Consider the following 210,744-nt stretch of genomic DNA (forward strand, 5'->3'; position numbering starts at 1 on the left):
CAGGTAACAAAAGCCAGTTGGTTATTCAAACAAAGCCCTTATTTAAACATAGACTAACCATAAACAAAGAAACAGTCCTTGCGATTGCTGGGTGTGACAGAACCAAGCAAAAGGTTAGGAAAACCATGGCCAATGTTGTCAGCTCCTCCTGACCAGGGAGGGCTCCTGGCCCACGTGCTGGCCCCGAGAGGCCCGTCCTGACCTGCCCTCGGTGGCCACGCTCTTCCTGGGCAGCCCCAGCCCAGCCCAGGCATTGCACGCGGGCAGGGGATGCTCCTGCTGCCCCAGAGAGGACAGATGGTACCTGTGGTGCCGGTTTTGTGGTCAGATGCTTCACATCAAGGAAACCAGAGGGCAGCCCCTGTGGCAATAAGGGTTATAGTAAAGACGAGGACTAATGTGCAGAGGAAGGATGTGGGACATGAGGGGGGCACTAGGACATCTGTGAAAGGCAGACAGACTCCATACATCTGTTTTAAGTATTCTGAAAATAGGTAAACTTCAGAGGAAGACTTTTCCACATATCTTCAACTATTTCTTGCTGCTTCTGCTATTTGAATTTCCAAAAGATTTTGACAAGGTCCCTCACCCAGTTCTCTTCAAGAATTGAGACTGCCATGCAAAAGGATGGTTGTCGTCTTGGGAGTTAGAGGAAGCATTTGGAGGAGACATCTGACATTGTCCAGGGATCTCAGAGGGTTCCACATTAGCACTGGGCTGTTCAGAATCTTTCCCCATGATCGAGGAAGTGGACAGGGACTCAGACCAGGTGTGAGGGTTACACAGACCAGTAAAATCTGAATAGTAACCACAAAGAAATACTGGAGCATCTTAGAATGCTAAGTGGTTGGGAGATGGAACAGCAGATTAAATTCAGTATGATAAAATGAAAGGCACACAGTAACATCTGTACTGCCCTGGCAGTCCTCAGACTCTTTCAAAGATGGTTTGAGTTTCACCAGCTGAAAAGATTGCTGTGTTTAAAATGGGGATATCCTGAAAGCCTGCAGGAATGCTTCACAGCTTCTTACCCCTGAAGTGAGCTGTATATTGATGCTCTTTCCTCTTCAAAACATCTTGCCATGGCTACATCAAATACCATCTTCCAGGACAGACTCCAACCACCCTCAGTTATTAACACTGGATATTCTTTTTGCATGTACACTTCTGACCTCAGCAGCCTTCCGTGTGAGGGTTATTGCAGCCTGTTTGTTTACATGGGACTGAGGGTTAAGCATCAAATAACCAACTGTTCACTTCACTGCAGGTCTCCCTTCTCTTCATTTGTGTCAGAGAACGATATCTTCTTTAAAAATATGTACATGTCTGCATGCATACATAGATACACATATATATATATATATATATTTAGATCTATATACCGGACCTGTTGCTCACTGACACAGAAGAACTTACTGGAGAGGTCAAGACTGGCAGTAGCACAGGCTGCAGTCATCATGCCCTGGTGGGGTTCATGGCCTTGAGGTGTATATGCCAGACAAAACCTATAGCCGAGACCATAAACCTTAGGAAAGTGAACTCTCAGCTGTTTGAAGGATGGGTGCACGGCATCCCCTGGGAAACTGCCCTGAGGAGTAAAGGAGCACAAAAAGAGCTCAGGGTTTTCTGGTTTGGGTTTTGGGGTTTTTTTTCAAAGTTTGAGTAAATATCTGACAAGAAGTCACAAGTAAAATGCAATGGCTTGATAGGACAGTCTGGTACATGTCACCTGCAGCCCGTTGTCTGAAATACTTACATTTGGCCACTGTCAAAACAGGCTCACTGAAGATGCCTCAGCCCTGAGGGCATCCTTGGTGAGAATTTCTTGGGCTTCACTTCTAAATTATATTCATGATACAATTCTTGCTAAGAATTGGAATATGTATATGGGAAACTATTGTCATTGATATGCTAATATTAATACCGGTGCTGATAAATTCGTGGCTAAAACAATTTTTCTTCTGTCTTCCCTTCAGTGCAAGGTTTTATGTTTGTCTCCAACCCACTGTCCTGGTCCAGACAGGCTAATAGTCTTAAAACTTTCAGATCTACAATAACCAATTCATATGTCTCATAATATGTATTAATAAAACAACAGTCTGATTTCTTGTGTGTCTTCAGCTTCCTCTCAAGTCTGTAACACATTTGGACACTGAGAAAAACTCCAAGAACCAACACTTCTGTTTGGATATGTGTATATGAGCACATTCTTTCCTTCTGCAGCTTCTCCCGGTGTTCATGTCTCACTGGAGCTCCCCTGGAACCAAGGAGGGGTGAGCATTGCATCAGCAATAACCGGTGCTCACAGAGCTCCCTTGGGGTGAGCAGGGAGCGCAGCCACCCCAGTTCTGGACCCTGTGGGTCTGGTGAAGAACAAACACTTCATCCTGGTTGTAAAGACCCATCACCTGCACCCGTGTCTGTGCTGACACAAGGCTGTAACTCGCAGTGATTTCAGCTCTGTTGTTTGGAGGGAGCACAGTGAAGCCTGTGCCATGGGGCTGCGTTACAGCCCTGCCAACAGCAGGACTGTGAGCGAGCAGCAGAATCTCCAGAGCTCCCCCACGGGAGTGGGGACATGATCCTGACCCCAGAACAGGATGGGGCAGATGTGGCATTGACTCCAGGGAGGGGGACACAACAAGGAGAATAGATATTTAGCAGCTGAATGGTTAACAAGCATCCAGGACAGTAGCCTGACAATTACAACTGTCCAGGTGAGGGACTCCTCACCCCAGCACAGCTCAGTCTCCAGTGGCAGCGGTTCAGAGAAACTTTTGTGGGAGAGAGGCAAGCCCAGACAGCTCTGGTGAGGTCTGTGAACCTTTCTCAGGTTCATCCCCCGCCCTGGGTCCGAAGCAGACCAGTGGAGGCACCAGGTCTTGACTTCCTTTTCACCCCATGTGCCGTCACTGCGATGTGCCCATGTCCAGGCATGCGAGTTCCCTCCACCCAGCCACAGCTCTGCGCCCTGCCAGGAGGAGGCCCAGCCCTTGCTCCTCCTGCCGTGCCACGATGATCCCGGCCTTGCCACAGCGGCCAACCGCAGTTTTGGGGCAGGGGGCAGGGGGCTGTGCTCTGAGCCTGGAAACGTGCGGCTTGAGCGGGTGGTTCTGCGCGAGCCCGGCCGCGGATCCTGCACGTCCTGCCCAGCCGCGGGGCGATGGGGAGGCGAGGCGCTGGCACGGCCATTCCCCAGACCTTGCTCCGGCCACGCAGGGGGCTCAGCACTGCCTGGGGGGCCTTGCGGTGTAGGGCGCTGTACAAGGCCGGCAGGGATGGCAGCAGGAACAGCGCTGGGGTGAGTGGGGTCACGCGTGGCTGCCGGCCAGGGACCTCAGCTCAGAGTGAGTGGCCAAGTCTGAGAGGGGACAGGACACAGCAGGAGGAGAAAGAGAACGAACTATCCATGAAATCGGACCTTCCCTGCCCACCAGACTGGCGTGAGCACTGCCTTCCACACAGGCCCGAGGGAAGGCGGCAGCGGTTCACAGAGGGCATCCGACGGCGTCTTCCGTGGACGTGGACGGAGGGGGCGGGTGTGAGGGATCCCCACACCTGTCGCAGCCCCCAGGGGTGTGGGGGGGTCTGGCACAACACGCTGGCTCTGCGCTGCCGCGGGCACAGCACAAGTGCATGGAGCGGCGAGGGCAGGGCGGTGGCCAGCCCAGGGAAAGGCTGGCAGTGCAGCCCAGTCAGCCTGAGAGTGGTGGGGCCGGCACAGGACGGGTGAGGACAGCACAGCACTGGCCCTGCCTCAGGAATGCTGCTGTGCAGAGTGGGGGCAAAGCAGGGAGGACCCATCCAGCCTACAGGCACCAGCTCCAGGCGCTGCGTCGGAGCCCGGGCACCGGCTGTGCGGACGGGCCACGTCACCGGCAGAGGTGGCTGGCACAGGGGTCCAAGGCCAATACGTCTGCCCCTTCCAGCCAGGGTGACCGGGTCCCCACCACCTAACAAGACTGACCGGTCTCTGATGTCCCTGGCCACCCCTGGCCACCAGCCACTCCTGTGCAAGGGCAGCCCCTGTGCTGGAGGGAAGTTCCACGCCACTGCACCACTGTAACACCCCCCACCCAGGGCTGCCCGTCGCACGTGCTGCCCAGTCAGCCCCTTCTCTTGCTGGGCCACGTCCCTGAAAGCTGCCTGCCCCTCAGCCGGTGACATGCAGGCTTTGCACAGGTTTCCCCCCCTCCCCACACCCTGGCTCTTCCACTGGCCTCATGGAGCGTGGCACAGCCAGCGCGGGCTGACCCACCGCCGGTGCTGCGTGAGGCCGGTGGCGGAGCCAGGCTGGCCAGCAGACAAGTTCTCTCCCCTCATCTAGGAACACCAGCTCTGCTCCCAGGTAATGGGAACACCTGCACAGTCAGCACAAGCAAACAACGAGCAGATCCCAGTATCAGAGATTTGCAGGTGGCAAATCATTGTGGCCCTGTGAGAAGCAACACCAGGGAGGAGGTGTCAGAGGAAAAGCAGCCAGACAGCCCTCGGGGGAGGGGGGGGGGCTGGAAACCAGATCAGCATCCCCCAGTCTCACACTGAGAGGAGGCACGACTCCCTCCAGGCCAGGCCAACACGGCTCAAGTCCTGGCCCCAGACACAGAGCAGACCATCCCAGTCTCTTGGATACTCTCGGATGTCTATACTTGGCAGCTGTCAGGCATCTAAAGAGAAGCTGTCAGCACATCGCCCTCAGTTTCTTAGTTTCTAGGCTAAACAGCCCAGGCTAATTTAGGCTTTCACCGTAAGCTGCTTTGACCAAAACTCCCACTTCAGGACTCCCAGGTGAGTTTTCTCCCTCCTTAAGCCCAAGCCCCTGGCTGGGCACTAAGCCCCAGAGGAGGTACCAGAACTACCAGGCAGCTCAGGCATCTGGACCAGATCGGGCTTCCCGAAGGCTGTGGGACCATTTACACATGGCACACATACTCTTTTTGCATGGCAGCTGGTCACAGCGTACAACTCAGGATGCAGCATTGGCCCAGTGCTCCTCATTCTTCTCCTCACTGGGTTAGCTTTCCTGCCCCAGGCTCAGTGCTTTGTACACTTCTCTGCTCAGCTCCACCCTCCTTTGTAGAATGAGCAGTAACAAATAAACTTCTTCCCCAGGGGTGCTGCTGGGGGCTTTGATAAAGGCTGATTTTAGCTCCCAAGCAAAGAAGCTCAGTAACTTCCATCATTCATGTGCTCAGTGACCATGATAATGCTGAATAATTTTGCTATCAATACACCTGTCACATCCCTTTTTAGCTTTATAGGCTCTTGGGTCTGATGACTTCATGTAGTGTAAATGATGTGGGAAAGGGCTGAGCGGTAACATTATTATCAATCTGTCAATACACAAGACAACCTCATCTCAAACACCACGTGCTACCTAGTTGTCCCATCTTACAAGGGTAGAAAAGAAATTATCAGCTGGGAAAGATGATGAGGATCTGCAGTGTCACAAATGGTGCAGTGCATGTGCATAGCAAACAATTATTAACTGTTTCTTACAATAGAAACTAGGAAGCGCCAGAATAAATAATTGGGCAGCTGGTCTAAACCCAACAGAATAAATTACTTTTCACATTGCACATAATTACATAGCAGAACTCTTGACTTCACAATACCCTGTGATAATCAAAGGTATAAATGTCTGTTCTAGGGCAGCACTTAACTCCCCCAAACCAATTATGCAGCAGATGGTAAAAAAATGGCATCACCAAATAAACAAAAAAGGAGAATCAGGATTTATTAATGATTAGCAGAGGGGCTTTCCACATTTCATAAAGCTCATAAAGTCTCAGCGGGTTGATGTCCACAGCCCAGCGATGGGTCTGAGCCCATTCCTTGGCTGAAGACAATGGGGGAATTTCCTAGAACAGTGTTAGAGGAGGCATCTGTGAAGTGCGGTACCTTTGTCATCCACTGTGGTTACCACAAGGGATCGTCGAGTTAATTCCATCTCCGTGGGAGGGAATTAAGATACAGCAGCTGGCACACGGACATGGCTGAACTGATGAGAATGAACCCTCAGAAGACACCTTGGGCATTCTCTCCCGGTGAACAGGAGCAGGACAGCAGCCCGTGCAGAGCAGCAGCCCTGGCCCGTTGGTGAGAGCACGCAGTGAGCAGCCACGGGACCAGCTGGGAGACAACTCTGGGCCCGCGGGGGCAGATCTGGCATTTGCACCCTCCCGGCCCTCCTCTAGGCCAGCCCACAGCAGGCTGAGGGGCGATGCTCACTGGGACAAGCCACTGAGTCAAGCTGAGCGTGGGCTTGTCGGTCACCACGGGGAGTGGGGACAGGCAGCGCCTCACCCCGGCAGCACCACCCTGCCCCTCTCTGGAGGCAGGCGCGGGCAGGACAGGGCCCGCACAGACCTTCCCTGTCAGAGAGAGGATGGAGGACATGGACGCTTGCACAGACATTCATCAGCTGGGAAATAATTGCACGAGTGTGTGTAGTGGAAAGGGAACAGTCACAGAGGTCCAGGACCCCCGGGTCAGGACCCAGCAGCTATTGGGGGTCACATTAATTCATTTCATGAATCTGTGAATGTCCGCCTCATGCAAGTTTAAAGCTGACTAAGGCTTAGATTAGGGACACAAAATCCATCCATCTGTTGTGGGTTTCATTTCATCAATAGCATTTATATGCTACAAAGCATGGGCAGTTTCTGCACGAGCATTGTCATAAATCCAACTTTCCCAACTCCCAAGGGCCACGGCCACAGCTCAGAGGTAAATTCCTGATGCACGGGGAACCCTCCTGGTGTGCTCAGTACTGGGCAGCGACAGGTGACAGCAGGGTGACACAGCGCAGGTGCATGAGGCTCCTGCACCCCAGCCAGGGCATCCCCTTCGTGCCGGAGCCTCTCCCAGCGCCTCGCACTTACCTCAGTGACTGCCGGAGCGAGGGACTGACCGGGGGGTGTGTGAAAGGGTTCCAACACCAGGGAGACTCTGGGGAATTCTCTCCTCGCTGAAAGAGTCTCCAACAGCCTCTGTGCAGGTGCCAGGGCAGGGGCCCAGGACAGGGAAGGAGCCAGCAGGGCCGCCTGTGCCACTGCCCCAAGCAGAACAGGTGGGACTGGTGTGTGCGGGTGAACAGGGCACAGCCACAGGGACTGGTGTGTGCTGGTGAATGGGGCACAGCCACAGGGACTGGTGTGTGCTGGTGAACGGGGCACAGCCACAGGGACTGGTGTGTGCGGGTGAACGGGGCACAGCCACAGGGACTGGGGTGTGCGGGTGAACGGGGCACAGCCACAGGGACTGGGGTGAATGGGGGTGCAGCACAGACACAGTGCCGGTGCAGGCAGGCGGGGAGGCCGGTGGGCAGAGCACCCTGCGGGGATGGCCGGAGCAGGTTGGCTGCCCCGGGGGCCCTCGCACTGCAGGCAGGGAGAGGCAGGGAAGGAGCGGAGGCAGGCTGGGGCTGTGGGCCTGCAGCCAGGCTGCTGCCGTGAGGACGGGACCTCGAGCCTGCTGCTGGATTTCCCCGCTGAACCCCGAGTACAAAGCACTGCAAGGCATGTAACGCAGTTTAGATGCATTACTTCCTGATTTGTGATTGCAAATTGAATTTTGCCTGGCCAAAACCCCAAACGCTCAAATGATAATAAAATATGTGCAGAGATTTTGCACTCTCAGTATTTATTACTTCTTGACTGAACACAGAGATCACTAATGCTCTCTGCTCCCGCAGCACCCCGGCTCCTCCCGGCACGCGGTGACAGGGCTGTCTCCGACCCACGCACCAGGGCATGGTGTGGTGCTGCAGAGAGGGGGCTGCTGCGCTGCCGCCACCGCCCCGAGTGCCACGGCGTGTCCTTTCCATGTCCAGGACAACTGATCTGTCATGTGTGAAGTATGTACGAAGCCCGGCACGCATGAAGCCTGGGAATGCCACTTGGCCAACAGTGGTGGCCAAGGGTGGTCAGATGCAAACTTTCACGGACCACAGCGTGATTCTCCTCCTGTGTGAGCAATAGGGCTGCAGCCTGGAGCGTAGGGCGGGACACAGAAACCTAATCCCTGGAAAGTGGCTTTGGGCAGATGCAGAATGAACTGTCCCGAAGTGCTAATGGACGCCTGTTTCTGCTGTGGAAGAACAGCATTACCCACTGACACCTCAATGCCTGCAGCAATAACGTCTTTTAAAAGTTGCCATGTCATCTTCATCTGCTCACACCTGTGCAGGCTGGAGTTAATGTTGGGCAAGCCAGGGAGCAAATGAGTAACTCCTGCCGCTGTGCCATCGGGACTGGGGAGAGCTCAACCATGCCACCGAGCCAGGGCTTGCTCTGGTTGATATTTAGCCCTGGCTGTGCAGGACAACACAGGCTGCAGTGAGGGGCATCAGCGGGACAGTGAGAAGCCTCAGGAGTGCCCAGCTCTGCCCGAAGTCACAGCGAGGCTGAGCCACCTCAGAAGCCCCTTGGAGCCAAGGGAGGTGGCAGAGTCCCACTGGGCTTGACTCCTCCTTCCAGTCTCCTTTACGCTCAGAAAACAGTAACTTGCTGCCTGTAAGGTGACAGAGGATTATTTGGGTTCATTTCCTTATTCCCCCACCACTTCACCAGCCCAGTGCTGCCTCTCCTGGGGAGGGGACACAACCCGTGGCCATGCCTTCATGCTCAAGCGGAGCAGCACTGCAGAGGGCCCCCCCCGCCGTGCCGTCCTGTACCGGGGGACTGCTTCCCCACTCCACCCCAGCAGCAGTGCTCTGACGGGCAGGGAAGGTCCCACAGGTCAAACCCACGATGCCCAACATCCCGTGGCTCCACACACCTCCCATGTGGTGGGACCGAAGGCAGGGAGGGGCAGCTGAACGCAGGTGTTCAGAGTCAAACACTGCCTGTGGCCTCACTGCAGCGTGCCTGGCCCCGCGCAGAGCACCGAGGGAGCCACAGCCCCGCTGTGACAGGCGTGGGGTTACCTCAGGATAGAGCACCCCACGGATTTATACAGATCGCTCCCAGCAATGCCTCACCGTGTCATGGCCTCCGTTCAGATTGTCCAGCAGGCGAGCCCATGGCTGGACGTAGCTCTGCGGCACGATGGGGCCGAAGGGAGGCTGCACCGTGTGCCCATCCCATCACCAAACAGCCAGGTGCTGTCTGGGAGCGTCTCCAAGTGCCATGGTCCCTCACGTGGGCCTGGCAAGAACCTGCCCCGGGCCCAGCCCCAGGGTGCGGGCAGAGCTCTGCTGGGGCCAGCTCTGGCCAAAGGTCCAGGCCAGCCCCTGGGGTGGCCTTGGTCAGGTGAATTTTACGAGGGTAAACTTGTTAATTGACAACAACACACACGAGCGAGGACCACCAGAGCTGCATGGAGAGGATCAGACCATCAGGCACCGGCCCTGCATCCGCAGGTCCCTGGGCCAGGGCTTTGGCCAGCGGTGCCCAGCGGCCCGGTGCTGCGGTGCCGGCGTTGGGGTGCAGTGAGTGAACCCCGGAAGGATGGGACAGGTCCTGCCGCATGGCGCCTCCTGCGGCACCGCCCAGGGTGCAGAGGAACCCCCGCGGGACCCCAAGGTGCCCGAGGGCCCCCCCAGTCTGCCCCAGCATGTGCAGCAGCGCGGGCAGGGCTGCACGGGACGTCCCTGCGGCCCCATGGGGCGACCTGCCCCGGGCACGGGTGGGCACCCGGTGCTGGGGGCTGCGGCCAGCCCTGCGCTGAACCCCCTGCCCAGGGCTGACCCCGACCCTCCGCCGAGGCCGGGCCCGGCGGGACACCGGGGGAGCATCGCGCTGCCGTGGGACCCGCAGCCTCGGCCGGGACCCGCGGGGCAGCAGACACGGGGCAGCGGCGGGTGCATGGGATGTGCCACGCCGGGACAGGGCGAGGGGGGGTCCCTGTGCAACAACGGGGGTGAACACAGCACATGAGGGAGGCTGCGGGGGGGCACTGGTGGTTACTGGGGACGAGCACAAGGGGCACTGGTGGTTACTGGGGCACGGCACAGGAGGGCACTGGTGGTTACTGGGGCACGGCACGGGAGGGCACTGGTGGTTACTGGGGTGGGGCTCGGGGGGGGGCAGCACCGGCAGTCCCTGGGGGCGGCACTAGCGGCTCGGGGGGCGGCGCTGGGGGGGCGGCTCCGGCGGTTTCGGGGTCCGGCTCGGGGCGGTACCGGAGCCGCTGCGGCGCCGTTCGGGGGCGGCACCGGGCGGAGCGGGGCGGGGGAGGGGCGGGCGGCCGTTCCGCCCCCCCGCGCTGCGGCCGGGGCTCGGCCCCGCTCCGTCCCGCGGCGCAGGGAGCCGGGCCGGGGCCGGGGCCGGGGCCGCAGTCCCCCCCGCCGCCATGGCCCGATTCTCCGCGTTCCTCAACCCCGTCCTGGTGCTCTTCAGCTGCGACCTCTGCATCGTGCGAGCCAGTAAGTGCGGCCGGGCCGGGCCGGACACCGGGCCGGGACACCGGGCCGGGATGGGACGGACACCGGGCCGGGCCGGACACCGGGCAGGGACACCGGGCCGGGACACGGCCGCTCGCCCCGCCCGCTGCCGCGCCCCCCCCGCCGCCGCGCCCCCCCCGCCAATCTCCGGGGGCAGCGGGGTCGGCGCTGCCCGGGCCGGGGCCGGGGCCGGACCCTCCCGCCGCCCCCGGCACAGCCTTGGCCGCGATCCCGCGGGGCCTGGACCGGCCCCCCCCCGGGCCGCCGCGGCCGCCAAAGCCGCCGGGGGGCCGCGTCACCCCCCCCGTGGCACCGGGCGCGATCGCGGGGCCGCGCTGCCCTCGGCGGGGGGGCACCAGCCTATGCCGAGGGCACCCGGGCTCTCCCGGTGCCCCCCCGCCGAGGGCGGCCCCGTTTCCCACCCGTGGCCCCCGCTGGGGAGTCCCAGGGGAGCGGGTGCCCCGGGCGGGGACGCTCCGGTGCTGCGGGCTGGGCGCCGGCCGCGCCGTCCCCGCTGCCCCCCCGGCCTCCCCCCGCCACCCCGGGCCGCTGCCGGCCGAGGCACCGGGGGCTGCCGTCGCCCGGGCACCCGCGTCCTTCCTTCCCGTGACTCTTGTGCACGGCCGGGGCCAGCGGCACCTTCTGCTGCCTGCCCGCCCCTTGCCGGGCTACCGGAACGGGAGCGGCGGTGTCAGGCATGCTCCGAGGTGCTCTGCCATGTTCTCGGTCTCCTTCGCAAAATACGTGCTCCGGGGCCTGACGGATCCAGGGAGAAACGCAGTCGGGGCTTTTAAAAAGGGGCCACTTATTTTTAGATGTGCAGCCTGATGCTCGCCCCCCCGCTGCAGGGAGGAGTTGGGCAAACATCTGGGTGCCCTTGAGCAGCAGCCCCAAGGGCACGGGCCGAGGGGCAGGTGAGGTGCCCTCCGCGGGGCCGCACAGGGGGGCACGGCCCGGTCCCACCGCGTCCCCGCCGCACCGCCCCGGCACCGGGGTCCAGCTGCCCCAGGCTGCGAGGGACGCGCTGCCCCGCGGACGGGACCAAGGGCTGCGCCAGGCCTGAAGCGACTGCTCTGCCTGTGGTGGTGCCCATCGCTTAATCAAAAGTGAAGCTGGATAACTTATAAATGATGCAGAATCATTAGCGATTAATGCATTGGGCAGGGCTTAACTGTGGCATGCTTTTCCCGGAGAGCCCAGCAGGGTGTTGGAACATCTTGGCTTGATAGGAATGTTTTTAATAGTTGGCTTCAGAGAGTACGTTTTTGGAGCCCTTGCACTCACAGATCTTTATGGCAACAGCGCTGGCATGAAACTGCTCTGACCTGGGCTGCAGGGCAGGCTGGACAATGTTGGGCTTAACGCGGGGATCATGTGCAAAGCTTTCTATGGTGCGAGCTGCCCTTTGGAGGTCTGGTCATAACGGCTTCCAGTGAGGTCTCATCTTGCATATCCTTGGGATTAAACATCGCTCCGTGTTTCTAGGGTAAACTTCTCTAGTTTCAACTTCGGAAACTTCTTGTCCCGTCTCTTCCTGCTGGGTGTGCAAATCCCGTGTGCTCAGAAATGTCTTTTCTGCAGTTTGCTGAACTGCAAACTGACCAAGGGACACCCGTTTCTCCATGCAGCCAGGACACCTTCAGGTCTCGCTGTCACGCAGGCTCAGGTCTGCTTGCCTGGAGCCTGCATAAAGGTGTTTACAGTGTGTGAGGGCTGAAACGCAAACGAGCCACATGCCGTGGCCCCCCTGTGCCCCCGTGTCCCCTTGCCCTCACCCCTCTCCACTGGAGACATTCGGGGCCCGGCTCTGGGTGTAGCAGCAGAGCGCTGGCTCTGAGCGTCCTCTCTTTGCAGTTTGATGCCAGGCTGGGGTGGCCCCTGGGATCCCCGTCGGCTACCTGGGAGCGCAGGTCCCTGCGTGGGGCCTGTGCGGGCACTGGCTGAGTGCAGGTCACTGCTGTCAGCCCCGCGTGGACCCAGCAGCATGACTGGTGGAGCAGGGCAGTGCCCTTGTTCTCAGATCAGAGTGACTCAGCCCCAGGGCCATGTCTCAGCATCCCCAGACTGAAAACCTGGGCTGGGCCAGGCTGGGCTCCCTGCAGAAGCCTAGAAAATTCTTGTGCAGAGCAGGGAGCCTGCTACAAGCTCTATCCAGACTTGTGCATCGCAGAGGTGTCAGACCCTGCCTTTAATTTCCTCACGTACCCTTAAAGATTGGGCAGTCCAACTGCCCCCTTTGGGCATGTTCTGACCTCTTCTCATTCCGTTAGATGGAAGAAGCTGCCTAATTTATTCCCGTGGATGTATCCTGTGAAGTGCCAGGTCCTGTTCCTGCCCTGAGGCCAGCTGACAGGGTCAGGGCACACCCATAGCACTAAGCTCACCAGTCCCAAAGAGGGGAGCACACCAGTGCTGCCTGCTGGGAATGGCTCACGCTGGTGCTAGCTCCTGAGCCGTGCCCAGGGTGGTTTGGGCACGTGCGGGCTGGTTCAGACCAAAGCGGTTCGTTTGTGCAGCCACACGCTGGCCCGTCTGTGGGGAGCTCAGCTCCCATGCACACAGACAGACGTGCCCTGGCAGTGCCCGGGTCTGGGGACTGCAGCTTTGTTCAGCCCGTTTTGCTGTTGGCTCGTGGGAGACCAGGACCTGCAGGTGAGGACGTGGCTCAGAGGTAAGAGTGCTGAACCAGGTTCCCACTGGCAAAACTCTAAGGAGACACACTCTTCATGGGGTAAAGGGTGCTCGAGTGCATCTTTGAATCCTTTCCAGTTTTCCAGCCTCATGTTCTGAACGAGAAGACGCAGCATCCTGTGATGTCCTTGTTCGTGCCGTCTCCAGTGACTCGATCTCCTGGTGACGTGGCAGGTTCTGCTGGGGACGCACTCAGCCCTGGTCTGTTCTCTGGGCTCTGTGGGTGACCCTCCCATCTGTCGTCATGGCCCACAGCAGACCACAGCCCTCCATTCCTCCCGGTGGGAATCACAGCCCTTTCCTGGTCTGATCTGGAGCCGGGGATACTCAGATGGGAACAAATACCTTTAAATAGCTGACCTGCAGGACCTGCCTTTCCTTGCCGCTCCAGCTGTGGCTGTTGGCAGTGTTATGGTTCTCTCTTTTTTTGATCTCGGGTGCCCTCTGGGGCTCATTTTCTATCCGTATAAATCAAAGCATTGAACTTGTGCTACACAAGCAGCTTGTGGGGCATGGTCTTGTTTACAGGGAGGGAGGACACATGAGCAGCAGGCTTTGTTCATGTGCCCCCGTGTCTGATTTCCAGACAAAATTTGGCTTTACATGCAGGTCTGTGCACCTGTGCAGGATCCTGCCACGCTCTTGGTGCTGTGAAATCTCAAAGCAGTGATGGTGCAGACCATGGGTCAGTCAGGGCAGCTTTCTGGAGGGTAGTGTTGCTGCCAGCTTTGCAGCCGATGGCACTGCGCTGCTGGGAGAGTCAGCTCTGCCTTCTGCTTTGGGTTTGCCTCCCCACTCTAGAGCAAGGAGTAATGCCAGGCAGATGAGATGGCCAGATTGAATTGCATAGTGTGTTTATTCCAAGCTGCCCCATTTTTCTGTCACAGTTGATATATAAATACTGTGTCTGGGCTGCTTCCTACGCAGTTCTGGGTGGTGTGCCAGGCATTTGTGATATGCACATCCACGGGGCAGCCCCAGAGCTTAGAGGAGCCTGATTTTACTGTCACAGTCTTGGTTGAAGAATTGCATTAATGTAGGATTTGTTTGGACTTTCTGGACCCTACAGAAACATGGGACTTCCCTGCCAAGAATCTACTCCGTGCCCAGGCTGAGCAGGAGCTCGTCATGACAGGCAGCCCTGCTGCTAGTGCTGGAGCTGAAGGAAGGAACCTTCCCAACATCTGAGCAGCTGTGAAGGCACCTCAGGTCTGCGAGCAGCTGCCCTCATGAAGAGCTGGTGTGAATGCTCTTCCCCTCTCTGCTGGCAGGGTCTCTGCAGTGCCCTGAGCCAGGCTGCAGGCACTTCTCTTTTCAAGTGATTTTGAGCTGCAGGGACTCATTAAATTGCCATGATGGTCTCTTAAACTCTTTTTTGCTCAGGACAGGCCTCCATGCACTTCCCATTTCGATGGCTGCAAGGTGGAAGGAGCCCACTGGGGGCCCTTTGTGTCTTTAGGTGGATCTGGCAGCCTGGGCACGTGGTCAGCATCGCTAATCCCCTGTACGGGGAACAGGTACCGCGAGCAAGGGGCTACGTCTGCCACTGCAAGGGGCCCTTCAGAGCAGAGCCAGTCAGGTGCCTCGCGAGCTCGTCCTCCCTCCCTGCTGTAGGACACTGCAGAGGGTGAGGTGTGCAGGGAGCACATTTCTCACCAACAGTCAAGCAGGGAGGAGTCCTGGCCAGCGAGCCAAGGCTGCCAAAGGCAGCGGTTGCCACGGAGCGATATCTGTGCAGGCAGGGAGCACCTTTGCCTGCACCGCACCCCACCACCACGGGCAGCACTGGCCCAGGAGGCACTGTGCCGTGTGTGTGTTGCTGCTGGCAGGGGCTCAGCCGTGTGCACGGGCTGTGCCGCTCCTCTCCTGGGGCAGGTTCACCGGAGAAGCGGCTCCCCGTGGCCCTGGGCAGTGGGCTGCCGTGGGCAGGTGTTGGAGAGGCCGCCCGTGGTGGTGTGCAGGGGCATTGCCTCTTCTGAGACATCTTCTTTTGCCTCTTTCCTGTGCCCTGCCTTGGTCCATCCCTGGCTCACCCAGACAGGCCACCGTCCCCCGTCAACGTGACTGTGACGCAGCTGAAGGCAAACTCTGCCACAGTCTCCTGGGACGTCCCAGAAGGAGACGTGGTCATCGGCTATGCCATCCTGCAGCAGGTATCTGGGCTCTGTTCCCTGGGGACCCCTCTCACCACCACTGGCATGCTCCCGTGTCAGCCCTTCCTCCGCAGCCTGGAGCTGCTCTGCCCCCCCTGAGGACACTATGCGCTGAGCAGCCCTCGCCAGGGCGCCCTGCCCGAGCCACCCATCCTGGTGGGAGGCAGCAGGCCATGGGCCACGCCAGGGGTGGCCGTCCCTCCAGCAGCTTCCCTGCGATTTCTCTGCATAAGGATGGTGCTTCGGCCTTGACATACCCCTTCTTTGCTTGCGTTCTCCACCTCCGCAGCCCCAGGGGATGGTGGCTGCCCCAGGGAGGCGCTCAGGCCACGCAGGGATGCTGCACTGCAAAGTGCTGGCCAGCCTGGCCCGCCCCGGCGGTGGGTGGCTGCTGGGGAAGGGAGGAGTTAGTTTAGGTTAACAGTTGGTCTGGATGGTTCTGTGAGTTAAGGGCGCTGTGCCCAGCATGGGCTGGTGGGCAAGGGCCAGTGCCCAGCGGCTGGAAGCAGCCCCCGGGGGTGACGGCTCCTCTCCCTCTCCCTCTCCCTCTCCCTCTCCCTCTCCCTCTCCCTCTCCCTCTCCCTCTCCCTCTCCCTCTCCCTCTCCCTCTCCCTCTCCCTCTCCCTCTCCCTCTCCCTCTCCCTCTCCCTCTCCCTCTCCCTCTCCCTCTCCCTCTCCCTCTCCCTCTCCCTCTCCCTCTCCCTCTCCCTCTCCCTCTCCCTCTCCTCCCCGGCAGCGGCAGGACGGGCAGATGCAGCGGTTCATCCGCGAGGTGAACACCACAAACCGGGCCTGCGTGCTCTGGGACCTGGCGGAGGACGCCGACTACATCATCCAGGTGCAGAGCATCGGCCTGTACGGAGAAAGCCAGGCCAGTAAGCGTGTCCACTTCCGCACCCTGAAGGAGACGGACCGTCTCCCTTCCAACAGCTCCAACCAAGGTGAGGCAGGTCCTTCCAGACGCTGGCAGGGGGCCAGCACCCACCGAGGAAGGTGCTGCCCCGAGCAGCAGGCTGCCTGGGACAGTGTCACAACGGGCCACGGGGTTGCACAGGCTGCTGTTGTGTCCACTATGGCCACAATCATGTCCCCAGGCCCTGGTTTAGTGCCCTCCTGTCCCAGGTCTTGGTGCCCCTTTCAGGTAAGTGGGATGTGGCCGGGACAGCTGCTGTGGCCAGCTCAGCTGCTGCCCATAGGAGAAATACTGAACAGGCTCTCAGATCTCCCAGCCCACCAGCTACCAAAGGACAAATGACAGAGCCCCACAGTCTCCTTTCCTACTCATACCCATGTTGTGCCTTCTTGCTGTGGGGTTGCCTACATGCTGGTCCATGAGAGATGATCCAAGAGAAACGATGCCCAGAGGGGATCCCGGCACTAGCCATAGGAGGGGGACTTGAGAAGAGTACAGCAGGGCAAGCAGGTGGCTTACTTTCCTCAGAACTTTTGTGTCCAACTCAAGGTCTGGTCCCTATGTAGAGAGTAACCACAGTGATTGATCCCATGCATTGTGCAGTCCCTGCTTGAACCCAAACAAGCCATTAGAATCCCTTTGGTACCGAGGATGATTTACCTGCCGCAGGATGCCGCAGGCTGCTTGTCCTCTCCCCAGCCAAGATGTCATCCCACACCCGTCCTTGTTTGGGGGAGGTGGGCCTCTCTGCCCTGGAACTCCTTCTCAGATCCTCAGGCACTGCTGGTCCTGAAGCAGGACCTGGTGGGAGGGTATCTGCTGCCAGCCCTGCCTGGGTTCTCTTCTCTGCAGGTGACATCACCATGGAGGGACTGGACAAAGACAGGCAGTTGCAGACAGGCGAGATTATCATCATCGTGGCTGTGCTGCTCATGTGGGCAGGTGAGTGCCACAAGCGACGTTCCAGCAGGCTGGGGCAGAGCTGCAGCCCAGGGTCCCTGAAGAGGAGGGGGCTCAAGAGAGTGCAGAGGCGTGTTGGTGTGGGTCTGGCATCCTTTCCAGCAAGTCAGTTGAGTCTGCAGGAGCTTGAGCCAGTTGAGCACCTCAACGCCCGCCGTTGGCCCCAGAGCCCTGAGCTGTAGGCACCTCACACCTCGCATGGGCCCCGATGGCTTTAGCCACACACGTGCCTCATCGGCCCGAGGAGACAGGCCTGGCCATGTGTGCCTGTGGCAGCTGGGGCTGACACAACAGAGGGTGTGGGTGACGAGCACCCCGGGGCTCTCCAGCTGGGACGCTGTGGGGAGGGCAGGCGGGGTCAGCCAGCATGAGGGAGTCCTTCACCCCCTGTCTTTTGGCAGCGGTCATCGCCCTTTTCTGCAGACAGTATGACATCATCAAGGACAACGACTCCAACAACAACAAGGAAAAGACGAAGCCGTCCTCGGAGCACAGCACGCCAGAGCGACCGAGCGGAGGGCTGCTGCGGAGCAAGGTGAGTGGGGAGGGATGACCTGGGACGTCTGCTGGCTTGCTGCCAGGACAGATGCTGGCTCTCTCCAGAAACAAACACCCCAGCTCATGCTCTCACCCTCAAAACTGAGAGTGTGTAGGGTGTGGTGAGCCCCGGTCTCTCCGGGGCGGCGTGTGTGCCCCAAGGCAGGAGGCACATTGGAAGAGAGGGCAGGATCTGTCAGCCGGGATGGCTCCCACGCTGCAGGGTGGTACCTGCCCCTCGCTGTACCCGTCCTGTCACCCTGCCCCTGCCCCTCCATGCTGCACCCCTGCATCCCAGAGGCAGGTCTAGCTCCTGCCCATTCAGGCAGGAGGCAGGCAAGCTGGGCAGATGTTCTTATGGTTCCTGCAGCAGTCTTCTGCTGCTCGTTCTCTGCCTTCACCAGGGCCTGCTCCAGGCCATCGCCACACGTGTCATCTGTGGGAAGGACCCCAGAGCCCCCTCCCCACCCTGATGGAGGTGTGTGCCAGGCTGTGGATGGGGAGGGGGCAGTACTTCCATCTGGCTGTTCCCTCAGCACCTGACACATGACAAAGACAGTAACTGATAACCCTGATGCACATGCTCTGACAGGACCTTGCAGCAGGTTTTCCCTTGTGTCTCATCTGCCTCCTCTAGCGACGGTGGGAACTCTACTCACTGTGTTGCCTGACTGCCCCTCTGCTTCCACGTCTTGGTTTCCAGTGGATGTCAGGAGCAGAAACCTCCTGTTTGGACTTCAGGTCCCCAGTTCTCCTCTTGCAGATTTTTCAGCTTCTTGTTACTTGTTGCCAAAAAGATCCCTCCTCTTGGATCCCTACTACAGCCTGACCCTGCTCATGCAGGTGCAAAGGCCTGTCCTGCTGCTTGCAGAGTTCACCCAGCACACCTCAGTTTGTCCTCCTGCAGCCACCCTACTCTTGTCACCTGCAAGGGTGCCAGCACTGTGGTTGATTCTTGCAGTCCTTGCTTACAAAGCTGGGAGCGGGGTCTGGGAAAGAAAAAGCTCCAGTTCCCCTCCTGGCCTCAGGGCCAAGCTGTGAACAGCAGCCGGGGGTGCAGCCCCTGCCATCCCAGCCCTGGGATGCCGCGGGGTCTGGGGATGTGCGTGTCTGCACCCTGCTCCGCACGCGGGGCTGCGCTACAGCACCCACGTGTGGCAGCCGGGACCCCTTCCCTTCCCAGCACCCTCTCTGAGCTCCAGCTCAGCTGTATCCTCTGTGAGCACGCTCTTTGTAGCGTGAAGCGCCTGTTTGTGCAACAGCTCTCGAGGAAATCCCCCTCGCCAACAGCTCCAGGGGCATGGCAGCAAGACGGGCCCGGCCCTCGGCCGCACCCGTCCCTGCTCTGGTCACCCCCTGCTCGTGGGTTCTCTCCCCGTGGCCATATCCACCCACCCCCGAGTTGCCTCTTCTGCTCCGTCCCTGCACCTGCCTCCTGTCCCAGGGCACCAGGTGTAGCGTGGCTACCACTGCCGACCGGATAGAAGCCACTGGAGGTCTGGAGGCTGAGGAGCCGGTTGGCCCAGGAGTGCTGGGGCACAGTGGTGGGCACAAAGGCTTCCTGGGGAGGCAGGGACCTGCCTGGAGGGAGGCGCCAGGTGCTGCCGAGTAGCTGCCTGACCCTGCTGGGGAGCACAGCAGGGCGGAGGCTGGGGCTGGATCAGCTCCCTGGGTCTCCCGAGGCAGACGCTGAGGACGAGGGCTCCGCTGCAGTGAGGGTCTGCTGGTCCCGGTGCCCGGGGGGCTCTGCGGGGGGCTGCAGCCCAGGGGCGAGGCAAAGCACAGCCTGAAAGCAGACTTTTCTCTCATAGAAGAAGTCTCCCTCAGTCAATATAATCGAGGTGTAAGTGCAGCACCAGCTCTGCGTCTGAGGCCCCGAGCGTCCTGCAGAGCCAAAGCAGGCCTTGGAAGAGGAGGCAGCACCAGGCACCCAGCCTGGACCTCTGCATGCGAAGATCCGCGATCAGAACTTCACGCTTTCCCAAGGGCGCCTGTCCGGGGCCGTGCACGGGGCCGGCTCCCAGCCGCGCATGCAGCGCCCGTCCCACCCGCCGGGCCCCGCTCCCCTGCCACCGCGCAGCACGGAGCCCAGAACAGGTGGGGGGCCACGCCGCCGGCCTGGGGGAGCAGAGGGGCTGGTGGGAGGCACCTTCCCTGCGCCCAGGCTTGGCCGAAGGCCTGAGTGCAACCGTCGGCACCAGCCGCCTCCTGGTGCTGCCCATGGAGGGTGGGGGCTGCTCCCTGCTCAGCCCGGAGGGGATGGGGCAGTGCAGGCGCTTGCCCCAGCGCCGTGGCCGGTGGCAGGAGGGTTTGTCTGTGGGGCTGGGCCCGGTGAACAGCCCTGCTGGAGAAGGGGGCTCCACTGCACCCCATCATTGCCGTGCAGGGGCTCCGAGGCCTCTCCTTGCTGCAGGGGATGGAGACACCAGTACGCAGGAGGAGCCGGTGGGCAGGGCAGGGCAGGGGCCATTCTGTGGGGTGCTGTGAGCCAGCACCAGAGCACGGCTGTGGCGCTGCCCCTTCCCTCGCAGGGCTCCATCCCAACCTGTCCAGGCTGTTTGTGGGGAGCCGCCGAGCTCCCCGTGCCGAGGGCGATGGAGGGAGGAGGCCCCATGCTCCGGGGGCAGCATCACGTCCACTCCCGGCTCCTCTTGCGGGGGTACGGTCCTTGCTGGCGCTCCTGCTCTTGGAGCTGCACCGGGGTGACACAGAGCTGCCGGAGAGGGCTGGCCACAGCGGGTGGGACACGAGCCATGGGCCGTGCTGGGTCTGGCTGCCCCCGTGTGCTCCCCAGAGCCTGCGGGCAGAGGGAGGCCGGGCTCGGTGCCCTCCCGCTGGTGGTACAAGGGACGGCGGCAGGAGGAGGTGCTGTGCCGCAGCGATGGCAGCTGGTCGGTCCCTGGCTGCTGCTCCGCTCTGCGGCCCGTCACTGAGCCAGGGTGCTGGCTCTGCAGCCCTGGACTCGAGCATCACAGGATCCAGCGTCTTCCAGGAATAGACCTCCCAGTAAAGCACTTTCAGGACTCTTCCTTCTAGGTGCTGCTCGGCTCCTGCTGCAGGCCTGGGCGGGGAAGGGGCAGGATAAGCGGCTCCCTGTGGCAAGGTCTTTTCAATAAAAGCATCCTGGCTCAAAGGCAGCCGCAGCTCTGTGTGCATACGTGTGGGTCCCGGCACTTCGGGCACGGCCCCGCCAAGGCGGCCTGTTCCTGCACGCTGTGTGGGAGCTCAGGTCCACGGGTCACCCCGCACCCCCCTGGCCCTCGACGGCCAGCGCCGGGGGCTGCAGTCACAGACCGGCCCATGGAGAGCGGCACCGCGGCTGCACGCTCTGCACACACCAACCGGGCAGCGGTGAGCCAGGACACCCCGGAGGAACGGATCCCAGCAGGCTGCTGGGTGCAGCAGGCTGTGCTGCTTCCCGGCGGCAAGGAGAGAGGTACCCCAGGAGAAAAAGCACCAGGGTGGAGGAGCGAGTGTTGTTGCGCTGTAGCTTGGGCCACAGGGAGCACTGCCATAGCTCCAGAGAGACAAACTGCCTTATTTTGGCAACTAACGTCTGTTTTTTGGGGAGGTACATTAGAAAAATCAGGGCTGTCAGAGAGATAGAAGAGTTTTTAAAAAGCTCTGGTGCCCTGGAAACTGTTCAGAGGTGCTATCCTGGGTGGTACACGCCTGCTGTCACGAGTTCGTTAACCAGACCAGAGGCACAGACAAGGAAAGAAAGGAGCGTGACTGCAGCAGTCAAGGAGCTGGAGGAGGCACCAAAAAAAAAAAAAAAAAAAAAAAAGTATGTCAAAATGCAGTGGTTGTGGCCAAATAAAAAAGGAGCATAGCATAGAAGTCTGCCACATTAAATGTAAAATCAGGTTGGGGTGTGGAGGCAAAAAAGACACACACGCACCTCCTCCAAACCCCCTCCCAAAGGCCCCACTCAGCCCACAGCAGCACAGGAGGGCAGGGAGCAATGATGCTGGACAAAGGCATTTTCTGAGGCATGTACAAGCACCCCAGGCCTGGGCTCACCAGCACAGGACAGGACAGACACACGGCAGTGCCGGGGCAGAGCAGGACATGCCCACACAGACAGACACACAGACCCCCCCCACCCGCCCCACAGCACCGGCGGCACAAGGGAAGGGCCGTGTGGCTCAGGCAGAGCGGGTCTGGCACAGCTGGTTCGGAGCCGTTGGCCAGCGTTAGCACACGTGTGGGTGCTGGTGAATCCACAGCTCGCTTGTACAGTCGCCAGAACAGAACGGCCTTGGCACAGGCTCTTGCACACGCGCGGCAGAGGCGGCAGCGGGGCAGCAACGGCTGGTTAAAGCCAGGAATAGCGGCAGAGCTGGCACCCGCCAAGCCCTGCAGGGAGGGCTGCAGCGCTCAGCAGAGAGCACGCCGAGCAGCCCGGGGAGAGGCTGTTCGAGGGTTTGGAGAGTCCTGTGCAAGGCAGCAGCACAGAGCCCACCGCCCTCCCCGGGGCAGGAGGTGGTGAACACTTACTCAGAGGCAAGAGCAAAGGGTGGGTGAAGCGACTGGCACATGCTGGCATCATCATCAGTGTCATCCATGCCCCCGAGTGAGCTGCAGGGACCCCAACCTCCACCGCCCAGCACCGACTCTGTGCCCCGGGATGTGCTCAGCTGGGCTGGCCCCGGTGCCAGCCTCGGCGCGGGGACGCGCTGCCCCGGGACGGGAGCCCACAGCAAGGTCCTCGGCCAGAAGGAAGCTGCACGCCTGTATCTGCTGGAGAAGCCAGAGAAGCTGCTGGCTGCAGCCTCCCCGGCTCCACCTGGGGAAGGAACCATGCGCATGGCTCGCCCCGGCCTCCACGTGCGGCGGGCGAAGGCGCCCCGAGCCCAGCAGGCACAGGGGAAGGGGCCAAAGGCAGCTGGCACACAGGGGCTTGTGTCCTCCCTGGCCACAGCACGGTCCCAGCCCTGCTGGTGCTGGTGACAATCACGGGTGCTCCAGACACACCAGTCCAGCAGAGCCTGGGCCAGCTCCGCTCCAGCCCTCAGCACCGGGAGGAAGACGTGGGAGCCCCAGAGCAGCCGCAGGCTCCCTGAGCGCCCTCGCCGGGGAGCGTCACTGCGGGCAGCGGCGACTTGTGCATGGCGCCTGGTCAGCACTCAAACCCGAACGACAACAGTAAAATAATCTCCATTTATTTCCCTATAAAGGCCGAGCTTTCCTTTAAAAACCAGCTCATTTCACTCATGAGAGGGCATGGGGCTGAACAGCAGGGGCAAGGCTTCCTCACTCCCTCCCCCAAGCCCAGAGCTGTTGCTCCCCGAGAGCCGTGTGTGCCGAGGAGCCCTCCACCGACTCTGGGGGGCTGCTCGGCCTCAGCTGCTCCCCAGCTGCCACCCCCAGGAGCAAGGCAGGAGCCACGGGCGAGGTGGGTCAGAGGTGCTGCCCGGGGCGCGCTGGCTGTGCCCGCGGGGCGCGGGGGGGCTCCGGGTGCCGGGAGCGGGGCGGCGGTTCATGCAGGCAGAGCGGGGCGGGGAGCGGGTGTCCGGCCGGCGCAGGCCCGGCAGCGGTGCCAGCGGCCCCGGTGGGCTGTGCTGGGGGCCGGGGCAGGCACAGGGTGAATCCTGAGTGGCTGGTCCGTTGCTGCAGAGGTTTGGCTCAGCCCAGGGGAGTCTTGGGGCCAGCGGCAGGGAGGTCCCCAACCCCTCCCGGCCCCTTCCAGCTGTCCGGGGGTTGCCCCAGGCGGTAGCACAGCAGCTGGGCTGTAGGAGAGCTCGTTCTGGGCGCAAGAGGCGCCGACTCTGAAAAGCAAGAAGGGGGAAGACCCTGTTGGGAACCCAGCACAGCCTGGGCAGGGAAGGAGACCTTCTCCCGTGAGACGCCAGCCCCCTTTCCCAGCAGCGGACGTGCACGGGGAGGTGCAGAGCAGCCCTGTGGGAAAGAACTTACCTGCTGGGCTGCGGGCTCCCCGCCCCAGCTCCTCTGTGCTGCTGTGGAAGAGAACAGAGCAACCCATCACACCCCAGACAAGCCCTGCTGAGAGACAGGGCAGCTCACGACCCCGACGACGCAGGCACGGCGCCGCAGAGGGCCCCTGCCCACCTCCTACCAAACCCTGTCCCCGGGGGCAGAGCCACATCTCCATCCCCTCGGGAGCCCCCCTGTACAATGGGCTGCCGCTTCACGGGGCCACGCACCTCGCCCTAGTGCTGGTTCTGGGCTGACCCCAGCTCACACCAGCTCGGCCCTGACAGGCCCCAGCCAGGTCCCAGCAGTAGGCATGTGGAGAAAAGCCACCACAGAACCGGCCTCTTGCGCCACCACCACTGGCACTTCTGCAGACCCACGGGTTAATCCTGCACCACTGGACTGGGACCACCACCTCCTCCCAGGCCCGGGACAGACAAGCTCAGCACCAGGCCCTAGGCCATGCATGACCAGGCCACCACCCCGGCCCAAGCCCCAGGGAAATCAGCAGCAGGAGAGGGACAATGCTGAGACCTGCCTGAGAAGCAGGCCTGGGTAGGCCAGGCCCAGCAAAGAGTGGCCAAAACAGAACAAGTAACATCTGAGGGTCAGCATCTGCCCCCACAGCTCTACTGCAAAAGCAGAACTGGAGATTTGACCCCCCAGCTCGGCTCTCTGTTCCCTCAGCCTCTCAGCTGACAGAGGAAGCAGCAGGAAGCTCCCCCGTGCACACAGATCTCCTCCACGGTCCCACTGTGCCCGTGGCCCCAGCAGCTCCCTTCACACGGGGTGCAGAGAAGGAAACAAGACAGGGTTCATCCGAGAGACCCCTGAACACAAGCAGCAGCTCACCACCTACCCAGTTACGGTTTCACCAACATTATCATCTTCCTCCTCCTCTTCCTCCTCCTGGCAAACAAACAAACAGAACAAAAATACCCCACCATGACACCTCGCTGCCTGGGCAGGTCTGTGCCCAGCTGCCCAGAGCCTGTTCCGGAGCAGTGGGGCCGTTCCAGAGTCCCCCAGGCAGGAGGGGCAAGATGGCACCCAGAGGGCTACCGAAACCCTCAGGGCTCAGGCCTGGAGCCACGCAGGGGGAGAGGCAGGTCACGGAGCTCTCACCCCCCCAGCCAGCGGAGCACCAGACCCTGATGGGGAGTGAGCAGGGAGCTGCTGCGCAGAGCAGGCCCCAGCAGGGCGGCACGTCCGGCGGCTGCGGGACCGAGGAGCAGGCTGGGAGCCCGAGCCCTGCCAGGCTGGGCCAGCGCCGGAGGCCAAGCACTGGCCATCCAGAGGCTCCCGCACAGGGATGGGGCGAGACCAGCGACACCGGCAGCGCTCAGTGGGTGGGACACGCAGCGGGCGCCGCGCAGGCTGAGCCGTAGCCCAGGTGAGCAAGATGGTGGGCAAAGGGTCCCCCTTTCAGAGACAGTGTGTCCCCCCTAAGCCACGGCACCAAGGGCGCAGGACTGGGACGGGGCTGAGCCTGGCGGGGGGGGCTCCTGCAGCAAAGGCCACCCAAGGAACCAGGTGAGCCAGGGCACAGGTCCCTCACGTCAGGCCGCCGTGGGCGAGGGAGGCTGCGCAGGTATCGCCAGGGTCCGGGGGGCTGGGAGAAGGGAGCTGCTCCCTCTTCCTGCCCTGATGCGAGACAACTCTGGGCACGGGCCAGGGTTGCACATACTGTACCCCAAAGTGGTGCCTGAAGGGAGGGCTCCCCGGGGGGGCTGGCTCACTTGGTCTGCCGGGCTCACTGCTCTCCAGGACACAGGAATGGTGAAGGGGCTGTTCCTGCCTAGAGCCTGGGACAGGGCGAAAGCAGCAGCGTTAGTGCCTGCAGCCTGGGGAAGGGCCCACGGGCGGTGTGCGGGCAGGACTGTGGGCAAGGGGCAGGCACCCCTGTGCTCGGAGGGTGCAGGGTCACCGCTCAGGGCAAGTATCACCAGGCCCTGAGCCACAGCTCAGCGATGCCAGAGAGCTCAGCGTGGAGAGCAGGCAGAGATGGGGCAGGGGCAGAGAACACAACAGCAGGGACAACACTCCCTGCTTGGGGAGTTTGACCCACCAGGCAGCAAGCCACCTCTGCTCCACACGGCCCAAGACGGGGGGATCTGCAGACCCCAGTGCCAGGGCCAGGCAGAGGGACACACTCCAGAAATTCCTCCCACCTGCATGAGCAGCTTCCCAAAGATCCAGTGCCATCTGGAAGGCCTGGGCCACGGTCAGAGTCACAGCCTGGGCCTGTGTACAAGAAAGAGAGGGAACGTTGGCCTCTATCTGGGCCTGCCGGCCAGGACAAGCCCACTGCCACGGAACCCGAGAGCCCCCAGGCCTCCCTCGCTGCCTCCCTCTGCAGAGCACACACTCGGCCGGAGCTCAGTCTGTGTCCCCCCGCGTGGGGCAGCTGTGCTCAGGAAAGACCCCAAAGGAGCCAGGACAGACAAATGTCCTTTCGCTCAGCCCCTGCCCCTGCAGCGTGTCAGCACACGTGCTCCCCGGCTCCGTTTCCAGCTGAGGTGTGCAGGGGTAAGGGCTGCCTCCCTCTGAACGGGAGAAGGCAGCCCCTTGCTCCCACCCTCGACTCATGAAGCTGAGTGCAGAGGGAAGTGCTTACAATCTTCTTCTTGGGTGAGAGGAAGGCATGGCACTCCAGCGCCCCGCTCTCCTGGCTCTGGGCAATGTAAGCAAAGACTTTGTTCTGCAGCTTGTCTGTGGTGCAGTAGGAGATCCTGCGGGCAGTGAGGAGCTGCTCAGGGCAATGAGGAACCCCGGCACAGGTCCCCTGCTGTGCCCCCAGCACACCCACGAGCAGCGCTGACAGCCTGGGCTTCCATCTGCCCCAGCCGACCTGGCAGCACACCCCCCGGCGAGGGCCAGAGGCTGCCCGGCGCCTGCAGCTGCCAAGAGATCTCTGCACCCTCAGGCACCCCCTCCCCGCTGCCCCGCAGGCTCCCCGGATGCCCACTTCAACCCAGCGGATGCCCAGTTCAACCCAGCACAGAAGGGTGGGCGATTGCCTCCAGGGACAGGCCCGAAGGCCAGGCTGTGGGATGGTTTGCCCTGGCACATCTGCTCTGGTGCTGGGAGCCAGATTTTGCACCGATGTCCTGTCTCTGCCTCCCACCTGTCCACCAGCTTGCAGCCACGCTCCCCTCACACCCAGCACCCACAGACACCCGACCCAGCCAAAGTGCAGCTGGCAGAAGTAAAAAACCCACATGGGCTCTCCCCCTGCCCAGTGCCCTGTCAGCCTCCAGCTGGGCCCCCCCGCAGACCCTGCCCACCTGTAGATGGAAATGTTCTCAACCATCTCCTGCGTGTCTGCATCCTGCAGCGAGATGCCCCTCGGAGACACGGTCAGAATCACCTTCTGGAACTTGCGAGCTCCCACCCGTGCCTGGCAGTGGGGAGACACCAGACAACTCTGCAAATGTGGCAAGGGCCGTCACCCCCCCTCGCTAGCAGGAGCCCCCCAGACCATATGGAGTGCTACCCGCTTGGGCCCTGGCTGCGAGGGCTCCCGCTGCAGGCACAGGACAGCAGAGCCCGGAGATCCAGCATGGCCTGAGAGAACAGCCCCGAAATCCATTCCCACCCTGATGCGTGCTGCGGCAGGCCCAGCTCTGCTCCCAGCCGTGCTCCTGGGGCGGGAGCAGTCAGCGTGGCATCCCGCAGACAGAGCACACGGGCAGAGACCTGCCAGCCTCCGCATGCCACCCTCCCTGCGGCAACTGTGCAGTCCCTGGGGGGCTACAGGGCTGGGACGCTTCCCCCTGCCCGCCCAGCTCTCACCGTGGCCACGATCCTCCGGATGGCAGCAGCTGCCATGTCTTCTCCTTTGGGTTTTTCTACCAGCGTCATGCCCAGGTACTTGAGCGTGAAGCACATCCCCTCCAGCAGCGGCTCCTGCATGTCGGCCCAGCTCTCGGGAAGCTCTGTGCAGACAAAACACCATAGAAGTCACATCCCAGCAGCCCCACAGCCAGCCCCAGCAGAGCCACCCCACCGTGCTGCGGCCACTCTGCTGCCCGTGCTCGGCAGGGACTCCCCTGCGCCGTGACACCCCTGGCGGAGGAAGGGACGGGGGGCAGCTCACCCTTTGAGCTGCAGCCCTCCAGCCCAAGCTCCCTCAGCATGGGTAGGGAGCTCCTGCAGACCTGCTCAGAGCCCCACATGCTGCAGCATTCCCTGCTACCCGCAAAACCCTCGCGGGCCTGCGTCTCCTCTGTTCCACCACAAGCAGGATGTTCTCTGCACTGCATCCATCTCGCCCACCTCAGCCGCCAGCACGCTGCAGCAACACCAGCTTTCGCTGCCGCACTCGCTCAGATCAGAATCCCCGAGCTGCTCCAGCCTAAGCAAAGCCAAACCTCCGGGCAGCTGCCATGCGCCGCAGCGGGCTGCTGGGGAAGGGACACCCCGGCCAGCACTCGTGGTCCAAGCACTGCAAAGATTCTGTGTTGAGGAGAGCTCAGACTGGTGTTTCGAGGACGCAAACTGGCTTCCAGGAAAACACATTGGAAGGATGAGAGCTCCCATGTGCATTACTTTGCAGGTCACAGAATTAAAGGGGCGCTGGCTTCTGTTTCCTGTGTCCTCTCTTTTCAAACCCCATCCAGAAAAAATAAAAAACAAAATCAACGGGCAGAGCATCTGTTCACTCAAGAAAGATTCCCTAGGGAGAGTCCTCGGCATCTCCAGCTTCCTTCAGAAACCAGCCTGTGTCACCAGCATGTTCTGCCACACAGCGGGTGGGCTGGTGCGGGAAGGAGCTCTGGCCTGACAGCCCCGACACCACCTGGCAGAGAACACACGGAGCAGGAGCATCCACCCGGCCTCTGCTCCACAAGACAAAGCCAGCAGCTCCAGCGGAAAGCTCACTCACCGAAAGCAAAAGCCACCAGACTAGTGTGTCACAAAGGAACAACCACCTGGTGCCAAGTACAAGGGGTAACGTTCAAGGAGAGCTGGAGCAGATGTTAGCACACATGTCCTCTCCTCAAACCCCAAAGAGCACGAGACTGGGGAGAGGGGAGATGTGCAGAAGGGCTAAGAGATGGGGGGTCACAGCCCCTCTGTCCTTGGGGGCTCAGCCTGCAGAGGAGGGCGCAGGCACACCGGAGCGACATGCTCTGTGCAAACACTCCCCCGGGGACTGCCCAGGTACCTCCTGCTCACGCTGAGCTAGGGCTTGTCAGGATTATTTTTCACCTCTTCCCTGGGATTAGCTCCCTGAACGTTACTGGCACACTGGCAGACGGCTCTGGCTCGTAACTGGGACAACCCAGACCCCAGGGAGATCAGCAGCCCCTCCCTGCACAGCGCTCCCCTGCACAACTCCCACCAGGGAACCTGCCGGGTCCCGCACCGTTCCCGCAGCCTCTGCCCAGGGCAGGAGAGCACCGTCCCGCTCCCGGCTCCGAGGAGGGCCCATGTGTGCCGGGGGTGCCAGGGCGGGCTCTGCTACCCAGCACAGCCCCTGGCACAGCCCCCCCCGCCCCACAGGGCTCCCGGGGTCTGTGGGGTCTCTGGGAGGTGGCGGTGCGGCAGGCGCAGGGCAGCGGGTGACACCAGACCTACCGCACTCCCCACGCGTGTGTCAGTGCCCGTGGGGCGGCGGGCGCAGGGGGCTGGGGAGGCCGAGCCGGCACGGGCCGGGGCCAGAGCCCGGGGACGAGGCACAGCGTGTTCTGGCACCGCCCGTCACGGTGCGCCGGGGCAGGTGGCCTCAATCCGAAAGTGGGGCAGGAGGATGGGAGCCAGGGAGTGGGGCAGGGCCGCCAGTAGCCCACAGCGCTGCTGCCCACCCCAGCCTGCAGGCCCACAGCCGGCCCCACAGCCCCCCAGCTCCTCTGCTGCCCCACAGCCAGCCCACAGCCACCCCACAGCTCCTCTGCTGCCCCACTGCCGGCCCCACAGCCCCCCAGCTGCCCCACAGCCCCCCCAGCTGCCCCACAGCCGGCCCCCCAGCTCCTCTGCTGCCCCACAGCCTGCCCCACGGCCGGCCCCACAGCCCCCTAGCTGCCCCACAGCCTCTCTGCTGTCCCACAGCCCGCCCCGCTGCCCAGCCGGGCCTGCAGCCCCACAGCGGGTCCCTGGTGCTGCCCCAGCCGGCCCCCGCAGACCCCCCCACTGCTGCCCCACAGCCCGCCTCGGCCCACGGCCGGGCCGCAGCCCGTTCCCCGCACCCCGCACCGCCCCCCACAGCGGGCAGCGACCGCGTCCCGGGCCCGCCCGGACCAGATGCCCGCGGGTGATCCCGGCCCGGCCCCCCGCACTCACTGCGGCGCCGGCGCAGCCCCAGCCCGTGCCGGGCGAGGCGCGGACTCCGCAGCACGGCGCGTCCCGCCGCCCGCAGCGCCTCCATGGCCGGGCCCCGGCGGTGCCCGCTCGGCGCGATGACGTCAGCGGCGGCGCCGGGGTTGCCGGGGCAACGGGGGGCGGGGCGGGGTGAGGCGGGCCCGTCCGGTCCCGGTCCCGGTCCCGGTCCCGGTCCCGGTCCCGGCTCGTTACCGGCGCGATGCAGCTGCGACACGTGCGGACCCTGCTGGCCCCGCAGGTCGGGGGGGGAGCGGGGGAGCGGGCGTGCCGGGGGGAGCGGGGGGACCGGGCCGGGGCTCTGAGCCGCGTGTGCCCGCAGGACGGGGCCGCGCGGGTGACCTGCATGGCCTGGTCGGCCAGCAGCGCCCGGTTCGCCGTGTGCACCGCGGAGCGGGTGGTACTGCTCTACGACGAGCAGGGCGAGAGGCGCGACAAGTTCTCCACCAAGCCCGCCGACCCCAAGGTGAGCGCCCGGGGCCCGGCGGCCGCTGCTGGGCCGGGGCGGGGGCTGCTCCTGCGCCGGGGCTCGGCCGCCTGCTCGGGGCAGCCAGCCCTCCGCCGGGGCTGACGCTGCCACCCCCCCGCAGTACGGCAGGAAGAGCTACGTGGTCAAAGGCATGGCCTTCTCCCCGGACTCCACCAAAATCGCCATCGGCCAGACCGACAACATCGTCTACGTCTACAGGATCGGGGAGGAGTGGTGAGTCGGCGCCCGCGTCGTGCCCCCGGGGAGGGCCGCAGGCTCCCTCCCGCCGCGCCCCTGGACGCTCCTCGGGCAGCGTCCCGGCCCCGCACACGCTGCATCACCCGCCCGAGGGGCCGGTCGGGGATTGGAGGGGAGCAGCAGACGGGATCTCCTCGAACGCAGCGCCTCGTCCCACGAGGGTGAATCGTTTGGATTCCCCGAGGTGGCAGAGCCACAGTGCAGGTCAGGTCACCACAGTGACTCAGAGGCACAGTTTGGCTGGTAACTATTGACTGGCAGCTTTAGTGAGCAAACAGGGACAATTTGCTAATAAAGGCACTTTGGCGATGAGACTATTTTCCTAACAACCCGTCAGCCATCAACTGATCACAATTCATACAAAACTTACATAGATCGATAGATGTAAGGAAGAGAGAGTGCAGAAAGAGGAAAGAGGAAAGAGAAATGAGGAAAGAGGGGATAGGACAAGGGGAATCACCGCCCTTAGATCCCACGGTGTCGCAGTGAGCTTGATCTGTAGGTGGTGGGCCAACAAAGACACACGTGGGGTGTTGTCTTCATATAATCTTATGCCTGTGCAATAGGTTGTTCCAGAAGGTTCTCGTCAGCTTGTACCAGAGGCGAGTTCTGTCTGGGCAACCACAGGAGGGAGAGGGAGAAACATCCCGCCACCCCCCTCTGCAGAGCTCGCTCCGCTTCTCCCCCACAGGGCTTCCCACTCGGCTGTTCGGGACACCCTCTTTAGGAACAGTTTATTTGTTCTATGAGCAGTTTGTGACACGCAGCCCTCGTGGAGCCCGGTGGGGTTCCTCTGTGCCAGCGGGGCTGCAGTGGAGCTGGAGCTGGAGCTGAAAGGCCCGTGCTGTTGTCTCCTCTTCCGCTGGTGTGGGACTGTGGCAAACACCCACCTCGCTTCAGCCTTGTTTGCTGGTGTGTGTTGTGCTAAAGGTGCTCAGAAAGGCAGGTCACCAGAATTTTGGAAGCTCAGAATTTTTATTTTTTTTTAAAATTTTCTGCCTAAGATTGCCTTGTGATAGATGACTGGTGTACAAAACTGGAGTGTGTCTGGCAATACTAGACCAGACTGAATACAACCAGTAGGGTAACCAGGATGGGCAGTGTTACTGGCTTCACTGTTAGTCATTTTTGTCTACCTTTTTCTGCAGGGGTGACAAGAAGGTGATATGCAACAAGTTCATCCAAATGGTGAGACCCAGAGTCCTGTTTAACCCCATTTTCTCCAGCCTGTGTAGGATAAAGACAATCAGAGGTCTCTGCTCATACTCACAGACGTGCTTGATCTCCAAAAGATGCAGGTAGATCCTAAAATAATCTCTGAATTTTGAGGCATGTCTGACTCGCCAGACTTCAGAGGCCTCCTAATGCCTGGGTACACCACGGTAATTAACTGTTGAATGATCATGGCAGTCAGCTAAAAAACTTTGGGGTCTACTTTAGGCATCACTGGACAGAATGTTTTAAGGTAGTTGAAAGGGGAATGCAGGAGAGACCCTGAGCCCACCTATTTTTCACAGGTTGGCAACTCTAAGGCCCAAGATTCCTTATTAACCAAAACGTGAGGTGTGCAGAGTTCAGTCAGACTGCACAGTCTCCCCAGGTTTGTGATTTCAGCCAGGTTACTGCCCCAGCCTTCGTGTTCTGCTGCTCTGGCTCTGCCTGCACGTGCCAGAGCGCCGTCTGCTCAGCAGGTCTCTGGCACGGATTGTCCTGAGCTCGACCTAGGTGTCTGGAAAAGACAAAGGTGTTAACCAATTCCTTGCACAAGAAGCCATCTGTACGAGCAAATGCAGTGCACTGACTGCTGCCTCCATCACACTGTGAGCCCCGGGTTCCCTCTGTCACCTCTGAGGTAGCCCCCGAGGTACCCGCCCAGAGGAACCACCCTCCTGGGCCAGGTCCCCAGGAGACAGGAGCGGGGCTGCTGCTGGTGTTGCTGGAGTTTCTGTGCCAGGCTTTCTCAAGCTGCTCCCAGGTGAAGGTCAGCCTCAGCCCCTGGGTTGGAAGCCTGTGTCTCAGGGCTGGGCCGTGGCCCGCCGCTGTGGCCACTCTTAGGGGGGCCCTCGAGCCCCTCCAAGCACCCACTCCTGGCCGCAGCAGGGGAATTGGAATTCCATTGCTCTGGTGAGAGGTGGGGAAAGCTGCTGGTCAGCTGTTACTGTCTGTGGCTGAGCTGCTGCGTGGAGTGGTCGTGGCACTGGTTAGAGTGAGGAAGCGAGGGCAGGAGGGGCCGGGTGCCCACTGTCCCTTCCCGGACCCTGGCGTTATCCTGGGGCCTCGTGGCGGGGCCGTTGCTGGCTGCCGGGCCGCTGCTGCTATGATTTTAATGTAGTGGTTCATTTCTCTTTCCTCTCCTTCTCTCATTTCCCCATGCCTTTTCTGCCATTTCTATCATAATAAACCCTTTATTTTTCCTGATTCTATATGTGTGGTTTTTTACCACCGTGTCCGGTTTTCTCCTGTAACTTAAATACTGTTATTTACTAATTTTTGGTGTGTTCAGTCAATGTGAAAGATCATTTATCGAGCCCTTTCCCTCTGCTGCCATTTGCAAACGATGTTGGTCACTCTTATACATCTCGTGAATACAGTGACACCGTTCATCTCCGCCAGGCCAGGAGAGGTCCATGCGGGCTGGACTTCCTTGCTCTAAATCCCAAGCTTTGCAAGGCTTGTTTCTAAGCTACCGCTGGGCTGCTTGTCCCCGCATTAGGCTGAAAATAAGGGTCTGGGAAACAGTTGTAATAAAAAATGGGTCTTGGTCATTGGTTGGACATATCAGTTGTGATCAGGTCCCCAGGGACACTTTGGTGTCTGTAGCTGATGTGAAGGGTAAGAGTGGGGAAGAGAAGGTGAGTGGTATGAACGAGGGTGTTTTTGTGTCTAAAGCAGTCCCGGGTGCTTAGAATGGAGTTGGTGAGACTAGTGCTGGTGGCACCGTGCCGAGCACCGGCCACCCTACGGACTGAAATCCTTCAGTTTAAATGTGAGGCGGTTTCATTAACTCTTGGCCTTCTCTTACAGTTGGGTTTTGTGGTCAGCTTTATTCTTGCTGACCCCCATCTCAGATTTTGAGAATACCTTTGGCTTGGAATTCATCAACCTGTTTCTACCTGACGTGCTTGGTAGCAGCTGGTAACCATCTTGCTTGTAGAAATAAAGGCTATTTCTGGTTCATCAAATGAAGACCCAATGTACAAATATTCTCATATCTGTCATAGAAGCTGGCAGAGTCAAGTTATTTTTACGTTTTATACTTCTTGTCGCAAAAAATCTTTTAGAGTAGCCATGATCTTGTACATTCACCAGAAGCATGTGGAAAGCCACATGTCTGATCAGTGAGTGGCCCCCCAGCAGCGCATCCGCACTGAACACACCTGGTGTAACTGACGCTCTGCTTTGGCCCTTCTGAGCCTGTTACTTTACCCCAGCTCACTATTACCTAGTTTAAGCTGCAGCGTGGAGGGCCTCAGTCCTACTTTAAGGTCTGCCCACGTGCCCCCATCTCTCCTCTGCCTTGGGCTGAGCAGTCTCAGGAGCAGGGTGGAGTGGAGCTCTTACCTTTCTTTTTGCCTCCTCCTTGGCAGAGCGCCGTGACCTGCTTATCGTGGCCAGCGGAGAATATCATTGTCTTTGGCCTTGCCGAAGGAAAGGTAGAGAGACTTGTTATTTGCCTGATTTTCTTTCCCTGCAGGGGCTACCAGAGCCTGCAAGCACCTGGGCTGTGGGTAGGAGCCGCTGTGCGGCTCTGGGCACAGAACAGCGGCAAAGGGGCTGGTTACGCCACTGACTTGACTGTTCTGGTTCTGGTTCCCAGTTAGTCCTCGGGGGTTCTGCCAGATCCCTTGGTCCTTTCCCAGAGCTTTTCTAGAAATGCAGAAGCATGACTCCCACTTTTCCCCTTCTCCAACCTCCCAGAAAGCAGCGAGCTTCCTGCGATTCCCGGCACCGCTCAGGGACCGGGAAACCTCTGGAGATGTGGCGCTGGGGGAACCCACATTCTGCAGACAGGAGCAACATTGATCAGGTTCTCTTTCTCAGGTTCGTTTAGCAAATACAAAGAACAATAAGTCTTCCACCATTTATGGGATGGATTCCTACGTGGTCTCGCTGACTTCCAAGTGAGTATGGGGTTGTGCTGGCCTGTGCCGCTCCGGCCCCATCTGCCGTGCGCTTGGCCGGTGTGTCTGGTGGCGGTGTGGGAGGTTGCCAGGGTGTCTGTCTGCTGCCAGTTCCTTCTCGAGATAATAAAATACTGTGCTTTCCAGAAGGAATTCCATCCTAAAACCTGGTGCCTGGCTGTTCTGCCCTGGCCCATGCAGTTTGGTTGTGCAAGTCCCCATGAGATTGTTTACATACACTGATGTATTTGCATCCATGACTTGATAAAGATTAAATTTGTCGACTTCATCTAGCTAATTACTAACATCAGTTAAGAGCTAAAAGAAGCACAAATATTCTGCCAGATAAATCTGTGGCAAGGCTATAATTAGAAAAATAGCCATAAAGTTCAATTTTAAATTATTTTAATTAAGACTTCATTTTAACTACTTTAGTATCATTTAGCTGAAAAATTTAAGATATGTCATGGTTCTACTAATGGGATTCCTACTAATTGGTGCCATTCTGGTTTTTGAGTGGTAAACAAATTAACCCTAGAGCTGGTCTAGGACTCTGACTTCTTGTTGCTGCGAAATCCCTCCCAAGTCTCTCTGCCTTTGCCTCTATTCCCAAAGGTTTTTATTTCCTCTCTGCCCCTTCCTCTCTCCTCACACGCCCCCTCCTTACCCCACCTCTCTTCCCCGTTTGCCCTCCTGTCCCTCTCCCCAATCCGCCCCCTCCCCACTTCATTTCTGACTGCAGGCCGTGCTGTCACTGCTGTGCTGTCAGTCAGCTCTGGGGCTGCACTCAGCAGGAGACACCCGCGCGTTTCCTGGGTTGTTAACGGTGGTCACAGAATTTCTGTTTGAATCGTCATTGATTCTGGGTACATTAGGCCTGTTTCTTCTTCCTTGCTCTCCTCAAAATGCACAAGACATTAATGCTACAAATAATGGACTTAGGCCTAGAGTGTTTGTCCAGATGTGTTTTTCTCTAGATTGTGTTGCTTTTAGGGATTCCTGGCATCACAGTGTCTAGCCTCACTTCTGGAAGAGTTCCAGTGCTAGAGTTGTTGGATGTACCTTGCTATAAGTCATTATTCCACTTAAGGTTACTCAGCCTCTCTGTGTTTTAGTAATGCAGCAAGTTGGTTATTGTGATATCACGATTAAGATACTTAAGTGGCTGCTCTCCTTTCCACTCCCCCTATTTTTGACTGCTTTGTTTTTACAGACACTGATACAAGTACTAGGTATTCTTGTGGCCATCACCCAGCTTGTCTTTGGTGAAGGTTCCTTTGATGAGGAACATCAGCGATGATCAGGGTTATGAAAATAAAGGTGCAAGTGCTGCTGCAGTATTGCATCATCCTGTCTGTGTTTCTTTGCAGTGTGTCGGGGAAGGGAGTCCTGTCTGGCCATGCAGATGGAACCATAGTGCGCTTCTTCTTTGATGATGAGGGCTCAGGTGAATCACAGGTATCAAACGTCCTTCTTCAATGAGCAAAATTCCTGTTTGCACAGCCGTGTGCCCAGCTCAGGAGCTCTGGACCATGAGGGAGTGCGAGTCCGGAGAGGAGTTGCAGCCTGTGCTGGCTAGCTTAGGTTTTATGGGGACTGATGGAGGCAGAAGAGTGACTACATGCATTGAAACACACTGAGTGCAGTGGTAAGAGGGGAGGTTATGGTTTTGTGTATGAGACATAAGGCTTTTCGGGTGACGGGAAAGACCTGATGTTGGAGTGTTGAGGAGAATAATGTTTGGGTGGGTGGGGTTCCAGGGAACAGCCCTTGCCATCCTCAGAGCGGTGTATAACTGCACCCAAGGACAGGACGCTCTGAGCACCTGGCACCTCTCCTGAGCCTCCTGCTCCTCCCCACGGGGAGGGGTCTCTGTGCTTCAGGCTGTGCTGAAGGCAAAGTTCTCACTCAGAGCTTTTCTCTCCACCTGAAGCAGTTTGAGCATGTCTGCTCTCTACCATGATGTGCTGAAGGCCCGTGTAGACTCTGCTAAGAGTGCATCCCAGTCCAGTTAATGGTACTGGTCTTCTTACTGGCGTCAGGACTTTTCCAGTTAAATGAATGGAATAGTTGATATACCTCCCAGTCCTGGTTTCTGTTTGCAGACTGGGGCCGGCAGATGAAGCAGCCCCCTGCACCTGGGCTTCACAGATGGGCCTGGCACCGCTCTGGCTGAAGGCAGAGGCCGGCCAGGGGCTGGAGCCCTTCGTGCCCTCAGGATGTTCTTTCCTGCCTGTTGCAGGGTAAGCTGGTGGTGCATCCCTGTCCTCCTTATGCCCTCGCCTGGACCTCCAACAGCATCGTGGCTGCCGGCTGCGATAAGAAGATTGTAGCTTATGGGAAGGAGGGCAACGTGATTCAGACCTTTGACTACAGCCGGGACTGCTCGGAGAAGGAGTTCACCACGGCAGCCGCCAGCCCGGACGGGCACTCCGTGGTCCTCGGCAGCTACGACAGGTGGGGCCTCCCCTGGGGGCGCGGTGCTGGGCCAGGCGCCCCTCCTCTGACTGCCCCCTCCCCTGCCCCGCAGGCTGCGGGTGTTGAACTGGAGCCCCCGCCGCAGCGCCTGGGAGGAGGGCAAGCCCAAGGAGATCGCCCACCTCTACACCATCACGGCGTTGGCATGGAAGAGGGACGGCTCGCGCATCTGCGCGGTTTGTGTGGCCGGTGGCGGGGACGGAGAGGGGCTGGCACGGGGCTGGGCACAGGGAAGGGCACCCGGGCCCGTGCGGTGCCGGGGCTCTGCGGCGGGGCGCCCGTGGCAGGGCCCTCCTGCCTCCACAGCTCGTAGCTTCTCTAGAGCAGGCGGGAGCGTTCCTGCCTCTGAGCACCTGTGAGAAGCTGCGTGAATCATCTGTTATGTGCTCTGGTTATGGGCTCTATCTTCAGTTCCGTGTTCTACCTTCAGCTGTTGGGCCTTGATCTGCCTTTACTAAGTTAAATAATGCTTTAAAACTCTTTAAATTAATGTTTCTGCAAATCTTTCTGTATTAAGTTGAAAAACTCTTTAAAGCACTTAAATTATTTAGGAAGGTTGCTATTTACAACTTTTCTTTAATAGTTTTTGCATCTTTTTATGTTCAACAGTCAAGAATTCTGGAAATATTTTCGGAGAATTAATTGAATGTGTGAACAAATACTTGCAGAGAAGGGGAAGGGGCTAAGGGGTAGGAGGCTGGTGAAAGGAGTGGGGGTGTTAACGAGACAAAGGTGGAAGGATTCTGCTGGAAGGGAGAAGAGATTGCGAGGCTGGAGAGGGAGAAGTGGGAAACTGAGAAGGAAAACGGGGAAGATGAGGCTAAAGGTGATTTTTAACCCCTCCTCTTCTTCTGCCATGTACATGCCAGTATTTGTCTAAGCTGTTTCTCTGAGAATTTCTCAGTCTTTCTGTTCTCCCAAGAAAGTCAAGATAGGGCTGGTCCTCAGGCATGTGGGGCTTGAGCCCCGTTCCCAGAGCAGCCGGGACCTGTGGATTTCCGTCCCACCTCTGATCCTCTTCGTGCGGGGTCTGGAATATCTCTCCTTAACAGATCCACTGATGTGAGCCATGGTTTGTTTCCTCAGGGCACTCTCTGTGGAGGAGTTGAACAATTTGACTGCTGCCTTCGCAGAATCATTTACAAAAATAAATTTGAAATGACGTATGTGGGACCAAGCCAGGTAAGAGAATATCAATGAGGGAATGTCTCTTGATGAAAACGGGATGCTTGCTAAAGCTAGATGTGTTTGGAGTCCTGCACCTATGGTTTGTTTGTAGCTGCTTGTTGGGAAAGCACAGGGGATATTCCAGGGACAGGGTCAAGGTTGGCTGGAAATTGGCTGGGAGCAAAGACAAGGGGGGTTTATTTCCTAGTTTCTGAATTTGTGTGGGGTAGTTCCATGCCAAATGCAGGCTCCTTACATGGTTTAATGTCAGGCAGCTTGACCTTATTCAAAGTCGGGTGGTAAGAGTAGGCAGGAGTCTGGGCACCCTGCTGTGGTCAGTGGAGAGAGAGCAAGACTCACAGAGGCTGGCTCGTCCTCAGGGACCTCCAACTAAGCTGGAAACTTATAAATGGGAGAAGTGAGAATCCCACACTTCTATTAGTTGTAATCCCACACAAAAGGAATGGTAAGGTTTCTTTAAAAAGCAGAGTGAAATATTGTGGCGAGGGGACATATCCAAGTATCATCTGTTGCATAGTCTTCCATGGGGCAAGAAGTCTGTTCTTCCTCTGTGCATGGCCTCACGTTGCTTCTTCCCACTTTCCCTAGGTCATTGTGAAGAACCTCTCAACAGGAACTCGAGTTGTGCTGAAATCACAGTACGGTTATGAGATTGATGAGGTGAAGATCTTGGGGAAGGACAGGTATCTGGTGGCCCATACCTCAGACACGTTATTGCTGGGTGACATCAGCTCCAACAAGCTCAGTGAGGTACTGGAAAATCTGTGGCATTTCTTGAGTGTCAAATGCTAAACTTTGTAACTCAAAGGATGTGTTTTCTGCACAGGAACAATACCTCTGTTTGCAAGAGTCATAGAATAATTCAGGTTAGAAGGGACCTTGGGAGTTCTCTTCTCAAACTTCTTACCCAAAGAAGGTCAATATTAAATTCAGATGTTTTGCTCAGATCTCACAGTTTCTCTGGTCCCCTGTTCCAGTGCTTTACTGTCCTCATGGAGGAAAGCTTTTTTCCTAAGTTTCATTGGAATCACTGTTTTCATTTATGACCATTTCTCACTCTTTCACTGTGCATCTGCCAAAAGAAGCCTGGCACCACTTTATTAGGGGTCTCTTAAGCCTTCCCTTCCCCGGGCTGAAGAAGCCCAGTTCCTTCGGCTTTTCTTCACAGTGCCGGTGCTCCAGTCCCAGCCATCTTGGTGGCACTCTGCTGGCCTTGCTCCAGTTTTAAACAAACAAAAAACCCAAAGGAACAAAACCCATTCGTGGCTGCAATACCACAGCTTATGCCAGCATCATTTCTAGCACCAAACAGTTCAGACGAAGCTGTCCATGCCCCGACCCTCGCAGTGCACCAAGTGCTGAACCTGGAGAATGTGGACAGTGTGTTAGTGTCTGACAAAGCATTAAATAGGCTTCAGGACATACTTGCTTTGTTCACACGGGTATCACGTACTTTTAATGGTGTGCTGATCACTCTAGCTGGGAGCAGGAGCTCCTGAGTACAGATTTGAGTTGAGGGATATCGACACTGAAAATCTGGCCAGACTAAATGTCTCAGGTTTCTCTACATCACACTGCACAGAGGAGTTTCCATTGCACAGCTGTACTCACTTCTTACCAAAGAGCAGCGTTGTCAGCAGTCCATTTACCATCTCGCTGTCTCACTGGAGTTTTGCCGAAGCAGTGACCTGGAGCTCTTGCTCGAGGAGGGAAGAGGACAGCTGTGGCCTTGGCTGTAACTTTTCTACCTCGCTGACCACTTTCCTGTTGTCATCACAGTAACTATTGTGTTATCCAGTGCTCTTCTCAAATTCCAAATTAGTTGGTCCCCCACCGGCACAGTGCTGATCAGTTGCTAACATGACCCCAAAAAGAAGGGTTTCAGCTACATGTGGTGTGGACATTCTGCCCCCAGAAATGGTAGCACTGATTCTGTGGAGAAAATTTACAGAGGCAAAGGGTCTGTTGGGAATGTTTTTTATAACAGTTTGAGAAAGGTGGAGAGGTGCCTGTGAAAGGTCAGGGGGGTACACTGGTCACATAAAGGCCTCTTTCCAGAAGGCAGTAAGACACTACACAGAGAGAACAGGAGTTGGAAGCAAAGGTTAAAAAAACCTTTTAATCTAGAGAACCCTGCCTGCAGCCCCCGCAGCGCCCAGCCCGGCAGCTGCCCACGCCCTGCCCTTGCTTTGCAGGTAGCCTGGCAGGGGTCTGGAGGCCATGAGAAGTTCTTCTTCGACAATGAGAATGTAAGTTGGATGGGATGGGATGCTGCCCATGAATGGTGAGTGAAGCTCTGTGTGCACCGGCAGAAGTGCCAGTGGCACTTCTCGACTTGCCCAGTTTCTCAGCAGTTCCCTGGACTTGCCCTCTCCATGCAGATCCTGACCTGTTCCTGCCCGTACTTGCCTTTTGCACACACCAGGTGTAGAACAGCTCAGTGTGTGGACTGTCCAGTTATACAAGTCATAACCCATGAGAGAGAGGAGCAATGAAAGAGCAAGAGCCAGAGGATGTTCGAGGCAGAGCATACTGCTGTCAGGGTGACAGCTTGGCTCCTGCAGGACTGATAGGCCCAGAACTAAAATCCCCACCCCTGAGGAAAATCTGGCAGTCACAAGAGGAAGCCAAGGACAATTCCATGTTCATCCCAGGGGCTTTGAATTCAGGCTTGTGTACGGCAGTTCTTTCCGCACGCCTCCCTGGCGGGTACGTGTTGCCTGGCTTTTCTGTGGGAGTGTGTCCCCTCTCCCCTCAGGTCTGCATGATCTTCAACGCTGGGGAGCTGACGCTGGTGGAATACGGAAGCAATGACATCCTGGGGTCTGTCCGCACGGAGTTCATGAGCCCTCACCTTGTGAGGTGAGCGTTAGCCCTGCCTGCCTGGCCAGCACAGGCGCTCGGCGAGTCACCTCAGAGCCACCCACAGGGGCGCCCCACGGCCCCCATGCTCTGGGACACGAGTAATCTGCTTCTGACAGTGGGTTTTACTGCTGTTACACTGAGTGGCTGTGAAGTTTTAGAAGCACAGGGGCCCATTTTCCCCTGGTACATGTTTACCGAAGCCTGACTCGGCTGTTGTTGAAGAGGGACCTCCTGTGCACGTGCTTACATGCCGCCACATCCACCTGGCCCTGGTGCAGTGTTACCAGGGACCTGGGTGCCAGCAGGACCTCATCTGTCCCTCTCAAACACCACACTCCGTTTTCTCATTCAAGAGAAGGGAGGGCCATGGCCTGCTCAGGGGTGGGAGCAGCGTAACTCATTTGCTGCTGGGGACCCTGGTTCCAGAGGGGTGGCTGCCAGAGGGAAGTCACGAGTCAAAGGTTTGTTCTCACTTGAGGCAGCTGTACAGGCCAGAGAACTGCAAGAGGCTCCATGTGCTTGGGGAAATGGCAGATAAGTCTGGGAGAGACTACGTGATCCAGTCCTGTGAATGTAGAGAGCAGTAACTGTAATGATCTTCATTCCCTTCAAATCACAGTGTCCGTATCAATGAGAGACAGCAGAGGGGCGTGGAGGAGAACAAGAGACTGGCTTACCTGGTAGACATCAAGACTATAGCAACAGGTGAATGTCAACCTCCCTCCCTGTATTTTTCCATCCTTCCTGATTCCTCTGCATTTTCTGTGCCAGGCAGTCCCAGAAGGTCCCTCTGCATCCACTGTATTGAGCAGCAGGTCCCTTAAGGCCCCTTGGCACTGGCTCAGCCAGCAGCTGAGCTCAGAGCACCAGAGACCTGTCCTGCCCCTGTGGGTCAGTGCCTGGTGTGGAGGCAGCTCTGGGATGGCCGTACCTCTGTCCTGGGGCTGCCATTTCCAGCACCAGATCCCCATGGGACAGCACTGAATGTTCAGTACTTTGGGGCACATGAGGTACTTATCCTGTTTCCTTTCTTTCCTTCCCAAGTGGACCTTGTTGGTGGCTACAACGCTGGGACTGTCAGCCATGACAGCAGGATTGATTGGCTGGAGCTGAATGAAACAGGCCACAAGCTGCTCTTCAGGGACAAGAAGATGAGGGTGAGGCGGGCGCACCTGGGCGAGCGTGGCAAGCTGGCATGCCTGGGGAGAGGTAAAGACAGATAGGCCTGAGTGGAGGGAGGGAGGTGAGAAACACATCCAAAGTACGGATGGCTTTTTAACCACTCCTTTGAGAACGATAGATCAGGGTCAGATTGTATGAGCTGGCAGCATTGCATGTTTGGTCTCGAGTTGTCGTTAATTTTGAAGTTCTTAGACATCTTGTTCCATCTCATCACACCTGAAAATGAAGATCACAGACTCTTCTTCTGCGAGATGGGCACAAGTGGGTTCATCTCAGGATGAGGATCCTGACATTGCACTTTAACGTGTGAATTGAAGAAAGGTGTTCTCTGCAGCAGCTTGGCATATGTCTATAAGACGAACTCTCTGATCCTCTGAAACAGCAGTTGCCACCAAAGAGCTTGTTCCGCAGAGTCCTTGGCTTGTGCCAATTCCCAGACCATGACATTAACAAACCCAGAACAAAACTATGGCCAAAATCATGGTAATGGCTTCACTCTACAGATTGTGATGTGCAGGGAACTCCCCTCATGTCCCAGCCGTGTTCATTATGACTGTACAGATACTGTGAGGTAGCTCACGGCAGCGGGCGAGGGGATATGTTTATCAATGGTGTTACAGTTCTGCTCAGCTCACTACCGAGCCTTCCTCCCTGCTATGGGTGTCAGCTCCCGGAGGCTCCTGGGCTGCCTGACTTCACTTGCTCCTCTTGCCACAGGAGTGTCCTGAGAAGATGACACAACCTGCCTGACAGTGGTGCAGCTCACATCCAGAATTTCCGTGCAGGTGTCCCAAGTGCTGTGGCTGCAGCTCATCACAGGGTGATTGGAATTGCTCCGGAGTTCAGGTCCCACTGGGGGCTGCTTCTGCAGCAGAATATTTCCACGTTGGCTGTGCCTCTCTCCTGGGTGAAGGATGGGTGAAGAATTATGTTCATACATGTGTATGTCTTGAAATCCCTGAGAACTCCATCAGCCTTGTCTCAGAAGAATCTGAATTCTCCCCTCCCGTTTCAGAGAGGAACCCCAGGCTTCTTCACTGAGCTGCTCCTCCTTTGTCACTTTTGGCAGCTCGACCCCTAAGATTGCGTCATAGATTGTAGGGGATGCAAAGATATCTTCTTGCCTGGCAATCACAGATCTCCAATTAATTACCTCTGTGCTTGTTACCGCTCGCACTCAGGCTGATTCACTGCTGCCAAGTTATCAGGTAGCAGCTGGGGTGCTCAGCCTTGTAGCCAAAGCTTGCAGCGTTACATTGGCTCCTCGGAACTCCTCACCGCCCGCGTCTCTCACAGGGGGGTGCTGGGGGTGGTCTTCCTAGCACAAAGCCTAATTCTGGTTCTGGGCCACCACGGAGCAGGGACTCCTACGAGTACTTTGTGGTTCCAGAAAGTAGAAGGAGCAGCCCAGTGTGGATCTGCAAAATATGTAGTGCCTGCATCTGGGTTAGAGTGCCTCTCTAATCAAGATCTCTTAACTCTCGGAAGAGGGTTGTTCCATGTCTGCAGCTCTTCAGGATGCTACTTGCACATACTCATAAAAGTATCAGTCAAGAAGGACCTTCACTACAAGAGAGACTGAAGTGGAAGGGCTTCTGCTTGGGCTCTGCTGCACTGACACTTCAGAAAGGTGCCAACAGCGACTGCAGCCTTCACGGATGGAACAGGCATCCCACAAAGCTGTGTACGCCCCGTCGTGTGAGAAGAGAGCTTTCCCACCAGTCTTGTTCAGTTTATATCTGGGTCCTCTTAATATACTGTCTCAGCAAGAGACAGTGACATCACCAAGGTTGTTGTTGCCTCTTCTGGCTCTCTCAGGCCTCTCAAGAGGCTACACAGACAGCTCCTTCATTAAATGCTGCCACCAGCCCAGAGCAGGCAGTACCATGGTTCTCCTGAGCTATGTCTGTATGTATTTCTCCAACCAGTTTGGTACAGACTGAAACAGGGACTTGTTAATTTCTGACTGGTGTGTCATGAGACTACCACAATTCTCTCTTCTTTTTCTCCTTGCCATCTTTGCTAGGCGAGGACAGTTAGGACAAGGAGCAACCTAGGACTTTTCCTTTACAAGGCATCATACATCCTTGTGCCATGTGTCAGGTTACACCTTCCAAATGGTCAGGTGGGTTTCAGGGAAGTGTATTCTACAAACAAACACCCTCTCACCTTACTAGCAACAGTTCTTGCAATAGACTCTCCCTGGGATGGACAGTTCAGCCCAGAACTGCAGAGGAAGGCCCTTCTTGGTCCCCCGGTTGGTTTGCAGGAAAGACTTAAGAGACTGTTCTCCTGTTCCAGCTCTGCCCTCGAGGGAGCTGGAGGCAGCACAAGGCATATTCTGTTTGTATACACACGTGCCTAGCAATAAGGAAGGCAGGATCTGATCATGCTGCTTAAAATACTTCAAGGGTGAGGGTTAAAAAAGGTCTTAAGTCTTGGATAGCAATGTGTGTGAGTAACAGTGTGGGAGTTTGGGCTGCGTATCTTGGAAACAGTCTGATTCCTGGTTGGCCATACCCGTTTACAAGCTGCTTGCTCAGATGCTTCTGCCATGCTCCTGTGACTAGCAGTCCAGCCATGAACCCAGCTGAGCCTTTTTCTCCTCTTCCCCACTCCAGTTGCAGCTCTATGACATTGGAAGTGGCACCAAGACAACCATTTTGAACTACTGCTCCTACGTGCAGTGGGTCCCAGGCAGTGACGTGGTGGTGGCTCAGAACAGAAACAGCCTCTGCGTTTGGTATAACATCGATGCTCCAGAGCGAGTCACCATGTTTCCTCTGAAGGTAAAACTCTGGAGACTTTGACTACCTTCAGCAGTTTCTGTCACCTCCTGCTCACGAGTGGGAACAGTCTGGGGCGCTTTGCGGAAGGGAGGCAGAGGGGAACTGGGCTGCTTCTGGGCAAAATCTGAGCTCATCTGCCAGCTTTGTGGCAGGCTTTTCTGGCAGAAGGTGGGGACAGTTAATATAGCAAGGAGCTGCTCGGTGGCTTTTTCCTTCTGTCTGGTGAGATAAGGATGTGTCTGCTCAGTGCGAGCTCATTCACAGGGCTGTCCCAGTGCTGTCACCCCCCCCGCCCCGTGAACTGTAGGAGGGTGCGGGGTGTTGACAGCTGGACTCTTCCCAGGGGGATATCATAGACCTGGAACGGAATGATGGGAAGACTGAAGTGGTGGTATCCGAAGGGGTGAACACCGTGTCCTACACCCTGGATGAAGGCCTCATAGAGTTTGGAACTGCCATTGACGATGGGGATTATCACAGGTAGGTGCTGGATACGCCGCGTGGGGGGGGCAGGTCGCCCCGGCAGGTGTCTGAGAGTCAGTGATCCATGAGCTACAGCAGCACAGCTTGCACAGGGAGCTGAGGTTTAGGCTCTGAGCGTGACACTGGGGGCCAGGTCTGGCTGTAATGGGCAGCAGAGTCCTTCAGGAGTGAGTATTCAGCTTTCTCACCCTCACAGCTCTGTGATTTCGAACTCGGGGGCACAAGAGACTGGTCACTCCGGTCCCACTGACACTGGCAGAAATTGGCTGAGGGCAGTTTTCACTTGTCTGCAGTGAAAAGTGTCTTCTGTGGCAACCAGCTGTGAACCTGGGTACTCGGGTGCTTTTGCTGCTGCCCCTCCAGGGATGGTGGCAGTGTCGTGGAAACACGCAGGAGCTGTGCGGTGTCAAAACTGACTGCCTGAAGCAGTCCTGGTAGCCACCTGGGCACTGCTGACGTTGTTACAGGCCTTTACAACGGACCAGGGTTGAACATTTCATGTCTTCATAGCACTGTTCCCACTTGAGAGACTGCACCAGTGACTTGCTTCAGACACAACACTTCGGGTTTGCCCCGCACTGCTCCAGCCTTTTGCTGATCATACACCTCCCAGAACGTTACCCGAGAGGGATCACCCAGATCTGTGAATTTTCCCCTGGTGTGTCAGGCCTGTGTTGCACAACCCTCTTCAGAACTGGTCACACCCAGCTTGCTTTGTTTTCAGTGCAACTCTTGTTAGGAAGCTCCTGTGTCAGCCTAGGATTTTCCTCACAGAGCTCTTCTGATACTGACAGTGCAAATCTCTCTGTCTCGAGGGCTACGGCGTTCTTGGAGACACTGGAGATGTCCACAGAGACTGAAGCCATGTGGAGGACTCTGAGCAGACTGGCTTTGGAAGCAAGGCAGCTGCACATTGCAGAGAGGTACAGGAAGAAGCTGTAACATCTGTCTGGCTTGAACACTCTCTTTACTGAATCCCTCACAGAAACCCGGGTCTAACTAAAGATGTGACTTTGTGTGTGGCCTGGATGATGCACTGCATTGGAGGGTTGAGTGTTCTCCAGTCCAGGCAGTGACCTGGCCCTTTTGCTCTAGACAGTAACGCTGGGACTGGGGGCAGGGAGCCCTCACTGTGCTGCAGCTGCCTGTGACAGGCAGGGTGCAGGCAGGCTGTGGGAGCTGCCCGTGACAGGCTCAGTGTGTCTCAAGCTCAAGCGCTGGCCCCGCCAGTGGCCTCTCCCGCGGAGCAGGGCTAGAGGACACATCTGAGTGAGGGTCTTGGCAAACCCTTGTCCTGAAGCAGGGCTGCCCTGCCTCCTGCTTGCAGAGCTGGATCTGCTGCCCGCGTTCTGATTTTCTTCTCTTGGACCAACAGTGGGCAACAAAACCTGGTTGTTGACTAACTGCTGTGCTCTTCCCAGGTGCTTTGCAGCTCTGGGCAACACAGCAAAGGCTCGATTTCTGCATGAAACCAATGCTATTGCTGACCAGGCAGCTCGAGAGCACGTAAGTTAAACTTTTTCTGCTGTGCAGGGCAGCTCTTTGCTGTAAATAGTTGCATGCACGTTACCTTCTGTGTCCGTGCCCAACAGTATCCTGCTCCAGAGCGGTACCTGCTAGAGACAGTGTAGAAACTGCTGACACAACCCTTCATCCACACCTGCCAGGCTGGCCCTTCCATACTGCTCCTGCCTTGTCACTTGTGTGATTCTCACCTGCCTTCTTTCGTTTCTGTCATGACACAGACCCCACCTGCAGTCCCCCCCTTGCATCAGTCCGTTCTCTCACTCAGCAGTCTGACTTTGCTAACTGGTGTCCGCAGGGTGGGGATGGTACAGACCATTATCTGGTGCGTGCCCGCCTGGCCATGCTAGACAAGAACTACAAGCTGGCAGAGATGATCTTCCTGGAACAGGTAAGTAGAGGAACAAGGAGCAGAAAAGGTCTCACTTATTTCCGAGCAGGGAGGTTTGTGCTCTGGTGTGAAAGAGAAAAAGAGGAGGTTGCTTTCATCTGGGAGAAGAGGTTTTGCCCTGAAATAGGAGATATTTCCTGTTCCAAGGTGTAGGATTGCCCTGGGGTGCATGAAGAGGGTGAGGGAGGATGTATATCCACGTAAAGGGGACAGTACACTTTTTCAGGTGTTTTCTGCACATCTAACCCTGCCCACTATGGGAGTTCAGTGACAGTGTGTCTGCTTAATGGAGCCCTCAGGCTGACACTTTGCTCTCTGACGCAGAACGCCACGGAGGAGGCCATGGACATGTACCAGGAGCTGCACATGTGGGACGAATGCATCGTGGTTGCCGAGGCCAAGGTACGGAAGCAGCTGCGCTGGGCTGTGGGCTGGGCTTGCTTGGCAAGGCTTCTGTGGGGGTGTCTGTGCCAGGTCTGGGTCCTCCTGCCCTGCCAGGGCCTCGCTTCTGCTTGGAGGGCTCCAGGCAGAAGGTTGCGCTGATGCAGGTACAGACCTGGGTGAATAGTGGGGAGAAAAGCTACTGAAATGGCTTTAGGAGTATCTGGGGCTTCTAAAAAAGAATGGATGATGCAGTGGCTGCACCCAGGGCTGGCAGCGTGGTGTCTGCTAAGCAGGCAGCAAGTGGTCTGGTGCCATAAACTAGCAGGAGGAGCAGCACAACATCTTGCCTTGCCCAGGTCAGCCAGTGCTGTATTTCTCAACAGGGACACCCCATGCTGGATAAGCTGCGGCGGGGTTACTACCAGTGGCTGCTGGATACCCAGCAGGAAGAGAAGGCTGGGGAGGTCCAAGAGGCACAGGGCGACTACTTGGCAGCCATCAGCTTATATCTGCGGGCAGGGCTGCCAGCCAAAGCGGCACGGCTGGCCATGAGCAGGGAGGAGCTCCTGACCAACGGGGATGTCATCAGCAAGGTCTCCACGGCGCTGATCAGAGGGGAGCTCTATGAGCAGGTGCGTGGCCCATGCCCCCGGGCTCCCTCCTGAGTGGCATCAAAGCTCCTACCCTGTTCCCTGCGTCTGTGGAAGGCAGGGGGACTGAGCTGGAAGGTAGCAGATGTGATTCTATGTTGATAAATCTGCAGTTAGAGTTTGGGAGGAAATCCTAACTACATCCATTATACATGGGCAAGGTCTAAAATCACTGTTATTAGTCAGGAAAAAGATCACAACTCATTGACGACATCTCTGAAACGTCAGCTGGGTGTTTGGTAATAGCCAAGGAGGCCCTTGGGAAGGTAGGAACCAACAGGAAAGGAGCTGTGAATCAAACTGAAAACTTGGTGTCACTGTACAACTGTACAGTGCTTCCCCACAGTAGAATAAAAACCGATGGTACAGCTTTTGTATAAGGTAGCCTAAATGGGAAAGCTAAGGAAGAAAACCAAAGTGGGTTTTGAACACAAAACCATGAGTATCGTAAGGAAGTGATTATTCTCTGTGCCTAGTAACACAAAAAGTTAGTAACTACTTGTTATTAGGTGACAGTTTTAAAACAGAAGTGTGGACTGACAGGCTCTGTACGTGGGACTGGCAGCATGGTGTGGGGAGACAGTGGCTCTGGAAACTGGCAGCTTGTATTTGTCCTTAGGCTGGAGACCTGTTTGAGAAGGTTGGGAGCCCCCGGAAGGCCCTGGAGTGCTACTGCAAGGGCAGCGCCTTCCTGAAAGGTACGTGCTGAACGTGTTCCCCCCCTCCATCCCCAGCAGGAGCCTGGGCGCTCTGGCCTGGTGGCAACACGAGCTCTTGCCCTGGATTCTGGAGATGCCTGGATGCTCTGCAGCTCCCATGGATCATCCCACTCTGGATGTATCTTAGAGTTGTGCCTGCACACAGTCCCAGAACTGCATCCCGTTCCCAAATTCCCAAGGCTTGATGGCGTTGGCTGAGCCAGCATGGGCTTGGTCCAGCTCTCCGCAGGGCTCAGCCTGACGGGCAGCCCACTGGAGCTGGCATGGGCCAGCCCCTCACCATTCCCCTCCCTCTGTGCCCCATCCAAGGCCGCTGTTGGCCTCACGGTTCCATTTCCTCACCGGTTCTGATGTCCCTTACAGCCGTGGAGCTGGCTCGCCTGGCGTTTCCCGCAGAGGTGGTGCAGCTGGAGGAGGCCTGGGGAGACCACCTGGTGCAGCAGAAACAGCTGGATGCTGCTATTAACCATTATATCGAAGCCAGGTGAGGGCAGGTGTTGGCTGTATAACCAGCAGCAGTGTGACCTGGCAAGCTCTGAAGTTGATATCAGCAGGGTCTTACCTGAATAAGCCCCCTCGGCCCCGCTTTGCCAGTGCCCCTGGTGCTTATGGGCAGTCTCTGCTGGCCCCGGCCACAGATCCCTTCCTGCATCTCTCCCAAGGCCGTTCGTCCCTAATTACTCTTCCCTGCTCTCCCAGTTCTTCATGCTTTCCCCTTAGCTTTGCCAGTTATTCAGATCCTTTTTGCTCTAACCTGGGAGGGAGCATCGTGCAGCAGAGCGCTCTGGTCTCCCTGCCTTAGCTCAGCTGGAGGAGACGGCTGCTGCCCGGCTGACAGGAGTTACCTTTCTGATGCCAGGTGCTCGATTAAGGCCATTGAGGCAGCTTTGGGGGCCCGGCAGTGGAAGAAGGCCATCTACATTTTGGACTTGCAGGACAAACAGACGGCAGCCAAATATTATGTGAAGATTGCCCAGCACTATGCAGCTTTACAGGAGTATCAGGTGAGGCCTCAGAGCACAGTCGCAGGTGCTCTGGTGTCTCTTGGGACTGGGGAGTTTGGTGGTTTCCCTGCAGGTTGCGGAGGAGCTGTACACCAAGGGAGACCAGACCAAGGAGGCCATTGACATGTACACGCAGGCCGGGCTCTGGGAGCAGGCTCACAAGGTAGAGTCGGAAGCTGAAGCTCTGGGCACCTCACCCCACTTGGTGGAATGTCTGTCGGGACGTGGTGGTGCTGCCCAACCAGCACTTGTCCCAGAGGATGCATGAGGGGCGTCCGGGTCCAGCAGGAATTCAGTCCCTGTATTCTCCTCCTGTCTGTGCCCTGCTGTACTTCAGCAGCCCCGGGTGGGTGCACCCGTGACACAAACAGCCCTCTCCAAGGGGGCTCTCCCCTGCAGAGCACATAGCACATACCCCAGGTCGTAACAGGAAGGAGATTGGTTTTCCCCTTCCCGCCACTACCACGTATCAAGCTGTGCAGTGTGCTGTAGTTTCTCCATGCGTGTTCCTTTTGGCAGCTGGCAGTCAAGTGTATGAGTCAGGAAGATGTGTCTGTGCTCTACGTAACCCAGGCGCAGGAGATGGAGAAGCAGGGCAAGTACAAAGAAGCAGAGAGGTGAGCGTCTTCCTTGGTGCTAGTCCAAGTCTGAGCCCTGAAAAAATGGCTGTAGTGGGGAGGAGCCATTTCCTGGGTGGGAGTAGAGTTTGGGACTAGGATTTGGAAAGGTTGGGGGTGCTCCCTCCACACATGGAGACTTAGAGCTGGTATTTCATAGGAGGAGAAGTCACTGGCTGTTAGTGTTGTGTCCACCGGGACAGAAAGGGGGTGCAGGTGGGGGGCAGCTGTCTGATGTAGCAGAGGAAGTGCAGCAAGGCTTTTGCCCACTGCGGAGTGCTGTATCTGATCTGCCATGGGCAGCTGAGGATAAGGTATGGAAAGTGGAGTGTTCCCCATCCAGGTTACTAATGTTGTCAGTTCTAGATGAGTAACACCACAAGTAGGTGCAGGGACAAGCACAGCTGTGTGTCTCATGCCGTGGTGCCTGAGCTCAAGGACATCCAGGGCATGAGAGGGGCATTGCAGCTGCCGAGGTCACCCTGGCTTTAGCCCTTCTGCTAGCTGATAGGAGTGAGTTGAGCTGACACCGTCCTGTTGCCATCCTAGCAGGACTGACAGCCTCAGGTTGGAGGCCATGATGAGAGCAGGTCGCAGCAGCCCAGAGGCTCCCTCCCCGTCACAGCTTGGGGTGGAGGGAATCGCTTTGCCCTGCTGCAGCTGGTGGTGGGCTACCAGAAGGGCTCTGCCCGAGCTGTGTGCAGCCTGGCGGCCACAGCCCTCACACTGCACAGTTGCCCCTCGGCAGTGTGGATGGGACCCGGCTGTGAGACACAGAGGGACTGCAGGGCCTGGTCTGCCCTCAGCCGGGCCGTTGGAACGTGCTCGTGTTCCTTCCCAGGCTGTATGTCACTGTGAACGAACCTGATCTGGCCATCACCATGTACAAGAAGTGTAAGATGTACGATGAGATGGTTTGCCTGGTCGCCAAGTACCACAAGGAACTGCTCAGCGATACCCACCTGCACCTGGGCAAGGTGAGCTCACCTCGTGGCAGGGGACCAGCCACACCAAGCAGGGACAGGAGTGTCACTCACCCATCGCCCCGATTTGCAGGAGCTGGAGGCAGAGGGACGCTTACAGGAGGCTGAGTACCACTACCTGGAAGCAAAGGACTGGAAGGCCACAGTAAACATGTACAGAGCCAATGACATGTGGGAAGAAGCTTACCGGGTAATAATCACCTCACCGCTACCCCGCTGCGCAGGGCTGGGGCTTTGGCTGCGGGTCCTGGTGGGAGCTGCTCTGTCCCAGCAGGGCTGGACGCTGGGCTCTGCCCAGCACTGCCGTGCCCCAGGCACTGCTCTGCCTCTAACCATGGCACCCGGAGGCACCGCTCTGCCCGTAGCCTCCCAGCAGCCCCGTGCCAGCCCTGCTCCCCGCGGGGTGGATGCAGGTTGCCAGGGCTCGCTGCTGCCCACTAACAGTGCGGGCCAGGCTGAGGAGGCAGCAGCCTCTTTTCTGCTCTGCTGTGTGAGCCTTCGCCTCGCTCTCCCCAGCCCAGCGGTGGCTGCACAGGGGTTCCTCAGGAGACCATGGCTGGTGTTGGTGCTCCCTCATGGCAACCAGCATCACGTGCGAGAGGAGCCCTGGCTCAGCCTGCTGGCGGCGGATGCATTGGGCTCTTGTGCTTCCTTTGCTTTGGACAGGTGGCCAAGGCACATGGAGGAGCCAACGCCTATAAGCACGTGGCCTACATGTGGGCAAAGAGCCTGGGTGGAGAGGCAGCTGTGAAACTCCTCAGTAAATTCGGGCTTCTGGAGACGGCCATTGACCACGCGGCAGACAACGGGTAAGCACGTCCGCCAGCCCGGCGCTCCTCTCCCATCTGCCTCGCCGGAGAAAGGGTGTCCCAGGACAACTCTGCACTGCTGGCCGCAGGTCCGGGTCACGACACGTCTCCCACCCACCCTACATCCTCACGGGCACATTGCGCTTCCTGTCCGCTGTTAGCTCTCAAATGTCAGGTCAGAGCAGGGCAGGCAAAAGCAGTTTGCCCATTAGCCTCAGCAGTTTACCTGGTGAGGGCCTCTGAATGCAGGAGGAGGCATTCCTCGGGTCATCAGGAGTATCTGCCTGCCAGGAGAGTCTTGGCCCCACTCCACACCCAGGCAGCCCTCCACCTGCACCACCATTCATGGCTGCTGCCCCAGCTCCCGCATCGTCACTGGCCTTGGGGGAGTCTCATCGCCTGCCCTGAGGGTTGGACCAAGGGCCTCTGGCACTAACAGCGAGTGTGAAGGAGCTGAATTTCCATAGTGGGGGCTCTAAAAGCTCCTGTTCTCTGATCAGGAACAAGAGGAATGGGCAGTGCCCATTCACTCGGCACCCTCTGCCCTCCCCTCTCCTCTCCCAGTGTGCTCTCCCTGACAGCTTGCTCCTGATGAAGGCCTGCCCTCACAGCACATAGCCCTGCTCTCACCCCGTTTTCTCTTTCGTTGCAGGGTCTTTGAATTTGCTTTTGAACTGGCCCGTGTCTCCATGAAGCAGAAGATGCCAGAGATCCACTTGAAGTATGCCATGTTCCTAGAGGATGAGGTAATTCTACCCCATGGGTAGGTGGGAGTTCCCTGGTCACCGAACAGTTGCCCCAGGGGCTGCTGTAGCCGGTGTTTTTATGGCTGCAGTTACTGAAGGCTCCACAGTGACAGCCCCAAGCTTCCACACACGTCTTTGTTTCATAAATCCTCTCTGCCTCGTGGTAGATGGTGCCTCTATGGAGGTCACACAGTGGTTTCGGGGCAGGAAAGCAAGCAAATTCCTTCCTCTCTCCTAGGGCAAATTTGAAGAGGCTGAAGCAGAATTTATTAAAGCTGGGAAACCCAAGGAGGCTGTGCTGATGTACGTGTCCTTCCCCATCCTGGCCTGCTGCATCTCCTCTCCCCGTATGGTGCCAGCCTGGGCGCTTCTCCAGCACTGGCCTCTCCCTGCCGTACCCCTTGTTCCACCTCCCATTGACCCCCCCAGGTTTGTGCATAACCAGAACTGGGATGCTGCCCAGCGTGTGGCTGAGGCTCATGACCCGGGCAGCGTGGCGGACGTGCTGGTGGGACAGGCACGCTTTGCCTTTGAGCAGAGAGAGTTCCAGAAAGCAGAGGCCTTCCTCCTGCGGGCACAGAGACCTGAGCTGGCCATAAACTACTACAAGGTGAGTGTAGTTTGTAGCAACATCGTTGCCTTCCTCACAGGACAAGAACCTGGTTTGGGTGGAGGAGGAGTGAAATCCCCCTCCCAGCTCTCCCTGTCAGCTTTGTAGCTGTCGTGGTTTGACCCCAGCTGGCAACTCGGCCCCACACAGCCACTTGCTTGCCTCCCCTGGTGGGATAGGAGAGAGAATTGGAAGACTAAAAGTGAGAAAACTCATGGGTTGAGATAAAGATGGTGTAGTAAGTAAAGCAAAAGCCATGTGCGCAAGCAAAGCAAAACAAGGAATGCTTTCACCTCTTCCCGTGGGCAGGGGGTGCTCAGCCGTCTGCAGTGAAGCAGGGCTGGCCCACGTGGAACAGTGACTTGGGAAGACAAACGCCACCACTCCGAACGTCCCCCCACTTGCCTCCTTCCTCCCCCAGCTCCACGTGCTGAGCACGGTGCCCTGTGCTGTGGGACATTCCTTGGGTTGGCTGTCCCAGCTGCGTCCCCTCCCAACCCCTGTGCACCCCCAGCCACTCAGGGTGAGGAGCAGGAAAGGCCTTGGCTCTGTGCAAGCCCTGCTCAGCAGTAACTAAAACATCCCTGGCTTATCAACACAGCACAGATCTGAAAAACAGCCCCATACTAGCTGCTGTGAAGAAAATCAGCTTTATCCCAGCCAAAACCAGCATAGTAGCCAAAGAGAAACCATTTACTTGGGTGTTCCCTAGTAGAACTTAATTCTGGCCTGCCCATGGAAGGCTGAACCAGCAGAGATTTCACAGCTTGGCCCTCTCACAGCTCTAGGAGGGAGTATCCTGCCAGAGTACAGGTGGTCCCCAGGGGCAGCACGAGGGGGTGCGCTGGGAGGCTGCAGGAGCCACAGAGGCAGGTAGGAGGGATGAGCACTTTGGCCTGAGGTAGCTGGGGTGAATGGAGACAAAGAGGTGCCATTTCGGCGGGGGAAGGAATTGGGTGGTTCTGCTGTGGTTGTCACTTCCAGGGGTCCTCTGGCAAGGTGACACGAGAGGCTGCTGTGTTCTGACGCTGGGAGAGTGGGGTGTCCTGGGCAGCTGGTGAAAGTTGGTTCTGCCCAATGTGCTTGTGCAGGAGGCTGGGATGTGGACCGAGGCCCTGCGGATCAGCAAGGAGTACGTGCCTGGTCGGCTGGAAGAGCTGCAGGAGGAGTGTGGCCGGGAGGCTGCCCAGAAGGGCTCCGGGTAAGGACGGGCAGGTGGCTCTGTCCCTCGGCCACCGTGGGCCTGACGGGATCCGCGACATCCCGTTGTTTCTTTCTCCAGCACCCTGGCCTTCTTGCTGCACAGGTTTCCTAACGTCCTTCCTCCCTGCCCTGGGAGACTCTAGGCTTATTCTTGCCATCTGAGGTCTCCCAGGTGTCTCCTTGCCCCTCACAGCTCTCCCAGGTCCCCAGCGCATCTCCCCAGGGTCCCTAATCGGCTCGCAGCAGCAGCCGTGTGCGCCCCTCGCTCAGGCCCCCCAGGCCCCCGCCTGGGCTCTGCTGTGCCCGTGCCCCCAGCGCTGTCCACGGGATCCCCGGCAGTGCCCCGGCCCTGCTCACCCGCCTCCCCCCTGCAGAGGGACAGAGGGGCTGCTGGAGCAGGCGCAGGACTGGGAGCAGGCTGGGGAGCACGCCAGGGCCGTGGACTGCTACCTCAAGGTGCGGGATCCCAGCGACAGCGCCCTGAGGGAGAAGTGCTTGCTGAAGGTACGTGTGGGGCTGCGATTCCCTTCGCCTCTCCGCTCAATTCCCTTCGCCTCTCCGCTCTCCCACAGCCCATGGCACGTCCCGGGGGTACCCGGGTCACTGCGGGGCCCCGCAGGGTCTTTGCGGCTGCTCTGCCAAGGCAGGAGGGGCCGTGTGCTTACCCTCACTGCACTGACCTTGCTCCAGCACCACTTCAGCAGCGTGCTGCTGTCTGTGCCCCTATCTCCCTGCGCAGAAGAGCTGGAATTTATGACTTAGCCCTTGCCTAGATGAGGGCCCTTTCTTTTCCTCATGGTCTATGTCCACCAGCCTTTGTTCATACTTCCCACTCATGCCTGTGCTCTTGTACCAGCTTCAACAACAAATCTGTCCTTGTCTGATCTTCTCCCGTGTGTGGAAGTGGCTGGGCTTTGCCTCTTTGCTGGAGTGGGCTGTCATTTCTTCTCACCTTCCCTCATAGTTCAGATGCTCATGACTCTCTGTCTTCCAGCTGGGAGTGAGCTCTTCCCAGCTTCATCCCTCTTTGAACAGCTTTTATCGCTCATGCTGCTGACAATTTCTCTTCACAGGCTGCTGAGCTGGCCATTAAATTCTTGGGTCAGTCACAGAGCATGGAGGTGACTCGGACAGTGGCTCCTCAGCTGGTGGCCATGAAGAAATACAGTGCGGTGAGGGCTGGCTCCTGCCCCCAGGCTTCTGAAAGAGGGGGAGAGCTGAGGCCACGTCACATCCTGGGGTGATGGGTGGGTGGCCCTGGGAAGCGCAGGGTCCTCCAGGAGGAGGAAGCAGGGGAAGGGATGGAGTCCTGGGGTAGTGTGAGAGAGCCAGGCCTTGGGAGGGTGCAGGAGGCGGAGAAGGGAGGCTGTCTTTTGGGAAGAGACTTTCTGTGGCTGCTGTGTGCTGGTCACTTCCAACAGCACCAGCTGCAGCCGGGGCCACTGGGGTTTTGTGTGCCATGGGGTGTCTGTGCTCTGCAGGCAGCCGAGCTCTACCTCAGCCTGGACCTGGTCCGGGAGGCTATCGACGCCTTCATTGAAGGGGAGGAGTGGAGCAAAGCCAAGCACGTGGCCAAGGAGCTGGACCCCAGGTGTGCCCTGGCCTTCTCAAGTCATGCTCTTCCTGCTCCCTCTCCCACCCCCAAATAATCCCTTCCCTGTCCTGTCCAGCAGCCCCACGTTCCCAGGATTCTCCCCACAGGGCCTTTCCCCAGCCATTTACTGTCCTGACACTGTTCTGCTGCCACATGTCCCATGGAAACCCTTATCCCCTTCTGTCCCATTGCTGTCCCCATCTCCCCCCCCCCCCCCCGGCATAATCCTCTACATGCATTTTCTTCTGGAAATCCGGTGATCCCTTCCTCTCCTCACACACTATGTTGGAAAGAGCTGCCCAGACCCTTTCTTGCCCCTGCAGCCTCTGCTCCTGGCAGCAGGCTGGAAAGACGTGGCACAGCTCTAAGTCCCCTTTCTCCCAGAGCAGACAAAGTTGAATCCGGCCTCTGCGCTGATGGAAGGCACTATTGATCTTGCTGTCTGTTAAGGTTCTTTCTGCCCAGTAGGTCGGAGGAGTATGTGGACCAGCGTTACAAGGAGTATTTAAAGAGCCAAGGAAAGGTGGATTCGGTACGTGTTTGGGCTGTCTCACAGGCTAGGGAGCGACACCAGGATCGGTGCAGATCCTTGGGGCTTTTCCCTCATAAGCCCAGGGGTGAGGAATCTGCCTGTGAGTGGTAGTTTCCGTGGGCCAGAGGATGACGCTGGCCCTGTGCCGGGGAAGGGCAGGGACAGTGCGTGTGTGAAGCGCCGGGGGGTGACGCCCGCCCTGCTCTGCCGGGACCCTTCCTGGCACAGTGAGTCTGGGGTTGTTTCCCTCCCCAGCTGGTGGGAGTCGATGTCGTGGCTGCTTTGGACATGTACGCGGAGCAGGAGCGCTGGGAGAAGTGCCTGGAGGTGGCAGCTAAGCAGGTGGGTCCCTCCGGGGGGACGTGGGCCGGCTCGGGGACCTGGGGCGGGGGAGCCCGGGCCTGGCAGAGCTGGGGGGGGCCCGGACGGGCACTGTGGGAACGGCCACCTCGCTCTCTTCGTCCCCCCCCACCAGGCCAGGGAAGCGTCACAACCCAGGAGTGTGTTGGGTTTAGATTTTTGTGATTAGTGGAGCATTGGAAAAAGCTAAATGGGTTGTTTGGGCTGGAAGTAATTGGTACCATGGAAACCAAGAGACTTGTAAAAGAAGGCCTTCTCTCTGCACGTTCTGTGGAGGCCTGGTGTCACCAGGAATGAGGCAGCCTTGTCCAGAAAGCAAATTTGACATTTTGTCATTTTTACAGACCTAAAATTAGCAGAATTAACTGGCCAGAGTAATAAAAATGGAGAAAAGCAAAACAAAACTGTTTTACAGTCCTATTCCAATGCAGGAACAGGAGGAGGAAGCTCTGGATTACCAGGGCCTGCTCTGAGGGTTTGCTGTGTTCAGTGGTTATCGGTTGGTTATTGGTTATTGATTCAACGGTTGGTAGAGGAGCTAAACCAAGGGCAGGTGTGGATTCTTTGAGGCAAGGCATTGCTTCAGGTCCAGTACCAGGGCAGCCCCCAGCACTGGAGTCTGCAGTTAGTGCAGACATCAGGGCTCATCGCTCAGGCAGGCACTGGTCACCTCTTGTATTGCGGTTTCATAACTTTGTTTCTAATCCAGTAACCAGTAACCTGACTGTGGGCTCTGCTGCAGGAAACTTGATTTCTTTTTGACTCGGGCCTCTCTGGTGATACAAATGGTCTTTGCTGTAGCAGTTGGTTCTTGGAGACTTGTGCGCTCATGTTCTGATTGTCAGGATATACCAGTGTTGATCTTCTTCCATAAAGAATAACTTCTAAATGCTCAATTTAAAGGCTTAATCAGTTTTATTGTCAGCCAGGCACAACACTACCCGTTGAGTCCAAGAAGGTGTTAGTCTGTTTATGCCTCTAAGAAAGCGTTGGCACAACCTTGCTCCATGACCAGTGCAGGATTTGATGACTTTTGACTCAGATGTTCTACAGTGATTATAGAGGAAAAAATTTACATTTATCAAACCAGGTCACAGACTGGACTTAATCCTTGTCCCAAACTGTCCTGTACCTGCTGTTTCACCAGCATCCACATGTGGGTGTTCAAGTTCTAGACATATCATTGGAGCACTGGTCTCTCTTGTGCTTAATAAACTTGTTTCCATCGCTCGTTTTTGACAGGATTGCACATTTTATACCATCTTCTGCAACTCATCGCTATATTTAAGCCCGTGTGAAACTGGTCTTTCCTCATCTGAATTTCTGTCAGGCTGATGGCAGTCAGTCCTCAGCAAAGTGTTTCTGTGATCCGCACACGGATGAGCGGCGCTCGGAGGAGACCTCCAGTGCCAGAGGTCTGACAGCATTTGAATGATGGACTAGAGCAGCCTTGCAGATTATGAATGTCCTCAGTCCACAGAGTGTTTAGATTCATTCTGTCATGAGGCTGAGGGCTGGTGCACGGTCGGTACCCGTGGTGCCATGCTGTGGAGGTACCGCATCCTTTAGGTATTGGGCAGTGTTCTTCTGGCAAGAGGTGAACAGCTGGAAGACAGGTTTATTTCCATGTCTGGAGGGATCAGCATAGCATCAGCTACCCAGGAACAGAGGTGTCAAGTGGGGCCCAAATCAAAAACCAGACCTGCTGTGTGCAGTCTGTCTCTGATTACCTGGTCTTGCCCTTTGAGGCTGAGGTTGGGGTGTGTGTACGTGCCCCTGAAACCACCCCTACCAAGTGACAAGTGTTCAGTTCGTGACTCTAACGCTGCTGCTTTCTGTGTGCCTTCTCCAGAACTATAAGGTCTTGCACAAGTACGTAGCTCTGTATGCAACCCACCTCATCCGGGAGGGCAGCTGGGACAAAGCCCTGAGCCTGTACGTCCACCATGGAGCACCCGCCAACCCACAGGTGAGGAGGATGGTGTGTCACTGCGCCCTGACCCACTCCTTGAGTTGGGCTGCCAGTCCAGAACGGGGGTGCCCGGTGCTCAGCATGTCTGAGCCACTTCTGCGCTGCTGGGCGTTCTTCCAGAGGGTCCCCAGCTGGAGGACCAAAGGCAATCTGCTGGCATATCCTCCACGGGGAAGGAGCAGGGGGCAGCTGAGTATTTGTGTTCTTGTGGAACACCTCAGCCACCAAGACCAGAGGAAGAGGAACCGAGTTTGCCTCTCTGAGTGCCCTGGCTGCAGGAAGCTTCTTCCCTTTCCCCGTTTCCCTGCTGTGTCCTGCAGCACCCACTGCAGCCAGCAGTGCTGCTGCATGCTGAGCCCCTGCTCTCGAGCCTGTGCTCAGCAGCTTCAGACTTCTGACTCCCCATCTGGCCTCCTCAGGATTTCTCCCCTTTCTGTTGCAGAATTTCAACATTTACAAGCGTCTCTTCGTGGAGATGGTGAACGCGTCCGGCATGAATTGTGCCGAGGCCTACTCCAGCTGGGCTGACCTGCGGGATGTGCTCTTCCACCTGGTGAGTGAGGGCCTGGCCACCTCCAGCACCCGGGTGGCTCCGGGCAGGGAGGGAGGAGAAGCAGCCTCTAGCCAGGTGAGACGGGCACTATTTGTCGAACATGAGCTGAGGGGAAATGGGGAAACGTTCACAATGTGGAGTAGAACAACAGGATATTGTGAAGGGACATGGCTGGGCAAGAGACGTCAGGGCAGAAGATGACCCTGCACTCAAGGCCAAATCCTAGAAGTGGGTCTGGACTCTGGCACGTGCAGAGCTCCCTGTGTCACTGCTACCTGAGAGTTTATCACAACATGCCTGCTTTTCCTCCTGCACCCCTGCATGAGGCAATGACCTGGGGAAAGCACAGAACTACCGAGCTGGGAAAATAAGAGCCCTGCCCATCTCCCCAGAGACACTCAGAGCCTTCTGCTCCTTCTTCTCTCTCCCGGAATACCTCAGCCAGAGCCCGTGACAGCTTATTCTCTGTTTCTGTCCCACAAATACCCACCTCTAGAATACATGAGAACCTCAAACCCCCCTTTGTGCACCCAAACTCAGCCCTGCCTCCAGCGCTGTCTGTTCTTGCAGTACCGTTGGTCTCCCCTTCTCCCACAGCCTCCTCCCTTCAGCACTCTGAGACCCAGAGCACCCAAGGTCCAGCCCTTTCCCAGTCCCCAGAGCTGCCTGGGTATTTCAGATCCTTCTCTCCCCCAACTTCTCCCTGGACTTGAGTGGATGAAGAGTGTCCTTGTGCTCTCATGTTCACAATTACTCTCCTTTTCTCTTCTTCAGTGTGAAAACCTAGTAAAGTCAAGTGAGGCAAATACTCCAGCACATGAAGAGTTTGAAACGATGCTGCTCATCTCTCACTACTACGCCACCCGCTCCGCAGCTCAGGGCGTGAAGCAACTGGTAAGGTTTCTGAAGTTTCTTTGCCAGGTCTCAGCCCTGAGTGCAGAACCCTGTGGGGACGGGCGGGTTCAGGGCTGTCCACAGCTCGCTGTGCCACGTCATGGGTCACTTACACATCACGGAGGTGCGAGGAGGGACTGCAGTGGTCTGGGGGCTCACCACTGGCAAGTGGAGCTGGACACTCTTCTCTGACTCCTGCCCCAGCCACTAAGGCTGAGATGTAAACCAGTGGGAAGCTGATCCATGTGCTCGGCATGACTCCTAGGAGCAGAGGCACTGGTGGAAATTTAGGGATCACACAAAAACCTGGTCGTCCCAGCAGAGACATTGCTTCCTCCTTAGCCGTCCTGGGCCACGAGAGCCGCTGGGTCTAGAGAGCCCCTTGGCTTTGCACAGGGCTTGTGGAGCTCCTGGTCCAGCCTGCGGGGCCTCGCAGGGGCTCCAGGAGCTTGTGAGCAGGGGCTTGGCATCACACAGGGCTTGGGAAGATGCTGACCCGTGTGCTGGGCCCCCCCAGGGGCTTTGGGAGCTCACGGGCCTGGGCACTGGAACTCACAAGGCGCTGAGAGTATTTTTGAGTCTTACATGTGTTGGGATTTGTTCTGGTCCACGATATATAGCGGAGTCCCTGCTGAAGTCTTGATCCATATGGGATTGTGGAATTCTGGTAGAGCCCTGTGGGAATGGAGCTGTGATCGATCCTGCTGTGAACAAGAAAAGTTGGCACAGCTAGGGCCCCAGTAAAAGTCATAGGGGAGACTGGGGCTTCCCCATGGCTGTGTGTGTGGATGTTGGGGGTCCAGAGACATGTCAGGCAGAAAGAACCAAGTCTGGTGTCTTGGAAACCTGCCCAGGCCCACAGCTGGGGATGTTGAGGTGCTGGCTGGGCTATCTGGGACCGTCCCGGAGGGATGGCCTTCCCAGTGCTGGTGTGAGGAGAAACTGTCTGGCAAGCAGAAAAGTAAAATCTCCCTTGAATTCCTCTCTCACTCAAAAATTCTTATGTAATTCAATACAAGAAAAAACTTACTGTGAGTGTGTTGAACACCAGAACATGTTGCTTGGAGAGGTTGGAGAGTCTCCATCCCTTGAGTTACTCAAGATGTAAGCAGAGTCGTTCCTGAACGACCTCCTGGAGCTGACTCTGCTCTGAGTGGGACCGGGGCTGGACCAGAGATCCCTTCCAGCCTCAGCTGTGCTGGACTCCAGTGCTGGGAGCTCGGGGGTGGCTTCTAGCAAAACCAGCAAGGTTTGTAAAGCAGAAGACCTTCACCTTCAGGTGACAGTCCTGCGGTGTTGTGTCCTCACACTGAGGACTGAAGTTTTTAACCTGTTAATGTCTGGCACGTGTGGGTGCAGAGTCCTGCCCTGAGCCTGAGGCAGTGTGGCCTCACGAGATCCCTCCCAATAGGATTTTTCCATGCCAATTGTTGTGGCTTTACTGTCCCCTGTGTCTGCAGGACACTGTGGCTGCCAAGCTCTCCGTTTCCCTGCTGCGCCACACGGAGCTCCTCCCTGCAGACAAGGCTTTCTACGAGGCCGGGATGGCTGCCAAGGTACGAGCCATCTGCTGCCGGTGCAGGGAAGGAGGGGGAGGACCCCGGCTCAGGCATTCTCAGCTTTACCCTCCCCTGTGCTCCCTGAGCTGCACCAGTAGCCAGACTGTGAGGTGTGAGGTTAAGGGTTGGGCTAGATGATCGTCAAGGTCCTTTCCAACCTGGATGATTCTGTGATTCTGCGAGGTCTTCCCTCACACAGCGTGCCAGCCCCGTGTTTTGCCGTGGCTGGCAGGAGGCAGGGGGAGGGCAGAGCAGAGCTGGGTGCTTGTGGCTGTGGCGAGAAGCTGCCTGGTCTCACTGGTGGCTCCTCTCTGTCCCAGGCAGCCAGCTGGGAGAACATGGCCTTCATCTTCCTCAACCGCTTCCTGGACCTCTCGGACGTGCGTATGCTCCACTGCAGGGAGGGCTGTCGTGCCTCAAAGGGGCTGTGGGGACAAAACAGACCCTCAGCCTGGCCAGGGCGCTCCTGAGGCTCAAACGTGGCAGCACATTTGAGCTGGTGCCGAGGGGAAGTGCTGAGCTGCTGGGTGTGTGCACAGCGCCCAGTGCCCCCAACACCGGCTGTGGGAGGAGGTGCCAGCAGGGCACCCCCAGCAGCCCTGGCCACGTCGCTGCGTGTGCCCGTGCTGCCACGTGTGTGCCTGTGCTGCTGCATGTGCCCGTGCCACCACATGTGCCCATGCCACCATGTGTGCCCGCTGCAGTGATGAGTGACCTGGCCTGAGGGTTTAGGCCTGTGACCTTCATGGCTGCAGGTGCTGTTACAGCCCTCGGGATGATCCCACCTGAGTTGTTCCAAGCCAAGGACAGTTCCCTGGGGGTGGGGGGCGTGGCCCAAGGCTTTACTCACGGTGATACAAGACTCAGGAGTCCCCCCGCGCCCTCAGCTCCCTCCTTGACCAGCAGGTTGGTCACCAGAGAACACCAAGGCCTAGGAGGCTGACAGCCCTCACTGTAGCAGCCTTATGAGTGCTGTCAGCAGCTGCTGGGGAGAAAAAAAATCTCCGTGTTTTATCTTTCCCTGCTTTGAGGCCACCTGACAAGCGTGAGCAGTACACTGGCTCGGGGGCACACGTCCTCTGGGGATGCGAGGGGCGGCTGTAAGTGCCCCCCCAGGAGGGCCCGTGTGTCCCAGCATGGTGGTGGGGAGTGCTGGGGGGTGGGGCTGGCCTTGCCTCCTGCTCCATCACTTCTCCTTTCTCAGGCCATCGAAGAAGGGAACCTGAATTCTCTGGACCACTCGGATTTCCAGAGCACTGACATTCCCTTTGCGGTGCCGCTTCCCGCCCAGCAGCACGTGCCCGTGAGTGTCACCCGCCTGCGGCTCCCTCCAGCGCTGAGGCCGCTGCAGGCCCCCCCCAAACATGGGCTGGGCCCGGGGGGACAGCGGGGGTGGCATGGACGCACGCGGCCATCGGGAGCTGCCCTGGCTCTGCCCCGCAGGAGCAGACGCGGGAGGAGATCAGGGACTGGGTGCTGACCATGTCCATGGACCAGCGGCTGGAGCAGGTGCTGCCGCGGGACGAGCGCGACACCTACGAGGCCTCGCTGGTGGCGGCGGGCACGGGGGTGCGCTCCCTGCCCTGCGTCCTCACAGGTGGGCACGGCCCCGCGCAGGCCGGGGGGCTCAGGCCGCTGTCACGGGGGAGGGAGGCTCTGCCTGTGGGAGCAGTTCTGCAGGAGGGGGAAAGGCCCGTTTTTAGCGTGAGGGTCACAGCACGGGGAGGGCTGCGCCGACGTCCCCATGCTCAGGGACGGTCACAAACCACCTGGATGCGGCCGTGGAGAGCGGCTGTGGCCCTGCTCGGGGGGGGGGGGGGGGGGGGGGGGGGGGGGTGTTGGACCATACAGACTCGGAGGACCCCTCTGGCCTCCACCACTCTTGTTTCTGTGGTCCTGTGACTGCTCAGTCTCGCAGAGCCCTGCTGAGGAGGCTGCCCAGGCTGGCAGCACTGACACGGGGGCACAGGCAGTGCCTGTCCCTGCTTCACCCCCCCAGCCGAAAGCTGTCCGCCCTGGGAAGTGCTGCCCCCCCCCAGGGGTGGGGACAGGGGCTCTGGCTCCAAGGGTGGGGAGCGGGTGCTCAAGGGAGGGGTCTGCGCTGTCTCCACTTGTTTCTGAGGGTGTCACCGTGCGACCAGGGTACCCCGTGCTAAGGAACAAGATCGAGTTCAAGCGGCCAGGCCGAGAAGCCAACAAGGACACGTGGAACAAGTTCCTGATGGCTGTGAAGGTGAGCCAGGCACAGCGCGGGGCAGGGAGACAGGCTGGGGGGGGGGGTGTTCAACACCTCACGCTGACCATAAAACATCGTCCTGCTGGGGGGAGACACCGGACTAGGCCAGTTTTAGTGTGGGATTATGGAGCTGGGGCAGAGCCGGCCCCACCCGTGCAGTGCTGCCAGCCCCAGGGGTGTCCCCCAGCCCCTGCCAAGGTCTCTCTCCCCCGCAGACATCCCACAGCCCTGCCTGCCAGGACGTGCTCAAGTTCCTCAGCCAGTGGTGTGGGGGACTCCCGAGCACCAGCTTCTCTTTCCAGTGAGCTGGACCGTGGCAGCTGTCAGTCCCATTCTCCAGCACCCTCCGCTTCCACCCCAATAAACCCATCTCTCAACCCCGGTCTGCTCCGGTTTGTCAAGGGAGGCCAAGTCCAGAACACGTGTAGCTCCCGGGGCACCGGCCCATAATCCCGTACACACATCTCCTGGCCTCACCCCAGCGATGCTGAACCTGTGTCCCCGTGCTGGGACCGTCTGTCCCTGTGCCTGGTGGGGGTGAGCAGGGCGAGGGGCTGCGCTGGCACCACCCTGGGGAGCCACTCACGCAGCCACTGAGAAAATTAAAAGTTTATTTAGTCGGGAAAACAATGGAGGCTCAGAACAAAGGGGCTCTTCACCTTCCCCTCCTGAGCCTGCGGCTCTGCAGAGGGGCCACCAGGCCCCGGCTGGTGCCAGGCCCCGGCACCTCTGCCTGCCCCTGCCGCTGCGTGTCGGCGCCTGACGGGGCCTTTTCTGGGCCAGGAACGGCCTCACAGCTGGGGTGGGAAGGGGAGCGCGTCCGGGGCCTGTGGCACCCGCTGGGCGAAGGCAGGCTGGTGCCCCCGGGCAGCTCGAACCCGCGGGGTCTGTCCCGGGTGGGGTCTGGGGCTGTGGGAAGGAAGGCACAACCCTCCCCCCTGCCCCGCAGCCTCCCCTGCCCATGCCAACACCGGGGCAGGAGTGCGGTGCTGGGGCAGCACCTGGGAGGGGAAGAGCAGGAGTGAACGCAGCCGGTGCCATGCGCCACCACCGCCGCCCACTGTCTGTGGCGAGTGCTTGGAGAGAGACGTCTCAGGGGACCGGGGTGGGCAGGGCCCCTCCTGACAGCGGCGCCTGCCTCCTCCTGGCCCCCAGGCGCGGCCCCCACGCTGCTCTCACCTCCCCAGCTAGGCACACGCCTCGGCCGGCCCCGCCAGCAGCTGCTGTATCTCTCGTGGTGGCCTTTCACTCTCCATGCTCGGCCTGGCCAGCTGGAGACAAAAAAGCAGAGGGTTGCAGAGATGTAGAAGGGGCTGGGCCAGGCTGGGTGACAGCACTGGCTTGGCTGTCAGAGGGATGAAGAGGAAGGTCCCTCTGTGACTACCCAGGATGAAGCGGTGCCAGTGTGTCACCAAGGCTGGCTAAAAGAGGCTCAAACTTGACGTCCCCCCTCCCACTGTTGCTTGTCCAGGAACAAGGGCCGAGCAGAACCCAGCACCTTCAGGATGCAGCAAAAAGGCAGCGGGCGGGGGGGGGGGGGGGGGGACAGGACACGACACACACGACACACACGACACACAGACACACAGAGGCAGAGGGATGGCACGTACCTGCTCTTTGCTGCACCTGCGTGCACAGGGCCCGACGCCCCGGAGGATGAGGGCGGCCAAACAGCACCTGCCCGCCAGCACGGCCTCGGCGGCCGCCAGCACCATGGCAGGAAACCAGAGCGCCAGGGCCGTGTCCTGCGGGGCAGAGGATCGGGGCTGCCTCAGGGAGCATGGGCCGGAGGGCCCAGCCTGCCGACCCCTGGCTGAGCGGGCAGCGGGGGGGCAAAAACACGGGGGGGGGGGGGCAGGGAGAGGGTGGGCAACAGCATGAGGGAGCAGAAAAGGAGGGAGAGCAAGCAGATAGAAAACAAGGAGGAGCAGGAGGGGCTGCGGCAGCCCTGCAGGCTCACGTAGATGCGCGTGGTGTTGAAGGGACAGTCGTTGGTGACGATGGCCACGCGGGCGTCGGCGGGCAGCGCCGAGCTGTTGCAGCCGGTGACCAGGCGCGTGCCCCGGCTGTGCGCCGTGAGTCCGATGGCCAGCGCCAGCCCCGCGCCGCAGGCGGCCGACAGCAGGCAGCTCAGCAGGGACACGCTCAGCAGGGTCCAGTGCTGTGGGCACCAAGAACAGGCCAGAGCCGGGGCGATGCCGGGGCGGCACACACACCGCGATCCCCCCGCGGGGTAATGGGGGCGCTGGGAACCCCACGGGCACGGGCGACTTCTCGCCCCCTCGAGCGCGTCTCAGCCCCCGCGCTGGGACGAGGCTTTTGCACCTTTTGCATCCTTCAGCCCCCGGTCCCGTGAGCCCGGAGCCCCCGGACGGCCCCTCCCGCAGGCTCCTGCTCCCCCGGGAGCCCCGGCACGGCCCCGGCTCCGCCGACAGGCAACCCCCCCCCGCCATCAGCAGCCTCCTGCGCGGGCCCGGCCCCGGCTGCAGCTTCACCCGCAGCTGAAGCGTTTCTGCCCCCCGGGGGGGGGCCCAGTGCCCCCGTCCCCCCTCCCCAGTGCCGCGGGCGGGGCCGAGCCCGGCGACACCCGCGCCGAGGCGGAAGGAGCCACCGGGGACAAGGTCCGGGGAGCGGCTGCGGGGGAAGAGGGGGGGGGCTGGGTCGCACCGAGGCCCCCCGGCCGCCCCCCCCCCAGCCCCCCCGCACTCACCAGGGCCGCCCGTGACAGGTTGTGGGACACCAGGATGGCGACGATGCCCGCGGCGATGCTCTGCGGGGACAGACCCGCGCTCAGCGCGCGGCCCGGCCGCGGCCACTGCCGGTTCCCGGCCCCCCCGCGCCCCCCCCCCCGGCCCCCCCCGGTTCCCGGCGCCCCCCGCTCTCACCAGCAGCCCCGAGCCCACCGACACCGCGTTGGCCACCGCGTACTCGGGGGTGGCGGCGCGGCCGGCACCGGCGCGGCCGGCACCGGCCACGTGTCGCAGGACGGACCCGTGGACGATGGCGCCCAGGACCAGGCTGCCGTGGCCCAGCACGATCAGCCCCAGCCCCGCGCGCATCAGCCCCCGCGGCTCCCCCGGGCCCCGCCGGGCCCCGCCGCCCCCCGCCATGGCCCGCGGAGCCGCCCGCGGAGCCGCCGGCACCGCCCCGGGGCAGCGCCGGCCCGACCCGCCCCCACCCCGGAAAGAGGCAGCACTCGCGTATTTACAAAACAGTTTATTAAAAATAGGAAATGATAGAAATGAGACGCAGGAGCAGCGCTAGGCCCAGCCCCGCGGAGCACCCCGGGACGGGGGGACACACGCACACCCCCGCCACACGCGGTGGGCGCGGGGGATCCCGGGGGTCGCGGCTGTGCAAAACCAGTAAACAAAGTGCAGCCGCAGGGGGGCGAGGGGGGGCAAAGCGCCGGGCACCCCCCTCCCGGAGCCCGGGGAGGGACGGGGGAGGCAGGGGCAGTGTCGGGGGTGCAGAGAGGGGGCAGGGCTTAGGGGCTGGCCCCTGCTTACCTTTAAATTAAAAAAAAAAAAAAAAAAGAGAAAAAAAGAAAAACAAACATTTCTGTGCTGTGCAAAAGATACTTTGTACAATTCAAACAGAACAAACTCCATGCACATGAACGGGGCTACAGAGCCCCCCCAAGCCAGGACCCGGCTCCGCAGCCCCACCGGGCAAAATCCCAACAGAAACAGGGCTGGAAATAATACTGATGCGCAAAGTCCCCTGGACTAGGCGGGCAGGGAGGATTGTCGCTGAGCCCGGCCTCGGCACATGCAGGAGGAGCTTCCAAGCGCTGCAGCTGGGGTCTCGCTGGTGCCCACAGCAGGGGCTGAGGCGGGGGGGTCGCGGGCAGCGGCCGCCCGGGAGCCGACGGGGGCTACGATGACACAGTCACCGCCGTCAGCGCTCCGTTCCGGGTGTAGTAGAACTTGCTGAACGCCTCTTCAAGTAAACAGGTAAGTCTGCTCTGGTCAGCCTGGGGAGAACCAGCTCCCGTGAGGGGTAGGCCCGGCCCAGCAAAGCCCGTCAGGGCACGTGGGCAGGGACACGTCTCATTGCTCCTTCCTCCCCGGCTAGGAAAGGAATGATCTGGCCTAAAGCACGGAGGGTGGGGAGGGAACGGCAGAGCTCATCCTTACCTCGCTGATGAACCCCAGCTGCACCAGCTCGGCCGCCAGCTCCTGGATGTTGTCATCTGCAACACAGGGAGGGGCAGGGGCAGGCCCCGGCCCTGAGCGCGAGGCCGGGCCGTGCGCCCGCGAGCCTGGGAGGGAAGGTACTTACTGGGCTGCAGGTCACAGCTCAAGTGTCGATTCAACTTGTCTTCCAGTTTCAGCAGCAGCGTTAACTGCGGGGCAGAGGGGCTCTGGTGAGGGCCCGCAGCAGCCTCGCCGGCTGCCCCAGGCCACAGCCAGAACCTCAGAATCCTCCAGGTTGGAAAAGCCCCTCGGGATCATCGAGTCTGACTCTGCAAAGTTCTCCCCTACCCCACATCCCCCAACAGCTCATCCAAACGGCCCTTTAACACACCCAGGGATGGGGACTCCCCAGAAATCCCTGTGGGGACAGGGGCCACCCCCCCCCCCCCCCCCGAGCCCCCAGGAGTCCAACAGAGCCCCCAGTTCCCTTCCAAACCAGCGCCAGTGGCACCAGCCTGTGGAGGAAGCCTGAGCCTGGGGGTGCCCAGTCAGGACGGGGACAGGGCTCTGGGCCCAGGGACGGGCACTGCAGGCCCAGGGACGGGCACTGTGGCAGTGGAGGGTGACAGCAGGCACCAGCCCCACGGCACAACCACCCCAGCATCAGGCAGGATGTGACGTACGTGGTGCTTCACTCCCTCCTCGACAGACTCGATGTTGCACTGCATCAGCACCACCTGGAAGGGGAGCAGAGGCCGGTGAGCGGCGGCAGCAGCCTGCAGAGGGGAGGGAGGGGGCTCCCGTCTCTCACCTTGCGCGTCTCCACCTCGGCGGGCTCCGGAGTCGGGGTCTTGACAGACGGTGGAGCAATAGGAGATTTCACCACGACCTGCTGGGGCTGCTGGGGCCGTGGCATCCCGAAAGCTGTGAGTGGGTAGATACCGTTCCTACAGGAAAGGAGCAGGGCCTGAGGTTAGGCGCCTCTGGAATTTTTCCAGTCCCAAACACAGTAAAGTTGTCCTTTAAAAAAAAACCCTCTTACCTTACATCCTCCAGGAACTTGTCCAGCTCCAATGCTGGAGACTGTGAGAAGCTGGGAAAGAAAAAAAAAAAAAGCACTGAGGTGAGAAGTCGTCTCAGAACCACCCAGTCAGTCTCCAGGTACTGTTTCAAAGCCCCATGGCCTGGGCTGTGGCCATGCCGGGGGCAGAGGCAGCCAGGCAGGCTCCAGCCTCCCTCTACGGGAAACAACCACTCATGGCCGCTAACGGTGAGGCAACAGCTTAATGACGGCAGAGCAGGTATCGCCCTCCCTGTGGTTGTCCCGTGCAAACAATCACCTGGGAGCCAGCCCAGCGACACCGTGTTCCAGACATCAGCCCACATCCCAGCCCCAGGAGCGAGGGCACTCCGTGCTGCGAGGTGAGAGCTCTGCAGCGGCTGCCGGCCCAGCAGCTGGACACTACACCTCTGGATCCCGTGCCCTGCCCAGCGCCGCTCGCTGGAGTTCAGGATACTTCTGTTCTCTCCCGTTTCTGTCCTGGATCGCTTGCTCAGCTTGGCGGCTTCCCACCGAGCATCCCGGAGGAACCCTTCCTTCCTCCCAGCCCGGCATCATCCCGCTGAACGCTTCCCTCGCTGGTGGCTGATGGACCGCAAGCGCTGACAGCCCCTCCCCTCCAGGCCATAACTTGTGCACCCACTGCTCCAAGCCCCCAGCACACACAGTCCCGCCGCGAGGTGACGATGACTCGGGGCCCTCGGCGAGGGCAGCTCCGATGGCTCCAGGCCTGTCCAAGGACCGCTGCCCTGCGCACGGCGACAGGCGGCGTCTCCCTCGGCGCCGTGCCCCCCCTCCCCGCGCTGGCTCCTGCCTGCAGCTGCACAGCAGAGCCCTGGCAGGAGCTGGCAGTGGCGTTTTCCTGTGGTGTCACTTCACAGCCTTCTCGGACAGAGCAGCAGTTCTTCTTCCCCTAGAGCAAACTGCTACTGTCTTTGCACAGCACAGGCAGCACCGCTGAGCCTCACTGCGTCCTGCCTTCGGCTAACGAGGAGACACAGGTTCTCCCACTGTGCCGGTTCCCCAGGAAAGCCCCTTCCTCATCACCTGACTCAATTCAGCTTTTTAGTGTCCACTCGACCACAGCTTCTTTCAGACTGGCTGACACAAAAGCTCTGAGCAGCCAGTCCTCCTCGGGCCACTCCCACGGCTGCTTTGAAGAACTCGAGAGATTCACCAGGGGCTGCGAAGCTGCTCCAGTCCTGCCACCCCCCCTGGGTGCTTCAGGTCCCACCAGACCTGGCGTAGGCAGCGCATCGCCTCGGCCCCCCACACCACCCCTCAGCCCTTCGACACACACAACACTTACCTCCCCCCCTGCCAGAGCAGTAGTTTTCAGCAAAGTTTACACCTTTTTCTAGCAGCTCAGTTTGCAGGGCACTGAGGAACCATCTCGAAGTGGTGCTCTCTGACATTAAGTCATTACTACACTTTCTTGTACCGTGCTACCAAAAGGCAAGTCCCAGGCTGGCACGTGCCAGACGGCCACTGCCCTGCAGCCCAGTGAAGAGCCTCGCCGTGGCTTCGCCTACTCACTCCCCACCCTCCGTTTTGAACCCCCCATTCACAACGTTCCACAGGAAATTCAACACTATTATTTACTAGTGCTGTGAAGATTGGAATGTCAGTTTTCAGAAAGGCCTGTATGGCTCAGAGAGCTCCTCAAGCAAACAGTGCTTCTTCCTCTGTCACCCTGATCCCTTTTGTTAGCAGCCTGAGCTCCCCAGAACGCTGGGGAACACCCCCTTCTTCTCTGGAGATACAGGATTCACGTCTTAGTCCTTTCAGCGAACCCCTCAACCAACCGAGTGTTCATTATCCAAAATTCAACATCACTTTTTGGCACTCTGGTTGCTCCTCACATACTATGGTCACTTATTTAGGGAGCCACCACTATTAAGTGGCTGCTGTTCCCGAGAGGTGCCCAGAAGAGCCTTTCCCTCTGCCCACTGCAACACAAGCTGCTCTAAGCGCTGAGGAGCCATTTCTCCAACGTGCTGGACTCCATCTGACAGGCCTGTGCCTCGAGTCCCTTCCCCAAACCGTCCAGCCAGGTTTGGCTGAGGACTCTTCCAACTACAGCATCTTCATTTCCCACCCCTCCCTCTGGGGACCAAGTCACATCTCAGCTGCATGGGACCTGTCTGCAGAACAGGGGTGCAAGGTCTTCCTCCAGCCCGGAGTCACCCTCCACAGAACTTCCCATGCCCAGACCGAGGGCTCCTTCACCCGCAGCACCACCAGCTCCCATCTGTTTCCCAGTTTGTGGTGAAATACCGACACCAGCTTTGGGGAGAGCCCCAGGAGATCCCACAGTGCTCACCCCCGCGCCCCGTGCTCTGTCCCCTCCGCGCACACCACGGCCACTCACATCATTTTGACTCCTTCCCTGTCCGCGTGATTGATCTCTGCCAACACTGCGTTCATGTCAAGGTTTTTGGTCATTTCTTCTAAAGCATTTTCAGGAATCATATCTATTAAAAATAAAAAAATAGAACAACTGCAATTCCTTTCCAGCCTAAGAAAAGTGAATGAAGCCCCCAAGGCTTTAGGCTGTGTGGGGCGGGCGGGCACAGAGCCCTCCAGGCTCCGTGGCCAGCGTGGCTCCATCTGACGAGGCCCCGGAGCCACCGGCTGCCCCCTGGCGCCCCCCACTCACGCTGGTGTCCAACGATGCAGTGAGCAGCCAGCAGCTTGAGCGATGGCACCTCGAACAACGCCTGGTGAAAGAGCAGCTCCCGGGCGGTGGGGCGCCGGCCGGGGTCCTGCTCCAGACACTTCTGGATGAACTCCTGCGGGACAGAGAGGGCGTGAGGCCCGGGGGAGCCCACGCGGCTGCGGGGCACCACTCGCCCCCCGCTCACCCTCTGCAAGGGGTCCTCCAGCAGCTGGATGGCACTGTTGATGGCCTCCTGCGGCACGTAGGACGACTCCCCGTTACCCTGGATCTCCAGCACCGCCATCTGCAAACACAGCAGCGCATCAGGCTGGCCAGAGCCCAGGGAGGGACCAGAGCCGGGGTGGGAGGGCAACAGCCCAGTCCCTTGGTGCTATTCAAGGTCAGATTTGTGGAGGTTACGACAGCTTGTCTCCAGCACCCCAAGGGATGGCCAGGGGCACCTGGAAGCTCTGCCAGCGCCACCTCAGGCCGTCGGGGTCTCTGTTTTCAATCTCACCATCCACTGGTCTGCGCTTCTGCTTGGTAATTCCCACCCTCTAACGAAGCAGTAACTGCATGGCTGCCAGAACCCGGCAGGGTCCTCCTGGCTGCGAACCCCTCTGTGCTACGGGCAGAAAAGCAGCACAGGACACCCCCCAGAACTGCCCCCAGACAACACGGACACGAATTCCCAGCCAGGAAAGGCTGGAAAAAGATTCCAGAGAGAGCCATAAGGTTCAACTCAAGTTTTTGCTTCATAAAAGTTGCGTGTTTCCACAGTTCTCTTCCAGCTTCCCTTACAGGATGTACAACATAGGCTGAAAATTCTTTGGGTTGGTTCTTTCTTGGCTCTTTCTGACAATTCTTCCCCACAAACACTCCTACCAACAGCTCCCATTTCCTAGACTTGGGCTTGCTGATTGCAAGGACAGAGGAACCACCAAGCTGTTATGATCAGGGGTGTCAGACTTGTGCTGGACTGTGACCAGCACCTCTATCAGGTGGGGACAGGCGGGCCCAGAAATTATGGGCTGCATCGGTCCTCCCCTGCAGATGGCACAGGAAGAAGTGCCCCCAGAAGGGGAGTTCTTTTCTCCAGGCACATTAAGCACAGTTTGTAGCAGCAACTACAGCAGCCAGTGGGTCAGACTTCAGAAGTGGCCAAGACCCGCAGATAACGAACTGCACATTAAGAATTTCAGACAGAACTGCATGTTACTGAGCCATCTACTTCTTAGTAAGGCATCTGGGGGAGCCTCGACAGGGACCCCTCCAAGGGAAAGCGCATTTGTCTCCAAACAAAAGACACTGGTTCGCAAGCTCACCCCCCACAACCACAGCACCCCCACGGAGCCACCTCCTTCCCTCACGTTCCTGCTCTCTCTGCCCACAGCCAAAGCGCTCCACGCTCACCTCCAGTGCACACATCCCGAAGGAGTAGATGTCCACAGCAGTGGTGACATTGGCAACTTCTGTAACACAAATAACACTCGTTACCAGCCCATCCCTGCGTCCAGCAGGACCACCTCCGTACCAGGCTGTGATAATCCTCCAGCCTTCTCTCCCTCCTCTGCTATCAAGAGACAGAGGAGTTGAAGTGCTGAAGCAGGCAAATAATTCAGAACTGTTAACGTGACATCTGTCGTGAGCCTGAACAGCTTGGAACCACTGGCAAGGCCACCAAAAGCAGGCCTGCAGCTGTAGCCACACCATACCTCCATATTCCGGGGCGAAGAAGTGCAGGTTCTTCTGCTCCTCACGACAGGTCTTCACGTGGTTGTTAATCGTGTCTGGTGCCACTAGAAGAAAGTCATGGATGTTTAGGATACAGGAAACTGTAGCCCATCCCCAACCGGATCCCAAGGAACCCCTGCAGCTCCAGGGTGCTCTGGTGCCAAAGGGGCAGCACAGGGGAGCTACGCCGGCCCTCGTCAGTCCCTCATCTCGGGTCACCTGCCCTGACACAGTTCTCCATCGTTTCCTTGGCAGCAGATGGACTCAGGCAGCTTAACGTCCCTCTCCAAAAGCAGCCCTGGAGACCAGAGCTTGTGTGGGAGGACAAGCTGGGGAGGACTCCCTGTCAATGTGCGGGTCCTGACAACACCTCACTTAGATCTACAGTGTTTGTCATGAGCAACCCAGCTATGACAGAAGGCCTGGGAACAGCCAGAGATGCCCAGATCTCTGCAATCAGTCACCGCCTCAGGGCTCTTGGAGAGGGACACACCTACAAGGCAACTCTTCCACACATCAGCAGGGCACTGCTCACACAAAGCTGCTGAATGAGGAGAGACACCCTGACAGCAGAGGCACCTCCACAGACACCCCCACGACCCACTCAGGGCTCTGGGGAAGGGGTAACTCCAGCCACAAGAACCACGAGCAGAACACACGTACAGACGCCCCCCTAAAAGGCAAACCTTCAGCACAGCCACCTCTGGAGAGGCTGCAAACGACTCTCCAGAACTAAGCAGCTGGTTCCACCAGGGAGAACCACCGATGCAGGCAGGGAGCAGAGTCACTGCCCCATCTGAAGCTCTACTTCCACCCTGAACCTGCGCAGGGCCAGTCTCAGGCCCATCTCCCACTGCATCACCCTCCTGGACAGTCGCAATTGGTCTGGCCTGTCCTGCTCCAACAAGGGCTTACGTGGGACGTGCCACACCGCGTGGGTTCTTCCAGGTGTTCCTGGGTAGGACAGGACACACCAAACAGGATTCCCAGTTGAATGAGACTGAACTGGTTCCCAGCCCTAGAGGAGAGATTTCTTTGGGCTCTAATCAGAGAGGAAGGGTCTTCCTCAGTCGCTCAGCTCACCCTTGCTGTGTGGCACATTCCAAACCGGATTATCTTACCCAAGTATAGGAAAGGGAGCGTGCTGCAACGGCCAGCAGGCACCTTCCCGACCCACCATCCATGAGCAGGTCATGGGGGGTTGTTCTCGTGCTAGCTCTTATCTCACGAGTCCAGTAAGATTACTTCAGTTTTAGTGCCCACCAGTTCACAGACACCACCAGGTCCCCTCAGCTTCACAGCACTAAAGCAAATAAAACTAAATCCTTTGTCCTCGTCCTGAGACGGGCTCTGCGCTGCCCCAGTGACGGCACCAGCTCTGGCCAGAGCCACACGCAGCCACACCAGCTCCCTCTGCCCAACAGACCCAAACGCTGCCCCAGGCCAGGGACCGCATCCCTCCGGGAGAACCTCGTGGACACCAGATCCTCCCCAGTTCCCAAAGGCTGGCTGCTGTGCAGTCTATGTTTTGCACTGCTGGGCGAGTGACAACTGGAACTGTAACAGCCCAGCCCCCTAATGCCTCCCTGTGCTTCCAGGGGACACCCCGGCCCACCTCAGCATCACACGTTCCCCACGTTTCTATTAACAGCCTCATCACTAACGAGATCAGCACACGAGGGGCTCCAGACGCGCCGGCGGGGCAGCCCCGCTGTCACCGTGCCTCCAGCACCCAGGGTCTGTCCAGCACAGCAGGTTCTCACTCTGGGACTTCTAAAGAGGTTCCCAGACGTCCGCAGCGGAGAAGTGCCGTGACCAAGCTTTTGTCTCGAGGCAGTATCTGCCCCAAGGAGCCCACTGTGTGTGTCCGGGCTACAGGAGCCACCGAGAGAGCAGGGGCTATGCCAGGTCTCCAGCAGCGGGTTTCTCCATCATCACTCCTCTTTCCTCAGCCAAGGAATCGAGATCAGGTTTAACAGTCCAGGACCCTCCCCACTCTGTAATTTATTCTTTTCTACTCAAAAGAACAATTCACCACTGCAAAACCAAACAATTTAATACTGTCAAATGCCTTCTTTAAAAACAAAAAAGCAAAACCAAAAAAAACCCAAACACACACCCCCACCCCCCCACATGACTTCCAGAACTTCTGCTGCAGACTTGCAGGAATTAAAAATAATTTTGCCCAGAACTGCAGTATAGCACTGGTGGGCGTGAGGGGTGGAGATAAGGACAGCTACAGCCCTGTGACGGGCTGATCGCCTCCAGAAACGCACCTCAGTACTGTGAAGTTTGTGATCAAGAACAGATTTTTCCTCAGAGTGTCCAACACCATTAAGATTCTGTCATTCCCCTGAGCCCAGGCTGTAAGGCAATCACAGGATCTCGCTGATCCCAAATGTGTTTGCTCCCTGCCTACAAGAACTATTACTTTGTCCCAGTTTTTGCAGAACAGGATATTTAAGACTTCAGAAACCATTCTGCTCTGAAGTCCAATTTTATTATTTTTTTTAATGGAATGCTGGATGTGTTTGTGCAGCATGCAGTGTGCATGAAGCACCAAGCAGGTGGTTTGTGAACCCTGCTAAACCCAACAGCTATTTGGCAACTTCAGCTTGCCACGCTGGTGAAACTTTTAAACTAAAGTTGCTGGGAATAGAGAACCTCAATCCACCCCACTCCTACCAGCTGGATGTCAGCATCAGCAGGAGATGCCCAGAGCCGGGCGAGGGGCCCCAGGGCAGCAGGAGCGCACCCGAGGAGCAGCACACAAAGGAAGTCCAGCCAGTAAGTTGGGTTCCTCAGGGCCCAACGTAAACACCTCTGTGCAAACGAAGCACAGGGAATAAACCTGCAGGGCTAGGACCTTCTGGGCATCACAGAGACAGGGTGGGACTGCTCCTGTGACTGGAATGTTGGGATGGAAGGACACAGGCTCTTCGGGAGGGATAGGCAGGGCAGATGAGGAGGGGAGTCACCCTCTGTGCCAGTGCCCAGCTGGAGAGCAGAGCTCCACCTGGGGATGGACAAGGAGCTGGGCGAGAGCTTGTGGGTCAGGATTAAAGGGAGGGCAGGGACAGGAGATGTTATAGTGGGGGTCTGCTACAGGCCACCCCACCAGGAAGACCGAGTGGATGAGGCCCTCTACGGACAGAGAGGAGTAGCCTCATGTTCACAAGCCCTGGGACTCAGGGGGGACTTCAGCCCCCCAATATCTGTTGGAGGGACAACCCAGCAGGGCACGGGCAGTCCAGGATGACAGAACTTCCCTCTCCAAGTGACAGAGGAGCCAACCAGGAGAGGGGCTGTGCTGGACCTTGTTCTCACCAACAAGGAGGGGCTGGTGGGGAGTGTGAAGGTCAAGGTCAGCCTTGGCTGCAGTGACCATGAAATGGGGGAGTTCAAGATCCTGAGGGCAGCAAGGAGGGTTCAGAGCAAGCTCACTACCCTGGGCTTCAGGAGAGCAGAGTTTGGCCTCTTCAGGGATCTGCTTGGCAGAGGACCATGGGATAAAGCCCTGGAGAGAAGAGGGGCCCAAAAAAGCTGGTTGATATTCAAGGATCATCTCCTCCAAGCGCAGGAGCGATGCAGCCCAACAAAGAGACGTCAGGTAAGAACACCAAGAGGACTGCATGGGTGAACAAGGAGCTCCTGGACAAGTTCGAACATAAGAAGAAAGTCTACAGAGGATGGAAGAAAGGACAGAGAGCCTGGGAGGAGTACACAGAAACTCTCTGAGCAGCCAGGGATCAGGTTAGAGAGGCCAAAGCCCTTACAGAATTACATCTGGCCAGGGACATCAAAGGCAACAAGAAAAGCTTCCATAGGTACATTGGTGACAAAGAGAAGACTGGAGAAAATCTGAGTCCTCTCCAGGAGGAAACAGGGGATGTGGGTACCCAGGATACAGGGAAGGCTGAGGTACCCAGTGAGTTTTTTGCCTGTCTTCACTGGCCAAATGCTCCAGCCACAGCGCCCAAGGGGCAGAGGACAAGGGTGGGGACTGGAAGAAGGAAGAACTGTCCACTGAAGGAGCAGAGCAGGTTCAAGACCAACTAAGGAACCTGAAGGTGCACAGGTCCACGGGACCTGACGAGATGCATCTGTGGGTCCTGAGGGAACTGGGGGATGAAGTGGCTCAGCCACTATCCATCATATCTGAGAAGTCGTGGCAGTCCAGCAGGGTTCCCACTGACTGGAAAACATAACCCTCATTTTTAAAAAGGGAAAAGAGGAAGACTCAGGGAATTACATGCCAGTCAGTCTCACCCTTGTACCCAGCAAGACCATGGAGTGGATCCTCCTGGAAACTGTGCTAAGGCATGTGGGAAATAAAGAGGTGATTGGTGACAGCCAACACAGCTTCACTGAGGGCAGATCCTGCCTGACAAATCTGTTGGCCCTCTATGACGGGATTACAGCACCAGTGGATAAGGGAAGAGCAACTGATGTCATCTACCTGGGCTTGTGCAAAGCATCTGACACCATCCTGCATGTGGACATCCTCGTCTCCAAATTGGAGAGACACTGATTGGACAGATGGAGCACCGGGTGGATCAGGAATTGCCTGGACGGTCACACTCAGAGTTGTGGTCAACAGCTCGATGGCCGGGTGGAGAGTGGTGACAAGTGGTGTCCTTGGGGTTGGTGAAGGTGCTGGGGGGGCTGGAACACCCCCCCGTGAGGACAGGCTGGAAGAGTTGGGGGGTTCAGCTGGAGGAGAGAAGGCTTCGGGGAGACCTTAGAGCGGCCGCCAGGGCTGAAAGGGGCTGCAGGAAAGGGGGGGGGACTCATCATCGGGGGTGGGATAGGATGAGGGGGAACAGTTTTATACTGACAGAGGGAGATTTAGATGAGATCTGAGGCAGAAATTGTTCCCTGTGAGGGGGTGAGGCCCTGGCACAGGCTGCCCAGAGGAGCTGTGGCTGCCCCCTCCCTGGAAGGGCTCAAGGCTGGGTTGGACAGGGCTTTGGGCAACCTGGGCTGGTGGAAGGTGGCCCTGCCCGGGGCAGGGGGTGGCACTGGATGGGCTTTGATGTACCTTCCCACCCAAACTGCTCTGTGATTCCACTGCATGCACAACAGCCTCTGACCACGGGGAACTAACTAGACAACCTGGGGATATAAAATAAGACTTATTTTATCAGTCCGCCATTCGTTTTGCTTTTCTCACCAGTACAATGGATTGTAAGAGTGAACAGGCACCCCAAAGCCATCTACAGCTACACAGTTCTGTACAGTCACAGTATCGGCCAAGTATAAAGTATCTTCCAAACGACGTTTTGGTTACTTTCATGTTCATTAAATACTGTTGCTACCACGTGTTGGATGGCAAGGGCCAGCTGCCCCCCAGCCACCCTGTCCTCTGCTGCTGGGCCCGGGCTAGGAATGGGGAAGAGGCTCTCACCAGTCACAGACAGGCACTGCCAACAGAAACCGTAGCGGGGACACAACACAGACACCCCGTCCCACGAACTCAGCCCAACCTCTGCACTGGCTGTCAGCGCCTCATTAAGGACTCATTAATCACCTTCTCTGCATCCAGGTCCTCTGGAACCTTCCCAGCGGCACCAGCGTTTCTGGGAAGAGCTGGGCTTGTGCTGTCTGTGGGAACTTGCAACCCCGACTCACAGACAGGCTGTTCTGAGCCTACTGTTGCAGGTCCCCCAGGGTCCTGTCTCCTCCAATACTCTGGTCCTCATGCCCCCGCGCTCGCAGAGCCCCGCGGAAATTCCTCCGCACGTTTTCTTGTCGCTGCTGCAGAGCCTGGCTCCACAGCTGGGCTCGAGCAGCCCCACTTGGAGAGCCCCTTTCCCGTTCTGGCAGTTTGTATCACGGCTCACGGGTGACTCGGCCGGAGGTGACACACGTGGCCTTAGTGCGAGGCCCCGAGCGGGTGCCCCGTTACTGCAAAGCTGAAGTGACGCGGCAGCGGCGTGAGCCCACTGGAGCCCTCGTGTGCGCCGCGGAGCGAGGCAGGGCCAGCCCCGCCAGCCAGCCTGCTCCGCCCTGCCCCGACAGCAGCCCCGCCACCGAAACACTTGTGCAAGCACCTGAAACAAGGCAGACAGCAACGCTGCTACACCTCGTGATGGCACTTCAGGAACTGGGACAAGAAAGTTTGGGTTTGGTCTGGTCATTAGTGTATGTCCATCACCCTGGTGTGTGAGCCACTGCGCACGGACAGGGGCTTGGGAGGAGCTTCGCCCCAGCACACACTTTAAAACACTTAATTGTACAAGATAATACACACTCAAAGGTCCCTCTGACACAAGTGCTTCTGATTCGCACACAGCTGCTACCTGCCATCCACTGCTGTAGTGATGGCTCTCAATTCTGTGAATGATCAGATGCATGAAGGCTCAGGACAGTTGTGCCGAGCGAGGCAAACCACCAAGGTCGAAAAGGAAACCAGATCACCACCATGAACAACGGCCGTGCCTTTCTCAGCCAGAAAGAAGTCAACAAGACATGGCACCACCTCACAGCCTGGTTGGGAATTAGCAAAGCAAAGATGAATTTTAGAAACGGGTTCAGCCAAATATGGTGTCCATGAGGGCAGATGATGGGAAGAGATGTGAAGTACAGTAGAAGGTAGGACAAGCAACTTGCCTTCGGCAAGCTGAACGCAATCTGACAACAAAACCTTAAAGAGAAATAATCAGCGTTACTGCAGGAACATGCGGAGCTTGCCAGACTCCTCCAGCCCTCAAGGACGTGTGAGAGCAAAGAGCCTGGCAGGGTGAAGAACTCCTCGCCGGGAGCGCAGCCCAGAACGTGCTCAGTGCTCTTCCCTCCCAGCTGTCCCAGCGGCAGGTTTCAGCAGAGGTGCCCAATCACACGTAACTTGCCCTGTCACACACCACGTGCTGCAGAGGACATCTACCTCTCGTCCTGCGTCCAGCACGCACCTCCCCTTGCTCTGCATTCCACACCTCCTCCTTGCCAGCAGGAGGGACCGTCTGCCCCAGAGTCCTCCCCGTCCCCTGAAGTAGCTACTGAACCACTGGGTCTCTTTCAAACACCAAAGCCTTCTCTGACACAAGAGTATGTTACTCTGCTCTCCTCCAGAAGTGCTCGAGCACGCTGCACTCCAGCTTTCAGGGGGCTGAGAACACGGAGGAAAACAACACAACAGCAGGAAGGATCAACAACCAACCTTTAAAACTAGTCCCAGCAGCAGGCGACAATTAACCACCCTGCACATGTGGCACTGCACCAGCACCACAGAGACCCAAAATAATCAACTGAATGCAAGACCATCTGTTTGCAACTACAACGGGATGGCCACAGGGCCAGGAGAGGTGCGAGGCCACATTATCCTCTGCACTCATGTGCTCAAGGCATTCTCACTACTGCAAAACGGTACAAGACGGCACAAAACGAAGCCATTTCACTGCACTTGCACGCAAAGATGACATATGCATTTTTATTAGGGAGGGCAAAGTCTAAAAAATAAGCAACTAGGAAGCTCTTGGAAACAAAAAGAAGCATGCAGGCATTAAACGCTGAGTCAAACAGGAAAAGCAGTGGCAGATTTAAGGTGATCACAGAATAGAAGCATCCGACAGCCCTGCAGATCTGTATCAGGGACCATAAACAGTGTTTGCAGAGTTATTTGCAACACTAAGCCACCAGCAGCAAGAGGATTTTATTATTTTTAACAGCCGGATATCTAATGAGACGAAGGGGCAAAGAGGTTCCATATGCGAAAAGCTCACCACACACAGCTCCCACTGCTAGGTAACAGCTCCCCAGTGCTTACACCCGCGTTCAGTCTCACCACATCCACCAACACGGCTGCTGAGCACTGGGAACTCATCTCTGCAGAAAACGCTGCCCGAGTTTTACTGCAGAGAATCCAGCCGAAGCAGAGGCAGTGGTACTTGCAACAGAGCTGATACCGCATAAAAATCCATGTGCCTTGAGGGACCTATCCTCCTCCACAGAAATTAACACAGAATCATAAAATCATGAGGTGGTTCAGGCTGGAAGGGACCTCTGGGGGTCACTTGTCCCCACCCTGCTCCAGCTGGGACACCCAGAGCCGGGTGCCCAGGACCCAGCCGGGCAGCTGCTAACGGCCCCAAGGATGGAGACTCACCCCCCACCCCCGGCAGCCGGTGTCACCCCCGCGCTGAGGAGCGTGTCCCGGGGGCCAGCTGGCGCCCGTGGCCTCTGGTCCTGTCCCCGGGCACCGCTGGCAGAGCCGGGCTCCCTCTCCGCTCCCTCCCTGCGGGTGTTTGCAGACACGGAGTCACCCCCTGAGCCTCCCCTGCTCCGGGCTGAGCAGCCCCAAGTCCCTCAGCCTCTCCCCACAGCAGAGATGCCCCCGTCCTTCAGCGCCTCGGGGCCCCTCGCTGGGCTCTCTCCAGTCTGTCCCTGTGCCCCGGCACTGAGGAGCGCTGGGCCCGGCCCTGCCGCGGTGGGAGCAGAGGCCGAGCCCCATCCCCTCCTTCAGCCAACGTTCGAGGGTCGGTAGCTGGCTCATGTAAATACGAAGGCACACAAAGGAATGATGGGAGGGAAAACGGACCATGCTGTGTCAGATTTCTTGTGAAGCGGTGAATGATATTTCTATGTTTAAGTAAAAAAGCATCCAGGCTTTTAAACTGACATGTTTGACCACGTCCATTACACAGAAGCACAAAGCGGGAGCAGGGAGCACCGCAGACCCCAGAACAGACAGAGAGGGGGCTGCAAGATGAACACCGCCCATCCCGGCTGCGTGCAGGCTCTTAAGCAGGGATTTATGAGCTTTTAGCACTTTATCTGAGAGAGTTCACGATACAAACAGCTTCATTCCAAACAAGGTGTGTAGGGGGATTTGGAATCTGCACACAAAACCAAGTTTCAAGTTCTAGACCAGAGGAATGAAGGTGCTGGGAGCCAGGCAAACCCCTGCTAGGGCTGGATCCTCTGACTGCAGTACAGCATTTACAGTAAAGAGAGATGAAGGGGCAGCAGCACTGCTGGTCTTGCTCAGTTCTTTCATGACTGAAACGGCAGGGCACTGATTAACTGCAGTAGCCTCACACCACAGCGCAAGAATTACAGGCAATCAGAAAAACAAGACACGACACTCACTGAAATGCTGTGGCCTCACTGCTCTGGGGAAATCTGTTACTCCCAGATGTTCACTGAAAAACAAAGTCCTCAGAAACACGACTATGGAAATTACTTCATGTTCTGAGCAGCTCTGCTTAACACAAGTTTGGCTATTACTGCTTAACAGTATAAATGCATATTGGACTAAAATGCAGTGAGGGTCCGTGAGTATTTCAAGTTTAACTTCCCTGAGTTTCAGACCTCACATCTCTTGTGGCCGCTGTTTCACAACATGCCGAAGCAAAGCTGCACAAACGACTGTGACAGGTGAAGGGAAAAGCTCAGCCCTGAAAGCAGAAGCCAGAGTGAAAACACTGCTCAGCCCGCGTGTCTCAAGGCCTAAATCACCAAATAGTGCAGGCTGGAAGGGACCTGGTGCAACACAGCTCAACCCCGCTGCTCCAGCAGGGTCAGCTCGAACAGGCCGCCCAGGCCCACGGGTGCCTTTGAGGAGCTCCAGGGAGAACGACTCCACAACCTCTCTGGGCAACCTGTTCCAGTGTTTGGCCACCCTCACGGTAAAAAAGGGTATTCTTGTGCCAGCTGGAACTGACTGCATTCCAGCGTGCCCGTCACCTCTCCTGTTGGTGGCACTCGGAGAAGAGCCTGGCTGCCCCCTCTTCGCTCTCTCCCACCACGTATTCGTAGGCTTTGGCCCTGAGCATGTACGCAGGGACATAGACACTCGCTGAGTTCGTATTCGAGCGACCTTTCCAGAACTGCCATAAAGGAGCCTTCTAAAACACTCACATTCCACGTGCCTTCAACCAAAGGACCCCAAACGGAGCGGAGAAACGCGACTGCCATGCTGATACCAAACAGGTAAACAAACACCTGGATGGCTGTAGGATGTGTCCCGACACATCCTGGAAATCCACGTAAAGGCAGAGGGAAAACACAGTCCAGCAGAGCTGAAGCAGCACACGCCTTCAATGCAACACAGAAAGTAAATCCAACCACAGAAAAGGCAAATTATCATAACTTGGAGCACTAAACTGGGAAATTTAAATCTTTTTAGAAGATCTGATTTAACTGAAAACGACAGCCAGTCTAGAAGATAGTTGTTTCTGTTGTATTTCATGAATGAGATGACTCACAGCAGCACAAAGAAGGAGCAAGGAAGGCAAAGCACACGAAGCAAGAGCCAGCTTTTAACCTTCTGCAAAATAAAAATAAGAGTTTGTTACCATCACGGCGTAGCAGGAGGTAAATCTGTTAAGTATCCATCCCACTCGGTGACCTCGCAACAAGGCCAAAGGCACCAACTCGTACCACTAAATCTGACTTAAAAAACCACCCCGACACCCTCCCCCTAAACACACACACACACTAAATCATCTCTCACACACACACACACACACACATCCAGTCAGGTGTCAGCTGCAATTTCACAAACCAACCACAGCAATTAGGAGCCCACTGATTGTCACTTACCTGTGACAGCTCCTCCTGCCTCCAGGTTTGTGCTTACACACAAAATCAAGGCAGGTCTCTGGCGACCACTTTTGCCACTCTAGTGAACAGCAGCTAGACCACAAGATGCCTGTCAATTTATTACAATTAGAAATTAACCTCATGCTATTCCACCCAGCTTGCTCAACAGTTTCTCAAGAACAACCCAAATGTGAAGAATCTTCACTTTATGACAGGCTTTTACACCCCTGGGAGTCTCAGAGACAACACAGACCAGGGTGAGACAATGCCTTTAAAAAAAGGAGTAACCTGCACAGCACTTTGGACTTTCTGAAGCATTCTGGGCAAAATAAGTTCCACTCAGAACTATTCATCTGCCAGACCTCACTCCTAAACAGCACCCGTAGTCAGAAACAAACCTCCTCCTCTGCTTGTGAAAGTCTGCCTTAGTTTTGCCAAGTTTCTAAGCAACTGAAAATGTTTGGCTTGGTAGAGGACACGCTCCAATCTTCATACAAAATTGCATGGCTAGAAGCTAAACTATAGAAATTCATGTTAAATCTTCCTAAATGAATGCCAACATGGGTAAGAAGTTTCCCATTTTCACAATACATTTTTCTATGTCTGCTAATTTCAACTATCCATTATTTTTTCTCTAAACCACACTTGCCTTAGAAGAAAAAAAAAAAAAGCCAGACCCAAGACATCCCGGTAACCCCTATTTTATCTCCACGTCACCTACTAAGTGTCTCAGGTGTCTGTTAAGGATGTGAAAAAACAGCGTAACAAGTCTTTAAATGTCAGGTAACAAAATCCAAGGGAGTGAATTAATGACTAAAACAAGACTAGTTATGAAAGCATGTCACTCACAACCTTTTTAGCTCAATGCTCAAGCGAAACAGGAGCTTTATACCCTATATTTAGTGCTTTCAAGCCCAAATCACTGTTCTAGATCTCTAAGGATTAAACAGTTCCCAGCTCTCACATGAACAGTACTTAGTGATACAACAGTACAGTTAAAACAAGTTCTCAAGAAACCAGCCAAGCAAGCTCAGTATTTCAAGACCATCGGATGCTGTTCCAGCACGAGTGAGATGCCACAGTGACTTCTTCAGCCTGGAGACCACTGGCTGAGGCTCCTCTTGCCTTGCTAGAACCCTCCTTCTAGCCCTCTGTTCTGCTCACAGTGACTTGGTTTCTGACAAACACTTGCCAGTTTTAAGCCTGGCTGCCACCCGGCTGGCACCCAGCCCCGCAGCACTCCCGCAGTGCCCCGCCGACATCAGCCTCCCCTCGCCTGCCTAAGAGCCCAGGTTCAGCCTTTTGAGAGAGCCTCTGGCCTGCTGGCGACGCAGAGCAGCCACATCCTCCTCCTGCACACGCTGAAACGGCAGCACAGAGCCCCTCCGGACAGGCCCTTCCCCTCCCACCGCGTCCAGCTGGCAGCTGGAAGGTTCCCAACGCAGTAGAAACAAACTCTAACCATCGAGAACAACCCTGATGGCAAAAAATAAATCATTATTTTAAACATAATTGCAGCGTTCTATTTAATAAAGTTACAAATTGCAGCACTCAAAGCCTTCTCTAGCCCCCGCCAGCCCAGCTCCCTCCTCAGACACAAGCCTTCCCAAAACCAGCGCTTCTCTGGGGAAACACAAAGAGTAAACCTTACGTCACAATCGGGGACCCATTTGGGTGGGATGGCTCTCTGGCCATCGTGAGCCAGACACATTCATCTTAAAAACAAAACATCTAAGGAGTTAAAACTACAAGCAAGCAATTGGATAGCCAAGCACAAAGCAAAGGCTAGTCCAGGTTTGGTGCCCAGCCAAGTCTAGCAGAGCAGCAGCAGGAAAGAGCCTAATGGATGTGGAAAGTTCAGCTGGGAAGAGCTCAGGACAAGGCACCCGCTTGGCTTGACATGCAGGAGCCGGCATGCACGAGGGGCCAGGGCTAGCACAGAGCAGGAGAGGAGCAGAACTACCAACCAGGAGACTTGACAAAGGGCAGCGCTCCCTCTCTGTAAGGCTTTGGCCGAGAGCACGAGGACAGTTTGCATCCCAGCACAGAACACAGGTCGCAAAGGGGGATGCGCCTAAGCCGAACAGTTTTATGTACCAGCCTTATAGCAAGGGAACACCTCAGAAATGAGTTAGTGTGTATGGCTGTGTGTGCTACGAGTATAGATACACACACACGTATATATATAAATATATATACACACACAAATAATGTACATTACATAGATAGTGGTAGTCACATCACAGGAGCGGAGAAGTTTGCTCACCATTAGCAAATATCCTATGAAAGACTGTTGGCAACAGAGCAGCCCGTAAGCGGGAAGTAAAACAAGATAGAAGTCAATGAGTTGATGAAACAGCAAGCACCCAACATCGATAGAGACAGCTAGGGCAGGATCCTGGCAAAACGTGGACAAGACCGAGAGCCTGGCCCTGCCTCCAGCTGCCTTTTAAAATAAATTTACATAAGGAACATGAGTGTTTCTAACTGAGAACCAGACTGGGCAAGGGAGACAAGACACCTGACCACCAGAGGACGGCTGACCCCGAGGCTGAGCAGCTGGAAACCCCCTGCGAGTGCTCTGCAGACCCCTCGCACCCCGCCAGCTGGCCATGAGCTTTCCCTGCACCCCAGCAGCTTCTCCTGGGCATGGGTCTCGGCAGCAGAGCCCAGACTTACATACCTGGCCCCAGTTTCATAGCAGGGTTAATACCAAGCGAGACTCAGTCTCCTGGCACCTTGGCCTGAAACTGGAAAGAGGCTTTGGACAGACTGCAATTAAATATGTAATGAAGCCTAGAGGTCAGGTATGCTGAAGACAGAGGAGCGTACGCATTGGGCAAGCGCCTGTGGCGCATTGGGAAACACCCAGCAGAGCACTAAGCCTCCCCTCTGCTCTGCACCAACACACTGCCACATCCTGGGGCACAGGACGCATCACAGGACACCCCAGCCTGGGACCTCTGCTCTGCTGGGGCACCCCAAGACCTGCCCAAAGGGATTTTTTAATTCAAACCCATCACCTCCTTCCACCTGTGGCTGGTTGTTACGCTCCCCGTGAGGATGACCAGGACAGGCAGCAGCACGGCACACCCTGCCTGAGCACCCTGCCCTCCCCAGCCCCCCGCCCAGGGCCGCAGCGCAGCGCCCTGCCGCCGCAGCACCCTGCAGCCCCCCGGCCCCAGGGCCGCCTCTCGGACAGATGCAACGTGGCGTTGCCTGTGGATCCTGGGGAAGAGGACGCAGGAAACCACCTGGACCTCTCACAAGGAACGTTTCCATCTGACCAGAAAGCAGCTGCAACATTCCAGTCTCTGGGAACACCCATGGCCAGTTTAAGAGCTATGGGTGTCTTTCCTGTTCTCACCACAAGTTCTCCAAAGCTCCCCGCCCGTTTGACACTTTTCCTCCTTAAATCTATCAACCCTGTACTTTATGGCACTGAAAAAAAAAAAAGTTAGCACATTATGGATGGCTTTTGCTTTTAAGCAGAATGAGAAATCCTCCCTCTTTCCCACCTCCTTTTTCTTCCACAGATGGCCCCCAGCATATAAAGATTTCATCCCTCCAAAACCCAATACGATAGTAACAGCAACACCCTTCTATTGAACTGATCTCTTTTCCTCCTGCAGTGCACAGGCAGCTCTAAGGAAAAAAAAGGATTGATCCAGAATTACACGCAGAACAAGAAAAGCAGCAGTCTGCCCTGCCAGTGCACGTGCCTCTGCAGCCTGCAGCAGCAGCACAGAGTGCCAGGGGAAAGGGCTGCTCCCCCCTGCCCGGCTGGGACAGGCACCAGCTGCCTCCGATGCCACACAAGTCACAGGCACTGCTCTTCTAGCGCTTCCGCACCCGGCAGACAGAAGGATGTTCTGCAGAACACACTAGCAGCTTCCTTTCCCCAGATTTTCGCCACACATTCAGCAAGCATTCTCTTTTGGTTAAACAGAGGGAAGAGGAGCTTTCAGGAGCGTAGTCCAGAGCGGTGCTGGGGGCAGACAGTATCAAAGAGCAGGTCGTATGCACTGACTCACTGCTCCCCTTAAATCCACAAGAATTATTACCCTGCTGCTTTCAAGTAAAAACAGGAAAGTTTTCGGATACCAGCCAGTTGTAAGAAATAACTGCATGAGCAATAAACATGGGCCTAACGTTGTCAGAGACCCCGACGTGGCTGCGGGCTGCGGCTGCTGCAGCAGCAGTGCCAGAGGGTCTCCAGCCCGAACGCAGCCGCCCGCTCTGATGACATCCTTCTGACTCCCCCAGGGATGGGACTGCAGGAGTAAGAACACATTCTGCAACACTGGCAACTTTAACTCCAGCCTGCCCTGCAGCCACAGCTTTCACTTCTGGAGGATTCCTCTTCTGACCACTTGGCTCACTTCTTTTTTTATTTAAGGAAGGACCAGAATCTCCCAAATAAATCACTTCTGAGCACAAGGAAAGCCAGGCAGCCTACAGCTGCGGAGCAGAAGAAAGTTTGCTCGTTAACAAGTGCAATTAAGCACTGCTCCTGCATGGCCACGCTCCCAGCACGCGTCCTCCTCTTGCTGAGGGCCGAGCTGTTACAGCACAGCCACCTGCTCCTCTCGGAGTGCACCAGTCCAGCTGCCTCCCTCCCTCCCACCGCACCAACAGACCCAAAGCTCTCTGGAACTGGAGGGAGCTGGCCAAGCTCTAACCCTGCTGAGGTCACTGTTGGTGACCCACAAGCAAAGAGCCACCTTTCTTCAGACAGCCCCTGAAGGGCACCGCTGGGAGCCTGAATGCCCTCGAGTGTCGCGTTTGCTGATCTGCAGAACCTCCCTCTGGTAAAACACCAGGGCTCCAGACACCAACTTCAAGTGAGTTTTTTGTTTGTTTGTTTGTTTTTACAAAGTGCTGGCTACCAAGCAGAAGGATTGCAGCTGTATAACACTTTTAAACTAAACCAGAAAGAGAAGGATCTCTTGTTGGCTCGAGTCTACAACAGACTTCCCATGAGCAGCCTGAATCAAACGCCTGGGAGCTGTTTGTGTTTGCCAGCAGAGGGGTATCAGATGTACACAACTCTTGGAAATTTCGCCCACCTGGACAAAGTCAGGGACAGAGCATAAAGCAAACCCCACGATGTCATCAGCCTGTAGGAAGAGCAAATCACCAGGTTTACACGCAGAGAGAGAACTGAGTGCTCCTTCTGCCATGACGCAGCCTCCCTGGGTAACAAGGTGTGTCAGAGGTTTGTTACCTCTGAGGAACAAAGACTCCAATTCTGGAACAAAGAGGCAACACAGGAGTTCTGCGATGGAAAGAAAAGCCACAGGTCTGTGGTTATGGAAAGGGGCTATTTACAGGTGACAGGTGAAGCAGAGCATTCCTTCCTGTGCACTGTCAACTTCAAACCAAGAACTCACACAGACAAAAGCCTCCAGGAAAAGCAAGTGCATGCTCCTCAGGCCTGAGAATACTTGCAGAAGTTGGACAGCAGAGAGCAGAGATGTCACTGGACAGGTTATGCCAAGGTACAAGATAAGGCATCCTGACAGCAGACAGATTCGGAGACACAAAGGTATAGCAAAGGTGAAAAAAAGAGTTTGCAAGGATGCACTGCACTGCCAGAAAAATCACTTCTTTCTTATGAAATAGAACATTTCAGCATAGGGTGGCTGCCTGAACAGGGCACACCTTTGCCAAACAGGCCCAAGGCAAAGTGAAGTCCAGGCCAAAGTGAGTGATGCTGGATGAGGACACCAAGACAGCAGGTTCCTGCAGCCAGAGTCTGAGATTGATTATAAATGTTGTTGCCACAAGCAGCACTCACAAGGCCTCAGTGGACACAGCTCTCAGCTTCACAGCACGGGGAGGAGAACTCTGTGTGCATTAACACGAAAAAGACTGCAGAGCAGATGAATCCAAGGATAACATGCGTACAAAACCTGAAAGTTTCAGCACTGTTTCTTGGGTCAGTCCCTTTAGATCAAAAACTGAGGAAGGGGTCAACAAGGGGAACCATACCCAGACCCAGTCCCTCTGCGCCTGACAGTGGTGCAGCCAGGAGTGAATTCTACTACAAAGCTCTGGTACAGCTGATGTGGAGGTGGAGGAAGGGGTGTACAGACATGCCTATTGTGCCAGATAAACCCGAAACGATGGGATGTCTTTTTTCGTTTGAGCTGTTTGTCTCCTAGGCAAGGGTCACCTCCAACAAACCTTACCTGACCCAATTTTGATCAGTCCGTTGTGCTGAATGAAGATGGTGTCGCAGGTCAGGTTACCATGGATGATTGGGGGATCACAGGAGTGGAGGTAGCTAGAGAGTCAGAGCAGAGCACTGGTCAGGAGACTGCTGAGGTGCAGGCCAGGAATCCCTCACCCCTGCCCTGCCTGCAGCAACACCAGAAGAGATCATGAGGGCAAAGGGCACAGGTCAGGGATTTACAGTAGCAGAGGGGTACAATTAAGTGACTGTACATCAGGTGGGGAGACAATCATGAAAATTAACCAGTTGTCTCTAATAAACAATCTCCAGATGGGAGTGGGGAGAAAGCTTTCTCTAGTCAGTTCCCAAGACACCCAGGGGTAAAGAAACTATTTCAACCATCCCAATCCTGCTAGGTGGGTGCTAAAAGGGCTCCACTTTTATACCAAGAATATCAGAACCTTACCCTGGCCCTACTCGCAGGGCACCCCAGAGGCCCTCAGTGCTGCCCAGACGTGACTGGTCACGTTTTCCAGCAGGCACAAGTAAAGCTTTTCAGCGCTGGGCTCCCAGGTACATTTGAGGCTGCCTGGTTTTGTGCCTCCATCTGCTCAGTTTTCTGCTCGCAGCCAGCACACGTAAGGGCTGTCAGCTCCCCAAAGCCTCTCAGAACCCCAACCATTCACCAAGAGCTGCCTTTAGCCACATGGCAACAGAATCTTCTCTAAGGAGTGGGAGTCGTGCTCTGACACCTGGGTTATTGTTTTCCCAAGGCTGCTATCAGCTACACACCAACTCTGGCTCAGGTCGAGAAGAGTCGTTAAAAATCAAATAAACCCCCCACATTCTGTTCAGCTGGGTTGCACTCAGATGGTGGCAGATGATCTGCATCATCAAGAAATTTATAGACACACACACCCTTCTAACAATATCACACCACAGTAACTATGAACCCACTGCCTGGCTACAGGGCTGCAGCCTGCCACGACTACGAACATTTTCTGACTCCTCTCACGAGGGATTTGATTTCTTTGAGACTGTTAGATCCAGCTTACAAAGCTGAATACTCTGGAGAGCTCCAGGATGCTCAGCTCCCTCACTCACTATCCTATCAATCCCAACTTTTGGGATCTAAAACCCACATTGCACCCATTTCTCTATTTTAGAGGCGTCAGTATTGTCTAACTGGAGGCTCTGGGATTGTTATAGAAGTGCAGCTGACACTCTGCAGACTGTGACTGAGATAAGAATCAAGTTGGGTGACAAAGTGCTCTCCAGGCTCCACTCCAAGAAGCTTGCCCACATTTGGCAGCACATGTGTTTACAGCTTTCAGTGTTCTAGCGAAAGGAGGCTACGCTTAGACAGAGTAGTGCGTACCTGAGAGCAGAGAGGATCTGGGTACACCACCGCTTCCAGGCCTGCAGACACAGGAGCAAAAAGGACAAAAGTCACTCAGGGAAGAGGAACAAATCCCTAGTTGTGTGATTCACAGCCCGTTCATACGGAGGGATACACATTCCACTCTACAGCATCTGAGCTTTTACCCAGCACGGGCACGGAGGAAGTCAGAGCTCAGAGGATCAGTGCTCAGCTTAGTTTCTGTGTGTTTGGATGGGTCAAGAAACACAGCTCCCCTCCTAACTCCTCTCACACAGACACCCTCCCTCTCTCCTGTATGCACCACACGGACAGGGACGTGGCTGTCACACACAGGCGTGAAGCTGCCGAACTGCTGGCAACAAGGCAAACAGCAGAGAACGGCTGCCCAGGAGAACCCGCAGCCAAAGTAGCTTACGGTAACAAAAAGGAATCGCAGCCACATGTCATCACCAGGTCGCCTCCTCATCACAATCCTCTGCTGAAAGAGCTTTCCAGACGCTCCTGGCAACAAGTGAATATACAGGCACACACAGAAAAAAAGTGTTACCTTTTCATTCATCGTTTTGTGGTTTTTCTTTGTCTTCTTCAGGAACTGTTTCAAGCTCCCTGAAGACATATATTCAGTGATGAAGATCACCTGTGGGGGCAGAACAAGACATCAGCCCCTGCTCCACTACCACACGCAGGACAGAGGGAGAGAAAACCCAAGAGAGGGCTCACTTTACTTACCCTGGCCTTATTCTCCTTCACATCAGCCCAGTATTTGTGAAACTTCACAATGTTCAGATGTTCCAGCTGAATTAAGTTGTCAAACACCGCTTTAACTTTTTCCTTAACATCAGAAAGACAAAAACACGTTACATCAGAGAGCACATCAGCCCATATCTCACCTTCTTCTTGGGTCCTGGTTCCCCTCAACAACATGGTACACAGCAGGCTTCTGTGCTAAGGACAAAGAGCATCTGGTTTCACCCCACACTGCACCTTAGCTGAGCATGATTTGATCACAGAGTTCATCCACACAAGAGCCCACGGAAGTAGCACAACAGTTCTCACTCGCCCTTCTGCCCAGGCCAGGCTACACCTGAGCAGCACAGCTCTCCACGTCCACCCAATAATCCACACCAAAGGTCACCAATATCTATAATCCCACCCACATTTTGCTGGGAAACACATGGACTTACTTCCTGAAGCTTAAAGTTCTTCCGCTCAGAAAACTGAACCTCATTCCAAACCACTTCCACACCTTCCTCTGTATCCATGGCCAGGTAGGCACTGTCGATCCCTGGGACGTTGCGCTGATTCACCTGGGGGGAAGATGGACACAGAGGTGAGTTCTAAGCCAGCAAGACCACATCATTACCATGCCTCCTTCAGTTAAGTGTTCTGAACTTTCCTCATTAGCTTTCAATTAAATGAACGTTCCAAGACAGGACTGTGCACACACATTTCAGGGGTGGGACACACTCAAACCTGAGTACGCTGCCGGCCACGCAAGCAGCGAGCCCTGGGCATATTTGAAGGAAAACTGCACAGAGGCTGCAGTAAAATCTGCCTTTTGGCAACAGTACATTAGATTTTTATGTTTTGTTACACCTGTAGTTCATTTAACCACAAAAAAATCTCCAACCATACAAAAGGGATAAAAAAAGTCTCAAGAACTCAGACAACTTTCTGGAGGAATTCTCTGAAAGCTGAGGAGACACAAAACTCAAGAGAGGAAACTGATCCAAGCAGAGAGAAACAAAGGGAAAGTTGCGAGTTGGGAAGAGACTGAGGAACTGATTACACAACTGAAGCTGCTACAATAGTTTCTTCAGTTAATAAATGCAAACGTTAACCCAGCACAAATACACCCACACCTAATACTGAAGGCACAGACGAGCCCTGGGCAAGGAACGCCGTCGGGGAGGAGTGCCGGAGCGAGAGCCACGCTAGGCTGGGCAAGGGCTTCAGCCTGGAAGACCCGCACAGACACAAGGGGAACACCACTCCTGGCAGCAAAGTTTACCACAACGCTGGTTTTCCTCAGGTATGTAGCAGCATCCCAAGCTGTGTATGGGCTCCCTCCCCAGCAGCCAGAGCGTCCTGCTGCCCTGCGATGCCACGTACCGGCTACTTCTGACACACAGAGCTTGGGCTCGTGGTTAAAGTCCCACTGCACCGGGCAACATGCAGTGATGAAGCTGGATTCCCATCTCAAAGTACTCAGAGGAGACAGAGGGTGGAATTTACCTTTTAAGTGTCAGCTGTCAACCATGACTATCCACCACTGACTGGCCCCGTACCCAGAACCGCTTCACCTTCAGCTGATCCAATTCTCCCCTTGAGGTAAAAGCTAATAGAGATTTGGTGAGCAAATCCAGACTCATCTTCCAATCGTACAACCTCGAAGTCCTGGCCATTTCACAGCTTCTCCTGCTCAGTGTCTCACCCTCTCTTCCCTCACTAGGGACCCCATCCACGCCCCGTTCGCTGGACGCTCCTCACCACACATAAATCCCTTCCCCCTCGGCAGCCACGCTTACACGGCCAAATTTATTCCACTTCAGCTACAGTGTTTGTTAATGAGAACCCATGCAAATGTTCTGCCACCCACAACAAATAAATGAGTTAAACACTAGAGGAAACAACTACTGACAGCACAACACTAACTAAAGGAAAACAACTAAGAGAAACAAACCAGCTTCTGATGGGCAGTGCTTAACTCTGGTGGACTGGGTACAGACCCACAGCACCCAGCTGACCATACTGAAATGTGAAAAACCTAAGGCTTGTATTTATAAAGAACCTCTGCTGCAGGAGGTGGGTACCAAGGAGAACGTGCAGGTCACAGTAACAATCAGCTAAACTCAAGCTCCTAAACAACATATAATGACAAGGACTGACCCAGCGACGGGACCTGTACAAGAAGAGCTGTGAGCAGAGAGGGGAGTCCACTGAGGTGGTAAGTTCACTGTTGTAGAATATCGACTTTAGAAGTCTGCATTACAAACACCTGTTCATTGGGTCCAAACTGGGAGGTGCTGTTGACCCTCTTGAGGGCCAAGAGGCCTTGCTGAGGGATGCAGATAGATGGGAGCGTCGGGCGTGAGAGGGAACAGGAACAAATGCTGAGGTCTGCCCCAGGCAGGTCCAGGCTGGGCAGGAGGGAGTGTTTCTGTCCCCAGAGCGTGGTCAGAGCCCAGGACAGGCTCCTGGGGAGGGGGTCGGTGTTTGAGGGGCTTGGACAGTGCCCTTAGCACCATGCCTGAGGGGCCAGGCGGTCCCTGCAGGGCCCTTCCCGCTGAACTCGTCTAGATTCTATTGTACTGCATCAGCAGCTCGACAGCTTCGACTGACAGCCAATCGGTACAGCTGGCATTCTTTTTTATGATCTTCCAAGGGAATCCTAACAGGCTCAATGACATTCAATATTCTAAAATGGCAGATGACACACTGGAGTGACAAACGACTACAAGAACAGTGATGCAGACACAGTAAGTGATACAGATTGCTCTGTAAACTGAGCAGTAAATTACTGTGATAAAACCAGATGCAATGGGGTGACGGGTAGGAATAAAGACTATAGGCCATAATTACATAAAGACAGCCTGAGCTACAGAAAACAGCTATGGAAAACAATCACAGGAGACAAGCAGCTTCACACGAACAATTCCCTTCTCTTCCTGCATAACTGAGAGGTGAAAGGGCTGAGATTTGATTTAAGACTACATTCATCATATTTATCGTAAGAACTTGATTTGAGAGAGACACACACACTGATACTGACATCTAAATACCGTGTCAGGCTTGTTATGTTTCATCATTAAAAAAAGCTGAAAGAATGAAGATAATTAAAAGGACAGAACATTTATTCCTTCGTGGTTTAGTCTAAGTATCATCTTAGGAACGACAGTAGTATAAGAACGCCCAGTACAATTGATAAAGCTGAATGCCAAAAGGATTTAGCTTAAGAAAAGTCTGAAGAAGCCCCCAGCGGAGGGAAAGGCAGGTGTGTGTTAGCACTGCAGGGACAAAAGCCATGACCACCAACACCCCGTGCCCACGCATCCCTCGGTACTCTCTTCCTTCGTCATGTTTGCTGCCTATTCAAAGACCTTCTGGCTTTACTGGATTAATTAAGTCCTCAAGTACTGCCAACTACTCAAAATCTGCCCTGATAATACAGCCAGTGGATGTGGATTTGTCATATCTTCTCCCATTTCCGGGCAAGTTCACCCAACGTAAATCATTTCCATGACTCACAGGCAATTTGCAGGGCACCAGATATGACTCAAGACACCAAACCCATCTGACATCAGTGATGGTAATTCTCAGCTCAAGAGGAGATTCAACGCTTGGGCAGAAGAATAAAAAGGGAAAAATGCAGACAGACAACTGAAAAGCGGACAGCAACGCCTCCTTTGTCCAGGCTGCCAAAGCACTGCCCCCAGCCCTCTCCAGGCTGGCAGAGTAGAACCCTCCACCCCGGGAGAGCGCTGCGGGTGCCTGCGAGCTCTGCCGCTCTGTTCAGAACCAATGTGGCACTTCACACCACTGTAAACAGAGGCAGTTGGACAAATAGAAATTTCAGCTTCTCCACAAACCTGACTGAGCAGGAGGAAATAAAAAAGGCCCGTTGGGCAGGCTGCCTTGGCCTGCCCTGGCGAGCAGGGAGCACAGGCAGCCCCTGCCCTGGAGAGACAACAGAAACGCTGCTCTCGCCCCAGGGGCGCTCCCCACCCGGGACCAGTGCAGGGTGAAGATGAGGCAGGGTCTCCCCTCACTTTGCCCTAAATTCCTGCAAGCTCTGTCCAGTGATCTAAGTCTGACTTGTTTAATTTTCAGTGGTCTTTTGTGACCCAGACCCAAGCTGCCCATGAACTGTGCCGATGAAATGATGGAAGACTGGCCCAGATAAAATGCCCTGTACTCCTAGAGACACTGTATCACTCCAGAGTGTTTCCTTCCCAGGCAAGCCCATGTAAGACTAGGTAACTTTTAAACTAGGAAAGAAGTTAAATGAACACAGTTTAGTTTGAATTTCTGAAGTATGACAGAGGAAACAGTTCCACACCACAAAAGAGTTACAGCAGAAATACCAATGTAGCTCTTTGTCCATATAAACAAGAGGTAAGGAAACTCAAGAATAATTTCAAGTGAATTTAATTACTTAAAGGGGAATGAGGAAAAGAGATTTAAATGCTGTTACTCCAAGGCATAATTTAGCTCTAAGGGAAAATGTTTGGAAGATATAATTCCCTTAGGCAGGTTATTCTAATTGTCCAATGCTGATTTTTTACATAGCCCTCAAACATCTGGATATCTCTCACTGACAGAACACAGACTTTTGGAAAGACGCTCTGTAGTTCACATGATCTGTCAATTAAAAAAAAAAACAAAACCAAAAGAATGGCCTAAGTTATAGGCAACAGTGATGATTTACACTAAAGCAAAGAAAGAATAAAAATTGGAAAAAACCCACAATAATTAGAATATCAGTACAGAATGAAAATGCACATTGAAGAAAAAAATAAGGAATGGAGCACATTAGGCCAGACACTTACAAAAAGCCATGTATCTGGTTAAGAGTAGCATGAATATGTTAAAAAGTTACTCTGGCCACTTGTTTAGGCCAGAGAAAAAGATCAAAGCTCTGTTCAACCAGCTTGGCAAAAGCTTGAGAACAGAGGTAATACACCTACAGAAGGCAGCAGCTGGACCACAGAGGAACATTACTTCTCACTGAACTGTGCTGAAACAAAAACTATTTACCAACAGAAAGAGGAAACAGAAGCAGCTGTGTCAGATTTTAAGCTAATCTGGAGCCTAACAAAAATCAAAGAATGCAAGATACACTGCAGGCAGAGGGGGAAAAAAATCTAACAAAACAAAGCAGCAAGCCTACTTCATGTTTTATAAATAAACTGACTTTACAATTACATTCAGAGTAGTAAAATGCTTGAAAGGTGTTAATTCAAAAAGAAGATTAAAATAACTGGTGTAATCTAGCAATCTCAAGGAAAGGAATGGCTGTACAAACCAATTCATACAGCAGTCAAAAGGATAAGGAAAAGAAAATCTGACCATCACCAATCACCGTTGGGTCTTCCCGAGAGCTCCGTGCTGGAACAAGTAGTAAGATACAATAGGTTAGCAATGAGCCTGTCTGTGTAACCAAACCAACTCATCTTGACCATTTCAATACAGAGCTAAAAGGCTTCCCTGGGCTGGAGCGTGCCCTCACTTGTCATTTCACACCAACAGCTCCGGAGGTGCCACCTCGAGAACCAAGCCAGCGCCAGCTGCACTTTGTGAGCGTCCCTGCGCCCTCCGAGACCCCGACACAGAGCCCGGGCAGCCCGGGGAGCGCCGTGTCACCCTGCCAGCGAGAGCGGCCGCCGTTCTGCGGAAAAGCGGCGAGTTTTCAGTCGCCGTCACGCAGCCCAGCGGCCAGTCCAGCCTCTCCAAAAGCATGCTGACAGGTCTGGCTACACAACATACTGAGGGACAGGCTGAGAATTCACGGCAGGTAACTCTCCAGCCAGCAGATCAGCAACTGAAAAAACAAAAAACTCTGGCGAGAGTCAAGCGGCTTTGAACAGAAAAAGCACCGCTGCCGACAGCCCACGGGGAGAGGCGCATCGTTCCGTCCATTCCGTGGGTAACAAACAAGCACGTAAGCTGTCTGCTGGGAGCCCAAAGGGACCAACGCTTGGTTTCACCTGGTGCTTCAGAACAAACGAGCGCTCCAGCAGAGTCAAACAGTTCAGTCGTCCTGAGCTGAACTCTGGAAGCAGGAGGCGGCAATGAATTCCCCATCCCCAGCTCCCAAAGGGGAACAGAAACAGTACAGCAAAATAAATAAGGGAGTGGGAAGAAAACCCAATATCCTACAAACAGAACCCACTCAGACAGAAGTTCCTCGGGAAGGTTGGGAACTCACCAGTACCTCTGTATTTACTGCACTTATCACCCCTGCACCGTCACCAAGACCCTCATCAAACATACGACACCAAGGACGAACCACAGAGCGCTCATGGCCCCCAGAAACAAAACTGACTGGGAGTTCTCAGCACTGAACCCAGGGGGAGTAAGCTCAGGTGAGTGCCAGTAATGCAAAACACCATGGAGAGGGAAAAAAACCAGACAGGATAAACTCCAAGTTAGCTACTGTCATTCTGCACTAGCCCATTCTGTTAGTCCGGGATACTTCCAGTTGTTAGAGAGATCTTCAAATCACTGCAGATAACGCTGGAAAGCATCCCCTAGTCAGGAGGTTTTAGAAGTTCAGTATTAGGAATTATGAGGAAAGGGACAGAAAATGCCATAAACACTGCTATAGTGCTGTAAGTAGAAATCTTGAATAGGCTTGTAAAAATCAATCGTGGCACACAGAACACAAATAGAAAGTAATTATTTCACGTGTCTGATAACACAAGAGCAAGAAAGTTGCCAATGACGTGATCAAACATCTTTTAAAGATAATGAGGAGGAGGCACTTGATCCTGATGTATAGATATATATATAAAAATGAAACTGCAAAGCTGACTACCACAGGATGTATGTCAGGAGTAAAAATGGCTGTAAATTGAGATTAAGCCACCTATCTGAAATGTGGGTATTTTTAACTACTAAATACAACAGTACACATATATCACCTGGCTCAAATTTCCTCAACTCCTGATATTGTGAGAATGTGCCACAGGAAAACCCCTTAAGTCTTTTTTCCGTTCTTCTCCTGTTTACTTCTTATTTGGTGGTTTAATAGCAGCAGCTCTGACTCTGCCACCTAAACATGAAAAAGCTAGAGCAGAATTCCACTTCTTCATGAGATATTAATCTTCTATCCAGAAAAGAAGCATTGTAATTACACATTTTCTCTTTATTCTTGCTAGTGCTGTAATCACAGTTTTAAAAGCTGCATCTTTTCACCTTCTACACTGTAACAGTTGTTCACGCAACTCGAGGCCGAGCTGGAGAAATCTCCCTGAATTAGCAGGCCAGAAAAATTTCATCAAACTGCTGCGGAAATATATCTGGGTAAGGGCTATTCAGAGTAGAAGCAAGAAGCACATCAGTGATTGGAAGAACCACAACAGGGAGGGGAACCCAGCCAGCCTAATCCATGACAGATGAAACGCCGAACCAAGGGCTCCCGAGGCCGAAGGGGAGCAATTAAATCATTGTGCCTGAGGAAACCCACCCAGGCAACTCAACAGGGAAAGCCCTTCAGCAGTAACCATGCAGGCCAAGAGGATATGCTTGTAAACAAATAAAGGACTTGAATACGATGTCAGAGTCAGGCAATTTTGGGATCAAACAAGATTATTTGGGTACAATACCCGTGGGACATTTGAGGGAAGGGCCGAGAGCGTGGAAAAAGAAGGATCGAGGTGAGTCACTAGCCAAGTCCTGTGTGTGATCACCATCACCTGTACTGTCTTGCTGTTAAATTATTTTCAAACTGTTTTCTGTGCGAGTGTGCTCGCTGCTGGCTGTGCACGTGCACACACAGGTCTGTGATCGGCCTTGGCCAGGGAGCTCGGGCAAGCCTCGGGCCCAGATGCTGCAGAGACAGAGGGCCTGGGAGACAGGTACCACCGACACCTGTGGAAGGGGATTTTCCCTGAGCACTGATCTGAGGAAGAGGCCACAGCTATTTGCGTCACCCGCGTTAACACGGGATGCCTGGAGAAGCACCGTGCTCCCATCTGTGCCAGCCTATTTCTGGGCGGCCACGCTCTTCCAGCGCCTCCGTCCGCAGGGACCTGCTGTGTGGCCTCGCTGCAGACGGGACCTGGCGTCACACGCCGAGCGGCCTCGCCTCTCCCTTCCACTGGCTCAGCGGTGAGTTTTTTCCCCAAGTGTCAGCCTGGCTGTAACACCCGACCCACCAAACGGGCAGCAGCAGCCACGACACCGCAATCGCTTCCCCCCGACGCGGGTCTAAAGAGACGGAGGCCTGGGCACTGCTGGTGAGCTACACCAACCGTGTTATTTTTAGAAGAGCTCTGTTAAGAACGCAGAGCCATCCCCATGCCTCGGTCACAGGCAGCTGGAGTGTAACCAGCACCTCTCCCCAGCCAGGGGAGAGGGAAGGAGCAGAGAGCGGCCCGGCTGCGCTTGCTCCCCGCGCAGGCAGCACAGGGGCAACGCTGGCGGGGCGGCACGGAGCGAGCTGCCAGCCCTGGGACACTGCGGAGGCAAGGACGTAACGGGTCGGTAGGCAACGGGTCCGAGACAAAGGCTGCGTTCCCTCTACACCCTGCGGTGCCCCTCATCCCATTCAAGCACATTTCAAAGGTTCGCTCCTTCCAGGGAGCCCCCCACGAGCCAATAGGAACATCAGAAGGCCGCACGTACTCCCTCCTTTGAGCACCTTCCCAACAGTCAAGTGAAATCATCAAAACTACAGCATGGCAATTGTTTTCTCCACCAGCTGGAAAAAAAACAAGTCTGCTGCTAAAGCCTGCCAACAAGCTGGCAGCCCCCTCACACTCGTTCGCTCTGAGAATCTCTGCAACCCACCCTGTCTCCAGCAGCAGAACCCAAAGCTCAGAGCACCTCAAGTGCCACCTTTCTGAGGAACACCGCCTCGCTTCCCCGCATACAGAAACTCAGATGTGCGATAGGAAGAGAAAGATTGGTGCTTATCTTCTACTACCTCAGCAAGTTTCTTTCCAGCCACAACTGCAGGTAGGAAATCAAGAGTCAGGCATCGCAGGATCCAAACATCCAGCCTGCAGGCATTTTCTCTCCAAGAACCCTCCGCTCTGCCTCCTTGCAGAGATATAAATCCAGAGGGGCAAAAGTCATCAGCCAGCGCCAAATGAAAAAGGACTCAAGAAACTTAAGACTCCCGCTAGGACTGAAAAGACAACAAAGGTAAAATAAAGATGCAGCAGACCCAGCATTTCATTTCATTTCATTTCATTTCATTTCATGTCTTTCTGGGTTCAGCTCCTCACAAACCACAGCTCCCTCCCTAACACCCACTAGCAGGGAGCAAGAGTCTGTCAGCCTGAGCACCAACTTCACCTGCCACATCCAGCCACCCAACAAGGACCCCTGCATGGCTGGGAACCACCTACCCAGAGGGCAGCGAGGCCTTTCGTAACAAAAAGAGAACCAAGCTGATGGCAGTGGTGCCTCCTGAATTAATTTCCTGAACTTCCAGCAGCGGTGCACGATGAAGAGCAGCAGAACTGACTACAGACCATACCCCCAGGCACGGCCCTCCAGTACTGCTCCTCAAGTTCTGCTCCTGACACCGACAACCAGGTCCACGTGGAACTTCATCACCCTCAGCCAGCACAGAGGGAAGCTGTGAAGGACCTGCACCCTCCATCTAGCTCCACCTGACACTGGAAAATACCACAGATGGGAAAACAAGAATTAATCAACATAGCAACCACTGCATGCACTGACACAGATACAAGAGATTTGTCTCCAGGGACGAGGCAAAAATGAACCCCACTGCAGGGGGGGGCATCACAGGGCAAGTGCTCCAGCAGCTGAGCTTGCAGGAAAGTTAATAACGCACCACACACAGAACGACAGACAGACAGAGAAGGTCATTTCTTTCCTAAGCGAGGTTGTTGATGGCTCGCAGGAACTCGACCATCACCTTCGGGCCACCCCAGAAATCACCCCCAAGATTTCAGAATCTGCAGAAGCACAAGCTCTGCGTCAGCCACCGCACAGGCCTGTGCAAGCCAGCGCTGAGGCGAGTCTCCACCCAGGCCTGAGCAGGGTGCAAGGTTCTGCTAATCCTGAGCAGCCCAGCACATCCTCGGGGACAGGGCAAAGGCCTTTAAGCAGAGACCAGTACTCTTTCTCCCATTATCTCTCGTTTCTCGCCTAAGTGCCAGGCTTCACATCCTCCGTCTTGGAATGAAGCAGCATTTGGCAAGAGCTGGGCGACACCTGACTGCACCTCCGAAGGAGCCTGCAGAGAGCAAGCCCAGCATTCCCACATCTGCTCGGTCCTTTCCCCGCTCTTACCCATGACAGACACGCTCACACACATACCTAAAAGGGAACCAGCTTATCCCCACATCCACACTACGATACAGATTCGCTCAACAGCACTAAATGGGTTATTTACTAAGCATGTTACAAAGATGTCAACACAGCATTTATAATAAAGTCTTGGCTGATGCAATCACACAGTGTTTTCCTACCCAGAAAAGGTGCAGAAAGAAATCCTGTCAACAGACAGCTATTAAACACGTGACAAGCCATCTACGTCTGCGAATGCTTAAGTCTTTCCCACTAACGTGAGCTCGCCAAGCCCAACACATAATACTGGGCTGAAAATTAAAGGCTCTGCTGCAGCAGAGCACAAGTTTTCCTACAGTTATGTTTGGGTGACTTTTCTGTTTGATCTGTGTAGCTCTTGGGGACCGCAGGCACTGAGTCCAGGCTTAACACCAGCCGGTGGCAGGAGTTTAAAAATGAAGCGCAAGTGTGTCACTGCAATCCGTCTCTATTAAGAGGTTTCTATTCCTAGGAGGCTTAGCAGATAATTCTGAAGATACTTGGGCAACCCAAGAAAAATAAACCATGCATCCATGCTGAGCGAAAGAAGAAAATGGAGCATCACGTGGGGACAGGAGGAAAAAAAGAGGTTTTTGTCAGGGAGAAAAGTCAAGAGGGACCAAGGCAGGGTCAGGCTCTCCCTCCTGCCACCCCCAACTGCACGCTGGCGGACCTTTCTCTGCCCTGTTAAAAGTTCATCTTCAGCTCTTTGCAGAGGCTAAAGCCTCTCCTTTGTGTACGTCAGGAGAGCAACCAGGGCCCTGGTTACAATCCCAGAGAGGGATTCAGCTCGGGAAGGGACAGTTCGGTGTCCTCCGGGACAAGGCACGCTGACCCCCCCCCCGCAGCGTCACCCTTCGGGTGTATCAAGGCACAACCACACACTGTTCACTAAAGGCTCCACGAAGAAGTGACCTTTGGGGAAGGTTTAAGTGTTCGCTGTCTAGTTAAAATCAGTTTGTAGTTAAAATCTGCACAGCAGCATTTCATTTTAAAAGGCTACTCTGAACTTTCACAGCAATTACACACTTTACACTACAGAAGTCCCCTGTCTCTATGGAAAATAAACAAAAGTCTCAGCAGAACCCCTCAAGTTTAAGCAGGAATAGAATCTAGACGAGTTCAGCGGGAAGGGCCCTGCAGGGACTACCCGGCCCAGCTGCCCGGCCCCTCAGGCGTGGTGCTAAGGGCACTGTCCAAGCCCCTCAAACACCGACCCCCTCCCCAGGAGCCTGTCCCGGGCTCTGACCACGCTCCGGGGACAAACGCTCCCTCCTGCCCGGCGCGGACCTGCCCGGTGCAGCTGGGAGCCGTTCCCCGGGTCCTGTCCCGGGACAGAGCACAGCACCCCCCGCGCCCCGTCCCCTCCCCGGGGGCTGCAGAGCTCGAGGCCCCTTCTCCCCAGAGCGCCCCGGAGCCCTCCGCCGCCCCCGGCGGGACCCTCCCGGGGACACGTCCGGGCGCCGGAAGGTCCCTGCGCAGCGGCGGCTCCCGCCCCGCGCCCCCGGGGTGTTCCCAGTCCCGCGGCCGGTCGGGCCCAGCCTGGGCTCAGCCAGACCCGTCCCGGGGACGCGGCACCGGGACGGGACCGCGGGGGGGGGGGCGGGGCTTCCCCGGGACCGGCCGCCGGCGCGGGGGGGCGTGGCTAGGGCGGGGAGCAGCCTATGGGAGCTGGCGCCGGTGATGTAACGCTCGCCGTGCCCTGCCATTGGCTGGAGCAGCCGTCCCTCGGGCAGCCGCCCCGCCCCGCCGGTGCCCGTTCCACCGCCCCCCCCCGGCGGGGCGCGCCCCGCAATGGGGGTGAGGGGCGGGTGGGGGTGAGGGGGGGCCCCCCCCGGCCCGGGGGGGCAGCGGGGCCCTTCTGCCGCCCCACGACCATTTTGTACCGGAACCGGCCGCGGGGGCACCGGCGGGGCGGGGGGGGGGGCTGCGGGCGCGGGGGCCGCCTCTGCCGAGATCTGCTCGTTCGGGGTAAATGACCCTAGCGCGCAGACCCCCCCGCATTCACCGCGCCCCTCTTCTAGGAATCTGATTACAGAGTCTACAGCTATGAAAAAATAGTAACTTGGGTTTTTCAAAAAAATGTTTTTCCCTCTCCCGACGTCCAGCCAAGCACGCAGCCCAAAGCCGGCGGCGAGGAACGAGCGGCCAGGGAACACCAGAGCCTGGCTCTGACACCCAACGCACGGCGCCTCCCTCCAGATTGTCTCATTACGATGCTGCCGAGGCGGGCGCCTCTCTCAGCACCCAAAGGAGATGTTTCCCAGGTCAGGAATCCAGACTGCACCACCGGGGAGGGGGTGGCAGGTCCCTCTCCCACGCCGAGGGGACAGGAGCCCGGGGAGGCCCCTCCTCCGGCACGCTGGGATGCTCGGAACGTAATGCTGCAGCACCAAAATAAACTTAACGCTGGAACACCAGTAGTGGGAGAGTTTACCCCAGCTCGAAAGCTCAAGAGAGCAAAAAGAGTGCGATGTCACAGGGTTAAAGGGAAGGGACGCCGCTCCACGAGCCTGGGCCTAACCCAGCCACAAATCCACAGGCTGAATTAAGAGACAAAACACAGTTTAACTGCACAACAAGCATGCGTAAGGCCCACAGGCGGGCAATCGCGGCTGGTACCAGCCAGACACTGAATCAGCAGGTCCCGCTGTGCAACCCTGACAGACAGCAGCTCGAGGCACAGAGGCCCCGAGTCAGCCAACAGTTTGTGTTGGGGCTTTTGGTCACCTCTCGACCTATGACACCTCAAAGCTCCTACGTCTTACAGCGGCTGCTCACCTTCAAACCAACCAGCCACCCTGATTCCAGAGCTGGAATGCAGTAATTTAGACGTGCCGAAATCCTGAGGAACTTCTAGTGTTTGGGCCTTAATTGGTCTGCAGGTGGAGAAACTGAAATCCAGAGAAAACACTAGAACCCACCAAATATTTTTATGTAGAAGGGTACAGAAAAGCCTAGAAGGAAATTTATCTTTCTTGTCAAAGTGATCATTATTAAACAAAACGTATGGAAAAGGCTACACAAACTGAACATCACCTTTGTTCCCCGGCATGTGCCAATTCAGTACAGATCACAAGAAAAAGCCCTTCAGATTATCGTAAGGAATATATAGTGGAGGATAAAATTAAAGCTTCATACAACCCAAACCATACAGCTCCAGCAGACAGGGCCATTCTTGATGCCATGGTAGGATTTGGCCTATGTTAACAAAACCAAGGCAGCTTTTGAGCAAGCAAAGGTAAGGAACTGCAAGGAATCACTGACCTTACTTCAACCTCCAAATTTACATCAAAATAAATGGCTTTTTCACCACCACCAGAGTTTAAACTACCCTGTGTCTACAATAATGGATAAAGCGGACAAACCTCTATGCTCAGCCCTGGCTTGGCTGAGAAAAGCTACATCAGCACTTGTGCCGCAGCGCCAGAGTGAACGTTTTCTGTCTTTCAGCAGCTTGCACAGCCATAGAGCTGCCCCTGCCAGAGCAGCTCCCACCCAGCCAACACAAGGCAGAAACCAGTTCGTGGAGGCAACCCCCAATAAGATAAACGGAGCACAGCAAAGAGTGGAAAAAGGGAGAGGTCCAAAACAATAAGATCTAATCTACTCTTGTCTTCACGCGGGACAATTCTGACATAGGCACTGAGAAGCGGATGCAAATAGGACAAGCCAAGACACAGGTCAGCGTGAGCCGGCCGTGCTTTGTCCTAACAGAGGGCTGCAAACCCAGAGCAGGGCGGAACACAGACGCTGAGGAGAGGGTAAGGCACTGCCCCCGCAGCAGGCACCGCTCACGCTCCCGAGCCAACGCCACAGACCATCCGCTCACTGCTCTTCAATATGTCCAGAGCAAAAAAAATCTGCGAGGGAAGATGCGCACGGGAGTGCTAGAGACACTCCCTGCTCAACACAGCTGCAAGGGCCGGCCCCGACAGCGCCCGTGCGGAGAGCCCGCGGCACACGGCGGTGCCGGAGGAACAGCAGCCGCGCCCCGGCCGCAGCCTTCTGAGCCCCCGCAAAGGCGACCCCGCAGCTCCAAGGGCTACCCACCCCCCCACTGCCCCGGGAGGGCCACGGACCCTGCCACCGGGCCCCGGGGACAACCGGTAGGACAGAGCAAGGGGCCGCCCGGGCCCCGCCCGGCTCGGTCAGGGGTCCCCCGGCGGCCCAGCCCCGGGAACCGGCCCCCCCCACCCCCGGCACTCACCTCCTCCCGCCGCTTCTGCCAGCGGCCGCACGGCGACTCCTCGAGGATTTCGGACTCGTCCTCGCTCTCCTCCTCCTCCTCCTCCTCCGGGGGCGCCGCGGAAGTCACCGGCGCAGACACCGAGGTCATTCCCGGGCCGGACGACGCGGACTCCGGCTTCGAATCGGAGCCGCCGCTCGGCACCTGCTTGGACTCGCCCTCCGACATGCTGCTGTCGCACAACCTGCGGGCCGGAGACGCGGGCCGTGAGGCGAGGTGGCGCGGCCGTGAGGCCAGGCCAGGCCCACCGGGCCGGACCGGGCCGCGCCCGCCGGGCCCGTCACCCGGGGCCGCGCCTGAGGCCTGCTGGCGCCGCCCGACCGAGCCGCTGCCGGCCCGCGGCGGGGGGGCGGAAGGGGGGGCGGAAAGGGGGGGCAAGCGGGGGGTGGGGGCCGCGCACTTACCGGGCGCGCCCGGTACCTCCCGGCCCAGAGGCGCGTCGCCGCTCCGCCGAGGGGCCGCCGCCGCCGCCAACCGCCGCGCTACGTCAGACGCCGTCCGGGGCGGAGCCTCCCTCCCAGCAACCAATCAGAGGCAGGGAGCGTGCCGTCAGCCTCCGCGAATTGGCCGGTGAGCGGAGCTTCGGGGAGAAGCAAAGAGCGCGATAGGGGGCGCCCGCGCGCTCACTGCGTGAAGGGCGGCGGGGCGGAGCCGAGCGGCTTGGCCGCGAGTTAGAACCAATTGGAGCCCGAGAGAGGGGCCGCCAGCCTCCGCTGATTGGTCGGTGGGTGGGGCTGAGTTTATATAAGGGTACGGGTGTGCGGCGAAGGCCCCCACGGGGGGGGGCGGTGCCCTCCCTGGTCCAGCAGGGTCCGGTACCGGCTGCAGGGCTGCCCCCCGCCACGGGCAGGCGGCGGTACCGCCGGCCCCGAGTCCCCTGTCCCCCTTCCCCGTCGTACGGTGAGCGTGCTCGAAGCGCGGCCGCCGTCTCCCCGGGGCGGCAGAGTGCCGCAGCCCCGGCCCGGGGGAACCCGCGGCATCGGGTGGAGGGGGCTGCAGAGCGGCGGGCCGTGGCGGGCAGCGCCGGGCTGGGTACCGGCACCGCCGATGGAGGGAGGAGGGAGCGGCGGCCGAGCGCCGCGGGCCCGGGGCCGCCGAGCGGAGCCCGCTCCCGCCCGCGGTGCCGCGCTAGCCGCCGCCCGTCTCTATGGTAGGCGGCGCTTCCGGCCCCTGCGCGGCGGCCGCGCGGGCTGGGCGCTCCCCCCGCCCCCCCCCCGTGGCGACTCTCTAGCCCGCGCTTCCGGCCGCGCGACTTCCGCTCGGCGGCCCGTCGGTGGGTGGTTCCGCCGCCCTCGCCGCCTCGCCGCCCGCGCTGGGCCGCCCGCGCCCTCCGGTGCCGCCCGGTCCGGTCCGCGCGCGCGGCCCGGCTGCCGCCGCTGCCCCCTTCCCTCCCCGCCCCTCTCCGCGCAGGGCCCGCCGCGCCGGGGGCCGGGTCTGCCGGCGGAGGCCGCCGCCGCGGCGCCATGGGCGCCTACTTGTCGCAGCCCAACACGGTGAAGAGCTCCGGGGACGGGGCCGGGCTCGGACCGCGCCCGCTCCACTTCGGCTTCAGCGCCATGCAGGGCTGGCGCGTCTCCATGGAGGTGAGCGGGGCCCCGGGGGCGGGGGGGCGGCTGCCGCGGAGCCTCCCCCAGAGCCGCGGCTCCAGCTGCCGGCCTGGCCGGGAGGCTGCCCGCTCCCCCGGCCCCTCCGCGGAGTCCTGCGGAGACCTCCCCAGAGGGACGGGGCGGGCGGCCGGTCCCTCCCTCCCGCGGGCGCTGAGGCCGCCGGAGCGGGGAGGGGCTGCCGCGGCCCTGCCGGGATCCCCGTGGGCCGTCGCTTGTCCTCGCCCCCCACGGTGACCTGCTGGGGTGTCACCGCGCGTCGGGGGGGGGCACGCACAGCCCAGAGGATCCCCGCGGGGAACAAGAGGTTTGCGTTAAAAAGCGGAGGAAAGGGCGGTTTAGCGCTTGGGCTGAAGCACTGAATGAAAGCACGTGGAGAAACCCTCGGGCGAAATCCCTGCTTCCCTTTCCAGGCAGAAGCGAAGCGCCCGCCTCCTTCTATTCTCTCCCTGGTTTTATTCTTTTTCCAGACAAATTTATTGCAGGAATTCTTATGGCTGCCCTCAGCCAGCCCTGGCTTTCCCATCCGACCAGCCAGGCTGGTTATGGGGCAGACGAATTATCACCAGTTAGATGTGGAAGCCGAGTGTTTGCCCGCGCTCCCCCCCCGGAGCTGCTCTGGAAAGCTGCTGCTGTCGGGGCAGGGTCGGGCTGCTGGGCCTCCTCCGCCTTGCCAGCAGTTACCTGCTCTTTAACACCCTCTGTGAGTACCGTTAATGTGCTGGTTCATTCTCCCTTCCAGGCAGCCAGCAAACAAGCTAAATTAGATAAGGATTAATACTGGTCCCTCCAGCCCCCCCAGGGTACATCTTCCCCAAACACAATGAAACATCCTTCCCGCTTGTAGCCCTTCGGCCAGTTTGGAGGGCACGTCCTGTTCAGACCCTTGAGGATGGATTTTTTGCAAATAGGGTTCCAGGAGCTGCACTATCAGATACCCCACCGTGGCTGAAACGCTGTGGCAGCCTCACTGGTGGCAGAACAGTGACCAGGTGTCTCCTCCTGCCTGCGTGGGGCTGAGCCCCGTTGGACCGTGGGCTCTGGGTCTCGGGCAGACGAGGCAGGAGCTGGCAGCGTGCGTGTGCTTGCCTGCCTGGGAGCGGCCGGGGCTCAGCTGGCCTGTCCCTGTGACCTCCGGAGGGGTGAAATGGTGGCACGGAGGCGTTGCTGGAGCGCTGAGCTGGTGTAATCTCTGCAAGGCGATTAGCTGGGGTAAGAGGCGGGAGGCAGACAGCGCTCTGGCAGCCCCGGCACACAGCGGCTCAAAGCGCAAGACGGGCTTGGGCAAGGGAGAGCAGAGTTGCCTCCATTTATAATGCAGCCGGTGGGCTGAAGTCGCCCTCCTGCAGGTGGGGCATTGGCTCATAATTTCACTTATTCGAGGTCTGTTCTTGCTGCCATTGACCTTTACGGGAGTTGGATGTGGCCCAGAGCTTGCAGCTGTGTTTTCTGCACTAGCCAACATCTTTGGCTTATCTCCCTCTTGGCAGAAGCAATTCTGAGGCCATTGGTGTGGACGTGGTTTAGCTGCTGTTATCACAAGAATCGAGACAACGGCAGGAGCACTTGTGTTACAAGTTGAACCTGCTGTAAATTGCTCCGGAGTCTGGGATGGGAGAGGAACACGTGTTGGTTCACCTACAGCTGAGCACAAGTTCTGTTGCATTTTCTCACATTCCAGTGCTACGTGTTCTTCCCTGTGTCTTGTCTTGGTTTGTGTTTTTCCCTTTTCCTTGCATTTAATTGTACTTTTCTGTAAGGCTCAGAGAAAGTTCTGAGCAAATGTTTACACTGAAGGCTTTAGTTACATGTTGTGTTTGTTAAGCCAGAGTGTGTACAAGTGGTAGGGCACTGGCATTTTTGGGCAGCAGAAATTTGTGTAAAGGAGTTTTCTATTGCCTTTAAGTTGCATTTTAGGAGCCTCCAAGTGAGGTGGGTATACAAGGCTCTGGAGAAATACTACAATAAAAATCCATTCTTGGTCTGGAGATGCTGCTTTGTAAGGAAATATTTTGGGCAGGGGAAGGACCCAAAGGGTAAGGATACCAGAAAGGTTAGTGTTAGGTTAGTGTGAGCAATTAAAAAAAAGGGAAAAAGCTGAAGATGGCTTCACGGTGGAGAGGAGTCCTGTGTGATACAGTGAAAGGGGCACTTTGGTTGGACGGGGCTGTTCTGACCCCATCCTCAAGACCAGACACCAGCAAGCCCTTTGTGCAGCTTCATTTCACTCCTGGGCTCAGGACAGACACCCTTGCTTCAAACAGCACAAGAATTTGGTTCAAAACGTGGAGATTTGTCAAATTAACTCTCTGTTTTAAGTTGTTTGCTAATTTTAACTGAACTTGGTGTTCAAATATGGTGTTTTTCAGTGCTGCTGTGGTAACCACTGGGGCGAGACCCAGCATCGCAGCCTTGCGGGAAGGGCAGAAAGCTGCCATCAGGCTGGGCGAGCTCGCACCGAGGGGCACGAGACCACCGGAGGAGAGAGGCTCAGTGAGCTCGCCCCGGGGCACAGGGTGGTGGTGGCGCTCAGGTGGTGCCCCCTGACCTGCTCGGAGCATCCAAAGCGCCCGGGCCTGGCTGCGGAGCCGCTGGCGTCCTGCTCCGAGCGGGGCAGAGGGGTCCCTGCGGGTGTGGGACCGACCCGGCCCCTGCCAGCACCCGCGGGCCCAGGCTGCCCGACGGGCTGCCCCCTGGGCCGTGGTGCCCTGCACGGGCTCAGGATGAGTTGTGGTGACACTCTGCAAACGGGGTAGAGAGGCACTACTTGCTCTAATTAAACTGCTGTTTAGTCACCTGGGACTTATCCCGGGTACTTTGTTGCGGTTTTGCTGTCTCACTAGCTTCTGCGAATGCTCTGAAAAGTGAGTGTCAAAGTGCTGGTTCTTTGTTTATTCTTATTTTCATGCACTATCTCCAGTGAACACTCTGGTTAAATTTCACATTATAATTCAGAGACATTTTTCTCATTTTGAACTGAGAGTGTAATTTGCCTGTTCAGACACTGTTTTCATCAGTGTCAGAAGTTTCACTGCACTAAGTGTTGCATAAATCCAGAACCTCCCTTTTTCTGTTTTCCTCAGCGCTTGATAGAAATTGCAGAGGAATGAAGTTCTCTTCTTCTAAGACTGTGGGACTCTGGAGGGTAAAGAGCTCTTATCCAACGAGTCCTACAAGAAAAAGTAGAAGAGCTCAACAGTTGCTTGTCTGTGCAGCCAGCGTGGCTCTGTGTGTGTACAGAAATCCTGGGTTGTGGCACAGCCATCCCAGCATGAGCACAGTGTTTTGGGGCAACGGTCACACATTTAATTTCGAAGGTGATGAACTTGAGCCGCAGCAGAGACCAGACCAGGTATCACGTGATTGCTCTTGAACAAAAGCGTGCGGCTGTGGTCAGGCTGTAAATGGGGAGGTTAGGGCTTGAATTTTAAGAAATGTTAGTTGGGGCGGGGATTAAGAGAAAGATTCGCCCATCCATCAGTTCTAGGCTTTGTGTCAGAGTAGCCGAGTTCAGTTTGCTTACCCATAGGGTGGAAGAGGTCAGGCACCTGCCTGTGAAATGTTGGTGATGCCTTCGTCAGAGGCTGCTGCTCTTGAGGGACCCCGTGGAGAGAGGTTGCTTGGTGTATAGAAAAGTAACATGGTTTGGGCTGGAAGGGACCTTAAAGCCCCTCCAGTGCCACCCCCTGCCCCGGGCAGGGCCGCCTTCCACCAGCCCAGGTTGCCCAAAGCCCCGTCCAACCCGGCCTTGAACCCTTCCAGGGAGGGGGCAGCCACAGCTCCTCTGGGCAGCCTGTGCCAGGGCCTCACCCCCCTCACAGGGGACAATTTCTTATTTCTTTTGTATAGCTTGTGTGTTGTTGATCTTTGTAGTTTGTGCACAGGGAAAGGCTGGGTGCAGGGTGATATTTAAATGCCCCTGGGACACACCTTCCCTCTTGTTTGCCCCCAGAGATTCTCAGAGTTTCTGGGCAGCTGCCAGAACCAAGGGGTATGCCTTGCCTAGGAGGTGGTCTCTGGGTTTGTACTCCGGTTCCTGCGCCGTTAGGTGCCTGTTACCTGCTCATCCTTTCCCTCGCTGCCTACAAGACACTAGAGAGGGTCTGGCCTTGTCAGGTCGCTGTGCCTGGGGCCGGCGGTGCCTTCCTGGAGTGTCCCACCCGGGGAGGGGCGTGGGACCGAGCCTGTGTCCCAAGAGAAGGTTTTCCAGCCCAGTGGTGTGTCCCAGCTGGCTGGGGCAGCCCCGGGCAGTGCGAGCAGACGGCTGCCACCTCGGTGGCCGTGTTGGCCAGAAGTGAAGCGCAGCCTGGTTGGAGGCATGAGGTCGGGCGGCTCCGTGCTGTCCCCTGCCCCGGGCGATGCAGCGGAGGCCTGGGCGGCTGCCGTGGCGCTTGGGCAAACGCTGGGGAAGAGAACGGCTGTGGGGATGGCCAGGCTGCGTGGGTGACCCTGAGCCAGCTGCGCCGTCCGGGGGGAAGGTGCCGCTGTACTGGTACCAGTATAACTTGTATTCCTGGAGCTGTGCTCAGCCAGCCCTGAGCCTCGGTGCTGGTTTGGGCAGTGGAGCTCTTCAGGGACTGTGCCTGCCACAGCAGCACGGGCCGTACAGGGCTGCGGGCAGAGCGGTGTGGTCCTGTCTAGAGCTGTCGTACTGAGGATCGGAAGGGGTTAGGCTAGATATTAGGAAGGATTTCTGTGCAGAAGGGGCTGTTGGGCGTTGGAATGGGCTGCCCAGGGCAGGGGGGAGTCCCCGGGATCCCTGGAGGGGTTGAAGAGTCGGGCTGAGCCAGCGCTGAGGGATCTGGGGGAGTTGGGAATGGTCAAGGGGAGGGTCATGGTTGGGCTGGAGGAGCTGCAAGGGCTTTTCCAACCCAGATGATTCTGTGGGTTTCTGGCACAATGATGTGCTGACGAGGCTGAGTTACTGCTCTAGCATGGGAGCACCGTGACATTAAAGATCTGTGCCCCCACTTTGGAGGTGAGTGCTCACCAGGCAGGCCCTGAGGAGACGAGGGGAGGCTTTGCCGTTCTCACTCTCCCTCCGCCTTCAAGAATCCCTGTGTCGGTGCTCACAGCCTCCCTGCTCCTTCCTCCCACACTCTGCAGGCTCTGGTGCTATCCATGTCATTGAGGCTTTTTCTCTCTCTTTCAGGACGCACACAACTGCATACCCGAGCTGGACAGTGAAACAGCCATGTTCTCGGTCTACGACGGACACGGAGGTAACGCCCGCGGTGTTCTCTGCAGGGTCCCTCCGTGGGGTGGTTCTGGGCTGCTCAGTGCCTGCTGGGGCAAGCATCGCTCTGTCACTGGAAATCCTGCTCCTCCTGGGGAAGTGTTCCCTGTGATAGATGTCATCAACGGAGGTTCTGGAGCTTTCTTAGGGTTTCCAGAAGGGAGGTCGTGGGTTGATATGAAATTCAAATGAAACTTGCTTTCCACCTCCTGGAGCTTTTAAGAATGGCTGTTTTCTTGGTGGCTGAGCTGGGCAGGACGGCCACAGAAGACCAGCAGTAAGCAAAGCTGCATGAGGTTGGGCCAGAGGTCTGACTCTAGTCAGTACATCCCGGTGGCCACCAGCGCCCGTTGCCCAGGGAAAGGGAGAAAAACCAGAACAGGCAGATCCCTTCCCTGACAAACCTTCCCAGGCTTCATTCCCCACACAAGGGCCCCCTGAGCTTCAGGTTCCAGCCGTTCGATCTCATGGACACGCTCGAGTCTTCCTGATGAACTAACTCTGGTCTAATTGCACTTTAAACCAGGTTTATATGTTTGGTGATTATTTGCGTAGGGTGTTTTGTATAGACCTTTGTTATTTGAAAAAAGACTTTGATCGAAATCTGCCACCTGGTAATTTCACTGCAATATCCCCAACACTTCTGAGAAATTAGTGAATAATCACGCTGTTAGCGCTTTTCCATAATTTGGGACTCCATGTCCTTTCTTCCAGTCCAAAGAGCCCGGATTTATCGCTGGAGGCACAGTGGAGTCTGCACTGTGAAATACCAGCAGTGCCCGTGGTCTGGCCACACCAGCGCTGTCTTAGCAGTTTGGCTGCATCCACACGGGTCCCTGGTTCCTACCAGATCCTGAACTGTGCCCAGGAATTACAGGGGTGCTAACTGCCTTAGGCCAGGATGGCAGCTTGGGTCATTCTAGTGATTTTTAGCGTGGGTGATGAAATGCCAGGGCCGTGGAACTCATTAGACCGCTGGTGTTGGACATAGGCTGGGTCCCAGACATGGTGGGGTTGTACCACAGCTGTGACTGGCCTTTCTCTGACCATAGTCAAGCTCTGCAACACACCTGTAGTTAGGCTGACCAGCACCACCTGTGCCTTTCCAGTGACAGATAACCAGGAATTCATGGTGACCTGAGTGTTCTCTGCTTTGTGCGCAGTTCCTTTCCTAACAATTCCCAACAGCACGTTAGCTGTTTCGATACAAATAAACTGTAGGATGACATTTTCAATACCCTGTCCCCAGTTCCTTCCAGATCTTTCCTTAGGTGGTGATAGATGGTTTGGGGTCTATCCAATGTGCGTGTGCAGGTTGGTTTTCTTTCCTTTCTTTCATGTTCTTTGTCAGTGAGGAATTTCATCCGCCGATATCACGTAAAAGCATGAGATCCCGCTGTTAAATTTTGCAAATTGTTTTAGTTTTGATCACCCTGAATGATCCATCTGTTCTTACTGACCCCTTTTCTAGCCTGTTTATGCAGATGTTGAACAGTGTAAGGCTTCAAGGAGCTCTCCCAGTGGCCATCCTCCATTTTGAAAACTCTCTGCTTCTCTCAAACCTTACTTCTTTTCCCATGGCAGCTTAGTATGTAAAATATTTGATGATTTATTTGAAAGCTTTTTGAAAATCTGTATGGAGTAGATCAACTAAATTGACTGTTTCCTCCCGCTCCTTGACTCGCTGGAAATACATTGGCCAGTTTGTGACATTCTCTGCTGGATGTTTAACCCCTGCCCGTCCTACTCTGTATCCATCTATCTGCTAATTCTGATTTCTACTGTTTGCTGTGTTCACGTACCAGATATACTGGTCTGTAGTGTTGTGAACCCAGTTTCCACCACTCTCTGAGGCTTTTTAATTTATTTGTTGGTATCATATGTATGCCTTTCACTTCTCTGATAATGGAGCATATTCAAGTGGAAGGTTGCGTACCACAGTTCATCATTTCTCGCCTTCCTTTAGAACAGAGTTCTCTATTTCTGCCAAATTGTAAATAAGAGTTTATTTAAGACCTTTTTTTTGCAACAGTCCTTATTAAAAAGGTCAGCCTGAGTAGGTAGCTGACTATTAGCTCTTCAAAAGATGTTGTCTCAGTCTGAAGCATTTAGATTTATTGTTTCGGCATTATTTTCCTCCTGCACTTCATTTTGGAGTGTGCAGAGAGCCGGGTGGAACAAGTGCTGATATCCTGAAGATTATCTTTGAGAACATCAGGATGATGGGCTGGTCTGAAAGACAGAGAAGGACAAAGGAAAAAAGGATATAGGGATTTAGCAACGATTCAACTTAATGTTATTTCTTGTAGAAACTCAGAAACCGTTTTTAAGCATCTAGCGGATAGGAAGATAAGTAGCATCTAGCAAAAACTGGTCAAGAATGAATACTATCAAGCCAATCTATTCTTCTTTAAGGTCGGTGTGTTAGTGTCTCAGCTAACGGGAAGGTCTGTTTCATGCGTTGGGTTTTAGAAAGACTTTGGACACTCACGACATTCCCATTAGTGCGGGACATGAAGTAATGAGGTTTGGGGTTTTTAAATACAATAGGAAAGATTCGATAGACATTAGGGAAAGGCATTACTCAATGTCAAAGCACTGGCATGGTTTTCTAACGTGTATTTTAGATTTCCAGTGATCGGATCTCTACAGCTCTTCTAGACAAACCGTATCAGGAAGGATACAGGCGTAATTAAACCTGACCCTGAAGAACAGCTTCTGCTCTTCCCAACTTTGTGTGATTTTACCGATGTGTTGGTTCTTCAGTTTGAAACAGTTTCTCAGGTCTGTCCTGTGTAAAAGGTTTTAGGGTGGGAACCTCTCTAAGCTTTATGAGCTGCCAGTGCAAAAATTTAATTTAACTTTTCTTTTATACCTTGCTCATCTATCAGCCTTAAACTCTCCAGTAAGCTTCCTGCTCCAGATGGGTTGGGGAAAGTTTTTATTACTGTGTTATCATCAGTTTTTCTTTTACGTTTTCCTCCTGTGAACAAGATTTCCAGTTTTTGAAAGATGACGTTTGGTTTTTGCCTTCCCCAGTTTCCTTTCTACTTGCCCTGGCCTCCCTGTCCCCGAGTCTTGGAGAATGATATACGGGTGCTCTGCACCTCCGGTACAGTGCTCCCGGTCAGTCTGTTGTTTTATCCTTTAGCTGTTTCTCTTGATTATCCCATGCTTTATCCTTTTAGCTGTTTCTCTTGATTTCATTTAATAAGTGACTTCACTGACACGTAACTCCTCGTTTTCAGAGGTCAGCATTATCCTAGTGAAGTTTTCTTTTTTGCTCATACCAGGCTGTTTAATTTGAATTCAACAAGACCTGTTGTAGTTTTCCCATCTGCGTGCAGAGCGATGAGTCTCTCTTGCCCAGTTCTTGGTCGTTGTGCTGGTTTTGGGGGGGTAGAGTTAATTTTCTTCACAGTAGCCCCTGTGGGGTTGTGTGTTGGGTGTGTGCTGGAAAGGTGTTGATAACCCAGGGGTGTTTTAATCACCGCTGAGCGGGGCCTACACAGAGCCCAGGCTCTCCTGCCCCTCGCCCCGCCCCACCAGCAGGTGGCTGGGGGTGCAGGGGGGTTGGGAGGGGACCCAGCCGGACCCTGGGGGACGTTGCACACACATGATGTCATGTCAGCGATGGAACGGGGGGAGATGCTGAGAGGCGGCCGCTGCTCAGGGACCGGCGGGCCATCGGTCGGCCGGTGCTGAGCAATTGTTTTCATTTGCATCACTTGTCTTCCTTGGGTTTTATTTCTCTCTCTGTTACTTTCATTTTCCTTTGCATCATCATCTTTGCTCTTTCAAGTATTTAACAGTTCTTATCTCAGCCTGTTTTCTCACTTTTACCCTTCCAGTTCTGACCCCACCCCGCAGCAGGAGGAGTGGCTGTGTTGCCGCTAGGGTTAAACCACACCAGTCTTTTTTTGGCATCCAGTGTAGGGCCCGAAGGGTTTGAGATAATAACAGATTGACCAGAGCATATTAGAAGGGATTTACATCTGTTAGCAGCTGCGGGTCACGATATCGATTCATCTGTTCTCGATATTAGTTTCTCTGGTCTGTGCCATGCTCTTTTTTGCTGCACATGTTGAAGATTGGCGTTGGCTTTTGCAGTTTGCTGTGCTCTGTGGTGAGCAGGGATGTTTTACCTGGGAGATTTGTTATTAAAGCACTGACTAAAGCACTGACCTTGAGCTTAATCTGGTATTTGGGCTCTGCACTTAAGTCATTATTGTACTTCAGGTACCATCTCATTGTACAAATGTACGATGTAGACAATTAACAATTAAACTTCTTCCTCTGAGAGGGTTTCTGTGGAGGAAATACAGGATGGCACCTTTGCTACCTTCTTCTGTGATGTTTTCGCCCTTGTTACAGTAACTTTTCAGTATCTTGAACACCCTTGGGTAGTTAAAATACTTCTACTGGTATTTCTTAGGAATATCACTTCAGTTTTGTCTAAAGTTAACAAGCAGTTTAGGAATATGACCCAGGCTCCATGAGAGTGTGGTCATGGGTGGCACGGCATGTGGGAGCATCTGGGCAGGTATCTAGGCAACTTCTCACCTCCCGTGGTCTGGAACTTCACTCCCAAACAACTACAGGATCCTGATGAAGTTGTAGAAAGTTGGGGGGGGGGGGCGGAAATAAAGCCATGGCCACCCCAGAGAGGCACAGCTTGCCACACTGTGCTGGGCCCTGACCAGCATCTACCAAACAGTGCTCGATGTTATGCAGCACCCTCAGGGAGAAGGAAAATGGACCAACAGACACTCTGCCAGTCACCCCTGTAGCTGAAAAGAAACAACAGAAGCAGAAGTCGGCTTGTTTAGTGAGGGATGAAAAAGCTGCTCCGGAGAGGGAGCAGGAGAAAGAACCAGAACAGGCAGCTTGTTCTGCAGCAGAGCAGTCACAAGAACAGGAGGGAGAGACTGAAATCGTAAATGAGATGGAAACCACACGATCCCTGTCCCTAAGTGGGCTATGAGATGTGGGAAAAGGTTTTAGCCATCAACCCGGTGAGGTAATTCTCAGCTGGTAATCTGATGGTGGGATGCTGGGGCCCGTATTCAGGAATTGGAGGGTAAGGAACCCTGGCAGCCGGGATCTCTTGCCAAGGAAAAGGCCTTTGGCAAAGGGCTTGGAAAAAAGGCCAGAGTCCTCAGTCTTTGGTGGCAGCTCTGTCGAGTGTGAAGGGCAAATATCCCTTCAAGGAAGAACTTGTAAATTCCCAACTCAAATGGACCAGCGTTGAGGGGAAGTATCCAGTGTCTGAGGGAATCAGCCGTGTTGGGGGCGATCTGTAACAGTGTGGGTGGCGACCAGCATCCCAAGACCCGGGTGAAGTCTGGTGCACGTGGTCCATGTGGCAAAAGTTTGAAGTGCAGCAGCATCACACCCCCAGAGCCCAGCGGTAACGAGCTGGACAGACACAGTGGCACCAACTACGGATGAACTGGCCAGATGGCTCCGAGGACACAGGGGTAATGGCACTCCCTCCATGTGGCCGTGTGGGCCTTCCTCATGTGTTCCAACCAAGGCCTCAGCTGTTCAGAGTCAGCCTTTCCTGTTCAAGGAAAGGGGTTCTGGTGGCACCCACCACTATGTGTGACCCTCCGGTTCTTCCTGCATGACCCGGGGGGAGCACGCGAGGAGGTGGGAGGGTGAACCTGCCTGGAGACTGGAAGCTCAGGTACAGGAGCTGCAAGGGAAAACAGCCAAAAAGCATCTGTCCAGGAAAGCTCCTGCTCCAGTGTCTGCTGGGCAGAGTAGAGGGGCTGATCGTACTTTTGGGCTCGATGAAAGCACTCCTTTTGTGCAGTTAGAAGAGCCAAGTAACAAAGACCCCGACCAGGAATAGAGGAGCCCTGCCTTCAGGCAGGCGGAGCAAAGGGACAGGCGGGTTTCAGACCAAAAGGGTACTGGTGGGCTTTTGGCGTAGCTGCCTTGAGTTGGGAGATCAAATATCTGTCCAGCTTGTCTGGTCTCTCAGAGGACCTGTCTGTGGTGGGGTTGCTGCGGGTTGAGGAACATCAGGTGCCAGTTGCTAGCGTGACTGCACCAGCAGCCGTCCTGCGCTGCTGGAGAGTCCCTGGCTCCCGTCCATAAGCTGGTGAATCAAGGAGTGACCAGTAAGGCTCATCCACCTTTAACCGTCCCACGGGCAGCGTGAAGGTCTGACGGGGCGTCAAGGCCTGAACGAAGTCACGGTGCTGCTGAGTGCTGGAGTCAGCGGCCACCAAGTGGTAACGCAGCAAGTGACACCGCTAACACATTCTTACCCACCCCTCTGGCAGCAGAGTGCTGGCTGTGGTCTGCTTTCACTTGGGGGGGTGTCCAGGACACCTGAACCGACTGCCCGGGGGAAACAGCCCCACCATCCACCACGGGCTGATCTGGACTGCACGGGAACGGGGGGAGCCCCAGAGCACCCACAGCACATTGACAATAGTGAGGTGTGGGGCAGCACAGCAGGGAGGTGTTTGAGAAGGGGCAGAGGATAATCCAGATTCTTTTGAAAGCTGGTTTTGCTATATCAGAGGTCAAAAGACCTGCACAGGAAATCCAGTTTTTAGGGATGAAATGGCAAGATGGCCATCGTCGTGTCCCAGTGGATACGATCAGTAAAATGACAGCTCTGTCTCCACCAGCTAACAAAAAGCTTTCTTAGGCATCGTGGGTTTTTGGGGAACACACGTTCCAGGTTCGAGTTGGATGGTAAGCCCTCCCTGTTGAGGCACCCAGAAGAAGAAGGACTTTGCCTGGGCCCTGAGCAGCAGGAAGCCTTCGAGCAAATTAACCAGAAGATCGTTTGTGCAGTAATGCTTGGGCCGGGCCGGGTGTGAGGAACGTGCTTCACTCTCGGTCGGGTGATGGCCACAGCTGCCAGGCCTCTGGTGGAGAGCGCCTGGGCAGCCTCAGGGTCCACCCCTGGGGTTCTGGAGCGGGGGATCTGCAGCCCGTCATGCTCCAAGTGGAAAAGAAACGTCAGCAGCATGAACAAGGAGTTCACGCCGCTGCAGCAGTGGCTGGTGGTGAAGCACTGTTCCTCCTGCCCTCCGTGCCTGGGCGAGGGTCCCCTCTGGGCATCCTGTAATGCTCCAGGGAGTAAGTTGGTCGCAGTGATCACACAGTGGGCTGGAGTGGGAAACTCCAACTGCCCAGGAGCCCCGGCAGTGATCGTGGGCTGGCCAGGGGGCCAGGACATGGGCCTGTCACCAGCGGAGGTGACTCGTGCTGAAGAGGCCCCTGTGTGCAATAAATTACCAGGGGATGAAAAGAAACGTGGCCTGTTTACAGAGGGATCCTCTCACATTGTGGGAAAACACTGACGGTGAAAGCTGCTGTGTGGAGTCCTGCACGATGAGTTGCAGAAACGACTGAAGCAGGAGGTGACTGTGCCAGTCTGCAGAGGTGAAACCATCCCGCTGGCCTCGGGGCTCGCTGAAGTTTCCCTCTTCTCCTGCCTCGGCCTTCTGCCTCCCTGTCACTGTCTCATGGTGGGAGTTAATACTCTGGTTTTAAGATTTTTCTTTTCCTGTTTTGGTGTAGTATTCCAATCTGTAGGGATTCATTCTGTGATACTCATTAGCTAGTTTATTTTTTATTTGACTCTAAGCTTTCTTTATGTTATATTCAAATGGGATGTGTGTGTGTGTCTAAATACAGATCACATCTTGGAGTGGGATCTACTTTCAGCCTTATGTAGATGAGATAGGATGGGTTCGTGCATGTACACGCACTGGAAAAGATTTGATCTAGGAACCTGTATCTCTGGACGCCTTTTTCTTGCCTGGGTTTGTGCCCTGAGGCTTCTGCCCGTTCTTGTCTTCACATGCCATGTTCAAGCCTGTGCTCCTGGAGATGGAGAAATACTGCAGTGAGATTCCAGCTGGCTCTGAGGTACTCTGGAGCCAGCCTTGCCTGAAATGCCGAGATAAATTGACTTTGTTCCATATTTCATCTGAACGTGACTCCTGCTTTTAAAACTGAAGCAGATGTAGCTCTTGGCAGTGGCATCTAGCCACACAGAAATGTGCTCTGAGACCCAGCCTTCCCATGCACGCTCACCTTTCTGCATGGTCCGTCAGACGTCCCGGAACTCCGCATGCTCTTTCACAGACAAAAGCAGTCTCTTTTTATAATTTTGTAGGAACATAAAAGTACGCACTCTGGATACTCTTTTTCACTGAATTCAATGCCACGTGTTCTATATTTTACTTTAGCCTCCTGAAGACCTTCTACTACTGCATCTGTGTTGCATTAAGCAGGAAATGCAGCTGGGGCTTTGGGGTTACTGAGCTGGATGCTGCCTCTCCAGAAAACGTTCATAAACTGGTTCATGGAGACTGAGAGTTTTACACTGGGTTTCACACTGGCGACGTGGAATGATCCTGGATTACAGCTGTAGCTGGGTAATTGTATTCTCTGCATCCAGCCCCTGGAGGCGTTGGAAGTGCCCAGCAGCTGAAGGCACTCCACGGGCACCAGGACCTGCTTTTGTACCTCCGCTCCTGTCCCGCCTCGCGGGGAAGCGTGAAGAAGTGGAAATTGCACTTGGTGAGGTTTTCTGTTCCCTGCCTTCCTGACTGTCGGTGCCAGGACTCCTGCTGCAGGTTAAGGTGCACCTTGGAGCGTGCGGAGCCTCGTCTGGAGGTTGAAAGGAGCAGACTTGCTTCCCGCCCGCCACGGTCAGGGCAGAGCCCCCGTGGCAGTTCCCCGTGCTTGCCAGGCTGTGCTGCATCGCGCTCACCCTTCTCTTGCTTGAACAAAACCATTTGTTTTATGGGCATTTGCATCTTTGAAAAATTCCTTCTGTTTTGCTGCTTTGCAGGTCAGTTCTGTGCTTCAAATAGCCCTTCCCAGCGTTTACCGTTTTGCTGGAAAAGTCTCAAATGCTTGTTGGAGGTGAGGGCAGCCAGGACCCTTGGCTGTGCAGCCCTGAGCACTTCCTTCATTGCTCAGAGATTGTTTGCAGCCTTTCACTCAGATCTGATGCCCAGGTGGGCATGAGTGGGTTTGGGAGCATTTTATGCTGGTGGATTGCCTGTTGCTTCTCTGTAGCACTGCAATAGGAGTGTGAATTTGTGTGTAGAACGCAGGAACTGCAGAGGTGAGGGAACTAATTTTGAGCCAGTGCTGTAGTAGGTGAGTCACCATCAAGGAAAAGCAGTGAGGCATGGGGAAGCCTTTTGCTCTGGGATCTTTGTGATCAGGGAATCAGTTACTCAGTTCCAGCTGATGGGTCCTTGATAGTTGTTCTCGTCCCTAATTCCGCGGCGCAGGCTGAGCAGTGTGGTGGGTTGGATTCTTTCGTGCCTGGGGGAACAGGCAGGCACGGACCTTGGCGAACACCGAGCAGCACTCGAGTGTCGGAATTGGCTTTCGTAGTTCCCTGGCTCCCCAGCCCAGCGGCTGGTGCCCTCATCCCTGCCCTCAGAAGGAGGATCTTCCACAGCCAGAGGACTCCAAAGGAGAATCTCGTTTTTCTAGCTGTTTTGGTTAAAGCGCTGGAAATGAGCACCTTTGTATCCCCCGAGCGAGGGAGACAGGGTACTGCCACGACCAGCTCTGCTCCCGTGGTGCCTGGTTTGGAGCAAGCTGCAGGGGAAGAGCAAAGTCCAGGAGACTGGCGACAGGCTCCAGCGAGAAGCCTCGTGGGTTTGCAGCAGCAATGTCCCTTGTGGCGCCTGTGCTGGAGCTGCACGGGAAGCAGCACAGGTTCCTTGTCTTCTGTGGCACCGACAAACTCTCCTACAGTAATTTGGGCAGCTGCAGTCAGGCACATCAGACATTCCTGGATCACCACTTAATCTCAGTGTCCCTAAGAAATTGCTTGTTTAACTGCCAAAGCTGTTCACGTCGGGGCTGGCTTCCTGCGTTGCGGTGGCAGGGCAGGACCCTGCTCTGCTGCCTGTCGCTGCACGGTGCTGCCAGGCCTGGGAAAGCCCCTTCCTGCGGGCTGAGCTCCAGCCCCCAGCCCTGCCCGCTCCCCGGGACGAGCTGCAAAGCTGTCGGTGGCTTTCTCAGATCAACCTCCTTGTTGCTGTGAAGAAAATCCCTTCTCCCTAGCTGTGGCAGGAAGATCGGAACGTTCGGTCACCTTTTCCATCTGGTGGGTGATCAGGTGTCCGCGCTGGTATTATTAGATCTGTCAGCTGCTTCCAGGAGCACGGATTGCCCAGGGCTGCAGCCTCATCCGCAGACCCCGCTGGGCAGGGACGGGGCTGCCCTTTGGTTGCTCTCTTCTCCCTTTCTGATCTCAGCAGGTAGCTGGGGCCAGTCCTCCTCTGCCAGCACAGGTACCTAGCACAAGCTATGCAGGCTTTTACCCACCCCACTCCCCTTTAGCGTCTGGGGAAGCCTCTGAAGCTGCAGGGCACAGCGCAGGCATGGGCAGGTGACCCACCCGTCCCCATCATACACTCTGGGTGGGGCAGTTCAGTGCCCTGGAGAGTGTGAAAATGAGGTAAGAGGTGTCGGTGCTGTTCTGTGGGTCCCAGCTGGGATGATTGCAAGTTGGGAGAGAAAGTGGAGGAGATTGAGGCTGCCCCTGCACTGACTGGCAGCCATGTCACCAGCCCGCTGGGCCTGTTATTCCTGGTTTGGGATTAGACATTCCTGCAGTTTTCCTAGTTCTTCTGGAGTAGCTCTGCCCACGGCAGGGCCCTGTGTCCCCGCAGAGAACTGCCCCGGCGGCCGCTCCATCCCCATCCTGCGAGCCAGGACGTAGCTGCCACCCGTGTCCTCCCCAGGTGCTTCAGGGCTGTGGCAGTACTCGTCTGTGCTCTCAGTAAAAGCAGTCGAAACAAAAGGACACACCTCGTGTGCTCCTGCCTGTTGTTCCGGGACCATCTCCTGGAGCGTTCGGGTCTGCTGGGTGGTTTTCTGCCACAGTCCAAGACTCTGCACGTTCTCCTCAGTGGCCAAACCTCGGGGCAGCCCCTGCTCGCTCACCCCAGTTGGTCAAGTGATCAGGAAGACCTGTCACTGTCGTTATCCATCACTCCCTCCATCCACAGTTTTCTTGTAGAAGTTTTGTTTTATTTTGGCTCATGGATAAAAATGCTGCGGTATCATCTGCCGTAAAGAGGTCTAAATATATGAATTCTCCATTATTCCCTTTTAACTAAACTTGCAATTTCATCATAAAAGATACCAGTTTAGCTTGATGCAAACCCATGTTGATTGGCATAATTATATTGCCCTCCTTTAATTTATTAATCAAGGCCTGCAGGACTGCATGTGAACGCATTCCCAGGATGGGATTGTTCAGTTTCGTGGCAGTTGCCAGTTCCTTCACCTCTTCCATCTGTGCTGTCGTGAAAGCTTAACTTCTTAATCCAAGTGCTGTTTTAGGTACATGTGTGTATATGTAAGCTATATATAACATATATATGCATGTTATATACCTTACCTAAGTCTGTTACATCAGCAGGCTGAGTGTTATCAGCCAGAATCCTCGTACCTGTCAGAGCAGGTGTGGAGCTGGATTGGCAGGACCTGCTTCCATAAGCAGTTATGGACATTAATTGTCCGTCCTTCTCACAGGAGATCCTGCAAGGTCCAGCCAGCCTTTTGTTTTTCTGACAGGTCTGTGGTTGTCAGTTCACCCTGGTTATTCCCTTTTAAGTTCTCATTAAAATGCTAGGGTCACTCCTGTTTCTTAGATCGCTTATTTTTCTGTGATCTCCCTTTTTTGTTTTCCCTCCCCTCTTCCTCCCACTCTGCATTTTTGAGAGCACGGCCAGAATAGAGCTCTGTCCCTTTGTTGTCTAGATCCGCAGCATTGAACTTTTTGCAGCATTATTCTAACAGCAACCATTTTGCAAGGTTTCTGTTCTTTGTCAATGGCCACTTGATCCCTTTTCTGCAAGCATAGTTGAAAAGTCCCTTGTCTGCTGTTTCTTTCTTTCTCTCAAATCTCACCACCTCTTCACTTCCCACTATGTTCCCTCTGCCTCTCCCTCTCCTCAGCTGACGGCCAACAACTTCCCACCCTTCCCGTACTTTCCCCGCAGCTCCCAGCTCCCCGTCCCTTCGCAGAGCTTTGCTCCTGCCTGCGCTGCTTCTCGTCGTGCCCAGCTGCCTGCACAGCCTCTGTTTGCCTGGAAGAACGGGAGGGAAGCTGGGATGTGCTAGCAGGGAGACCAGGAGCTGTGCTGTGAACGCCATCCTTCCATAGCCCGGAGGGAGGGAGCACCCACCGAGGCGGCAGGGGAGGTGGTGGCGTGCGGAGGCTCCCGAGCGCTGGGCTCGGCCCGTCCTGCTCCTCCCTTGCCCCGTGGTGGCGGGTGCTTCATCCAGCGCAGCTTCAGCTCGCTCCTGACCCTGCCTGCTGTCTGCCCTGCTCCTCTCTCTGCCACCCTTCTGCTTGTTTCTCAGTTTCTAGCTCTAATTTTTCTTTCTTGTGACCCCTGAGCCAGGCTCCTATGTCCTACGTCGTTCTTTGCCTCTTATATAAAAACCTAAATTACTAGACTGAATCTCGTACAAGTTGCTCTGTTTTTTTCTGGTCCCCACTGCTGAGCTGAACTACAGAAATTCACAGTCACTCGCTCTGTTTAATCTTATTCTTCTCTTAAGAGAACCTTCATGATCACAAAGAACGTCCCCTGCTCTGTTGTGTACTTGACAGTGTTAACTACTGAACTGCTGGAGTGTTTCTGCCTTTCCAGAATCTTTCAGCTCCTCTAGGAGTGGGTGTTGGTTTGAGTGTTGACCGTCAGTCCCAGTTGCTCTCAGCAGCCTGATGTTCTGGCCACCGTTCGCTCGTGCCGCACACACACACACACACACACACACACACACACACCCCAGATCAAGATCAACTGCTCTGCTGATCAGGACCCCATCTGCCCGAAAAGCTGATCTCAGGGCTGTGGCATCGTGTTTTCAATGGTCTGGAACACACACGAGGACACGTAACGCTTTTTGTGCTGCTCTGAGAGAGAGCTTACACTGACCAAAAGCTTCCCTTTTCCTCTGCTCATTTACCCCTGCGCTTCCCTGTGAGAGCAGAGCTTTCTAGGTAGGATGGGCCTAAGTGCCAGAATGGGCCCAAGCTCCCTTTCAGGAGGGTTATAGCATCAGCCAGACCTGATGGGTAAGAGCTCACCGGGGTTTGCCAGGGTCATCCTGCTCTTCAGGAGGTGCAGCCCGCTGAGCGAGAGGCCCTGCTGCTGCTTGGCTTCTCCGTGTCTGCGTTAGTTCTGGTTTGTGTCCCAAGATTTGCCTCAGGAATTCAGTTGCCGAGAGTGCCTTTGGCTTCTGGGAGGACCAGCCTTTTCAAATGATTTCTGCTCTCTTTCAGGAGAAGAAGTCGCCCTGTACTGTGCCAAGTATCTTCCTGAGATAATCAAAGACCAGAAGGCCTACAAGGAAGGCAAATTGCAAAAGGTAAGAAGCCAGCTCTGCCCTGAAACCCGCAAGCGCTGACGCAGGGGAAGGCCCTTGTTCGAGTACCTAGTACTTGTGTGCAGCACCTGCCCCTACGAGGTCTGTCTGCCATTTTAATTTTCCTTCCTTGTTTCTAGGATGTACACCAGGCACTGATTGTATGTTCAAAGATGAACCTTATTCTATTTTCCAGTTTTCTTTTTTGGCCTTTGTTAGTTTTTCAGACTCACTCCAGTCAAAGGTGTGGGCTGGTTCTTCGAGCGTTTCTGGTGGGTTGTGTTTGGGGGGGCAGAGGAGGCAGCCAGAGGCAGGTTAGTTCATTCCTGCTTCCAGCAAGCGACCCCTCTGCTGTGACTCTCCCCGCAGTACTGAGGCCTGATCTGACGTGGGGTGTCCTGCGGGTGGGTGCTGGGGTCGGTGGCGGTGCGGGTGAGGAGGCAGCAGCCCCTCCAGGCTGAGGAGAGCCCACAAAGCGAACTCGAATCAGTCTGTGGCCCTCGCTTTGGGCTGGAACACCTGAGTTTGTGCTTTGCTGGCCCCAGGCTGGCTGTGCTCGCTGGCTGCCGAGCGAGGAGCCACGTGCCGAGCCGTTCCCCACAGCGACTCTGGACAGAGCCCGTCCCCAGGCCGCAGCGGTGCTGGCGGCTCCGTGTCCCCTCGGATCCTCCTGGGGAGGCGGTGGCAGCCTGGGCAGGGGGAGCGGGGGGCAGCTGCCCCGAAACCCCCTGTGTGGGCAGGCCCGGGGGGCGGGGGCACAAAGGCCAGTGGGGAACCAGTAGTGACCAGTGTGCCCCAGGGGCCGGGACTGGGTCCAGCCCCGTGTGACGCCCCCGGTGAGGACCCGGAGCGCGGGGCAGGGGGTTCCCTCGGCGGGTCGCGGGTGGCGCCGAGCTGGGGGGGGGCAGCTCTACAGCAGAGGGTCGTGGTGCTCCGCGGTGCGGGGGGGCTGGACAGGCTGGAGAAAGGGGCTGGGGGAACCTCCTGGAGGTCAGCGAGGGGCAGCGCAGAGCCCTGGGGGAACCCGCCGGTGGGCACCGAGTTGGCCGCGAGGCAGCGACGGGCCGTCGATCGGCGGCTTTGGGCAAAGCCTCGCCCGCGAGGGAGGGGATGGGGCTCGGCCTCTGTTCCCACCGCGGCAGGGCCGGGCCCAGCGCTCCCCAGTGCCGGGGCACAGGGACAGACTGGAGAGAGCCCAGCGAGGGGCCCCGAGGCGCTGAAGGACGGGGGCATCTCTGCTGTGGGGAGAGGCTGAGGGACCTGGGGCTGCTCAGCCCGGAGCAGGGGAGGCTCAGGGGGTGACTCCGTGTCTGCAAACACCCGCAGGGAGGGAGCGGAGAGGGAGCCCGGCTCTGCCAGCGGTGCCCGGGGACAGGACCAGAGGCCACGGGCGCCAGCTGGCCCCCGGGACACGCTCCTCAGCGCGGGGGTGACACCAGCTGCCGAGGGGGGGGGGTGAGTCTCCATCCTTGGGGCCGTTAGCAGCTGCCCGGCCGGGTCCTGGGCACCCGGCTCTGGGTGTCCCAGCTGGAGCAGGGGGCTGGGTCAGGTGGGCCCCCGAGGTCCCTGCCAGCCTCAGCCATTCTGTGATTCTCTACATGGTGTGTTCTGGAGGAGATTGCACAGCGTGACACACCCCATCCTGTAAGGAAGATGAAACTGTTCACACTCTCATGTCTGTGTTCATACGTAGGCCCTGGAAGATGCTTTCTTAGCCATAGATGCCAAGCTGACCACCGAGGAGGTGATTAAAGAACTCTCTCAGATGGCTGGGCGACCCCAGGATGATGAAGATGAGAAGGAGAAGGTTGCTGATGAAGATGATGGTAAGTCAGATGCCACTGCACAGATGAGACTGCAGCTCCAGGACAGGGGCTGAGGGCAGTTGTGCCAGGTCTCCTTTAGCAGGATTTCTGTCCAAATTCCTCAGTTAAATTTCAGCTGGAGTCGATCTGCCCACCCCTGTTTATTGCTTTGGGCTGGTGCTAGGGGAGTTCTGATTCACTCGGTACCTGAATGCTGTGAATAAAAAAACAGGCTGTCACAGTTTTCTGTAGGGCTTCCTCCATGGGGTGCAGAGTTCTGGGGTGTGTCCGAAGCCTCTGAGCTGGGGCTGAGTTGTGAAAAGGAAACAGGACAATGTCCAGTGCTTAACTCCCCCGGGCTGGTGGCAGACACAAGCTGCAGACAGGATCGAAGCAGATTCTGGTCTCTTTTTCTCACAAAGAAGCAAGTGTGCTTTTCCACCAGCGAGTAGCTGCCAGGTCATGAAGCCAGCTAGGAGGTGAATCCTAAGGTAGAATCCCGTGCTGCTCTTGGCTGAATATTTTGTGACTGGCCTTGAAGCAGATGTAAAGTGACACCGTCACCTTGAACGCTGCATGTTGGTCTGAAAATGTTGGCCCTCAATCACCAGCTGACAGGGACAAAGTGGGCTTTTTTTGGTTGGTTGGGGTTTTTTTCTTTTTGTCGTGTATTTTCAGGAGTATTGGGGATATGGATGTTTCTTTTCCTTTTAGAATTAACTAGCAATGAAAATTATAACCAAGTGGGTGTCAGTAGGGAAGGTCATGGGCTCACAGTTTAGGGCAAGTCATCCTATTTTCTGTCTCGTGTCCTGCTTGGGAGATACTGCACTTGCTGCCTGAAGCTCTTCTGTCATCTGCTCGTGAGCTCGGTCGGGGCTGGTTGGGATCCCTACGGTGCTTAAGGCCCAGGGAGCAACTGCTCTAACTGCTCAACTGCTCTAACCAAAACTTCTTGTTCCCGGTTGCGGTATTAACGAACAAACCTGCCCAGGAACGCGGTCTGTGTCCTGCCCCCGCAGCTTCAGATGAGCCCGCGCGAGGCTCTGCACCCTCCAACCTCACCTCTGGTTTAGATGCTCCAGCCAGGCAGCAGCGCTGGCCTCGTGGTGAGGCTGTTGGGCGCCGCTGGACCCTCCAGCCAGGGCAGGTCCCCGCCGAGCCCGGCCTGTGGTGACGTGTCCTGCTTTCTGACCCTCTTTGTCCTCACCCCCCTCCCCCTTTCCATTTCTAGTGGATAATGAGGAAGCTGCTCTTCTGCACGAAGAAGCCACCATGACCATTGAGGAGCTTCTCACACGTTATGGACAAAACTGCACCAAGAACCTCAAAAGCAAGTCTTTAGCTCCAGCTGGGGAGAACACTGCAGAGGGGACAGGCAAGCAGCATGATGGGGAGTCAAATATGAATGGAGAGGCTGACCCAGGGGAGCTTACCGACCACAAGGAGAGGAAGAATGGGAAGCCAGATGAAGAAATCACGGGTATTTCCTCCACCTCAGACAAAGCCAGCGCTGGAGGCAACAGCCCTGCTCTGCAGAAGCCTGAACTAGGCAAAGGTGACGAGGCCGTCACCTCTTCTACTGGGGAGGCCGGGCCCTCCTGCTCCTCTACGGGAAAGCCCCAGCGCACAACCAAATCCAAATTTTTTGAGGACAGTGAGGATGAGTCAGATGAGGTTGAGGAAGAGGAGGAAGACAGTGAGGTAGGAAAAAGCACTGGGGCAGAGTGGCCTTCTGGCTGGGCAGAATGCATTGCTTACTGTGGTACTTGAGCTACGAGCCTCTGGCTCATCCTAGGTGTGTCCTAGGAGCAGGTTTTTCAGGCTGATACTTGAGACCATCCCACGGGAGTGTCGGGGGTTGTTTAGATAACCCTGAAGGAAACATCCCCTCAGTCTGTGCAGCGGCCATAGTGGGTAGCCCTCGGTCTTGCTGCATGTCCCATCCCTTCCCTCACGGGGTGGTCGGAACGAGCTGCTCCAGCTGTAGACATCAGGTGTGGGGGAGACGTGCCAGGTTGTCTCGTGGTTCTGGGGCGAACTTGCTGCCTGTCCCCAGGACGGAGCTGTCTGGGGGGGGAACCGGGAGCGGCCTGGGTGACTCCTGGTGGTATCTCTCGTTTCTTGTAGGAATGCAGTGAAGATGAGGATGGTTACAGCAGCGAAGAGGCAGAGAACGAAGATGATGAAGATGACACTGAAGAAGCGGAGGAGGATGAGGATGAAGAGGAGGAAATGTTGCTACCAGGCATGGAGGGGAAAGAGGAGGTGCACACCCTGTTCTTGTGTTCTGCAGCGTAGAGTGGAGCCAGGGGCGCTGGGAGGGGTCAGCGAGGAGTAATTTCCTTTCAGATGGGTTAAAACACCCCGTTTGTTCTCCTGAGGCCAAGCACGGCTGCCAGCAGCCTGACTTTAGGCAAAAGGCTGAGGGTTGGGGCAGGTACCTGGGCAGCAGGTTGAGCCCGCTGCCACCTTTGGGCCTAGACCCTGCCGGGCCTGGGCACATGGGTGCTGGTTCCCTCGCTGACCTGGTGCGGGGCAAGAGAAAGGAGTCTCAGCACAATGTTGGTCTCTTGCAGCCCGGCTCCGACAGCGGAACGACCGCTGTCGTGGCCCTGATCCGGGGCAAGCAGCTGATTGTGGCTAACGCCGGGGACTCACGCTGCGTGGTGTCGGAGGGCGGCAAGGCCGTGGACATGTCGTACGACCACAAGCCGGAGGACGAGGTGGAGCTGGCCAGGATAAAGAACGCTGGCGGGAAGGTCACCATGGACGGGCGGGTGAACGGCGGCCTCAACCTCTCACGGGCGATCGGTGAGCAGGGCGGGGGGCGGCCGTGCTCGGGCTGCCAGCGCTGGCCACCGCCGCCTTTAGGGAGCGGTTTTTAGATGGATGATGAGTAGTAAACCTGATAAATACTAGATGGGGTGAGATTTTGGTCTAATTAGAGAAAATGGCCCTGAGACTGGCAGAGCTCAGGGAAAGCAACACCTTGCACCTACCACGGGACAGAGCATGACGCCTCCAGGGCTGTTGTGCCAACCACTGGGTTGTCAGAAACCACCTCGAGCTGTCTCAAAACCAGACTGCAAGCAGGACTTTCCCTGTCAGCAGGTTCTTGAAGGATCTTGGTCAGTGGCTTCCTGGGGAACTAAACTCTGATACCAGCTTGAGCTCATTTGCTCTGAGCCAGCCTCACCTTCCACCCCCCTTGCTGCAGTGCTTGAGGCAGCCCCTGTCTGCTCTTTGTACTCATCTTTTGGTCTGTTATGAGCAGTGTTGGAGTTAATTAATGGCTGAGGAGACTGGGCATGTCTGTTAGCAGCCAGACAATGTCTTGGCCCAGTCAGTGGGTACGGCCTGAGCAGGTGAGGTGCTGGAGGCATTAAGGGTGGTGAACAACACTGAGACTTACTGGGAAATACAGTGAGAGGGGAAAAAAACGTCATCAGCTGAGGGTATGAGAGGGGAGTACTTGTGCAGAAGGATCAAAACCTTTGAAATTATTATCCTGAAATGATTAATGGTTGGAGTAGATGATCTTCAAGGTCTTTTCCAACCTAGATGATCCCAGGCTAAAGAGATAAAAAAGCATTTAGGACAGAAACGAGGAGTTTGTTTATCTAGGGAGACACCACCATTTCCACCTACTGCTTGGTGGTGGCCCTCGAAGTCCTCCCCCAGGATGTAACTCCAGACAGGACTGCTGGTCAGGGCTGAGGGTCGGTTCTGCCCGGTGAGCTTTGGCTGCCAAGGGTTTGGGAAGACCCAAACCCCGCAGTGTGATGTGGGCATCACGCTGGGATCCCTGGCCCTGGGCAGCCTGAGCTGGAAAATGAGCATCTAGTGTTGCTACAGCAAAGCTGAGCTGGTGCTGGGCTGAGCTGCAAAAACCCGCTGAGACCGGGGGGCTGCAAAAACCCCGCTGAGACCGGGGGGCTGCAAAAACCCCGCTGAGACTGGGGGGAGCTCGCAAGCGCTGCTCTGGGTTCGACATCGCTGCCGGGGCCTGACCACAGGAAGAGTGACCCTGCTCCCCACCACAGGTGATCACTTCTACAAGCGGAACAAGAACCTGCCCCCAGAAGAGCAGATGATCTCTGCCTTGCCTGACATTAAGGTGCTGACAATAAACGACGACCACGACTTCATGGTCATCGCCTGCGATGGAATCTGGTGAGCGGGAAGGGAAGGGATCTGAGCCCTGGGCTCGGCACTGGGGAGGCCGCCCCTCGATTCCTGGGTTCAGTTCTGGGCCCCTCACCCCAAAAAGGCCATTGAATGACTCGAGCGTGGCCAGAGAAGGGCAACGGAGCTGGGGCAGGGTCTGGAGCACAGGTCTGCTGGGGAGCGGCTGGGGGAACTGGGGGGGTTCAGTCTGGAGCAGAGGAGGCTGAGGGGAGACCTCCTGGCCCTCTGCAACTCCCTGCCAGGAGGGGGCAGAGAGGGGGGATGAGTCTCTGGAGCCGAGGCCCCAGCGCCAGGCCCCGAGGGAATGGCCTCAAGCTGCCCAGGGCAGGGTCAGGCTGGCTCTGAGGAAGGATTTCTGTGCAGAAGGGGCTGTTGGGCGTTGGAATGGGCTGCCCAGGGCAGGGGGGAGTCCCCGGGATCCCTGGGGGGGGTTGAAGAGTCGGGCTGAGCCAGTGCTGAGGGATCTGGGGGAGTTGGGAACGGTCAGGGGGAGGGTCATGTTTTGGCTGGAGGAGCTTCGAAGTCCTTTCCAGCCTGGATGATTCTGGGATCCTGTGGAGCGATTGTGCCTCGCTCGGGTCTTTCTCTGCAGCTGGGGGGGCCCCGGGACGCTGCGGCACAACCGCTCCCTTCACCCCTTCTGGCCTCCCCACTCTGCAGGAACGTGATGAGCAGCCAGGAAGTGGTGGATTTCATCCAGTCCAAGATCACCCAGAAGGATGAGAATGGAGTCCTGAGGCCGCTCTCCTCCATCGTAGAAGAGGTAAGGCCCAGGGCACGCGGGGTCTCTGCGTCCCGGCTCTGCCCCCCCTCCCTGTCAGAGCTCCCAATGCAGCCGGAACGGGAACAGAGACACCTCGGGAAAGGGTCCCCATTCCTCTGGGACCCCGTTGCTCTGGCACCCTGGGCAGCTTCCTGACCTCTGGGGTGCTGCCAGGCTGACCCCTGCTCTTACCTCTGCCTTCAGAGTGGTTCCAAAGAATGTTTGTCAATATGGTGATAGGTGATTTATATAGATAAATATATAAATATATATAAAATAGGAGTTTCTATCCACTGTCAGAAAACTGCCGAGGCTGTTTCTGTCCCGTGCCTGGTTGCAAACAGCATTTGAGCCCGGCCTGCAGCCCTTAAGCCGCCGTTAAGTCTCGGGTGCCCCCTGCACGCTGTGTCTGTGCTGGCTGCTGACCTGTCCTGTCCCTCCCAGCTGCTCGATCAGTGTTTGGCTCCAGACACCTCAGGGGACGGCACCGGCTGCGATAACATGACCTGCATCATCATCAGCTTCAAACCCCGCAGTACACACCCGCCCACCGAGAGCGGGAAGCGGAAACTGGAGGAGACGGCACCGGCAGCACCAGCGGAGGAGAACGGCGGCGAGAGCACCAAGAAGGCCAAGCTGGAGTAGGAGCCACGCACAGGGACTTGGCTGTGCGCTCACCAGACTCTCGTTTCTTAAACATGCTGAACTCAAGACTCCCAAGTCTTGTCCTTTTTTTAGCCTTAGCAGAGGCCTTGTTTGTCCGTGTCCTGGTCGGGGGGTGGGGGCGGGTCTGGCTCGCGGGGGTGCGTGGCGCTGCTCATCTGTGACCATTCCAAAGAGGGAGCCGAGGGCCCCCCCGCCGCAGCCGCTGAGTGCAGAGCCCTGCGGCGAGCAGGACGTTGTCCCCCCATTGTCCCCGTGTGGTTGTTGCCATTTCTGTGCCTGTGAATTTCTGTTTGGAGGGAAGAACTTTTTCACTGTTGAGGTTTTTTTAATCTGCACCCGATTATTTAAGGCCCTTTCTGTTTTTATTTGTGAAACAATCCGGCTGTGGTGCCGCTGCCACACCTCGTTCTGTTGTACACTTTCAATCAATACTTTTTTCAAACTAAAAGCCCGGAAAACGTAGCTGTGCTTTTGGTCCTTGGTTCTTTCCCGGAGGGTGGGGGGGTGAAGAAGGGGAACGGGGAGGAGAATGTCTGTCCCTGGAGTCCCAGGGCGCTGGGGCGGCTGCGTCGGCACCTCACCCGAAACAGCCGGTTTCTGCCGTGTGGCTGCGGAGCTGCTGTGGTGCTGGTGCCGGCGGCCCCCCCAGTCCCCCTGTGTTGGCTCAGCTGGCGACAGCTGGAGCTGGGGACGAGCCTCTGGGGACGGTTTGTGTCTGCTGAAGGGACGAGGCCACACTGCACCCCCGGAGCCGGCACGGACAGCACAAAGCTGCTCCTGCAGGAGGGAGCTCCCTGGGCTCTAAACCACCGACGGGAAGGTCCTGTCAGCTGCCGTGGCGCAGGAGCACGGGGAAGCACAGAGGTTTGCTGGCCAGATCACCTGCCCCCAGCTGCCCCAGTGTTCCCGTGTTGTGGGGGAGCGCCCTGGCCATGCCCTGCACTGCAAGTCTTCCCTATTGAAGATGAAATCCGCCCTCCTGGTCCTGGCCACTTGTCTTGGCTTCTGCAGCTCAGCCCGAGCCTCACCAGCCCGGGTGGGTCCTTCCCATGTCACCTTTGAGCCCCTTCCCCGGTGGCCCTGAGCCCCCCAGCCCCTCTGTCCAGCCACTCTCCCATGACAGCGTGTCTAGCCCTGAATTAGTTTGGTCCCTGGATGGTCCAGGCTGGGCTCCTGCGGCTCTGCTTGGAGTTGGGAGCTCGGAGCCCTGCTCGGGCTGTTGCTGCGCTCAGAAACTCTGTGTGTGAGCTGATGCGTGTCCCTGGAATGGTGCTGACTAAAGCACCCAAGGAAAGGATGGTTTTCCTTTGCAGAAGTGGATTTCTTCTCAGGGCACCTTCCATTTGCTACCGGATGGGTTTGTCTCAGGAGCACTGAGGGGGCAGCTCAGTACCCGATGCTTCCTCCCTGCCATGAAAGTGCTGGCCAAGCTGCCCCCACATTTTGACTAAACAGACTGAATTGTCACAGAAATGAGCAGAATTATTTTCTCCAATCCTAAAGCATTTGTTATTTCTGAGTCCCCTCTAGTTTCCACGTGTTCCTTAGAACGGGGACAGCAGCGGTGCTGCAGAGCCTGGCAGGAGGGTAAATCCCAGTCCTGGGCAGTGCCTGGAGCTGCAGCCTCGGGGAGGCTGAGCCCAGAGTTCCACTTGGTGGAGTTAAAAATTGTTTGTCTGAATTGTCATGTGCCCACTGCCTTGCTCCTGCTTTGAAACATCAGTCTCGAGAGGGTTTGGCTTCAAACTTTCTTTCTGGTCATTAAAGTTTTTTGATAATCAGAGTTTTAGCACCAGTCTCTGTGGAGTCCCCGAAATGGCTCTGTCAGTGGTGATCTCACGTTCGTGATTTGTACTGAGATGTAACTGGGTTCAGACCATTTACCATGTGCTCTGTCGATGTTTTATCATTCTAGTCTTTAATGAAAGTGCTTTTTGGCGTGTGATGTGCCATACTAAAGGCCCTTATAGCTACAGTTACTGTCAATAACCTCCTGAAGCTCTTCCAAGAACAGAACCAGGAGTTTTGCTCAGACTTCCCGGCAGGTTCTGTGGTGGCAGCTCATCTCCACGAACGCCCAGGAGCTGTGATAGGGGGGGTCCTGGGGGCCTCTTTGGAGCGGGGCCCTCCACCGGGATGGTCAGTCCTGGGGCTGGGGGGTCAGTGGGAGACACCCCCGTCAACAACGGGGGCTGCTGCCCACGGGGCTTGTGACTCGCAAGGGGATCCTGGGGCAGGATCGACCACTGTGGGCTGCTTGGGGAAGGGAGGGGCTGGGCAGGCAGGAATGAGCGTGGGAAACAGGCATAAAAGGGGCTGGTTGTGTGGAAAAAAAAAAAAAATATATATATATAATAATGCATCACCACAAAGTGATCTTCTTTTCCATCTGCTTTCCCGGGTGTGTGGGCTTTTTCTACGGCACGCGGGGATGTGTGGGTCTGAGCACCAGCGAGGGGAAGGAGCAGCGCTGGGGGGGGGGGGGTCAGTGCAGGCTGGACTCAGTGAGCAGGCAGAGGGGTTTGGGAGGTGGGTTTTGGTGCGGCCTGGGATGGATCCTGGGGGGACCAGAGCTCTGAGAGCCAGTTACTGGAGGCAGCAGGAAGCCCATTGGGTGATGCGACAAGCTCATCTGCAGCCATGCAGGAGGCACAAAGGACCAACGGCAGGAGGAGTAATTTGATTAATAACCTGACCCAGCTACTCCTGGGCCCATCAGAAGAGAAGCATCAGTCCCTCAGAGGCCAATGTCCAAAAATCCAGAAAGACAAAGAGGCACCGGAGCAGGTGGGGGGACCCAAATCCCAGCCTCCCCCCATGCGCCTCCCGAGGCTGCCCCGGGACCACGAGCCCCATGGTCTGGGCATTAAACCCATCACCAGGGCTCGCCGGGAGCCCTCCGGGTCACCTCGTGCAGGATTTATTTGGGGATGCTTAGGGGAGGAAGAGAAGGTGGAAAAAGAGAGATATTAGATTTGGGGAGGAACAACTGTGGGAAATAGAAGGATAAGGGAATAAATGGGTCTATCTGCAAGTAAGGAGAGACTGGAGTGAGGGGCCCAAAACTGAACCCAGTCACAAGGGGCGGCCTCACCAGTGCTGAGTGCCCCTCGTGTGCCCCACAGCAGTGTGGAGCATCACGCAGCCGAGGAAGGGCCCAAGGATGCTGCGGTGGACTCACCTGGCCCTTGGCAGGATCCCCCCCGGCCTGAGACTCTGTCCCCATCTGGCTCCGTGTCCCCAGCCCGTGGCATCCCCCACCCCCACCCCAGCCACTCCCCACTGATCCCTGGTGGGGATCAGGACCCACAGCTTGGAGCCACTTGGCCTCAGAAGCGTGGGCTCATCACAGCAAGGACCCAGGCTGGGTCCCGTCCTGCAGCACCCCAGATATGGAACCAGTTATAAAAGCACAGCATCCCAGGCTGGAAAGGACCTCCGGGATCACCTGGTCCAACCTTTCTCGGCAGAAGCCCGGTTTAAAAGCCCCACACCCTGCCCAGCTGAATCAGTGTCCAAAGCTGGGGCAGCCACACGCTGCCCAGAGCCGGCCCAGGACTCACACCCGCACTCCCACCCCCCGACAGCTCTGGGAGCCCGTCACACACTGACACTGGCCACCAGCACCCCCCTGCCTGCACCCCTGGGGGGCTGCACCCATCCCACAGCCCCGCCTGCAGCACCCACGGGGTGAGCGCGCCCTGGAGCAGCGCCCACTGTCGGGGGGTGGCTGTGCCGCAGGAGACAGACAGACGGATGGACAGACTGACAGACGGACAGGCAGACCTTTGGAGAGTTTTATTTCCCCGCGGTGCCTTCAGGGAAGGGGTGGATGGGCAGCGCCCGCGTGGCTGGGGCCCAGTGCACGGGGCTGGGGGTGCAGAGGAGGTGGGAGCCCCCGGGGCGGGGGGCTCTGCGGATTGAGGGTCTCCCCGCTCAGTGCTGTGCCACCCCCTTCACTCCGCGGGGTCGCCCACGGCGCTGCACCGGTCACTGGCGCCTCCCAGGGAGTCCCCAGAGAGACTCTGTCCTGAGAGAGTCCGCGGCGCCGCTTCGATCGACACCTCCACCTCGATGCTGACACCTTCCCTGCAGACACACCCAGGGCCTGAGGCCGGGCCCTCCCCGCGTCCCTGCCCGGTGCAGATGCCGCGGGGACGCCGTTAGGGAGGGGAAAGGGACGTGCGGGTCCCCCGCCGGCCCAGCACAGCCGCTCACCCGCAGGACGCGTCGCTCGGCCCGACGGCCGCTGCGGCTGCCCGCCCGGCCCGCTGCCCCCGCCCAGCCCCTCGCCGGGGCACGGTGGCCGTGTCCGGGGCTCCGTCCTCAGCCGGCCCGGGGCTGGGCAGCACCGACCACAGCTCATTCACTGGCAGAGGGGGAGACAGCGCTGAGCACCCCCTTTGCTCCTCCTCAGCGCGGGGGGGCAGCACCCGCCACCCCCCAGCCACCCCGCAGCTTCCCCGCGGGGACGCGCGGCCCCGCAGAACCCACACGGGTCCGCAGGCAGCCCCGGGGACGCCGCAGGGACGTGAGGCAGGAGCGGGGCCCGCGGGGCCCAGGGGAAGGCAGGGGCCGGCGCAGGACTCACGCTTGCTCAGGTTCTCCAGCTCCACCACCCCGAGATCCCCCGGCGCGCCGCGGCCGCCCCCGCGGCGGCGACACAGCGACAGAACCAACACCCCGTAGACGTAGGTGAGCGTCAGGGGCACGCCGACTCCTGCGGGCAGACACGCAGCTACTGCCCGGCCCCCCCCGGGGGAAGCCCTGGCGCCCCAGAGCTCAGCCAGCCCCCCCACGGCAGCCCCCCAGGCCCCACTCTGCCCCCAGCCCCCCCGATGCGCTCACCCACGGTGACAGCCGTGATGATGGGGGACACGACGAGAGAGAGGAGGACGCTGCTGGTGACAGAGAGGCACTGCTGGCACCCCGACAGGCTGCTCCTCCGGCTCTGCCCCAGCACCTCCAAGAGAAGCAGGAGAGGTGTGAAGGGCCCTGCGGGCGCCTCAGCGCGCAGCCCCCGGGGACGGGGCCTCTTCCCAGCCCCGGCAGAGCTCCAGCCCCAGCCCCAGCTGCCCACGGTCTCCTCAGGGACAGGCAGCTGCCACAGTGCCACCACCACAGCTCGGGTGTCCCTGGGAAACACCCCCGGGCCCCCAGACACCTTCCTCCTTCCACCCACACTAACCCCCCCCTCCCGCTCTGGCAGAGGGTGCTGGGGGGGCCAGGCAGCAGCGAGGGTCCCCATGAGACCCTTCCCAGGACCCTGATAACCCCCCAGGATACTGGGGAGACACTGGGGTCCTGGTGGGCTCCTGAGGGTGATACTGGAGTCTGTGGGGTGGGGTATTGGCGGTTGGGGGGTGTTACTGGGGTCACAGAGGGAGCTGGCTGTGGGGACACAGGGGTGGCCCGGGGACACGTCGCCCGCAGCGGTGAGCACTGTGCGTCCGCCCGGGCTGTGGGAGCATGGGGACGCCAGGGCCCCCCGCCAGTACCTTCCTACCCATGTAGATGGGGATCCCAAAGGTAATGACAGGGACAGCGATGCCCGCGACGAGGGAGATCACCATAGGCGCCCCCAGCACCAAGCCCAGCTGGCACAGGAGCCTCCGGGTCCGTGACCAGGGCCTCTTCCCCCAGAAGGTGCAGCCAGAGGGGCTGCGAGGACAGAGCGGGGCTGGGCCAGCAGATCCTGCGCCGGGGCAGGCAGACAGCGAGCGGCACCCGCCCTGGCGCCAGGCCGAGAGCCGTGGGTCCCCCATCCCAGCTCAGGACCCCTCCCGTGGAGTGCTGACAGCCGTCCCCAGGCCCCCAGCCCCACCAGCCCCACCGCTCCCCCCACACAGCCCCGCAGCCGCAGCCCCAGCTGCTCACGGCCATGGCTCTCAGCGGGGCCTCGCTGCCCCCCAGCTCGCCCAGCTCAGCCCCCCGGCACAGCCTGCAGCCCCCGGCACAGCCTGCAGCCCCCGGCCCTGCGCTGACCTCAGGAAGTGCACGTCGGAGATCTCCCGCAGGCAGAGCCAGCAGAAGAGGCAGCCGCAGACGGGGCAGCTCATGCGGTTGCAGCCGCCGTCGTTGACCTTCGTGACGAAGGCGCTGCAGCGGGGACAGACCTTGATGTCCTCGGCCTCAGCTGTTGGGGGGAAGGAGACGAGGCGGGATGGGGTGAGCAGGACGGGACAGCGCGGGTCCATCCCTGCACCCTGCCCCAGGATGGCCACCGTGGTGTCCGGGTGAGCCGGGCACAGCACGGTCCTGCCCCACAACCCCGCTCGCCCCACGCAGGGCCCACCAGGCGTCTCCCAGCAGAGGCCACCAGCAGGGTCCCAGCTCCGCGTCCCCGCAGTGGGAAAGCTACAACGGCCCCAAGCGCGGCTCGGCCCTGCCAAACCCCCGCCCGGCCCGCTCCCACCCAGGCCAGAGTCTCACCGCAGGCCGAGGGCTCCGGCCGGGGGCTGGCCAGGCCGGGGGCCACCGTCGCGCAGGGGCTGTCAGGGTGCCAGGGCTGCCGGCAGTGGTAGCAGAACTCGGTGCCGCAGCCCTCGCGCCTGCAGGCGAGGCGGGGACACTCGGCACAGCCCTGGGCGATGACGGCATAGCTGCGGGGAGATGGCGCTCAGCACCGGGGGACGGCCGTGCCCTCCCTGCATCCCCACACGGCGCCCGGCCCGGGCCCTCCCCGGCACAGCCCGCCCGTCGCACGGCCCAGCACCCCCCCGCTTCCCAGGGGCCTGGAGCACCAACCCCGGCAGGGACACGGGGCTCCGCAGCTGGGACGGGGATCGGGACATCCCTGAGCAAACCCAACCTCGCATGGGACCAAGTCATGAAGGGACTGAGCCTGGAAGGCCGTCGCCTCCGAGGGCAGGGGGACCCACCCCAAACCCCCCGGCTCCGCGCACGGCAGCTCCTCACCTGCAGCCGGGCGCGGGGCACCAGCGGGTGCCAGGGTCGGCCGCCAGCAGCCGCCGCAGCAGGAACTCCTCGTACTTGTCGCGGAGGGCAGGCTCGGGCAGGAGGCGGTGGACATCAGCAGGCTGGAGCACGGCCGGGCAGTGCGGGCAGGCCACCGGCACGCGGCTCTCGCCGACGGCCAGGCACAGGTACCGCTCCAGGCAGCCCCGGCACGAGCGGTGGTGGCAGGAGGCCAGGGAGGGAAAGGCCTGGGGGGGCTGTGGCAGCAGGCACAGGGGACACTCCACCAGGTCCCCACCCTCGGCCAGGGGCAGCGCGACACACGTCTCCTCGGGTCCCTCCGGCTCCGGTTTTGGCGGTGTCACCCCTCCAACAGTCTGCGGCTCCTGCCCGAAGAAGCCCAAGAGACGGAGGGGCCCGGGCACCCGCGTGGGCCACGCCATGGTGGAGGCTATGGAGGGCTATGGAGGGCAGCAGGGAGGTGCCAGCCCCACCACGGCCCCCACGGCCGGGCTCCTACCTGGGCCTCAGGCAGCGGCTGAACCATCTCCAGCTGCGCTCGGTGCCACTCCCCTGCGACGGAACCGTCTGTGAGAGCGAGCTCCGGGCCCCCCCGGCCCCCCCGGCTCCCCCAGCCCCCAGGGCCGTCCGCTGGCCACATCACAGACGAGACCCTGGCAGCTCTGGGACAGGCCAAGCCCCGCAGCGCTCCTCACACCCCCAGGCCAGCCCCGTCCGGGCCAGCTGTCCCCATGGGCAGCGGGGCCAGGCCTAACAGCAGTGCTCTGGCCCCAACTTCAGCACGGAGACCTCAGCCCCCTGCCCCCTCGAGCTCCCACGGTCACGCCTTGCCTGGTCACCCCCAGCCGTTACGTCCAGCCCCGTCCCCACGTTGGCACGAAGGTCGCCGGTGCTGCAGCTGACCGGTCCCACGCTGAGCTGGGGCACCCACAGCCCATCCCCGGCCACCCACGTGCCCCCGAGCCAGCTCTGTTGTGCCCCATTCTCTTTCCTTCCATTCAGCATCAAAATCCAGAGACACAGGACCTCCCAGATTAACTCCCCGAGGCAGGCAGGACAACAGCAGGCCTTGCAAGGATGGCAGTGGCGAGACTGCGGCAACCAGTTTGCACACAGGGCAGCACAGTAACCACCCCCCTCACCACCCCGGCTCTCTGTGGCTCTCCTCTCCTCTCCAAGGAGGGACGTGGCTGAAGCTCTGACTTTCCACTGGAGTTCAAGTTCAGACACAAGCTCCTTAGCCCAACCTGCGTCGGGAAGGTCCCAGCGATGGCTACCTGGAGGGAGCCCAGAGGGAAACTTGGGGCAAATCAGAACTGCTCCTCAGGGTTATCTCCCAGGAGAGCAGGGAACCTCCCGCTGCCACAGAGAAAGCGCTTCCCACCGAGGCTGGGCCCTGCACTGTCCGGGGGGGCAGAGCTCCTCCACATGCCCTCCCAGGGCAGCAGGACCCGGCGCCTCATCCCAAGGATGCTTCCCCTCGTCCCGAGTGCTGCGCTAAAACCTGCCTCAGCCGAGCTGCTGCCGAGTTTATAGAAGAGCCAATGGAGCCGAGGGACTCAAGAGCCAGTTCATTAAGTGACCAGAAGCCCAGTGATTGCAGGAGAGAGGAGGTAAATCTGTCAGTTCTCCCTCACACAGAGTTCACGAGTCCATGGCCACGCCTCAGTCCCTCCCGAGAGCAGGGCCGGTCCCTCCACCCCTCTCCTTGCTCCTTCCCTATCCATACCCCAAAGAGCAGCACCCTACACTTCACACCTCCCCAGCATCGCTGCACCCCTCCACCTCCACCAGCCCCCGGTGCTTTTGCCTCTGGGCACAGCTGGAGCAGCAGCGCCGGCACGGGAAGAGGCAGATATTAGCGGCAGCTCGGGTGAGACCGAGGAGACGATCACATCTGCTCTGCTGGGGACCAACAAGGTGCCACGCGTGTCACCCCAGGTGACAAAGCACCTCCCAGTGAGGTGGTAACCAAAGAGCTCACGGAAACTGGGCTGAGATTGGATGGAAGTGGTTGTTAGAGAGCCGGAGGTTCCGCAGGAGGAGAGCCGGGAGGAACGTGCTCCAGCGCAGGGGAGGGACTGAGCAGCCGGGGCTGCACGGCACCAGCCAGGGCTCAACCCGCCCCGTCCGCTGGCCCCGAGGTACCTGTCAGCGGGGGATCATCGCGGACGGCACGGCATGGCCACGGCTCCCTGGGACAAACTCCAACACATTCAGCTCCCCCGGGGAACCTGCAAATAAAACAAAAAGCATCCGTGAAGGGGCTCAGCGGAGCAGCTCACGCAGCCTGGACGTGTCAGAGTGTCAGAGCTCTCTAACGGGGAGAGGAGTCCTGCAGGCGGGGACCACGCCCAGGGCACGGCCCCGGCACCAGAGGGGACAAGTCAGAGCCGAGCTGCTGCCCCCCACCCCCAGCGACGCGGCAAAATAGTCCTGCGCAGGGTAAAGGGGGCTCTTCTCTCCACAAGGCCCTGGATGTCCCTGGTCTGGGGTATCCCGAGGATAGCAGGGACGGGAGCTGCCGGAGGCCCAGCAAAGCCGAGGGCAAGCGACGGCACAAGACGGCCAAGCTTGCCGGGGAGCAGAGGGCTGCGAGCGCCCGCGCTGGGGGTCACCACAGCGTCCCCGGGGCCCGGCAGGGTCGGAGCGTGCCCGGGAGCTGAGCCACACAAACCGGGGCAGATCTTGTGGGAACGGGGGTTATGAACCGCAGGCAAGACCGGGAGCTCCGCTGCACCGGGGCCCATCACCCACGCCAGCTCCCGGTAGAACCGGGCCATAGGGCTCAGCCCTGCGGCCCCGTGACTGCGGAGACAGCGCCGGCACAGGAGCCACGGCACGGCCACGGTGCCCCGACACCGGACATGTTCCGTCCCCTGCAGCCACGTCCCGCTGGGGCCACCACGGTCACGGAATGATTCGGGTCCCCCCAAGGGGTGTCCAGTCCTGCCTCCCGCCCCGCTCGGGGCCAGCAGGGTCTTGGAAACCCCCGAGGATGGCACAACCTCTGCGGGCAACCTGACCGTGACGGGCTCGTTCCGCTCCCCAGGACAGCCCGGGGCAGCGGGACCGCGCTGGGCGCCTCCCAAGGCCGGTTTCGGCCGCCGCCGGAGGTCAGAGCGCGGGCGGGACCGTGACTCCGCACTCCCAGAGCCCCAGGGCCCCCCCCGGCCGAGGGGCCGCGGTGACAGCCCGCTCGCGGCTCCCCCCGTGTCCTCCTGCCCCCCCGGGCCTCCCGTCCCAGGGCAGCGCCGGCCCCGCAGCCCCGCCCGGGATCCCCGGAGCTCTACGAGCCCACCCGGGCGCTGCCGGTCCCGGGGCTCCGCGGGGCAGGGGCCGGCGGGGGTCCCGCTCCGGTGCTGCGCGGATGCCCCCACCCCGGCGGGGACCCCCCCGGCCGCCGGCGCTGCCCCGAGCAGGGCCGGGACGGGCAGAGCTGCCGGCGGACACCGATACCGGCCACCGACTCACCGAGCCCCGCCCGCGGCCGCCCGGAGCGGGGCCGGGCCCGGCGGGGGAAGTCGCCGCAGCCTCCCCGATCCCGGTCCCGGTCCCCGCGGCGCCGATCGCGCCGTCGCCTCCCCGCTGCCCTAGAAGGGGCGGGGTCTGTCTCGGGAGGGGCGGAGCCACGGCTGACCCCGCCCCTCCCGGCCCCGCGCTCCCGCCCGAGGGGACCGGCCCCCGCCCCCCGTCCGCCCTTCGCCGCACGCCGGAGGCACCGGCGCGGTGCCGGGGGGGGGGGGGGCACTGACAGCGACGGACCGCCGCGCCCACTTCCGGGTGCCCGGTGCACTTCCGGGGCGCCGCGCCGCTTCCGGCGCTGGCCCCGCCCCGCGGCGGCCGGAAGCGGAAGTGGCCGGTCGAGGCGGGGCGGCGGCGGCCGCCCCGGGCTGGCGGGGGCGGCTGGCGGGCCGCGGGCGGGCAGGCGGCGGGGCCGGGCCGGGGCCGGGGCCGGCCACGATGCCCCGGCGGAAGCAGAGCCACCCGCAGCCGGTGAAGGGTGAGTGCGCGGCGGGGCCGGGGGGCGGCGGCGGCGGCGGCCCGGCCGTGACCCGCGGCGCTCGGTGTGTTGCAGCGGACGCCGAGGACGGCCCCGAGGAGACGGCGGGAGCGGCGCTGGTGCTGCCCGGCGACCTGCTGCTGGGCCGCGGCCTGGCCTTCGAGAAGGGACCGCCAGGTGCGTGCCGCCGGCCTGGCCCCCCCCCGCCCCGCTCCGGGAGCGCCGCCGGCCCGGGGACGCGGCCCGGCCCCGCCGGTACCGGCCCCCGCGCTCGGCCCCATCTGGCAGCCGCCCTCCCTGGGAACGGCCCCGCCCGGTGGCTGCTCCGTCCGCGGGCGCGTTCCCCGTCCCGGATCGCCTCCCGCGGGGTGAGGCCCCGGCACCGACCGACACCCCCCGCCCCATCCCGAGCGCTCCCTCCCGTTAAGGCCGCCCCGCCCCCCCGGGCACGTCGTGCCCCCACGTTTGGTTTGGGGCTGCGGGGACCCCGGGGCTGGCAGGCCGCCCCGCCGCACGCCGGAACTGCCACCGGGCTCGTCCCCGGAGCCGCCCGCACCGCTCTGCCTGGGAGTCCCCGGTTCCCCCCGGCCGCCGGGTCACGCCTTTGCCGCTCCCCACCGGGAGCCGAAGTCCCGCCCCAGCCGTGGGGAGCGGGGCCGGGGCTGGGTCCCAGCCCCGCCGCTGGCCGGCCCGCCGCGCTCCGAGGCAGCCCGAGGAGCTGAGGCGGCTGCGGCGCCGTCCCGGTGCCTGGCGAGGACCGGCGGGAGCATCCCCCGGTGGTGACCGGTGTGCGGGAGCGGGGGGGCGCAGACCGGCCGAGCCCCGCAGCCCTGCCCCCCCGGGGCTGTCGGGAGAGCCGTCGCCCGCTGCATCCTCATCCTCACGCCGTCTCGCCCGGGCAGCTCTGGGGACGCGGTGGCCCCGCGGGCCGGCACGGCAGGGCCGAGGGTTGCCCCGGCACTAGCCACAGGCCCTCGCAGGATGCCCCGAACTGGCGTGTGGAAGGGGGGCGGAGGCCAGAGGGGCCACCCCGTCCCCGCAGCGCGGGAGCAGCCTCCCCACCGGCGCTGCGGGAGTGGGCGCAGCCGGGGGGCAGCAGCGGAGGGGACGGCCCGGCCGTGTCCCCGGGGCAGCCGCTGGGTCTCGCAGGGCCCAAGGCCCCGGGTCAGGCGCAGCACGGGGACAGCGGGGCACTGGCCCGGGGGCACACCTGGAGCACGGGGCCAGGCTGGGGCAGTGGGAGGATGGGCCTGGGCCCGGCCGGGAAGCAGAGTGCCCTCTGAGAGCCGGGCACAGCCTCTGCCCCCTGCCATGGGCAGCGGCGCTCCGTGGGGCTGGGGAGGGGCCGTTTTCCTGCGTGATGGAGCCCTGCGGTGTCACCCGTGGGAGCAGAACCAGCCCCTGGGGCTGGGGCAGAGTGTGTGGGGGGGGGGGCCCAGAGCAAGCGCGAGGGCACCCAGCCCCCTGCCTGGGCCAGGCCGTGCTCGACCCCGTCCCAGCGGCCGGCCCCGGGAGCACTGGTGTGTGCCGGCCGCCCCCACGCCCCCTCCGCCGCGCTGGGCTCTGGCTGTGCGCGGGGCAGAGGGTCCCCAGCGCCTGGGACGGGACCGGCCGAGCGGGGGGCTCTGGGCGCTGCTGGGGCGGGCGCAGCTGCCCGTCCCCTCCCCAAGACGGGCGCTGGTGGCACGAGCGGAGGGGCCGTGCTGACGCCACCACGTCCCCGCGGTCTCCTCAGCAGACACCTTGGTGGGGAAGATCGCCATCCCGGCGTACGCCCTGAGCGACGACGACTGCTCCTCCGGCTACCAGCAGCTGAGCGTGGAGAGCGACCCTGAGGAGGGTGGGGAGCCCGGCCCCGCGGCGCTGCCCTGCCGCCAGTGCGGGCTGCAGCTGGCTGCCAGCCTCGGGCAGAGCTGCCTGCAGTGCGCCGGCGCCGAGGGGGGCCGCAGCCAGCGCATCGTCTACTCCTGCCAGCTCTGCCCCTTCGCCTCCCACTACTCCAGCCACCTCAAGCGCCACATGAAGACACACAACGGGGAGAAGCCCTTCGCCTGCCCGCAGTGCGCCTACGCCTCGGCCCAGCTGGTGAACCTGACCCGGCACCTGCGCACGCACACCGGGGAGAAGCCGTACCGCTGCACGTGCTGCAGCTTCGCCTGCAGCAGCCTGGGCAACCTCAAACGCCACGAGCGGGTCCACAGCCAGGACAAGCCCTTCCAGTGCGCCGCCTGCGACTATCGCTGCAACCAGAGCCGCAACCTGAAGCGGCACATGCTCAGCCACCGCCTGCCCGAGGGCGAGGGGCCGCACCGGCGGGAAAAGGACCCAGGTAAAGGGCTGGGGGGAGTGTGGGGGCCCCCCCGGGGCTGGGGAAGGGGTGAGGCGCTGCGTGCCGCCGAGCCGGGGTCTCCTGGCAGAGCCGAGCCCTGGCCTGTGGCGCAGCCCCGCTCACAGCCCTGTTTGTGTTTGTCCCCAGAGCCGCTGCTGCCGGAGCTGAGCCTGCATGTGGGCAGCGGCAGCGGCCCCTTCCTGCCCGGCTGCGCTCGGCTGCGGGGCGAGGAGGCGGCCGCGCTGCCCGAGCTGCTCTTCCCCTTCACGTGCCGCATGTGCGGGCTGGTGCTGGACGACGGGTTCGCGCAGGATGAGGGCCTGGCCGAGCAGGTCTGCGGACGCTGCAGCCTGGCGGTGCTGGGCACCGAGCCGGGCGCCAGCCCCCGCAAGGGTGCGGGGGACAAAGGCTTCGCCTGCAGCCTCTGCCCCTTCGTCACCCACTACCCCAACCACTTGGCGCGGCACATGAAGACGCACAGCGGGGAGAAGCCCTTCGCCTGCCCGCTCTGCCCCTACGCCTCCGCCCACCTCGACAACCTGAAGCGGCACCAGCGGGTGCACACGGGCGAGAAGCCCTACAAGTGCCAGCTCTGCGACTACGCCTGCGGCAACCTGGCCAACCTCAAGCGTCACGGGCGCATCCACTCGGGCGACAAGCCCTTCCAGTGCAGCCTCTGCAGCTACAGCTGCAACCAGAGCATGAACCTGAAGCGGCACATGCTGCGGCACACGGGCGAGAAGCCCTTCCAGTGCCGGGACTGCTCCTACACCACCGGCCACTGGGACAACTACAAGCGCCACCAGAAGATCCACGGCCACACAGCTGAGAGCTGGGTGAACCCGCGCAATGCCAAAGCCCTCCTGGCCCCTCCAGCCGTGGGCACGGCCCTGCCCTGAGACAGCACTTAAGCCCGGCTGCGGGGGTGGCCCCACCAAGCCCTGCCTCGGGACTGGGGTGCCGCAGCCCCGGGGCCCCCCCTAGCCGCGGCCCCCTGCCCTCCCTGGGGGAGGGACGGGCAGCAGACTCCTGGGGGGCTCAGGGCTGCCTTAGGCGGGGGTCTCCAGCAGCCCTATCCCACCCGGGCAGGGCGAAGCCACAGCTGGCAGCTCGGGTGCCTGCCCCAGCAGCAGGGGGGGCCGAGCTGCCTGTTCCTGCCCCTCGGAGCCTTCCTCTGCCGGAGTTCGGGGGGAAGGGGGAAACGGGACTGGTTCCATGGCTGCTGCCATGCCGGTCAGTGTAATTTATATTGTGTATAAAAGCATTAAACAGTCAGTTTTGTTATCTGCTATTCTCCCTGGGGGCCTTGTTCTGCTTCAGGAGAGGCCAGCGCGGTGGGCAGGGTGGGGCGGGACAGCAGCCACCCCCCAACAGACAGCCCGGTACCAATCAGGATCCATTTTAATCATCATTGCAGTGTGTAAACATCGGTTACTGTCCATTAATGCTCTGGTCGGTCTGAGCAGCAGGAGATAACGTGGTTACAAGCCTAGATTACGCTGGAGTCTATGAGCGGGTTAGAGGGGGGGCTCTGCACAGAGCCCCCTCGAGACAGTTTACTGCAGCCTGTCTCTGAGCAGAAACCTAAACGCTAATTTGGCATTATGGAGCCTCACCAGGGCCGCTCGGTGCCCCCTGCCCCAGCACCCCCCCGGCACAGCTGGGCGCTCGGGCCAGGCCCTCCCAGCTGGGGAGGGGGCAGCTCTGCCCCCCACGCTGGGCCAGGCTCTGCGACGCTGCTCCAGGGCTCGGCCTGGGCACGCTGCTCGGGTCGGGCTGGTGGCACCCCGGGAACAAGCCCTCTCCCAGCTGGAGCCAGCAGCGGGAGGAGTTCAGCTGCCCCCACCCCGAAGGCAACGGTGGGCCGGGGGGGAGCTCCCCAGCCCCGGGGAGTTGGGGGGGGGAAGGTGGATGTAGCAGGTGAGAGGCATGTTGATTGCAACCTGGCTGCAGGTCGTACATTCCTCAGCGAAGGCCACGGGGGGCCGGGGCTGTCCTAGGGAGGGGGGGGGCACTACAGATCTTCATCACCAATGCCCTCGAAGGCGTAATTGCCGTGGAAGTCGTTAGCGCCCACGTCGTTAGCAGAGCTGGAGTGGCTGATCCCTCGCAGGCTGACCGAGGTGAGCTTGCTCTGCGGAGAGGGGGATGTCAGGGAGGAGCAGGACCCCCATTTCTCCCCCCCAGCCCTGCTCAGTCCGAGGGGGGCAGCACCCACACGCAACTCACCGAGAGTTTGGCCATGGGCTCCCGCGAGGCGTCAGGCGAGTCCTGCAGGGACAGCACAGTGGACCACGCCACCCCCCTGCCCTTGCCCACCGCTGCCCTGCTGCCACCAGCCCAGGCCGCCGTCCCTTCCCGCTCCCAGGGGTGGGTCCGGGCCCCTTTTCTCCTCCCAGGGCTACAGGAGGGGGGTGCCGCAGCCCCGATATGCTCTGGGCTTGCCCCAGTCCCCCCCTCCCCACTGATAGCCCTGCCATGGCAGGGGGGACGCTGGTACCCGACAGGCAGCGAAGCCCCCGGTCACACTCGTGTCCCGGGGCCGCAGGGTCCCACTCACCAGCAGCGGGGGCGATTTCACGGCCTGCTGGCTGTCCGAGCGCCGCAGGGCGCCGTTCACCCGCCGGCGAAACATCTGCAAGGGAGGAGCTCGGCTCAGCGGGAGGGTCCCCACGGGCAGCTCCAGGGGTTCGGGGGGGGCCCTGGGGATCCTTCAGCTGGCCCCATCCTGAGGAGAGCCAGAGGGGCAGGAGGGGGATCCCAGCCCAGGGTCAGTGTCCAGCCCCAACCCTCACCTTGCGGATGCTGCCTCCAGACTTCTTAACCATCAGCTCATCCACCATGGACTGCAGACAGATGCTCAGCATGATGGCCTGCAAGGGAGAGACGTCAGCAGGCCCTGCACCCCCCGCATCACCCCCCCACCCCACAGCACCCCTGTGACCCCCCCGCAACTCCCCCACACCCCTTGCAGCAACCCCACACCCCACAGAACCCCCACGCCCCTGGCACGCAGGCAGCCCTACCTGCGGGCTGGTGATGGTCACCCACTGCAGCCGGTCCTTGCTCATCAGATACTCGAAAGCCAACTCCAGCTTCACCTCGGACTTCCCCGGGCTGCTCCCCGAGGGGCCGTTGCTCATCGGCACCTGCGAGGGCGGGCGCTGAGACTGGGAGCCGACACGGGGACACGGGGCAGCCCCCGACACCCTGCCCCGCTCCCACTGCCCGTCTGCCCCCACCGCAGCAGGTCCCCTGAACATCCTCGTACCCACGACCCCCTCAGCCCCAAAGCGCAACTCAGACCCTCCCCAGCGGGGCTGGAAGCCTGGGGGGAGCTGCCCGGTCCCCCCAGAGCCCTCCCTGCTCGCCCGGAGCGCGGCACTCACCGAGGACGTGACCCGCCAGCACCGCATGCGCGTCACCTTGAAGCTGCCCTCCTTGATCTGCTCGCTCGGCAGCCGCACCTGGAAGTTGAGCTCATTGTTGCCGGCGCTGACGACGACATGGCATCCCTTCTCGGGGAAGTCGGTGACGCAGGGGTCGAACTTGAGATAGCCGTAGTACTTCAGGGTCTGCGCCAGGCGGATGAACTGCGGAGCAGAGCCAGGGGAGCTCAGCCCCGACGGCCGCCTTCCTGCCACGGACCCAACACACCCACGGGGCTGGCCCGGAGCTGGGGCTGCTCCCGCCGCAGCACCCTGCCCTCCCCTACCTCCTTCTTGGAGACTTTTTCCTGCAGGGATTTCAGCTGCCGGTGCTGTTCCTTGTTGACAAGGATCCATCCGTGCTCGATGTCTGACACCGTCTACCAGGAGCGGGGGCCAGTGAGCAGCAGGGCCCAGAGCCGCCCAAGGCCCCCGAGCGGCCGAGACCCCAGCTGTAGCCGAGGGGTTCAGTGCCCCCCCCAGCCCCCCCCACTGGGCCGCACCGACCCTCACCTGCGCGTACAGCAAGTTCAACCCCACACGATGCTCCATTACATCATCATCATAAGAGGAGTCCCAGTAGCTAGAAGGGAACCACATGGGTCAGCCTATTCCCCAGGTCCTAACAGTGATCAGGAGAATCTCCCCTCCCAAGCTGGGGCGAGGCGCCGGGCTGGCTCTCTGGCCAGCTCCCCTGGTAGCCATCGGTGGCCATTCCCCACGTTTCTTGTGTCTGGGAACGTGGGAACAGGCCAAGCCCAGCAGGGCAGCCCGGCCCCGGAGTCGTGGCCCCACTCAGGTGTGTTCCTGGGGGCCAAAGCACCCCGCGGGTGGGGATGGCAGGAGGGGAGGGGTTCCTCTGCAGAGCAGGGAGCCCCGGACCCCTCCCCGCTGCTCCAGCCTCGCTGGCCCGGCCACTCACCCACCTCTTGCGCAGGATGATCCTGAACTCGGGGTTGTGCAGGCTGGTGACGGACACGTACGGCAGCTCGAACTCCTGCAGCTTCCGCACGACTGCGGGGAAACAGCAGCTGAGGGGCAGCTCAGGGCGGCGGGGGCCCACCGGCCCCCCCAGCCAGGGCAGGGCGCAGGGCAGGCGTCCCACCGCAACCCTTGTGGGGCTCCAGCTCCTACTCACAGGAGAAAGCCCCATCCTTGGTCTCTCTCACTAGGAAGAGGCTGAAGTAGCCGACCAGGTCATCCGGCAGATCCAGCTTGGAGGCCACAGCCTGGGAGGGAGAGCAGGAGGTCACCACTTCCCGCGGAGAGGCAGCGCTTCCACACCCTCACCCCGCGCAGGACCCAGCCTGCGCGTTCTGCAGCCTCCCCGCAGCAGGAGCGCAGCGCCTCTGCTGCGCGGGGGGAAAAGCGGGGCCCTGGGGCATCACGGGGAGCTTCCCAACACGGATCTGCGCCCCAAGAGGGGCACGAGCACGTCGGCGCACCCCTTCCAGCTCCATGGCTCTTCACCCCCCCGAGACAGCCCCGCTCTGGGGTAGAGATGTGGCGGGGGGGCCGGGGGGCTGCCGGGCCGAGGGAACTCCCGCACGGAATGCGGCAGGAGCAGCTCGTCCCACCCAGCGCGAGAGCTTTGGCACCTCAAGAACATCCTCTGTCTGGTCCGAGGTCAGGATGGTGACCTTGACCTTCTGGCCGTTGGAGAGCAGCACCTCCAGCACCACCTCCTCCGTGGGGATCTGCTGCGTCTCCTGGAGAGAGAAGCAGGATTGGGCACCCCGGGCCCTCCGCCACCACCCGCCCTCGCCCTGCGGAGGCTGCCCCGCCGCCCGGGGACCCCGGCACACGCCCCCCGGCCCCCCACCTGCTGGGCCTTGCGCAGGAAGCTGTTGAAGGTCTCGCTGCCTCCCAGCGTCGGGTCCTGCCGCACTGCAGGTGGAAGGCGAGCGAGGAGCCAGGAGTTACGTGGGAAGGCGCAGGGGCCCACGCCGGCGCCCGGCCCCTCTGCAGCCCCTCGGTCTGCCCCAGAGGAAGTGTGTGCTGCGGGCAGGGCCTGCGCTTGGGCAGCCACAGGCTCCCCACAGGCACCGGCAGGTCTCAGGGAAGGGGAAGGGACGGGGGAGCCGATGTCTGGTGGACAAGGCTGGTTAATACCAGGGCAAGACTGGGAGAACCAAGGAGCCACAGCGACGGGAGCAGCGTGGGGAAGAAGATGCGGGCAGGGGACAGCCAGCCCTGGGCCACAGCGCGGGGCAGACCCAGCTTACCAGCCTGCATGTATTTCTCCAGCTGTTCCCGTCGTTGCTCTACCTCGGCCGGGGTGAGGGTGAAGATCTTCTTCGGGGGAAAGGCTGGGACCACGTTAGCGCCATACTCCTTCCGTAACTGGGAAGAGAGCAGAGCGCTGCGAGAGCCTCCAGGGAGACAGCGGCTACTCCGACCCCCACCCCGGCTGACTTCTAGGCCCCAGCAAGGGCAGCGGAGAGCTCGCCCGCGTTCCTCATCCCAGCGGGCAGGCAGCGGTTTGCAAGAACTCAGCTGGGGTGTCACAGAGCAGGAGGGGAGGCCCGAACCCAATGCCAAGGAAACGACACCCTGGCCGGCCCTGCAGGCAGCACACGCCTGCTCGCAGCCAGCACAGCACCCGACGGCAGAACCTGGGGTCCCACGGCACCCAAAGGCAGACCCCAGGGCACAGCGGGAGAGGGGCCAGCGGGCAGCAGCTCCCAGTGCCGCTGTCGATGGCTGCCTACCTGCTCGTGCAGCCCCAGGAGCTGGCTGTAACGCACTCGGCAGTGCAACACCCCGTTGACGTGGATGTTGTAGGCCTGCGGGGAGAGATGCCAGGTGAGTACAGCATCAGCACGGACGGTCCCCGGGTGCTGCTCCTCTGCAGACACGTCGGCGCCGACCTGCAGCCCAGCAGATATGGCCAAATCCGCTCAGGGAGTACCAGCACATCCAAGATATGTGTCTGACAGGCACCGGGAACATGTAACCCAGCCCCGGGGAGAGCACGGAGCCACGCTGCAGCCCCGTGGACACGGCTGTCCCCAAGTCAGTGGGAAGGACCCCCCCCTCCCCGCTCCCTGCAGCAAGGAGAGGTGGCAGCAGCGGCTGCTCTCCGCTCTGCAGGCCCCACCACGCATTTGAGGAGCCAGCATGGCCACCTGGGCCAGTGGAACAGGAACCCAGCCGCTGACAGCCGCGTGGCCGGGACGTTCCCACCGCCAAAGGCAGAGGGTCTGGGCTCGCTCCACCTCCTCCTGGGGCGCGTGGCCACAGCCAGCCCTCACCATGGGCCACAAGGCGGGGGACTCCCTCCTCGCGTGCCGCCTGCTTGCCCCAGCGCTACTGGGGCGCTGGTTGAGGACAGGACAGCGCTGTCCCCTCCGTGCCGGAGCAGGTCCTGCCGTCCCAGAAGGGTGTTGGGAAGGGCAGGGGGACGCGGCCGTGCCTCCAGGCAGCGACCGCAGCCCAGGCAGGAACCTCCTGCGGCCGCGAAGCCCCAAGCATCCCCCAGCCCCTGAAAGCTGGTGCTGCCGGGGTCAGCACAGGCCCCTGCACGCCCTGCAGCTTCTCACACCACCTTCCAACCCAAAGGCACGGCCGGGCTGCGCCGGGACCCCACTGAGGGCCTGGGGCACCGCGCGGGACGCCGACACCGGCCCGGCCTCTGCTCAGGGCCTCTCTGCGGGGCCACCACCAGCTCCTGCCCAGCCCCAGGGCCGCAAACGGGCTTAGCGCTGGCGATGCCCTTCCCCGCCCAAGGGGACACCCCCCGCCATCGCGACACCCGAGGGCAAAGGGCATGGGGAGGGCCAGGGCCCTATGCGCTGCGGGCGCAGCCACCGGCGGGTCACCGGGTCCCTTTGCAGCCCCTCCTGGGCTCGCCGCTGCCGTCCGTGCCCCGCCGTGCTGCCTGAGGGGCCCGGGAACACCCCCCGGAGAGGGGGCTCGGCAGAGGGGGCTGGCGAGGGGGCCACAGGCGCGGAGGAGACGGGGATCCACAGAGCCCAGAGCGGGGGCAGCACAGGCCTGGCCCTGTACCTCGGGGCAGCGAGCCCCGGGCAGCAGGGGGGTGGCCTCGGTACTCCCGGGGAGCCGGCGGGCCACGGCCCCGCAGCAGCGTCTGTCCGGGCGCCCCGAGGACCCGCTCCCGGGGGAGCTGCCAAGCCCGAGGGCGTTCACAGCGCGCCGAGCAAAACAGGAAGCCGGGACGGATGGACGGACGGACAGAGGGACGGGCCGGCGGGCCAGGATGCGCCGGGCCCCGGGGACAGGACGGGGCCCTGCCCGCAGCGCACCGGGACAGCCGCCCCCGGCCCCGGGCGGGCTCCGGGCACCCTCCGAGCTGGGGCCGCACGCCAGGACCGTTCCCCCCCGCCGCCCCGAGCCCGTCCCGGCTCCGGGACAGCGCGGCCCGGGGCACCGGCCGCGGGTTTGTCCGCCTGGCCCGGCCCCGCTGCCGCTCAGAGCCGCCCGCGGCCGCCGCCGGGACCCCACCGGGCAGCGGCAGCGCCCGCCCCGGGACGGCGGACCCGGCCCGGCCCCCGCTGGGCGTTAACGGCCGCGGGGGCCCCCCCCGGAGCCGAGGCACCCCGCTCCGCCCCGCGGGACAGCTCCGCTCCGGCCCCGCTCACCACGTAGGCAGCGCCGCCGTCCCCGGCGCGGGTCTCGGTCTCGGGGATGGAGAAGTGCATGGCGGGGCCGGGGCCGGGCCGGGTCGCGCACCCCCGCTACCTGCCGCGCGCCGCCATGTCGGGCCGGGCGCTCCCCGGCGCCGCCCCGCGGGGCCCCCGCGATGGCGCGGCCGGTGGAACCGCCCGCCGGGGCCGGCCCGGCCGCCCGCCCCGCCCCGCTCGGACCCCGCTGGCGGGGCTCGGCCGTGCCGGTGAGCCCCGCGCCCCCCCGCCCCCCGGGGGCAGCCCCGTGCCAAGCGCCCGGGAACGTCCCGGCGACACCCGGGAGCGGAGCCCGGCGGTACCGGCCGCGCGGGGAGGGGCGGGGCAGCGCGGGAAAGGGAACGGCCCCCACGGCGGCGGCGCGGTGACGTCACCTCGCGTCACGCGGTGACGGCGCCGGGCCATGACGTCACGGCAGCGCAGGCACGCCCCGCGGGCGGTACCCGCCCTCTGGCCGGCAGGGGGCGCTGCGGGCGGGCGCCATGGCGGAGCGGGCGGCGCCGGGCGGTGAGTGCGGGGCCGGGGCCGGGGCCCCGCGGTACCGCCTGCGGCCTCGCCCCGGCCCCTCTCACGTTTCTCCCTCCTGGTTACAGGTGCGGGCCCCGAGGCAGCCGCGGTGGGGCCGCAGGTGAGCTGGGCCGGGGGGCGGCGGCGCGGGGCCGGACCGCGGGGAGCGGGGGCTGCTGACGGGTCTGTGCCCGCAGAACCCGGAGCTCTCCCGGGAGGAGAAGCTGCAGCTGCGGAAGGAGAAGAAGCAGCAGAAGAAGAAGAAGAGGAGCGAGAAGGGGCCGGCGGCCGAGCCCGCGGAGCCGGGGACACCTTCGGAGCCAGGGCAGGCGCGGGGTGAGCAGCCCCCTTCCACCCCCCGGGCAGCCCCCGAGCCTGGCGAGGCCCCCGGTGGCCTCCCAGGCTGGAACGGCCCGGAGCCGGGAGCACCCTCGGCGGGGGGAGGCCGCAGCGGGACCTCCGGGGTGTCCCAGCTCTCTGCGCCCCGGCCCTGCCCCTCGGGGCCCCGCGTTCTCGCAGGGCCCAGGGTGTGGAGAGGCCGGCCTGGTGGTCCCGCGCCGGGGTGGCGGGGTGCTGCAGAAGGGGGGGTTAACCCCGGCAGCCCCCAGGGACTGAGCTTTGTGCAGAGGAGGGGCTGGACGCAGACTTCCCCCTTCCATCTCCTGCAGCCGCCGCTCACCCCGCGTCCCCCCCGGCCTCGGCTGACGGCCCCAACGATGGCGAGAAGCCCGCAGGGGGCAAGAGCAAAGCCGAGCTGCGAGCGGAGCGCCGCGCCAAGCAGGAGGCCGAGCGGGCCCAGAAGCAGGCCAAGAAGGCAGAGCTGGGCCAGGCAGCCGCAACAGCCAAGCCCAGGCTGACCCCCACCGAGCCTCAGTCTGGTAAAGCCGTGGTCCCCCAGGGTGCGGAGGATGGGGGGGTGCCCGTCCTATCCTTTGCGCAGGCTGGGGGCAGCATGGTGGGGCCGGGGGCTGCGCCGGGGCGGTACCACCTCACCCCACCCTCCTCACAGTGGTGAAGCGGCTGCCGGAGCATGTGCAGGTGGACGATCCCGCTGCCCAGAGGAAACTGGCCAAGAAGCTGGAGCGGCAGCAGGTGTGAGAGGGGCTGGGCTGTGTGCTTCAGGCCAGGCGTGCTGGGGGGGTCGGGCTGCGCCTGTGGGGGTTTGGGGCCCCCTCTTCGTTGGGCGGAGGGGACCCTGGTGTGCCACAAGAGAGGGCTGGGGGTGACTGGTGACGCTGGGGCAAGTGGCACTGTGTGGCAGCCTGGGGTGAGCTGTCATCGACACGCCGGCTGCAGGTACCTCTGAGGCAGGACTACGGCACCAAGGTCAACTTGTTCTCCCACTTGCACCAGTACAGCCGGAAGAAGCCGCTGACACAGCAGATGAGGTATGTGGCCTCCCCAGCCCAGGCCCCTGGCAATTGTTTGTCTCTGCTTCGTCTGGCCTGGCTGCAAAATGGCCATAGCAAAGGGGTGTCCTGGTCCTGTGTGGGGGTGGGTGAGGAACTCCATTGCTCGCTCTGAGGAGCGGCGGCCAGGTGCTCTGCATGCGGGGTGAGGAGAGCTGCCCTCAGGCTGTGGGGTCACCCTGGCTCCTCCAGTCACCAGGGTCACCAGAGGAGCAGGGGCCGACTGACAGCCCCCTCCTCGGGCTGTCCCTTGGGTGTCCCCAGGGCTGTTCCTGGGCTGCAGAGAGCCAGCACCGACAGCTCTGTCTGTCACCTTTGTCCCCGCAGCATCCCCTCCACAGTCATTCACCCGGCCGTGGTGCGCCTCGGCCTCCAGTACTCCCAGGGCATCATCAACGGCTCTAACGCCCGCTGCATCGCCTTGCTGGAAGTCTTCAAACAGGTACGGGAGCCCCTGCCCGTGCCCACCAGGCACAGGCATCCCGCCCTGCCTGTATCTGTGCTCAGTCATCTGCAGCCTCTTCCTTCTGGCCATGCCCGGGGCTGGGTCCTGCTGGGATCGTGTTCTGGCACTGCCACTGCAGATTCGATTTCCTGGAGCCCCCCTTGGCCTCCCCTTTGTTAAAGGATCCACTGGGCGGGGGGTGTCTCTGGGCCGCTTTAGGGACCACCCGGAGCTGGGCCGGCACCTTGGGGTGGGGCCGTGGCTGACAGAAACACCTTCTCCAGAGGTGGCTGTACACAACAGTCGGCACTACAAACGTCTCGGGGGTTCCCACCGACTCTCAGCTCTTCGTTCTTCACGGATTCCCAAAGTCCATTTTATTCCCCAGCTTCTGCCGGTTCTCACCGCTCTGTTCCAATCCTTGCTGCAGCCTCAGGGTCATCTTCGGGGTCATCATCTCCTTCCTCCCGCCAGTTTTCATCTCGCACAATTCCGAGACAGACTTGGGGATGTTCTGTTCAGAGCTTGGGCAGAGCGAGCGGTTTCAATGTGCTGAATTCTCTTAATCTGGCAAACCCCGCGTTCAGTCAATGAACCGTCCTTCGTTAAACCCGCTGGGTAGGATTAGCCCGGCTGGGATTTAAACCCACCCTGGGCTGGGACTACACAAGCAGCAGGCTGAGGACACTCTCCAGGTTGAGCAGCGTTCCGGCTGCCCTGGGAAAGTTACAGGGTCGCTCGGTCCTGAGCACGTTTCACTGGGCCTTCAAATCTATTTCAAACACACCAGAGTTTGTATTTAAAATTCTTCTACACCTGTGGGAGCGTGTCAGGCCATGCTGTGCCTGCTCGGGCCTGGCCTGCAGCCTCCTGGGTGAGGTGGTCCTGTGCAGTGCCTGGCCTGGAGGGGCTGGTGCCCCGAGCTCACGTTCTCGTCGTCCTTGTTGCAGCTGATCCGGGATTACTCCACTCCCCCCAATGAGGAGCTGTCGCGGGACCTGGTGGCCAAGCTGAAGCCACACATCAGGTGAGGGCTCCCGGGGGCAGAGCAGAGGGACTGAAGCTCCGCAGAGCGTGGTCTGTCAGTCGCCTCTGTGGGGTGGTGTCCGTCCAGACTTCTTGGGCTCTGGGTCCTGTCATCCCCAGCCCAGCTGCATCCTTGCTTTTGCCTTCCCCGCTCTTCTGGAGCTAAACCCGTTTCCTCTCTGCAGCTTCCTGAACCAGTGCCGGCCCCTTTCAGCCAGCATGGGCAACGCCATCAAGTTCCTCAAGAAGGAGATTTCCTGCCTCCCCGACACGCTGAGAGAGGAGGAGGTGAGTGGGCTCCCAAGAGAGCAGGCTCCAGTTGTCCCAGTGTTCAGCTACAAAAAGCTCCACAGGAGCCTGTGGGCTGTGGAGTGAAGGGCAGGGTGGGGGGGTACACGTCAGAGGACCCCCACAGCTTCTGGGCTCAGTGAGGCTGAAGAGTGAGCAGGAAAATCTCTGTGGGATGACCAGAGTGCATGGCCCAGGAGGTGCAGAGGAGATAACAGGCAGAGCTGGGAGGGCCCGATGGCAGCTCGAACGCGTGGTGAGGCACCGTGGCCTGCTGGGAGGCTTGTGGCAGGGCAGGAATGGCCTCGAGTGTCCCACAGAGCCCCCATCTAGGAGCAGGTGGCATTCGGCAAACGGGCTGGTTGGGAGCAGGGATGGGCTCTCCGCTGGCCCATGGCCCTGCCAGGCTGCGGAGGACAATGTCAGTGAAGGCTCCACCGGGCTGGGGGTGTCTCTGGGGCGGCGCCTCAGGGCGGGGCCGTGGCTGACAGAAACACCTTCTCCAGAGGTGGCGGTACACAACAGCCGGCACTACAAACGTCTCGGGGGTTCCCACCGACTCTCGGCTCTTCGTTCTTCACCGATTCCTAAAGTCCATTTTATTCCCCAGCTTCAGCTCTGTTCCAATCCTTGCTGCAGCCTCAGGGTCATCTTCGGGGTCATCATCTCCTTCCTCTTCCTCCCGCCAGTTTTCATCTCGCACAATTCCGAGACAGACTTGGAGATGTTCTGTTCAGAGCTTGGGCAGAGCGAGCGGTTTCAATGTGCTGAATTCTCTTAATCTGGCAAACCCCGCGTTCAGTCAATGAACCGTCCTTCGTTAAACCCGCTGGGTAGGATTAGCCCGGCTGGGATTTAAACCCGCCCTGGGCTGGGACTACACAAGCAGCAGGCTGAGGACACTCTCCAGGTCTGTTGAGCAGTGTTCCGGCTGCCCTGGGAAAGTTACAGGGTCACTCGGTCCTGAGCACGTTTCACTGGGCCTTAAAACCTATTTCAGATACACCAGAGGTTACATTTAAAGCTCTCCTACAGCGGGCTGTCCGTGGCCGGGCCCTGCTGTACGTGGTGGCACTGTCTCCCCAGGCAAAGGAGAAGCTGCAGGACACGATTGACAAATATCTGCGGGAGAAGATTCTTCTGGCAGCTGAAGCCATTTCCAGGTCGGCCTTTGAGAAGATCAACGACAACGACGTGATCCTGGTGTACGGATGGTAAGAGGAGAGCCGGGGCGGGCGGGGAAGGAGACGGTTGAGTGAACGGGGGAAGCTCTGGCAAAGGGTTTTGACGGGTGGGAAGGTCAGTGCTCCCTGAGGGGGCAGGAGGGGCTGTGGCGCTGGGTCCAGCAACTGGAAATAATCCAGGGGTGCTGGTCTGACCTTGGCTGCGGTGGGGAGCTGGTGTGTCGGTGCAGGACCGTGGTGGGGGTGTGAGGTGTCAGGACAGAGCGAAGCCTGGCCCTGGGGCCCATGCTTGCTGTCTGGCGAGGGCACCGCTTGGACTCGTGACAAGAACGAACGGGAGGAGCTGACCAAGTAGTCCTACAGCCCGCCCTGATGAATGTAGTGGTGTTAGTGCCTTAGACTCGGTTTTATGAATGCCCGAGTTGGCGCTGCCCACCCTTTCCACTCAGCGGCCCCAGACCCGCCGGCAGCGCCCTGCCTGGGCTGGGAGGTGCCTGACAGAGGCCTGAAGCAAGGCCAGCGCCCAAGGCTTGCCTAGGACTTTGCTGTTCCCGGTCAGGGCACTGTCCTCTGCACCTGCCCAGAGTTACGTGTTTGATAAACCCAGATTCACTGCTGCTGCGATACAGGGCACGCACAGAGCAGCCGTGGCTGTTTACAGGCGTTTTAAACAAACTGCAGCAAAGGCAGATGTCGGGAACCAAAAATCTGGAGGCTCGTTCTTCCTTCGAGAGCCTGTGTCCCAGAAGGTAGAGGTGGGAAGAGGAGCCTGAGGCTGCCGTGGCAAAGCAGAGTCCCGCTGTGATGAGCCTCGTGGGTGCTGGGCGGAGGAGGGAGCAGGGCCGGAGCGTCGAGACGGAAACTTGGAGAGGAACTGGAGGGGGGGCCCTGCGCTGTGGCGACGGGCAGGGGGGGGTCAGTGCTGCTTCCAGAGAGCGCTGGGGGAGCACTTCCATCTGCAGCCAGGGAGAGGGGGCTCTGGGGTGCGTGTGGCAGGAGGGGCAGCGAGGGGGTGGGTATCGGCTCCCCAGAGCCGGCCAGGGGGGTCACTGGGCCAGGGGCGTCGCTCCCTCTGGGCTGGCTGTGCCGGGGGACCCACCACGGCAGGGCCGTCCCCTGGAGAGACCCCAGGAAACCTGCCCTGGGGGGTCCCGTGCGGGAGCCTGCGCCGAGGGAGGTTTTCCCGGGCGACGCTGTCGGGGTGGGACGGGACGGGGCAGCCCCTCACGGCGCGGGTCAGCTCTTCCCTGGTGAACCGCACGCTGAGCGACGCCCACGTGAAGAAGGGCCGGGCCTTCCGCGTGATCGTGGTGGACAGCCGGCCGCGGCTGGAGGGCCGGGAGACGCTGCGCCGGCTGGTGCGCAGGGGCATCCACTGCACCTACGTAATGATCAACGCCATCTCCTACGTGCTGCCGGAGGTGAGGAGCGGGGCCGGGCTGCGCCGCGGGCGGGGGGAGGCTGCAGTCTGCTCAACGGTGCTGACGGGTCCCTGCGCCTCCCTGCCAGGTGTCCAAAGTGCTGCTGGGAGCCCACGCGCTCCTGGCCAACGGCTCCGTCATGTCCCGGGTGGGGACGTCCCAGATCGCGCTGGTCTCCAAGGCCTACAACGTGCCCGTCCTGGTGTGCTGCGAGACCTACAAGTTCTGCGAGCGGGTGCAGACGGACTCTTTTGTCTCCAACGAGCTGGGTACGGCCGCTCTCCTCTTCCTCCCACCTTGGGACCTCTGGCCGGGCTGCCCGGCCCTGCCATCCCAGAATCATCTACATTGGAAAATAACTTTAAGATCACTCAGTCCAACCAAAAACGTCTTTTTTTTTTTTTTCCCAAACATTAAGTTTCCAAAGGGCATTTTACCAGATTTTTGTTTGAACATTGAGTTTATCCACATTCTGCAATCCAAAATATTACCTGAAGTTTTGTTTTGGTTTTCAACTCTTCAGCACAATTTTTGTGGGTGTTCTGGCTACTACAGTAGAAGTCAAGAGAGATCTTTCCCTTTACATTCTCACTGCTAGTGCAGAGCACTTAATGTTTGTATTTTTTTATTTTTCTTTTAAGCCTGAAATCTTGTTTGACAATTTACTCCCTCTAACGTAAGAGTTTTGTTTCTCCCCTGTTTCTGCGTTCACAGTTGAACAGTATTAAGGAAGGAAAGGCGCTTTGATGGAACAAGATCATGAAAAGCGTCGCTCGGAGCAGGAGCTCTGAGCATTTGTCGGTGTTTCCCTAAAATAAAAATGCCTGAGGGGGGCGAGGGGCTGCGGGGGGTGGGCAGGGCAAGGTGCTGTCCCTCCCCCTGAGGCCCCCCGCTCCTCTCTCCGCAGATGACCCCGACGACCTGATCGTGCTGCGGAAGGGTCAGGCCCAGCTCGGCGGCTGGGCTCAGAACAAGTCCCTGCGCCTCCTCAACCTGGTCTACGATGTGACGCCGCCCGACCTGGTGGACCTGGTCATCACAGACCTGGGCATGATCCCCTGCACCTCCGTGCCTGTCGTCCTGCGGGTCAAGAGCGTGGATCAGTAGGAGAGGTGGCGGCGGGGACACTAATAAACCACCCGGACCCTGCCGTACCCTTCATTTGCCTCCTGCACTGTGGCCCTGGGAGAGGGGGTGTCCCCCCTCCTTTTGCAGCGTTCCCCCCCTTTTCCGCTGTGCGAGCAGTGGGGCTGAGCCGCGTCCCAGCAGGGGTAGCCGGGAGCTGGGTGTGCTCCCTGCCCGGTGCCTTCCCGGCGGGGAGGGGGCAGCTGTACGCGGGCCTCTGCCCCCCCCCCCCAAAAGGTGGTTTTATTCCCGGCTCTCGCCTGTACCTGCTGCCCTGGGCAGGGCGGACGGTGGCAGCGGCGGGTCTGGAGCCCCCGCCGGGCGGTACCGGGGGCCCGGAGCACGGCGGGACCCTGCTGCCCCCGGGGGGGTGGGAGAGGCGGCCGGGGAACTGGGGTCCCTGCCCGCAGCGGGGGAGCGCGGAGCCCCGCGCCGAGGCCGGCCCGCGGGGGAAAGGACCGGGAGCGGGCGGTGCCACCCCCCTCCCCGGGGAAAGGGGCCGGGGCGGCCCCGCGACCGTGAGTGGGACCGCGGGAGCCCCGGGACAGCGGGGCGGGGCCTGGCGGGATGGGAGGGGCTACGCGGATGAGCCGCCGCTGCCCCAGCGCCGCTGAGAGACCGGGGGCGTGTCCATGCAGATGAGCGGCCGCGCGGCACGACGGGACGGACCCCGCGCCCGCCCGGCGGCGGGTCCGGGCGGTGCCGGTCGGTGCGCGGGGCCGCGCGGGGCGGGTCCGGGTCGGGGTGTCGGGGTGCGGGGCGGTGCGGGTGCGTGTGCGGGGTGTCCGTGCGCTGTGCGTGTGTCGGTGCGGGTGCGGGGTGCCGGGGCGCGGGGCGGGTCATACTTACCTGGCAGGGGAGACACCATGATCAGGCAGGTGGTTTTCCCAGGGCGAGGCTCATCCCCTGCACTCCGGGTGTGCTGACCCCTGCGATTTCCCCAAATGCGGGAAACTCGACTGCATAATTTGTGGTAGTGGGGGACTGCGTTCGCGCTCTCCCCTGGCTCTTCCGTCCCAAAAGCAGAGAGAGAATTCCTTCGTCTCGCCCTTACCTTGTCCTCTCCCCGCTGCCGGCAGGTCCCCGCTCTCTGCGGTCACCACAACAGGTTTTCCCCCCGTTCCCCGTCTCCGCGTTTGGAACTGTCGGTCCCTGCGGGCTCCTCCCCACAGCCCGTCCCTCCGGTCGGGTCCGTCCCGGGCCGGCGGCAGAGCGGGAGGTGGAGCCGCGGGCGCTCCCCGAGGGGCACCGGGACGGGCTCGGGCACCCGCCACCCCCTCACAGAGTCCCGGAATCCTCTGGGTTGGAAAAGCCCTTGCAGCTCCCCCAGCCCGACCACGACCCTCCCCCTGACCGTTCCCAACTCCCCCAGATCCCTCAGCGCTGGCTCAGCCCGACTCTTCAACCCCTCCAGGGATCCCGGGGACTCCCCCCTGCCCTGGGCAGCCCATTCCAACGCCCCACAGCCCCTTCTGCACAGAAATCCTTCCTCAGAGCCAGCCTGACCCTGCCCTGGGCAGCTTGAGGCCATTCCCTCGGGGCCTGGCGCTGGGGCCTTGGCTCCAGAGACTCATCCCCCCTCTCTGCCCCCTCCTGGCAGGGAGTTGCAGAGGGCCAGGAGGTCTCCCCTCAGCCTCCTCTGCTCCAGACTGAACCCCCCCAGTTCCCCCAGCCGCTCCCCAGCAGACCTGTGCTCCAGACCCTGCCCCAGCTCCGTTGCCCTTCTCTGGCCACGCTCGAGTCATTCAATGGCCTTTTTGGGGTGAGGGGCCCAGAACTGAACCCAGGAATCGAGGGGCGGCCTCCCCAGTGCCGAGCCCAGGGCTCAGATCCCTTCCCTGGCCCTGCTGGCCACGCCAGTGCTGACACAAGCCAGGATGCCGTTGCCCTCCTTGGCCCCCTGGGCACACTCTGGCTCATTCTTACCCCCCCCAGCCCCTCTCTGACCGGCAGCTCTCCAGCCACTCCTCCCCAGGCCTGTAGCCCTGCTGGGGGTTGTTGTGGCCCAAGGGCAGCCCCCGGCATTTGCCCTCAGTGAAACTCCCCCAGTTGGGCTCAGCCCATGGCTCCAGCCTGCCCGGGTCTCTCTGCAGCCTCCCCACCCTCGAGCAGACCAACACTCCCACCCAGCTGGGTGTCAGCTGCAAACCGACTGAGGGTGCCCTCGATCCCCTCGTCCAGATCATCAATAAAGATGTTAACCGGGAGCGGCCCCAGCACCCAGCCCTGGGGTTCCCACTCGTGACCGGCTGCCAACTGGATTTAACTCCCTTCACCACAACTCCGGGCCCGGCCACCAGACGGTTTTTTACCCAGCGAAGCGTGTGCCCATCCAAGCCTCGAGCAGGCAGTTTCGCCAGGAGAATGCTGTGGGAAACGGTGTCAAAGGCCTTAGTGAAGTCAAGGTGAACAACATCCACAGCCTGTCCCTCATCAGTAAGCAGGTCGCCCTGTCACACACCAGGTTTGCCAGGCAGGCCCTGCCGCTCATAACCCGCTGACCGGGCCTGACCCCCTGGCTGTCCGTTGTACGACATTTGACGGCACCGAGATGTCCTGCTCCGTGACCGTCCTGGCACCGAGGGCACACGGACAGGGCTGGAGTTTCCTGGATCCTCCTTCCTGCCTCTTGCGGATCCGTGTCCCATTTGCCCCCCTCGGGTCCAGCGGGACCTCCCCAGTCAGCCACGGCTCCAGGTAAACCACGGGCAGCGGCTTGGCGAGCGCATCTGCCGGCGCCCTCAGCACCCCCGGGCGGAACCGGCCGGACCCGCGGGCTGCGCGACCCCCGGGGGGGCTGGGAGCTGCCGGGAGCCGAGAGAGCGGGCAGCGAGGAGAGAAAGGACAAGCTGGGGTAATTCTTGGTCTGTTTTTGGGACGGAAGAGCCAGGGGAGAGCGCGAACGCAGTCCCCCACTACCACAAATTATGCAGTCGAGTTTCCCGCATTTGGGGAAATCGCAGGGGTCAGCACACCCGGAGTGCAGGGGATGAGCCTCGCCCTGGGAAAACCACCTGCCTGATCATGGTGTCTCCCCTGCCAGGTAAGTATGACCCGCCCCGCGCCCCGGCACCCCGCACCCGCACCGACACACGCACAGCGCACGGACACCCCGCACACGCACCCGCACCGCCCCGCACCCCGACACCCCGACCCGGACCCGCCCCGCGCGGCCCCGCGCACCGACCGGCACCGCCCGGACCCGCCGCCGGGCGGGCGCGGGGTCCGTCCCGTCGTGCCGCGCGGCCGCTCATCTGCATGGACACGCCCCCGGGCTGCCTATAGCCCCGCCTCTCTGCGGCCCTGCACCGGCGCCTGGGGCGGGGCGGGGCGGGGCGGGGGGCGGGTCAGGGGGCGGGGCGGTACCGCCGCAGCCCCGAGGGGGGCGGGGCCTCCGCTCCCTCCCGCCCCGCCCCGCCCCGGGACCGGCCCCGCTCTGACCGACGGCCCCGCCCGCACCGGCTGCGCCGACCCAGACCCGCCCCGGCCCGCGGGCACCGGCCTCCGCCGGCACCGGGCCCGGCTCCCCGCGGACGGGAGGCTGCGACGGCCGCACCCCCGGCCCCCCCCCGCGGGGACGGGCGCTCCCGGCGCTGCCGCTGGCGGCGGCGAGTCCCGGGGACGAGCGCCCGGCCCCGGCGGGAAGGTGCCGTCCCGGCCGCCCCCCGGGCCCGGCGATGGACGCGGGGGGACGCGCCATGCCCCCGGCGGAGGTTCCCGGTGCCACCGGAACAAAGGGCGGCCGAGCCGAACCGGGGCCCCGCGGAAGCGAACCGCCGGGACCGAGGAACCGGCTCCGCCGGGAGGTTTCACCGGGAAGCGGGCGGCTGTCACCGGCAGCGCCGGGGCCGGGGGCTCCCCGCAGCTCGGCCGCGGCAGCGCCTTTGGCCGGACGCTCCCGGCGCGGCCCCGCACGGTCACGGCTCACGGAACACGAACGTCCCCCAGCGCGGCCGGGCTCGGGCCGGGGCCGGGGCCGCCTGGGTGCTCTCTCTGCGCCCGCCCGCTGCTCCGGGGCTCTCGGGCGCTGCGGGAGGAAGGCTCACGGTCCTCCTCGCCCTGCGCTGCTCCTCGGGGCCCGCGCGGACCCTCCCGCACAATTTCTCGAACCCCGCGAGCGGTTCCCGCTGGTTCACCGCCTCTGCCCCACCCAAACCCACCCGCGGTCGGTTCCTCCCGCCCCGCCCGTCCCCTACAGACGCTGAACTCGCGAGCACCCAGCCGCTTTCTTATCTGGGCTGAATATTGCAGTTCTTGGTACGTCCCCGGGGAGAGCTGCCCCGGGGCCGGCGGGACCGGGAGCAATACTCGGAAATCGGGAGAAGTCGCCGTAAGTAACGCCGGTGCCGCCCGGGGACCGTTCCCTCGGGTCGGCGGCGAGGGACGGGGGTTTGCGCGCACACAGACCGCACACGTTCATCACGGTCCCTGCGGAGGGGGGTCTGGGGGGGAGGACTTGTTGCGTTCAGGGTAAGAGATAAATTCGGTCAGAGATAAATCCCCTCGCGTTCCAGCCGCGCCTCAGAGATCAGAGGGGCTGGGGGCGGCTGGACTTGCCCCTTCACGGGTTTGCCCCTTGAGACCGGGACTGTCGGTCTGAGCCAGCCCCGGCAGCCCGGTCGCTGTCGCTCTGGTCGCATCCAAGAGGAGCCGCCGGGTTCGCGAACAGCACGGTTTATTCTTCGTGCAACGCTTAGGGAATCTTTAAGATCGCCTTCGAGAAATGCACACACTGCAGGCTGGCCCTACAGCCCTACGCAAAACCAAAGGATGGCAGTCGCACACGCACAGCTCCCGGGGGTCACTCGGCGTAAGAGGGAATCTTACCCAAAGGCGTCCTGCGGGGGGGAGAGCACGAACCCCTCGATCCGTCCCTCCGAGTTGGTGTCGGATCATGGTCCCTCCGAGTTAGGTGCAAACGTGGGGTACTATTTGTTGTAGTAGGTATGGTGAGTGGGTGGGACTGGAGGCAAATCATTATCCTGTCATTAATACATAATTAGGTTCATGGTGCCTAGGGGTACGGCTGGTTTTTGTGGGAAAAAAGAGGGAGAACGGGAAGCAAGGTCGACTTGGTATGATAGGTGCGGCTGGGTTGTGTGGGAAGGAAGGGAGGATGAGGCACAGGGCTGGCGGGTTGCTACAAAAAATCACATTTCAAGGGAATCAAGCAGAACAGGAGATAAGTCTGTCCTTGAAGGGACAGAATGGGACGGCACGGCCTGCACCCCCCTCGCGGTCTCCCTTGGCGCCACATCGAACACAAATCCCTGGACCTCGGGTGCTGTGTTTGTTCTGGGCGCTCGGTGTCAAGGGAAATGTGCGCTTCGCAGACCTCTCACTGGTTTGCTCTTCTGCCTTCCCCACGCTTCCGACACCCAATTTTACATACTTGATTTCCGATACCTGACAGGAGTTCCCGGGGTTCGTTTGCCCGGTCCCGGCACACGCAGGGAAAGGGGAGTGAGGGTCTGGTGGGGGCGAGGGGAGAAGTCCGGGGTCTTCCTCACAGCGGTCGCTAGCTGATGGAAAAGGAACAAGCTTTAGAAAACTGTTTTCTCTTAGGATATTATTACTAGCAGGAATAATTAATAAATAGATATTGTTTTATAGGTTTAATTAACAGAGTGCAGGTGCTCTAGGAACACAACTGACAGTTTAAGCCACTTAGAAAGGCTCGGTTGTGAAAAGCTCGACATAGATTAAATATCTGTTAAACAGAACATTTTGAGTGTTTTCTCAGGAGTCTGGAAGTGAATTATGATGAAGGTTGTTCAGAAGACGAGTAACCGTGACGAGGAAAGGCTGCGTCAGTGGGCAGCGGTGTCCGACGAGGGCTTGGAATGGAACGGGTAGAACCAGCGGGAACTGGGGAACCCAGTGGGGTTTTGAAAACTGGTGATGAACTGAGAGCTGAAAGCTCCCGGAAAACCACAAAACCTCTTTGCGTTGTGCGTCAGATCGTATCTAGAGGCGCTTTCTGTGAGCTGCGGCCGCTCCCCGAGGGGCCGCCCCAACTCGGGGCTGTCCATGAACCAGACCCAGAGATGCCCCCGGTCTGGGGGAGTCCTCTATCAGCTGAGCTCTCAGAGCAGGCGCGGTGCAGTGAAGCCCAGGTGCCTCCTGCCTAAACCAGCAGAATCGCCCTCCCCGGAACAGGGTCCCTGTGTCTCTGTTCCAGCCCCCCCTTATCGGACTTTTCCCATTCCAGGGGTTGCCCAAGTGCCCGCTGAAGGCCCCGGGTCTCCTCCCAGGGATTTTTCCGTCGGGAGCCTGACGAGCGTTTCGATCCCACCCAAACAGACAAAGGGACCTCAGGAACCACCTGAGGCTCAGGAGTCCTTGAGAAACAAACGAAGCAAAGCGCAAGCGAAGCTTCCAGACATCCCTGATAATTGTCAGGAATTCGTTGTTTGGAGCCCTCTCACCTCCGCGGCGTGGGGAGCCCCGAGCAGCGTCCCGGGGCATCCACTGCCAGGGCTCGGGGGGGCCGAGGGCCACCTACAAAATCCCAGGAAGGAGCCGGCGATGCCGGGGCCATCCCAGGGCGTCCCGAGCCACGCGGGAGAGCGGCCGGACCGAGCAGGGGCCTCCCCGCGGGGCTGGGCGGGACGAGGCCGCGGGAGGGTCACAGAGCCCCGGGGCACGCCCGGGGGGAAACGGTAAAGGCCGGAGCTCGGCTGCAGCCGACACCGGCCGGCGCTGGGTCAGGCAAAAAAGGGCTTTTGTCGGTGAGTCCGTGTCAGGGGAGGCCGAAAGGAAACGCGGGGCTGGTGCGTGTCGGAGGTGCTCACCTGGGCGGCGGCGACGGGAAGACACGGAGGCGTTCGGTGCTCCCCGGGCCTCAGTCCCGAGCGGCACCGACAGACCCTGGGCCGCACCGACCCTGCCTTGGGCCGCCGGGCGGGAGCCGGGACTTGCCCTCTGTGGCCGCGGAAGTTGCCGGGGACCAGCGGCCTCGGCTGAAGGACCACAAGTCCCCGGGGCCGGCGGGACTCACCCCGGAGCGCGGGAGGCGCCGGCGGGCGCGGCGGCAGGAGCCCTGGGCGTCGCGCGCCAAAGGGCCGGGCGCGCCGGGGAGCCCCCGCGAGCGGGCGCCGCCAACGTGACACCGAGGGACGGGAGGGAAGAGCCGGAAGGGAACGAGCCCCGGGAAGAGCCTTGATCAGGGTGTTGTTAATAGCGGAGTGATGGACGGACAGACATTGTCCTGGGGGTTTAATTAACAGGCTGCAGGTGCTCAAAGACCGTCTGCGGAGGCCCCGGCGGGGCTGCGGCGGCAGAACCGAGGGCGGAGGAGTCGAGCCCTGGGCCCGGGCCCGCCTCGGCCAAGAACGAACGAGCAGCGCGCGGCGACCGGCGGCGGCTGCGGGAGGAGCGCTGCGGGCCCGCGGGAGGGGCGGGGCCTCGCTGGGGCCCGGGGGCGTGTCCATGCAGATGAGCGGCCGCGCGGCACGACGGGACGGACCCCGCGCCCGCCCGGCGGCGGGTCCGGGCGGTGCCGGTCGGTGCGCGGGGCCGCGCGGGGCGGGTCCGGGTCGGGGTGTCGGGGTGCGGGGCGGTGCGTGTGCGTGTGCGGGGTGTCCGTGCGCTGTGCGTGTGTCGGTGCGGGTGCGGGGTGCCGGGGCGCGGGGCGGGTCATACTTACCTGGCAGGGGAGACACCATGATCAGGCAGGTGGTTTTCCCAGGGCGAGGCTCATCCCCTGCACTCCGGGTGTGCTGACCCCTGCGATTTCCCCAAATGCGGGAAACTCGACTGCATAATTTGTGGTAGTGGGGGACTGCGTTCGCGCTCTCCCCTGGCTCTTCCGTCCCAAAAGCAGACCAAGAATTACCCCAACTTGTCCTTTCTCTCCTCGCTGCCCGCTCTCTCGGCTCCCGGCAGCTCCCAGCCCCCCCGGGGGTCGCGCAGCCCGCGGGTCCGGCCGGTTCCGCCCGGGGGTGCTGAGGGCGCCGGCAGATGCGCTCGCCAAGCCGCTGCCCGTGGTTTACCTGGAGCCGTGGCTGACTGGGGAGGTCCCGCTGGACCCGAGGGGGGCAAATGGGACACGGATCCGCAAGAGGCAGGAAGGAGGATCCAGGAAACTCCAGCCCTGTCCGTGTGCCCTCGGTGCCAGGACGGTCACGGAGCAGGACATCTCGGTGCCGTCAAATGTCGTACAACGGACAGCCAGGCGGTCAGGCCCGGTCAGCGGGTTATGAGCGGCAGGGCCTGCCTGGCAAACCTGGTGTGTGACAGGGCGACCTGCTTACTGATGAGGGACAGGCTGTGGATGTTGTTCACCTTGACTTCACTAAGTCACTTTGACACCGTTTCCCACAGCATTCTCCTGGCGAAACTGCCTGCTCGAGGCTTGGATGGGCACACGCTTCGCTGGGTAAAAAACCGTCTGGTGGCCGGGCCCGGAGTTGTGGTGAAGGGAGTTAAATCCAGTTGGCAGCCGGTCACGAGTGGGAACCCCAGGGCTGGGTGCTGGGGCCGCTCCCGGTTAACATCTTTATTGATGATCTGGACGAGGGGATCGAGGGCACCCTCAGTCGGTTTGCAGCTGACACCCAGCTGGGTGGGAGTGTTGGTCTGCTCGAGGGTGGGGAGGCTGCAGAGAGACCCGGGCAGGCTGGAGCCATGGGCTGAGCCCAACTGGGGGAGTTTCACTGAGGGCAAATGCCGGGGGCTGCCCTTGGGCCACAACAACCCCCGGCAGGGCTACAGGCCTGGGGAGGAGTGGCTGGAGAGCTGCCGGTCAGAGAGGGGCTGGGGGGTGAGAATGAGCCAGAGTGTGCCCAGGGGGCCAAGGAGGGCAATGGCATCCTGGCTTGTGTCAGCACTGGCGTGGCCAGCAGGGACAGGGAAGGGATCTGAGCCCTGGGCTCGGCACTGGGGAGGCTGCCCCTCGATTCCTGGGTTCAGTTCTGGGCCCCTCACCCCAAAAAGGCCATTGAATGACTCGAGCGTGGCCAGAGAAGGGCAACGGAGCTGGGGCAGGGTCTGGAGCACAGGTCTGCTGGGGAGCGGCTGGGGGAACTGGGGGGGTTCAGTCTGGAGCAGAGGAGGCTGAGGGGAGACCTCCTGGCCCTCTGCAACTCCCTGCCAGGAGGGGGCAGAGAGGGGGGATGAGTCTCTGGAGCCAAGGCCCCAGCGCCAGGCCCCGAGGGAATGGCCTCAAGCTGCCCAGGGCAGGGTCAGGCTGGCTCTGAGGAAGGATTTCTGTGCAGAAGGGGCTGTGGGGCGTTGGAATGGGCTGCCCAGGGCAGGGGGGAGTCCCCGGGATCCCTGGAGGGGTTGAAGAGTCGGGCTGAGCCAGCGCTGAGGGATCTGGGGGAGTTGGGAACGGTCAGGGGGAGGGTCGTGGTCGGGCTGGGGGAGCTGCAAGGGCTTTTCCAACCCAGAGGATTCCGGGACTCTGTGAGGGGGTGGCGGGTGCCCGAGCCCGTCCCGGTGCCCCTCGGGGAGCGCCCGCGGCTCCACCTCCCGCTCTGCCGCCGGCCCGGGACGGGCCCGACCGGAGGGACGGGCTGTGGGGAGGAGCCCGCAGGGACCGACAGTTCCAAACGCGGAGACTGGGAACGGGGGGAAAACCTGTTGTGGTGACCGCAGAGAGCGGGGACCTGCCGGGAGCGGGGAGAGGAGACGGTAACGGCGAGACGAAGGAATTCTCTCTCTGCTTTTGGGACGGAAGAGCCAGGGGAGAGCGCGAACGCAGTCCCCCACTACCACAAATTATGCAGTCGAGTTTCCCGCATTTGGGGAAATCGCAGGGGTCAGCACACCCGGAGTGCAGGGGATGAGCCTCGCCCTGGGAAAACCACCTGCCTGATCATGGTGTCTCCCCTGCCAGGTAAGTATGACCCGCCCCGCGCCCCGGCACCCCGCACCCGCACCGACACACGCACAGCGCACGGACACCCCGCACACGCACACGCACCGCCCCGCACCCCGACACCCCGACCCGGACCCGCCCCGCGCGGCCCCGCGCACCGACCGGCACCGCCCGGACCCGCCGCCGGGCGGGCGCGGGGTCCGTCCCGTCGTGCCGCGCGGCCGCTCATCTGCATGGACACGCCCCCGGGCCCCAGCGAGGCCCCGCCCCTCCCGCGGGCCCGCAGCGCTCCTCCCGCAGCCGCCGCCGGTCGCCGCGCGCTGCTCGTTCGTTCTTGGCCGAGGCGGGCCCGGGCCCAGGGCTCGACTCCTCCGCCCTCGGTTCTGCCGCAGAGGGACCCTGCCCAGACCCTGCCCCCAGTTGCGCCCGCGCCTGTAAAGCCGGAAGCTCTTGAAGGGTCTTTATTAAGATCTTGTTAATAATCGGTGAATATTCACGCTCTCACCGGTTTAACCGACAGGACGCGGCTGCTGGAAGGACGCACGGACAGTCCAGCGCCAGCCCCCTCGTTGCCCCGGGCAGCCCTCGCCACGGCCGGGTTCCCGCCCCGTCACGCCGGGTTATCAGGGATCAATCCCAGGTGCCGACAGGGCTCAGCCCCCCCGGTCCTGATCCAGACTAAACCGCGGTGCAGGGACGTTTTGCTTCTGTTTTCTTCCCAGAGACTCCCCCGTTTCCCGGACTCCTTTGTCTCCACAGCACCGAACGCTCCCCAGGTAACTCCAAGCCCTCGGCGGGCGCTTGGGCGAGCTGAGGTGAGGGGCCCTCGCGCACCAGCGCACAGCGGTGCCGTCTGAGGGGGTCTCGCCGGTGGAGGAACGAGAGCCCTGGACCTCACAGCCCACGCTCTGCAGAGCCGACGCCGTGAGGAAGACCCCGGACTCGTCCTCTCACCCACCCCAGACCCTCAACTCTCCCTTCCCTGCGGTGCTGGGACTGCGCAGACGAACCCCGGGAACTCCTCCCCCCCAGACCCCCTCCGCAGGGACCGTGATGAACGTGTGCGGTCTGTGTGCGCGCAAACCCCCGTCCCTCGCCGCCGACCCGAGGGAACGGTCCCCGGGCGGCACCGGCGTTACTTACGGCGACTTCTCCCGATTTCCGAGTATTGCTCCCGGTCCCGCCGGCCCCGGGGCAGCTCTCCCCGGGGACGTACCAAGAACTGCAATATTCAGCCCAGATAAGAAAGCGGCTGGGTGCTCGCGAGTTCAGCGTCTGTAGGGGACGGGCGGGGCGGGAGGAACCGACCGCGGGTGGGTTTGGGTGGGGCAGAGGCGGTGAACCAGCGGGAACCGCTCGCGGGGTTCGAGAAATTGTGCGGGAGGGTCCGCGCGGGCCCCGAGGAGCAGCGCAGGGCGAGGAGGACCGTGAGCCTTCCTCCCGCAGCGCCCGAGAGCCCCGGAGCAGCGGGCGGGCGCAGAGAGAGCACCCAGGCGGCCCCGGCCCCGGCCCGAGCCCGGCCGCGCTGGGGGACGTTCGTGTTCCGTGAGCCGTGACCGTGCGGGGCCGCGCCGGGAGCGTCCGGCCAAAGGCGCTGCCGCGGCCGAGCTGCGGGGAGCCCCCGGCCCCGGCGCTGCCGGTGACAGCCGCCCGCTTCCCGGTGAAACCTCCCGGCGGAGCCGGTTCCTCGGTCCCGGCGGTTCGCTTCCGCGGGGCCCCGGTTCGGCTCGGCCGCCCTTTGTTCCGGTGGCACCGGGAACCTCCGCCGGGGGCATGGCGCGTCCCCCCGCGTCCATCGCCGGGCCCGGGGGGCGGCCGGGACGGCACCTTCCCGCCGGGGCCGGGCGCTCGTCCCCGGGACTCGCCGCCGCCAGCGGCAGCGCCGGGAGCGCCCGTCCCCGCGGGGGGGGGCCGGGGGTGCGGCCGTCGCAGCCTCCCGTCCGCGGGGAGCCGGGCCCGGTGCCGGCGGAGGCCGGTGCCCGCGGGCCGGGGCGGGTCTGGGTCGGCGCAGCCGGTGCGGGCGGGGCCGTCGGTCAGAGCGGGGCCGGTCCCGGGGCGGGGCGGGGCGGGAGGGAGCGGAGGCCCCGCCCCCCTCGGGGCTGCGGCGGTACCGCCCCGCCCCAGCCCAGGCGCCGGTGCAGGGCCGCAGAGAGGCGGGGCTATAGGCAGCCCGGGGGCGTGTCCATGCAGATGAGCGGCCGCGCGGCACGACGGGACGGACCCCGCGCCCGCCCGGCGGCGGGTCCGGGCGGTGCCGGTCGGTGCGCGGGGCCGCGCGGGGCGGGTCCGGGTCGGGGTGTCGGGGTGCGGGGCGGTGCGGGTGCGTGTGCGGGGTGTCCGTGCGCTGTGCGTGTGTCGGTGCGGGTGCGGGGTGCCGGGGCGCGGGGCGGGTCATACTTACCTGGCAGGGGAGACACCATGATCAGGCAGGTGGTTTTCCCAGGGCGAGGCTCATCCCCTGCACTCCGGGTGTGCTGACCCCTGCGATTTCCCCAAATGCGGGAAACTCGACTGCATAATTTGTGGTAGTGGGGGACTGCGTTCGCGCTCTCCCCTGGCTCTTCCGTCCCAAAAGCAGAGAAAATTCTTTTGTTTTTTAGTGTGTTTTCTATTCCCCCATCACACCCGTTCGTTCCTGTTAGCTCTCTGCCGCGTCCCGCAGTCCCCCCACACCCTGCCGCTCGCTCACCCGTGGCTGTACAGCCTCCGCCCCTCCCGTCCCCGCCGGGGGAGGCTCTTCCCCGCCTCCCCCCCTCCCCGCAGCGCCCCGGTAATGACGTTCCCGACGTGACGCCATCCCCCCGCGCTTTCCGGTTCCGGTTCCGTGCTGGCGGCGCGGTCCGCAACGGGGCGGCGGGAGCCCGCGGGGACCCGCCCGGATGGCGTCCAGCTCCCCCCGCGGGCCGCGCTGCCGGGAGCGGAGCCGCCGGGGCCGGTCGGGACGGGGATCGGCGCCCGCCGGGCGCAGCCGCAGCCGCAGCCGGACGCGGGAGGGCGAGCCCCCGGCGATCCGTACGTACCGGGGGCGGGCGGTGCCCGGGGGCCTCTCCCCGGGGCGCGGCGCTGCAGGGGCCGGTGGGGAGCGGGGCCGGGGACACTGCGGGCGCGCCCGTCGCTGCCCCGAGCCTCCGGCTTTGTGCCGGACCGGCAGCGTGTTTGTGGGGTCACCCGGGCCCGTGTGTCCGGCCCCGCGTCACTGTGTCCATGTGTCCATCTGCGCGTCCCTCCCCGGGTCCGTGTGTCCCTCCCGCGGGGCAGGGAGCCGCGGCGGTGCCGGTGGCCGGGCGGTGGCGGGGCCCAGCCCTGGCAGCAGAGCCCTCCCCCGCCGGTCCCCGCTAACGCCCGTTGTCACCGTGGGCCAGGGGAGCTGTCGCCGCTCGGGGATCTGGACGCGTTGGCCCCCCCTGAGGAGGGAGCAGAAGCTGCCAAACCCCAGAAAAAACCCGTCCGGAACCAAAAACCCAACAGCAGCTGCAGCGACCGCCACGGCGCAGCCCCTGCGGAGGCGACGGGGCACGGGGAGCCCTCGAGGACCCCGGAGAACGGGCCCGCGCCGCCGCCGAAGGCACCCGGGAAGCGCGGGCGCAAGGCCAAGGCGGAGATGCTGCTGCTGAAGCTCTCTCAGGACCTGGAGTGCCCGGCCCCGGAGCCCCTCTGCGTGCAGAAGATGCTGGGGGGCAGTGAAGCGCCCGAGGGCCTGGAGCCCCCCCCCGGTGGGCGCCCCAAGAGACGGGCGGCCAAAGTGTAAGTTGGGGTGGCAGAATGGGGGCGTCCGGGCGCATGGAGCGGCTGCTCGAGGCCTCTGCCTGGGCTCGGGGCCTTCCGGGGGACTCTGCCCCCATCGGCGGGTCGGGCTGGTTCCACGGAACCACCTTTTCCCGCTGGTCCCGGAGCAGGGCGGTGGGGAGGAGGTTTTCTTAATTCCTGACAAAGCCCGGAGGCGGGGGGGGGGGTTGAACAGGACAAGCTGTGTGAGCCACGCGGCGCTTAAAGGGGTGTCCTGGGGGGAGCCCGAGCGCTCGGGGGCTCACAGCAGCTCAGGCAGCGCCCCTGCTCCCCGGGAGCCCGGGGCGTGCGGGGGCAGAGCTGGGGGGGCTGCAGTGCCCCGGGAACTCCCTTTGCCGGGGGTGCTCGTGGAGAGATCTCCGGTCCCGCGTTCTGGCCGGCAAAGGGCCGTGAGCTGCTCTGCCTGCGCCCGGTGGCTGGCGGGGCAGTGGTGGGGGCCACTGCCTGTCCTGGGGGCCAGCCCGGAGGCTGGCGGGGCTTCCAGAGGGGCTCTGCCGCAGCCCAGCTGCGCGGGGCCGGAGCAAATCGCTCGCCCAGAGCGTTGGCTGGAGGGGTTGTGTCCCGCCGGCCCCTCCGCTCACCTCCGGGCGGTGCCTTTGGTGTCCCAGGGCGCTGCTGTACCTGCAGGAGCTGGCGGAGGAGCTGACGTCCGTGTACCAGGCTCCAGCTCCCACCGAGGGGGCTCAGGAGCCAGAGCCAGAGCTTGAGCGTATCCAGAAGAAGCGTCGGAGCCGGAGGAGGAAAGAGGAGGAAACAGACAGCGACGACCCCGCGCGCGATGCTGACTTCGTGCCCTCGAAGGAGGTGTTGCTGCAGGCGGAGGAGGAGGAGGGCAGCGACGCGCCGCTCAGCGAGGTGTCAGAGCCTGAGCTGGAGACGCTCCGAGGTCACAGCGGGAAGACGTCGTCTGCGGGGGTAAGGGCAGGGTCTCTGCCTTGGCCCCTTTGGCCCGGCACGAGCCACACGAAGTGTCCGAGCTCTGACACGGCGTGTGGTGGGGATGGGGCGACGTGTATGCCTAGGGGGGGTCAGGGGCTCTTAAAACTGATGGGAGGTAAAAGGGGGGTCCTGGTGGCTGTTCCTGTAGCTCATGGAAGTCTCCAGAATGGGACTTTGTGTCTTTACCCCAGCGCGACACTGTCTTGGTGAGGCCATTTTGGTGTCTGGGGGGAGCCCTGGGCTTGCGGGCTGCATCGGCGCCGTTTGGGATGGGCGGGGGCTCGTGGGCACATTTGGGCAGGAGGAGGCAGCGGGGCTGGGGGCCCTCGGGCCAGGCCTTGCCCTGAGTCTGCTCTTGTGCCCAGAGAGCCAAGCCCCAGTGCCGAGGCCTCGCTCCCAACGGCTTCCACAACTCCATCATGGCCCCCGTGGAGAAGTGCTCCAGCCTCACCTGCAGCCTGTGAGTGGCGGCCCGGGGGCTCAGGGCAAAGCGGGAGCATCGGCGGCGGGTGCAGGCGGGGCTGCCTGTGGCGCAGGCAGGGTGCGGGGAGCTGTCGCTGATGCCTGGTGCCTCCCCGCAGGCGGGAGCAGAAGTTTTCTCAGTGGGAGTTTCCCGAGTGGATCCCGCTGGCCCACAAGTGGACGTGTCTCTCCGACAGGTACTGCCGGCGCGGCGCAGGGAGGGGGGTGCCGGGGGGGACGCTCAGCGCAGGTGCTGCCTGTGCTCGGGGACGCGCCATGGGGAGGCTGAGTGGCCCCAGGTGTCGGGGCCCGGTGGGTGCTGCGCTCCCCCATCGCCCGGGCAGGATCAGGCCGGGGCTTTCTCGTCGCAGTCTTTGGGGGTCTCGTGGGTTTGGCCGAGGGGTCTCAGTAGCCCGGCCGGCGGCAGGGCTCGCTGGGCAGTGGTGGGTGCTGTGCCAGGGGTGGAGAGGTGTCCTCTCCCCTTCTTCTGCCTCCCCAGCGAAGCTGCCCCGTACCTGCCGGCAGAGAAATCGTCTCCCCTCTTCTCCATCCAGCGTGAAGGCATCGAGGATGACGGTGTCTTGTACAGGGTAAACAGGTCCGTAAGGGTGGCGGCTGCGTGCCTGGCACAGGCAGTGACCCCGGGGGCTGCTCTCCTGGGGTCTGAGGGGGTCCCGATGGGTCCCGGTTGGTCTGAGGGTGTCCCAGTGGGTTCCGACAGGTCTGAGGGCTTCCCAGCGGGTCCAAGGGGGTTCCAATGGGTCCGAGGGGATCCCGGTGGGTCTGAGGGGGTCCCAGTGGGTCCTAGCGGGTCTGAGGAGTTCCCAGTGGGTCCGAGGGGTTCCAAGGGGGTCCCAGTGGGTCCTAGCGGGTCTGAGAGGGTCCTGGTGGGTCTGAGGAGTTCCCAGTGGGTCCGAGGGGTTCCTGGTGGTCCAAGGGGGTCCTGGCAGCTCCTGTTGCCCCTCCACCCACACCGTGGCAGCGCTGTGCTGCCTCCCTGCCCTCACCTGCCTCCCCACCGGCAGGTTTAGCTCCCTGCAGCCCCATGAGGAGCGCCTGGACGTCTCCTTCTTCGTGGGCGGCCCCGTTTGGGCCATGGAGTGGTGCCCGTCCCCGGAGGGCTCAGCGGCCTCTCAGTATGTGGCCGTCTACTGCCACAGCAGCATGGAGGAGACGCACAGCACGGCCGGGCTCCACGGCGGCCCCGCGCTCCTGCAGCTCTGGGGCCTGGGCGCGCTGCAGCCAGCGCAGGGGTGAGTGGCCGGGCTTGGGGAACGGCCCCCCCGCCCCACTGTGGGGATGGGGCAGGACCTGTCCCTCTCATCCCTCCACGGCTGAGCGGGTGGTGAGGTTTGTCCTCTCCCAGAGCCGCCAGCCATGGCCTGAACCCCGCGGGGGCTGCGCTGGCGGCCAGCTTCGCTCCTGGGGTGCACTGGAGCCGCCGGGCACCAGCTCCCGTGTTCCTCACGGCTGAACCCCCGCCCGCAGCTGCGCCGACAAAGCCGGGCTGGCTTACGCCGTCGCTGCCGACCACGGCTGTGTCTGGGACATGAAATTCTGCCCCAGCGGTGCCTGGGAGCCGCCGGCTGCTGCCAGGAAGGTGGGTGTGCTGCTGGAGGGGCTGCCCGCAGCCTCCCCCTGCCCTTCCTAAGCCCGTGTCCTCGTTCAAGCCTTGCTGCCCCCGCCACGGGGCTGAGCCTGTGCGTCGTTACGCAGCACCCGCAGATGAGCCGGCTGGGGCTGCTGGCCGTGGCCTTCTCGGACGGCAGAGTGGTGCTGTACTCCCTCCCGCACCCCGGCGCCCTGCAGCGCTCCAAGACAACCCAGGTAAAAGGTAGGAAGAGCCGCGCCGCCGGGCAGGGGCCTCCTGGCCCTCGTCCCACCGCGCCGGGGTGGGCCCCCGGGCTGGGGAACGGCCGTGGTACTGTGCCCAGGCCAGCGAGCCCCAGCCCCGCGGGCTGCGTGTCGGGGGGCTCCGAGCCCTGGGGCAGCCCGGTGGGGGCAGTGACGCTGCTTTTTGGTGTTGGAGAGCGTCAGAGCTGCTGTCCCGGGGGGGGCAGGTTGTGTCTGGGGGAGCGGGGTGCACTGGGAGGGGGCTCTGGGCTGCGCGGCTGTTGGGGAGGGGGCTGTAGGGTGAGGTGTAGCTGCAGCACCGCGTCCCCCAGCCTTTCCCCCTCCCTGCGCGCTGCTGGGAGCGTGTCCTGCTGTTGCTTATTCCCATTCCAGCCGGTTTGCGGTGGCGGGGCCGGGCTCGGGGCGCTCGGCTGCCTCGGGCTAATGGTGCTCGTAATGTTCCCGTCTGCGGCAGCCGGGCGAGATTGATGAGCCGCGCGTGCCGGTCGCCGTCGCTCAGCCGTGGCCGCAGCGCCCAGCCCTGCCTGACAATGGCAAATGGGTTTCCCGCGCCCACGCGGCTGCCGACCCCCGTCACCGCGCCGTGGGGGCTTTGTGTTGTTTTTCTTTCCCGTCCCCCTCGCGCAGCGCCGGCTCCGGGTGGTTTGTGCCGGCTGCCGCAGCCGCCACGTGAGGAGCCTGCGGCAGGCGCGGATCCTTCCCCAGCCCGCAAAGCTCCCGCGGCCCGGCCGGGCCCGTCACGTAGCGTCGGCCGGGCTGCGGCTGCACGTCCTGTCCCTGCGCCCGGCGGCCGGTTCGCAGCCGCAGGATCGGTGCCAGGCTGCGGCGCGCGGGGCCCCGCCAGGAGCTCCCCGGTTGGCGGGGCTGTGCTGGTTCTCCCGGGGCTCCCCGTACCCGCACCCGGTGTGTCTGGCTGCCCCCCACGCCGCTGTCACGGAGGAGCCCGTGGGGTGCAGACGTGCTTGTCTGGTGCTCGCTGTGCCCGAGGACAGCCCCGTGCGGGGGGACGGGGGGCCCTTCTGACCCTGGAGGTGTGAGACAGGGGCCCCGCAGCACGTGTCATGTGTCGCTGGTGGGGGAGATTCTCTGGTGGACAAAGCTGGTGCAGGGGGTCCTGCGGGCACCTCATCCTGAGCCGTGTGGGGGTGCGGGGCTCTGCAGCGGCTGCCGGAGCAGCCTGTCCCGCACGGCCGCTCCTTTCTGCTCCAGCCCCCGCGCGTCGCCGGGGCCCCGTGAGTTTGGTGAAGACGTCTTTAGTCAAGGCAGGCAGCCGGCCGTGGCAGGGAGATCGCTGGGGCGGTGGGGGTGACGTCAGCCCTGCCCTGTCCCTGCCTGCAGCACCTTTCGGGGTGCCGCTGCCTCCGGCGCAGGCAGGTCTGGCTGCCGGAGGTCCCGCCACTGCCTGCTCTTGGATTTGCAGCTCCGCTTCCTGCGCCCGGCTGCGCTCGCCCGCCGGGTCCGGCCGCGCTGGACGCCGGTCCGGACGGGTGGCGGGACAGGGGCTGGCAGCCGCGGGGAGCAGCGAGCCAGGCTCCGGGCTGCCGAGCCACGGGGAGCTTCTAGGAGAGCTGGCGCCTGTCCTGACCCTCCTCTGCTCTCTCCTAGATGGGTCCTTCCACAAGCACCTTATCTGCAAGGTCAGTGCCCTGCGCCGCTGCGGTCCCACCACGGGGCTCCCGGCCGTGAGCCGACGCACTTGGGGTGGCCCTTGGGGTGTCAGAGCAGAGCCTGGCTCGCCCGCCCAGGCCTCCCCGGCTCCTGGGGCACGGGCGGCACCGACACCCGTCCTCCGGCCCCCAGGCGCAGAGCGTGGCCACGCTCCAGGTGGGCTCTATCCAGGCGGGGAACGCGTCCGAGTGCGGCCAGTGCTTCAGCCTCTCCTGGATGCCGTCCAAGCCCCATCATCACCTCGCAGCTGGTTTTTATGACGGTCAGTCCCTCTCCTGCGCGAAGATGCAGCGCTTCGTGCTCCTTCAGCCTCGGCCTGGGGCAGAGAGCGGGGGGAGCCTGCGCGGGGGGTACGGGGGCAGTGGGCGCCACGGGACCCTCCCTGCCCGTGCCCAGCCTGGGGGAAGGTTTGTCGTGGGCGGGCCGGTGACATCCTCACGTACCTGTCGGCTCCGGGATGTGGCTCTGGGTGAATCCACTCTGGGTGGGGTTTTCTGTCCGGCCTCAGGCAATCCACAGCTCTGTGCCGCGCTGTCCCCCACCATCCAATCCTGCACCCACCCCGGCTCAGCCACTGCGTCTCGCAGCTCCTGCAGCCCCCACCCGCCCCCCAGCCCCACACTACCCCAGGCCCCCCGCTGCAGCGGGTCGGGGGCAGCCCCTCACGATCACAGGTTGCGTCCCGCAGGCACCGTGGCCGTCTGGAATCTGCTCACCAAGTCCCTGCTGCAGTGCGTGCGCCAGCCCGACGGCTCCCTCAAGCTTTACCCTTTCCAGTGCTTTTTAGCCCACGACCATGCGGTGCGGAGCATCGAGTGGTGCAAGGCCGACAGGTGAGGGCAGGGAGGCCGGCAGCGCTGCGGGCACCGCTCGCTCCTGCAGACGAGGCTCTGCGGCCGCGATGGGCTTCAGGGGGTTCAGTGCGGGTGGTGCTTGGCCCTTGGAGGCACCAAAAAGGTCGGGTTGGGGTTCCCGGGGCCCGGCTCTGCGCCAGGGTCTCAGTGCTGCCTTTCTCCCGGTTCTCAGCAACTTCCTGGTCACGGCAGGGAGCGACCGTAAGATCAAGTTCTGGGACCTGCGACGGCTCTACGAGCCCATCAACAGCATCAAGCGGTTCCTCAGCACGGAGGTGGCCTGGCTGCTGCCCTACAACGGGGTCACCGTGGCCCAGGACAACTGTTACGCCTCGTGAGTGCCCAGCGCCATTGCGGCGCCCACCCTGCGCCGGGGGTGCAGCCATGCTGTGGGGCTCTGCTCCCCCTCCTCCTCCTCCTCCTCCCCCTCCTCCTCCTCCTCCCCCTCCTCCTCCTCCACGTGGCTGTGTGGCACTGGCGTCCCCCCGTCGCTGTCCTGGGGCGCAGGCAGGGTTGGGTGGGCAGCGGGGCTCCTGCCTGGCCCCAGGCTGACGCGAGGAGGGGTCTGGGGCCTCGGTGGGGGGTGGCAGTGCAGAGCCCCGTCCCCATCCCTTCCCTTCCCGTTGCAGTTACGGTCTCTGCGGGATCCACTACATCGACGCAGGGTACTTGGGCTTCAAGGCTTATTTTGTGGCCCCTCGCAAGGGCACCGTGTGGGTAAGAGGCTGAGGAGGGCAGTTCTGTCCCCACGAGGGGTGGGCACCTGCCCAGAACCCGGCTGGGTCCCGCTGCCCAGGGGTGGCGGGTGAGGGCCCGGCTGTTGGGGTCACCCTCTGCCCCCCAGATGAGGGATGGGGTTGGTGTCCCCACTTGTGTCCAGCCCGTCCCTCCCGGGGGGCAGCGGGTGGTGCCCCGGGGGGTCGGCGGTGCCGCCGGGGGTGTCGGGGAGCCCTGGGGACCCCGTGCCCCAGAGCTCTCTGTCCCTGCAGAGCATCTCGGGCTCGGACTGGCTGAACACGGTGGCGGCGGGAGACATCACAGGCGAGCTGGTGGCCGCGGTGCTGCCCGACCTGGCCATCAACCCCCTCAACGTCAAGCGCTCCTCGGACCGGCGATTCGTAAGAGGCTGTTGCCGCGGGACACACCGGGGGGGGGGGGCGGGGGGTATCTCGTTCCCGGGGTGAGGGAGGAACATCCTGAGCCGGCCCCGGGCCTCTGCGGCCCCGCATGCGCGTGTGTCGTGTCCTTCCCGCCTGGGCCCTTCGGGGTTGGGCTCACACCGGGGGCCCTGGTTGCAGCATCTCCCTCCCCCGTGCCGCAGAGCGGGACACGGCTCCCGGAGCCCCCGGCCCCAGGGAGGAGCCCGTGGCCCCCCCGCCCTGCCCTGAGCCCTGTCTCGCCCACAGCCCGTCTACAAAGCCGACCTGCTGCCCTGCAGCCCTGAGGGGCCCGAGGGCGGCGAGCAGGCGCTGCCGAGGACCAGGCTCTACAGCGAGATGGTCACCAAGAGCTACATCCGATTCCGGGACACGGACCTGGTAGGAGAAGGCGTGGGGGTAAACCCGGGGGGGTCCTGGGGGGGTCCTACCTGTGAGTGGGACCTGTGGGGGCTGAGCAGCGGTTGCCCGGTGGAGCCTGGGCTGGCTGCCCTGAGAGCATGGGGACGGGCTGCCCGGCCTGGGTGGGGGGTCTCTGGGTCGGGGGGAGCATGGCTGGGGGTGCCGGCCCTGGGGATGAGCCTGGGGGGAGTCACAGCCCATCTGTTTGGCGTGGGGCAAACCCGAGGGCCCCCCGGAGAGGGAAAGCGAGTCCGTGGGTCCAGGGGGGTCTGCCCACACCCACCGCCCTGCCCAGACCCTCCTCAGCTCCCACCTTGACCGTGGGTGCCCCCGTGGGTGCCCCGTGTCCCCCGGCCCACCGCCCCCCCGCCGCTTCGCAGCGCAGCTTCAGGAACTTCCCCGCCCGGGAGCCGATGCGCAGGATGCACGCGCAGGAGGCGAAGGCCGAGCTCAGCCTCGACCGCCTGCAGCTGGAAGCCCTGCACAAGGTGAGGGGGGGCCCGGGCGGGCTGTGCCGCCTCCCGGGGTCCCGGTGACCCCCTTTTATTTCCCCACCGCAGGTGCGTTTCAGCCCCAACCTGGACTCGCAGGGCTGGCTGGTGTCGGGGGGGCAGGCGGGCATCGTGCGGGCGCACTGCCTGGCAGGACTGGCCTCCGGCCCGAGCCGCCGCCTGCTCCCCGAGCGCCGGGCCCGCTTCCGCTGCCTCTACGGGGCCCAGCCCGGCAGCCCCGGCCCCCCCGGTCCCCCCGAGCTGCCGGCGGAGTAGCAGCGCGGCGCATCCCTTGTGCCGCTGCCACAATGTGTGCCCTGGGCGGGAGCTCGGGCTGAGGGGGGTCTGTGCTGCCCCGGGGGGGGAGCTGTGCTGCCCGGGGGGGGCCTGTGTGCCCCCTCTCTGGGTGCTCCTCACCCTCTGGCCCCCTCGGAGGGGGGGCGGCTGCTCGTGGCTGTCACCTGGGACGCTCAGGACGCTCGTCCTCGTGCTCCGGGCCCAGGAGGATCCTTTTGCGCTGTTTGGTCTGAGCTGGGGCGGGGGGGCGGGGGGGGCAGCGGGACCGTCGTGTGTCCCAGGGTTGAGCTGGGGGGGTCTTGGGGCCCGATGCCGGGGACGCACCCACGGGCCCCCGCTTGCACGGGGCTGCGCTGGCTCCTGCGCCCCGTTGCCGGCTGCAGCCCCCCCCCACCGTGTGCGGGTGCAGGGAGGGGGCTGGGGGGGGCAGCCCCGTCCCGTGGGGGGGGCGGGAGCTCCGGAGTCGCTCACATTGAGCCCGTGTTCAGCTCTGCAGTAAACGTGGCTGGTTTGTAATGGCTGGTTGTGGTGATGGCAGGGGGGCTGTGTCCCCTCCCTCATGTGTCCCCCCGGCCGCCCCCCCCGGCCCCCTGCGCCATGCTGCTGCTCTCCAGCGAGTTTATTGGCGGCTGCAGGCTCTGCCACGGCCCGCTGGGCTCCTTGCACAGAGACGGACAGACGGACACTCCACGGGCACGACGGACACGGGCTCACGAGGGTGGGGATGGAGGGGGGCAGGGAGGAGGCGAGGGCTGGGCCCCCCGCTCTGACCCCCGGCCCCGGGGGGCGCAGCAGCAGCAGCTCCCGGGTGTGCCCCCCCCCTCACAGCGGGAGCAGCAAGGCCACAGGCTGGGGGGGACAGTCCCTGCGGCCGAGGTGGGTCTGGGCTCCGCCACCATCCCCCGGGGGCGCCCCCTCCCTCCTGTCCCCTCTCCTGCGGGGGACAGCAGGGCTCCGGGGGGGCCATAGGGAGGGGCCGGATCCTCCCCGCCACCTCCCTTGGGGCTGCGGCTGGGGGTGAAGGGTCCTGGGGGGTCCCTGGGCTCTGCGTGTGTGTGACCCCCACCCCAGGACACCGTCCCACCCCAGGGCCCCGCAGCGGGGACAGGAGCCCGAGTGCTGCCCCCCCCTTTCCCCCCCAAGCTCCGGGGCGGGTCCCGGTGGCGGCGGGGGGGTGTCAGGCGCGGGGGTCCCGGCAGTGCGGACAGGCCGCCATCTCCTCCCGGTACCGCTCCACCTGCACCGTGCAGGAGGCGAAGCCGAAGTTGCGCTGCAGCTGGGCCGTGGCCTCCCGCAGCACCGTCTCGGCGTCGGCGCCGGCCTCTGCGGGCGGGGCAGCGGCTCAGCCCCCCCGAGCGCGGGCAGGCGCCGGGGGGGACCCCGGTTGTAACCACCCTCCCCCCGAAGCGGGCGCTTACCGACGGCCACGTGCACCGACACGGCGTGGTGGCTCGGCGTCAGCGCCCAGAGGTGCAGGTCGTGGGCGCCCTTCACCCCGCGGACCCCCAGCAGCACCCCCTTCACCGCGCCGAACTCGAGCCCCCGCGGGGCCCCTGCGAGCGACGCCGCGTCACGGGGAGGGGGTCATCCCCGGGGGGGCGGGCTGGGGGGCTCGGGGGGGCAAGGGAAGGGGGGGAGCAGGTGGGGAGCAGAGGGGGCGAGGGGTGGGTGCTGCAGCCCCAAGGTGCTCCCACACCCCACAATCCCCCCACAATTCCACTGCACCCTGTCAGCCCCCTGCACCCCACAGTCCCCCTGTGCCCTGTCAGCCCCCTGCACCCCACAACCCCCTTGCACCCCACAGTCCACCCCACCAGCCCGCTGCACCCCACAATCCTCCCACACCCCACAATCCCCCCTGCACCCCACAACCCCTCCACAGTCCCCCCCCACCAGCCCCCTGCACCCCACAACCCCCTTGCACCCCACAGTCCACCCCACCAGCCCCCTGCACCCCACAATCCTCCCACACCCCACAATCCCCCCTGCACCGCACAACCCCTCCACACTCCACAGTCCCACCCCACAATCCCCCTGCACCCCGCAACCCCCCCGCACCTGTGGTCCCACCCCCTCCCCACCCGCCGCTCACCTTCCATGAGGACTCTGAAGACATCCCTGAGGATGGTGAAGGTGGAGCCGAGGACGAAGACGGAGAAGAAGAGGGTGCTGATGGGGTCGGCGATCTTGCACTGGGGCTGCAGAGAGCGGGGTCGGGGTGAGGTGGGGGGGCAGAGCCAGGTGTGGGGTCCCCAGGGCCCCTGGCTCCCTGTGTGGGGCAGCGGACAGGGGGGTCCAGCCCCGGCACCTTGAAGTAGATGATGGTGGCAGCCACGAGGACGCCGACGCTCTGCAGCAGGTCGCCCACCACGTGGACGAAGGCCGCGCGGACGCTGGTGCTGCCAGGCAGGGGGGCACGGCTGGGCGGGCGGCCCCCGGCGCTCTCCAGCTGCTCGTAGCCCCCCGCGCCGTGGCCGTGGCCGGCGGGCGACTGGTGCAGGATGTAGGCCATGCTGGGGGGAGCAGGGCTGGCTCAGCGGGTCCGGGGCTCGCTGGCCCTGCCTGCACCCCCCGCGCAGGCAGCGGTGCCCGGGGGGTCACAGGGGGCACGGGCGGGCACAGCGGGAAGGGCGGAGGGGGGGGCAGAGTCCCCCCCTGCATGGGGCAGGGCTGAAGGCACAGCACGGCGGGGAGGTGTGGGGGGACGGGACATGTGGGGGGCCAGGCCGCGGGCAAGTGTCAAGGCTGGGCAGGGGGACCGGGCTGAGGGGGGGGCCAGGAGATGTGGGGCTGGGGGTCTGACCTGTGCGAGCTGGGAGCGTGTGGGGGACAGGGAACTGGGGGAGGCAGCGCTTGGGGACACGATGCGCAGGGACAGGCGGCGACGCGCGGGCCAGGGCTGGGGGTACCAGGGGCTTACGGGGGGCAGGGGTGTGGGGGGGAGGCCGGGGCTCAGGCTGGGGGGTGCGGGGGGCCGCGGGTGCCCGGGGTCCCGCGCGGGACCTACACCAGGTTGACGCCGACGGCGCTGGCGGAGGTGGCCAGCATGGCTCGCGCCTCGATCTCGTAGTCGTTGCTGACGATGCGGGCGGCCGCCAGGTAGACGAGGGCCCCGGTGACGACCCAGATGGAGAGGACGGAGGCCAGCGCACCCAGAGTCTCTGCGGGGCGGGCGGCGTCAGCGGCCGCCCCCGGCTGCCCCCCGCGCCCCCCGCGCCCCCCCGGCTCACCCGAGCGGTGCCAGCCGAAGCTCATGGTCTGGGTGGGCGGGCGGGTGGAGACCCAGAGGGAGAAGAGGCTGACGGACATGCTGCCCACGTCCGTCAGGAGATGAGCCGCGTCCGTCATGATGGCCAGGCTGTGCGCCAGGTACCCGCCTGCGGGCGCAGAGCGGAGCTGGCACCCCGCGCCCCGGCCCCCCGGCCCCCCCGGCCCCCGGCCCGCGTTACCTATCACCTCCCCGACCATGAAGACGCAGCAGACGGTGCAGGCGACGCTCAGCTGCCGGCGGGCCTGAAGCCTCCCCTGGCCGGGACCGGGGGCGAGGGGGCTGCAGTGGCAGCGGGGAGCCGGGGGGGCCGGGGGGGCCGGGGCGTCCTGGGAGCCTGCGAACAGACTGGGGGCGGGGGGGTCACTGCTTGGCCACACCGGCTCCCGGTGCCCCTGCCCAGCACCCCCGGGGCTGCCGGTAGCCACAGTCCAGTCCAGAGCACCGGGTGCACGGCATCGTCCCCCCCCGGCCCGTGCGACACCGGGGGGGGTGCCCGGGCCGGTCGCGGGGCGCCGTGTGCCCCCCCCCGGCCCCGCCGCTGCCGGTAATGAAGCCGTCGGCTGTGCCCCCGCCCCGGGCGGCGGGAGGCGGTGCAGGGGGCCCAGTGGGGCCGGGGTGATGCTCGGGGAACGGTCCGGCCCCGGTGCCGGTGCTGCGTGGCCGGAACCGCCCGCATCACCCCGGCGGAGCCGAGGGGACCCCGGGCCGGGGCGGGGGCCGGCGGCGCCGGGAGCCGGTGCCTGCGGCGGAGGTGCCGGTGCCGGTGGGACAGACGTGTCGCGCCTGGGGCCGGGCTGCTGGACGGGGCGGCGGGGCGGGGACGTGAGGCGGGGGGCGGGCGGGGGGCACCGGGGCGGGCGGGGGATGGACAGCGTGTCGGTGCGGGGAGGTGATGGATGGACGGGGCCGGTGCCGGGGGGGGTTGTTTGGGCGCCGGTACCAGGCGAACGGTGACCCGAGGGGGGAGCGGGGCTGGGGAACGGGGAGGGGGGGCTGGTTCCGCTTGAGTGGGGGTGCCGGTACCGCGGGGGGGGGGCGGGTGCCCGGTACACGCGCGGTCGGTCAGGGCCGGGCCGGGCTCTGCGGAGGTGCCGGTGTCCGTGCCAGGCGGATGAAGTCGCGGGGGCTGAGGGGGGGGTGTATGGACATACCGTGGGGGTGGCGTGAGAGCTGGGCAGCGCTGGACGTGCTTGCAGGTCCCGGGGGGGGGGAGCCGGGGGTGATGGGCGGTGATGGAGATACCGGGGGCGATGCCGGTGCCGGCGGGAGCGGGGGATCGGGGGCTGCAGACGCTGGCGGTGATGGAGGTGGCGGTGCCGGGGGGAACCGGGGGCACGGGGAGGTGGTGATAGCGGGGGGGGGGGCGGGGGTGGCCGTGCCGGGGCGATGGGGTGATGGGGTGATGGAGGGAGGTGTCGGTGTGAGGGGGGGCGATGGGGTCCCGAGGTGATGGGGTGCCGGGGCGCTGGGGGTGCCGGTGATGGAGGTGCCGGTGCCGGTGCGGTGGGTGATGGAGTGCCGGTGATGGGGTGCCGTGGCGGTGGGTGCCGGGGGGCCGGTAATGGGGTGCCGGGGCGGTGGGGGCCGGCTGCCGGCGGTACCTCTTGAGGCGCAGGCTGCCGTCGGCGCGGCCGCCCCGCGGGGTGACCAGGCGGGCGCTCTCGGTGCCGGTCGGGGGCTCCATGCCGGGGGCGAGCAGCACCGCGGGCACCCGCCGCCGGGACCGCCGCGGCCCCGCCCCCTGCCGCGGCCCCGCCCCCGCCGCCTGGCCCCGCCCCTCTCCCGGGGCCGGCCCCGGGGGGGTTCGGGAGGTGCCGGCACCCCCCGGGGTCCCACCCGGCCGTGCCGCCGCTCCGGGCACCGGAGGGGGCGGCGGGGGGGGCAGCCCACGGCCCCGCGGAGAGACCGGGCAAAGGCAGCGGGGGCGGGGGGGTGATCCCGGGGGTCCGTCCGGGGCGGCCGGAGCAGGGACAGCGGCGGAGCCCGGTCAGTGCCGGGGGGGCTGCGCGGGTGTGGGGGAGCCGCTCGGCCTGTTCGTCTAAGGGGGGAGCTGCTGTCATGGGGGGGGCTGTTCGGGTCGAGGGGGTCAGCGTCACCCCCGTCCCTGGGGAGGGACAACCGACCCCGGGAACCGCTTCCAGGCACGGGAGGGACGAGTGGCCCCCGGGAGGAGTCAGGGTGGCTTCAGCGCGGGGGGGGGGGGCGTCATGCCCAACCGACCCGGTCACCGTCTGCGATGGAGAAACGGGCCTGGCGGGTGGGGGGGCACCGTGACAGCGTCTACCCAGGCTCCGGCAAGGCCTCGATGCGATCCCGTCCCCGGGCCACCGCGGGCCGCAGCGGTGCTGGCGGCTCCGTGTCCCCTCGGATCCTCCTGGGGAGGCGGTGGCAGCCTGGGCGGGGGGAGCGGGGGGCAGCTGCCCCGAAACCCCCTGTGTGGGCAGGCCCGGGGGGCGGGGGCACAAAGGCCAGTGGGGAACCAGTAGTGACCAGTGTGCCCCAGGGGCCGGGACTGGGTCCAGCCCCGTGTGACGCCCCCGGTGAGGACCCGGAGCGCAGGGCAGGGGGTTCCCTCGGCGGGTCGCGGGTGGCGCCGAGCTGGGGGGGGGCAGCTCTACAGCAGAGGGTCGTGGTGCTCCGCGGTGCGGGGGGGCTGGACAGGCTGGAGAAAGGGGCTGGGGGAACCTCCTGGAGGTCAGCGAGGGGCAGCGCAGAGCCCTGGGGGAACCCGCCGGTGGGCACCGAGTTGGCCGCGAGGCAGCGACGGGCCCTCGATCGGCGGCTTTGGGCAAAGCCTCGCCCGCGAGGGAGGGGATGGGGCTCGGCCTCTGCTCCCACCGCGGCAGGGCCGGGCCCAGCGCTCCCCAGTGCCGGGGCACAGGGACAGACTGGAGAGAGCCCAGCGAGGGGCCCCGAGGCGCTGAAGGACGGGGGCATCTCTGCTGTGGGGAGAGGCTGAGGGACCTGGGGCTGCTCAGCCCGGAGCAGGGGAGGCTCAGGGGGTGACTCCGTGTCTGCAAACACCCGCAGGGAGGGAGCGGAGAGGGAGCCCGGCTCTGCCAGCGGTGCCCGGGGACAGGACCAGAGGCCACGGGCGCCAGCTGGCCCCCGGGACACGCTCCTCAGCGCGGGGGTGACACCGGCTGCCGGGGCTGTCTCCGTCCCCGGACACTCCGGTCTGGCCCCGGGCAGCGGCCCCGGGTGACCCGGTCGGGGCCGGGGGGGGGGGGGGCTGGACCGGGGGGACCCCCGGGGGCGGGGCCGGGGGCGGGGCCGGGGCGGGGCCGCGGGGGCTGCCGGGAGCTCTGGGCGGCCGCGGCCCGTCCCGGCAGCCCCCGCGGCCCGTCCCGCGGAGATGGCGGCGGCGGCGGCGGGCGCGGAGGAGCGGTGGGGCGCGGCGGGCCCCGAGCGCGGCCCCGGCCCCGGCCCGCTGGGCTCGCTGCTGAGCCGGCTGCCCCTGGCGCCCTCCCCGCGGCGGCGAACCGCCAGCCAGTGCCAGCCGGAGCCGCCGCTGCTGCGCACCAGCAAACGGACCATCTACACGGCCGGGCGGCCGCCATGGTACAGCGAGACCGGCGCGCCCGTGGACGAGGCCTTCGTCATCGGTGAGCGGCGGGACGGGGAGGGGACGGGCTGGGGACGGGGAAGGGAGGGACCGGGACCGGGGCTGGCACCCGGGAGAGGGAAGGGAAGGGTTGGGGCCGGGCCAGAGCGCGGGCTGGGGAAGGCGGTAGGACCGGGACCGAGACCGGGGACGGTGTGTAGCCGGGACCGGAGCCCGGGAAGGGATGGCGCCAGGACCAGGGCCCGGGCTGGGGAAGGGATGGAACCGGGGCCGTGGCCGGAGCTGGGACCGGGGAAATGATGGATCCGGGCCCTGAGCCGCGGCTGGGGAAGGGATGGGACCGGGACCGGGCCTGGAACGGGGATGAAGCTGGAGCCGGGGCCGGGGCTGCTGCGGTGCCCCTCTGCCCCGCTCGCCCCCAGGCCTGTGCGGCGGCAGCGCCTCGGGCAAGACGACGGTGGCGACGCGGATCATCGAGGCGCTGGACGTGCCCTGGGTCGTGCTGCTCTCCATGGACTCCTTCTACAAGGTGAGGGGCCGGGGGGGCGCCGGGGGGCCGGCGCGGGGCTGAGCGGGGCCGGGGCCCCGGCGCGGGGCTGAGCCGTGCCGGGGCCCGCAGGTGCTGGACGAGGGGCAGCAGGCGCTGGCGGCCCGCAGCGACTACAACTTCGACCACCCTGACGCCTTCGACTTCGAGCTGCTCGTCAGCGTTCTCCGCAAGCTCAAGAAGGGCAAAAGCGTGAAGGTGCCGGTCTACGACTTCACCACGCACAGCCGCCGCCGCGAGTGGGTGGGTGCTGCAGGGAGCCGGGCTGGGCGCCCTGGGGAGAGGGGGGCTGGGGGGGCAAAGGAGGGGAGGGGCTGGGGGGTATTCAGGGCCATGCGGGTGAGACTGGAGGTGCAGGGGCGGGGGGGAGCACGCAGACGTGGAGACAGACGTGGGAACAGAGCAGAGTTTGGAGAGAGGAGGAGCGCAGGGGGGACGGGGGGAAGGCATTGGGCAGAGGTTTGGGGTTCTGAGCTTTGGCTCCGGGTTCTGGGTCCGTGCAGGGCGGAGGGATCGGGTGCAGGGTTGTGAAAAAGAGCCCTGAAAGTCTGGGTGGTGCGGGGTGGCTGTGGGGTGTCCCGGCTGGGGGTCGAGGTGTCTGTGCTGAGCGTCAGCATTGCTGCAGCGTGCATGGGGGGGGCAGGATGGACACGGCTCTTCTCTGCCCACAGAAAACGGTGTACGGGGCCAACGTCATCGTGTTTGAAGGGATCCTGGCTTTCGCAAACAAGGAGCTGCTGAAGGTATCGCTGCCTGATGCGGCCGGTGGCCCGTCTCGGTGGGGGAGGCTTGTGGTGGTGGAGTGGGGGCTATGGAGGGAGAGACCACCCCCCGCTTGCTGGCAGAGCACCCCCATGTCAGGGGCTTTGGGGTGCTGTTGCTGGCGGGGCTGCAGGAGAGGGGATCGGGGCAGGTCTGGCGGGAGGGGCGCTCACCCCTCTCAGTTTTCCAGCTCCTGGACATGAAAGTGTTTGTGGACACGGACTCTGACATCCGGCTGGTGCGGCGGCTGCAGCGCGACATCATGGAGCGCGGGCGCGACATCGTGGGCGTCATCAAGCAGTACAACAAGTTTGTGAAGCCGGCCTTCGAGCAGTACATCGAGCCCACCGTGCAGGTCGCCGACATCGTGGTGCCCCGGGGTGAGGCGGCGCCGTGTTTGCCGGGCCTGGCGCGCGCAGCGGGAGCAGCTCTCCTGGGCTGGGCGCCTGACCCGGCTTCTCTGCTCTCAGGTGGGGAGAACTTTGTGGCCCTCGACCTGATCGTGCAGCACGTGCACAGCCAGCTGGAGAAGGTGAGGCTGGGGGCGGCGGCTGGCGCGGGGCAGGAGGAGCGAATTCATGTGCGGCGGGGGGGGGTGAGGCCGCTCGCAGCCCTCTCTGGAGCACCCAGAGGCTTTACAAAAGCTCTTGGGACAGCCTGAGCGGTGACACGGGGGCTGGGGGAATGGAGAGGTTGGTGGATGCGTGTCACCCACCCGGGCACGCCTGGCCTGGCCCGGTTCACCCGCGGCGCCCCTCAGCCATCCCCACAGCCTGTCTCGGCGGTGCCTTTCCTGCTCTCGGCCCTGGGGAGGGGGCGACTGTGCCTGGGGAGGGGGCAGCTGTGCCTGCCTGGCATGGTGACCGGGTGTTCTTTCCTTCCCCTCCTGCCACGCTGGATGACTCCACTCCGCCGCCCAGCGCGAGATCACCGTCAGGTACGCGGGGACGCTGCTGGGTGCAAAGGGGCCGGTTCCTGGGCTGGGGGTGGAGGGCAGCCAGCACCCCCTCTTCTCCACGTCCTGCCTCTCCTCTCTCTGTGCTGGCCAGAGCTTTGCTGAGATTAGTCTGGAGAAGAGGAGGCTGAGGGGAGACCTCCTGGTCCTCTGCAGCTCCCTGCCAGGAGGGGGCAGAGAGGGGGGATGAGTCTCTGGAGCCAAGGCCCCAGCGCCAGGCCCCGAGGGAATGGCCTCAAGCTGCCCAGGGCAGGGTCAGGCTGGCTCTGAGGAAGGATTTCTGTGCAGAAGGGGCTGTTGGGCGTTGGAATGGGCTGCCCAGGGCAGGGGGGAGTCCCCGGGATCCCTGGAGGGGTTGAAGAGTCGGGCTGAGCCAGCGCTGAGGGATCTGGGGGAGTTGGGAACGGTCAGGGGGAGGCTCATGGTGGGGCTGGAGGAGCTGCAAGGGCTTTTCCAGCCCGGATGACTCTGAGAGGCCTGTGTAGCTGCTCCTCCTGCGCTGCAGAGGTGCTGCCCAGCGTGCAGCTCCCTGGGGGCTGTTTGCGTGACCCAACCCTCTGTGTGACCGGCTCCCTGTGCTGCTCCTGTCCCTGTCTGCAGCACGGTTCCTTCCCCCCGTGTTGGTGTGCCCCGGGCTGCTCCCGTCGGTGGGAGAAGGGCCCGGACAGTCCCTGTTCTCTGGGGCTTGGCGTAGGCAGCCTCGAGGGGCCCAGCACGGTGGCTCCTTGTGCGGGGGCTGGGCAGCTCTGATTGCAGCCTCCTTGTTGCAGGGCAGCTCTGGCCTCTGCCCACCAAGGGCAGCCGCTGCCGAAGACGCTGAGTGTCCTGGAGAACACGCCGCAGGTGCGAGGCATGCACACCATCATCAGGTAGGCCCCGCCGCTCTGGCATCTCCCTTTCCTAGAAGGGCTGTTCTGTAGCGTCACGCTGCTACAAAACGTGGCGTGAGTTTTCCTTCCTCTGCCTTTAGGGCTTCAGATGTGGGGAGGTTCTTGGAGCAGAACCGCTGAACAGAGCTGGCTCTGCCCAACAGTTGCTTGTTTGGTGACAAGACCTCAGCTCATCTGCCCTGGGGTGACTTCTGAGCCACGGGCAGGCTTTTCCCAGCGAGGGGAGACTGGTTATCTCCGGCCTCGCTGGAGCGCAGGCTGGGAGCTGGTGACACGGGGAGAGGTGCCCTTGCTGCCCCTCTCCTGAGGCACTTGGGTTCCGAGACAGCTCACGGCAGGGGCCCCGCCTGTGGCTTCTGTGACTTGCCCACTTGTTTGATCTTTTCATTCCCCACCGATGCTCCTTTTTTCCAGGAGGCAGTAGCATTAGTGTAGATCAAGAGCTGAATCTTGCGGGACCGCTAAGACGTTTCTCGTTACTGCGGCTGCAGCAAGGCGCAGCCTCTGCCTGCGTTTGTGTCGCTGGGTTGTGAAGCAGCCCGGGGGCCCTGAGCCCTCCCCGCGCCCCTCACACTGCGGGGGGCTGCCAGCCCCCACGTCCCCTCGCGGCCACGCGCAGGCCGGGTGCTGCCTCGGAGGAGACAGGGTGCTCCTTGTCCAGCCCCTCCGGGAGCCCTCGCTGCCGAAGCGCAGGCTCCGAGGGACTTTGCACCAGTGAAAAGCCGGGTGGTGCAGCACCACTCGCGCCCTGGCCCAGTCGCTGGGGTCCACGTACCTCACCCCCCGTGGTTCTGGGGCCAGCGAAGGCGGCTCTGGGGCAGGTATCGCCTTGTCCCTGCAGCGCTCTGGCAGCAGCTTCCTCGCAGCCTGAGCCGATTTCTCTGGCTTGTCCTGTCTGTGCTCAGTGGTGGGTGAAGGTGGGAGGGAGATCCTGGGGGAGCAGCACCTCCAGGAGCTGAATATTTGCTCGCAGAGGAGCGGTTTTCCCTTTTCCCGTATCCCGGGGTCATGCAGGGAGGGAAGGCAGCCAGGCATCGTGCCACAGCCCACCCCGTCTCTGCCCTCGTGCTCCACAGACCTTCCACCTGCGGCTCCTCCTGCTCCCCCGGGAGAGCCAACAGCACGACGCTGGCGTGTGCTGCGCTCAGGTGAGCGTGAGCCGGGGCTAGTGGGGGCCCCTGGCTAGTGCCAAGGGCCAGATTTGAGCAGCCCTTGTCCAGGAGGGGCCGCACTGCGTGCAGGCGCTGAATCCTCCCTCGTCTGTCGCTGCTGTTCTCCTCTTCCTCCTTGAAGTCTGTGTCCTTTTGCCGTGCCGGGAAGGGCCTGTTGCGCCTCCGCTTTTATGCCACAAGCGTCTAATAACCTTAATCTGCTTAGACTTAGGAGTTTGTTCAGCTGCTGGGGGAGGGAGGGGGTCGAACCCGTGCAGGCCTTGGTTGGAGTCCAGCAGCGCAGCTGCTCCCGGGTTTCTGTGCTGCTGGAGCCGGGCGGCGGGGCTGCGGGAGGGTGGACTTTGCCTCTTCCAGATGGTAAATGAAAAATACCACATTTATGAGGGGCGTTGACTTGGCCTGTCAGCCACCCCCTCAAATCCTGCTGCAGCCCAAGAAAGCAAGGAGAGCTGAGGCAGTGCCGTTACTAAGATCTCCAAGCTGAGGAACTCTTCTGGTGAACAGCGCCCGTGTTCGGTGACTGCGAGGCAGCTGGTATTTCTGGCGCCCGTAGGTGATACTTGGCAGGTCTCAGTCGGTTCTGCGTGACTTCAGCGTGCGCGGAGCGGGTAACGGCCCTTGTACGGGGGCCTCTGGGCGTCCCCCTGCTCTGAGGCGCCGCTCCCGGCCTGCTGCGGGCTGCCCGGGCAGGGCAGCGAGCCCAGCTCCCCGCGGCTCTGCGCAGGACGTCGCCATGTCCTGGCAGATCCCACCTCTCGCCTTCGCTCCGGCTGCCCCGCGGTGCCGCCTGCCCCGTTCCGCAGCGGCAGCTCTGGTGCAGCTTCGGGGTGCCGTGGCGCACCGAGCCGGTGCCAACAGAGCTGCAAACCGGGAGTTCCCTCTGGGCTCCCTTCTCCCGCCCTGCCTTTCCCCCAGCAGCTCCCTCGCAGACAGCCTGTTGGTCTCGCCTTGCCAGGCTGCTGCCGGCCAACGTCGCTTCCCTGTTGTTCAACACTGGCGGCTCCCCTGTGCCTCAGCCTTCTGTCTCCGAGGGCCCTCCTGGAAGGTTTATGTTGTGGCAGCAGATGAGCATCTCGCTGAGGAGTCACAGCAAATTCAGGCTTGGCATCTCGGGGAGAAGCGGTTTCCAGAGCAGTTTTTCTGTTATTGTGGAGAGGCAGGAACTGAAAAATGGTCAAGAGTAGCTGAATGATTTTATTCACGATCAGGCTGGAGATGGACAGTGTAAGAAGGGTCACATTTTCCAACTTACAAGATGTTTCAGTGTCAGGTCCAGATCACCAGAGTCAGTGGCAGCATTTCGTGCCACCCGCCTGGACTCTGCGGTGCCCGAACGATCCTTTCTGCCCTCCTCAACAGCCCTGAAGCACCTTGGGCTCTCTCTGCCAAGGGACGATGGTGTTTCCTTCCCACGGTTTCTGTCGTGGCTCCCGCACGCTCCCAAGAGGCCCTGGGACGTCCCCGGCGGCGCAGCCTGTGGGTGGCGCGGGTCACCTGCCTTGCTTCCCAGTTTGCTCTGGCCTGAGCCTTTGGACTTTGTGCTCTGGCAGGACACGTTGTCCTGCGCTGGGGCTGCCCTTGAGAAGCGTGTGGCTGTTGGCCCTTCAGGCAGGGGCAGAGCGAGGTCCTCCCTGTGTGCTGGGAAGCTGCTGGCGCCAGAGGGTGCCTCAGACACGAACCCTGCCCGGTTTCCCCAGGGCCCAAAGGTGATGGCCAGCTCTCAGCCGCAGCCTCTGCCCGTGGGCTGCGCCCACCTTGTGCTCGGGCTCCCAACCGGGTGCTTGCTGGGCCCTACCAGGCCGCCCAGAGCTGCCGTGGGGGTGGTGTGGGGGGGAGGCCCCCCGTGGGGCAGCGTGCGTGCTGACAGCCCACGCTGAAGAGCTGTAGGCAGGGTGCCCATTTCTTCTAGACCAGAACTGATTTTTTTCTGACTTCTCTGGGGGCCCCCCCACTTTCCCCAGGCTTGTGGGAAATGTCCACACCTATGCTAGGTTTTCTGGTCACTGCAGAGCTCTCGGGTGTGAGCTACCCAGGTCTGGCTGCAAAAATATCTCCGGGTAGTAGCGACTGTTTATCCTTCTCTAGAGCTGCTGGCTGGGCTGTCTGTCATCGTGGTGAGATGTGAGAAGTGACAGATGATGTCTTAAAATACAGAGTAAAAATATTCAGTATCCTTCTGCCTCTTCTGGACTGTTGCCAGTTCCACCTCTTCCATCTGGAAACTGGGAAACGTCTGTGGGGTTTCTTTGTTCCTTACGTTCTCCAGAACATGCCGGGGGTGTGCGCGGGCCGCCCTGCTTTAGACAGAGGTCACGGAAGCGAGAACAGATTTCAGCTGCGTCCTGTTAACCGCGGCGCTTCGGTGTCACTCTGCGCCCCGGGTTTTGTTCAGCCGGGGAGCCGGGAGCTTGTTCTTGATGATTCTCTGGTAAAACTTAGGTTGCAACCTGCTTCTTTTGCCAAAGCAGCCACAGGCTGCGAGAGGTGGATTCTGTACGGTCGCGCTTAAATGACAAACGGATCTCGGCTTCTCCTTTCCCTGCTGAGCGGCCCCTTGCTGCAGGTGCTTCGCCTCCAGGCGCCGGCGGAGGGGCTGCTCTGCTCACCCGCCGGCCCAGAGGTGGGTGACGCGGGGCGGGGGCGGCCCTGCCCGCCGTGCTGCGGGCGCTGCGCTGTCGGCACCGGCCGTGGCGGGATGCACCGGGGCTGGCGCAGCCGTTCCTGCAGCGTGACAGCGCCCTGGGCCCCTCTTCCCCCCCTTGCCCCAGCCCTGGGGTTAGCCCACGTGCGCAGACCGTTGGCTTTACCGTTCCTGAGGGAGAGGTTCCCCGTGAATTACAACCCCATCGTGGTTTTATTGTGGTTTTTATTTATTTTATTTCTTGCTGCCCTCATCACTTCAGCGTTGGGATGAGATAACGCCGGGTATTTCCGAGCCTGGCTCCTGGCAGTAGTTTATCTCGGCACAGAAGCGGAGAGGAGTCGGGGACGTGTCCGACGCGCTCCCGCGAGCGGCGCCGCTCTGGCTGCGCTGGGCTCCGGCCCCTGGCACCTTGCGGCTCTCCGGAGCGTCTGTCCGTCCGCGCAAACCCCCCCTTGCTCCCGAGTTGCTGTTGCCCCAGGAAACGCCGGCGCTCAGCGGCTCCCACCCCCCGCTTTTCCTCGGGCTCTTTCCACGCAGTCAGCAGTTCCGCCCCAAATCCCCGGCCCTGCAAATCCCCGGCCGAGGTTCAGCACCAGTTAGAGGTCGTGCTGGGATCCGGCTGGGCCGTGCCCCCGCAGGGTCAGGCGTGCACCCGCACCGAGCCGCTCTTGCCGCGCTCTCGCCCCTCCTTTCTGCCGCTGGGTTTGGTTTGCTAGCCCAGCTAGCCCCCGGGCAGGCCGGGCTGAGCCGCCCCGTGTCCCGCTGAGGGCGTCGCGTGGCTCCCTTCCGCCTTATCCCATCTACCTGCCCGGCTGCAGGCTGCACGTCCCCCCCAGGGGGATGAACACCGTTCTCTGGCCGTGTGGCCCCTTCTAGACAACACCCCAGGCCTTCAGCAAGCCCCGAAACATCAGGGATGACTAACTGTAGCCCCCAGGTTGCCACGGACCGCGCTCTTCCTCCGTAGCCCCGTTTGCTGCCCGCGGGGTGGGGTGGGGACGCTGCTCTCACCTAGGGCGGGTGTCCTCCCTCCACAGGAACAAGGACACGACCAGGGACGAATTCATCTTCTACTCCAAGCGCCTGATGAGGCTGTTAATTGAACACGCCCTCTCCTTCCTGCCTCTCAAGGTGAGCGGCTGCTCCTCGGGGTGGCCACAGCCGCGTCTCCCCCTCCTGAGCCCCCCCGGGCCGCGCAGGGGCCCGGCTCTGTCCACACTCCCTTCTCCCCCCTGCAGTCGGTCACTGTGGAGACGCCCCAGGGGACCATGTACGAAGGGAAGCGCTTCCACAGGCAGAGGGTGAGACATCCCGGCCCCTTTCCCCCCACGGGCAGGCGGCTGCCCCGTCCCGGGTCGGCAGGTCGGGCAGCGTGTGGTGGCCGCTGGGGTCCCTCCCTGGGCAGAGGAGCTGCTGGGGGGGGCTCGTTCCCCCTCCCGCCGTGCTGGAGCCACGCCGGGCCAGCGCGTTGTCGTCCGTCCCGCAGATCACCGGCGTGTCCATCCTGCGGGCGGGGGAGACCATGGAGCAGGCGCTCACGGCGGTGTGCAAGGACATTCGCCTGGGCAAGATCCTCATCCAGACCAACCATGACACGGGGGAGCCCGAGGTGAGCGGAGCCCCTGTCCCCCAAAGCACGGCGGAGCCCCCCCGAAGCACCGCGGGGTGGGTGACGCCTCCCCCCTCCCTCCTCAGCTCCACTACCTGCGGCTGCCCAAGGAGATCAGCGAGGACTACGTCATCCTCATGGACAGCACCGTGTCCACGGGGGCCGCGGCCATGATGGCAGTGCGGGTCCTGCTGGTGAGGGGCGGGGCAGGTGTTTGGGGGGTCCGTGGCCCTCCCCGGGGGTGTGGGGGGGGGGGTGTTTGGGGGGTCCGTGGCCCTCCCCGGGGGTGTGTGGGGGGGGTGTTTGGGGGGTCCGTGGCCCTCCCCCGGGGTGTGTGTGGGGGGTGTTTGGGGGGTCCGTGGCCCTCCCCGGGGCCGTTCTGGCTCTCAGGGCTCCGCCTGGCGCAGGACCACGACGTGCAGGAGGACAGGATCTTCCTGCTGTCGCTGCTGATGGCGGAGATGGGGGTGCACTCGGTGGCCTACGCCTTCCCCCGCGTCCGCATCATCACCACGGCCGTGGACAAGCGGATCAACGAGGAGTTCCACATCATCCCGGGCATCGGTGAGGGGGTGCTGCGCCCCGCGCCGGGGGGCTCTGGGGGCAGGAGGTGGGGGTGGTGGGGCTGCCCTCACTCTGTCCCCTGTTCCTCCAGGTAACTTCGGGGACAGATACTTCGGCACCGACGGCCCCTCTGCCTGGTGTGAGAGCGACGCCATGGACTGCTGAGCTGCCTGGCCACGGGGCCACCAGCCAGGCTGGCCACAGGCCCTTGTGTGCCCCCAGGAGGAGCTGCCAGCCTGTGCTCGCCCCCCGCAGCACGGCCCTGCACCCCCCACGACCAGCCCCTCCCTGCCCCTTCGCCTTCCGTGTGGCCCCCGCCGGACCCACCCTCGGCGGGGGACGGCGGGAGGGAGGGGTGGCCCCGGGGGGGGAAGGGGGGTGTCCCTCTGCACCCCAGGGAGGGAGGGGTGGTCTCCTGGGGCCGAGGGGCCGGTCACCCTCCTCCCTGGGGGTCCGGCCTCCTCAGGGCTTTCCCCGGGTCCTGGCTGGGCGCCGGGCAGGCTCACTTGCTGGAATCTGTATTTATTTGTATTTATTTTGAGCAGCTGCCCCCCCTCTGCCCCCCCCGGGCTCTCCTGCAGGGCAGGGCCTGCTACTTGAAAAACATCAGGGATTGGGGATCTTCTCAAGGAAACCACCTTGTCCCCACCGATCTCAACACTCCGTTGCCTCCCCCATGGGCCCCGGGGGGGGGGGGGGCAGGGGCACTCCCGGTGCCACCCCCGGGGGGGCCCACACCGGCTCCCGGTGTCCCGGGGCGGCGGGTGGGGGCCCCGGCCGCTGCCGCCCTTCTTGCTCAGGTTCTTCTCCAAAAGGGCGGGAGGGGGAGCGGCTCCTGCCCCCCCTTTGCTGGCTGAAGAGGCTCCGCTGCCCCCCCCAGCCCCAGGTGCTCCCCGCTGCCCCGCCTGCCTTCGTTTTGTACCCCAATAAAGGAGCAGCGAGACCCCCCCACCTCCCGTCTTGCTGCCGCATCCCCGGGGATTGGGGGGGCGGGGGGGGCTGCTGCCCCTCTGCGGGGGTGTCACTGCGTGGTGTGGTGTCACTGGGGGGGGGATCAGGTGTACTGGGGGTGTGATGGGGGGTCACTGCAGCCGGGGGGGGTCACTGGGGGTGTGATGGGGGGTCACTGCAGCCGGGGGGGGTCACTGCAGCCGGGGGGTGCTGGGGCGCGGGATGGGGTGTCCCCCCGTGACCGGGGCGCTGTGACCCGGTGTCCCCCCCGTCCCGGGGGCGCGCGGCCGCCTCGGGGCGGGGGGGCGGGGCCGGCGCCTGCGCAGAGCGGCGGCGCGGGCGGAAGCGGCGGCGGGTGCGGGGCCGCTCCGGGACGGTCGGTGCCGCCGCCCCCCCTCCGCCTCCCCCCTCCCTCCGCCGCCGCCGGCACCATGGCGGAGCCCGGGCGGCCGCAGCGGAAGCTGTCGCGGGTCGGGGAGAGCCTCTACCGCGTCCTGGGCCTGCAGAAGGGCAGCTCCCCCGAGGAGATCAAGAAGGCCTACCGGTACCGGGGGGCGGAGGGCCGGCGGGGGGGCAGGCGGGCGGGGACGGGGGCGCCGTCCGGGGAGGGGGGTGTCCCGGCGTGCAGGGACGGGTCAGGGTCCCGTCCCGGTGTCCCCGCCGTGACGCCGCGCCCCGCAGGAAACTGGCGCTCAAATACCACCCGGACAAGAACCCCGACGACCCGGCGGCGGCCGAGCGCTTCAAGGAGATCAACAGCGCCCACGCCACGCTCAGCGACGCGGACAAACGCCGCCTCTACGACCAGTACGGCTCCCTCGGGCTCTACGTGGCCGAGCAGTTCGGGGACGATGCGGTCCGGCACTACTTCCTTATGTCCAAGTGGTGGTTCCAGGTGAGCCCCGTCCCGCCGCCGCCGCCCTGCCGGGGGTCCCCGCCCGCCGGCGGGGTCTGACGGAGCCGCCGTCCCTCCCCGACAGGCCCTGGCGCTCTGCTGCGGCGTCTTCACCTGCTGCTGCTGCTGCTGCTGCTGCTTCTTCTGCTGCGGGACGTGCTGCCCCCCCCGGGAGGACGAGTCCTACAAGTACGTCGACCCCAAGGACCTGGAGGCGCAGATGGGGGCGGAGGACAGTGGTGAGTCGGGCTGTGTGTCTGTGCATCTGTCTGTCCGGCTGTGTGTCTGTCCATCTGTGTGTCCATCTGTGTGTCTGTCCATCTGTGTGTCCATCTGTGTGTCCATCTGTGTGTCTGTCCATCTCTGTGTGTGTGTCTCTGTCTCTCTGTGTGTCTGTCCATCTCTCTGTCCATCTCTCTGCCTGTCCATCTCTCTGTACATCTGTCTGTCTGTCCATCTTTCTCTCTCTCTCTGTCCGTCTGTGTTTCAAGCCCCAGTGTCTGGGACCGCCTGGCTTTATCTTGCACGGGGCACTGGGGGAGGCCGCCCCCCCCCGCCCCGTCTTATCTCTGCGGGGGACGGAGCTCTGGCTGGAGGCTCAGATGGGGCTTAATGGCAACTTTTACCTAACAGCCAGCCCTGGGTGTTTGCTGTCCCGGGGCTGGCGATGGCGACAGAGAGAACCACTGCACGGGCCACGGGGTCACTTTCTCCTGCGTTGTTTGGGCCTGGGCTGGGGCTCCCTGAAGCGGCCGAGACACGCTCAGGCCTCTGCCTTTGGGGTGGGGGGAGCAGCCACGCTCCTGGCTGGCTCCATTCCCTGGGCATTGGCCACACTGGGTCACTTGTGCAGGTTTCGGGGGGGGGGCGGGCAGGAGGGGGCACTACCTTGGTCTGTGGGAACCTTCGTGGGGGTGTCGGGGCACCCCGGCTACCTCCTGGCTGGCGCTGTGGGACAGGGCTGAGCTGCAGCTTTTCCTTTCCAGATCCGCAGGTCCCTGTTGTGGCGCAGCCCGCGCCGGCCGCCAGCACCAGGAGCGACGCCTGAGGCCGGCCTCAGCCCCGCCGGCCCCCCCAGGACTCGGGGCAGGGACCTTCCTTGGGGACTGTCACTTTCCGGGACCCCGGTCGCGCCGCCCGGGGCGGCTCTCCAGCCTCGCGGTGGCTAGAATCTCAGGTTAATTTGGCCAGCATCAGCGCAGAGGCTCTTCTGCCCCTGCTCGAGCTCCAGGGCGATGCCCGTCTCCCAGCACTGGTGGTGGCGGTGGCCTGGAGCCCCTTCTGCTGCACCCCACCCCCAGTGCCTCGCCTGCTGCTGTCCCCCCCGAGCCGCCGGCCCCAGCAGCCGCGCGCGGGGGCCCCTCCAGGCCGGGCTCCGTAGCTGACGAGAGGTAGTCGAGCACGTCCGAGACCATTAGCACTGTAACCCCTGGGGCCGGGCTGCGCCCGCTCCCTGCCCTCCCGGGGACCCTCCTGATGGGTGCTGGGTGCCAAAACGCTGCTGGCGGGGTGGGGGTGCTGCCTCCTGCACCCCCTTCCTCTCTGCCCTGCCACGGCCCCGGGGCACTGGCTGCACCCCACGCTCGCCGCTGCTGGCAGGCACCTTGCAGGGCTGGGCCCGCTCACAGGCACTTTCCTCGGGTTTGTGTGGGTTTTATGGGCACCATTAAAGGATGTCGGGAGGGGAGCGGGTCTCCGCGTGGTCTCCGTCTCCCTCGGCGCTGCCTGAACACGCTGCAGCGAGACGTGCCTGCGCGGGGGGGCTGCGGCCCTGGGTCCCGCGTGTGTAGGGGAGTCGGAGCGGGAGCTCGCTCCACGTCACCCTATGTCCCGTCACCTTCCTGGGACAGCTCCGTGCCCCCCCGGCCCGTGCTGGCTCCCGTGGGGCCGCACTTCCCCCCCCTCCTCGCTGTGGGGGTGCGAAGGCAGCAGCGGCCCGGCCGGGCCCCCCCCCTCCCCTCTCTGTCCCTCAAGCCCCTGACGCGCTGTCCAGCACCGTCCCCTCTTCCCGCAGCTCCTGCCCCGCTGCCCTGTCCCGGGGGGTGGAGAGGGGCAGGGGGGGCCACAGGGAGCCCTTGGTCCTTCCGTCCCCCCCCTGCCCGCAGCTGCACGGGCTCTGTCTCACCCCCTAAATATAGTTGGAGCGTCAGGATGAGGCAGGGACCGGGGTGTTCCTGGCACCGGCCCCCTCGGACGCCTTTCCACGCTGCTGCTCGGGGGGGGGGGGGCTGGCACCGGGCGGGGTCCGTGGGGCCTGGGGGGACCCCGGCCCCGCTGCCTGCAGGGGAGAGCACCCCCCTCCCGGCAGCTCTGCTCTCCCGCCTCCCCCCCGGCTCCGGGGACCCCGCGCCAGCCGCCTGGGGCCCGGCGGGACCCCCCCAGCCCACCGTCGCCCCCCTGGGCAGGAGGCGGCGGGGAGCCGGGGGGGGGCAGCGCTGCTCGTCCTCGTTGGGGTGGGACGGGGAGGGCGGGGGGGGTGGTCTCGGCCCACCCGGGCTGCCGGTCCCGCGTGGGGCCCCGCCGTGACTCAGTGTCACCCGACGCCGCCGACAGCTGCGGGGCCCCGGCGGGGCGGGGACGGCTAAAATTAGCGCCGAGCTCAGCGGGGCCGGGGCCGGGGCAGAGCGGGCACCGGGGCGGCCGGAGCCGGGGCCGGGGAGCGCAGCGGGGCCGTGGTGGGCAGCGCCGGGCCGGGCCGGGCCGGGACCGCGGCCATGAACTTCGCGGTGGGGCTGAAGCCGCTGCTGGCGGAGGCGCGGAGCATGGAGAGCCTGGAGAAGCAGCTCATCTGCCCCATCTGCCTGGAGATGTTCACCAAGCCCGTGGTCATCCTGCCCTGCCAGCACAACCTCTGCCGAAAATGCGCCAACGACGTCTTCCAGGTGCTGCCCGGAGCCCCGGGACGAGCCGCCGGGACCCCCGGGCCGCCCTCGGGGCCGCTCCCGGCTCGGCGGGGACGGTCCGGTCGCCGCGGGGGGGGGGGTGCTGGTTCGTGGGTCGTGTCCGTGTCCCGATGAGGGACACACGACCCGGGGAGGGGCTGGAGGGGGGTACGAAGAGACGGACACCGGCCCTGGGGGTGGCGGGGGGCTGCCGCGTCCGTGACACCCCCCGCGCCCCCCCCCCCCCCCGCAGGCGTCCAACCCGCTGTGGCAGTCGCGGGGCTCCAGCGCGGTGCCGTCGGGCGGCCGGTTCCGGTGCCCGTCGTGCCGCCACGAGGTGGTGCTGGACCGGCACGGGGTGTACGGGCTGCAGAGGAACCTGCTGGTGGAGAACATCATCGACATCTACAAGCAAGAGTCGGCCAGGTGGGGGGACCCCGCGGGGGCGCCGGGCACCCCACGGCGGAGCGAGACCCGCGGGTGAAAAGGAGCCGAGAGCGGAGGGGGGGGGCTGCAGGTGCAGGGCAGGGGTGTCCCTGGGGGTGTCCCTGGGGGTGTCCCTGGGAGCCAGGGGTGTCCCTGGAACTGGGGGTGTCCCTTAGGCTGTGGTTGTCTCTGGGTGCTGGGGGTGTCCCTGGGGGCCTGGGGGTGTCCTTGGGATCCAAGGGTGTCCCTGGGGGTGTCCCTGAAGCCAGGGGTGACCCTGGAACTGGGGGTGTCTCTGGGGCCTGGGGATGTCTCTGGGGGTGTCTCTGGGGGTGTCCCTGGGGGTGTCCCTAGGGGCTAGGGGTGTTCCTGGGATCCAGGGGTGTCTCTGGGGGGGTCCCTGAGGCCAGGGGTGTCTCTGGGGCCTGGGGGTGTCCCTGGGGGTGTCCCTGGGGGCCGGGCCCACCGGTGGGCAGCGGTGCCCGGCCCCCACCCGCAGGCCCCTGCACGCCAAGGCCGAGCAGCACCTCATGTGCGAGGAGCACGAGGACGAGCGGATCAACATCTACTGCCTGCGCTGCGAGGCGCCCACCTGCTCCCTCTGCAAGGTCTTCGGGGCGCACAAGGACTGCGAGGTCGCGCCGCTGCCCGCCGTCTACCAGCGCCAGAAGGTCGGTGGCCCGGGGGGGGGCAGTGAGGGGGTTCCAGCCCACCCAGCCGGCCCTCGTGCCCTTCCTATCCCGTTCCGTCCCCCCCAGAGTGAGCTCAGCGACGGCATCGCCATGCTGGTGGCGGGGAACGACCGCATCCAGGCCATCATCACCCAGATGGAGGAGATCTGCCGCACCATCGAGGTGGGGGCCGGGGGGTGTCCCTGGGCACCACCCACAGCCCCGGGGCAGCGCCTGAGCCCCCCCCCGCGCTCCCGCAGGACAACGGCCGGCGGCAGAAGCAGCACCTGGGGCTGCGCTTCGACTCGCTGTACAGCATCCTGGAGGAGAGGAAGAAGGAGCTGCTGCAGAGCATCGCGCGGGAGCAGGAGGCGAAGGTGCAGCGCGTGCGGGGCCTCATCCGCCAGTACGGCGACCACCTGGAGGCCTCCTCCAAACTGGTGGAGTCGGCCATCCAGGCCATGGAGGAGCCCCAGATGGCCGTGTACCTGCAGGTCTGTGGGGGGGGCGGGGGGTCAGGGGCTGCCCCAGGCTGTTGGGGAACTGGGGGGGGCAGAGCCCTCCAGGGGTCTGGGACTGTCCCAGAGCTGTGAAGGGGGGGGCTGTGGTCGCTCTAAAGGATCTGGGATGTGCTGGGGGGTGGGGGTGGGGGGGGGTGGCGGGGGTGACATCTGGCTCCCAGGGTCCCAGGTCCCACCGCTCCAGGGAGACTCTGACAACCTCCCCCCCTTTCCTCCGCAGCACTCCAAGGAGCTCCTGAAAAAGTGAGTGGGGCCGGAGGGGCACAGGGCTGGGGGGGCAGCGGCTACGGGTGGGGGTGCAGCGGCCCTGCGGGTGTTGAGCTCCCGGGGCTCTGCCTGCCCTGCAGGATCACAGACATGTCCAAGGTGTCCATGAGCAGCCGCCCGGAGCCCGGCTACGAGAACATGGACCACTTCTCCATCAACGTGGACTACGTGGCGGAGATGCTGAGGACCATCGAGTTCCAGACAGGTGCTGGCGCCAGGACAAGCGGTGCCATGCCCAGGGGACGCGTGGGACTGCCCGGGAGGAGCAGAGCCCCCCCACCTCCTGCCCTGCACGGGAATGGGGTTGTGCGGCTCCTCAGCACTGCCCAGCGACCCCGCGGGGTCAGGCCAGCCCCGTGCCCCTTCCTGGCTCATGTCGCCTACGTGTCCCCTGCTGTGCCCCACCCCTGCTCTCTCGTCCCTCCTGGGTTGTCCCCAGGCTGCGAGGGCTCTCGCTGACCTGTCCCCCTGCCCCGCAGAGCCGCTGGGCGAGGATGAGGCGGACGGACCCGGGGACGGCAGCGAGGCCGTGGCAGATGAGGACCGGCTGGAGAGCCTGGAGGTGCCCGAAGCCGTGGAGGGTGAGTCCCCGCCGTGCCGTGCCGTGCCGTGGCTGTCCCCAGGGTTGTGGGGACGCTCGGGGGCAGCAGGGACCAGGGAGGGGAGGATGTGCTGGGCCGTGCCCAGCGCCGTGGCTGCGCCGGGCCCGCAGCGGGCCGGGCTGTCCCTGCCTCCATCTTGTCACCCACTTTCCCTCTGCAGATGTGGGGCCGAGGCAGAAGCCGGCGAGTTCTCCCCACGGTGAGACCCTCGCCGGGGCTGAGGCGGGGGGATGGGAACGGGGCCAGGCCGTGGGGTGCCGTGGGGCCGGGGAGGCATCTCCTGGGGACAGATTGGCACGGGGATGCAGATGGGGAGGAGTGTCACACCTCGGGGCCCCCCAGGCTGTCCCCGTGTCCCTGCCCGCAGGGGCCGGGGCGGGGGTCCCGGGGTCCCCACCGCGCGGTGCTGAGGCCGGTTTCCCGCCCAGGTCAGCACTGAACCGGTGTCGCGGGGCAGCACCGGCACCCGCCGGCCCATCGCCGTCCCTGGCAGCCCTCGGCCAGCTCCAGCGCTGCCGCCGTAACTCCGACATTAAACCGTCTGTGAGGATGTCGTGTGCGGTGTGGTGGGTGGGTGGGCACGGGGGCTGCCCCCACACGGCTCCACAGGGTCCGGCCCAGGCACAGCCCCTGCCCCGCTGAGCCGGGCCCCAGCCCCACCGCCCCAGGGGTGCCCCCAGGACCCCACGGGAGGGGCTGCGTTGCGGGGGGGGCTCGGCTCTAGCAGCCCAGGGTGGGATTGCGGCAGGGAGCTTCACACCTCGCACCCTGTGCCTGGGGCTCTGCCCCTCTGCCTGTCTGGGGGCGAGAAACTGTATCCGGATCCCCCCAGTTCTGCCGGACCCCCCCCAGCTCCACCGGCCCCCCCAGCTCCACCAGCCCCCCGCGCTGGGCCGGACGCTGTCGCGGCAGCACCGTCCCCTGGGTGCGCAGAGCAAACAGAGCGGGGATGAGCTGGCTGAGTACACAGCCGGGAGCGCCACCACCAGCGCCGGGTCGGGGCCCGCGTCCTCCACCCCCCTCGGCCGGGTCCCCCCGGGGGGGCCGTGGCAGCGCCGGCTGCGTCACCCGCCTCGTCCCGCGCCGCCACGGCGTCACGGCTGATGCAGCAGATGATGCACATGGCGGGGGGTTCCTCGGGGGGCCGAGGCAAGGGGCTCCCACTTCCCGGCAGGCCTGGGCACCCCCCAGCAAGTCCAAGGCCACCGAACTGCCCAGGGGCTGGGGGCAGGATGCCGGAGGCCCCGGGAGCAGGGAGAGAAAAACGTGGCAGGTCCTGGTGAACCTGGGGCTGGGCCGGCAGCTGGGCCCTGGTGGGACACGGTGGGGACAGGAGCCGGGCTTGTGGCATCGGGGGTGAGGAGACCCCCTCAT

General features: G+C 61.1%; 15 protein-coding genes, 1 long non-coding RNA gene and 5 other non-coding genes across 37 annotated transcripts; 13 read left to right on the forward strand and 8 right to left on the reverse strand.

Annotated features, from left to right (window-relative positions):
* The first annotated feature begins 10,180 nt into the window (after positions 1–10,180).
* Positions 10,181–20,772, forward strand: FNDC4 (fibronectin type III domain containing 4). 3 transcript variants are annotated; one of them, XM_074895128.1, is made up of 6 exons: positions 10,181–10,369; positions 15,120–15,231; positions 15,968–16,172; positions 16,997–17,086; positions 17,506–17,639; positions 19,453–20,772. In XM_074895128.1, the coding sequence occupies exons 3-6, from the start codon at positions 15,983–15,985 to the stop codon at positions 19,486–19,488; spliced, it is 450 nt and encodes a 149-aa protein (XP_074751229.1). In that variant the 5' UTR covers positions 10,181–10,369; positions 15,120–15,231; positions 15,968–15,982; the 3' UTR covers positions 19,489–20,772. The 3 variants fall into 3 exon arrangements, with proteins under 3 accessions (XP_074751229.1, XP_074751217.1, XP_074751224.1); XM_074895116.1 differs by having other exon boundaries at positions 10,188–10,369; positions 15,116–15,231; XM_074895123.1 differs by having other exon boundaries at positions 10,188–10,369; positions 15,116–15,231; positions 19,456–20,772.
* A 2,033-nt stretch (positions 20,773–22,805) lies between these two features.
* On the reverse strand, positions 22,806–29,971 carry LOC141967042 (low density lipoprotein receptor adapter protein 1-like). 2 transcript variants are annotated; one of them, XM_074920391.1, is made up of 9 exons: positions 29,864–29,971; positions 27,374–27,516; positions 26,866–26,978; positions 26,196–26,310; positions 25,750–25,822; positions 25,271–25,383; positions 24,438–24,487; positions 23,561–23,598; positions 22,806–23,412 (listed from the first exon to the last, which is right to left on the reverse strand). In XM_074920391.1, the coding sequence occupies exons 1-9, from the start codon at positions 29,946–29,948 to the stop codon at positions 23,270–23,272; spliced, it is 873 nt and encodes a 290-aa protein (XP_074776492.1). In that variant the 5' UTR covers positions 29,949–29,971; the 3' UTR covers positions 22,806–23,269. The 2 variants fall into 2 exon arrangements, with proteins under 2 accessions (XP_074776492.1, XP_074776483.1); XM_074920382.1 differs by having other exon boundaries at positions 23,561–23,601.
* Positions 29,972–30,064: 93 nt separating this feature from the next.
* Positions 30,065–65,549, forward strand: IFT172 (intraflagellar transport 172). 3 transcript variants are annotated; one of them, XM_074895134.1, is made up of 48 exons: positions 30,065–30,140; positions 30,222–30,365; positions 30,490–30,602; positions 31,775–31,814; positions 34,214–34,279; positions 34,668–34,747; positions 36,118–36,205; positions 36,990–37,204; positions 37,278–37,401; positions 38,312–38,407; positions 39,002–39,163; positions 40,609–40,662; positions 41,172–41,275; positions 41,898–41,983; positions 42,323–42,435; positions 45,148–45,249; positions 45,593–45,729; positions 46,548–46,655; positions 47,154–47,238; positions 47,555–47,647; positions 47,972–48,049; positions 48,415–48,663; positions 49,301–49,379; positions 49,764–49,884; positions 50,260–50,404; positions 50,478–50,567; positions 50,924–51,021; positions 51,863–51,998; positions 52,078–52,194; positions 52,671–52,813; positions 53,466–53,559; positions 53,798–53,862; positions 53,989–54,169; positions 55,261–55,370; positions 55,747–55,876; positions 56,446–56,544; positions 56,854–56,963; positions 57,435–57,498; positions 57,754–57,840; positions 59,711–59,827; positions 60,273–60,383; positions 61,158–61,277; positions 62,738–62,833; positions 63,157–63,216; positions 64,041–64,139; positions 64,280–64,433; positions 64,978–65,069; positions 65,288–65,549. In XM_074895134.1, exons 1-48 carry the CDS (start codon positions 30,102–30,104, stop codon positions 65,375–65,377), a joined length of 5,184 nt encoding a protein of 1,727 aa, XP_074751235.1. In that variant the 5' UTR covers positions 30,065–30,101; the 3' UTR covers positions 65,378–65,549. The 3 variants fall into 3 exon arrangements, 2 of the variants coding, with proteins under 2 accessions (XP_074751235.1, XP_074751234.1); XM_074895133.1 differs by having other exon boundaries at positions 45,082–45,249; positions 65,288–65,548; XR_012632353.1 differs by lacking the exons at positions 64,978–65,069; positions 65,288–65,549 and having other exon boundaries at positions 45,082–45,249; positions 63,161–63,216; positions 64,280–64,421.
* A 117-nt stretch (positions 65,550–65,666) lies between these two features.
* Positions 65,667–68,187, reverse strand: KRTCAP3 (keratinocyte associated protein 3). 2 transcript variants are annotated; one of them, XM_074920405.1, is made up of 5 exons: positions 67,958–68,187; positions 67,783–67,842; positions 67,033–67,233; positions 66,683–66,817; positions 65,667–66,343 (listed from the first exon to the last, which is right to left on the reverse strand). In XM_074920405.1, exons 1-5 carry the CDS (start codon positions 68,180–68,182, stop codon positions 66,260–66,262), a joined length of 705 nt encoding a protein of 234 aa, XP_074776506.1. In that variant the 5' UTR covers positions 68,183–68,187; the 3' UTR covers positions 65,667–66,259. The 2 variants fall into 2 exon arrangements, with proteins under 2 accessions (XP_074776506.1, XP_074776515.1); XM_074920414.1 differs by lacking the exon at positions 67,783–67,842.
* Positions 68,188–68,286: 99 nt separating this feature from the next.
* On the reverse strand, positions 68,287–108,524 carry NRBP1 (nuclear receptor binding protein 1). Of its 2 annotated transcripts, XM_074895135.1 has the most exons (19): positions 108,444–108,524; positions 108,001–108,223; positions 93,950–94,072; positions 93,495–93,596; positions 93,313–93,402; positions 92,763–92,803; positions 91,401–91,495; positions 87,473–87,496; positions 74,646–74,729; positions 74,344–74,402; positions 73,136–73,234; positions 72,931–73,063; positions 72,643–72,745; positions 70,254–70,304; positions 70,023–70,158; positions 69,895–69,948; positions 69,357–69,420; positions 69,212–69,267; positions 68,287–69,048 (listed from the first exon to the last, which is right to left on the reverse strand). In XM_074895135.1, the coding sequence occupies exons 2-19, from the start codon at positions 108,205–108,207 to the stop codon at positions 68,950–68,952; spliced, it is 1,620 nt and encodes a 539-aa protein (XP_074751236.1). In that variant the 5' UTR covers positions 108,208–108,223; positions 108,444–108,524; the 3' UTR covers positions 68,287–68,949. The 2 variants fall into 2 exon arrangements, with proteins under 2 accessions (XP_074751236.1, XP_074751237.1); XM_074895136.1 differs by lacking the exon at positions 87,473–87,496.
* Positions 108,525–109,322: 798 nt separating this feature from the next.
* PPM1G (protein phosphatase, Mg2+/Mn2+ dependent 1G) lies at positions 109,323–136,158 on the forward strand. Its single transcript, XM_074895137.1, has 10 exons — positions 109,323–109,622; positions 114,796–114,865; positions 128,189–128,274; positions 129,965–130,097; positions 131,311–131,780; positions 132,207–132,344; positions 132,656–132,890; positions 134,123–134,252; positions 134,928–135,030; positions 135,475–136,158. The coding sequence occupies exons 1-10, from the start codon at positions 109,503–109,505 to the stop codon at positions 135,673–135,675; spliced, it is 1,686 nt and encodes a 561-aa protein (XP_074751238.1). The 5' UTR covers positions 109,323–109,502; the 3' UTR covers positions 135,676–136,158.
* Positions 136,159–139,479: 3,321 nt separating this feature from the next.
* Positions 139,480–146,355, reverse strand: LOC141955144 (E3 ubiquitin-protein ligase RNF19B-like). Of its 3 annotated transcripts, none has more exons than XM_074895139.1 (11): positions 146,110–146,355; positions 144,784–144,869; positions 143,135–143,187; positions 142,615–143,065; positions 142,129–142,298; positions 141,682–141,832; positions 141,195–141,357; positions 140,545–140,659; positions 140,288–140,416; positions 139,915–140,065; positions 139,480–139,785 (listed from the first exon to the last, which is right to left on the reverse strand). In XM_074895139.1, the coding sequence occupies exons 4-11, from the start codon at positions 143,055–143,057 to the stop codon at positions 139,653–139,655; spliced, it is 1,455 nt and encodes a 484-aa protein (XP_074751240.1). In that variant the 5' UTR covers positions 143,058–143,065; positions 143,135–143,187; positions 144,784–144,869; positions 146,110–146,355; the 3' UTR covers positions 139,480–139,652. The 3 variants fall into 3 exon arrangements, with proteins under 3 accessions (XP_074751240.1, XP_074751242.1, XP_074751239.1); XM_074895141.1 differs by having other exon boundaries at positions 142,615–143,000; positions 146,110–146,354; XM_074895138.1 differs by having other exon boundaries at positions 142,615–143,187; positions 146,110–146,354.
* A 168-nt stretch (positions 146,356–146,523) lies between these two features.
* ZNF513 (zinc finger protein 513) lies at positions 146,524–150,242 on the forward strand. 3 transcript variants are annotated; one of them, XM_074895149.1, is made up of 4 exons: positions 146,524–146,638; positions 146,714–146,815; positions 148,374–148,967; positions 149,115–150,242. In XM_074895149.1, exons 1-4 carry the CDS (start codon positions 146,599–146,601, stop codon positions 149,864–149,866), a joined length of 1,488 nt encoding a protein of 495 aa, XP_074751250.1. In that variant the 5' UTR covers positions 146,524–146,598; the 3' UTR covers positions 149,867–150,242. The 3 variants fall into 3 exon arrangements, with proteins under 3 accessions (XP_074751250.1, XP_074751251.1, XP_074751249.1); XM_074895150.1 differs by having other exon boundaries at positions 148,377–148,967; XM_074895148.1 differs by having other exon boundaries at positions 146,584–146,815.
* A 114-nt stretch (positions 150,243–150,356) lies between these two features.
* Positions 150,357–157,181, reverse strand: SNX17 (sorting nexin 17). Of its 3 annotated transcripts, none has more exons than XM_074895160.1 (15): positions 156,997–157,181; positions 155,143–155,181; positions 154,621–154,738; positions 154,218–154,282; positions 153,994–154,104; positions 153,534–153,624; positions 153,322–153,409; positions 152,909–152,978; positions 152,683–152,775; positions 152,357–152,560; positions 151,994–152,116; positions 151,763–151,840; positions 151,528–151,602; positions 151,197–151,238; positions 150,357–151,101 (listed from the first exon to the last, which is right to left on the reverse strand). In XM_074895160.1, the coding sequence occupies exons 1-15, from the start codon at positions 157,054–157,056 to the stop codon at positions 150,982–150,984; spliced, it is 1,377 nt and encodes a 458-aa protein (XP_074751261.1). In that variant the 5' UTR covers positions 157,057–157,181; the 3' UTR covers positions 150,357–150,981. The 3 variants fall into 3 exon arrangements, with proteins under 3 accessions (XP_074751261.1, XP_074751253.1, XP_074751269.1); XM_074895152.1 differs by having other exon boundaries at positions 155,107–155,181; positions 156,997–157,179; XM_074895168.1 differs by lacking the exon at positions 155,143–155,181 and having other exon boundaries at positions 156,997–157,180.
* A 285-nt stretch (positions 157,182–157,466) lies between these two features.
* EIF2B4 (eukaryotic translation initiation factor 2B subunit delta) lies at positions 157,467–164,472 on the forward strand. Its single transcript, XM_074895147.1, has 13 exons — positions 157,467–157,545; positions 157,632–157,666; positions 157,743–157,881; positions 158,214–158,423; positions 158,555–158,637; positions 158,842–158,933; positions 159,282–159,396; positions 160,350–160,426; positions 160,611–160,713; positions 161,800–161,927; positions 163,138–163,318; positions 163,407–163,587; positions 164,226–164,472. Exons 1-13 carry the CDS (start codon positions 157,521–157,523, stop codon positions 164,423–164,425), a joined length of 1,569 nt encoding a protein of 522 aa, XP_074751248.1. The 5' UTR covers positions 157,467–157,520; the 3' UTR covers positions 164,426–164,472.
* An 812-nt stretch (positions 164,473–165,284) lies between these two features.
* Positions 165,285–165,448, forward strand: LOC141956585 (U1 spliceosomal RNA). The gene has a single exon (XR_012632956.1). It is a non-coding gene; the product is annotated as a U1 spliceosomal RNA (small nuclear RNA).
* Positions 165,449–167,330: 1,882 nt separating this feature from the next.
* Positions 167,331–167,494, reverse strand: LOC141956596 (U1 spliceosomal RNA). Its single transcript, XR_012632967.1, has one exon. It is a non-coding gene; the product is annotated as a U1 spliceosomal RNA (small nuclear RNA).
* Positions 167,495–172,083: 4,589 nt separating this feature from the next.
* On the forward strand, positions 172,084–172,247 carry LOC141956607 (U1 spliceosomal RNA). The gene has a single exon (XR_012632978.1). It is a non-coding gene; the product is annotated as a U1 spliceosomal RNA (small nuclear RNA).
* Positions 172,162–175,351, forward strand: LOC141967064 (uncharacterized). The gene is made up of 3 exons (XR_012634650.1): positions 172,162–172,218; positions 174,128–174,284; positions 174,787–175,351. It is a non-coding gene; the product is annotated as an uncharacterized LOC141967064 (long non-coding RNA).
* LOC141956618 (U1 spliceosomal RNA) lies at positions 174,129–174,292 on the reverse strand. Its single transcript, XR_012632989.1, has one exon. It is a non-coding gene; the product is annotated as a U1 spliceosomal RNA (small nuclear RNA).
* A 1,295-nt stretch (positions 175,352–176,646) lies between the features above and the next one.
* Positions 176,647–186,676, forward strand: GTF3C2 (general transcription factor IIIC subunit 2). 2 transcript variants are annotated; one of them, XM_074895170.1, is made up of 18 exons: positions 176,647–177,278; positions 177,629–178,010; positions 178,661–178,967; positions 179,357–179,451; positions 179,573–179,650; positions 179,953–180,051; positions 180,479–180,706; positions 180,942–181,053; positions 181,170–181,287; positions 182,913–182,944; positions 183,108–183,237; positions 183,664–183,808; positions 184,002–184,163; positions 184,459–184,546; positions 184,819–184,947; positions 185,236–185,367; positions 185,769–185,876; positions 185,949–186,676. In XM_074895170.1, exons 1-18 carry the CDS (start codon positions 177,146–177,148, stop codon positions 186,153–186,155), a joined length of 2,685 nt encoding a protein of 894 aa, XP_074751271.1. In that variant the 5' UTR covers positions 176,647–177,145; the 3' UTR covers positions 186,156–186,676. The 2 variants fall into 2 exon arrangements, with proteins under 2 accessions (XP_074751271.1, XP_074751270.1); XM_074895169.1 differs by having other exon boundaries at positions 185,774–185,876.
* Positions 176,660–176,823, forward strand: LOC141956572 (U1 spliceosomal RNA). The gene has a single exon (XR_012632944.1). It is a non-coding gene; the product is annotated as a U1 spliceosomal RNA (small nuclear RNA).
* Positions 186,677–186,904: 228 nt separating the features above from the next.
* Positions 186,905–191,168, reverse strand: SLC30A3 (solute carrier family 30 member 3). 2 transcript variants are annotated; one of them, XM_074895179.1, is made up of 8 exons: positions 191,049–191,168; positions 189,626–189,792; positions 189,407–189,553; positions 189,184–189,337; positions 188,485–188,689; positions 188,269–188,374; positions 187,595–187,729; positions 186,905–187,499 (listed from the first exon to the last, which is right to left on the reverse strand). In XM_074895179.1, the coding sequence occupies exons 1-8, from the start codon at positions 191,129–191,131 to the stop codon at positions 187,354–187,356; spliced, it is 1,143 nt and encodes a 380-aa protein (XP_074751280.1). In that variant the 5' UTR covers positions 191,132–191,168; the 3' UTR covers positions 186,905–187,353. The 2 variants fall into 2 exon arrangements, with proteins under 2 accessions (XP_074751280.1, XP_074751277.1); XM_074895176.1 differs by having other exon boundaries at positions 189,407–189,792.
* Positions 191,169–192,791: 1,623 nt separating this feature from the next.
* Positions 192,792–203,116, forward strand: LOC141955278 (uridine-cytidine kinase-like 1). Its single transcript, XM_074895171.1, has 14 exons — positions 192,792–193,052; positions 193,435–193,541; positions 193,632–193,802; positions 194,231–194,302; positions 194,512–194,701; positions 194,792–194,853; positions 195,242–195,258; positions 196,047–196,145; positions 201,020–201,113; positions 201,221–201,283; positions 201,469–201,591; positions 201,678–201,785; positions 201,999–202,155; positions 202,247–203,116. The coding sequence occupies exons 1-14, from the start codon at positions 192,803–192,805 to the stop codon at positions 202,318–202,320; spliced, it is 1,587 nt and encodes a 528-aa protein (XP_074751272.1). The 5' UTR covers positions 192,792–192,802; the 3' UTR covers positions 202,321–203,116.
* Positions 203,117–203,415: 299 nt separating this feature from the next.
* DNAJC5G (DnaJ heat shock protein family (Hsp40) member C5 gamma) lies at positions 203,416–205,686 on the forward strand. Its single transcript, XM_074920434.1, has 4 exons — positions 203,416–203,650; positions 203,788–204,001; positions 204,087–204,240; positions 204,988–205,686. Exons 1-4 carry the CDS (start codon positions 203,538–203,540, stop codon positions 205,047–205,049), a joined length of 543 nt encoding a protein of 180 aa, XP_074776535.1. The 5' UTR covers positions 203,416–203,537; the 3' UTR covers positions 205,050–205,686.
* Positions 205,687–206,610: 924 nt separating this feature from the next.
* TRIM54 (tripartite motif containing 54) lies at positions 206,611–209,920 on the forward strand. 2 transcript variants are annotated; one of them, XM_074920455.1, is made up of 10 exons: positions 206,612–206,883; positions 207,137–207,309; positions 207,809–207,980; positions 208,068–208,163; positions 208,241–208,474; positions 208,722–208,744; positions 208,849–208,973; positions 209,248–209,349; positions 209,531–209,569; positions 209,799–209,920. In XM_074920455.1, the coding sequence occupies exons 1-10, from the start codon at positions 206,716–206,718 to the stop codon at positions 209,807–209,809; spliced, it is 1,143 nt and encodes a 380-aa protein (XP_074776556.1). In that variant the 5' UTR covers positions 206,612–206,715; the 3' UTR covers positions 209,810–209,920. The 2 variants fall into 2 exon arrangements, with proteins under 2 accessions (XP_074776547.1, XP_074776556.1); XM_074920446.1 differs by having other exon boundaries at positions 206,611–206,883; positions 207,809–208,163.
* Positions 209,921–210,744: the final 824 nt, after the last annotated feature.

Source organism: Athene noctua, chromosome 1 (genome assembly GCF_965140245.1).
Source record: "Athene noctua chromosome 1, bAthNoc1.hap1.1, whole genome shotgun sequence".
NCBI classification, from domain to species: domain Eukaryota; kingdom Metazoa; phylum Chordata; class Aves; order Strigiformes; family Strigidae; genus Athene; species Athene noctua.

What these genes read in the sequence shown, in the direction of transcription:
- SLC30A3 (XM_074895176.1), bottom strand. Translation starts at nt 191,131, where the DNA reads ATGGAGCCCCCGACCGGCACCGAGAGCGCCCGCCTGGTCACCCCGCGG. An exon ending in CTTCAGAGTCCTCATGGAAG is followed by an intron (nt 187,730 to 188,268) that starts GTGAGCGGCGGG and finishes CGTCGCTCGCAG; the next exon opens with GGGCCCCGCGGGGGCTCGAG. An exon ending in GTCGGTGCACGTGGCCGTCG is followed by an intron (nt 187,500 to 187,594) that starts GTAAGCGCCCGC and finishes CCCCGCCCGCAG; the next exon opens with AGGCCGGCGCCGACGCCGAG.
- GTF3C2 (XM_074895169.1), top strand. Translation starts at nt 177,146, where the DNA reads ATGGCGTCCAGCTCCCCCCGCGGGCCGCGCTGCCGGGAGCGGAGCCGC. An exon ending in TCCAGCCTCACCTGCAGCCT is followed by an intron (nt 179,452 to 179,572) that starts GTGAGTGGCGGC and finishes GCCTCCCCGCAG; the next exon opens with GCGGGAGCAGAAGTTTTCTC. An exon ending in CGCAGCTGGTTTTTATGACG is followed by an intron (nt 183,238 to 183,663) that starts GTCAGTCCCTCT and finishes TGCGTCCCGCAG; the next exon opens with GCACCGTGGCCGTCTGGAAT.
- FNDC4 (XM_074895116.1), top strand. Translation starts at nt 10,297, where the DNA reads ATGGCCCGATTCTCCGCGTTCCTCAACCCCGTCCTGGTGCTCTTCAGC. An exon ending in CCTCTGCATCGTGCGAGCCA is followed by an intron (nt 10,370 to 15,115) that starts GTAAGTGCGGCC and finishes TGGCTCACCCAG; the next exon opens with ACAGGCCACCGTCCCCCGTC. An exon ending in GCTATGCCATCCTGCAGCAG is followed by an intron (nt 15,232 to 15,967) that starts GTATCTGGGCTC and finishes CCTCCCCGGCAG; the next exon opens with CGGCAGGACGGGCAGATGCA.
- LOC141955144 (XM_074895139.1), bottom strand. Translation starts at nt 143,057, where the DNA reads ATGGCGTGGCCCACGCGGGTGCCCGGGCCCCTCCGTCTCTTGGGCTTC. An exon ending in TCCGACGTGCACTTCCTGAG is followed by an intron (nt 141,358 to 141,681) that starts GTCAGCGCAGGG and finishes CTGTCCTCGCAG; the next exon opens with CCCCTCTGGCTGCACCTTCT. An exon ending in CCGAGCGACGCGTCCTGCGG is followed by an intron (nt 139,786 to 139,914) that starts GTGAGCGGCTGT and finishes GTGTGTCTGCAG; the next exon opens with GGAAGGTGTCAGCATCGAGG.
- DNAJC5G (XM_074920434.1), top strand. Translation starts at nt 203,538, where the DNA reads ATGGCGGAGCCCGGGCGGCCGCAGCGGAAGCTGTCGCGGGTCGGGGAG. An exon ending in GAGATCAAGAAGGCCTACCG is followed by an intron (nt 203,651 to 203,787) that starts GTACCGGGGGGC and finishes CGCGCCCCGCAG; the next exon opens with GAAACTGGCGCTCAAATACC. An exon ending in GATGGGGGCGGAGGACAGTG is followed by an intron (nt 204,241 to 204,987) that starts GTGAGTCGGGCT and finishes TTTCCTTTCCAG; the next exon opens with ATCCGCAGGTCCCTGTTGTG.
- LOC141967042 (XM_074920382.1), bottom strand. Translation starts at nt 29,948, where the DNA reads ATGGAGGCGCTGCGGGCGGCGGGACGCGCCGTGCTGCGGAGTCCGCGC. An exon ending in TCTCACCCAAGAAGAAGATT is followed by an intron (nt 25,823 to 26,195) that starts GTAAGCACTTCC and finishes TCTTGTACACAG; the next exon opens with GCCCAGGCTGTGACTCTGAC. An exon ending in CCTTCAGGCACCACTTTGGG is followed by an intron (nt 24,488 to 25,270) that starts GTACAGTATGTG and finishes TTTGTTTGCCAG; the next exon opens with GAGGAGGAAGAGGAGGAGGA.
- EIF2B4 (XM_074895147.1), top strand. Translation starts at nt 157,521, where the DNA reads ATGGCGGAGCGGGCGGCGCCGGGCG. An exon ending in AAGCTGAAGCCACACATCAG is followed by an intron (nt 160,427 to 160,610) that starts GTGAGGGCTCCC and finishes TCCTCTCTGCAG; the next exon opens with CTTCCTGAACCAGTGCCGGC. An exon ending in TCTCCTACGTGCTGCCGGAG is followed by an intron (nt 163,319 to 163,406) that starts GTGAGGAGCGGG and finishes CCTCCCTGCCAG; the next exon opens with GTGTCCAAAGTGCTGCTGGG.
- KRTCAP3 (XM_074920405.1), bottom strand. Translation starts at nt 68,182, where the DNA reads ATGGCGGGGGGCGGCGGGGCCCGGCGGGGCCCGGGGGAGCCGCGGGGG. An exon ending in CGGTGGGCTCGGGGCTGCTG is followed by an intron (nt 67,843 to 67,957) that starts GTGAGAGCGGGG and finishes CTGTCCCCGCAG; the next exon opens with AGCATCGCCGCGGGCATCGT. An exon ending in GCAGGTGCAGCAAAGAGCAG is followed by an intron (nt 66,344 to 66,682) that starts GTACGTGCCATC and finishes TTTTGTCTCCAG; the next exon opens with CTGGCCAGGCCGAGCATGGA.
- ZNF513 (XM_074895148.1), top strand. Translation starts at nt 146,599, where the DNA reads ATGCCCCGGCGGAAGCAGAGCCACCCGCAGCCGGTGAAGGGTGAGTGC. An exon ending in CTTCGAGAAGGGACCGCCAG is followed by an intron (nt 146,816 to 148,373) that starts GTGCGTGCCGCC and finishes CGGTCTCCTCAG; the next exon opens with CAGACACCTTGGTGGGGAAG. An exon ending in CCGGCGGGAAAAGGACCCAG is followed by an intron (nt 148,968 to 149,114) that starts GTAAAGGGCTGG and finishes GTTTGTCCCCAG; the next exon opens with AGCCGCTGCTGCCGGAGCTG.
- PPM1G (XM_074895137.1), top strand. Translation starts at nt 109,503, where the DNA reads ATGGGCGCCTACTTGTCGCAGCCCAACACGGTGAAGAGCTCCGGGGAC. An exon ending in GCTGGCGCGTCTCCATGGAG is followed by an intron (nt 109,623 to 114,795) that starts GTGAGCGGGGCC and finishes TCTCTCTTTCAG; the next exon opens with GACGCACACAACTGCATACC. An exon ending in CAACCTCTCACGGGCGATCG is followed by an intron (nt 132,891 to 134,122) that starts GTGAGCAGGGCG and finishes TCCCCACCACAG; the next exon opens with GTGATCACTTCTACAAGCGG.
- LOC141955278 (XM_074895171.1), top strand. Translation starts at nt 192,803, where the DNA reads ATGGCGGCGGCGGCGGCGGGCGCGGAGGAGCGGTGGGGCGCGGCGGGC. An exon ending in CAAACAAGGAGCTGCTGAAG is followed by an intron (nt 194,303 to 194,511) that starts GTATCGCTGCCT and finishes TCAGTTTTCCAG; the next exon opens with CTCCTGGACATGAAAGTGTT. An exon ending in ATGACACGGGGGAGCCCGAG is followed by an intron (nt 201,592 to 201,677) that starts GTGAGCGGAGCC and finishes CTCCCTCCTCAG; the next exon opens with CTCCACTACCTGCGGCTGCC.
- TRIM54 (XM_074920446.1), top strand. Translation starts at nt 206,716, where the DNA reads ATGAACTTCGCGGTGGGGCTGAAGCCGCTGCTGGCGGAGGCGCGGAGC. An exon ending in TACAAGCAAGAGTCGGCCAG is followed by an intron (nt 207,310 to 207,808) that starts GTGGGGGGACCC and finishes CCCCACCCGCAG; the next exon opens with GCCCCTGCACGCCAAGGCCG. An exon ending in GGTGCCCGAAGCCGTGGAGG is followed by an intron (nt 209,350 to 209,530) that starts GTGAGTCCCCGC and finishes TTCCCTCTGCAG; the next exon opens with ATGTGGGGCCGAGGCAGAAG.
- NRBP1 (XM_074895135.1), bottom strand. Translation starts at nt 108,207, where the DNA reads ATGTCGGAGGGCGAGTCCAAGCAGGTGCCGAGCGGCGGCTCCGATTCG. An exon ending in CAGATCCTCTCTGCTCTCAG is followed by an intron (nt 91,496 to 92,762) that starts GTACGCACTACT and finishes CTGACTCTCTAG; the next exon opens with CTACCTCCACTCCTGTGATC. An exon ending in TCGGGATGTGTGCACTGGAG is followed by an intron (nt 73,235 to 74,343) that starts GTGAGCGTGGAG and finishes CTGTGTTTGCAG; the next exon opens with ATGGCGGTGCTGGAGATCCA.
- IFT172 (XM_074895133.1), top strand. Translation starts at nt 30,102, where the DNA reads ATGCAGCTGCGACACGTGCGGACCCTGCTGGCCCCGCAG. An exon ending in TCTTCTTCGACAATGAGAAT is followed by an intron (nt 40,663 to 41,171) that starts GTAAGTTGGATG and finishes CTCTCCCCTCAG; the next exon opens with GTCTGCATGATCTTCAACGC. An exon ending in GACGATGGGGATTATCACAG is followed by an intron (nt 45,730 to 46,547) that starts GTAGGTGCTGGA and finishes CTCTGTCTCGAG; the next exon opens with GGCTACGGCGTTCTTGGAGA.
- SNX17 (XM_074895152.1), bottom strand. Translation starts at nt 157,056, where the DNA reads ATGCACTTCTCCATCCCCGAGACCGAGACCCGCGCCGGGGACGGCGGC. An exon ending in AGACAGAGGATGTTCTTGAG is followed by an intron (nt 153,625 to 153,993) that starts GTGCCAAAGCTC and finishes TCTCCCTCCCAG; the next exon opens with GCTGTGGCCTCCAAGCTGGA. An exon ending in TGACCATCACCAGCCCGCAG is followed by an intron (nt 151,841 to 151,993) that starts GTAGGGCTGCCT and finishes TCTCCCTTGCAG; the next exon opens with GCCATCATGCTGAGCATCTG.